This window comes from Dendrobates tinctorius, unplaced genomic scaffold (assembly GCF_039654945.1).
Source record: "Dendrobates tinctorius isolate UK_male_01 unplaced genomic scaffold, ASM3965494v1 ptg000104l, whole genome shotgun sequence".
NCBI classification, from domain to species: domain Eukaryota; kingdom Metazoa; phylum Chordata; class Amphibia; order Anura; family Dendrobatidae; genus Dendrobates; species Dendrobates tinctorius.
The window spans coordinates 6,894,297-7,156,472 of NW_027361772.1; the positions used below are offsets into that span (position 1 = coordinate 6,894,297).

General features: G+C 45.1%; 2 protein-coding genes and 1 long non-coding RNA gene across 27 annotated transcripts; 2 read left to right on the forward strand and 1 right to left on the reverse strand.

Annotated features, from left to right (window-relative positions):
* Window positions 1-28,690: 28,690 nt before the first annotated feature.
* Window positions 28,691-208,096, forward strand: CAMK2B (calcium/calmodulin dependent protein kinase II beta). Of its 24 annotated transcripts, none has more exons than XM_073588655.1 (23): window positions 28,691-29,185; window positions 44,043-44,137; window positions 100,496-100,555; window positions 101,824-101,878; window positions 142,385-142,450; window positions 149,966-150,038; window positions 151,011-151,113; window positions 160,969-161,052; window positions 163,541-163,635; window positions 163,759-163,881; window positions 164,021-164,104; window positions 164,189-164,231; window positions 166,649-166,723; window positions 173,099-173,136; window positions 176,021-176,092; window positions 180,173-180,217; window positions 183,672-183,720; window positions 186,779-186,907; window positions 188,425-188,544; window positions 192,029-192,104; window positions 199,883-199,929; window positions 201,210-201,444; window positions 206,157-208,096. In XM_073588655.1, the coding sequence occupies exons 1-22, from the start codon at window positions 29,127-29,129 to the stop codon at window positions 201,440-201,442; spliced, it is 1,824 nt and encodes a 607-aa protein (XP_073444756.1). In that variant the 5' UTR covers window positions 28,691-29,126; the 3' UTR covers window positions 201,443-201,444; window positions 206,157-208,096. The 24 variants fall into 24 exon arrangements, with proteins under 24 accessions (XP_073444756.1, XP_073444755.1, XP_073444753.1 ...); XM_073588652.1 differs by lacking the exon at window positions 149,966-150,038 and adding an exon at window positions 143,679-143,751 and having other exon boundaries at window positions 28,701-29,185; window positions 199,883-199,977; XM_073588651.1 differs by having other exon boundaries at window positions 28,704-29,185; window positions 199,883-199,977.
* A 10,589-nt stretch (window positions 208,097-218,685) lies between these two features.
* On the reverse strand, window positions 218,686-231,610 carry LOC141100299 (uncharacterized). Its single transcript, XR_012234671.1, has 2 exons — window positions 231,201-231,610; window positions 218,686-219,586 (listed from the first exon to the last, which is right to left on the reverse strand). It is a non-coding gene; the product is annotated as an uncharacterized lncRNA (long non-coding RNA).
* MRPS24 (mitochondrial ribosomal protein S24) lies at window positions 231,594-254,611 on the forward strand. 2 transcript variants are annotated; one of them, XM_073588677.1, is made up of 4 exons: window positions 231,594-231,748; window positions 239,457-239,537; window positions 242,953-243,064; window positions 253,786-254,611. In XM_073588677.1, the coding sequence occupies exons 1-4, from the start codon at window positions 231,659-231,661 to the stop codon at window positions 254,067-254,069; spliced, it is 567 nt and encodes a 188-aa protein (XP_073444778.1). In that variant the 5' UTR covers window positions 231,594-231,658; the 3' UTR covers window positions 254,070-254,611. The 2 variants fall into 2 exon arrangements, with proteins under 2 accessions (XP_073444778.1, XP_073444779.1); XM_073588678.1 differs by lacking the exon at window positions 231,594-231,748 and adding an exon at window positions 231,780-231,922.
* Window positions 254,612-262,176: the final 7,565 nt, after the last annotated feature.

Sequence of the window (262,176 nt, forward strand, 5' to 3'; positions counted from 1 at the left end):
ATCTCCTCCCTTGTTTCAGTATACCACCCTACCCGCGCCCTCCGTTCTGCTGATGACCTGAGGTTAGCATCCTCAATAATCAGAACCTCCCACTCCCGTCTCCAAGACTTTACAAGTGCTGTGCCAATTCTTTGGAATGCACTTCCCAGGTCAATGCGATTAGTCCCCAATCCCCACAATTTTAAGCGTGCCCTGAAAACGCATTTATTCAGACTGGCCTATCACCTCAACACATTAACCTAATCTATCCCTGGGTGGCACAGCCAAAAGTTTTACCATAACCAGGTTCCCCGCATCATGTTCCCACATGCTTTATGCATCCATTAGCCCTCTGTGTCTGTACTGTTACACACTTAACATTATGGCTGGTCCATACAATCAGGGAAACTGTTACCACCCACCTTTCGTGTCTACCTCTTTCCTCATAGACTGTAAGCTTGCGAGCAGGGCCCTCATTCCTCTTGGTATTTATTATAATCTATGTGATTATTGTTATGCTGTAATGTCTATTGTCTGTACAAATCCCCTCTGAAATGTAAAGTGCTGCGGAATATGTCGGCGCTATAGAAATAAAATGTATTATTATTATTATTATTATTAAGCACTATAGATTAAATCTATCCTCCTCTGCTGACTTAACCTTTGGTAGAAGGGTGCTACAAGCGGTGGTCCCTCCCTAAGGTGATTCGAAGTCTCCAAAAATCTCTCAGGTGTGCTGTCATGGGTGAAGGGAAAACCACCATGGTTACTTACCGGTAGCCGTTTTTTCCGGAACCCATGACAGCACCCATATATTCCCCCCCTTTTTCACTGTATGGGTGTGCACGATTAGTAGGGTGCATTTGTGTGATGTGGTGTTGGATTAACATGTAACTAACTGGGAAGTGCTCTCATGCTCTATAACCAACTGAAGCGGGGGAGAGGTGCCGTCCCTTATATCTCAGTAGGTTCCTTACCTGGCGGGGCAGATCCCTCTCTCAGGTGTGCTGTCATGGGTTCCGGAAAAAACGGCTACCGGTAAGTAACCATGGTAGTTTCTGTACTGTGCAATGTGTGTATCAGTAATGTATTAGGTATCACCGCATCCGGAACAACTCAACCTATATAACTGTCCCAAAAGTTAACCCCTTCAGTGAATATCATAAAAAAATAAAAATAAAATGATGCAAAAACCTATGCTTCATTAACATACCGCAAGACAAAATGTGGAATAAAACACAAACAAAAAGATTAATGCAAAAAAAAAATGGTATCACTGAAAACGTCATATTGTCCGGCAAAAAAAACAAACTGCCATACAGCTCCATCAGTAGAAAAATAAGAAAGTTTTTCCGGAACCCATGAGAGGTGTGCTGTCATGGGTTCCGGAAAAAACGGCTACCGGTAAGTAACCATGGTGGTTTCTGTACTGTGCAATGTGTGTATCAGTAATGTACTGTATGTGCTGAATTTGTAATGTCTGATAATATTTCATCATGTTTGCTAAATGTTTGTCAGCTTACGGAAAGGAACTAGTTAATTTTGTGTGCTGGGTCAGCAGCCTCAAGAGAGCAGGAAGCTCCTGCTTCCTGTCTAAAGCCCAGGCATGTTTGCGGATGTTTAGCAATGCCTCCCGAAGAAGCTGAGCAAAACGCGCATCGGGGCAGAGGGACGTCTGAGGATCTCCCCCAGCTGTGATACCGGTATGTGCAATTCATTGGAATGCCATGTGTTCATTTGTATACAGCGCTTAGTATAACTTATTGCTAGCAGTTCTCTACATTGATTCACATTGAGTTAAACTGGACACCAGCTTTTCCTGGTTATTATTGTTATATGCCCCTATGGGCAGTTTATATTACTAAGCAGGATATTGGCTTTATGTCCTCATATGTGCTATTGGATTGCTTATTTGTAACTTTATCTTGTATGGCAATGGACAATTTGTATTTTTTTCATCTCATACCGGTGGGTCTGTTTTAGTGGGATATCCTATGGAGTTATAGTCCCTCTTTATTGGTCTGGCATCTTCTTTTGTTATTGGTTTTAATTGTATTTACAATAAAGGAAATAATTGATATAGAATATACCATCTCTTGGTATCATTTATTTCATTTTGGGGTCACCATTAAAGTGATGTAATTGTTTGTAATATGGTATAGTTACCCCTATTGAAGGGGATATAAAGGACAATTTAGGGTGATACTTGTGATTACATCGTTTACTCTAGGCAAGAAAGCGCTGTTAATCAGAACCAAGGGAAGTCCTCAAAGTGCTTATAGAGGCGGCATAACTGATCGCTTGGCCAAGGGTACCCTGAAGCCCCCTAAGTTGCATTTGAATTAAAAGTAATTTTTTTCTGGCACTGTACCACTAAAATATACAGGCTAGTATGATTAGTAGAGGGGCTAAGTCCCCTATATCACTGCACTTGGTGAGTGATCGACTTTAATGACTTGTGTTGTACATTTTTGTCAAAATTTCTATGCGAGATGTATGAATATTCGCTTGGTCTCATTAAAATCATACTCATCTGGGGAATCATGTTGGCAGGTCATTTTTACAGCATTGTAAAAGCTGTAAAATCCAAACCCCCAAAAACTGGACTTATTTTCTCATTTTTAGTACATTTTGTAATAAAATCAATGCTGTCATTCAAAATGACAAAATTGTGTTGACAAAAAAAAGTAAGGTCCTGAAAGAACAGAAGTGAAAACCGTAAGCACAAAAATTAAAAGTCACAAAGTCTTAAAAGGGTTCAAATAAAATACGGTAAATAGCGGTGTGCCAATAACAGCCAATCACAGTGCAGCTTTTATTTTAACAAAGTAATTTGAAAAATAATTTCTGAGCTCTAAACTGGTTGTTATGGCAAAGAAAGACAGATTTTTCTTTAGTCAGTTTTGATATATTTGCCAAATGATATCAAATGCAAACAAATCACATTGGGGATAGGTAGATTTACTTAAAGGGGTTGTCCAAGTTTGTCATTAAAGTCTGCAGCCAGAGTGCACATTACACGGTCAGGATTCTTTGCCGCCGGCTCTGGGAGCAAGCGGTCATGTCACCGTAAGTATGCTATATGCATAACCCTGGCCACATACCGACTAGTCATGCGCGGCCTCACCTCTTTCATGTGTGACTTTCATGACAAACCTGGAAACCTCTTTAAAGGGGTATTCCAGTTGGTATACATTTTTACCTATAGACAGGATAGGTGATCATGGCCGCCATCAGGGCTTTATTACCCTTACTGGTGTCTAGGGCCCCTGAACTGGAGGGACCCGGTGTCAGGGTTTTCTTAAACCAGTCAGAGCGTCTTGTGGAAGGAGCAGGAGGGGGAGCGTCACTAGATTGCTGGGTGTAAAACCAGAATGACAGTTTTACAACTGGTTGAAGCTACCGGAACTACAGACAGCATGAATTTAGAGTCCGAATCACTTTTCAATAACAGCCATACACTTCATACAGTTTCTTAATCTGTTCCTTTTGGGGCAGCACCAACCACAACCCCCAGACACAGATGAGAGAGGTGGCGGTTTTCCTTCACCAGAAATCTCCCATTTCAGAAGTGCCCTTAAGTTCTCATCAGGGTTTAGGTCAGGTGAGGAAGGGGTCGTGTCATTATTATTTCATCTTTAAAGAGTAACTGTTGTTTCAATTTCTAATTCATGAATCAATCATACAGGGGCAAATAAGCAACTTTGTAATATATCTTATCAGAAAAATTAGCTTCTTTCTCAGTCAAAATTGATCAGTTATTAAAATTCTCAATTCTGGGGTAAAACCTGTATTCAGTGAAGACAGTTTCCCATTACTGAGATGGCGGTAAAAGAAGCTAATTTTTCTGATAAAGTTGCTTATTTTCAGGTGTACTATTGATTAATGAAATAAAGATTAAAATGATGGTTACTCTTTAAGGTCTTTACTGGCATTGAGCAGTGGAGACTTCGATGATGTGATGGAGCGTTATCCTGCATAATAATCATGGTTTTCTTGAAAGATGCAGACTTTTTCCTTTATCACTGCTTGAAGAAAGTTTGTCTTCTAAAAACTAGCAGTTGGTTTGGAAGTTAACATTGAGCCCATTTTCAACCTGAAAAGGTCCAACTAGCTCATCAATATTACCAGACCATAGCAGTCGCCACCTCCACCTTGCTGGCATCTGAGTCAAAGTGGAGATCTGGGTCCTCTACTGATCTAGCCACAAACTCAACCATCTGGTCCCTCAAGAGTTGCTCTCATCTCATCAGTCCTTAAAACCTTTGAAAATTCTGTATTCAGATATTTCTTGGCCCCATCTTGACGTTTCACCTGCTTTGTCTTCCTCAGTGGTGGTCGGTGTCAGCCTCCTCACCTCGGCCATGTCTCTGAGCACTGAACACCTTGTACTTCTGTGTTTTACTCAGTGGTGATCGGGTGTCAGCCTCCTCACCTTGGACTTGTCTCTGAGCACTGAACATCTTGTACTTCTGTGCCTACTCAGTGGTGGTCAGGTGTCAGCCTCCTCACCTCGGCCATGTCTCTGAGCACTGAACACCTTGTACTTCTGTGTTTTACTCAGTGGTGGTCGGGTGTCAGCCTCCTCACCTTGGACATGTCTCTGAGCACTTAACATCTTGTACTTCTGTGCCTACTCAGTGATGGTTGGGTGTCAGCCTCCCCACCTCGGCCATGTTTCTGAGCACTGTTCACCTTGGACTTCTGGGCCTCCAGGAAGGCTGGAGCTCTGGAAAATGACCGTACTGGAGGATAATGGCTCCTGGTCGCTTCACCTTTGATTCTTCTCACTTCTTGGCAGTTAATCTGCTTTGTTTTCTCAACACATATTTTGCTCCCAATATCTTGGCAATTCCAAAACTGCTGCATCTTCTGTAAGAGTTTTCACAATTTTTGACTTTTCGGAGTCTGCTAAATTTATCTTGTGGTCCATTTTGCCTGAGGAAAACAAGCTCCCTAATAATTCAGCACACCTTGAAAAAAGGTTGTTGCATCCTTAGGCCTCACCCTCCTCATTACACAAATACACGTCACCTGATTTGCTCCATCCAATAAGAATTCATGGTTATACAGTGCAGAGCTGGAAAATCGGCTTAAAAATGATGATATGGTCAAAATTCTCACTTGCCTAACACAAGCAAACTAGACCCCTCAAGGAATGTATCTCGATGTGTGGTGGTGAGCACTTTGACCCCCCAGGTGCTTCACAGAAGTTTATAACTTGTGTTGTGAAAATTAAAAAAAATCTAATTTTTCCCTTGAAAGTGTTCTTTTCGCCCGATTTTTAATTTTATTTTCACAAGAGTAACAGGAGAACTTGCACTATCCAGTTTGTTATGCAATTTTTCCTGAGTACACCGTCACACCATATGTGGTCAAAAACTGCTTTTATAGGTACATTGCAAAACTCTGAAGTGAAGAAGCGCCATATTGGAGTTCAGATTTTGCTGGACTGGTTTGAGGATGCCATGTCACATTGGCAGAGCCCATGGGGTGCAGTGAGCATGTTCACACCACATGTGCCTCACAGAAATTTATACCATTGAGCGGTGAAGAATGAATAATTACATTTTACCACTAAATGTTGTTTTAGCCTCAAATTTTTAGTTTTTATAAGGGCTAATAGGAAAAAATGGACCTCTCAGTTTGTTGTGCAATTTCTCCTAAGTACGGTCTTACCCTACATGTGATCATGAACTAGTTTAGAACACAATGTAAAACTCAGTCGGGATGAAGCGCCATAACTTAGTGCAGATTTTAATGTTATGGTTTACGGGTGCCATGACCCACTGGGAGAGCCCCTGAGGTATCAGAACAGCAGAAAATCCCATAAGTGACCCCATTTTTCAAACTACACCTCTCAATGAGATTAACTACAGATGCAGTGCTTATATTAACACCACAGGTGTGTCACAGAATTTTACACCATTGGGCAGTGAAGAAAAAGTAATTACATTTTTACCACAAAAATGTTGTTTTAGCCTCAAATTTTACATGGGGAAATGGGGAAAAATGGAAACAAAATGTGTCACACAATTTCTGCTGAACATTGAAATTTCCCAGATGTGGCTGTACAGTACTGCTTAGCTACAGGGCGAGACTCAGGAGGGACGGAGCGCAATTTGCCTCCTGGAGTGCAGATTTTTCTAGAATAGTTTGTTGACTCCATATACAGAACCCCTACGTGATAGAAGAGGAGAATCCCCCCTCAAGGGACCTGATTTTGGAAATGATACCCCTTTGGGAATTTATCTAAAAGTGTAGTGATGATTTTGACTCCATGGGTGTTTTATTAGATACAAGCAACAGTGGATGCTGTGGAGTGAAAATTGCAAATCTGTTATTGTAGTGCCCAGTACATTATACCTAGCTCGTACTTCTGGAGACACGCACCTGAAAATTAAGCGAGCTCTCATCGCTGCAGAAATGCCAAACATGTGGACGCTAAATGTGGTATAGACACACTGTGGGGCTCAGAAGGGAGGAGGAATTTGGATTTGGAATTGCAGAATTCCCTGGGTTTCATTTGGAGGGCGAGGAGCCATAGTGCTTATCCAGAGCCTTTGTACTTCTAGTAACGCGGAAGCCCCCTATATTTCCGTTAACAGATGACGGACCTGAGTGAGGATTTTCTTTTTTTGTGGATTGATTTGAAGCTTTTATTGGGAACATTTTACCTAATTTTTTTGATAACCTTTGTCTGCACACACATCATAGGCCTGACAGCGTCCACAGTTCCTCCATCTGCCTCAATATAGGGAATTTTTGCTGGGGGTTCCGTCTGAATCACCGATTTCAGAGATTAACTCGGAAACCCTGGTGTATGCTCTCAGCGTAAAGCGCAGGATAAATGTGCGCCGAGCCTTACTGCGATCTTTGAGAGGCAACATGAACAAATCAATAGCAGGTGAATAATTGGTTTTATTTAATATTACGCCGTTCCTCGTGTGGTATAAGTGATTAGATGATTTTATTCTTTGTGTCAGTGCAATTACAGCGATACCAGATTTATATTGGGTTTTTATCTTTGGCTGCTGTAACACACTAAAAGACGCTTGCAAAAACAAGTTTTTGTATCACCACATTTTGTGAGCTATAATTTTTCCATATTTCGTCCCACAGGGTCATGTGAGGGTTTGTTTTTTGTGGGAAGAGTTGACGTTTTTATTGGTACCAATGTCGGGCACATGACATTTTTTGATCACTTTCTATTCTGACTTTTGGGAGGCAGAATGAACAAAAGCCAACAATTCAGGAATTGGTTTTTTTTTTAGGTTTTTTTATGTCATTCCACGTGTGGCAAAATTGATAAGGTTACAAGTATCTTTATTTTTTTTTCTTATTATTATTATGATTACAGCGATGACACATTTATATTTTTTTTTACATTTTGGCGCTTTCACGCAATAAAAACTATTTTATAGAAAAAATAATTATTTTGTGTTGCTGAGAGCTATAACGTTCTTATTTTTCTACTGATGGAGCTGTATGGCAGTTTGTTTATTTTGCCGGACAATATGACGTTTTCAGTGATACCATTTTTATTTGCATTAATCTTTTTGATTGTGTTTTATTCCACATTTTGTTCTGCGGTATGTTAATGAAGCATAGGTTTTTACATTATTTTTATTTTTTTATGATATTCACTGAAGTGATTAACTAGTGGGACAGTTTTATAGGTCGAGTTGTTCCGGATGCGGTGATACCTAATACATGTAATTTTTTTTGTTTACTTTTTTTTCAGAAAAATACTTATTTACGGGTACAATATATATTGTGATTATTTTTTAACATATTTTTATATTTATTGACCTTCACAGCTCAGTTTCCAATTATAATGCATAGCAATGCGCACTAACTAATTGCACAAAGTTGGAAGCTACAATTTTTCAAAAATTTTTTTGTGTTGAAGTATTTATATATGGAACTAAGGGGCCTAGGCTGATCCTGAAAAACAGCCACATAACATAATCCTTTCTCCATCATTTTTACAGTTGGCTCAATGTGTAGGCATGGTGGAGCTGATGGTCTACTCCCTGACACTCAAAAGGGTTACATGTATGTTATAATAGGATAACACTCACTAGGGCTGCAGTTAACTTAGACAGGGTTAATTGTAATGACTGACCCAATTTGGGAGGGGGAACTAAGAGTTAGTGTCAAGAACAGGAAGTGGCAGAATCAGTGAATGCTGAGCAGTGACAAGTAACTGACTCAGGACAGGGGTTGCTAGGGACAGAGCGAGCCCAGAACCTCGAGGCAGTGGATTTCCAGAGAACGCCTGCGCATGAGTCCCTCCTTTGATGGCTTGGGAACCTCGAGATAGAAGTCAAGGCTCGAAGGCACACTCCTTCTGCAAAGCTGCAGAAGAAACTGGACTCAAACCTTAAGAGATGGCGTGAGATGGAATCCAGATATACTGCTAGAAAAGGAGAAGATCCCCTAGAGCTAGAGAAGATAGTAAAAGGGATGTTCTATCTATACCGAGAACCAGGGCTTAAGTTATATGCGATACCTGTGGGAAAGAAGACAACCTGTTGGGCCTTATCTACTATGTAATCGTCTATTCTGTCTGTCTGTCTGTAACGGAAATCCCGCGTTGCTGATTGGTCGCGCCCGGCTGGCTGTGACCAATCAGCGACAGGCGCAGTCCGGCCGTGAATTGGCACAGAATTCGAACTACTGTATGCACGCTACCACTACCGTCGGGAGATCTGCAGCGCTAGCTGCTGATCTCCCAACGGTTCCCCGATGAAACCTGAAAGATAAGAAAAAAGAGTTAGATTATACTCACCCCGGCGTTCGGTCCGGTCCGATGGGTGTTGTCGTCCCGTCCAGCGCCTCCCATCTTCATATGATGATGTCCTCCTCCTTGCTTCTCCCTCGGCTCCTGCGCACGTGTACTTTATCGGCCCTGTTGAGGGCAGAGCAGAGTACTGCAGTGCGCAGGCACCGGACCTCTCTGACCTTTCCCGGCGCCTGCGCACTGCAGTACTTTACTCTGCCCTCAACAGGGCAGATAAAGTACATGTGCGCAGGAGCCGAGGGAGAAGCAAGGAGGAGGACATCATCGTATGAAGATGGGAGGCGCCGGACCGGACCGCGACACTAACCGCACCCGCCCCCGCCCCCCGGTGAGTATAATCTAACGTGTTTTTCTTATTTTTCAGGTTTCATCGGAATGCTGTAGATAAGCCCTGATGGCGGTGGCCCCAGCTTATGAGGCAAAAATGGGGTGACAGATTACATACATATTCTAGAATACCCGATGTGTTAAAATCGGGCCACCATCTAGTCCTCTATAACTGCCTGTAAATATTGCCAGTCAACAAGTTTGGTTGTTTTTATGAACTTCGTGTCTCCTAGGGTTGATTGCTGTCCTGGTTCCAGAATAGGGATTCCTGGAGTCAGAAGAGACCTGCGGCCCTGAAGTAAGTGAGATGCACCTTACACACAGCAGCACACCAGGACTGGGACACGAGTTGTCTGTAAGATGCCAAAGCGAATGGGAAGAGAACCTTGCCCACGACTACATCTCTTGGGCATCTTACAAATGTAGACAAGTGTAAGGAGGTGGCCGGTCCCCTCAGTTGCGCCCTCTCCTTCTTCCGTAGGACCCCCTGTGCACTTTTTATGTACATGTAATGTTCTATATATTTTATGCCTTGTAATGTTCTGTGATGTAATGTAATATGTTGAGCTGTATTTGTATTGTAATGTGTATGTTTCCCCTTTAATGTCTGTCTAGTTAGGGGCAGAATTAGTTAAATAAAAGGGCTAGACCTGCAGCTACCAGGAGAGAGGAAGCTGCTGCTTCTTCAGAATTGCCCGGATACATTGACCCAGCCACATCCGGAGTCCACAGCTACTAACCCCCATGGGGTTCTGGTCCCGTGATCCAGTAAGGGAGGCACAAACGGGTGCAAAAACTGGGAGGGGAAAACAAACAAACAAATATGGCCATCCACGGGTGGCCACTACAAACGTCATTGTCCTTGGGCACCATATAAGGTCCATTGTCCTCTTAGGGATGCAAAACAGTCCCTCATATTTGCTGAGTGCAACCGCCACCAATTAACATCAATCCTTAAAGGGGCCGCTCAGTCTGTACATGGCCGCTGAGTAGCATAGTGGGCCGCATGTGGACCCTGGACCACCACATACCCTGCGATGAGGACCCACTGGAGGAGGAGTCTACGCTATTCCTCCGGCTCTGCACTCCCTCAAGTTTTGAGCCTCTGGCTCTGTTGACACATCTGCGGCCGCCTCACTGCCCTGAGGCAGCGCTCTCTTCTGTGCGGCCGGAGCAACTGCGGCCACAGCAGCCATCCGTTCCACATCTGGGGTCTCAGGCGGTGAACCGGTATCCCGGTCGGAGGCTATTTTTTTGGCCACTGCGTAGGGCCCATGGGGTCCTTGCTCCTTTATAAATTCCACATAATCACCTTCCCGAAGGTGGCCATTGAACATGAGGAATCCAGTATTTATGTAGACCTTGGCTCCGGTCACCAACTCCTGCACAAAGCCATAGCCCTTGTTGCGATTCAAATACCTGACGAGGCCGCGGGTCATCCGGCCTGTTGCAGTTCCTCCGCAAGGTGCACTGTAGTTCTACAATGACGCGGCGCTCCCACCGCCTTTTCTGGCGTATCACTTCATGGATCCACTCAGCCTCTGTAGACACCCAGGGCTCCTCCGCATGCAGGCCGCGGGTGTCAGTGGAAACGGGTGCTGCCTGTGGAAGCGCAGGTGCTGTCGCAGCCAGAGGCGACGACGGAGTCAGCGGTCGGGTTGCCTCCAATGAAGCACGCGAAACAGACAGTCGGGATATCCCCGGAGACGATGGTGGAGCCACGGGAGGTAAGAGAACAGCGGGCAGGACAGCAGGTCGGCCGAGCAGGGATCTCTTACTCACCGCCGCAGCCGCCGGTAGTCCTCTTGCACAGCCGCCGACATTAGTGATTGCAGCAGTCATCATCCTCTGCAGAGCCACCTCCAAAGCCTTCTGGACTCCTGCAGGTTCCCGTCGGGGCATCACTAGGCCCCCGTAATCGTCGTCGTCCTCAGGGTCCTCTATCAGTCGCTGACTAGGCCGCGGAAATGGGGGTCGCTCCTCCAAATCTTCCGACCACCAGGCCTCAAACTTCAGGCCCGCCTCCGCCCGGACCTTGGAACGCCTCCAATCCTGGCGGCAGATTCAGCCGCGGTAGGTCATACTTCTCCTCTCCATGTCAGCAGGTAATAGCGTCTCATCATCTGACAGACAGTCCATCTTTATTGGGTTCCACTCATTCGTGGCTGGGGTCATTTCTTGCTGCTCCACCCATGTCTCCAGCTTCGGCTGTAAGGGCGGCAACTCCATCGCCTGCACCCATTCTGGGCAGGCATTTGTCACAACGGGGTGCAACCTTCTTTCTTCTGGCATTAACTTTCCTGGGTGAAGCCCACGATAAGCAGCCTTGTCTTTACTTTTCGCGCCAACAGCCGCCATCTTTTCGGTAGCGGTCAGCGCCATTTGCAAATCAGCAACATCCGCCATCTTTACTTCTTTTACAGTGGTCCACTGCCCAAAGTGTCTGTCAGCCGCCTGTAATGCTGTAACGGCGGGCAACAAAACACAAGTCCCAAATTCACAGTCACAAATCTCAGGATCGCTGTCAGCCGACAGCTCCATTTCTTCCAATTCGGGCAGCATATCACATATTTCAGATTCACAGTCCTGGCCATCTCTATTTTTTCTATGCCGGACACTTCAAAATCACAAGTGTAACATATTCCATCCATCAGTCTTTAGGCTGTGGGGGTCTGTCCTGCCGCACTACGCCAAGTGTAACAAGGGCATCTGTATTGCCAACTGTTCAGCAATAAAGGTTCGGATACGGTTTTAAAGAAGGCACCACTTGGATATGACACAATTTTATTATACAATGATTAATTTAAATGATAAAGCACCAAATTAATGGAATGGAATTCATTTCATGTGAATCATACAATTATTATGAATTATAGTACATAGAGAAATAAGCATCCATACATTACCAAGTAGTATTGCAACATCACTTCTCCACTGGAGAGACCACAATGTCAATGAGAAGGAAAAACTCTGGTCTTTTCATCACAGAAACCGTGCACCCACGATACCTTCTGGAAATGTCCCTCCCTCGCTGAACCGGGTCCACCTTTTTATACACAACACTCCCACATTACAACTGTGCAGTATGTTTAGTCTGCATCAGAATCTTGAATCTGCACAAGACTTCAAGGTCTGTTTGTTATAGACTACTACAATCTTCACCAACCAGAGATTTGTTTGCCATTAGTATGTCTCTTAACAATAGCACAATGCATCAGGGTTGTTTTGCTACTGATTATAACCCAGGCTCTGTTTGCCTCTGGTCAACTTGTCAAAGTTGTCTATCACTGTTCAAAGTTCAACATATGTTGCTTATTACAAAGTTAACTCTTCATGCTCATAGCATAACGCTCTAAGATGGTAACATATGGGCAGCAGAAAGGAGGGAGGGGAAAACTATCTTCAGCAGGACTATGGCCACAACAAGGACTATCGGGTCTGAGAGCAGCCCACTTCAAAGACTGTGGCCGCCCGTATTAAAGGGATACAGGACTACGTGTGCCTTAAAAACTGTGTTCTTTATGCATTTTGCCCAAGTTGCCATAGCTGATGATGGCCATGTTTAAGGAGGGGGGTGTAAGGAGGTGGCCGGTCCCCTCAGTTGCGTCCTGTCCTTTTTCCCCATGACCCCCTGTGCACTTTTTATGTACATGTAAGGTTCTTATATATGTTTTATGCCTTGTAATGTACTGTGATGTGCTGTTATATGTTGAACTGTATTTGTATTGTAATGTCTATGTTTCCCCTTTAATGCCTGTCTAGTTAGGGGCAGAATTAGTTAAATAAAGGGGCTAGACCTGCAGCCACGAGGAGAGAGGAAGCTGCTGCTTCTTCAGAATTGCCCGGATACATTGACCCGGGCAGACGTGTTTTCAAGACGGAGCACTGCCAGACCCCCCAGATGGGATAGGTCTGTTGCTCCCGACCAAGGACTGGACAAAAGGGCTAAGGACTGCAACACGGACCCCAGGACTCTGGAAGGGAGCGCACTTCTAAAGGGGTTATCCCCAACGCGTGTAATTCCTCTAATCTTTGACTGCTGCAGCTGCTGTGGGTGCGATTGGAGAGCGTGACAGGGAGAGAGCAGGAAAATCAGTGTTGTACTGATGCCCTTCTTCTTCTTTACCACTGTTCATTAAATAATTCTTTTCCCTGTTGGAATACAGCTGCCTTCCGGACTCTATATTTGCCTGGAGTGCTGTGACCAGAAGAGAAGGTAATCCGTGGGGGAAAGCTATGTTGGTCCCGTCTATCTATGTACAGGGGACCAGGGGGGGCTCGTTGACCGTTTGCTCAGTGGACTCTGTGTATGTACTGTACCTTTAAATAACTCGCCACAACTACTACTACCCCCCCCCCCCCCGGTTGCCCTTGTTACACAGGCAAGTAATGTTATCCTGTCATTGGTCAAACCCAGACTTGTTCATCAGAAGCTAGACAGAGAGGTGTGATCCGTCACTACAAACTACACATTTCCAGTGCTCCAGAGTCCAGTGGTGGCCGCTTTAATCCACTCCATCCAACACTTGACATTGTGCTTGGTGATGTAAGGCTGGATGTAGATCCTCTGCCATGGAAACCCATGCCATCAAGCTCCCTTTGGGGACAGTTTTTGTGCTGATATTATTACCACAGTAGGTTTGGACTCTGCATTTATGGAGCCAGCAGTGCCTTGGTAACTTTTCTGCCCTCTGCACTAGGTGACCGTGCTGTAACTTTACATGGTGTCAACTTTGTGGCTGAGATGTTGTGGTTCCTTCCACCTCTCAATAATATCACTCATAGGTAATGGGGGAAGATTTAGGAGGGAAGAAATATCATGATTCATGATCTGACTTGTGACAATGTAGTAATCGCAGGCACACGGGATGCAGTGATGAGGTGGGAGACGGAATGAACTTTAAGATGTAACTTTTATATATATATAGTGTCATGATCCATGCTGGATCAGGACATATAAAAAGCACAGGTAACCTTTTTTTTTCCCTAAGTTGTGCTTAAGGTTGGCTTTTGCCCCCGGTGGCCATTAGGATTATTGCACTGTGGTGTTGTTTGTTCTAAGTTTGCCCCCAGTGGTGGTGAGCGTCATTGCACTCTAGTTTCTTTAGTTAAGTGTACATGATTATTATGCAGGTGTGATTGCTGGCTCTGCTATAAAAGAGTCACAGGTGTTGCAATCAGTGTTGGTGATAGTGTTCATTTCAACCATCCTTGGTGGAGGAAGGAGCTGGAGAGCGTTCCTTGCAGCACTGTCTTAGCCTGGTATGAAAGGAGTCATATGGGATTTCGTTGTAGCTCTGACAGAGCTTAGTGGCAGCAATTCAGGAGGAGAGCTGCATGCTGGTGGTGGACTCTGTTGCCAGGAGCAAGTGCAACAGAGTAAAGCTAAGTGGTGTCTCCCTGTTTGTGTGTTTCCTTAGTGTGTTTTAGTACAGCGGTGGGGCCAGTGCCTGCACCACCCAGTTCCCTAGCAAGGGATAGGTGTAGGGTGTGCTAGGGCGACAGGTTCCTGATCGGCGCCTGGTGCAGAACCGGCATAGGGAACATTAGGAGCGTTAGGGACACTGACTCAGGGGAGTGCAGGAGGTCTCCACGTCCCCTTTCCCTATCGCAGGGACCACCGTTGTAACTGTTTCCCTTCCCTTTGTTGTCTTGTTGTTTTAGTTACCTGCCTGCGAGCTGTGTCACACAGGACAGTATCACGTGCAGTGTTCTGTTGTTCTAGTTACCGGCCTGCTGGTCACAGCACACAGGATGGGTCCACGTGACTTATAGATGCCGATAGGGGCTATCTCGAGCAACCAAACAAGCTAACAGCAGCTATCCTCGCAGGGATCAAAACAAGAATGCACTGGTAACACAAACACGACTAACCCGGTAAAGACCGGTCACTATAGGGCCGCGGTATGGCCGACTACTGGTCCTGAATGTTAACTACAACGTTTCACTTATCCGCTCTGACGTCCAGCAGAGTGCTGCTCGGCAATGCTTCGGCGATACAGCCGCTGGGCCCAGCCGACAAGGATCTGGCTGCAACCGCGGGCTGGAGTCGGGCGGTGGCGGCCGCTAGGAGTGCGGACAGTCGTTCGGTATTTCTATGCTAGATGGCTCGGTGCCGTCTCCCTTCTGTCTGCGGTTAGTCTCCCTTCAGTCTCCCTTCAGTCTCTCCAGTCGCTGCTCGCCTCTCTTGTCTCTGGCTATAGCTCTCTGGCACCCTCTCGCTTCCTTGCTCCTACTCTCCTGCTTCGTCGACTGACCTCTGCTGGCGTACTCAGCCCCTTTTATACTAGCTCCTCCCCAACCTTTCTGGAACTCTCTGTCATCTGTCTCCTAATTATGTACCCTGGAAACAGTCTCTCTAGGAACCTTCGTGACAGTCCCCTTGGTTCCGGCTCGGGCACACGACGGGGACTCCTCCTCCTACACTCCCCCATCCTTTATGCTCGCCAGTCCTCGGGCGAGGGCTTGGGAAGGCCTGAGCTGGCTTCTTGAGATGAAAGTTTCTTCTGCCACACGAACTGATCCTGTTCATAGCGTTCGGGGGCTTTGCCAGGCGTTGACCGCTCGAAGCGCCGTGGTTCGACTGTGGTGGAGTCCTTTGGGGTGGTGGAAGGTGGCGGGTCAACCGGGCCTGGCAGGTTGACTGAGTCCGCTGGAATATTATCTCTCGAAGTGTCCGCTTGTACTGCTGGGAGGTCTTCCTTGTCGTCCTCATCCCATATGGCTGGCGGAGGTTCTGGGACCTGAGGAGGCGCCTCAGGTTATGCGGGGTCGGTGGAGGTACAGGGTCGTAACATATTACGGTGTACGAAGCCAGAAAATCCAGCGCTTAAGCTTCGAGGAAATACCTTTATTTGGATCACGGTATGTAGAGCAGAATTAAAAACATCTAGATAGTCGCAGCTATCTGAGAAAAATCATTAAAAACATCTTCATACGCGTTTCAGCTAACAAGTAGCCTTAGTCATTGAACACACGCATTTAAAATCTGAGCATCTCATAGAGTCCAGTTCAGACATCCGTCTACAAACAGCTGCAGACAATTTACACAAGCATCATGTTCCCACATGCTTTATGCATCCATTAGCCCTCTGTGTCTGTACTGTTACACACTTAACATTATGGCTGGTCCATACAATCAGGGCAACTGTTACCACCCACCTTTCGTGTCTACCTCTTTCCTCATAGACTGTAAGCTTGCGAGCAGGGCCCTCACTCCTCTTGGTATTTGTTATAATCTACTGTATGTGATTATTGTTATGCTGTAATGTCTATTGTCTGTACAAATCCCCTCTGAAATGTAAAGTGCTGCGGAATATGTCGGCGCTATAAAAATAAAATTTATTATTATTATTATTATTACACAAGCACAGCTTAATCAAGTCTCAGCTATTAAAGGGTGTAAAGACATGGGAGTGTTCACACCAGGATAAGGAAGGGGAGGGAAAAAAAACACATTATATAGTGTATATTAAGAAACTTCCAGAGGTGGAAAGTCAGTAATGATAAATAAGGTCCTGGCGGATGTTAACCCCTAAAGGGAATCTTGTCTTGAGGACATACATCCACCAGGTTTCACGATGCATCAGTTTAAGTCTCATATTGCCACCTCTAACCAAATTTTTAACCCTTTCAATTCCTACCACTCTGAAATCCTAGTGCCATTATGTGTATGTATGAAGTGCTTGCTAATAGCAGAAGTTTTGGATATAATTTTACTAGTGGCATCAGATAAATGTCTTCTTACTCTAACTTTAAGAGGTCCACTAGTGCACCCCACATATTGTACGTTACATGATATACAGGTGATGAGGTGTACCAGATTACAGGTATTGCAGTTTATAAAACGATCAATATCGTATTTTTTATTAGTTACAGATGACATAAAGGATTTTGCGTTTACCATAAATTTGTACCGGTGTACGGTACGGGTAGAGTGGTCCCCACCTTGTTCAGATTGTATTTCGTACACGGGCCCATAGGGGCTTACTCAGTGCAACACGCGATAGGGATTTTCTTCCCAGCGGGGTTCCAACTTGTTCTGAGGGCGTTGGTCTCGTACGAGTACCCGATCTATGGCCTGGAGGTCGATGGATTGAGGTAGAGTTCCTCCTGGATATTCCAGGTCCTGAAGTTTTGTGTGGACGATTCGGTGCAGGATTTGCAGCCGATGCCGGTGGTTCCGGACCCACGAGGAGACCCCTGTCAATGGTTGTTTCTCTTCTGGATTTAACTCCACCTCTGTGATTCCTTTGCCTTCTCGACCAAATAACAGCGAGTAAGGAGTGTAACCGGTGACTCGGTGTACCCGGTTGTTATAAATCCACACTAATTCAGGGATGTATTCAGGCCCCCGGGCCCTTCGGTCGCTCTCCAGGCATTTGGATTAATGTCCGATTAAATCGCTCGCAGGATCCGTTCCCCTGGGGGTGGTACGGAGTGGTTCGGGATTTATTAATACCATATAGACGGTGTAGCTCTTCCATGACTTTCCCCAGGAAGCACGCACCCTGATCTGAATGGATCCTTTGAGGGCAGCCGTATACTTGGATAAAGTTTTTACAAATCGCGTAGGCGGCTAACTTCGCAGTTTGATCTCGAATAGGGGTTACCACAGCTAATTTGGTGAAATGGTCCACCATGACGAGACAGTGTTCGTACCCCTGGTGCACGGGGCCGTTAGTCAAATAGTCTATCATCAAGAGTTCGAGGGGCGCTGCTGTTACTATTGTCTGCACTGGGGCCCGTTGCACGGGCGGTTTAGTTAGTTCACACAGTCAGGATGCACGGCAAGCTTCTTCCACAGCGGTCTGCAAGCGAGGATGTAGGCTAGCTGTTGCAACCACTGAAAAGTCTTTTGAGCCCCAAAATGAGCCCCTTTTTTGTGGGCCTCTCGAGCTAGTTCACTAAGTTGGGCTCCCAGTACTAGTACTTGCCAAGTTATCGCTGATGTCGTCCACGACACTGCTTTTCGGTACAATAGTCCTCCTCTGATTACCAATTTCTCCCATTGACGTAGCATTAACAGTGTGTCCTGAGACAAAGTCTGCCTATGAGTGTCGTTAGGTATCTTGCCGGTGGCCACCCATTGTCGCAGGGGCCCAACCTCTCCATGTTCCTGTTGCTCCTGGATCCATTTGTCCCGGGATTGTTCTAACAGGCCCCTAGTGAGTCCTATGTGGGATTGTTCTTAGGTCGTAGCTGTGAGTCCGGCGGGGGCCAGGGCGAACGGCGTCTCCTCTCCTTCTAGTTTCGCCCCGGGGCTGTACGTTGAATTCTGGAGAGAGCGTCCGCATGCACATTCTCCGCTCCCTGTTTATAGATGATCTTGTACTTGAACTTGGCCATTCGGGCCACCCATCCTTGCTCCAGGGCCCCTAATTTGGCATTATCGAGGTGGGCCAGCGGGTTGTTGTCAGTCCGTACCACCACCTCAGAGCCCGCCAGGTACTCTGCGAACCGCTCTGTCATGGCCCACACTACTGCAAGGAGCTCGAGCTTAAAGGAGCTGTAATTGTCGGGATTACTTTTGGTGTCGTGGAGTGATCGACTACCGTAAGCGATCGCTCTTTCCCGACCGTCTTGGATTTGTGACAACACAGTTCCTAGCCCGTGCAGGCTCCCATCGGTGTGCAGTATGAACGGCTGCGAGAAATCCGCATTAGCTAACATCGGGGCATCCGAGAGTGCGGTTTTGAGATCTTGGAAGGCCTCCTTGTTAGGACGGCGGAACGCACCAAATATAAAATAACAGGAAGTGCGTTCGCCGCCCGGAGTCCACCGTGCGGTAGGTGACAAGACCGCTGCTGAACAATGGCAGATGCACCTAATCAATGAGGTACTGCGCTCGGGTTAGCGTCACCCGAACGCTAAGGACGGCTCTGTTCTGGCACAGAGTCGCAAGAGGCAATGTGATGCCGAGACGCGGCTCTGTTAATGTCACAGAGGCCTGCGTGTGGCGTCGCAACAGCGACCAAGAGTAGCTGCGGTTAGTGCAGCGCAGCAGCAGGTAAAGCCGCAGACGTCGGCGCTGAGACACGGGCGCCAACGGACGCTAGTGTAGGCGAGGATCACGTGGCGTGTAGCTTGCCACAAGCTGAGACTGACTATCCAACTCTCTGTCACCATTCGTAATATCCGAGGGAAGGGGTTTCATAATGCGTCAGTCACCAGTCCACACATCCGTCACCATACACACACAGCATAATATGCTACACTAGCGCATCGCCGAGCCGCCATGCGGGCTTTTTATAGCGATGCGCTTCCGGGACCTTCCATTAGCTTGGGAAGGACCAATCAGATCCGACGTAGGACCTGAGCTTGTGACCCCTGCTCTCCAGTGAGAGGTCAAGTTGCGGGCATGCCCAGTAGCACGGCATGAGGACTTAGCCTCAGGAGCAGTTCCCTGCAGAGCAGGTTGCGCTGCTATTGCTGCACCAGAGGTGGCAGCAACATCCAGGCTGTCAGAGCGAGTCTTAGCAGCAAGCCTGGCTTGCCGTGTCTGCTGAGCAACACCTGGAGCGGCCGAGGAAGAATGGGAGACCGCAGGATGTCTGGCTCTGGACTCCTGCTGTGCAGTGCCAGGAATCTGACGCCTAACACTCCTCCTGCAGTTCTCGCCATTGAATCTTCCATCCATTTGCTCCGGCAGGGGCCCCTTTCAGCAAGTCTTGCAGGGCTCGACGGGCGAGGTTTCTTACAAAGCGACGGTAATATCCGGCCAATCCAAGAAAGGCTCTTACGTCTTTTACCGTCTCGGGAGTAGGCCACCCTTGAATTGCGGCGATCTTATCCATGGACGGTCTAACGCCTTCGGCGGAGATGGTATGTCCCAGGTATTCGATCTGTGTACGAAACAGGTGGCATTTCTGGGGTTTTACCTTTAACCCATACTTCTGCAGCTGCCCGAGCACCTGCCCTAACCGCCGCAAGTGGTCCTCAAATGTGGCGGTATAGATAATGATGTCGTCCAGGTATATCAACGTGGCCTCGAAGTTGAGATCTCCCAGACACCGCTCCATCAGCTGTTGGAAAGTCCCAGGGGCGTTGGCCAGCCCGAATGGCATGCGGTTAAATTCAAACAGTCCCATGGGTAAGATGAATGCGGTCTTGGCGCGGTCTTCCTCTGACCTGACATTGGCACCTGCCAGTACCTGCTGGCCAGATTTAGGGTTGAGAAGTATGTGGCCTTCCCCAGAGCGGATAGGGACGTCTTTATCCGAGGCAGCGGGTACGAGTATTTGATGGTACAGGCGTTCAATTTCCGATAATCCACTCAGAATCTCAAGGTGCCATCCTTCTTGCGGACCAGCACGATGGGGGCCGCCCAGGGACTTTGGCTTTCTCAGATAACTCCTTTTCGCAGCATTTGGCCCAGTAGTGTTTTTACCTTCTGGTATAGTTGTGTAGGTATCTGTCGATAGCGTTCCCTGATAGGAGCCGTTCCTGCAGTGGGAATGCCATGCGTGATGGCTGTGGTACATCCAAAATCGTCCTCATGGTTGGCGAACACCCCCTGGTACTGGTCCAGAAGCATTCCTACCTTGAGTCTTTGGGCCGGGATAAGGCCAGAGAGTTCTGCTCGCATTTTCTCCAGGATGACTCAGCCCTTTTCTTCGGCTGGGGACCCAGTGGTCTGAAGAGATCGGATAGATACCGCCCAAGGGTCCCCTGCCTGCACCTTTAATTGGAACGCCGAGGTCGGGAGCACCTCCTCCAGAGGTCTCACCAGTTTCACCATTTCGGCTCGTGGTTTCATGGCGATGTCTTGGTCTTCGAAGTTGACGCAGCGCACCAGGACAGTCCCTTGCGCACAGTGGCCAAGGTGCGGACCACCAGGACTCCAGGGGGAAGGCGCTCCGAGAAGCATGGCTCCACCTGCATCTCCACTCCCTCCAGAGGCACAGGGGACCGGATAGGCAAGGCCACTACTGTCTGCCCGGGCGGCAGCATGAGTGGAGGAGCCGCCGGCGCGATCACCTTCCCCAGCGCCTCGCCCTCCTGGCAGTTCTGGAGGACTTGCGCTCCCCGTACCAACTGCTGGAAGACCCGCCCTTGGGGCGTGCGGGAGCCCCACTGGCTCAGAGTCTCTTGCGTGGGTTCAATGAGGAGCAGGCTGCCGAACTCTCGCAGTATGTTCATACCCAGGGTAACCGCATGTTTATCGTTTGCGTCTCCCTGGGTCAGGATCACTCCTCAGCGGCCGAGTGGTCTGCAGCATAACAAAATCTGCATCCAGACTACTCTGACGACAGGAAGCGGTAGCTGGTTGGTGGCTACCAACTTTATCACGGACCCCCACTGAGGTCTCACTGCTTCGGGAAAGTGCTGCCGAAAATAAATCTCTGGCATGGTCGTGACTTGCGACCTGGTATCTACTAGGCACCGTACGGCACGGCCTTCGACTTCTGCCCATATCACTGGACACTTCGTGATCAGATCTTCGGGACTTCCACTACCCCATGCCGTGGTTTCTGGCTCCGAGCGGCGTCCCTCCAGCTCAGAGCCCTCCAGTTTAATGGCCGCCGGGGTGGGCAGCTCCCACGCCGCGTGCACTCTCAAGCGAAGTGGCCAGGTTCTCCACATTCATAACATTCCCGAGGTCGTGGGGACCAACCGCCCCTGGTATTGTGAGGACCCCAGGGCCCCAGAGGCGTATCCAGGGGGGGGCAGCCGGGGCAGTTGCCCCGGGCGCAGCCAGCAGGGGGGCGCAGTCGGGCCGCCTACTGCAGCGGTCCGCTGTGTCTCCCCCCGGCGGCTGCGTTCTGCCGCTCCCCATCCTGTGAGTCGGCTGTTCTCTGTGACGGCTGTCAAGCTGACAGCCGGCGCAGAGAAGGAGGCCGCGCCGGCTCCCAGGCAGCAATTGTACTGGCGTCTATACAGACGCCTGTACAATTGAAGCTCTGACCGCCGGGTCAGAGCGACATCAGCAGCGTGATCATGTCATGTGATCACGCTGCTGACGTCACTCACCGGCGCCCAGAGCAAACGCTGGTGGTAAGTGTGCTCCTCTGTGGAGCTGAAGAACCACCGAAGATGGGAGATGGGGGGGTGTTAATGAGTCGGGGGGGTTAATGAGTGGGGGTTAAAGTGTGGGGGTTAATGAGTGGGGGGTTAATGAGTGGAGATGGGGTTTAATGTGGGGATGGGTGTTAATGAGTGTGGGGTTATTGAGTGGAGATGGGGGTTAATGTGGGGATGGGGGTTAATGAGTGGAGATGGGGGTTAAAGTGTGGGGGTTAATGTGGGGATGGGGTTAATGAGTGGGGGGGTTAATGTGTGGGGGTTAAAGTGTTGGGGTTAATGTGGGGATGGGGGTTAATGAGTGAAGATGGGGGTTAATGAGTGTGGGGGTTAATGAGTGGAGATGGGGGTTAATGTGGGGATGGGGGTTAATAAGTGGGGGGTTAATGAGTGGAGATGGGGGGTTTAGTGAGTGGAGATGGGGGTTAATGTGTAGGGGGGTTAATGTATGGGAGTTAATGAGTGGAGATGGGGTTAATGAGTGGGAATGGGGGTTAATGAGTGGGGATGGGGGTTAATGAGTGGAGGGGTTAATGAGTGGGGGTACATATTGTGTGGGGGGATTTGGGAGTAGGGACGAGGGATTATTGAGTGGGGACGGGGGATACTTAATGTGTGGGGGGATTTGGGATGGGGGGATTTGGAGTGGGGATGGTATTTAACGTGTGTGGGGAGATTTGAGGACACAAAATGAAGCGTATGTATGAGGGCATATATGAGGAAGCAGTATGGGGGATGGGTGCAGACAGTAAGGGGTGCGAACGGGTGAATGTATGTGGGCACAGTATGGGGAGTGAGGGTGATGGCATGTGTGCAGACACAGTATGGGGAGTCAGGGGTATGTGTGAGCAGACAGTATAGAAAGTGAGGGGGTAAATATATGAGGAGACAGTATAGTGAACAGGTGGGATGTTAGAGGAGACAGTATGAGGAGGGAGGGGAATAGTGTGAGGCGACAGTATATTGCAGACATTTTTATTTAGGAGCATTATAATGACACTTCTATCTTTAAGGGCATCGTGTGGAGAGTTGCTGCAGAAGACCGGAGAAGATGGAAGTCTGCTGAGACGAGATGTGGATGAGAAAACTCATCATGGGGTCGGGACAAGAAGAAGAAAAGGAGAATGACTGCAGAGACTACGTCATATATAAGGTGCCTGGATGTAAATATTATTAGTGATACTAATTCTCATGTTTTTATTTGTTAGGAACATTAAAGGGGTTGTCCAGGTTTGTGCTGAGTCTGCAGACATTCTATGTGACTGCAGACTTCTGAATTCTCACAGTGCTCACTCATCGCTGTTAGGATTCTCTCGTGCCGGTAATTTACATACATGTGGTCACATGATGACTAGACATGCGTGGCCTCACTCAATGAAAATGAACAGAGCGAGGCCGGGCACGTCTAGTCGGAATGTGACCAGAAGTATATAAATCACATACTTGTGCTGACATGACTGTACATCGGCAAGGGAGAATCCTAAATGTGTGCAGTGCATTCGTTGTGAGAATTCAGAAGCTGCAATGTCAGGACTCAGCTCTGCAGGTTCCAGTAGTCATCACATGGACACTTCACTCATATGCAATTTTCATAGTTATGGTCTTGTGACAACAAGCTTCTCATCCTGCTTTCAGTTTTTTACTGAACATTGAGAGGATTAGGGAGAGCAGCTCGTGGCTACATGGCTAAGTGTGCAAGTCACATATGTACTTTGGGGGTGGGGGCGCCGAACCAAATTCTTGCCCCGGGTGCCAGAAAGCCTAGATATGCCTCTGCAGGGCCCCGGGCCCGCACCAGACCGTTCACTGGTGGCCCCGACCCTTCTCTTCACCTCGGCCAGCTCGCCTCTGATGTTCTTCAGCTCCCGTTTCATTTCTTCCACCCATTGTGACTCTCCAATGGCATTCATGGAGACCTCCGTGCTCCGGACCTTCCCCACGGGGACTGTCAGCCCCTGTTCCTGTTCCCACTCACGCACCTGACTCCCCACCTCGGAGAAAGCCATGCGCGGTTTTACTCGGACTTGCTCCCATAATGCCTGCTTAATCAGAGGGTCTCGGAGTCGGGTCACTAATAGGTCGCGTAGGGTGATTCGATGGGTCCCACACCTACGCCGCCCTTCCGCTCGATGGCCGTGTACAATTCCTGAAGGACTTTCATATACTGGGTGTCCATCTTCCCTTCCCCCCTGCATACGACTGAACAACCGGGTTCTCAGCTACCCCACATTCGTTGGATCCCCATGAGACTCCTCCAATATCTGTAAGACTCTATCAAAGGTGTTGCGGTGTCCTAGGGGTCTCAACATCACGGAGTCCCGGGCCTCCCCGTCCAAGGCCATAAGGGCCACCTCTGCCTCTAAGTCGGGGGTCATTGGATGCATTCTAAACAGCCCTTGCATCCGCTCTGTCCAGCTCTACAGCATGGTGTTGGTGCCGGTGAACCTGGGCAGGTTGCTCAGCATAGCCCCCAAGGATATACTAGACCGGGGGCCATCATTGCCCACCGAGTCCGCGGCCCCTCCTTGGTCTGCGCCATCTCCGTTCGCGCTCGTAGACTGCATCCTGCCGACTATGCCAAATGTAGTAATCGTAGGCACGCAGGATGCAATGACGAGGCGGGAGACGGAATCATCTTTAAGATGTAACTTTATATATATATATATATATATATATATATATATATACACACAGTAGATGCCGATAGGGCCTATCTCGAGCAACTGAACAAGCTAACAGCAGTTATCCTCGCAGGGATCAAAACAAGAGTGCACTGGTAACACAAACACGACTAACCCGGTAAAGACCGGTCACTATAGGGTCGCGGTATGGCCGACTACAGGTCCTGAATGTTAACTAAAACGTCTCACTTATCCTCTCTGACTTCCGGTAGATTGCTATTCGGCGATGCTTCGGCGTTTCAGCCGCTGGGCCCAGCCGATGAGGATCTGGTGGAGATTTCGGGCGTTCCTACGCCCAGGCGAAGTGTGGGCACAGCAGGCCCCTGGAGAGTTCCTCTGCGTTGCGCCTCCCGGTGGAGGTGGTACGGCGTTGCCCAAGGACCGAACAATGGAGGCCACAGCCCCAAGATGGGGACGGGCAGCGGCGGCCGCAGCCGCAGGCCGAAGCCGAGCTGCGGGGGCCGCGGGCAGCAGCGGACAGGCCACAGCCGCGGGCTGGAGTTGAGCGGCGGCCACAGGCAGCAGCGGACAGGCCGCTACCGTGGGATGGAGTCGGGCAGTGGCGGCCGCTAGGAGCGCGGACGGTCGGTGTTTCTATGCTAGACGGCTCGGTGCCATCTCCCTTCTGTCCGTGGTGAGTCTCCCTTCAGTCTCTCCAGTTGCTGCTCCCCTCTCTTGTCTCTTGCTCTCGCTTTGGCTCTCTGGCGACCTCTCGCTTCCTTGCTCCTTCTCTCCTGCTTCGTCGACTGACCTCTGCTGGCGTACTCATCCCCTTTTACACTAGCTCCTCCCCCAATCTTTCTGGAACTCTCTGTTGTCCTCCTAATTATGTCCCCAGGAAACAGTCTCTCTAGGAACCTTGATGACAGTCCCCTTGGTTCCGACCTGGGCACACGGCGGGGACTTCTCCTCCTACAACCCCGGTATCCCTATTACAGGACCGGACTGGTATCAGGGAGTATCTTTGGAATGAACCATATTGTCACAAATATTAGTTAAGGCAGACGGCATGGGGAGGACCATATGTTATACTCTGGAGGCAATGGGACTGAAGAAGAAGCCTGAATTCAATCATTAAGACGTTTCCTAGTACTTTTGTCCTTATAGTGTAGCTCAGCTGCCTGGAGCCTATGAGCTACGCCAAACTTCACAACGAAGGCAATGGTGCACCATGGCTTCCATCAACAGGATGCTGAGCCCTGGCTTCCAGATTCATGTTAAGATTCATATGGTGCAATATAACAGATATAATCAATCCTAGACGCATTGAATGTAGTGGAGAATACAGCGCCTATCAGAGGCACCATATGGCAGCACATGTATTGCCTATGGATCCCTACTCTTAACCTGTAGGGGCTCCAAGTATTCTGTACAGTATAGTTCTCAGTATGGAGCTGTTTTAGGAGATATATTCTGTCCTAGGCGCAATGCTTCATGGGAAAAATATCTCCATTATCCAATAGAGCGTGTTGCCAAATTAAGAGAATTCTTTTATTCAGCATTGCCGATGCTGGATTTTGTCTCATTATTACAGCCAATGGAGCGTGTTATAATTTTTTTTTGTCTGATATATACGAAATGCAACATAAAAAAAATTGTATGGCTATTTTTGAGATTTAAAATATAGAGCTGGGGGGGGGAAATATTTCAAGGTTGAAAAGATTACATAAAAAAGCTGCCTTAAACGTCACATCTGATTCCAGCAGTACAATGTTATCAAGGCAAAACAGCTGCCAAAATCGTTTCCAAATTTGCCAAAACAATTCCGATTCTGATAATTAAAATTAATTATTGATTTTATATTTAGTATTTATCTTTGCTGTAATAACTCAATCTAGCCAGAGACATATAGTCATTTTATGTATTGATTGATGAATGCTGGTTCCCCTCATTATTATTATTATTATACATATTATACATTGACATAGCGCCATTTATTTCATGGCGCTTTACAGGGAAAAGAGGAAATATAGACAAGTATAATAAACATGTGTAAGACAAGGGACACACAAGTACATAAGGAGAGGGGACCCTGCCTGCGAGGGCTCACAGTCTACAGGGATGGGTGAGGATACACTAGGAGAGGGTAGAGCTGGTTGTGCGGTGGTTCAGTAGACCGAGGATCATTGCAGGCCGTAGGCTTGTCGGAACAGGTGGGTCTTCAGGTTCTTCTTGAAGGTTTCCGTTGTTGGTGAGAGTCTGATGTGTTGAGGCAGAGAGTTCCAGAGTATGGGGGAAGCACGGGAGAAGTCTTGTATACGGTTGTGGTAAGAAGAGATAAGGGGGGAGTAGAGAAGGAGATCTTGAGAGGATCGAAGGTTGCGTGCGGGTAGGTACCGGGAGACCATGTTACAGATGTATGGAGGAGACAGGTTGTGGATGGCTTTGTATGTCATGGTTAGGGTTTTGAACTGGAGCCTCTGGACAATAGGAAGCCGGTGAAGGGCCTCACATAGGTGGAAGGCAGGGGAATTGCGGGGAGATAGGTGGATTAGTCGGGCAGCAGAGTGTAGGATAGTGGTGCCAGAGTGCTGGAGGGGAGGCCAGAGAGTAGGAGGTTGCAGTAGTCGAGGCGGGAGATGATAAGGGCATGCACTAGTTTTTTTGTGGTTTCATGGTTGAGGAATACGCGGATCAGGGAAATATTTTTGAGTTTGAGGCGGCAGGAGGAGGTAAGGGCTGGATATGTGGTTTGAAAGAGAGGGCAGAATCGAGGATCACCCCAAGGCACCGAGCGTGCGGGACTGGGGAAAGAGAGCAGCCATTAACATTGATGGATAGGTCTGGTGGAGGGGTAGAGTGAGATGGGGGAAAGATGATGAATTCTGTTTTGTCCATGTAAAATTTGAGAAAGCGAGCAGAAAAGAAGGCTGAAATAGCAGACACACATTGTGGGATTTTGGTCATTTTTCTCCTAGAAGCAAAATACTTCATGGCATCTACTTAAAGGGATTCTGTCACCAGGTTGTTGCTACTTAATTTGAGAGCAGTATAATGTAAAAACAGAGATACTGATTCCAGTGATATATCACTTACTGAGCTGTTTTGTGTAGTTTTTAATAAAATCACTATTTTATCAGCAGGAAATTATCATTATAGGACTAGTAGTAAGCCTGCTCCCAGGTAGTCCAATCTCACCCCCACCAATGATTGGCAGCTTAAGCTGAAATCTGCCAATCAGTGGTGTGGGCGGGTTTAAACACAGCTCAGCATTCAGAGAACTAGTAGAGCTGCAGCAGAGAAACAGGGATTTTATCAAAATGGCAGTACACAGCCCAGTAAGTAATACATCACTGGAATGAAGATCTCTTCCCCTACATCATGCTGCTCTCAGAAGGGCAAGCAAAAACCTGGTGACAGATTCCTTTAAATTGTTTGCCATAGATCCACGAGACTTTTATTTTTTCAATTTGGCACTTGAGTTAATCGTGTCATGAAATTAATACTACCCGATCGCTGTGATTCCATGGATCAATTTCCAGTTCGAATCTTAAGAAATTCTCCCAGTTTGTCCAAGTGATCACGTAACGAATTAGATTGCCCCCCCATTGACTGATGTAATCGCCTTCTCATTATAGTGCCTATATAAATAATAGGACATACATCAAGAATAGTTCATCATATGGATGGATCGGATGGAACTGGTCATATTGGGCCAAATATCATCCATACATTCTGACACGTTATTCTATAGTGAGATGCTGGTGGCCAATATTAACCCTTTTGCGTTTGCATCCGCAGTGGCTAGGCGTGAAAGAATCGCCAGTAAATTTGAGCCGCTGTCCTGTCCTCACACTTTCTCTCCCTCTCGTTCTGTCATCCCCCTGTATCTCTACTCTATCTCTGCCCTCCCTCTCTCTCGCTCTCTCCTTTTTCTCCCTCCCATTCCTCCCTCTTGTTCTCTCTCAGTCTGAAATTAATACAGGCAAGGCACATTCAGAGCAGCTCCTGACTACCTTTTTCCTCTCTTTCTCTCTCTCTCTTCTCTTTCTCCCTATCTTCCCTAATTCCTGCAATCTCCCCTCTCCTCTGTCTCTTCCCATACCTCTCCGACCTTTCTCTATTATTCTTTATCTCTTCTGGGATTTTTTTATATATATATTTTATTTATTTTTTTGGTTCCTGGTAGAAAAAGAGACGCAGAGATCCCTACAGGAGGGGCACACGGGGAACAAAAAAGAAAGCAAATAACAGGACTAGAAGGGTTGCAAATTACCACTTGCCCCTGCCACTCTCACTAAATCAAGGCTGAAGAGATCTCTTCCTTCTTAGAGCCAAGAACCTCTGCAGAGCCCGGATCCCATGCAGACATGGCTGTAACCTGCACACGCTTTACAGATGAATACCAGCTGTATGAAGAGATTGGCAAGTAAGGCACCATCTGATTGCTCACCTGCAGCCGGAGCAATACGGCACCCCGTGGGGAAGGTTATCCATTGAAGCGACCCCTTGATTCTAGGTTTTTATCCATCTGCATGATTTATTTTATTTTTTTTTTTGTAAGACCAGAGGATGCAAACTAAGGCCTTCTGGCGCAGATGGGGACAAGTAGGGTGTGTGATGCAAGGGGGGTCATTGGTGCTGAGTGAAGAATTCGGTCACCCAACTCATGATGCTATTGCAGATATCTATACGTGTCTGACTACCTGTAGTACATGTTGCATTCCCCTACGTTGCAGCCCTGTATATAGATTAGCACAAATAATGTGTTTATGTCTGGGAGCCACTGCTGTGTGTCTGCGTATATTCCTTCAGGGGAGGTGATTAGATTCGGGGTGAGGTTTGGGGCGACGGGGGCTGGATGCATAAAGCTAAAGACTATTCATGGATTGCAGGGGCATTATCATAGGTGACTGGCACCCACTGCCGGGCAGAAATAACGTAGGGGGGGTGTCGGGAGGAGAAGGTTGCGTACTTGTCAAATAGCCAGGGATTATATAGCATTAATATTGATGATCCTGGGTGTACCGGTCGGTAATTGGTGAGCGATGTATAGAGCGTATTGAGTTATTGATACATCATTATTTTCCGGCTACCTATGTACAGCATGAGCTATTGGCAAAGTCTGGAAATGCAGAGACTGTCAATTAGGGATATCAGAGGGAGTATCCGAGAGTGATTGATACATCTAAAGTCTGTGGAGGACGGATTACAGCATTTATTAATTAGCGCATTCGTTTTAAAGTCAGTGATGGATATAGTTCATAGATAATGGACTTCATTACTGATAAGTAATTGTGAACTATGGATATTAATAATCTGAGTTGGATATCGATGAACAGTTAGGACGTATGGATGTGAATTATGGCCATATATGGCCATTGAACGGAGTTATTCTTCCCCGGCTACGGTATTGGATGGGTGATTTGGTACGAGTGTCTATGAAGATGAAGCTTTGATTGGCAGGTGCACTGGTATCTCTGTCCCCTGGATGCTCTCCCCCTACCTCCTCCTCCTTCTCCCGCAGGTCCTCCTGGTTTCCTGAGCGTTATTCCGCCTCCTGTTATGATGTCACACTTGGCTCTCACACGAATGAGGTTTTCAGGACAGGGCCTGTGAGATATAGGGTCAGGGAGTCACCAGGGATCCGAGACAAGAGCCATCAATGAATCAATCGCATACATCATTGAGGTTTGCAGGAGAATATGGCTAAATGTTTGCCCCAGTGCAAAGCGTCCTTAAACCAAATGCACTGAAGGATCACTGAACATGGGATTTTTAGACATGTTCTTGGCAAAATATCCAAAATCCAGGATAGGCTTTTTGTCTGTGCACCCCTGCTGTACAGGAGCGGGACTAGGTACTGTTTGGAACACCATAGCCCCAATCTGTTCTGCGGAGATGACGATGATCCAGGTGTTTCCTCATAGATGTATTAATATATGTCAGCTCGAAAACAGGGAGAAGGTAACTGTGTTGTGGGGTCAATAGAGACCTATATATAGATCCATGATGGATGAGTATGCACGAGGCCACCATACATATCTGCAGTTTCCATTGCTGTCATTGTGCTGCCACCATCCTTCTTCACACTCCGTAATATATCACTGGACTATACTCATAAGGGACTATATCCATTTCTTCAATATTTTCCATTAATCATAGGGCTAGAAAATAGGTTTCCTGCAGATATCAATACTCTGGCTTCATTATACAAGGCCTAGAAGTAATTCACATTTAAGCAATAAATATAATTATATTCAATGGTCAAGCCATTGGAAAGAATACTATAAAATGGAAAGGAACCTGTGACAGATCATGATGGCGACGATGAAGGGGATATGACTACGGTGCTGGTCATAAACATCGAACCTCTTTTGAATAATGGTTTAATTTAATTAATTAATGCATGAGGTATGCCAGTGCCTCTCACAGGAGCCACACCCTTAAAATTTAAATTTGTCTCAAATTTTTGTTGGGGACTCATTGTCTTTAATAGGGTTTGCCAAACCTCTTTGCAGTCATGAAAACTCCACAATCAGATGTTAGGACTTAAGAAAATTCTTTCCATATGTCTTTTTGTCTTCATTGCTGGTTTTGGAAAATGAAAACTTACATGCCATGGTGTCCAGAAAAAATTAATGGTCATGCTCTGTTACTGGCGGATGTTGGTGATGCCCTTGAGTTGTGTTTCTCAATCAACAGATTCCATCTATAGAAAGTTGACCTGTTACCCATATCAACATAATATTTCTTACTAAATCAGTTATATTCAGAAACGATATATGATGTATCAGTTATAACTAAGAAAATATAAGAGAGTGTTAGAGGTAAAGAACCAAAAATCACATTCAATCCTAGGTGATCTATAATAACTCCCACAATGTGACCTATAAAGGAAAAAAAGGAATCCATCTCCCAATCGATCAAAAATAAATTTTGACCCTGCTGGCCATCAGACTGGATCAGTGGTTGACTGTGTCTTATAAATAAATCTGAATCCAGATTATATATATAATAACTAGCTGAAGAGCCTGGCGCTGCCCGGGCATAGTAACTAACTGTGGTTAGTTATAGCAAATTATAATTATCCTCCATCCCATAGTTCCATGCCCATATACCCATCATACATATCCACGATCCCATAGGCCCGTGCCCATATACCCATCATACATATGATCCATCCCATAGTCGAGTGCCTATATACCCATCACACATCCTCCATCCCATAGTCCCGTGCCCATATACCTATCATACATATTCGCCATCCCATAGTCGAGTGCCCATATACCCATCACACATCCTTCATCCCATAGTCAACCATTATGACATCATAATGAGGTGCGGGGCTTGATACACACACACTTTTTCCCCATTATGTAGATAGGGGCAAAATAGTTTGGTGAATTGGAACACGCAGGGTTAAAATTTCTCCTCACAACATAGCCTAGGACACTCTCGGGGTCCAGACGTGTGACTGTGCCAAATTTTGTGGCTGTAGCTGCGACGGTGCAGATGCCAATCCCGGACATACACACATACATACAGTTGTGGCCAAATGTATTGACACCCCTGCCATTCTGTCAGATAATACTCAGTTTCTTCCTGAAAATGATTGCAAACACAAATTCTTTGGTATTATTATCTTCATTTAATTTGTCTTAAATGAAAAAACACAAAAAGAATTGTCCTAAAGCCAAATTGGATATAATTCCACACCAAACATAAAAAAGAGGGTGGACAAAAGTATTGGCACGGTTCGAAAAATCATGTGATGCTTCTCTAATTTGTGTAATTAACAGCACCTGTAACTTACCTGTGGCACCTAACAGGTGTTGGCAATAACTAAATCACACTTGCAGCCAGTTGACATAGATTAAAGTTGACTCAACCTCTGTCCTGTGTCCTTGTGTGTACCACATTGAGCATGGAGAAAAGAAAGAAGACCAAAGAACTGTCTGAGGACTTGAGAAACCAAATTGTGAGGAAGCATGAGCAATCTCAAGGCTACAAGTCCATCTCCAAAGACCTGAATGTTCCTGTGTCTACCGTGCGCAGTGTCATCAAGAAGTTTAAAGCCCATGGCACTGTGGCTAACCTCCCTAGATGTGGACGGAAAAGAAAAATTGACAAGAGATTTCAACGCAAGATTGTGCGGATGTTGGATAAAGAACCTCAACTAACATCCAAACAAGTTCTACCTCCCCTGCAGTCCGAGGGTACAACAGTGTCAACCCGTACTATCCGTCGGCGTCTGAATGAAAAGGGACTGTATGGTAGGAGACCCAGGAAGACCCCACTTCTTACCCTGAGACATAAAGAAGCCAGGCTGGTGTTTGCCAAAACTTACCTGAAAAAGCCTAAAACGTTTTGGAAGAATGTTCTCTGGTCAGATGAGACAAAAGTAGAGCTTTTTGGGCAAAGGCATCAACATAGAGTTTACAGGAGAAAAAAAGAGGCATTCAAAGAAAAAAACACGGTCCCTACAGTCAAACATGGCGGAGGTTCCCTGATGTTTTGAGGTTGCTTTGCTGCCTCTGGCACTGGACTGCTTGACCGTGTGCATGGCATTATGAAGTCTGAAGACTACCAACAAATTTTGCAGCATAATGTAGGGCCCAGTGTGAGAAAGCTGGGTCTCCCTTAGAGGTCATGGGTCTTCCAGCAGGACAATGACCCAAAACACACTTCAAAAAGCACTAGAAAATGGTTTGAGAGAAAGCACTGGAGACTTCTAAGGTGGCCAGCAATGAGTCCAGACCTGAATCCCATAGAACACCTGTGGAGAGATTGAAAAATGGCAGTTTGGAGAAGGCACCCTTCTAATATCAGGGACCTGGAGCAGTTTGCCAAAGAAGAATGGTCTAAAATTCCAGCAGAGCATTGTAAGAAACTTATTGATGGTTACCGGAAGCAGATGGTCGCAGTTATTTTGGCTAAAGGTTGTGCAACCAAGTATTAGGCTGAGGGTGCCAATACTTTTGTCTGGCCCATTTTTGGAGTTGTGTGTGAAATGATCAATGTTTTGCTTTTTGCTTCATTCTCTTTTGTGTTTTTTCATTTAAGACAAATTAAATGAAGATAATAATACCAAAGAATTTGTGTTTGCAATCATTTTCAGGAAGAAACTGAGTATTATCTGACAAAATTGCAGAGGTGTCAATACTTTTGACCACAACTGTACATGCACACACTTGAGCTTTATATATTAGATTAGAGATGAGTGGATCGATCCACAGAGGATCGAATTCGAATAGAATTTTCTAAAATGTACGGTTTCACGTGAATTCAAACATTTTGAGATTCGATTTGCAGTTCACAAAAAAAACATTTCCCACACTGCTGAAGCATCAGAGAACGTACTAACATCACTGTGTGTGGCCACATTGACATCCCCATAATGCCCTACAGCTGTGACATCTAGCGGATTATCAGACTTTGTACAGTGGTGGTCCTTACCGGGGCCATCAGATCAGCGGTTCCCAGTGGAGCACAGTTTGTATGGCAGAGACGTTTTTCATCTTCAGTCTCTCTCTTCTGTAGAGTATAAGCTCTTATGATCAGCGGGCTCCTCTTTCTCTCTCGTCTGTAGTGTGTTATCTCTTATGGTCAGCGGGGTCCCCTCTCTATCTTTCCCTCTCTTCTGTATAGTGTAAACTCTTATGGTTAGGGAGTTCTCTCTCTTCTCTCCCCGAAATGTATTCTCTGAGCAATTCCGAGCTTTTCAGTATGAAGATTTACTTGAATTTATTTACTGATAATCAAATTTGGGGGAAAGTTTGGCAAAAATGATTAATTCAAATTTCAAAAGATCGGTTCATCTCTAACGTGTGTATATGTATATATATATATATATATATATATATCATAAACACATATATATCTTCTCAATCGCTTTACTACTGCTGTAACCTGCTGCAGATTTTATAAATATATATATACTGTATATATATATATATATATACAGTATATATACACTGCTCAAAAAAATAAAGGGAACACTTAAACAACAGAATATAACTCCTAGTAAATCAAACTTCTGTGAAATCAAACTGTCCACTTAGGAAGCAACACTGACTAACAATCAATTTCCTCCTACAGCCCCCTTCACATCTCCTGGTGTACTGACCTGTCTCCTGGTAGCACCTCCAGCCACTACGCTGATAGACACAGCAAACCTTCTTGCCACAGCTCGCATTGATATGCCATCCTGGATGAGCTGCACTACCTGAGCCACTTGTGTGGGTTGTAGAGTCCGTCTCATGCTACCATGAGTGTGAAAGCACAACCAACATTCAAAAGTGACCAAAACATCAGCCGGAAAGCATTGGTGCTGAGATGTGGTCTGTGGTTCCCCACCTGTAGAACCACTCCTTTATTGAGGGTGTCTTGATAATTGCCAATAATTTCCATCTATTGTCTGTCCCATTTGCACAACAGCATGTGAAATTGATTGTCAATCAGTGTTGCTTCCTAAGTGGACAGTTTGATTTCACAGAAGTTGGATTTACTTGGAGTTATATTCTGTTGTTTAAGTGTTCCCTTTATTTTTTTGAGCAGTGTGTATATATATATATATATATATATATACACATATATATACTAGCTGAAGAGCCCGGCGCTGCCCGGGCATAGTAACTAACTGTGGTTAGTTATAGCAAATTATAATTATCCTCCATCCCATAGTCCCATGCCCATATACCCATCATACATATCCACGATCCCATAGGCCCGTGCCCATATACCCATCATACATATCCTCCATCCCATAGTTCCGTGCCCATATACCCATCATACATATCCTCCATCCCATAGTCGAGTGCCCATATACCCATCACACATCCTCCATCCCATAGTCCCGTGCCCATATACCCATCACACATCCTCCATCCCATAGTCCCATGCCCATATACCCATCACACATCCTCCATCCCATAGTCCCGTGCCCATATACCCATCACACATCCTCCATCCCATAGTCCCATGCCCATATACCCATCATACATATTCGCCATCCCATAGTCGAGTGCCCATATACCCATCACACATCCTTCATCTCATAGTCCCGTGCCCATATACCCATCGTACATATCCTCCATCCCATAGTCCCGTGCCCATATACCCATTACACATCCTCCATCTCATAGTCCCATGCCCATATACCCATCACATATCCTCCATCCCATAGTCCCGTGCCCATATACCCATCACACATCCTCCATCCCATAGTCCCATGCCCATATACCCATCATACATATTCGCCATCCCATAGTCGAGTGCCCATATACCCATCACACATCCTTCATCTCATAGTCCAATGCCCATATACCCATCATACATATCCTCAGTCCCATAGTCCCGTGCCCATATACCCATCATACATATCCGTCATCCCATAGTTCAGTGCCCATATACCCGTCATACATATCCTCCATCCCATAGTCCCGTGCCCATATACCCGTCATACATATCCGCCATCCCATAGTCCAGTGCCCATATACCCATCACACATCCTCCATCCCATAGTCAACCATTATGACATAATAATGAGCGGCGGGGCTTGCAACCTATGATGACATCAGCGTCGCCATGGCAACCATTATGACATTATAATGAGGGGGGGGGCTTGATACACACACTCTTTTTCCCCATTATGTAGATAGGGGCAAAATTGTTTGGTGAATTGGAACGCGCGGGGTTAAAATTTCGCCTCACAACATAGCTTAGGACGCTCTCGGGGTCCAGACGTGTGACTGTGCCAAATTTTGTGGCTGTAGCTGCGACGGTGCGAATGCCAATCCCGGACATACACACATACACACATACATACACACACACACAATGAGCTTTATATATTAGATATATATATATAATGGTGTAATGTTAACCTACATACAGTGGGGAAAAAAAGTATTTAGTCTTTTAGTCAGCTACCAATTGTGCAAGTTCTCCCACTTAAAAAGGTGGGAGAGGCCTGTAATTGACATCATAGGTAGACCACAACTATGAGAGTCAAAATAAGAAAAGAAATCCAGAAATTCATCTTGTCTGATTTGGCAAAATTTAGGGTATGTGCACACATTGCGGATTGTCCTGCGGACTTTTCCACATGGATTTTGCTAAATCCGCAGGTAAAATGACCTGCATTTTACCTGCGGATTTAGTGCAGATTTCCTGCAGATTTTCTGCAGATTCCACCTGCTTTTTTTACACCTGCAGATTCCTATAATGGAGCAGGTGTAAAACGCTGCGGAATCCGCACATAGAATTGACATGCTGCGGAAATGAACCCGCATCGTTTTTTGTTTTACATAGGCTACAATGGTACTGTACAACGCAGGAGAATCACAAAGTGTGCACATACCCTTATTTTTCAAATTATGGTGGAAAATAAGTATTTGGTCATTAACAAATGTTCATCTCAATATTTTGTTATATATTTGCTGGCAATGACAGAGGTCAAATGTTTTCTGTAAGTCTTCACAAGGTTGGCACACACTGTTGGTGGTATGCTGTTCCATTCCTCCATGCAGATCTCCTCTAGAGCAGTGATGTTTTGGGCCTGTCGCTGGGCAACACAGACTTTCAAATCCCTCCAAAGGTTTTCTATGGGGTTGAGTACTGGAGACTGGCTAGGCCACTCCAGGACCTTCATATGCTTCTTACGAAGCCACTCCTTCGTTGCCCTGGCAGTGAGCTTGGAATCATTATCATGCTGAAAGACCCATCCACATTTCATCTTTAATGCCCTTGCTGATGGAAGGAGGTTTGCACTCAAAATCTCACGATACACGGCCCCATTCATTCTTTCATGTACACGGATCAGTTGTCCTGGTTCCTTTGCAGAGAAACAGCCCCAAAGCATGATGTTGCCTCACCCATGCTTCACAGTAGGTATGGTGTTCTTTGGATGCACTCAGCATTCTGTCTCATCCAAACACGACGAGTTTTCTTTCTACCAAACAGTTCTACTTTGGTTTCATCAGACCTTATGACATTCTCCCAAAACTCTTCTGGATAATCCAAATGCTCTCTAGCAAACTTCAGGCGGGCCCGGACATGTACTGGCTTAAACAGGGGGACACGTCGGACACTGCAGGATCTGAGTCCCGGGCGGCGTAGTGTGTTACTGATGGTAGCCTTTGTTACGGTGGTCCCAGCTCTATGCAGGTCATTCACTAGGTCCCCCCGTGTGGTTCTGGGATTTTTGCTCACCGTTCTTGTGATCATTTTGACCCCACAGGTCATTTTTTTAGGTGACCATATACTTATTTTCCACCATAATTTGCTAAATAAATCTTGCCAAATCAGACAAGGTGATTTTCTGGATTTGTTTTCTCATTTTGACTCTCATAGTTGTGGTCTACCTATGATGTCAATTACAGGCCTCGCTCATCTTTTTAAGTGGGAGAATTTGCACAATTGGTGGCTGACTAAATACTTTTTTCCGCACGGTATTGCTTTGCCTTATGAAAGCATCAAAGCTTCCCTTGTAATCACCCAGATCCTGAGTTCGTGGTTATTTACATTCACAACTCTTACAGTAAAGAACCCTTTCTACAGTGGGACATAACACCTCCTTTCCATTCAAAAAGGTTGTTGTGTCCCAATAAACAAGCAAAAAAATTAAATAGTGAGGTAAAAATTACACATTTTGTTGACTTTAAAAAATCATATGAAATTAGGTTTAATAAAAGTGGTTGTTCCGGTCAAAGGACGTTTCCACCATTAAATCTCTAGGCTGCATTCTTTATCATCATAGTTTAGCCACCCAATTGTCTGTCCATTTTATAGCTATGCTCATTTTTATCTGTCAGTAAATTACACATCCACAGTGGAACATGGGAGCAGGAATCTATACTTGCCAGTCCGACAAATGCATTAATTTATCTACCCAATGGAAATATGTTAGTTACGGATAATTACCGCTTTATTATCAGAGTACAACTTAGCATTTCCGTAAATAAACAGATACCACTCAATAGTATATCAAGGATATTATTTTTTAATTGAAATTTGAAAGTATGAACTTTGTTTCTTATCCTCAACACGCTCGCTCATCACTATGCTGTGATGTTGGAAGACATCATGGAGTCTTCTGGTTACTCCTCGTCATATAAAATGTCCTAAGTAAGTCGTTATTGCCCTTCCCTAATATTTTTACCTCTGCCTTGGCACTGTTTCTTAACTCCAGTCTTGTAGTACCTTCTAAGATGCCATGCACTGAGGATAGTGTAAAAGGCGTGGACAATGACCATCGCGTTCCTATCCCTGGAGACTCCAATCGCGTTATGCGAAGAAGAGCGTCTTTTATAGATATTGTGATATATATATGTGTGTGTGTGATGAGTATTGATAATATAATGTAATCCATAGTGTATAGCAGTGTTGTAGGTAATGTTGGTAATGTTTAATGTATAGTGATGCAATGCATGACATAGATATGTGTCGTAATGTTTGCATAGAATGTAGGTGAAAGGTAAAGTCTGCCCAGCAACAGAATGCAGGGTCAGAGAGTCAATGTTGGAAATAGCACACAGGGGGAGGGCTTAGTGATAAGGAAAGGACTGTGTTTCTTGGTTATTTAGACAGAAGTTAGAGTCTGAAGAAGTACCAAGTGTGCAGTGCTGTCAAGGGTGAGCCACAGCATAAAGATACGTGTGGACAGGGATAGTGAGGTCTTGAAGAGAATTACTGACGAGACAGAGTGGCCTTCCACCTTTAAGGGGTCCTTGGATAGGACGACGTGCTGCAAGAAACCCAAGAGCTTGCTAGGGCTGAAGATAACACACCCAAAGAGGACTGAGAGTATGGGACCAGTGAGGGTCCCGAGCAGTAGATCCAAGGCGTTCATGGTAATAGGACGTGGAACCACTGAGTGAGTAGAGAGAAACTCGATGATTAGGACTGTATCCTAGAAGTTGGGTTGTGACGAAGTAGGGCGAAACAGTGCGTTTCACCGTCCCTGGAGTAGACTACGGTGGAAGGAAACAATGTGTGTGAAGATGCTTTTCATTGTGATGGAAACGTGCTTAAGACTGTGTACTCGCTTTTCCTTGTACATAACCCTCATCAAGTTCAATAAAGTCCCCATGTTTGAACAGAAGTCTCCTTCATTAATCTGTGAATTTCGTGTTCCTGGCCATCCAATGCCAATGGCTAAAGGCGACTTGCACGGGCGCAAGGTCTTCACTTTACCAACATCCCGACAAGACCTAGTGTATCTTTTCCTGTAAAGTGCCAGGGTGTTATGAAGTAGCAGCTTGGCCATGGCTACCGACCATGGTCGCTTTACAATAGGAAGACTCTGGATACCACATTAACAATATCTTATACCTAGTGCAGGAGCTAAGGTAAGGTGAATTTTGATTAGGCATGATTCAGACTTCATATACTTGGTGCAGATTTTACATATGGATTTTACAGACAAAAAAATTGCAGCATTTCACAGTGCTAGCAGAGTGTTTTAACTTAAAGGTTGTCCAGGTTTGGGACGTAAGTCTGCAGTCACTCTATGTTACTGCACACCTGTGAATCCTCACGGCGTGCATGGTACGGACTGTCAGGATTTTGCCGGTGCTGGAAGTGAGCAGTCTTGTGACTGCAAAGATGCAATATACTGTACATTCTCCTGACCACATTCAGATTTCACCTGTTTTGAAATTAAAAAAAACAACTGAAAAGTGCTTTAAAATCTGCAGCACCTCAATTTCTGTTGCGGAAATGTACCCTTTTTGGTGCAAATTTTACTCAGTCATTTCATTGGGGACCCAAAATTCACAGATTAAAACTATTATTCCATCATTGTCTTGTTCCGTTTTTGAAAGGGATGAATAAGTGAGGAAAATATGCTCGGATTTTAGGTGCAGAATTTCTGCAGATTTTAGTTTTTCATTTTACAAATAAAATCTACAACTCAATTGCCAGAGCTGTTATCAAATCCTTAAATCCTTGATCTGTTGAGGGTCATGAGGATTTGTGTTCAGAAATCTGTTAGAGGCCATTTTTTCCTCATGGCACACAGATATATCAGATCAAGGATACATAAATTAGCCAAACATATCTGGATGCTAGTACTTGGCCGCTTGAATTTAATTTCCGCTTCCAAGATTCGATAAAATAGCACTAATTATGATGTGGTGATTTTGACCCCGTTGTTATAGGTTTTAAATGCCAACCCGGATAAATAATAATATATGTAAAGAAGGATCTGCCACTAGATTTCACAATACAAACTGTATACAGTATGAAATAGATTGCTTGGACCTAGTGAGGCTGGTGCACTTACTTTAAAAAAAATCTTATTTCAGAATGGCTGACATTATAAATGAGTGTTTTAGGAGTCCAACATAATAATGAGAGAGCTCAGGTCTTCAGTATCCTCCCATCTAGCCTGATTGACAGTTCCTCAGTGTCCCTCTTCCCTGCTGCTGCTCAAATCTCACACTGCTCAGTACAGTACGCTAGGTGAGCAGAGATTAAATTTATCTCATGAATAAGCTCAGACTCTCTCACTCTCAAGAATATAAAAAGGGTTATACAGCCGTTCTGATATGGGCATTCAAAGTCAGTACCTCAGACCGTTCAGGTCTAATAGATTTAGATCCAACAAAACTCAGACTGCCGTGTCATGGTAACTCGGTATTGACAGAAGAATATTTATTTCGTAATGGGGCAGCTATGTCCGTCTGATTTCTAACGCTCATATCTCTGACTGATCTGTAATTCTTTTCTGCAGGTAGATGATTTATTCCATCTACCAACAACTGTATGGTAGCAGAAATGATACCGTCCCACTGAATGTCAGATGAAATACTATTAGAAGAACAGCAAACTTAAAAAATGAATGAAAAAAGTCATCAGGAAATATAGTTGGCCTTATGATCTGAAGCAAGTTCCTGAAACACACTCTGCTAGAATGGGGGGAGGCTCCTGCTGCAGACAGATATCTTACAGCCACACAGTGGATTACGAGGTAGAGGAAGGGATGAATGACTTATTTCAATGGCCTTGTAGAGAATATTGTTTTTTTTTTGTTTTTTTTTTAAATCTATCAGTTTTATTTGTCATATGACACAAAATAGAATGAAAGGAAGGGAACAGATTTAGGTAGGAGAGTTGGGATTTGTGGGGGATTTCCGATTTGCTTTTATATTTTTGTGCATTTTTGTTCTTATTGATCATTTTATTCTTCAGATTGATAATGTAATTTAACATTTTCACAGGTAGTAGCATGACCCCATCACTAGTATACTTAGGTCTCCTTATAGGACACGTACATGGGCTGGTTCAAAATGCACCTCTCAGTGATCGTGTGAGTTTCCCCCTATAATCTGTACTGTTCGTGACCTGGTCCATCCTGCTCTGCCCTTATTCACACTGTAGTCACTTTTGACACATGGTAAGGTTTTAACACTAGAGGTTAGGACCGTCTCTATTGTGGGTCACCTTGTCGCGGTGGGATGGCTTTTACACTTTTTTGATCAAAAACAATGTTTACTAAGTATCCTATGTTATTTATAAGCACTATTGCTTTTACTTATTTACTTACAGTAGGGAATATGTTAATTTGATTTGTTTAAGGAGAAGAATAACTATTTTGCGATACAACTAAGCACTCCAGCATTAGGCCTCGTTCACATGTCCTGTTTTCACATTTGAGTGCTCTCTGTGTTTTTCACAGATCACTCTCGTTCCTTTGGTTGTTCATGAGGCAATTTAAATGTCCGTGATTTTTTGGTCTGTGGATAAACTAAAACACATGTCCAATTTTGATCCAAGGGATGGATCAAAATCCACAATGCAAGTCTATGGGGTCCATGAAAAAAATGAGAAAAATTATGACATTCGGGCCAAATTGATGAAAGTCTTAGGGCTCGCTCACACTTGTGATGAAATCGGATGAGTGCAATCAGATAAAAAATTGGATTGCACTGTGCTCAATGTTAAACTATGGGGGAGGTCCCATCTGTGAGTATTTTCTCATGCCGATTCAGCATGCTGCGATTTCATCCGAGAATGGGATCGCACGCGCCCATAGATGTCTATGGGTACACTTGAAATATCACACTGCACTCGGATGTCACCTTTTTGCCAATATACAGTGTACACAGAAAGTTGCCAGTGTTGTGAGTGGGGTTATACACATAAAGCTTCCAATCAGTGGTGTGGGTGGGGTTATACACATAAAGCTTCCAATCAGTGGTGTGGGCGGGGTTATACACATAAAGCTTCCAATCAGTGGTGTGGGCGGGGTTATACACATAAAGCTTCCAATCAGTGGTGTGGGTGGGGTTATACACATAAAGCTTCCAATCAGTGGTGTGGGCGGGGTTATACACATAAAGCTTCCAATCAGTGGTGTGGGCGGGGTTATACACATAAAGCTTCCAATCAGTGGTGTGGATTGGGTTATACACATAAAGCCTTCAATCAGTGGTGTGGGTGGGGTTATACACAGGAAGCTACCAATCAGTGGTGTGGGAAGGGTTATACAGGGCTCAGCATTTGAGTACTGCTAGATCTACAACAGAGAAAACAGAGATGATTGCTGCACCCAGCAAACTAAGTGACAAATCGCTGGAATCAGGGTCTTTGTCTCTACATCATACTACTGTCAGATTACATAGCAAAAAGCTGCTGACAAATTCCCTTTAAATGAAAGATGAGATTCTGTCTTTGTCTGTACATAGTGAACCAAGTGTATTGTTCCAACTACTGCCCATATAGGATGATGGGCACCCACTGGGGGATTCACCTGTTCCCCGGTCACCTGTTCCCCGGTCGGCCAGTCCGAGCCTGTGTACCTGGTTGCATTACAGACCAGTAAAAGTGGGAAGTTGAATAATACTGTAGCACAGCACATATAAAAAAAAAAAAAGGATGGTCTTGATTTTTTAAAAGCAATTTAGCCATAATTCTGGTGTAAATTGCTTCGAAAAGTTGCAACATTTTTGTGCAACTCTGACTTGATTCAAAATTTTGAGACTTTTTCCATTTCACATCTGTTTATTCTAGCTGTGCCAAAATCGGACCCCCACCTCGCCATCAAGGCTGGCAAAAAAATCACCGGTGTAGATGAATCAGGGCCTAAGGGTACATAGTGTGCCTCCAAATGTCTATGCTGATGTTTAACAGAGGTTTAAAGAAGATCTTTCTCTATAATCTGCAGCTTGAAAGAAAAAGTGCCAAACTGTGCCACATTCCATGGAAGGCACTAAAGAGATGCTTGGACGTTGTAATGAAAGGCGATCTATTGCCCCTAACTGTCTGCTTGTTATTTCTAGGGGCGCATTCTCAGTGGTCAGAAGATGTGTGAAGCTCTGCACAGGGCATGAATATGCAGCAAAGATAATAAATACCAAGAAGTTATCGGCAAGGGGTAAGTGACAATAAAAATTAAAAATCAGTTTGCTCTGAACTAAAAGAAGAAATTCTAAAGAAAAGTGAAGGTTTAAACTGTGTAATAATTTTAGGATGAATTATAAGGTAATAGAAAACTATAATAAATAATGATTAATTAAAAGAAGTGATCAGGATGAGAAGATTTATCACTAGGATATGAACCACACGTCGTCATGATGCTGCAGTAGCCATTATATAATCCAATATATAATTGTGCGGCACTCATTATTTGACATACCCATGGGAGAAGCTCCTGCTATCCGCATGCCTCATTATCCTGGTGTAGCCTATCCAAGGGATCAAGAGGATGGATGGCACCTGGGCATGCCCAGGGTAATCACAGTACAGAGGTTGACTGCCCTGGAAAAACCTCTTTTGCGAGGTTTGCGGCTGTTCGGTCCTTCATCTTTAATTTATATGTTGTTGATATTCTGTCTTTAAGATCTGGGCTCAATGGTGACTACAAACAAACTATTGTAAAGTCACACCGCCATAACCATAGAAATGGGTAATACAATTGGTTCAACCCAATAGAAATAAATAGGAACCAAGGAAATATAAGGCTAGGGGTAAACGGATGGTAAGTCTGGCCATAGACTTCTGATGGCTGTAGGCTAGTCTATGCTTTGGGCGGATTGTTCGTGCGACATCCATCTCAGCCGACTCTCCCATACACAAGAGTGCTCGTTCTACCGAACACTTCGGCGTTCTCACAGAGAGCATAGAAGACCGACACGTCCACCAGCAGCTTATTTCAAGGAGTGTTTCAACATCTCCCAACCATCAGTCAGTCAACGCCTCTATACACATTACACCATCTGGCGAGTCAGTGGATATCGGCAAGTTCTGCCGACTTTGTTGTAATGTGTATGGGGGCCCTAACTGTTCTTCACATCTGAGCTGTCACTGTCTGTAGAATATAATAAACTAGGCACTCAATTTAAAGATGAATTTTGATGACTTTTTTTTAATGCAGCCACAGTAAAATATTTCAGCCACAAATGGCCTTCATTAATTACAGACTGAAAGCAGTGAAGTGGATTCGTGGGAATCCTATGTGCATAGGAACGACACGTATCTGTATTGTAAAGACTGTAATAAGAGGGGCATTACCGGAAACCCCGGTTGCCAAGAGTCCAAATGCATACACGTGTCTGGTAGTTACGTGGTATCCACCGCTTGTCTGTAGAACTTCTTCACTGTTTCATGACTTTCTTACAAACCGAGGTTGGGTAATCCTGCGGCTGATACAACGTGTAAAATGACAGCGACTTTCAAATTTTCCAGGTTCAGCGGATTCCCTAAAATACAACAAGAATTCGATTTGCATTGAATTGAATCTGTCATCTCTATCCCTGACCATTAAAACGGTGATACTGATGCTGTGTTTGGCTTTTATGGCACTTCTCCTTCTTTCCCTGATTTCATACAACTCATTTAAAAGGGTTATTTTGGCTTGGTGGCCACCATCTACCATAAGTGGTCAAAGGACCAGTAGAGCGTACTATATATAGGGTTGTGGACACCAAAATCTCACTGGCATAGACGTTTAAAATAAAAAAGTTTGTTTCGTGTTGACATTGTTTGAGACCTGTAACATTTTTATGTTTCGTTCCATGGAGCTGTGTGGGGCTTGTTTGTGTGCTGAGCTGGTGTTTTTATTAATATCAATTTGGAGTGCACAAAACATTTCATTTATTAGTTCATTTTTTTATTATTCACAATTTTATTGCTTTAGAATACATAACAAAAACAAACATATCAACAGGTTCAAAAGAACTAATAACTGCTGAAAAGGGAATTGTGTAGTAACATGAAAACAAACAACTCTATACAGTCTCAACAGTAGTTTACAAAAGACAATTGACATATTTCACTTTTTTAAGAGAGGAGAGGTGAGAAAAAAAAACACATTTCTGACATTTTGATTTTTTTTCCAATTATTTTATATTTTGATCATTTTGAAAGAACAAATTTCTACAGATGAAGCAACACCAAATATGTTTATTTTTAATTTTGTGATTTTTAACAAAGAAGAAGGTGGTGATGCGAGTTTTTATTTATATACTTACCTTTTTGTATTTTTTGCTTTAATTCTCAGTTCCATTAGGATACTTGAATCTGATCATACGGTGTCTTATACTATATACTGCAATACTATAGTATTGCAGTATATTATACATATCATGGTAGAGAACAAGTGCTAATATCAGCCCCAGAACCACCAACAGTACAGAAATACACCACAAGAACAACCATCAGTATATGAATCCATCGCCAGAACAACCATCAGTATATGAATCCATCACCAGAACCACCATCAGTATATTAATACAGCACCAGAGTTACCATCAGTACATGAATACAGTACCAGAATCATCATCAGTACACAAATTCAGCATCAGAACCACCATCGATACATGAATAGAGCTTCAGAACCATTATTAGTACATGAATACAGCACAAAAAACCATAAATATATAACCAGGACTGTCATAAGTACATGAATATAGTTCAAAATAGAAAGTATAAATTTGGCACTCTCTGTATGTCCAGAAAATATGAACTGTGTAAGGAACGCCTGATTCTTCCATGAATATCACTGCAATCTACTATTGAGTGGTGCTCAATCCCCATAGGCAGTAGAGACAATATTTCAAATGAAAGGAAAGAAGAAAATGGATAGCACTGACCCCATGTAGATACAATCTTCTTTTTGGTGAATATCCATATAATAATAATAATCTTTATTTTTTTATAGCGCTAACACATTCCGCAGAGCTTTACAGTTTGCACACATTATCATCACTGTCCCCGATGGGGCTCACAATCTAATTTCCCTATCAGTATTGTCTTTGGAATGTGGGAGGAAACCGGAGAACCCGGAGGAAACCCACGCAAACACGGGGAGAACATACAAACTCCTTGCAGATGTTGTCCTTGGTGGGATTCAAACCCACTGGCTAACCACTGAGCCACCGTGCTGCACGGTGCACAATAAGTGCACATCAGTGAGCAGGGAGTAAATGAGATGTGTTGCAAGGAACATCTGTTTCACATTATATAGTGCTTCAACAGGCCTTTCATTTGAGCATATGATGACTGCACAGAACCACCCCCTGTACATAAATATAGCACCGCAAGCATCATCAATACATGAATACAGCACCAGAACCATCATCATTACATGAATAAAGTAACAGAAACAACATCATAAAAAGCATCAGTACATCATTACAGTACCAAAACCACGATCAGTAAGTGAATATAGCACCAGAATCACCTTCAGTACAAGAATACAGCATCGGAACCACTAATATAGCACCAGAACTAACATCAGTACATTAATATAGTACTAGAACTATCAGAAGCCGCTGACATGTACATTTGTATAACATGGATCTAGAAATCCCAGTATGGCCTTAACAAAAGTAACGAGACCCTGGGGGTAGTTGTTATCAAACATGATCATACAACGGACCATACAGTAACCACTGGACTTATTAGATGCAGTCTGTCTAAAAAATAAACATTTATATCCAGATATCCAGGTATCTTACAGATGGTATCTTCTCTGATTAGAGTCATTCTCATCCCTTTTTCTCCATATGGTCCTTACACCATGATGACTATTTGCTCATCTCTGCAGATTTGCCTCTTCTCCGGACTTCTACAGCACATCCCAGAACCTTGCCCTTAAAAATAGCAGTGTCCTTATAATGCCTTCTGTATAAAACTATACGCTCATGCTATGCTGATGAATAATTGTCAGTCACTGGGCTCCATAAATAAAATTTAACCTCCACAATGTCCCTTCTATGATACGTTGCCTCAACACTGTCCTCTTCTATAAAACATTCCCTCCACAGTCTCCTTTATGAACTAAAAGCTCCACATTGTCCCCTCTTATGAACTACAAGTGCCACACCAGCTCTCCTGAACTACAGCTGCCACACTATCCCCCCTTATTAACTATACCTGTCACAATGTCCCCCTTATGAACTACGACATCCACACCATCCACACTTCATGCTGTTCACTTTCTACTGGTTTCCTCCATGCTCTTCTTTTCTCCACACTGCTCTATAATACTGTCCCTATATCCGTACTGTCCCCCCATGCTGCCCCTCTCCATATTGTCTTCCAAATAATGTGCCCTCACACTGTACCCCCAAGCCAACCCTCTCCATGCTGTACCCTAAATACTGTGCCCTTACACTGTACCTCCATCCCATACTGCCTCTCTCACACTATTCATCCCGGATCATACTGTCCCCTCACACTTTGCCCTTAAACTACTCAAATACAGAGCGCTTATCTTGCCCGCATCTAACACCCTCTGTGGCGCAGCAGTATCATCAGCATCATGATCTGGTGACCTCATCACAATGCTGCACTTCAACTTTGCCCTTGTACTGCCGGGGCGCTGCTCATATCTTTAATTGTATTCATGCCTAAAAGATGCAAATACTTTTTAATTCAGAACACAAGAAGTCGTGTTTTCTGAGCCAGAGTCAGTTTAGCAGCCGGTTCGAAGGACTGCTGTGGTCAATGTATGGATGTATGCATGAAAGAGGAAGAAATAGTGAATTTCTCACATCCCTTCAAGTTTGTAGTTAGAATTGCTCGGTCTTGAAAAATGAGTTATTCCCATAACACTATGCGCATATAATGGCTAAAAATAATATTCAGGAACCAGTGGCAAATTTACGGTAAAAGACTGTATATCACACAGACTGCTCTCCAAACTTACCCCCTTACCCACCACCACCCTGCGTCTATAGTTAACTCCATCTTGCTGAGCGAGCATTGTCATCTTGATATTACTATTCCCCTATGCTGCTGACAATGCTCAATTATCACTGACAGTATCAGCCTTCTTGTGTTATGCTACTATCATACTACACTGTTCAACCAGTGACTCACAAGTAACGTCTTGTCAGTGCTGTTTCCTTTTTTCTTCTCCATTAGGCCCACACAGTCCCGACAACCTCTCCCGATTACCGTAGAGTTTCCTGCTCAGACATCTTTAGGCCTTCATTTCCACAGACAACACAAGAAATTATAATAAATTCAGACCCCAGGCCAGGGTCTTAAATATATTCAGACCCCAGAAAAAAACTATAATTCTAAATACATTTAACAGACTCCAGACCAGGCCCTTAACTAATACAGAGCCCAGACTAGACCTGTAGATTAATGCAAAACCAAAGAAATGAGCTAAAATGCCATCCCACCACAACAAGGTGTATACAGACGGGATGGACCCTAACTCTTATAGTTCACCTCACAATGTGTCAACAGACATCAAAATAGATGGGGCAGAGCAGGACCGAGACCCGACTATTCCGATACATAGTGAGGTGAACTACAAGTGTCGAAATAGTGTTAACTAAGTACCCTATCTTATTTACATGTACGATTACTGATTTACATATTTACATACTTCAGTGTATACTCTAACTTTGTTTTTATCTTGGGTTCTGTCTGTTAAATGGCCACAGTGTGAATGTGCACTTAAACATTGCGTTAATGCCAACATATGTTGCGGCTCATTTCTTTGGTTTTGCTTTAGTTTCTTGTACTTTATGCAAAAAGATTGAAAAAGTAAACCGTACAATACTGCACAAAAGGCTTGGGCAGTTGTGTAAGATTGTGGAGACCATAGTAGCACCCATCATGATCATGACCATAGAACCCGACAATGAATAAAGTATACTCTCCCAAACAAAATAACCTTTTATTGAACAGAAGTCGATCACAGCTTATATTTCTTTTTCTTTATATATATTGTAAACATTCCTTAAAACAACAGATTGCTTAACAGCCTTTATTATTAACCTAAATGTATCATGATGCCAGCCTCTGGACTCCCAAAGGGCGAGTCCATCTTCAGGATGACCACTTGTAATCCTTTTTTTAAAACGCCAACCACCGGCTGTGACTTTGAATGGTGAAAACTTTACACAGAAACAAGAATCAAAATCCACATACATTATATTAAGAGTACAAACTTTTTTTTAAAGGGCGAGAGGGATGCAGGGGCAGACATACCATTGATGCAACCTGTGCAGCCGCACAGGGGCCCAAGAGGTGGGAGGCCCATTTCCACCTCCAAAACCTGGAATTATGCATTACGATGAGCTATTGGGCTGCAAAGGGCCCATATATTGTTCTTGCACAGGGGCCTTCTTCTGTTTGTTTCCGCCAGTGGCGGGGACAGCAAACTGTGTCACAAGCAGCTGGTGAAGAGGAGGCGCAAGAGGTGAGGAGCTCTATAAACCTCCCAGGCGGGGAACCAAGTACACCAAACTAGAGGAGGTGAGAAGGGGGGTACCACAACTCCCATGTGAATGAGAACAATTCCACAACCTTTTTTATTCCCATGACTAACTAATACCAAAGAAAACTAAAACCATCCAAGTACTTTCACAATGTACGTCACCTTCCCTAATTGGTTTGGCGACAGGCAAAAATTCTGCAGAGTAAGAATGCTTTTAAAAAACAGAAGTGTTAACAGTTTATTTTTTATCAATTAACAAAATGGAAAGTGAATAAAGAAAAGAAAAATCTGAATCAAATTACTATTTTTGTGTGACCGCCTTTTGCCTTCAAAACAGCATCAATTCTTCCAGTTACACTTGCACAAAGACAACAATTTTGTAGGATTATAGTCAAGTGTATGAGTAACCAATTACACCAAACAGGTGATAATAGTCATGATTTACTCATTTAGTTTCAATCACAGTCATTCATTGAAACATAACCAGGTGTGTAGGAGGCTTAAATCTTGTGAGGAACAGCCAAACTCTTCTACAAATGTGAGGTTGTGGAAGACAGTTTCATGTCACAGGTCACATGATGGCAAGTCTGAGCACAGCAATAAGACACAAGGTAGTTATACTGCATCAGCAAGGTCTCTCCTAGGCAAAGATTTTAAAGCAGACTGGGATTTCAAGATGGTTCAGTTTTTTTGAAGCAGTACCAAGAAATGGAAAATGTGGAGGACCATAGACACAGCAGAATTAAAATTAGTGCAGCAGATTAAAGACATACCATGCTTACTTTCCTTCAGAATCAAAATATGCCCAGTAGTGCCATCAGCTCAGAGCTGTTTGGAAAAGCCTCATCAGAAGTGGTCTTCATGGAAGACTTGCAGCCAAAAGGCCATATCTTTGACATTGAAACAAGGCCAAGTGACTCAACTATGCATGAAAACATAGGAACTGGGGTGTCGAAAAAATTGGGATTTGGTCCTCTAGACTGATGAGTTAAAATGTGAAGTATTTGACTGTAACAGAAAGTCTTGGATAATAGCACAGTAGTGAGTGTCTCCAGGAACAGTGAAGCATGGTGGAGGGTCCTTGAATGTTTGCTGCATCACCAATTGGAGTTGAATATGTGGTCAGGATTAATAGTGTACTTAATGCTGAGAAATGCAGGCAGATACTTATCCATCATCTAAAACTAGTAGGGAGGCGTCTGATTGGCTCCAAATTTATTCTCCAGCAGGAAAAAGACCCAAAACATACAGCCAATGTCATTAGGCCTATCGCCTCAACACATTAACCTAATCTATCCCTGTGTGGCAGAGCCAAAAGTCTTACCATAACCAGGTTCCCCGCATCATTCTCCCACATGCTTTATGCATCCATTAGCCCTCTGTGTCCGTACTGTCACACACCTAACATTATGGCTGGTCCATACAATCAGGGCAACTGTTACCACCCACCTTTCGTGTCTCCCTCTTTCCTCATAGACTGTAAGCTTGCGAGCAGGGCCCTCTTTCCTCTTGGTATTTGCTATAATCTACTGTATGTGATTATTGTTATGCTGTAATGTCTATTGTCTGTACAAATCCCCTCTGAAATGTAAAGTGCTGCGGAATATGTCGGCGCTATAAAAATAAAATTTATTATTATTATTATTATTATTATTATTAGGAACTATTTTTAGTGTAAAGAAGGACAAGGAGTCCTGGAAGCGATGATACGGCCCCCACAGAGCCCTGATCTCAGTATCTTCCAGTCTGTCTGGGATTAAATTAAAAGACAGGAGGATTTGTACAAGCGACATCCACAGATCTGTGGTTGATTTTCCGAGATGTTTGGAGCATCCTCCCTGCTGAGTTTCTTCAAATACTGTGTGCAAGTACAAGTGAACCTAGGAGAATTAGTGCTGTTGGTCACAGCAAATTTTGATAAGATTTATATTTCAGTTTTGTTCTTTCACTTTGCATTTTGCTAATTGATAAATATTAACTATTAACTTTACTAATTTTGAGAGTATTTTTTCCACACCTTCGTAAAACTTTTGCATAGCTTTGTGGCTAAAATCTCTAGGGCGGTCATGGGTAACGGCACAAACCACCCATGTTATAATCTGCCACTGTCATGTACTTACCTATAAGCGGTTCAGAAATAGTAGTTGGTCCAAGGCTTTATTGCCTAAAGTTCCTTTACAACAGATCAAAACATTAGATAACATTGTTCAAGACAACAGAAAATCCGGAAATAGAGAGCAAGTTGGATTTGCAGCGGAAATGGCAAAAATAGAAGAAAAATCGAGAACTGCTGATAACGGAAGTAATGCAAAATGTAGGAATCGTGGGATGAACCATCTCTCTAGGGAAGAGATACCGAAACCATCACAATGACCCTTGTGAATAGACCCTGAACCTGTCATTACCAGAGAGAAAACGTATCTACTCCGGTGATCTTTTCGGCAATTGCTGATTAGGATTTTATGTGGTGGAATGAGATTATTAATGAGACTACCTTTGGGAAGCCGGGTAAGATGGACTTACAATATAAAATGCTGACAACAGCCGCCATCTGAGTAAGTTGCCAACATCTGTTGGGTAAATCCTAATAGCATGGGTAGCATATCGTCACCCTGCACATGCACTTTATCATACAGGAGGACATTTATTACAAATTGGTTCATGGCTACATAGGTTATAATGCACATCGTCAACTATAAGGTACCTTTATTTATGTCCTAGAAAAATTAAGAAGCGTGATTGGTTGCTGTAACAGTCCCTCGTTCTGCGCAGATGGGTCTTCGTGGGACACCGGGTATTTATGACATGGATGAAGGTGCTCCAGTTTTCATGAGCTCTGGTTATTCATAAAGATAAAGTTAGAGCTAATTTTGCATTTGACATACTTAGGCTTATATCGTACACACTCTAAGGCTTTTAGAAGGCAACTAGAGACAGAAAATTCTTCACCTTCCTCCAGCCATTATTGATCTATATACAAGGTCATTACTGTGCTTATTAAATTAATTCAACCTCAATAAAAAAAAAAAAGACTTTGGTTTAATCCCAATTATAGAGAGGAGGACATTTCAGCTGTCCTAAAGAGACAATAAATAAAACCGCAATAAGACAACATTAAATGTTTTCACCTATCTGACTATAGCTCATAGAGATGTGGGACCATGACGGAGTTGCAAGTTATGTACATACTATGTTAGCATGACCCCTTCCCAAACAGGCGATTTATCATTTTTGAGCTTTTGTTTTGTTTTTTTAAAGAGTCCTAACTTTTTTACTTTTTTACTTTTATGTCAGCATCGCTGTAGAAGGGCTTGTGTTTTTATAGAACAAGTTGTACTTTTGAATGACACCATTCGCTTTACTACATAATGTGAAAAAAATGGTAATTCAAATGTTGAAAAAAAAAAAACCCTCAATTCTGTCATTGTTTTATGGGTTTTGTCTTTACCGTTATCATTGTGTGGTACCTCACAACACGATTTTTAAGACTGGTACAGTTATGGAGACACAAAAGTTGTATAGTTTATTTTCTATATATATAGAACTCTCGATAAGCAGAAAGACTGGATGAAGCAATATATATGTCAGAAACAATATATACCATTAGATATTTAATGTTACAGGAGTTGATAACATATGCATGCTAGGATTGGAATGGCAAACTATTTGGAATAAATCAGAAAACCCCAGAAAAGCACCGAACACGAGGTCATAATTAAGTATAACACGTGTATAAGACATGTGTTTCGGATATAATCTTTCGTCAGGGTATATAATCCTTCGTCACCCACTGACAAAGGGTTATATCCGAAACGCGTGTCGGGGTGTGCACCATTTTTAACCTCTAATATTTTTGCCTTTCAGAATTTAGTGAGGCCTTGAGTGAAAAGCGGAATTAAAGAACCTCTCCTCCTCCTCCAATCAACATTTTTATCCTCTTAATATATTGCACCCATCATATTATATAGTGCTGTGCACTTACAATTCCTCATTTTGCCTTTCTACCCAGTTAATTCTTCTCTTTTCCTTCAGATCTATGACATCACATGATTAAAAACAGACTAGCTGAATCCTTCTAAGCTCTTTGTAGAAACAGAAGGTCTCTTTTTCCCTGCAAGAGTTATCATTAAAACTACAATTCTGCATCATTGCAAGGGCCCTGGCAGGGGGGAGGATTGGAGCAGCTGGGTCAGGGGTTGAAGAGGAGGTGCAGTCTTATGCAAGGAAATTATACTTCCTGTTTCTGTGCAGAGCTTAGAAAGATTCAAATAGCCTGTTGTTAATCATATGATGTCATAGACCTAATGGAGAAGAGAAGAATTAACTGAGTAGAAAAGCAAAATGAGCAATTGTAAGTACACAGCACTATATAATATGATGACTGCAATATATTAAGAGATTAAAAGCTTTGATAGGAGGAGTGCTTCTTTAACCCCTTTCCTTCATTGGACGTAATATTCCGTCCATGTGCCCTGGGCCCTAATTACCATGGACGGAATATTACGTCATAGCGATAAGCGGCGCCCACATGGTGAGCGCCGCTTATCGCAGCCGGGTGTCAGCTAATTATCATAGCTGACACCCAGCACAATGTGTCAGAGGCGGTCACGGACCGCCCCCGACACGTTAACCCCTTGTACACCGTGATCAAACACGATCGCGGTGTACCGGGGGTTAAAGGGAAGCATCGGCAGGGAGGGGGCTCCCTCCGTGCTTCCCTGAGTCCCCCACGGCAGCGCAATGTGCAGCGCTGCTGCGGGGGGCTCCTTTCCTGCAGGTCCCCGGATCCAATATGGCGGCGGGGACCTCCGGGGGCCTGCAGGAAGCTGGCTTCCTCACTGCCCGCAGAGCGCAGGCATGAGGAAGCCTGCAGCAGTGCCTGTGACAGATCACTGATCTGTCACAGTGATCTGTGATGTGACAGATCAGCGATCTGTCACATGACAGTTTTGTCCCCCCTGGGACATTGTAATAAAGTAAAAAAAAGTGTAAAAATAATTTTTAAAAAATCGCTAAATAAATAATAAAAAAAAAAAAATATTCCCCAATAAATTCATTTTTTGGAAATAAAAAAAAAAACAATAAAAGTACACATATTTGGTATCGCCGCGTCCGTAACGACCCGCCCTATAAAACTGTCCCATTAGTTAACCCCTTAAGCGAACCCCTTAAAAAATAAAAATAAAAAACGAAGCAAAAAATAATGATTTATTATCATACCGCTGAACAAAAAGTGCAATAACGCACGATCAAAAAGACGCATATAAATATCCATGGTACCGCTGAAAACATCATCTTGTCCCGCAAAAAATGAGCCACAATACAGCATCATCAGCAAAAAAAAAGTTATAGCTCGCAAAATAAAGCGATGCAAAAATAATTATTTTTTATATAAAATTGTTTTCATCGCATAAAAGCGCCAAAACATAAAAAAACGACATAAATGAGGTATCGCTGTAACCGTACTGACCCGAAGAAGAAAACCGCTTTATCAATTTTATCGCACGCGGAACGGCGTAAACGCACCCCCCAAAAGAAATTCATGAAACGCTGGTTTTTGTAAATTCTGCGTCCCAAAAAACGAAATAAAAAGCGATCAAAAAAGTCACATGCCCGAACATGGTACCAATAAAAACATCAACTCGTCCCGCAAAAAATAAGATCTCACATGACTCGGTGGGTCAAAATATGGAAAAATTATAGCTCTCAATATGTGGTGATGCAAAAACTATTTTTACAATAAAAAGTGTCTTTTAGCGTGCGACAGCTGCCAAAAATAAAAACCGTCATAAATAGTAAATCAAAACCCCCGTTATCACCCCCTTAGTTAGGGAAAAATAATAAAATAAAAAGAAAATGTATTTATTTCCATTTTCCCATTAGGGAAAATAAAAATTGGGGGTGAAAAGATCATTTTGTGGAAAAAATATGATTTTTTAATTGTACCGCTGTACGTTATAAACTTCTCACCACATATCTAGATAAGTTCCTTGGGGGGTCTAGTTTCCAAAATGGGGTCACTTGTGGGGGGGGTTTCCACTGTTTAGGTACATCAGGAGCTCTCCAAACGTGACATGGCGTCCGATCTGAATTCCAGCCAATTTTGCATTGTAAAAGTCAAACGGCGCTCCTTCCCTTCTGAGCTCTGCCATGCGCCAAAACAGTGGTTCCCCCACACATATCAGGTATCAGCGTACTCAGGACAAATTGCACAATAATTTATGCAGTCCAATTTCTCCTGTTACCCTTGGTAAAGTAAAAAAAATTGAACCTGAAGTATTTTTTTTGTGAAAAAAAGTTAAATGTTCATTTTTTTTAAATATTTAAAAAATTCCTGTGAAGCACCTGAAGGGTTAATAAACTCCTTGAATGTGGTTTTGAGCACCTTAAGGGGTGCAGTTTTTAGAATGGCATCACTTTTGGGTATTTTCTATCATATAGACCCTTCAAAGTGACTTCAAATGTGATGTGGTCCGTAAAAATAAAATGGTGTTGCAAAAATGAGAAATCGCTGGTCAACTTTTAACCCTTATAACTTCCTAACAAAAAAAAATTTTGGTTCCAAAATTGTGCTGATGTAACGTAAACATGTTACTTATTAAGTTTTTTGGGTGCCATATCTCTGTGATTTAAGGGCATAAAAATTCAAAGTTGGAAAATTGTGAAATTTTCAAAATTTTCATTTTTTTCACAAATAAACGCAAGTTATATGAATGAAATTTTACCACTAACATGAAGTACAATATGTCACGAGAAAACATTGTCAGAATCACCGGGATCCATGGAAGCGTTCCAGAGTTATGGCCTCATAAAAGGACAGTGGTCAGAATTGTAAAAATTGGCCCGGGAGTTAACGTGCAAACCACCCTTGGTAGTGAAGGGGTTAATGTGTTGATGTAATGAGTTTTATTGGCATGTTGTATGAGTAATATAGTGGATTTTAGGTATATACAGGAGCGCCAGTGCCTGAGCCCTAAATAGTATCTGTATGAGGGCTCCGGATATATTGCTTAGGAAAGAAGAATTGAGCTGTGAATAATCATTAGAAGTTTATGGGTGGAGAGTAGGAAGGTGGTTGAAGAATGAATAATTTACCGTGATGAAAAGAAGCTCAACATGCGGCATCATCAGTCTCTGCTTCATTCTGGATGCAGCATTGAGAGGTTAATATATTACAGTCGTTATTATTGGTACAAGCACCTTTATTTTTGGGACTGTAAAATGGAATGAATATAGTAACTACGGAGATCTTCTGTTATCAAGGTGACGTGGCACCTGCGCCACTTTACATCTTGGTGTCTCTAACACCATTAAGATTTTCCAGCTAGAGGGGTTGCTGTATGACATAGTATAGCATGGGTAGCACAGTTGCCCCCTTTAGCAATGGAGTCCTAGATTCCGATCCATCCCTTTGTTTCCTTGTGTTTTCTCTATAAACTTATTTTTTTTACCATATTTCATAAACCAATGGTGTAGCCTTGGGTGTTTGATACCAGGACAGCAGCACCAAAAAAGCAATCTGCTTTGGTCAGGGTAACACCATACATGGTTAGGGCTGCAAATTCAATATTTGCCTCAGATGAAAGAAACAGGACAAAACCGTTGGCACAACCCTATGGTGTTTTGGTGGTGCACAAGTAGGATCCCAATCCGTAACTAGTTGTATACAAAAACTTGGCACACACTTGTGAAAAAGTCAAACATGGTCATATGCAGAGACATCAAAAACATTAGTGCACATATTCTAATGCAAAAACGTGATTTGTTTAATAAAATACAGTACATACATACAGACGTTTCGGTCTTATGACCTTCATCGGCGCTATTGATTTGCGGCGGATACCGCGTCCACTTGCTATATTCACACAACGAGAGACGGCCCTCTGTGCCTCCTCATATATCGGATTTCTAGTTCTATGCCCAGCTTAATTTGAGCTCACAGTACAACCTTACGTACACTGATGAAGGTCATAAGACCGAAACGTCTGTATGTAGGTACTGTATTTTATTAAACAAATCACGTTTTTGCATTAGAATATGTGCACTAATGTTTTTGATGTCTCTGCATATGACCATGTTTGACTTTTTCAGATGAAAGAAAAACTTAGCAAATAAGGAAGCTAGATTTAGGTTAGTGCCTCTCACCCTACGGAAAAATCCCTGTATTAGGCTCACTTAATCTTCCAAGCACAATGTCCAAGTGAGCACACGGTCCAAGGGTTTCAGTGCAGAAGGCAGGTGAGGCAAGCGAGAGAGAGAGATAACAGAAGTACAGGAGACCACCCACAGGTGATCAGGAGACTGAGTGATTGGAAGCCTCAGGGAGCCAGGAGATGCCTTGGAGACAGCAGACAGGTATCATTGATACTGAAGGCCACAGACAGAAATAAGGATCACTAAAGTCTTAATACCAAGACACAGGTCTGTGTGTGATGTGCCTTATATAAGCCCCTGGTGGATGCTCACGTGGGATCACACCGAGCCATCTGTAAAGCCTGACATGGAGCACAACAGAATTTAGTGGACCGAGGTGAGGGAAGCAAAACCCAGATCTAAGACAAATGCGTAACACCCTGTTTGCTGACAGGCATACACGTATTTGTAATTTAGCACTATTAGTTTGCCCTGCTGGTGGGTACCTGGTTATGCAAATTGAGTTTACCTATTAGAGATGAGCAAATTGATTTGCAGTACTCTGGTCCAGCAGTCATGTAAGTATTCCATGGCCAGATGAGAGGCCTGCAAACCTCCTCCTACCTGTTAGTAGACTCCAAAGATGCAGCAAAGCTGTGTATATCAGAAAGAGCACTGTAGCAATATAGCATAGCCCGGTGACATAGTAGTGCTGAGAATGTCTGGACGCCCAGTAGTGTAGATCCTCAGATAGAGTAGAGATCCCAGAATTATAGGAGAGTTGGGTAAGTCAGGAGGCATTAGCAGAGCTGGCGCAGCAAAGCAGTTCATGGTAGTGGCCTAAACGTCAGTTACCTGAATACTAAAGTGGCATCCAGCTGCCTGAGCCACCCCATAAGGCCAGCAAGCGTGATGTCACTGGAGCCCACTGGGTTACTGTGATAACCTGTTACACAGAACAGAGGGAGCCAGTAGCAGCAGGAGGGAGATGGGGAGCCTGGCGTTAGTAATAGCAGAGGTATCAGGTACATGGTTGGTGGGCAACCTGTTAAAGATTTTGCAATAATCAAGAATACCAAAAATGTAGTGAAATATTGACAGTTCAAGATTTATAGTATGCCCACAAACTGGTCTGAATGAAGACTAGGATATTTATGTATAGCTAGTTTTTTTGTCTCCTTTAAGCCTATTAGATAAGTGAGAGAATGTGGTATCGACAGGTTCCAGATTCTAACGAATATTATGCCAGGATGGAGTCCCTGGGCCCTTTTGCAGACAATGTCATTGCTGTTGCTTTTCTTGCACCATTGCCGCCTACTTATATTTTTTTTATTACCTTCTTAATTAATTAGACCTTGCATGTTTCTTATAAAATCCTGCTTGTTACAGCATAATTTATGTCATCAGTAAGTCGTGGCAGTAACAGAGCATCCTACCTGTCTTCATTTCATGTGTCTTGTTTGCACTTCCTTCAATGATTTGCACTTCCTTCAATGATTTTATTAAAGTGGTAAAGTGAAGCCCAAACAGGGTTATTCAATAAGGTGAAGGGAGAGTTCAATAGCTTCTCCTCAGTCTTGGTGGAAAGCATAATTTGGCAAGAATTAGTCTAGGCTGGGCAGTGGTCCCCAACCTTTCTGACCTTGAGAGCCACATTCAGCTTAGAGAGAGGGTCGAGAGCCACATCCAGCTCCCACCTCCTACAAAGTAGTGTTAACCAAAGCCTCCTTACAGGTATAATGATAACCAAAGCTTTTCCACAGAAATCACTCCAAAGCAGTACATTGAGATCCAGGGGTTTCCACAATACCCCCATTCAGTATTCTCCCATCAAGGACTCCCAAAATACTGTCACATCCAGCTTTCAGCATCTCCTCTAACAAGTAGTACCATCCTCCAGCGTACTATACCTAAAACATCTTTAAACTCCTATGACCAGTAAATGTGCATCCAGATCTGCTCTTCTGTGCAAGGCTACTCACAAAATTTACCATTTTGAGATGTGCTCTTCACACCTGTTTGCTAGACCTGTTTGCTAGACCTGGAGCTAATGCCCCAAGCTGGCAGACAGTCGCGAGCCACAATTCATTGGACCGCGACCTACATGTGGTTCCCAAGCTACAGGTTGGGGACCCCTGGTCTAGGAATTAGGAGTAATAGGCATTGGTATTACCTATTTTAGTGCTCGTATACACCGGCTGATCCGTGGCCTCAAGCAACTACTCATCGGTTACATAAAAATCGATGTGTGGCGTTAGTTTAGTATCACGTTCAGACAGGCCTACCGTGCTTGCAATGCGTTAAGAATAGAGTTGGCGCAAATCGTTTCGGACAGCCCGTTCCATTCAGCTATGAATGCTGGCTCAGAGCGGGAAAACCGCCTCTTATTCAACGGCATCTGCGGCTCATCTTTTGATTAGCTGACCTAGCGTGGCATCATATGTGAATCATACCATAATGATGATGTGGCAGCAGGCCTTTTATCAAAAGAATAGCAACAAGCAAGAGGTGGTACTCCCGCTTCCATCCAACAGCCACAGACCATTGTCATGGCCCGATGGAATAGGGTCTGTGAACATTTTGGCACCAGCTCTAGTACAGAATGATCACTAAAAGATCGTTCTGTGTGCATAGGCCGTCACATAGGCTGTTTATACGGGATGATGTGTTGCCGAGAACAATTTTTAAGTAATCTTTAAAATCATTTCATCCGATGACCAAGCGTTTTGCTCGTTCGTTGGGTGATCCACAGCTTGTTTACTATTGGGAAACCAACGATTTTAATAACAATTGTTTCTGATAATCAGACAGTATAAAATGTGCACCTTAACTGGCCATATGCTAATATTTATAGTGATTGGTCCATCAGATAGACCACAGGATGGTGGCTCAAGGTTGACTAAAGGTACATCAGCTAGACCACAGCATGGTGGCCCAAGGTTGACTAAAGGTCCATCAGCTAGACCACAGCATGGTGATTCAAGGTTGACTAAAGGTCCATCAGCTAGACCACAGCATGGTGGCCCAAGGTTGACTAAAGGTCCATCAGCTAGACCACAGCATGGTGGCCCAACGTTGACTAAAGGTACATTAACAAGACCACGGCATGGTGGCCCAAGGTTGACTAAAGGTCCATCAGCTAAACACATCATAGTGACCCAAGGTTGACTAAAGGTCCATCCATCAGTTTGACCACAGCATGGTGGCCCAAGGTTGGCTAAAGGTCCATACAAGATGCTCTTTTTTATTTTAGATTTCTATAATTTTTTATTTGTAGAAAGCTCCACGAAAACTAAGATTATACTTGCCTACATTACAACTTTGTGCTACAGCAAGAAGCATAATTAAAAATGGTTGATTTGGATGTTCCTCCCACCTAGAAGCGAAAGATATATGGAAATCTAATTCTGGGAAAAGACCAATGCTACAGTTTGATATATGAAAATACATGAGGATATATACAGATATGCATAAACTGTATTAATAGATTCAAGGTTGGGTTGCAGAACATTGGGCATCATATGGCTCATTCTTTGGTAACCACTAAATAACAATGCTGGTATTGTAAGGCAGTAATAATTATGGTATTTCCTCTATTTCAGCCATGCCAGATCATTCTATAGTAAATCTAATATATAAAGCTCAAAGTGTGTATGTGTGTATGTCCGGGAATGGCATCCGCACCGTCGCAGCTACAGCCACAAAATTTGGCACAGTCACACGTCTGGCCCCCGAGAGCGTCCTAAGCTATGTTGTGAGGCGAAATTTTAACCCTGCACGTTCCATTTCACCAAACAATTTTGCCCCTATCTACATACTGGGGAAAGTGTGTGCGTGTCAAGCCCCGCCCCTCATTATAATGTCATAATGCCCCTATCTACATACTGGGGAAACAGTGTGTGCGTATCAAGCCCCGCCCCTCATTATGATGTCACAATGGTTGCCATGGCGACGCTGATGTCATCATAGGATGCAAGCCCCGCCGCTCATTATGATGTCATAATGGTTGACCATGGGATGAAGGATGTGTGATGGGTACATGGGCACTGGACTATGGGATGGCGGATATGTATGACGGGTATATGGGCACGGGACTATGGGATGGAGGATGTGTGATGGGTATATGGGCACGGGACTGTGGGATGGAGGATATGTATGACGGGTATATGGGCACGGGACTATGGGATGGAGGATGTGTGATGGGTATATGGGCACGGGCCTATGGGATGGAGGATGTGTGATGGGTATATGGGCACTGGACTATGGGATGGAGGATATGTATGACGGGTATATGGGCACGGGACTATGGGATGGACGATATGTATGACGGGTATATGGGCACGGCAGTATGGGATGGCGGATATGTATGATGGGTATGTGGGCACTCGACTATGGGATGGCGAATATGTATGATGGGTATATGGGCATGGGACTATGGGATGGAGGATGTGTGATGGGTATATGGGCATGGGACTATCAAGTCCCGCCCCTCATTATGATGTCATAATGGTTGCCATGGCGACGCTGATGTCATCATAGGTTGCAAGCCCAGCTGCTCATTATGATGTCATAATGGTTGACTATGGGATGGAGGATGAGTGATGGGTATATGGGCACTCGACTATGGGATGGAGGATATGTATGATGGGTATATGGGCATGGGACTATGGGTTGGAGGATATGTATGATGGGTATATGGGCATGGGACTATGGGATGGAGGATGCGTGATGGGTATATGGGCACTCGACTATGGGATGGAGGATATGTATGATGGGTATATGGGCACGGGCCTATGGGATGGAGGATAATTATAACTTGCTATAACTAACCACAGTTAGTTACTATGCCCGGGCAGCCCGGGCTCTTCAGCTAGTTTACCATAAAGGGGCAGTCTTGAGAGTCTGTTTGGAGAAACTGTACCTCGGAGGCAGTGCTAATATGTGAAGAATGTCTGACTCATAAAGAATATGGAACATATCGTTGATTCAGGGATATGTTATGATGGGCGGATTAACCATTAGTGCAGCATTGTGCAGCATCACAGGGGCCCAAGAGGTAAGGGGGCCACATCCATCTCCAAAACAGGTAGAATTGTGCATTATGATGAGCTCTTGGGCTGCAAAGGGCCCAATTACCGTTCTTGTGCAGGGGCCCTCTTCTGACTGTGTCCACCTGGCCTGTGCATGTCATAGAATATTTGAACTGAATAGGTAACAATTCATTATGGTCTTAATTGCTTGGCTTTAGATGACTTCTCACCCCGTATTTTTCTGTTGAGCAGACTTTCATGAAATCAGGTCTTTTTTCTTCAGTTCTTCTTATATCCCACATGAATACTCCTGCCGCCAAAATTCTCCACCACTTTGGATGCTAATATTGGGGTGCCTGTATAGGGTCACACCGCCCATTGAGGCTTCCTCACCAAACATCCCAATATCAGTCACAGAGATTGCCAGTATATATGTATCGTCCAAAATTTAATTTAACCCCTTTCTGACATGGTTATTTTCCGTTTCTTTTGTTTTTTCTCTCCTTCTTCCAAAAGCCATAACTTTTTTAGTTTTTCGTCCACATAACCATATGAGGGCTTGTTTCTTACTTTTTTGTGGCACCATTCAAATTATCCTGTGATGTTTTGTTAAGAGGAAAAAAATTCCAAGTGGTGTAAAAAAATGTTTAAAATTTATAAAAATAAATTTTGCTTGCGTCGTCAGTTTTGCTAGTCATGTAACATTTTAGATTTTTGGTCGATGGAGCTGTGTGATGGCTTGTTTTTTTTGTGCACTGACACAACAATTTTATTGATTGAACATTTTAGGGTATATGAAATGCTTTGATTGTCCCTTATTCTATTTTGTTGCAATGTTGCAGCCGCTGAAAAAAAGTAATTCTGGTGTTTTGATTTTCTTCTCTCATTAAGCCAATTACCAGTTGGGTTAATAAATTGTATACCAAATTATGTACCAAATTTGTGCATTTTTTTTCTTTATTTTTAATGGGGCTAAAGCATTATTTTTAATGGTTCTTCATATTTTGTAAAAAAAATTCTCATTTTCTACTGTATTTATTAGTCCACTTAGGGGACTTGAACCTGCGATCATCCTATCGCTTATACTATACAGATCAATATTACAGTACTATTGTGTATAGTGAAAATCACAGTCTACTATGAATGCCAGCTACAGGCTGGTTTTCAAAGAAGTGCCATCATGACAGGCATGGAGATCTTCAGCAGACCCCTGGCAGTCATGGCTACCCATCGACGCTCCACGATCTCATTATGGGAATGCCGGTGGGCATATAGAATGATTCACCCCCCTGCCGTTGCACAGTACATGACGCTGTTAGATAGACACTGACAGCAGGATTTAACAGCTCAACTCCACTCACACTGTTAGAGGCTGATGATGGCTGAATATCACAGCCATCATTTGCTGGGAAAAATTCAGGCTCGGCTTACGAGCCCGCATCAAAGTCAGGGAGCGGGTATATGATGTACCTGAACGTCATATGTCGATGAGGGGTTAAAGAGGACCTGCCACAAGAATAAAAGTGTCCACTTTTTGTTCTTATTTTACTCCACAGCTCCACTGAGTAATCTGGGTTCTTTTTTTGTTTTTTTAAATCTGCCATACGGTGCCAGAGATATGGACCTTTTTTTAGAGCCAGTTTTATGGTCTTTATAATCATTTGCGGTTCACTGGATCCTCTGGGATGTGTATCTGCATTTTTACCTTGTGAGCCACACCCCCTTACTAAAAAGCATTAAAATTAGCACTACATAAAAAGGCCCGTATCTCAAGAACCGTATGGCTGACTAAAAAAAATAAAAATAAAACTAGGAGCAGCAGGAAAATAATAACAGCAAAGACTGGACATGGTTGACCTGTTGCCGGGTCCTCTTTAAAAGAGTCCATCAGTTCACCAAGGGTGGCGGTCTAGCTCCTTGGTCACCAATTTAAGAGCCTAATTCTATATATCATTTTTAATGTATATCAGGACCTCAGATTATATTAGTACAAAATAAAACAAATCAATATACCTTTCTCATACTATCCTTGTCTTGTCTGGGAGCAGCGCTATGAGCATCCTATATCCCATACCCCACCTGTGCGCTATTCAGATGGCGCGAGGCACAGATGGTGGAATGTACGGGCAGCTTCCCACACGCTGGGAGGAGAGCTGCACCACAGCCAAAAGTAGGGTGGAGGTTGGGAACATTTTGCTTCTGTTAGGTGGTCTGGATGAATTCTGCTCATGGGAAATGAATGCAGGTTCACTGGAGAAGAAGGAATAGAGGTGTGAGGGGATTAGGCGCCCTGATGGGTGATTACCATGATAATTCACCTAACATTCTACCAGATGTAGGAAAGGTCCATAGAAATAGATGCAAGAGTGGATGGAGGCTACAAGGCCGGCGTGGGTCACATCTGGATGAGTGGTGGCAGCGGCTGTGTATTCTAGGTCAGTACAGGAATAGCAGTGTGATACAGTGCAAATGTGAGATCGAATCTATGGTTATAAATATTTCTCCTGCTGGCGCGTGCTCTGCTGACTGTGTGATGCTGGTAACCATGGATACCACTCTGTCGCATCTATGCCCCCCACCTTAGCCGGTTCCTACAGCACCCCCCCCCCTCCTCATTACATCCCCCACCTCGTCGTCGATCTGGGAAATCAGCCTGTGTACTGGATTTAACCCATCCTTGCAAAAATAAAATAGCATCGACATACGCATATTCTAACATAAGTGTGAATGAGGCGTCATTTACAAAGGAACGAACATATGCGATAGCTGGAGCCGGAGACCTTCACATCAACGCATATTTCTGATTTGTTTTATTTTGTCTTTTTCAAAGGGTAAATTATGGTAGACCTTTCATAAGTCCAAAAAGCAATAAGTATACCATATCTTTCCGGTTCTAGATAGGCTTAATCTGAGGCACGGACCATGCTCCTGTGTAGCCTTCCAAAGAAGATCCAAAAATCCATCCTTATTCCAGTTACAGGAGTAGAGGATAAAACCTTCATTACTGAATGTTGAGTAAAAACATGTTATAATAGAGGAACATCATAAAACGCGGAACAGAGCCAACGCGTTTTGAGTGGTTAACAGTTTTGCTGTGCATTATATTCATTATTTTGGCTATGTATATTGCTTTTTCAGGTGGGTTACAGGCGGAATCCACCTGGAAAAAACATTGTGCGCACATACCTTTAGGCAAGGGTCATACACACAGGTTACATTGTAGAGCTAGATTCAACTAAGATATTCTATTTTCTGTATTTCTGTAAGTTTGGTCCGTGTGTCAGTTTTTACCCTCAGAGTTTCGTCTGTGTGTCACTTTTTACCATCAGAGTTTGGTCCGTGTGTTTGTTTTTACCATCAGAGTTTGGTCCGTGTGTTTGTTTTTACCATCAGAGTTTGGTCCGTGTGTCACTTTTTACCCTCAGAGTTTGGTCCGTGTGTCACTTTTTACCCTCAGAGTTTGGTCCGTGTGTCACTTTTTACCCTCAGAGTTTGGTCCGTGTGTCACTTTTTACCATCAGAGTTTGGTCCGTGTGTCACTTTTTACCATCACAGTTTGGTCCGTGTGTCACTTTTTACCCTCAGAGTTGAGTTTGGTCTGTGTGTCACTTTTAACCCTCAGAGTTTGGTCCGTGTGTCACTTTTTACCATCATCAGAGTTTGGTCCGTGTGTCACTTTTTACCATCAGAGTTGAGTTTGGTCTGTGTGTCACTTTTTACCCTCAGAGTTTGGTACGTGTGTCACTTTTTACCATCAGAGTTTGGTCCGTGTGTCACTTTTTACCATCAGAGTTTGGTCCGTGTGTCACTTTTTACCATCAGAGTTTCGTCCGTGTGTCAGTTTTTACCATCAGAGTTTCGTCCGTGTGTCAGTTTTTACCATCAGAGTTTCGTCCGTGTGTCAGTTTTTACCATCAGAGTTTGGTCCGTGTGTCAGTTTTTACCATCAGAGTTTCGTCCGTGTGTCAGTTTTTACCATCAGAGTTTGGTCCGTGTGTCAGTTTTTACCCTCAGAGTTTGGTCCGTGTGTCACTTTTTACCCTCAGAGTTTGGTCCGTGTGTCACTTTTTACCCTCAGAGTTTGGTCCGTGTGTCACTTTTTACCATCAGAGTTTCGTCCGTGTGTCACTTTTTACCATCAGAGTTTGGTCCGTGTTTCAGCTTTTACCATCAGAGTTGAGTTTGGTCTGTGTGTCACTTTTTACCCTCAGAGTTTGGTCCGTGTGTCACTTTTTACCATCAGAGTTTGGTCCGTGTGTCACTTTTTACCATCAGAGTTTGGTCCGTGTGTCACTTTTTACCCTCAGAGTTGAGTTTGGTCTGTGTGTCACTTTTTACCCTCAGAGTTTGGTCTGTGTGTCACTTTTTACCATCAGAGTTTGGTCCATGTGTCACTTTTTACCATCAGAGTTTGGTCCGTGTGTCACTTTTTACCATCAGAGTTTGGTCCGTGTGTCACTTTTTACCATCAGAGTTTGGTCCGTGTGTCAGTTTTTACCATCAGAGTTTCGTCCGTGTGTCAGTTTTTACCATCAGAGTTTGGTCCTTGTGTCACTTTTTACCATCAGAGTTTGGTCCGTGTGTCACTTTTTACCCTCAGAGTTTGGTCCGTGTGTCACTTTTTACCATCAGAGTTTGGTCCGTGTGTCACTTTTTACCCTCAGAGTTGAGTTTGGTCTGTGTGTCACTTTTTACCCTCAGAGTTTGGTCCGTGTGTCACTTTTTACCATCAGAGTTTGGTCCATGTGTCACTTTTTACCATCAGAGTTTGGTCCGTGTGTCACTTTTTACCATCAGAGTTTGGTCCGTGTGTCACTTTTTACCATCAGAGTTTGGTCCGTGTGTCAGTTTTTACCATCAGAGTTTCGTCCGTGTGTCAGTTTTTACCATCAGAGTTTGGTCCTTGTGTCAGTTTTTACCATCAGAGTTTGGTCCGTGTGTCAGTTTTTACCATCAGAGTTTCGTCCGTGTGTCAGTTTTTACCATCAGAGTTTGGTCCGTGTGTCAGTTTTTACCCTCAGAGTTTGGTCCGTGTGTCACTTTTTACCCTCAGAGTTTGGTCCGTGTGTCACTTTTTACCATCAGCGTTTGGTCCGTGTGTCACTTTTTACCCTCAGAGCTGAGTTTGGTCTGTGTGTCACTTTTTACCCTCAGAGTTTGGTCCGTATGTCACTTTTTACCCTCAGAGTTTGGTCCGTGTGTCACTTTTTTCCCTCAGAGTTTGGTCCGTGTGTCACTTTTTTCTCTCAGAGTTGAGTTTGGTCTGTGTGTCACTTTTTACCCTCAGAGTTTGGTCCATATGTCACTTTTTACCTTCAGAGTTTGGTCCGTGTGTCACTTTTACCCTCAGAGTTGAGTTTGGTCTGTGTGTCACTTTTTACCCTCAGAGTTTGGTCCGTATGTCACTTTTTACCCTCAGAGTTTGGTCCGTGTGTCACTTTTTTCCCTCAGAGTTTGGTCCGTGTGTCACTTTTTACTCTCAGAGTTGAGTTTGGTCTGTGTGTCACTTTTTACCCTCAGAGTTTGGTCCATATGTCACTTTTTACCTTCAGAGTTTGGTCCGTATGTCAGTTTTTACCTTCAGAGTTTGGTCCGTTTGTCACTTTTTACCATCAGAGTTTGGTCCGTGTGTCACTTTTTACCCTCAGAGTTTGGTCTGTGTGTCACTTTTTACCCTCAGAGTTTGGTCCGTGTGTCACTTTTTACCATCAGAGTTTGGTCCGTGTGTCACTTTTTACCCTCAGAGTTGAGTTTGGTCTGTGTGTCACTTTTTACCCTCAGAGTTTGGTCCGTATGTCACTTTTTACCTTCAGAGTTTGGTCCGTGTGTCACTTTTTACCTTCAGAGTTTGGTCCGTGTGTCACTTTTTACCATCAGAGTTTGGTCCGTGTGTCACTTTTTACCATCAGAGTTTCGTCCGTGTGTCACTTTTTACCATCAGAGTTTCGTCCGTGTTTCAGTTTTTACCATCAGAGTTTGGTCCGTGTTTCAGTTTTTACCATCAGAGTTTGGTCCATGTGTCAGTTTTTACCATCAGAGTTTGGTCCGTGTTTCAGTTTTTACCATCAGAGTTTGGTCCATGTGTCAGTTTTTACCATCAGAGTTTGGTCCGTGTTTCAGTTTTTACCATCAGAGTTTGGTCCGTGTGTCAGTTTTTACCCTCAGAGTTTGGTCCGTGTGTCACTTTTTACCCTCAGAGTTTGGTCCGTGTGTCACTTTTTACCATCAGCGTTTGGTCCGTGTGTCACTTTTTACCCTCAGAGCTGAGTTTGGTCTGTGTGTCACTTTTTACCCTCAGAGTTTGGTCCGTATGTCACTTTTTACCCTCAGAGTTTGGTCCGTGTGTCACTTTTTTCCCTCAGAGTTTGGTCCGTGTGTCACTTTTTTCTCTCAGAGTTGAGTTTGGTCTGTGTGTCACTTTTTACCCTCAGAGTTTGGTCCATATGTCACTTTTTACCTTCAGAGTTTGGTCCGTGTGTCACTTTTACCCTCAGAGTTGAGTTTGGTCTGTGTGTCACTTTTTACCCTCAGAGTTTGGTCCGTATGTCACTTTTTACCCTCAGAGTTTGGTCCGTGTGTCACTTTTTTCCCTCAGAGTTTGGTCCGTGTGTCACTTTTTACTCTCAGAGTTGAGTTTGGTCTGTGTGTCACTTTTTACCCTCAGAGTTTGGTCCATATGTCACTTTTTACCTTCAGAGTTTGGTCCGTATGTCAGTTTTTACCTTCAGAGTTTGGTCCGTTTGTCACTTTTTACCATCAGAGTTTGGTCCGTGTGTCACTTTTTACCATCAGAGTTTGGTCCGTGTGTCACTTTTTACCATCAGAGTTTCGTCCGTGTGTCACTTTTTACCATCAGAGTTTCGTCCGTGTTTCAGTTTTTACCATCAGAGTTTGGTCCGTGTTTCAGTTTTTACCATCAGAGTTTGGTCCATGTGTCAGTTTTTACCATCAGAGTTTGGTCCGTGTTTCAGTTTTTACCATCAGAGTTTGGTCCATGTGTCAGTTTTTACCATCAGAGTTTGGTCCGTGTTTCAGTTTTTACCATCAGAGTTTGGTCCGTGTGTCAGTTTTTACCCTCAGAGTTTGGTCCGTGTGTCACTTTTTACCCTCAGAGTTTGGTCCGTGTGTCACTTTTTACCATCAGCGTTTGGTCCGTGTGTCACTTTTTACCCTCAGAGCTGAGTTTGGTCTGTGTGTCACTTTTTACCCTCAGAGTTTGGTCCGTATGTCACTTTTTACCCTCAGAGTTTGGTCCGTGTGTCACTTTTTTCCCTCAGAGTTTGGTCCGTGTGTCACTTTTTTCTCTCAGAGTTGAGTTTGGTCTGTGTGTCACTTTTTACCCTCAGAGTTTGGTCCATATGTCACTTTTTACCTTCAGAGTTTGGTCCGTGTGTCACTTTTACCCTCAGAGTTGAGTTTGGTCTGTGTGTCACTTTTTACCCTCAGAGTTTGGTCCGTATGTCACTTTTTACCCTCAGAGTTTGGTCCGTGTGTCACTTTTTTCCCTCAGAGTTTGGTCCGTGTGTCACTTTTTACTCTCAGAGTTGAGTTTGGTCTGTGTGTCACTTTTTACCCTCAGAGTTTGGTCCATATGTCACTTTTTACCTTCAGAGTTTGGTCCGTATGTCAGTTTTTACCTTCAGAGTTTGGTCCGTTTGTCACTTTTTACCATCAGAGTTTGGTCCGTGTGTCACTTTTTACCCTCAGAGTTTGGTCTGTGTGTCACTTTTTACCCTCAGAGTTTGGTCCGTGTGTCACTTTTTACCATCAGAGTTTGGTCCGTGTGTCACTTTTTACCCTCAGAGTTGAGTTTGGTCTGTGTGTCACTTTTTACCCTCAGAGTTTGGTCCGTATGTCACTTTTTACCTTCAGAGTTTGGTCCGTGTGTCACTTTTTACCTTCAGAGTTTGGTCCGTGTGTCACTTTTTACCATCAGAGTTTGGTCCGTGTGTCACTTTTTACCATCAGAGTTTGGTCCGTGTGTCACTTTTTACCATCAGAGTTTCGTCCGTGTGTCACTTTTTACCATCAGAGTTTCGTCCGTGTTTCAGTTTTTACCATCAGAGTTTGGTCCGTGTTTCAGTTTTTACCATCAGAGTTTGGTCCATGTGTCAGTTTTTACCATCAGAGTTTGGTCCGTGTTTCAGTTTTTACCATCAGAGTTTGGTCCGTGTGTCAGTTTTTACAATCAGAGTTTCGTCCGTGTGTCAGTTTTTACCATCAGAGTTTGGTCCGTGTGTCACTTTTTACCATTAGAGTTACGTCAGAGTTGTTCTCCGATAAGAAAGGAGAAAAAATCCATGAAAAACAGATAGCACACAGATGGCATCCAAGTGCTGTCCGATTTTTTTTCACGGACCCACAAACTTGCATTGGAGAGTTTTATCCAATACTTGGATCAAAATCGGGCAGGTCTCCGCCCTTTACTCGTACTGAGGAAAAAATTGAACATGTGAACTGCCTCATAAACTATTATTGGTACAAGTGTTATCAGTGAAAAACGGAGTGAGCCATAATTCTTTCCTATTAGCCCAAATGGGGCCAGTCCATATGCGCAACTGTGGCAGTTCATACTACCCATCCATTGCAATGTTAGCCTTCTGCGGCAGATTATATGGCAAAGTACATGTCGGATACGCAAAGTGCAAATCTGCTACATGTGAACATACCCAAACCGCACAACTACTGCTACAGGTATTTTTCATGTTTAGAACTATAGTACCTATAGAACCTCATTTCAAGCGATAGTTTATTATTAGGTGCTGAATCTCCTTCCATATGCTATCCTGTCAGAAAGGGGTTAAGATGGGTTGTATCCCCCAAGTGAAGGATGCACGAGATAGACGATATCTTTCTACCTGTACCTGGTTAACAGATGTTTTCGCTCTACCTGGCAGGAAATGGAATAAAGCCCAGAGGATCTTCATTTAATTTGCAGGGAACTGGATCAGGAATAGATATTTAATTTCTAGATGCCGGAAAGCAAGATAACAGGATAGATGTGTCTTTACACACAGAGAGTGGGGGTTCCAAGAACATAAGCCCTATTAATACTCAACATGTAGTAGGAGTCTGATTCAAGGGTCGCCTGGAATAGGAAGGGTTGAAATAATGTTCTAGTTTGTATGAAAGAACCCAATGATCCGATCCCGTCTTATCTGTGATGAAGGTTTATTGGCTAGATAAAGGTATATGGATAAAACATAAGGCACTATCAAAATAATAATAATAATTAAATAACAAAAATATTATTATTAGCATTATTATGAAAATATTTTGTATGCTATTCATGTATCTTTATATAACCTATTTTTTATCATTATTATTCTTATATTAGCCTATATTAGTCTTGACATGGATGCAGTGCCATTAGTGACTGACGGCGGCACTAATGACCTGAAATATAGATGATTCCCGTATTACATTAGTGTGAACCTGGCCTTTATTTACATGTACAGAGGATGTCTTTACAAGCACCTACTTGATAAATTATAGATTCGTTTGTCAGAAATGCCAGATGTCTCCTTCTTTGTTAGATTATGTTCCCACAATGAGTTTCTGACGTTGCGTATCTTCGCTGTGCAAAAAAACCCCTGCCGATTCTCACAGTTCCAGCAAAGTGGATGGGATTTATAGAGATCTCCTTCCCCGTCTGCTTCTTCTTCTGACCTGCGGTGCGTGTTTCAAATCCGCAGCATGTCAATTTCTCTTGGGGGTATGCTGCTTTTCATGCGGAATTTCACTATAAAATTGCATTTCATGAGCAAAACCCACAGGTAAAAAACGCATATGCTTTTTAGTATGTTTCCGCTGTGTAATTTTTGTTAAGCCCAAGTAGGTGTTATTTGGCTTTTTTTACTAGGCACTACTAATAATAAACAATGGACTTACTGGAGTCAGAAGACAAATGACCTTGGCGTCCCCATCGCCCCAACGCACGTTTCGTTGATCTTCCTCAGGAGGAAGTAGTGCCTGTAACACTTTGTATTACCCTCAACCCTGATGTAATTCACTAATCCGGGTTCTTAAATGGGGGCATTGGAGGCTTTTAAGTGGATTCATTTTTGATGTTACATTGTGTCTTTCTGTGGAGTCTATGCCATTCATTGATTTATCATTTTTGCCACAATTATGTGTGACTTATGATTCACCTGTATCTAATAAGCACTTTGCACTTTAGTCAGTCTTTGAAAAAAACTTTTTTTGCGGTATTATGACCAATTATTATATTTGTTAAGAAAATCATTGATTTTTCACTTAATCTATTTTCTTATATCTTAAAAAGTGTGGTATAATTGTATTTAAAAAATTCTTTTGAACATTTTATGTACCTTGTCCCCGGTATGTTGGAACTTAGTAGACTTTTTTAACATTATTACTTTTTAAATGACTTAATAAACATATATTGTATGTTGGACTATACTCTTTTTGTGGTGGTTTACTTTCCATCCTCTATAGTGTGCTACCTATATGTTGCTGCCTGCTTATGATTGGTCAGTGTCCTACAGGAGGCAAAAGTACATGCACCCAGTGAAAACTATCTGATAACACCCACTTGGACTTATCTAAAGTTAACTCATTGGGTACCAAATAAGATTATTGCTAATATCTCAGCAATGGAGAGGCAAAATAATGAAAAAAAAAGCTTTTAATCCAATCTGCAGCTACAATTTCATGGTATGTCCAGTTTAAAATGAAAAATTTGTTGAAAGGCCCTTGAGTTCCCTGAGTAAAATAAGAAAATGTTATACTCACCTCCGGCTCCAGCGCTGTTATGGCAATGTCTGCGCCGGGTCTCTCGGTGCTCATGGGACATTGTTATGTCATATGAGTGCTACAGCCAATCAGCATCTGCTCAGATGGAATATTGGTGAGCAGCAGCTGATCAGTGATCACGGATTGGCTGCAGCACTCACGGGACATAATTTTATGTGAGTGCCGGGTTTCCCAGCACCGACATCACTGGTACTGTGCTGGTGTGGGAGGCGAGTTTAAGCATTTCTTATTTTACTCAAGGGGACTCCGGCATTTATAGAGGGTTGTCCAATTATTTTTTTTTATCCCAAACCAAGTCCGTTAAGACTCTTTATTTTTATAAAGCTGCAGCAAAGGCCTTATACACAAGACCACACTTTTGATGTATGTGTTTTCCCATTGCACAACAGACCCCCAGTAGTCAATGGCTCAAGTCACTAACAATTTGCCACAGTCCACGTAGAAATAAAATTGCAATATTAGACGAAGCTCTGCAGACAAGTCAGGTTGGCAAACGATAGACACCGGCACATTGTATACAGGCGCATGGAACTTCCTGCCATTGAAAACACATCTGCTTCATCTGGATAGAAAATTACCAAGTATTGGTACGGTCTTATGTGCCTAACAGAGGATGTGCGTCTGCTGTCTGAGCTTTAGACTTGTTGATGCAAGATGTCCACAGGAGGGTAGTGAAGGACGCTAGACAATGGAGGCCCCAGCGCAGCGCATTGGTTCTTTTTGCCCTCCTTCTTATCCAATCCTATGACTGGCACTAAAATTTCCACTTATAACCGGTCTAAGCTACTAATTTTTGTTCTTTAATATGTTTTCCGTATTTTACCTAAAGGTCAGGTGGGAGCAAAGTTACAGCTAAGGCTACTTTCACATATCCGTTTTTTTAAATCCGGCATGATGCGGCGAAAATTGTGAAAACCGGATCCGAAATTGGATCCGTTTTTTTCACATAGAATGTAATGATCGCCGCATCGTGCCGGATGGACATGCGGCGCCTCCGGGTTTTGCCGGATGTGGCAAACTTGCGCCGTCCGGCATCTGCAAAAAACGTTGGCTGCAACGTTTTTTTGCAGCGCCGGACCGGCTTTTTCAACAGCGCATGCCCGGGCACTGTGAGTTTTAACCCCACAAGTGCCCAGCGCACATCTCTCTCTCTCTCCCCCTCCCCTTCTCTCTCTCCCTCTCTCTCCCCCTCCATATGCTCCATACCTTTCTTTGGCTGGCTCTCTCGTCCCCTGCTGTCTCTCTGGCTGCTCTCTCGTCCCCGCTCTCTCTTTGGCTGCTCTCTCGTCCCCCGCTGTCTCTCTGGCTGCTCTCTCGTCCCCCGCTCTCTCTTTGTCTGCTCTCTCGTCCCCCGCTCTCTCTTTGGCTGCTCTCTCATCCCCCGCTCTCTCTCTGGCTGCTCTCTCGTCTCCCGTTCTCTCTCCGGCTGGCTCTCTCGTCCCCCAGTGCTGCGGCTCCTTTAAATGTCCTCCAAGCCGCATCAGGCGCCGCATGTACATCCGGTGTCACCGCTGCAGGCCGGATCCGGCGGCCCGGCTTTTTGCCGCACGCCGCCGGACCCCTGACACCAGATGTGTGAAAGAGGCCTAACAGGAACCATTTTCCAGTAAGGACAAAGCACCACGCAAGGAAGTTGCAGCATCACATCTCCATCTACAGTATATTTTTTTTTAAAAGCCGAAGATACCACTCTGTATACCCGAGTGCACTAAAAAAGTGACTAAATGGTGCCACAAATAAATGCAGTAGGATGCAGTCAATCATAACCCTCTCCAACAGGAGAAAGGCCCCCAATAACGTTCCCCATCGTTCCGAGTCAGAAGGCCACATCGATGTCAGAAACTAGTAGTCTCCCATAGCCGAAGCCATGGGAAACCCAATCTTGCTCCCAGCATCTGCCTGGGTTCCAACCCAAGCGAGAACTAGGAGCAATCGATGGTCAGCTATTCTCCTGAGAGAGGAGAGTCAGGGGTCAGTGGGGAGCAGAACCTGATTGCCACACACACCCCACTAGACGGATCAGGAGGGAACCCATAAGGGAGCCGCACCCTGAAAAATCCTAGTAACAGACACTCGTGCAAAGGGTGACACAAAATTGAAAAACAATTAATTAAATATTGAAGGTGTTCCTAGTGTAATGCTGACCGGACCTTCAACCGTGAATTTAAAGATTTCCAATCCAAACCAAAAAGCCTGGAAAAGGGTGTGTACTCAAAAAGTCTAAAGAAGTGGAGTGCTGTGTAAAAATGCCACAAACTCAAGTGGGTTTCCCATGTCACCACTCATGGGGCACCTAGCACCTCAAGCCAGACTCTCAAACTTACCCAACCTATTGGCTGCAATCGTGGGGGCCAATTTTTCCACTGGATGACTATATAAGCCACCCGGCTTACTCCTCTGGGCACCATACCCAATGTGCATAATATATTGACCCACTAGGGCGGCCCAGACGAAAGCCGCCCTTTCACTTGATCTTAGCCAAAAGTCCAAGAAGCACCAAATGTCCACCATTGTAGTGAGAGATATAAAGTCACTCGATTGAAGTATAAGTCCATCCACCACTGCTATAAAAATGAATACAATCGTATAAATTAAAAAAGGTGAAAACATAAGTTTTGGAAAACAGCTTTAAATTTTTCAATTTTAGTCCCATCATGCAGTGGGATTTTTACAAATCTTTCCCATTGTCGCCCTCTGCTGAATAATCCACAGAACGCAGAGAAGTAAGTGAATAAGGAAGGAAGTGACAGCTGCTCGGAGCAGATTTTTGGCTCATAAAAATTGATTGACAGTTTTCGAGCTCAACTACTGATCTGAAAAACGCCGGAATATTTTTAGCAGACTGATGCTGCTGCACCCTACGGAAAGGAAAATGTATCCGAGTATGTAGAAGACTTGTTCTAGTCTGAGGATATTAGGAAGAAGCTTTGTATATTGACCGGAGAGGCGTTGTTGATATATACGGTCCCGGTGGTATTGTTATAGTTAATATGGTTATTACTGGGTAAGTCGTTACTGGCGGGGCGAGGATTGGGGGTTGATTATTCTCATGTAATGGATGACTTCACGGCATCCTCCTGTATCGAAGCCGCTGACGTTTATGGGTTTATCTCTGGCACAGAACGAGTTATAAAGCAGTTGTTTAGCTACACCCTGGCAGGGAAGAGGTTACTGCGAGATGGCATTCGTCTCTGCATTGCAGGTAGTGTGTGGAGCAGCCTCAGTGCATCAGACAGAACATTCTGTGCATAACTAACAGCCTGATCCAGACACATCCACACACTGCCAGCAGACACGCAGACGGCGAAACGCTCAGCGCTCCCTGACCAGTCTCCTGCTAGACATCACCTAGTGGCAACTGGCTGGCAGAGGGCGCAGAGATCCCACCGAGGGGTGGCCACCTGGGACTAAAAATCTGCCCCGGCACACAGACCCCACTTACCATATCGCTCACCCCTTCTCCTTCATCCCAAAAAAAATGTTATCGCCACTCTCTATAAAATGGGTTGTCATTACTCGGACAGCTCCTTCTCAATCAGCACGTTTGCCCCCATTAAAATAACAACTACTTATATTCACATCTGGCGCCATTCCCTTTAAATATATAAACCACACTATCCCCACAAGTAGAACAGCACAGCGTTTGTCCCATATTGACTAAGGTCTAAGGGGTAACTTTCTCCCTGTGGAGAATGGCATGTCGGCTCTGACATGCCAATGTAAGGCATGCAATGCTCCTCTGGGGAGTTTAATATGCAAATTGCCTCTGCAGAGAGAAAGACGACTTGAACTCTATAGGGCCACCTGTTGGGAGCAGTAATCCCACAAGGAGAAATGTTACGCCTTAGACCTCAGTCCAGAGCCTCTCATCTAGCCAAATAAGTTTTCATACTTTGCACTGATGAGAGGCAATACCCCGAAACACCGTGTCTGCAAATTGAGATTCTGATTTGGATTTTATCCTAAGTCACATTTCAAGGATTGATGGTGACTTGTAGGATCGCTGCATCCAACGGATGGCGCTATAGAGTTCAAGTCCTCCTCCTCTCTGAAGAGGCAATTTGCATGTCCCATTTTGGGACATTTATGGCAAGTTTAAAGGATATGCCATATAGCGTACGTCCGATAAATGCAGGTCCCGCTGCTGAATGGAAAGAATGGTGACCCAGTGATGGCTTCCAGAACATGTGGTGACCGCTCCATTCATTTCTAATAGGAACCTGTATGTATTAAACATAGATGATACACCGCATCCATATGCCACAAATGTCCCAGATGGGACAAACCCTTTAATTAGGACATACACTTGTACTGTTAGTTAGGGATAAGTGTACACCAACATAACCCATTCTACCCCCATAACGTCGCCATATGGTGCTCAGATACCAGGTGTGCAGGCAGTCAGAAGATCGATCCGATAAAAAAATTGGATTGTACTTGGACCAGTGTTAATCTATGGGGCAGTGCACATTTGAGAATATTTGTCCATGCCATGAGCATCAGATCCCATTCACCCACACATAGAATCATAGAATCATAGAATCGTAGAGTTGGAAGGGACCTCCTGGGCCATCTGGTCCAACCCCCTGCTCAACGCAGGATTCGCTAAATCATCCCAGTTAGATGTCTGCCCAGCCTCTGTTTGAAGACTTCCATTGAAGGAGAACTCACCACTTCTCGTGGCAGCCTGTTCCACTCATTGATCATTCTAACTGTCAAAAAGTTTTTTCTAATATCTAATCTGTGTCTCCTCCCATTCAGCTTCATCCCATTGCTTCTAGTCTTTCCTTGTGCAAATGAGAATAAAGTTGATCCTTCTACAATGTGACAGCCCTTTAGATATTTGTAGACAGCTATTAAGTCCCCTCTCAGTCTTCTCTTTTGCAAACTAAACATTCCCAAATCCTGCAACCTTTCCTCATAAGACAGGGTTTGCAGACCAGTCACCATTCTGGTTGCTCTTTTCTGAACTTGCTCCAGTTTGTTGATGTCTTTTTTAAAATGTGGTGCCCAAAATTGGACACAATATTACAGATGAGGTCTGACCAAAGAGGAGTAGAGGGAAATAATTACTTCACGTGATCTAGACTGTATGCTTCTGTTAATACATCCTAGAATTGCATTTGCCTTTTTTGCTGCTGCATCACACTGTTGACTCATATTCAGTCTGTGATCTATTAGTATACCCAAGTCTTTTTCACATGTGCTGTCACTTAGCCCTATTCCTCCCATTCTATATATGCTTTTTTCATTTTTATTGCCCAGATGTAGTACTTTGCATTTCTCCCTGTTAAAAACCATTCTGTTAGTTGCTGCCCACTTCTCCAGTTTATTTAAATCTTTTTGAATCCTCTCTCTCTCTTCTCTAGTATTAGCTATCCCTCCTAGCTTTGTGTCATCAGCAAATTTAATCAGTTTACCCTCAATTCCTTCATCTAAATCGTTGATAAAGATGTTGAACAATACAGGGCCCAGGACACAAGTCTATGCGGCATGGAAACATCACACTGCACTTGGATAGAACTGACGTGACTCAATCAGCAAGGACCCTAAGCCCAGACTCATCACCAAACCTTTATATAATGAATAAACCACAGTCACGACTGCGTGGACTTATCATGACCATAATGTGAGTGCAGAGCCATTGAATCATGTGTTTGCCTTTAGGGGATGTTTACAGTGTTTTTTGCAGCGTTTTTTGCAGCGTTGCATCCATTATGTGCGTCATTGATGCATTTATTTGAATGGGTAAAAAAAAAAAAAAAAAAAAGCAAAAACGCTGCAAGAATGTAAATGCTGCGGTTACAAAACGAACGCATAGTAGCTCAAAAACGTAAAGAAAAAACTGAAAGAAATGTTAGAAGTTGCATTTATTTTGCAATTACTGTGAAATGCTGAATTTTTTTTTTTTTTTTTTTACACAAAAAAATGCATGGAAAAAGCAGCAAAAATGCTGTCTGAACAAGCTCTTATTAGGATTGCAGGTTTTTTTTTGTGTGTGTGCTAAAGATGACTATCTAAACTAGCAGCGTTTCTTTCACCAGAAGTATTACTCCAGTCTGGGACTGGAGTAACATTTCTGGCAAGATGCACATAGGTGGCTCAGTAAATGTGCCAAATTCAATAAGTGGCTTGTGCTGTACTAAATGCCAGTCTTATTGAATTGGCGCCTTTACTTTTGTATGAAATAGAGTACTATACTGTGCTATTACAAAACACAAGAAATAATGTACCACAAATACTGGAGGAGGCTGGCACCTGTGTGAATGCAGGACACACGGTTACACGATGGTACACTGACAACAGCAGCCAGGAGGCCCATTTTATGACCTACCAGACCAGGCAGATAACACTCCAGATTTGATGGCCACCATGTGCCCACTGGCAGACTGGCACAGAAAACAACCACCCACAAGAGCTAGATAATTATAAAATACAGAGTGCCCGCTGGGAGAGACTGTCCTTCATCAGTTCTGACACGGCACATTAACTTTGACGTGGCAGCTGAATCGATGCCACTCTTTGGCCTAAAATACAAAGACTCTGATGCCAAATGTGTACATAAAGTCTGAATTGTCCTGGTCATGGTCCATGCCAATCATAGAATCATAGAATCATAGAATCGTAGAGTTGGAAGGGACCTCCTGGGCCATCTGGTCCAACCCCCTGCTCAAAGCAGGATTCGCTAAATCATCCCAGTCAGATGTCTGTCCAGCCTCTGTTTGAAGACTTCCATTGAAGGAGAACTCACCACTTCTCGTGGCAGCCTGTTCCACTCATTGATCACTCTAACTGTCAATCCTACAACAGCCTCATCTTAGACACCGGGCACTTGTTTGTTCCACCCCTAATGTCCATCCCTTGGCTCAATTACATTTTTTATCGTTTTTTTGTTCTGATATTTATCCAGAAACAGAGCCATTCTTATCTTGGGGTTGTGCCTACATAATAAATGGTCAAAATTGTCCATCGGTTGTGTCTACGGTAAAGGGGTTGCATCCATCAAGTTCAACTGAGGGAAGGGACCATAATGCATGATCCAGTCTACCTCAAAAGACCTCATCTTTCCCTTCTGATCCCAATTGTCGTTACACTGAGAATCTTACACATGTTCATAATTATTTATGTTATTTTCGTCTTAAAAAAAAGGATCCAAGCCTTTTTTTAAACATCAACAGTCCCTGTTGTACTGTAGAATATTCCACAGATCAGTGGTTCTGATTTGTCTCTTCTGGAGATTGAATCTTTCTCCAAATGAAGGGAGTAACCCCTTGGGTTTTGAGGGAGTTTTTACATAAAACAGCTTTTGACTATAATTTTTATGTGGGCCATTTGTGTTTCTCTATGTACTAGAAAAACCAGTGACACTCGGACCACACTCTGATCAAAGTGTGATCAGAATAATTGATCCGTTTTTCTCGTATGTGGAAATATTGGACATGAGCTTTTAGACTGTTATCTACAATGATACCCAGATCCTTCTCTACAAGTGACTCTCCTAGTTTTACTTCTAGAACACAAGATGCCCGCACATTATAGTGCCCATGTGCGTAACTTTACATTTCTCCATGTTGAACCTCATCTGCAAAGTAAATGTCCAAATTGACCAGTAACTTATGAAGAGTCTTCAAAAACTGCACCTAACTTGGTGTCATGTGCAAAAATAGAAACAACACTATTAATCCTATCGTCTACATAATAAATAAGTTGATTAATAGCGGATTCCGTACTGAACCTTGGGGGTCATGGATTGCTGACACACTTTGCTATGCCAGCAGGTGCCAGGACCCACTGGAGAATCCTCCGGTCCTCCGGTGGGCCTGTCCAACCCTGGGGTCACCTCTTATAACTGGAGACCATTATTAGCACCAGTCATTCACCACTACTCTCTGGGTACGATTTTTGAGACAGTTTTCTATGCACGTATAAACCTTAGCTTCTAATTTACCCTTTTGGCGTCTATGTGGGACAGTGTCAAATGCCTTTCCAAAGTCCAAAAACACATTTACCCTTCTGTCCAATTTTTTACTCACTGCTTCATAAAAACGTACCAGGTTAGTTTGACTACGTCTGTCCTTAGTAAAACTGGCTATCACTTACAATGTTATTTTCGATGACATACTCCTGTATACAATCCCTTAAAGGATACTCCTGTATACAATCCCTTAAAGGCCCTCAAACATTTTTTTCCCCCACAATGGATATTAAAACTTGCAGGTATATAATTTCCCAGGGAAGACTTGGAATCCTTTTTGAAAATGGTCATCACATTAGCTTTGCGCCAGTCACAGTACCAGTGACTAGAGTCTCTAAGAATTATGTAATAACTAACCCAAGTTCCCTGAGAACCCTAGGATGCAGCCAATCTGAATCCGAGGTCTTGCCCACATTGATTGTATGTAACTTTGCTTGCACCATATCTACGTTTGACCTACTGAGTATATTAGATGTTATATTAGATACCCATTTAGTAATGCTGCCTTCTTTTGATCCTTAACAACCATCTTCTCGTTACCATTATTTAGAAGACCCACTCGCATGGACCTTGATTTTTTATATTCATATATAATGAATTTCTTCCCATTTTTTTTGCTTTTTTAGTTACTGCCATTTATTTTCTTTTTTAGATTATTTGATTTTTTTTTTACAGATTCCGTTCAGTTCTTTTTTTTCTGTATTTTTTACATGAACCCCTCAGATTTATATGTACTAAATGCCTTTTTTGTGATTAATAACCTTATAACCTAAATATAGATGTAAGTCATATGGGGTTTAATTTTTGGTATCTTTGCTTGTTACTTATAGGAATATATTTTACAGTCTGATTGACCAATTTAGTGTTAATGCATTCCCATCTATGATCTGATAGTAGCGGCTGCCAGTCGGTTTCCTGAGCAGCCTTCAAATTGTGAAAATTGTTTTTGCCAGAAAACTGGAGTAAAACACCTTGAATATGTAAGGAGATGAGCATACTGCCCATGTTCCTCTTTGAGGACACATGTATTGTTGTAATGAGTAATGTGTATTGTGACATGCGGTATTAGTGACAGCTTTGTTGACCGACAGTAGGGAGAGTTATCATTAATAATTGGGACTAGCCCGGAGTGTGAGGGGCTTAAGTGACAGGACAGAGACAGTTGCCTGTCAAGAGGTCAGATAGGACTTGGCTTGTACCTGAAGCAGACGCATGATCTGATCAGTAAGCAGAGTTGCACAACAAGGGTGTCTCTGAAGTGAGTAGTGACCGAGGGAACAGATAGTGAAATCCAAAAGAGAGATGCTAGAAAGTGACTGAAGGAGTGAATGAATACCGAGAGACGGATATGGGGAAGAAAACCTGGCTACGCAATACCGAGCTTACAAGTCCAGGAGGTAACAGAATGGTTCTCGCAGCAGAGCCGGGGATGAGCTGGGAAGGGGCATCTCTACGCCCACCCACCTGTCAAATTGATGGAAAGTGATGGCCTTTCTTACTGCAGAAATGTTACTCCAGTCTCTGATTGGCACATGGAGGTGAACCCCACTGATGGGAGTGTCAAAGTCCACTTCTTAATGAATTTTATTCCTACTTGCCCCTCATTGAGACTGCAGTATAAAATGCCTGTGCTAAAGAATCGGGGACCAGGTGCTTTTGCCCTCCAGGTCCAAATCTGTAAAATAAAATGGTGATAAGGAAAAATTAAATCATAAATCATTAAAATTGCAAACAGTGACTGCTCAGATATGGCACTCGGTACAACTGGCCTTTTTATAGGTACTCCTGCTTCATTGTAGCGCAGGCCTGACAGGCAGGATGACTAACCCACAGATCAATGGTGTGTGTGCTGCCGAGCAAGGAATGACTTCATCATTATTAGGTCGGTTTTCACACACCTTGTGGAACAGACATGTGTCACCTTATGCAGCACAGTTACCTCACCACTCGTGCTGCGTAACCTCATTCAATGCCCCCATGTGCCTCTCTGAAGGGCTGACCTCAATTTTGGGTTATAAAAAGCTGCGTAATAAGCAGGGTGGTAAAGGAGAAAGAAAGGGGCCTTCAGCCATTGTTAATAGAAATGAAAATAGAAAAATGTGCTAAAGCTAGAAATGAATTAGAGATTTTTGGAGTATTGACAGAACACAAAAACAGAGGCCGCACAAGCATATAAAAATGGCAGATGTCGCCACCCCACAGGTTGTAACCCAACATCCAACTTACATCAGAAACTACAAAGGAAATTCATACATACAGTGATGGCCAAAAGTATTGACACCCCTGCAATTCTGTCAGATAATACTCAGTTTCTTCCTGAAAATGATTGCAAACACAAATTCTTTGGTATTATTATCTTCATTTCATTTGTCTTAAATGAAAAAACACAAAAAGAATTGTCCTAAAGCCAAATTGGATATAATTCCACACCAAACATAACAAAAAGGGTGGACAAAAGTATTGGCACTGTTCGAAAAATCATGTGATGCTTCTCTAATTTGTGTAATTAACAGCACCTGTAACTTACCTGTGGCACCTAACAGGTGTTGGCAATAACTAAATCACACTTGCAGCCAGTTGACATGGATTAAAGTTGACTCAACCTCTGTCCTGTGTCCTTGTGTGTACCACATTGAGCATGGAGAAAAGAAAGAAGACCAAAGAACTGTCTGAGGACTTGAGAAACCAAATTGTGAGGATGCATGAGCAATATCAAGGCTACAAGTCCATCTCCAAAGACCAGAATGTTCCTGTGTCTACCGTGCGCAGTGTCATCAAGAAGCTTAAAGCCCATGGCACTGTGGCTAACCTCTCTAGATGTGGCCGGAAAAGAAAAATTGACAAGAGATTTCAATGCAAGATTGTGCGGATGTTGGATAAAGAACCTCTACTAACATCCAAACAAGTTCAAGCTGCCCTGCAGTCCGAGGGTACAACGGTGTCAACCCGTACTATCCGTCGGCATCTGAATGAAAAGGGACTGTATGGTAGGAGACCCAGGAAGACTCCACTTCTTACCCCGAGACATAAAAAAGCCAAGCTGGAGTTTGCCAAAACTTACCTGAAAAAGCCTAAAACGTTTTGGAAGAATGTTCTCTGGTCAGATGAGACAAAAGTAGAGCTTTTAGGGCAAAAGCATCAACATAGAGTTTACAGGAGAAAAAAGAGGCATTCAAAGAAAAGTACACGGTCCCTACAGTCAAACATGGCGGAGGTTCCCTGATGTTTTGGGGTTGCTTTGCTGCCTCTGGCACTGGACTGCTTGACCGTGTGCTTGGCATTATGAAGTCAGAAGACTACCAACAAATTTTGCAGCATAATATAGGGCCCAGTGTGAGAAAGCTGGGTCTACCTCAGAGGTCATGGGTCTTCCAGCAGGACAATAACCCAAAACACACTTCAAAAAGCACTAGAAAATGGTTTGAGAGAAAGCACTGGAGACTTCTAAGGTGGCCAGCAATGAGTCCAGGCCTGAATCCCATAGAACACCTGTGGAGAGATCTAAAAATGGCAGTTTGGAGAAGGCACCCTTCAAATATCAGGGACCTGGAGTAGTTTGCCAGAGAAGAATGGTCTAAAATTCCAGCAGAGCATTGTAAGAAACTCATTGATGGTTACCGGAAGCAGTTGGTCGAAGTTATTTTGGCTAAAGGTTGTGCAACCAAGTATTAGGCTGAGGGTGCCAATACTTTTGTCCGGCCCATTTTTTGAGTTTTGTGTGAAATGATCAATGTTTTGCTTTTTGCTTCATTCTCTTTTGTGTTTTTTCATTTAAGACAAATTAAATGAAGATAATAACACCAAAGAATTTGTGTTTGCAATCATTTTCAGGAAAAAACTGAATATTATCTGACAGAATTGCAGGGGTGTCAATACTTTTGGCCATGACTGTAGATAATTATAGATAGATATGAGACAGATGGATATGCTGATAGATAGATAATAGATAGATAGATAGATAGATAGATAGATAGATAGATAGATAGATATTTTAATCTGTTTACTTCCCATCTGACCTTGAATTTCTGCACCCATTTTTTGGGTTTGTAAACAAGATGTTTTGGTGACAACCTTGGGGGCTTTGAACCCATTTTTGCATGAAAATTTGCTGCTTATATTTTTCTACCTAGTTAGTTAGATATGAGACAGGTAAATGGATAATCATATGCTCCTGGAAAACAGAGATTTTTACGGTTCCTTCCATCAATTGATCGGTGGCATTTGGACCACTGTATCCTTCCCAGCAGGTAGAATGAAGCATCCATGGCTTTTAGGAGTGTATGCCACGTTAGCTAAGGTCCACATAATTATCTTCAGAGTTTGCATGAACATCAGACAGTGGCGGACTCCTCATCCTGTAATGCTATGGCCAGGTCATACTAACAAGCGAGGGAGATCATGATGTGTAGACACCCATTAGTCAGCCACTGACTAATGTGACGATCATGCAACCGCTTAAGAAAACCGAGTGAGTGGAGCCAACTGTAGTGAACATGGCACATATTCCTAAAAGTCACGGCCACTTCATGACTCTGGAATTATATGACTAAATGGCCCAACTTTAAAGATGAGGCCCCACAATTTACCCTTTCCCAACCCCTTACCTAAAATAAATCACCACTGCGTGAAGTTGGATGTAGACAGGCCACAGCAGCCTCATGTATTAAGATAACAACAATAAATAACATAAAAATTGCAGTAATCTAATATATACTTACCTTGTAATGTCTTCACATCCGGTTCCATCCAGACGTCTCCTATCCCAGAATTCCAAGCCGTGGAAGTTCACCGACCGCCATATTGGGAAACCCAAGTGATGGGTGTCTCAATATGGAAACTGCTGGTGATACCAGCCTCTTGCGCAGTACCACCAGCAGAACACCGTCACATCACACACACTGTATACGCCGTACGCACCACACACACACACAAACATACTGTCATAATCCATTTTTGGATCTGTGTCAGTTTGGGTTGGTCACATTTAAACTTTTTTCCTTTCTGGCCATCGGGGGTTAATGTCAGTTTCCCCCCCACCCCCGGTAGCCGCTGGTGTTGCTACATGTTTAGTTAGTCTGCTGGTGGTGACCACTCCCACCTTCCTATATAAGGTCACCTGGTGCATCAGCTGACGGTTGGTTATGACAGGTCCTTCTTGGATACCAACCGTGGAGAAGACTGGAGCTACCTGGTGCAGTGGTGCTTTAGCTTATCGGGAGCAGTGGTGGTTCTGCTGAAGAGAGGAGCTTTCTGGAGCAGTGGTGATACTGCTGAAAGCTGAGTTCAGGAGCCTTACTCTGCTGCTCGGAGCATTGGCAGCAGAGAAAGCTAAGTGTTGTTTTATTTATCCCTGTCGGTGGTATCTCCCCTTGGTGTCTTATTAGTGCAGAGGTGGGACCAGTGTCCGCTCTTACCAATTCCCTAGTGAGGGATAGGTGCAGGGTAAGTGAGGGACAAGGTATCCTGCTCGGCGACAGGTTGAAAGAACCTGTATAGGGACGCTAGTAAGAGCAGGGCACATCCTCAGGAGAGTGCAGGAGATGTCCATATCCCCAACCCCTTTTGTAGGGCCCACCGTTGTAATTGATTCCCCATTGTCCCCTTGTTTGTCCAGTAGTTTTGTTGACTGACCAATCATCTGGTCGCGTCACGCAGGGCCAGTCACATATCATGACACATACTCTGTATATGTCGTACACACCACACACACTGTATACACCATATGCACCTCACACACACACTGTATATGCCGTGCACACCACACACACACACACACTGTATACGCCGTATGCAGCCTCTTGCGCACTACCACCAGCGGAACACCGTCGTAAACACGCCACCGCCAGGATCAGGCAAATGATTCACTGACCGTCACCATCTTTGTACAGGAGGAGCGCATGTGCAGTTTTAATGTGACGCCGCTATCTTCTGTACAAAGATGGCGGTGGTCTGAGTTACTGCTCCTGCGCGAATTCCGCTTAGACACAGTGAATTATTCAGCTGATCCTGGTGGCAGATGCGTGACGTGTCTACAGGCAGAGGAAGCCGGTCACATTAAAGGGGTTTTCCCACGAACGAAAGTTCATTTTAAAAATTGTCTCTGTCTGACCGTGTACAGAGCATACCACATCTCCTGGGCAGGGGAGGAAGCAAAAGACAATACTGACATTACAGAAGGGGATTACAGAGGATAGAGCACATGGGGCACACAGGTGAAAGAAGAGATGACATGAGAGGAGAAGACAGCAGATGGGGGAGAGTCAACACGCATAGGGGTAAGAGAGACAGAGCACAGGGGGGAGACAGCTTAAACGGGACAGCACATGAGGGGAGAACACAGCACAGGAAGGAGAGAGACAGCAGACAAGGGGGATAGCACATGGGATAGACAGGTCAAAGAAGAGAGCACAGCGGTTCTGCTTTGTTCTGCCTACTCCTTACTCTTTCAGCTCTGCCTGCTCTGTACTCTTGCGGCTCTTCTTGTGCTCCGCACTCTTGAGGCTCTGCCGGTGCTCCACACTCCTGCAGTTCTGCTTTGTTCTGCTGCTGCAGAACCTGTTGCTGCTAACTGCAGTTCCTCTCCGCAGCCTTGCGGTTCTTCTCCAGTGTGAACAGGTCCAAACCTGTTCCTTCATACTCATCTATATTTCCATACTTCCCGTACCAGCACCTCCTGTGTGAACAGGCCTCTACCTATTCCATACACCACTCCTTCCTGTCCGTGTCCCTATGCCTTCCCAGTCAGTCGTACCCACCTGCCAGTGTCTCAGCCGTGCCCGCCTGCCAGTGTCTCAGCCATGCCCGCCTGCCAGTGTCTCAGCCGTGTCCGCCTGTCGGTGTCTCAGCCGTGTCCGCCTGTCGGTGTCTCAGCCGTGCCCGCCTGTCAGTGTCTTTGCCGTGCCCACCTGCCAGAGTACCAGCCGTGCCTGCAGTGCTCACCTGCCTGTCTGTCAGTCGCACCTGTCCTAGCGTCCTGTTCCCCAGTGGGATCAGCAGCCACAGCCAGACACCACCCTGGAGTGGCACCTGGCAGCTTCCTGCCGCAGAAGCCTGACCTCACCATCAGAGGCTCCAGTGAAGACCGAGGTAGCTGCATTGGTTACGCCCCTTCCAGGGTAGTCTGGTCTGTGGCACAGTGGGTCAATAACCCCCTCGCTCACACCACTCAGCCAAGGCACGAGCGTGGCAAGATGTAAGTCCGGCATCCAGGTGTAGAATCACTGCCCCTTTCATGACAATAACCTATCTACGGCCCACATCAGTCCCTCCTACTGACCAATCCAAAAAGACCCTCAAACCATTTCACCTCCCCTGCGTTTACTCACACAAATCACTCCCCAAAATTTAACCCCTTACACACCGAACGGGGCCTAGCATCCCTCCTGTGTCATGGAACCCTCCCCTAAGCCCCTTGGTGAGGCATGCAGTCTGAGCTACTACTTTATAGCTGCTGCAATTTTGATCTTGTGTTAAAGACAATCCAAGTTATGACTATTACTATCCCATACAACCACAGCAATCCCTTGTTGTTTTAGTATCAGAAAACTGTGATAAATGAGTTTATTTAGTGATACTCATTGCCGTATTACATTTTGTAGATGGAGGCTTTATTTGCCTGTTAAGGCATTTTGCCCTGCGCAGTCATGGTACTTTCATTGCTGAGGTCACCATAAGTGCTAATCAGTCAGGCGTGAAATTAAAGCTGGCTACAATGCAGCTGGCTGGGGGGCCCAATGCTGGAAATTGATTGATGGGGATTAGCCAATAGGAAGCAGGATATGTTGTCATGTGGACGTGTACTGACTTATTGCTGCCTAGTGCTGGATGTGCTGGCAGTGGGCTCTCAGTATCTTGTCACTTGGTATCAACCTGGGGGCTGAGTGCTCATAACTGCAATTTTGGCACAATGCTTTGTCCAAACGAGCAAAAAATAAAGATGAGTCATTGCTGTCACGCAGTTGTCAGTCGACCTAATCTCCTGGGACCGTCACAGATTTTAAACATTTTTCCATGGAATTATCCCAGTTTCCTAGGGAATGAATGAATAATGGTTAGAACATTTCAGCACTTCGCAGTTTAGGACTCCAAAAGGTATCGCATCTCTGATTATTAACTTTGTATCCATATTTATTCATTTATTAAGCAAAAGAAGATAGAATGTACATACTCGTATATAGTATTAAACAGGAAGCAGAATGTACATGTTCGTATATCATACAAAGCATTACAGAAGGACAACAAGTTTCGCATATTGAACTGAGGTTATACAAGTTTCATGTTATTACATAACTAATAAACCAATTAACCATTGAACATGGAACATTGAGTATTATTCAATCTTATACATGCTCGGTAGTACACAACTCATCGAAGTTCCCTAAAATATAACTACAACTACTGCTATCTCTCCGCCTAGCACTTTACACCACATTGTCCCCTGTTATGAATGAGTCACCGTAGGAGGCAAAAACAGAAATACTAGCTAAGTCCAGAAAACCAGAGAAGTTGGCAGCTATCGGATTGCAGACCCCTGAACCTATCAACAACAACTAGCAGTAGCCGTGGGGGGTTCCTACGGTGCCCTAGACCCCTCGATCACAGCCGGAGAACTAAATAGCCTAAAGACAGAAAGGGAAATCTAAACTGCCCCAGAGCAGACCCCAAAGCAATAGGCAGCCCCCAACATATAATGACGGTGAAGCAAGATGAAAAAACACTCACACAGATAGAAAGATAGGCTGAGCAAATGATGGGGTCCAAGCTAACTAAATAGGACAGGATAGAAAAGCTGCTGTCTGCAATTCGCCAAAACCCTATCAAAACAAGAGCCAACAGGCTGATAGGGAAAAAAGCCCTGAAGACGCTAGGCTTCAAAAAGACTACATCAGTACTCAGGTTTTTTCTGAAGACAGAGCAAAAAGGAATTCAGCTCACCCCAGCAGGGGATGGCAGAAATCCAGAAAAACAAGGCAAAACAAAACCAAAACACAAATGCAAAAAGCAGAGCAGAAAACTTAGCTTTTGAGGAGCAGGAATCAGACTGGTCTCCTAGAATCCCTCAGAGAGATCACCAGCAAGGCAGAAGGGCGTCGGCTGCCTTATATCCAGTCAGCAATTCCCGTCACCCAGTCATCATCATCCTGCCCATGTGCTTGGTAATCAGCCTCACTACCTTCCTTCACCAGAAGAGGGAGTTCATCAGACCTCAATGGTGAAGGGGAGAATGAACTCACAACAGTCCCCCATGTGATGCCCAAAAATGAAAAGTTTAACATTTTACAGTGGTGTCAGGTCATTATGTGTTGATAAAGTAAGATGAGAAGAGTTCCACCTATCCCAGATTCTGTCAAATTTTCCCAGACATTCCCTATTCTGATACAAGGTACGCTCATATGGAATGACCGAGTTCACCAATTAAATCCAGGCTCTAAGAGAGGGGCGTGAGTCCCCCATCCAGCGCAGTGCCAATAGCTTCCTGGCCAGGAAAAACGTCTACCGCTAAAAATTCCGACATCATGTCCCCAAGTCTCCTTATCCCACACCCCAAACAAGCAGAATCGGGGGATCAAGAGGAACAGGAGTTTGTACCAGGGATGTCAACAATGATGTCACTTCTTTCCAATAGAGAAGGACAATAGGGCATCCCCATATCATATGTATAAAATCTGCATCTAGTGAGTGGCATCGCAAACATTCTGATGTTTGGAATCGGCCCATCCTAAAGAGTCGTGTCGGAGTTAAGTATGATTGATATATTATATATAACTGGGTCATTTTATTATTAATAGACGGAGACACCCTGATTGGAGATTCTAAAATCTCCTCCCATTCCTCTTCCTGTGCATCAGGGATGAGACCCCCCCATTTCTCCTTAACTTGTAATAGAATCATTTCCCACTGATAGCATGTATGCATATAGGGAGGAGATAAGGCCTGGGGGACCGTGTGACCGCATGTATTTGCATACATATGGTCGCATGCTGTGTAGACATATCCGGCCTCGCTCAGTTCACTCGTACTGAGCAGGGCCGGACATGCCTAGTTGGAATATGGCCAGAAGCATGCAAATTCCATACATGCGATCACATGACCACCCGCTCCTCGTACAGGCACTGGAGTATTTTGACTGTGCACACTGTGAGGATTCACAGGTCTGAAGTCACATAGAGTGACTGAGCCCTGTAAACCCAAGGCTGGACAACCTCTTTAGAAGAGCTGCTAAACATGTTCAAATGGGAGAGAAAATAGGAAAAAAAATTGATATCATTTGTGACAATGTCAACTTTTAATGCGAAGTGGTTCCCAAGATCCAGGATTAAAGTGAGAAAGCTCATTTATCTTGGTCCGACACAGGGGAATCACTCCTTGAAACCCTTTATTCCTTTGAGATGGTACCATTAAAGAAACTTATATGAATGCAGTTCTGAGATCATGCGCACCCGGCAGGTGGTCTTCCTAAGGACTTAAGCCATCTTTACTTGTCTAAAGTTGGATTATGTGTGGTGCCATAGTTTGTTTGTTAAATTGACTTTAGTGGGGGTACACAGCCCTATGCCAGGAGGTTTGGGGGCCAATGTGAAGAATTTTTATTCTTAGCAAAGAGAAAAATGAGGAGCACAGATCAATTTGCTGTCATAGCCCTGAATTTAATTAGCTTTTTTGTCATCCCCACGTTCTCCCAATTGGCTCCATACCATCGCCATGGAACCATTCCTAGTGTTGGCAATGGCACTATACTCCCAATCAGGGCTGAACTGGCCCACCAAAGAACTGGAGATTCCTCTGGTGGGCCCTGGCTTCTTCTTCAAGAGGGTTCATAGTGCAAACTTTGCAGCTGCTAGGTTGACTGGGAGAGAAAGATGGGCTCCCAGAATCAAATCCTCTGGTGGGCCCAATATTCTTCAGTCTGACAATGCTACCAATCCAGCCGCAGAATGTGGACCTCTGATTGCTCACCCTCCTACATACCCTATATAAGCGCAAGGAGTTTGCCCCTAACATCTCAATGTCTCTGGAGTATTGGTGGTACTGATGTGCGTGCCAGGGAGCTTTTGCCCTACCTCAACTAAAAACGAAGGCAAAATATTTTAATCATTAAGAAATTGAGTAAAAGTAGTCACCAAGTTCTAGATATTCATCGTTCTTGATAGATGACATCATAGATGGTCTCACACAGAAGAGATTGGGGTACTCGGTACCGAGCCACTTTCTTAAATGGGCAGGGTCACAGTGGCGGTGACCCAGTCCGTGGCCCTGGGCAGCCAATAAAAGGGGTGTATTTACAAGGGAATGAAAAATAAAGAGTTTTTGCAATGAGTTTGTGACATCACCTGTGGTATCTGATCAGTAGTGACCAGCGCTGCATTGCAGATCCTCTGGGACTGCTGGTGTGATGCAGCAGTGTTAGAATAGCTCTCCACAGGCAGAACTGTTGTCCCAGGGCAGTGGTGATTGGTTGTAGATGTAATGACTGCTGATGTTAGATGCAGCAGTGCTGAGTAGTAAGTGTAGAGGCAAGAATTCAAAGGAGACAGTGGAGTGCAGTTCCAAAGCTTTACTCACAGTTTCTGGTGCACACAGATGCTCGCTTTCGTACTGTGTTCTTCAGGTGAGGGGCTCAGTCAACTCCTAGATCAATGAAGTACACCTTTCCAGCACTCCCTTCAATATGTTCCTTCCCTGGCCGTCTCCACAGTGCTGCCTTCCACTTGCCTTCCCTCTCAGCACCTTACAGTCAGTGTCCCAGGCCAGCTGCAGCGGATCCTGTCCGATAACATGCACAGTTTGCTTCCTTGATCCTATCTGGCTGCCTTTCCGGAGAAGATAACTGTGGTAGTTGGCTGTGGCCCATAAAGTTGCCACAGCTGTCAGCTTTCTAGCTGAGTTCTGATGTCCACTCCACTAGGCTAGGGGTCGAGACCCTTCTGCGATCTGGATTCTCCCCCACCTGACGTCCGCCAGCGTGGAACGAGCCCCACGGGGAGCACTCTCCACCCGTGCCTCTGGGAGAACCCCTTTTCCCTCTCAGGGAACTTCCCTCCAAACTCTATTCCGTCCAGCAGCTCCTCCTGACTAGGAGCTGCTCCAACTACATCCTCTCACTTCCTCACCCTAAGGGGAACTGATCCTGACTTCCTATCTGTTCTCCCGCTCTAACCTAAGCTTCACCCACCACCCAACACCCCTCCTGAACCAAGCAGGGGCCATATAGGGTGCTCTGCTGTTCCAAGTGTGTGTGGGATGCAGGTGTGTGGTCAGGTGTCTCCAACTTACCTTGAATTGGAGTACCACACCTCTGGGTGAGGTGCAGTACCTCTGTGGCAACTGAACCCTCAGGGGCGCCACACATTTTGCTAATGGAAATACCTGTCAGTTGAGTAGAGGATCCGGGGGGCATACAAGGCTTGGAGCAAAACATCTGTGTTTGCAGTATATAAAAAGGTTCTTAGTATTGCTATGGGGACTGCAAAGTCCTACTTTATGATATTTCCTTATAGGCACAACAGTGTGGAGATGTTTTTGTTATTTTTTTGTTTTTAGAAACCGATCTAAAAGTTTGTCGTTTTTATTTTTGAGTTTTCTAAAAGAGGAGGGTCCACAGCAGTTTCATTTATTCATCCTGAAATCCAGTTCTAGACAGACATTTTAGGCCTAATTCACACCACATTTTTGGTCATTTTTTTACAGCTAACATTTGCATATTGTAAACAAAGAAATCTATCCTTTGTAAGAAAAGATGCAAATTGATGCATTTTATAAGCAAGTATGTGTGTTTCTTAACACTAGGACTACTGGACTCGTGACCCCGCCTAGAACTACTGAAAGGAGTCATTTTGACTCCTTGCTTGTTTTCGTTTATTTTTAGAGTTTCATTTGTGGTTATTTATTAATAATTATATTTTTTGTAATGTATTATTATTGTGAGATCCAACAGTAATGCTTTTGATTGTTTTTTTTCTGCTTTTCTTATTTTTCTACAGAAAATAACAATAATTATAATAGACGTTTTTCAAACATTTTTTTTTATTCAAGTGTACACATATAAACAACAACTGAAGAACAAAAAGCAGAGAAAATGTAGGTGGAGGAGCATAAAAATGAAAATATGGCGCAGAATTCACCTTCTAAACATTTGGTGTTTCGCATTTTAGGCATTGCCTTTGATTTATGGCAGTACATTGCCCACACAAAGACTTACCACAAGTCTTAAGGCCCTTTTACATTTAGCGATGCACCAGCGATCCGACGAGCGATCCGACCCGGTCAGGATCGCTGGTGCATCGCTAAATGATCGCTAGTGAGCTTTCATACAGAAAGATCTCACTGCGATGCAGCAGCGACGCAGCGCACGATACTCACCTTTCACACACAGCGATCCTGCGTCCTCCCGCCCGCGTCCAGCGTCGCTCGTCGTCACAGCAGGAAGCCCAGCAGGAAGCGCCCGACGAGAAATGGAGACGGACATTCTCGCGCGATCAGCGATGGACAGCGGGGGAGCCGGTCGCTGGTAAGTATCACACATAGCGATATCGTTAGCAATATCGCTATAACGTCACAAAATCGGTGACGTTTTAGCGATATTGCTAGCGATATTGCTTAGTGTAAAACCCCCTTTACAATTGCCGACAGATCTATTTTTCTTGCACTTTTCTTTGATCTGGCAAAATTTTGTTTGAACCATCACTTCTGAGCATGTAGAAACTTGGGACGTGGAACCCTTTTCCCTATCTGTGACATAAGGACCACTCAACTCTCTCACAAGCGTTTGCAAAAATGCCTTGCGTGACATTTTTTGGTACAGGTACAGAGCGGAGTTTCATACCTGAAGCTCCGCTCCGAACCCCGGGCTGGAGCCGCTGTCTGGGACGGAGCCGTGCTCGCGCGTAAGCAAGCGCTGCTCTGTCCCTGACAGCGGCTCCAGCCCGGGGTTCGGAGCGGAGCTTCAGGCATGAGCGGGCAGGTACGGCCTGTATTGCGGCAAGAATATCCAGATGGCTATTCAGCCAGAATTCTGCTAGTGTGCACAGGCCCTAACTCAGTGTGTGGAAGAACAAATAAATACACATAACTACTTACCTTCTGGATTTGTTCCTTCTGAGTCTTCAGATTCACTTGATATGTTCTGAGGAATGAAATCTTCATCACTGTCAGAATCAAATACATGTTCCTGCAATTCGGATTCGGATTCATCCTCCGGTATGGATTGCAACGTAGCCAGAATATCCTGAGGCTTTATCAAACGTCTTCTCTCCATATTCCTCACAAATTCCATAATTCTATATAGTTCCCTGCTGAAAAATAGAAATGAAATGAAAACTAAAAGAAATAATAACTGTTCTGCCACCTTCAAAAGTAGGTGGGCTGAATCAGTTGACAGACAGCTAAACTATTTCATAACAATTCATAACTGTATGAGTCTTCAGAGCTCCTATGTCTGCTTCTGTTCTCTTTGTCTCTTCAGCTGAACTGAAAGTAAAGTTACTATCCAGAATACTGTCTCCTGCTAGGACCTTAGAAAAACACCACCCTTCATTAGCATAAGATAAGAGCCTAGAGTAAACAAGCTATTTTGTTCAGCATTACACAGTAATACAAGCAAGTAAAACACAAGGAAAATGTGAAAAGTTGACATGTAAATTGAACTACATCTATATGAACATCAGGGTAAATAAGACAGAGTGAAAAAATTATGCACAAAACTTTATAGCAACATTTAGTGACAAAAGGACCTCAAAATATAGTAGGGAGTCAAAATGACTCCCTTCAGTAGTTCTTGGTAAATTTTGAAAAAAACGCGCAAATTTTTCACCAAAATTATTTATTCTCACAAAATCTTTTTTCACATCATATTTGAGGAAAAGTCACCGAGTTTCAAGCCGGAATTCTGAAAAATGTAGTCACAGAAGAGAAATAAAAAACTAAAGGAGTCAAAATGACTCCATCAGTAGTTCTAGTGCATCCGTTCTCGTCTTCTAAAAAATATCTGTATTTTTAAGGACGTGGGTGGGGGATTGTCAAGAGTTCACGTGAATTTAAAAAAAAAAATGACAGAAAGCATGTGGAAAAAAAAAGAATAAAAACATATGGCAATATATAGGTATCTGTCTTCCACAGACTGCAATGGTATGAAAAATGGATACGGTTTTCATACATTTTTTAGCAATAGAAAGGTGCAGGATGGAGGTTTTCGGATGTGGGTTATGGTGGAGTATACATATGAAAAATCTATTTTTAAGTGACTCTTCACCTCTATGTTTGAAGCTGTTGTACAGCAGCATCCATGATTGTGGTTCCCAAGAAGCTAGCCCAACAACTTAGGGCTGTTGCACCTTGGTAGTTTTCTTGAACCAGAATTTATAAAGGGATTATTCAGGACAATGTATTTTTTTTACTAGCAGCCTAACGACCTGCCTGATGTGTCCAATGCCGATCTCTGCTGGCACAGAGCTGTCACGGACCGATTCTGTGGCTTCGACAGAGCAGCGACTTCACTTACGCTCTACTCTGTCGACAAGACATGACTGCTGATGTCATACTGATTGACAGTCGGTTCCCAGCTGCATAACTGTAGGACGTTAGTTGTTAATCAGCATGACATCGACAGTCACGCCTTGTCGACAGAGCTACCTGGAAGAAGAATTGCGCTGTTGACCTGGATCAGCTGAATCGCCGGCAGGAGCGGTCGATGACCATCCTATGCCAGCGCCGGGTAGAACAGGCAGGTCATTGTCTCTATTAGCATAAATGAAGCTATCAAGTTCTGTGCATGTTGTCTTTTATGGCATAAGGATTCTCTGGTGCTGGAACAGTGGGTGCATGACTGCAAGTATGTGATTTGCATATATGTGATTGTGGTAGGGGTCAGGATTGGGGGGTGGTCCACTGCTTACCGCGACCAGACGATGCAAAGATGAGACGGAGGCAGATTCCAATTGTAACAGGTCAGAGTTTATTGGCCGTCCTCTGACGACCGTAGCCACACACCGCAGCACCTTTACAGCTCTCCATATCCAGGGCCGGGTACCTTCACCTTTCCTTCAGTCGTGGTGACGTTCCTCGCTGATCTTTCGCTGGGGCTGTCCTAGACCAATCTACCGCCAGCGCTTCACCTGCCCGAGGACGTCGTCCAATCGGTACCCCCAGGGCCTTGTCTGTCCTGCGGTATGTCGTGTCAGGGCCACCCCCCTGACTGTCTTCTCCTGTCAGTCCCTTGGTTGAGCTTTCCACCGTCATCAGTCTTCTGTGGTGAGTCTCTCCACCTGAGCTCCTCCCAGGACTAACCTCAGCTGGAACCCTGTCCTGTCCTATTTATCCCCTCTCTCACTGGGAATTTCCCTCCTGGGTTCCTATCTCCCCGCCCCCCATGACTAAGCGGTTTCCTAAGCCCTAAGCTGATGTCAAGTCCTGTACTACACTCCCCTTTGCTATCTTGTGGTCAATTCTAGGTACTGCACTCCCTTTTCTATCTTTCCCAGCTGTTACTCTTCTGTAATGGCCAATCGCCGTCTATAGTGCACAAACCATCCCCTCCTACTTCCAGTCAAGTCTGTCCATCAAGTCACCTTCCCCACATGATCACATGCCGACTAGCTGGGCACTGCAATTCAAATGTATTGCGCAAGGCCGGGTACAGTCTAGTCGGAATGTGGCTGTAAGTAGGCAAATCGCTCCCTGCAGAGGAGAATCCACACAGCGCGCAGTAAGCAAACTTGGAGCCTAAGGTAGGACAACCCCTTTAATTACCATTTAATACTTATTAAAAAAAATTGGGAGTTCATAACTAATAAAATGTAGACTGCTACGTCACATTCAGGTGAAGTCATATAGAAAAAAAATGAGGCGGAAACATACTGTGCAAAGTGAGGATGTGCAGCCAGAATCTAATGAAAATATAATGAAAAAAAAGATACCTTTATTTAAATTTAGGACACAAAAAATGATTAAAAAGGCATCCAATTGCTTGCCCACAAACGCAACAGGCCAGCCATAATAAGAGGCCATATTCTGTCCACAAGAGGTGTATAGCAATACATACAATAGAGTGTATCAGTAACATAAGTCATGACCAGATGTACAAAAATCGCCAAAGTACCTCTTAACTAACCCAAGATGTAACATCAGTAACTATAAGTAAAAAACAAACAAATATACATAAAGAAATACCAATAAGGGTCAAACATGAGTTAGAAAAGTTTATAACGAGACAAAATTGCCACACGTATCGCCAGGACTGAGGCTTCCTCAAGGGTCTCATCTATCCTTACATTCTTGCGCAATTTTCATATACGGTATATTCTATTGTTGCCAAAACTCACCTTAACCCGTAATTATCTGAATTATATCTGTATGGACAACATGTAAAGGACCCCCCTTAATAACTGGTAGACTTATGTTGGACATTTAGTAGGTGGTCAGGAGGATTTTTGTACTAGTACTTTGGTTCTTCCTTATAGATGAAATCCAGGTTCTTATAGAAGGAGATGACCCTGGAGTTCTTTTTCTTGTAGAGTTAGATGCTGTTTTTATATTATCTTTTTGTAAATCCTGCTTAAGTTTCTTCTCTGGAGATAGCAATTGGGTTCATGTAGACGAGGCTTCCTACTTGGTTTTTATAGAAGACGGTTAGGCTCTAACTATGGATGATTGATGGGTTGCCCTTAACAATTATGGATCTTTACACAGTTAAGGACTATGCTGTCCGGAATATAGTTGTCAATTCTTGGTATGGGTATAGTACGTAGCCTCCAGTATAAAAATTCTCCTTACTATATTATATAGTATTATGGGAAGATTGGAGCACCCAACAACTCTTTTGTGTTGTAGGTGAAGGTACCGTACCATTGTGCTCTCCGCCATCCTCTCTCCAATGTCTTGTGTATATCCGTATTTAGATAAAAAGCTAACATACAGACCTCTCTTTATTTCCAAAATCCCCCTTCAATTATTTCAGATCTTCTACCTCCACTATATATTCCACTCAGCCCTATTGTGGAGTGAACAAGTATGCGATCTGTTGTCTTGTGTATTAATAGCTGTTGTTTAAAGTGTGAACAATGCAGATCTGGGCACACGGACAGCCACTGGAAAATCTGCCTAGCGCCTCTGTGCTAACCTGAGCCGTCTCTTCTCACTATACAGATCATCAGAAACTAGAGCGCGAAGCCCGGATCTGCCGCCTGTTAAAGCATCCAAATATTGGTAAGAACATTACTACTTTTTATATTGGCCTGATTCACCACTACAAAAACTTTTACTTATTCTGGCCAGATGTATGTGCTAAACCTGACGATTTTCATTCTTGTTTATGGAGGGCTCCCGACTCTTCCCTGACGGTGATCCAATGCTTTTCCTCTGCACAATTCTTTTGCTCCCAATGAGATAAGCCATTGTCAATGACGTAACCATAGTGGGTGCATGGGTTGTAATCGCGCCCGATCCATGGGGCTTAGGGGGACAAAACGGTACTTTTGAGACAAAGGAAAATACTGAAAATTACTGTTAATGACCTGTGATAGTTGGGTGCTTTGTTGGAGATTTTACGTTGAGGCCTATGAACTTAATATTACGCCACTGGCCACCACCAATGGTATCTGTCAGTGACCCTTCTGAGGACACCTGCATGCTTGGCTGGACATGGATGCTTATAGACAGAGGGATCGGGAGGGATAATTGTCAGAGGACAGCTCTCTGATGTGAATTCTTCTTGGGGTCCCATGTTGTACAGATGTGGCCATACATGTTAGATAGTTGTTGGACGAACTTAGCATTCGATGGGCTGGCTCTCCAGACCCACCATAGACATGTACACTTGGCCGTGCATACATGCTTTTGTATGGAGGAAGGAGAGTTAGTTTCTACCAGACACCTCTGGGGACAATATTCAACATGTCCAATTCTTCTTTACTGTGACATCATCTCTAGAGGTGGAGTCCATAGGCTACATTATGGTCATATTGTCCTTCCAAAATTGTCGGGTACAGTCAACTTTATGTATGGTGTATGGGGCCATAATGGTTCTACCTGCTTGCTCTAGAAAACCTTTCCATGATACTGTATATAGAAGCAAGTAGTCATGATTAGCCGATCCTGTAACCACAAATACTTCCTCTGCTAGATAGATTACATGTACATATTATTTTAACATCATGGCAAGGTTACAGTACCTATTGGTAATGTATTGGGCTGGTTCCTCTATGTTGAGTTAGTATTACATTATTTATGGACTATTCTATTTGCGGTAATATCACGAATGATGCACCGAATGTCAAAACTGCTTCCACAGCAAAACATGGGATCAGTTCTAGTATCAGATTCCTACTGGGATTTCTATGCTGGAGAAAAGCAGTACCAGAACAGCACAATTCTGTCATAACAACTGGCATTTTGAGGTTGGCGATGTAACACAAAACATCAATGATTGCTCTCTCTACTCTATTCTGAAAAGTCTCCTTCTCTTCTCTTTCTAGTACGCCTCCATGACAGTATATCAGAAGAAGGGTTCCACTATCTCATTTTCGATCTGTAAGTAATTGGCTAATTTCAGCATTACCACGTTCAATAAATAAAACAAAAATGTGATATTTTAATACCAAATTAACGAGAACCTGTTACCACCATTACCATGTCTGTTTTAGTAAAGACAGTATATGCATATTCCAAGAAATAATTATTTTCTTAGCACTTTGTGTTACACTGACTTACGGTAGTTATTCCCTCTGGAAATGCAAGAAAATGTTGGTATATCTGTTCTAGTAAATACTTCTAAATTTGGAGGATCTTCTCTTAGACCTTATATTGTGTGGTTCCTCTGTTCTTCCTCTTGGAAACACATGAATAGCTTGGCGATTGGATTTGAAGGGGTTGTTCCATAGACAAAGTACATTTTAATCAATAGATCTTGGACTGTTTATGAGTTCCATAATTGGATGTGTTTTAAAAAAATGTTCCTGTGTTGAGATAATTTTATAAATGTGCCCCTGCTGTGTACTGTGAAATGGCTGTGTCTGACCATGAAGAGCTGCTGCAGCTCATGGTCGCACGACTACAGCTCCTGGTGAGGCGAGAATGTGAATCTACTGATAACACTACAAAGACTCTCAGCTGCTTGTTTGTGTGAGGGAGCACATTTCCCTGGCTGTTTTTTTTTTAATCACAGGAGTGAGTATTTCTGTCATCACCAGTCCATTGAGCTCATCATAAATCAAGTCAGTGACATAAGAGCTCAGTGACTACTGGAGCTCAAACGTGGGATAACCCCTTCAAGCATTTTTGCTGCCTCTGTCTTATAATGTCTGATTAGTGCTGCCATAGTCAGGCAAGGGAAAAGACTGATGATGGCCTCTTCATTGACCTAATGTCACAGCTCCCAAAGGCTAACATGGTACAGGGAAATTTTTTTATTTATTTTACTCATCTATATAGCGCCATTAATTCCACAGCGCTTTACAGACATTATTGGCACTGTCCCTGATGGGGCTCACAATCTAAATTCCCTATCAGTATGTCTTTGGAATGTAGGAGGAAACCGGAGTACCCGGAGGAAACCCACGCAAACATGGGGAGAACATAAAAAACTCCTTGCAGATGTTGTCCTTGGTGGGATTTGAACCCAGGACTCCAGCACTGCAAGGTTGGCAATGGAAGCAGGAATGAGGGTCTGTCCTCTTTAAAGATGAGTCTTATTTTTTTCTTGGATGCAATGATTGTCACAGACTGGTCTGGAGACCACGGGGGGCAACACCTTGAAGAGACCTTCAATAACGTAACGTCACACCAGTCCTACTCCTGGAATCATGGTATGAAATGGTATAATCTATGGTAGCTGGGTCTCATGGATCTTCATTCCAGGTACACTATCAGCTCAGCGTTACGTTGATTTGGTTGTGGGATCAGTGGTACCACCATTTCTCCAAATTTTCCCAGGAGCAGTTTATCAACACGCCAACACCTTGTACTACTGTGAGCAGCCTGTGAGTCTAAACGTGCCACCATGTCCTGTAGCGTCTCTGGATTTGTCTCCCACTGAGCACATCTAGGCCAGCATTTGTTGGCAATTGCAAAAAGAACTGCCAGCAGCAGATCTTGATGATATGCCCAAGTGCATTCAGCATGGAAGAACATTCATCAGACAACTGAGAGTCACATGTGGCTCCTGAGCTGCTGGTTGGAGAACAATACTTTAAAAGGCTATTCCATTTTCAATAAGTCATCACATAATACATAGGGGTCCGATTCCTGGAATCCCCACCAAACTTGTGAATGAATAAGCCGCAGAGCTCCATTCCTGTCATAGATTTTCCCCTGCGAAGAGGAACTTCCTGTCACCCACTGCATGACAGCTCTATTTAGGTAACGTCAGACTCTCTCCCTTTGATGTGGGCTCCGGTGGTGACATGTGCCTGGAATAGCCGCGGGTGGTTTCGCGATCCACCTGTGTCTATTAACCTGTTAAATGCCGCTGCAAAACGCTGAGAGCGGAATTTAACATGAGCTTGTAGCAATTGCGTCGGAAATACTCCCACCGGGGTCACCGGTTCGTTGGCATGACAACCATAGGTCTCCTGGAGACCTCGATGCTTGTCAGTGACGGCTTGCTGTGAGCGCCACCCGGTGGTCGGTGCTCATACCAAGTGAGTAATTCTGCTATATAGAGGCGATCTGATCATTGCCTCTATGTAGCAGTGCCGATCGGGTTGTGGCAGCTTCTGGTCTTCCATGGAGACTATTGAAGCGTGCCTAAATAAAAAAAATGTTTTTTAAAAAATATATATAAAAGTTCAAATCACCCCCTTTCGACCCTTTCAAAATAAAACAATAAAAAAAATCAAACATACACATATTTGGTATTGCCGAGTTCAGAATCGCCCGATCTATCAGTAAAAAAAAGGATTTACCTGATCGCTAAACGGCGTAGCGAGAAAGAAAAAGTCAAAACGCCAGAATTACGTTTGTTTGGTCACCGCGACATTGCATTAAAATGCAACAACGGGCAATCGAAAGATCGTATCTGCACCAAATTGGTATAATTAAAAACGTCAGCTTGGTGCGCAAAAAATAATTCCTCAACTAACCCGAGATCACGAAAAATAGAGACACTACGGGAATTGGAAAATGGTGCCTTTTTTTTTTTTACTAAAGTATGGAATTTTTTTCACCACTTAGATAAAAAAAGAACCTAGACATGTATGGTGTCTATGAACTCATAAGGACCCGGAGAATCATAATGGCAGGTCAGTTTTAGCATTTAGTGAACCTAGTAAAAAAGCCAAACAAAAAAGTGTGGGATTGCCCTTTTTGTGCAATTTCACCGCACTCGGAATTTTTTTTTCCCATTTTCTAGTACACGACACGGTAAAACCAAAGGTGTTTTTTTAAAAGTACAACTTGTCCCGCAAAAAACAAGCCCTCACATTGCCATTTTGACAGAAAAGTAAAAATGTTATGGCTCTGAGAAGAAGGGTAGCAAAAAACGAAAACACAAAACCGATAAAAGCTCAGGTCGTGAAGGGGTTAAAGAACCTGACTGTGACCTTTCTATTGTACACTCAGCTCTGCGCTGCCTGGGCCTCCACAAGATGTTCCTTTACAATGGGCATCACAGCCGCAATTCGGTTCTGCATACTCGCAACGTGCTTTACTACGCTTTTATGGGGAGTAGGCACCTGTTCCTACGTCTCTTTGGCTGTGTCCAGCAGGCCCCTGGTATATCTGCCGTATAATAGCTTGAATGAAGAGAACCCCGTTGAGGATTTTCGGACGGCAAACATTAAAGTGGGCCGCAACATATCCCATCTTGGAGACCATTTTTTTTAGCATAGATTTAAGGGTTTTGTGAAATCTTTCCACTAGACCATCTGTCTGTGGGTGATACATCGACGTGTGTAATTGTTTGATCTGGAGCAGTTTACACGCTTCCTTTGTCACCTTGGAGATAAAAGGAGTAGACTGAGTATATATTGACACCTGGCAAGCAAACCCGCAGTCCATGTGTTCAGCAGTCAGGGGGCAGTTGACAGCCACATGTCCTGGCTCTTGGCACCACCAACACACCTGATAGAGGTGGCACCGCTGGTCCACTTGACCAGTTTAGGGGAAATGGATCTCCTGCCACCCTCATTCCGGGGAACCCCCTCCTTATGGGATTTGTTTTGACTGACTCTAGCAGAGGATCCTGTTCCTTTTTCAGGCTCAGTGGTTTGAAGGGTCCTGTGTGATACCTGCAGTGTGGCAGAGTCCCGTACCAAGTCCTGGGTGGCCATATAAAATTCTATCAGACTAACCACCTCATCTACATTGACCGGGTCCCCTTGCCCCACCCAGCACTGGATGTCTACTGGCAGAATTCGCACCAACCAGTCAACTACTACCTGCTCAATCATCTGGTCTGGGCTCAAGGGCTTCGCCTGGAGCCACTTTTTTACTAGATGCCTGAGACCATAGTGGGTCGGGCCTCCACAAAGGACCATTGGTATACTCGCACCTGTACATACGTATTAACCCCATGTTTGCAAGTTATCTCACTTATGAGTTTCCCATTGTCCTAGGCATCCTCTGGGCTGAAGTTGAAATACGCCTTGTTGGCGTCTCCCATCCCATCCCAGAACAGGGCCACCACTTCAACCCACTGGCCGGCTGGCAGATTTTCCTTCACTGTGGTTTTTTCGAACACTCTGAGGAAGGCTTCCAGGTCGTCCTCCTGGCTCATCTTCCACAGCACTGACCTGACTTTGTGCCGAGCCTCGAGACGGACCGGTGTTGAGTTTGGGGGGTGTCTCTCACACCAAAATTTGTTGTAGACTCAGGCTGTTAATCTGCTGCTGCTGTAACTGCTACTGTTGCTGTTCCTGCTGGTGCTGCCGAAACTGCAGCTACTACAATTGCTGTTGCTGAAACTTCTGCTGCTCCACCTGGGAGAGGACCAACTGCTTTAATATTTCCTCCATCTTGTTGTCGGTGGGCCTGAGCCATAGCATTGCAGGCTTTGTCACCAACATGCAGTTCTCTTTGGGGTATGCCTCAATTCACAGTGCCCGCATTTTCCACCATATGTAGGGCAGCGGCTTTCACGACCGTGCGGCAATGAAACAGTGGCCTAAGAAAGTTCAACTTAAATGTATTTATTTGCCAACTTACAAAATAAATCCAAACGTTAACATTCGGTTTGCAGCCGGAATGTCCGTATTTGTCGTTGCCGTGGGTGACTGCACCACCATGTAACTCGTAAGTGCAGTATTGGCTTTGCTCTCTCTTGTTCAGTCCCACACAGACAGGCATACACAGAGACCTCCTTCCCTGCTGCTTGCAAACCAACACTGATACACCCAACCCTTACTTGCAGGATTAAATGGGAATTGTGGCCATGGGCAGATTGCAAGACTCGGAGTCGAGGGAGAGGTCCCTCCCACTACCTTCCTACAGATCTCTCCAAAAATAAAAGCCCATGTCTGGCTTTACCAAATCTGACTTGGTCAAATAACTTGACCAAGTCCGCGTTGTAACCACAGCTATGGCTGTGATTACAACACTCTCCAGCGAGTTCCGTATGTTTCTATGCACACACCCTGGGGGACACGTAATGACCTTCGTATATGATTCCCCTCACTGCCTCACACCCAGTAATAATGGATGGATGTAACATATATATGTATACAGGGTATTGCTCTCTTTAGTAGTTTAGAGAGGCATCAGAACCAAGAGTATGAGATCCAACAGGTTTGGATCTTTTTTGCTGAGCTAGAGAAAGTATTAACAGACACTCTACAGAAGCAAAAGGTAGAATATTGTAATGTAGACTGTTTAGAAAGTCTCTTTATGGAGTTATCCAGTGAAGATATGTTATAACTTATAGATTGTTGGGGTTACGACCACTGGACCAGCACTGATTGCCAGAATGGGGCACTTTTACCGCCATTTGGACTCATTCAGATGAGTGTGCTGAGTGCTGTCCGTATGCAAAACAGATAGCAGTGCACATGAAGATTTTTATACACGGACTGCTGGCATGACATATCGAAGCATGCACTAAATTAATCTGTTTTTCGGTTCAGATTCGCACATTATAAGTAAATGGGGGCACATAATCCGGTTCATATAGGTGGCCATCCGTATATCATGCATTTTCATAGACCCATAGCAATTACCGTATTCAAATAGGAACCTGTATTTAGCTTATTATATTTTAAAATGTTGTGTTATAAAATGGACACCATTTGGGTTTCATACGGATGTAAAAATCATCAGTTTTTTTCCTAGATGAAACCTTGCTTTATTCGTGCCAAAGAAAACTTGAATGCCGCACTTGGCAGACCCCTAGGGAATGAATGGGATAGCAGTCGGGCATGACACTGCCGCTCCATTCTAACAGGGATGAAAGTTCCCTGTTCTGACAATTGGTGTGTCTCCCAATGACTGGACCCTCAAGATCTTTATGCTATCACCTACCCTGTGTTTTCACTGGACAATCCCTTTAACTTTGCATTTACTAAGCAAATGAACAATAAAAAAAAATTCTGTTGGAATGTGGTTTTTAAGGACCACGACTTAATATTTTATCACATGTAGATCGAGTTCTTATTTATGAATCGCTGCAGTGGCAAATTACAGTTTGTATTTCAATTTTAAACAGGTGTCACTTCATGTAAATTCATGTATTCCAATATGATGAAGTGATGAGCTCCATTACACAGTGGTAAAAGAAGACAATACTGCCCCCTAGCTTGGAGATCAGAAGGCGCAAGCATTATAATTCTGTTCACCCTTGCAGAAAAGTTATCAAATGCTTTTGCTGTTGTGAACCCTGAAACATATCAGCTACTTTAATAAATGTGGTGCAGACTTTTGCAAAATAAGAATTTGTCCAACATATGCCTTACTACCTGCATTCAAGTGTATGCTTAGACAACAGCGTACTACATCTCCCATTAAAAAAAAATTGTGTGCTGTATGTACTTCAGGGGTGGACATACCAATTATGCAACCCATGTAGCTGCACAGGGGCCCAAGAGGTAAGGAGTCCACATCCACCTCCAAAGCAAGAGGAATTGTGAAATATGATGAGCTACTGGACTGCAAATGGCCCATATGTTGTTCTTGCACAGGACGCCTCTTCAGTCTGTGTCCACCCCTGATTCACTTGTATAGTTGTATGTTTTTTTTCTTACGTACAGATGCTCAGGAAAATATATTCTACTGCACTACATAACTGAAAAAAAGGTATACTGACATGTGCCAACAAATGTATTGCAAAATTACACTTTTTGGCATATATTTGGCTATTACATTGTACTTGTCTGTTCAAGGGAATTGAATCTATAGAGAATTTATGTGTATGTGGCGCCCCTGAGGGTTCAGTCGCCACAGAGGTACTGCACCTCCTCCTGAGGTGTGGTACCCCACTATCCAGGTAAGGTGGAGACACCTGACCACGCTCCAACACCTGCACCCCACACCACAAAGTAGTGTAGCAAAGCACCTTCAGTGGCTCCCTGCTTGGAGTGTAGCATAGCACCCCTTGGTGGCTCCCTGCTTGGAACACGAAACGTGCTGGGAGGTGGGTGGAGTTTAGTTCACATAAAAGAGCGGGAAGAGTTGAGTCAGTCAGTCAGTGAGGGAGGATGTAGAAGGACAGAGAGTGAGAAAGAGAAGATCCCGGGAGAGGGATGGAAGAAGGAAGTGCTGCAGCAGGCCACAGTGATCTGGGTCGACTGGCACAGGAAAGAGACAGAGAAAGGAAGCTTGATTCTCCATTGGAAAGAAGGATTAGTACGGAATGTAAGGAGAATAGGAGGACTAAGGATCAGGGTTGGAAGAGAGAACCCTTCCCAAGTTCTGAGCGCAAGGCCGGGGTCCGGTCCCCGAGGTTGTTTGGATACTAATGGTCCCACAAAAGAAACCGGAGGAATAGAAGTTGTCACCACTTTATTCCCACACATGACTTGAGGGCACAACAGCAACGAGATAGTGAGCCGGGACTCGGTAGCAGAGAGTCCCCGAAGCAGGCTACAGCTGTCTGCCGTACAAGTAGAGTTCATAGGAACATCTGACAAGGGGAACTCCAGTGTAACTCAGTACTGTGAGTACTTCACTCAAAGGCGCTATAAGAGGAGACGTTCAGAAAAGGCACATATGTTGGCGGAATGTTGGAAGGGAGTACTTCATCTTGCCTGGAAGTTGGCTGAGCTCCTGACCCAGAGGACACGGCACGGATGCGGGCTCTTGTGCCACAACAGACTGTGAGTAAAGCTTTGGAACTACATGCCCTGGTGTCCTCCACTTATTCCTGCATCAACCTGCCCAACACTGCTACATCCCCTGCACCTGTCACTACACCATCTAAGTGTCACTTACCCCACTCTGCCCTGGGACTACAGCCCTTCCTGTGGAGGGCTATAACATCACTGCTGCACCACACCATCGGTCCCAGAGGATCTGTCTGCAGCGTCGGCTTAACATCTTCATTGCCGAACACCACAGGTGGCGTCACAACTTATACATTCACACTGAACATTTACAATGGGCGCCCAGGGCCACGGGCCCCGTCCCACATACCGTAACTTCTCCCATTGAGGACCATCGGGCCCGGTACCGAGTACCCCGCAGCCCTGGGTGTGAGGGTGTTCCAAACTTGGCGTCACGATCAGGATGACGAAGCCCGGTGCCACCGGGTTCTGTGTGCCTACGATTTATTGGACTTAAAGAGTTTGTGGAAATGTGCAGAAGACCCAATTTGATAGACTGTAAAATGAACGCTAAAAATGTCTGCCAGCGCGGAGAAGAAGGGCGTGACAACATGGGTGGTCCTAAGAAAAGACCGCGAACTGTCCTGGGGCTCCCCTGTCTGAACTTCTATGCGACAGCAACATGGCCCACCCCCCGAGGGGTTCGTATACTGGCCTGGTATGGAGGAGTAGGAAGAAGACTCCGCCCCCAGAAGGAGGAGCGGGGGCCGGTGGCGGGAAAAGAGTCGAGACAGGAAGAAGAAGGAGGAGAAGATGTCATGATGGAAGGAGATAGGAGGCCTGAAGAGCGAAGGGAGGTTAAGCTGAACCTCCCCGGAGCAATGGCTGAAGGCTCCGATCTGGCTTCCGGCATGAACCGTCAGCAGCTGGAGGAGGAAATAGCCCAGCTGACTACCCATCTCCAATTGAGGCAGGAGGCGTTATGGAAGTCAAACTGGCAGCACGCCCCGGAGGGGCCTAAGGGTCACCCTCCCAGGGCTGTTGGGTACTCGGCACCAGGCCGGTGTCAGCGGGATGTGTCACAGCAGCGGTGACCCGGTCCGTGGCCCTGGGCGCCCAAGTATTAGGGGAGATTGAATGGTGGAATGTAGTTAATGGAATAGTTTGTGATGCCACCTGTGGTGTTCGGCAAGTGAGATGTTAAGCCGACGCTACATGCAGATCCACTGGGACTGATGGTATGGTGCAGCAAAGATGTAAAAGCTTCCCACAGGTGGAGCTGTAGTCCCAGGGCAGTGTAGATGTGGTTGGCATGGGGATGTAGCAGTGCCGGAATGGTAGGAAGCAGACAAAGACACAGCGGGGTGCAATTTCTGTACCTTTACTTGATAAATGCAGTCCAGGGTCCTGATTACAGATGGTACTGGAGCAGGCTAGCCTGGAAGCAGCTCAGGGATTCTCTCTCTCAGCAGATGGGCTGTGTAGTCTCCTTCTTAGCGCTTATTTGAGTGAAGTACTCCTAGTATTGAGTTTCACTGAAGTTCCTCCTAATTCTCTTCTACTAGCACTCCTCGTATAGCAGACAGCTGTAGCCGCTATTCCTCTCTTGGCTCACTCCGTGCTGTTGTGCCTCTGAGTCTTAGATGGGGGTAGGGCATTTACAGCCTCCTACTCCTCTGATATCTGTTGCAGGACCGTTAGTATCCGTACAACCGTGGAGACCAGGCTCCAGTTCATGCGCTCTCGCTGTGAGGGAGCTCTCTTTCCTCAGCTCAACCTCCAGCTTCTCTCCACACGTCTGCACACGTGGACCTCCTCACACTAACTGACCACTCCTTCCTCGGCCCTCAGAGAGCACTCCTCCCTTCAATTCTGGCTCAGAGTCCCCTCTGCTGTCCTGGAGCGGAACTGTGTTGCATGTATAGGTTAACTGCGAGAGAGACCCTTCACTGCTTCCAAGCCTGGCATTACCCTCCCTGGAGGAAGGCAAAGCCACTGTGGCGGCCATACTCCTGGGGGCACCACATTCCCCCCTAGTGCAAGTCAGCACTCCTGGGCTGATGAACAGCATAAAAACATATAAACATATAGCAAACATAGTTGTACAAGATTTTGAAAAATGAAAAATGTACAAGATTTGTAAAAGGGAAAAATTTACAAAAACCAAGAGCTCCAAAAATAGTCCTATGATGACAAGTCCAAGCATGAATGTCCATGGTCCATTCCTGGGCAAATGGTGAACTATATACAGGTTGGTGACCACACAAGTCCTGTGGTACAATTTCCATAAAACAAAACTGGCAAATTCCAAAGGAAACTCTTACAGATTACCTGTAGGCACAAAACTTGAAAACAGTTACATATATACACACAATTTCAACATTTACATTTGCTTAGCTATATACGATATCTGATGGGTGGTATACCTTGTGTAGTACGGGTAGACCTGCGTAATACTGGTGTAGTGTGTAATGTACTGGATACACTACTGGTGGTTCTGAATGGCACAGGGATACTAGATTGTCTGTGAACTCTTAGACTCACCATGGGCATAACAGGTTCACCACTGGCAGGGCGAGGGTTCTCTGGCTCCACTGCTGGTGTGGCATCTGCTGCCTGATTTTCCTGATCTTCAGGATTTTCTTGAGTCGCTTCTTCCTGTGCTACCAGCTGGGGAAACACTGGCACCACTATTGCATCATTTACTTTAGTCCAATTTGCAGGGAATTCTCCAAGTATGGTGCTGACCTTTTCTTCTTCTATGGGTTGGATGTTATCTTGTTCTTTCACTCTTACTTTTAGCTGATCAGGGCATAATTTCAAATGATCTCTTGATATCGCTGTTGATGTCTCTCCTCCATCTTTACTAATAAGGCACACCTTGGTATTGTCAAAGTTTGAGGGTAGAATGGTGTAGGGTTCAGCTTCCCATTGATCATCCAGCTTATGCAGTCTTCTTTTCCTCTTGAGGACTTGTTCTCCTGGTGACAAGGGAACTGCAGGTGCATGCTGATTGTAGTGCCTTTCTTGCTTTTGTCTTGCCTGAGCTAAACTCTTTTCCACACATTCTTGTACTCTTCTGTACTGTTGCTGCCTCTCTGTATCCCAGTCAGCATCTGGTGATGTTACTTCAGGTGTCAGGACTCCTATGTCCAAATCAATAGGCAGTTTCCCAGGCCTTGCTCTCATTAGGTATGCTGAAGTACAGTTGGTGGAATTCACAGGAATGTGATTGTAGAGGTCCACCAGATCTGGCAACTTTTCTGGCCACAGATTCCTCTCCTCCAAAGGCAAGGTCTTCAGTAGGTCAATCACTACCTGGTTCATCTTCTCACACATGCCATTGGTCTGTGGGTGATACGGTGTTGTCCGGATCTTCTTACAACCATACAAGTTACAGAATTCCTGGAACACTTCTGCCTCAAAGGCGGGACCTTGAACTGTAAGCACTTGCTCAGGATATCCATGTGGTCTACAGAAGTGCTGTTGGAATGTTCTGGCTGCTGTCCTGGCTGTGTGATCTTTGACAGGCACAACTACCAGGAATCTTGAGTAGTGGTCCACAATGGTAAGAGCATAGATGTAGCCTGACCGCCTTGGAACCAGCTTCACATGGTCCAGGGCTACCAACTCAAGTGGCTTTTTGGTGATGATTGGCTGTAGAGGAGCTCTCTGGCTGTTTCGATCCTTTCTGCGCAAGTTACATTGTCCACACTCCCGGCACCACCTCTCAATGGCTTTCCTCATACCAGCCCAGTAGAACCTCTCCCGAAGCAATGCTTCCAACTTCTTCCATCCGAAGTGTCCAGCTCCATTGTGGTATGCTTCCAGGACCATTGATGCCTCTCTCTTTGGGACTATCACTTGCCAGACCAACTCATGAGTGCAGGCATTGATACTCCTCCGACACAGCTTTCCTTCATAAATGAACAGCCGACCTCTCTCCTTCCACAACTGCTGGGTTTCTTCAGGAGCGTTCGACTCTGGGCGTGAGTCAGCTTGTGACAGTAGCTCCTTCACCAGGCGGACTGCGGGGTCATTATCCTGAGTTTCTGCCCAGTCATGATGGGGTAATGGATTTAGGGTGACTTCTTTCAAGCCAGACCGTCTGTTTCTCACTCCTTGAGCACGTTGGGCCGCAAGTGGCCGGTGGAAGGGAGGTAACTCTATTTCTTCAAGAGCCTCAGGGTCTTCTCCTGCATCTGGCAGATTAGGCATCCTGGACAGCGCATCAGCATTGGCATTCTCGTGCCCTGCCCGATACTTGATAGTAAACTCATAGTTAGACAGCCGAGCCATCCATAGCTGTTCCAGTGCACCTAGTTTTGCAGTGTCCAAGTGAGTCAACGGGTTGTTGTCCGTGAAAATGGTAAACTTGGCTGAAGCTAGGTAATGCTTGAATCTTTCAGTCACAGCCCAGACTATGGCGAGGAACTCCAGCTTGAAGGAACTGTAGTTGTCTGAGTTCCTTTCGGTGGGATGAAGCTTCCTGTTGGCATAAGAGATCACCCTTTCTTTGCCATTTTGTACCTGTGACAGTACTGCTCCAAGTCCCACATTGCTGGCATCAGTGTACAACACAAAGGGTTTGTCATAATCTGGCTAGGCCAGAACTTCATCTCCCGTGAGAGCCATCTTCAGTCTGGTGAAGGACCTCTCCAACTCCTCAGTCCATTCAAATGTGGAATTCTTCTGTTTGGCTTTCTTGGACTGCCCCACCAGAAGATTTTGCATCGGAGTGGCTATTCCAGTGAAGCCTTTGATGAACCATCGATAGTAGCCTACCAACCCGAGGAATTGGCGTACTTCATGGAGGTTGCTGGGCTTCGGCCAGTCCCGGATGACTGTGACTTTGTCAGGATCTGGTGCCACACCTTCTGCACTCACTACATGACCGAGGTACTGTACCTTGGGTTTCAGGAGATGACATTTGGAAGGCTTCACCTTCAGGCCAAAGTTGGACAAGGCTTCAAACACCTCAGCCAGGTGCTCCAGATGGTCTTCATAAGTCTTGGAGAAAACAATGACATCATCAAGGTACAACAGGACTGTCTCAAAGTTCATGTGTCCCAGGCAGCACTCCATCAGCCGTTGAAATGTTCCTGGGGCAGTGCAGAGCCCGAATGGCATATAGTTGAACTCACAGAGACCCATTGGAGTGGTAAATGCTGTTTTCTCCTTATATGCCTCTGCCACGGGAACCTGCCAATACCCACTAGTGAGATACAAGGTGGAAAAGTAGTTAGCAGTTTTAAGTGAAGCTAATGACTCTTCAATTCTGGGTAATGGGTAGGCATCTTTATGTGTAATGCTGTTAATTTTTCTGTAATCAACACACGTTCTCATGGTACCATCCTTTTTCTTTACAAAGACTATTGGAGCTGCCCAGGGGCTACAACTGTCTCTGATAACCCCAGCTTCCTTCATCTATCTCAGCATGCCTTTAGCACATTGGTATTGTGTTGGGGGTATAGGCCGGTACCTTTCTTTTATGGGTGGATGATCTCCAGTGGGGATATGATGTTGAACCCCTTTTGCCTTCCCAAAATCTAGTGGGTGTTTACTGAATACCCGCTCATATTCTTGTGTCACTCTGTAAACCCCATTTTTCTGGTATGAAGGTGTAGAGTCAGTCCCCACCTGCAGTTGCTGACACCACTCCTCCATCTGCTTCACAGAGCCACTTTCCTCCACCTGGTCGGATGAGACCAAGGACTCTGCTGCCTGCAAAGAGTTGTTATTAATAGTGAGCAGCTTAGCAACTGTGGCGTACCGAGGGATTGTGGCCTCCTCCTCCCCACAATTCAAAAGGCATACAGGTACTCTCCCTTTACGTACATCAACTACCCCTCTGGCTGTCAGGACAGTGGGCCTGCTATCAGAATATACTGGTTCTACCAATGCCTGGTAATCCTGCCCTCTGAGGCCTATGGCTGCCCGACACCAAATCAACATTTCACATCTGGGGGGTATTGCAATGGGAAAAGCATCACTCACTCTGACACTACCAATTTCTCCGCCAGAGAGTTCTACCTGCTGTCTTTGCATCAGGGCCTTGATCTCCTTCTGCAGGACTCGTTGTTCACTGGAACCAGCAGTCTCAGCCACCTGTTGCAACAAGACAATAACCTCGGAAAGACAATTTTCAATTACATTTGTACCAAGAGTCATCATGGGATTACATTCACGTCGATCAATATCCACCACTATCAGACCTTGAGATTTCAACTCCACACTCCCCACCTTAACAGTAATTTCTTTACATCCCACTTGTGGTAAAGACTGACCATTACTGGCAACTACTGTCATCAGTTGGGCTACGGGTGAGTTCAGAGTCAGACCAATACCGCTTGTAGAGGATATAGGGCATAGTGGTCACCTGGGAGCCAGTGTCCAGCAAAGCGTTCATGGGGATGCCATCAATCACCACAGGAAGGACTGGTCTCCCTCCAACATACTTGGCTCGCCAGTTCCTTGGGCCTTGTGGTCCTACTCCGGGGGGTTGGCCCTCTGCCCCAGGGGTTGCTCGTTTAAAGGACAAAATCTTGCCTTGTAGCAGCGACGACAGATGGGACGTCCGTCCTGGTCATAGCGGTCGTTGTTCCTTCCTCGGAGTGGCGGGGTTCTCCTCCTCCGGAGCCAAGGGACATCCTCTGGACTGGAAGCAAGCTGGATCTTCTCCTTGGAGGACACCTGCAGGGACTGCATGGTTTTAGTAAGTGTAGCCACCCTGGTCAACTCCTGGACCTGAAGACGCAGCTCCTCAGTTGGATCTTTATCCATAGTCTGTGCATCAGCCTCCACAGGGATGGAAGGAAAAGATGTTGCTTCCTGATGGTAGGTGATCGCTGGGTTGCCTAGGGGGCGCTGGACGGCTGTATGTTGATTCCTGCAGGACCCGAATAGCCCTGTCCTTAAAATCAGCAAAGTCCAGATCAGGGTTTTGCAGGGTTATGATGCGCAACTGCCCTCTGTGGGTACTGGATAGGAGTCCTTCAATGAACTGCTCCTTTAACAGTTTATCTTCCTCCTTCACACTGTCAGGATCAACTTGCTTAACTGCTCGCAGCACCTCCTGCAGGTTAAGAGCATAGTCCCTTATACTGTCCTACGCTCTCTGCTTACATCCAAAGAATCGCATCTTGATTTCAGCTGCAGTGCTGGTGTCAAAGGTGCTTCTCAGCTTGGCTAGAATTTTTTTAACAGTCTCTTTGTCAGTGTCCTGCCAGGCTTTCACATCTCTCTGTGCTGCACCCGTTAGCTGTCCAATAAGGATGTTCACTTTCTGGCTTTAAGACAGAGGGTATACCTTAAACAAACTGCACAGTCTCTCTTTAAATTCACTCAGGGTATGTGACTCACCCGAGTACTGCGGTAGCCAGGCTGCTACCGGAAGGTAGGGCATAGACAGCGGCATTATGGGGACCACTGCGGCAGGCGCTACTCCTTGCGGCGATGAGGGGTGGGCGGCGGGGTCCGCCGCTGCATTGCTGCTTGGCACAGACATTCTCTTCCCACCCTAGTTAACGTTAGCCAGGGCCGGGGGTTGTGTGAGCTTACCGGCGGCCGCTTCGCAGGCCCGATGCTCCGGGCTCTAGGCCTCTGCTCCTCTCCTTCTCGCTGGCTGTCCTCTCTTCCCGCGTAGCACTTCACTTCTTCGCGCTCTCCGCCCACGAAGGCCTGTCCCTTTTTCTTCCTGCGTGCGCCAAGCAGCGTGGCAATTGGCGCCAATTTCACACACAGTCTTTTATACAAACACAGTCTATGGCACACAGGACCCGGGGGGTACCGGACTCCGTAATCCTGTTCGTGACGCCAAATTGGGTCGCCCTCCCAGGGCTGTGGGGTACTCGGTACCGGGCCGGTGTCTGCGGGATGTGTCACAGCAGCGGTGACCCGGTCCTTGGCCCTGGGTGCCCAAGTATTAGGGGAGATTGAATGGTGGAATGTAGTTAATGGAATAGTTCGTTGCGCCACCTGTGGTGTTCGGCAAGTGAGATGTTAAGCCGACGCTGCATGCAGATCCACTGGGACTGATGGTATGGTGCAGCAAAGATGTAAAAGCTCCCCACAGGTGAAACTGTAATCCCAGGGCAGTGTATATGTGGTTGGCACGGGGATGTAGCAGTGCCGGAATGGTAGGAAGCAGACAAAGACACAGCGGAGTGCAATTTCTGTACCTTTACTTGATAAATGCAGTCCAGGGTCCTGATTACAGATGGTACTGGAGCAGGCTAGCCTGGAAGCAGCTCAGGGATTCTCTCTCTCAGAGCAGATGGGCTGTGCAGTCTCCTTCTTAGCGCTTATTTGAGTGAAGTACTCCTAGTATTGAGTTACACTGAAGTTCCTCCTAATTCTCTTCTACTAGCACTCCTCGTATAGCAGACAGCTGTAGCTGCTATTCCTCTCTTGGCTCACTCCATGCTGTTGTGCCTCCGAGTCTTAGATGGGGGTAGGGCATTTACAGCCTCCTACTCCTCTGGTATCTGTTGCAGGACCGTTAGTATCCGTACAACCGTGGAGACCAAGCTCCAGTTCATGCGCTCTCGCTGTGAGGGAGCTCTCTTTCCTCAGCTCAACCTCCAGCTTCTCTCCACACGTCTGCACACGTGGACCTCCTCACACTAACTGACCACTCCTTCCTCTTGACCCTCAGAGAGCACTCCTCCCTTCAATTCCGGTTCAGAGTCCCCCCTGCTGGCCTGGAGCGGAACTGTATTGCATGTATAGGTTAACTGCGAGAGAGACCCTTCACTGCTTCCAAGCCTGGCATTACCCTCCCTGGAGAAAGGTAAAGCCACTGTGGTGGCCATACTCCTGGGGGAGCCACACCTACTCCATCGGCACCTCTAGTCCCGGTACCTTCCCCCTTGGTACCCGCCGCCGCTGCCATACCGGCATCTTCACCAGCGGTACCCACAACCGCCGCACCGGACTTTTCTCGGGCAGCACCACATCTCTACGCTGTCAGTACGGTTGGTCGCAGCCTGTCCAGAAGAGCCACCGGAGGGCCCGGGAGCTGAGGCAGTGCTCCCGCCTGGATCTGACGCGGCCGCGCAGGTCCCACCGAAGACTCCTGCTGAGCCAGAGCTGCCCTCTGCTCCACCACCGCCAACATCCAGACAGAATACCCCTGTGGATACCCCTGCAGCTGCCCACCGTCTCAAGCCTGCATCGGCGCCGGAACACCACCAGGAGGCCCCAGATACGTCTGCTGCCCCTGCACCTGGGAAGGCCCTGGGGTGTACGCCCGTGGCAGCGTTGGGACAGGTCGTGCTGGACCTTGTCTGGGACCGGGACTCTGAACCCTGGGGGGAAACACCTGAACCCCTAGCGGTAGTGCCCCTGTCTACAGTGGGTAAAAGCAAGTCCCGGGAGGAGGAAGAGAGGGAGGCCTGGTGCCAAGCGACCATCCGCAAGCTGGCAGCGGAACAGAGGGAGAGGGAGAAGCGGAGACTGGCGGTGCTAGGCCCTGATCTGGACCGGAAGGAGATGGTCCGTGCTGGTCACTACAGTCCCCGGGACTCAGCTGCATAGGGACAGGTCCTCAATGTAAATCATGAGAGAGGATTCGGGTTCATTGCAGACCCCAAGAGGATTAGTGACTTGTTCTTCAGCAGGAGGGATGTGGAGTCACACCTGAGGAAGAGACACCCTGCTAGAGATCTGCAACAGGGGGAGTATGTGACCTTCACCCGGCATGAAGGGTTAAGAGGTTGGTACGCCATGAACATCCGCCGCATCCCTGAGGAATTTATTGCAGTCTATAAAAAGGAGAAGGCGTATGTACCCCCGGCAGGAGTACCACCCACTGTCGTGATTACACCTGCCAAGGTCAAGCAGGCTACATTCACCCCTGTTATCACCCTATGGTACAAGTCACCACCCCTGCTGTACCTCAGGCAGCAGCTACGCCAGCTGAATACCAGCAATTCATCAACCCACCAGGAGGTGGACACCCAGAGCATCTCCCCAGGAAGCAACCCAAGCAAACAGCTTCCAGAACCCCAGGAGGGGATTACTAGACCAAGTAACTAACTTTGCTACCCTGGAGGGTATTTGCACCGTTGTGCCTTTTTTCTATATTTTTTTTTGGTCATCATGTTTTTCTTGTTCCAGTTTTGTTGCCCAGTTCTATTGGCAGCGTTTTTCTTGGCTGAACTGTGGAGATCATGGACACTGAATGATCCAGAACTGTGTTTGTAAATAGTTTGCACCTCTTTACGTGCCCTCTCTTGGTGTTACATAGGTCTTCTGAAGATAAGAACTACCTCATCATGGAGCATGGCTCCATCTTAAGGACACTGCAAGAAATCCCGGCTGGGAGCGGTGTCCAGCACTTACGTCACATCAAAAACTTCAATAATTCTTGTATTTGATAGTGTGCTTTATGAAAGTATTGATAGAGAACAGCTTTTATAGGAATGTTTTAACAAAAAGAGATGAGAAATTTGAATAAAGATAAAGATAGAAAATGTGACAAGAAAGATGATGAAGAAATGTGTTGATGCAGAATACTTGAAGTGGTAGTGAGTTATTGCCAAAAGCACTTTTGAATTAAGTACTGTATTGAAACATACAGTAGATAGTTAGTTAAAAATTGTTTGCAACGTTCAAGAAACAGTGCCTCTCATATTGAGAAGCCCTTGGTGGCTCCCTGCTTGGAACACGAAACGTGCTGGGAGGTGGATGGAGTTTAGTTCACATAAAAGAGTGGGAAGAGTTGAGTCAGTCAGTCTTTCATTCAGTCAGTGAGTGAGGCTGTAGAAGGACAGAGAATGAGAAAGAGAAGATCCCCGGGAGAGGGATGGAAGAAGGAAGTGCTGCAGCAGGCCACAGTGATCTGGGTCCGCTGGCACAGGAAAGAGACAGAGAAAGGAAGTTTGATTCTCCATTGGAAAGAAGGATTAGTACGGAACGTAAGGAGAATAGGAGGACTAAGGATCAGGGTTGGAAGAGAGAACCCTTCCCAAGTTCTGAGCGCAAGGCTGGGGTCCGGTCTCCGAGGTTGTTTGGATACTAATGGTCCCTCAACAGAAACCGGAGGAATAGAAGTTTGTCACCACTTTATTCCCACACAAGACTTGAGGGCACAACAGCAACGATATAGTGAGCCGGGACTCGGTAGCAGAGAGTCCCGAAGCAGGCTACAGCTGTCTGCGGTACAAGTAGAGTAGATAGGAACATCTGACAAGAGGAACTCCAGTGTAACTCAGTACTGTGAGTACTTCACTCAAAGGCGCTATAAGAGGAGACGTTCAGAAAAGGCACATATGTTGGCGGAGTGTTGGAAGGGAGTACTTCATCTTGCCTGGAAGTTGGCTGAGCTCCTGACCCAGAGGACACGGCACGGATGCGGGCTTTTGTGCCACAACAGACTGTGAGTAAAGCTTTGGAACTACATGCTCTGGTGTCCTCCACTTATTCCTGTGTCAACCTGCCCGACACTGCTACATCCCGTGCGCCTGACACTACACCATCTAAGTGTCACTTACCCCACTCTGCCCTGGGACTACAGCCCTGCCTGTGGAGGGCTATAACATCACTGCTGCACCACACCATCGGTCCCAGAGGATCTGTCTGCAGCGTCGGCTTAACATCTTCATTGCCGAACACCACAGGTGGCGTCACGACTTATACATTCACACTGAACATTTACAATGGGCGCCCAGGGCCACGGGCCGGGTCCCAGCTACCATGACATCTCCCATTGAGGACCATCGAGCCCGGTACCGAGTACCCCGCAGCCCTGGGTGTGAGGGCGTCCCATGTACATGAGGAAATACATTATTTTTGGCAATTATATTACCTGTATATAATGTCTTTTTTGCTGATTTCCCCCGTCTGCAAGATCTAATTTTGATTTTCAGTTGTCTCTGAGCTAGTGGGTAGAGATCAGCTACTTCCCTAATCAAAAGGACATGAGTGAGTTTATGCTCCCCTAGCTTTAAAAAAAAGGACAAGTGTGGATCCCTTGTCCCTATTTCTGTGAGACAAGAGAAGATCCTGCTCCCTTATCTCTTTGAGACAAGAGGAGATCATGCTCCCCTATCTCTCTGAGATAAGAGGAGATCATGCACCTATCTCTCTGAGACAAGAGGAAATCATGCTCCCCTATCTCTCTGAGACAAGAGGAGATCATGCTCCCTATCTCTCTGAGACAAGAGGAAATCATGCTCCCCTATCTCTCTGAGACAAGAGGTGATTATGTTCCCCTATCTCTCTGAGACAAGAGGTGATTATGTTCCCTTATCTCTCTGAGACAAGAGGTGATTATGTTCCCCTATCTCTCTGAGACAAGAAGTGATTATGTTCCCCTATCTCTCTGAGACAAGAAGTGATTATGTTCCCCTATCTCTCTGAGCTAAGAGGAGATCCTGCTCCCCTATCACTCTTAAACAAGAGGTGATCCTGCTCCCCTATTTATCTGAGACAGGAGGTGATCCTGTGAGATAATAGGAGACAAAAAGAGATCATGCTTTCCTATCTCTCGGAGACAAGAGTGATCCTGTTCACCTATCACTCTGAGACAAGAGGAGATCCTGTTCCCCTATCTCTCTGAGACAAGAGGAGATCCTGTTTCCCTATCTCTCTTAGATAAAAGGACACAAAAGGAGATCATGCTCTCCTAACTCTCTGAGACAAGAGGAGATCATGTGGGTCGCCCTCCCAGGGCTGTGGGGTACTCGGTACCGGGCCCGCGGATCTCCACGAGTGGGTTGTTGTCACGGCAGCTATGACCCGGTCCGTGGCTCTGGACGCCCATTGTAAATAGCAGAAATGTTCATTGAATGATTCGTGATGCCACCTGCGGTGTTCGGCAAGAAAGGTGTTAAGCCGACGCTGCAGACAGACTCTCTGGGACAGATGGTGTAGTGCAGCAATGATGTTGTGGCCCTCCACAGGTAGGGTTAGTAGTCCCAGGGCAGTGTAGGTGAAGAGATAGGGTAGAGACGTAGATGGTGCAGTGTCAGGCACAGAGATGTAGCAGTGCTGAGGGTGTTGGCGCAGGAATAAGCGGAGGACACCAGGGCATGTAGTTCCAAAACTCCGCCAACATATGTGCCTTTTCTGAACGTCTCCCTTTGCGCCTATAGTGAAGTACTCTCAGTACTGAGTTACACTGGAGTTCCTCCTGTCAGATGTTCCTATGAACTCTACTTGTACGGCAGACAGCTGTAGCCTGCTTCGGGGACTCCTTGCTACTAAGTCCCGGCTCACTCACGTTGCTGTTGTGCCCCCAAGTCTTGTGTGGGAATAAAGTGATGATAACTTCTATTCCTCCGGTGTCTGCTGCAGGACCAATAGTATCCATACAACCTCGGGGACCGGACCCCGGCCTTGTGCTGTGAACTTGGGAAGGGTTCTGCTCTAACCCTAATCCTCAGTCCTCCTTATGTTCCGTTCAAATCTATCTTTCTTATAAAGAGTCAGGCTTTCCATCAATGTGTCTCTTTCCTGTGCCAGCAGACCCAGGTCACTGAGGTCTGCTGCAGCACCTCCTTCCATCCATCCCACTCAGGGGATCTTCTCTCTCAGACTCCCTGAGTCCGACTGACTGAGTCAGACTGACCTCATCCTAAACTCTTCCCAATCTTTTGGTGCAGACTAAGCTCCACCCACCTCCCAGCACTCTTCGTGTTCCAAGCAGGGAGCCACCAAAGGTGCTTTGCTACACTACTATGTTGTGTGGGATGCAGGTGTTGGAGTGTGGTCAGGTGTCTCCACCTTACCTGAATGGTGGGGCACCACACCTCAGGAAGAGGTGCAGTACCTCTGTGGCGACTGAACCCTCAGGGGCGCCACACATGCTCCCTATCTCTCTGAGACAAGAGGAAATCATGCTCCTCTATCTCTCTGAGACAAGAGGAGATCATGCTCCCCTATCTTTCTGAGACAAGGAGATCCTGCTCCCCTATCTCTCTGAGACAAGAGGTGATTATGTTCCCATATCTCTCTGAGACAAGAGTGATCCTGTTCCCCTATCTCTCTGAGACAAGAGGAGATCCCGTTCCCCTATCTCCCTGAGTCAAGAGGAGATCATGCTCCCCTATCTCTCTGAGACGAGGAGATCATGCTCCCCTATCTCTCTGAGACAAGAGGAGATCATGCTCCCCTATCTCTCTGAGACAAGAGGAGATCCTGCTCCCCTATCTCTCTGAGACAAGAGGTGATTATGTTCCCCTATCTCTCAGAGACAAGAGGTGATTCTGTTCCCCTATCTCTCTGAGCCAAGAGGAGATCCTGCTCCCCTATCTCTCTGAGACAAGAGGTGATCCTGTGAGATAAGAGGAGACAAAAAGAGATCATGCTCTCCTATCTCTCGGAGACAAGTGTGATCCTGTTCCCCTATCTCTCTGAGACAAGAGGAGATCCTGTTCCCCTATCTCTCTGAGACAAGAGATCCTGCTCCCCTATCTCTCTTAGATAAAAAAAGACAAAAGGAGATCATGCTCTTGTGGCGCCCCTGAGGCTCAGTCGCCACAGAGGTACTGCACCTTCTCCTAAGGTGTGGTGCCCCACCATCCATGAAAGTTGGAGGCTTCTGACCACGCTCCAACACTCGCACCCCACACAATATAGTAGTTCAGCAAAACCACATTGCGGCTCCTGTCTTAGAGAGAAGCAGAGCACCTTTGGTGGTTCCCTATTTGGAACACTAGACGTGCTGGGAGGTGGGTGGAGTTCAGAATATATATATGAGCGGGATGGTTTAGGATTAGAGGACAAGTCAGACAGTCAGTGAGTGGGGATCCCTGGAAGAAGGGATGGAGGAAGGAGTGCTGCAGCTGCCTCAGTGACCTGAGCCAGCTGGCACGGGAAAGGAAAGAAGGAGAAGGACATTGAACTGAAGCCTGAGCTTCCATAGAAGGGAAAAGACAAGTGCGGAACGTAGGAGTAAAAGGGAACACAGAGGACGTGGGTAGGAGGAAGAACCCTGCCTAGAAGTTCTAAGCGCAAGGCTGGGGCCCAGTCACCAATGTTGTATGGACACTAATGGTTCTGCAGCAGACACCGGTGGAGTAGTGGGCTGTAAATGCACTACTCCCATCTAAGGCTTGAGGGCACAACAGCAACACGGATAGAGAGCCGGGACTCAGGAGTAGAGAGTCCCCGAAGCAGGCTACAGCTGTCTGCCGTGCAAGTAGAGTTCTTGGGAACATCTGTCAGGAGGAACTCCAGTGCAACACAGTACTAGGAGATCTTCACACTTAAAGGCGCTATAGAGGAGACGTTCAGGAAAAGGCACATAAGTTGGCGGAGTGTTGGAAGGGAGCATTCCATCTTGCCTGGAGGTTGACTGAGTCCCTGACCCGGAGAACACGGCACAGAAGCGGGCACTACAGACTGTGAGTAAAGCTTTGGAACTACATGCCCTGGTGTCCTCCATTCCTTCCAGCATCCGTCCGCCTGGCACTGCTACATCCCCTGCGCCGGACACTACACCATCTAAGTGTCTCCACATCTACACTGCCCTGGGACAACAGCCCTGCCTGTGAGGGCTATAACATCAATGCTGCACCACATCATCTGTCCCGGAGGATCTGTCTGCAGCGTCGGCTTAACTCCTCCCTTGCCGAACACCACAGGTGGCGTCACAAACTATTCATTTAACTACATTCCACCATTCACATCTTCCCATTACTTGGGCGCCCAGGGCCACGGTCCGGGTCACCGCTGCTGTGACACGTCCCACTGATACTGGCCCGGTACCGAGTACCCCACAGCCCTGGGAGGGCGACCCACTCTCCTAACTCTCTGAGACATGTGGAGACAAGATGAGATCCTGCTCCCTTATTTCTCTAAGACAAGGGGAGACTAGAGGAAATCCTGTTCCCCTATGTCTGTGAGACAAGAGAAGATCCTACTCTTCATTTTTTATGAGTCAAGAGGATATCCCACTCCCCTATCTCTCTGAGACAAGAGGAGATCATGCTCTTCTATCTCTCTTAAGGCCCAGTCACACATAGCGATCTCGCTAGCGATATCACTGCTGAGTCACAAGTTTTGTGACACAACAGCGATCTCACCAGCGAGATCGCTGTGTGTGACAGCGATCAGCGACCGCCCCCCCTGCCGGTATCGCTGATCGCTGCAAGAAACCTCTGGACATTTTTTTCGTCGCTGATCTCCCGCTGGCCAGCACGCATCGCTGCGTGTGACAGGCGGGAGACCAGCGATCACCTGTAAAATAATTTTAAAAAAATAAAAAATATTGTTATTCTCACCTTCCAGCGTCCCGCGCAGCATTCCCGCCTCTCTCCACGCTCCGGTCCCAGTAATCCTTTGCAAGAATGACTGCGAGACTTCGCGATCCCGCGAGAACGGACATCATCGCGGTAATTCTCGCAGAGGATTACTGGGACCGGAGCGTGGAGAGAGGCGGGAATGCTGCGCGGGACGTCAGACGGTGAGAATAATAATATTTTTTATTTTTATTCTATTTTTTACATGGATCCATGGCATCAGCGCTAACGAACACCGCGATGCCGCGCGCTCGGCATCGCTGTGCTAATCGCTGGTGAAGCTGTCTGTTTGACAGCTCATCAGCGATCACATAGCGACTTACCAGCGATCCTGACACGTTGATATCGTTGTCAGGATCGCTGGTAAGTCGCTATGTGTGACTCCAGCTTTAGGGTACCGTTACACCTAGCGACTCACCAGCGATCCCGACCAGCGATATGACGCTGTCAGGATCGCTGGTGAATCGCTGGGTGGTCGCTAGTAATATCGCTGCAACGTCACAAAATCGGTGACTTTACAGCGATATTGCTAGCGATATCGCAGTGTGTAACGGGGGCTTTAGACAAGAGGTGATCCTGTCCCTCTATCTCTCTGAGACAAGAGGAGACAATAGGTTATTCTATTTCCCTATCTCTCCGAGACAAGAGGAGATCCTGCTCCCCTATCTCTCTGAGACAAGATAAAATCCTACTCTCATATCGCTTTGAAACAAGAGTAGATCCTGCTCCCTTATCTCTCTGTAATGGACACTCAGAAGCTGCAGCTTCATTGAAGACATCATAAAGTAGTATTGAGCAGTGCAACTGTAAATCCAGCACTGGGGGGGTGAGGTAATACATTTAGTAAAAAGCAGCAGCAGTGTTTGTGTGCATAGAACCTTACATGTGGAAAAATTCCGAAAAAACAATCTGTAGTCTGCAAATACAGTGGGAACAGAAAGTATTCAGACCCCTTTAAATTTTTCAGTCTTTGTTTCATTGCAGCCATTTGGTAAATTCAAAAAAATTCATTTTTTTGCATTCATGTACACTCTGCACCCCATCTTGACTGAAAAAAAAACAGAAATGTAGAAATTTTTGCAAATTTATTAAAAAAGAAAAACTGAAATATCATGTAATAACATGCAGGTACGGAGGATGTCGCCACAGATCTGAGGCAGACCAAGAGTTAGGCTGTGGGCACACGTTGCGTTTTGTAAGTGCTTTTGCCGCTTTTTTTCCGCTGCAGAGTCGCATAGCAGTAAAATCTGCAGCATGTTCATTATTCCTGCGGAATCGCGGCGATTTGGCCTCCATAGGATTGCTTTGAAACGCTCACTTTACACATGTGGCTCTCCTCCACGCCCTGGGTACCATATCCCTGTAAAAAATAGAATAAAAATAAAAAATAGTGATGTACTCACCTTCTGATGGCCCCCGGAGTCCTTCCCGCCTCTCAACCACGCTACTAGCATCTTCCGGTCCCACGGATGCTTTGCGCGAATCACCTGAGATGACGTCGTGGTCTGGGGTGATTCTCGCAATGCATCCCTGGGGACCGGAACGTACCGGGAGCGTTGCTGAGGAGATCCGGGGCCATGGGAAGGTGAGAATAACCATATTTTTTATTTATTTTTTTACAGTTAGGTCCATATATATTTGGACAGAGACAACATTTTTCTAATTTTGGTTCTAGACATTACTACAATGAATTTTAAACAAAACAATTCAGATGCAGTTGAAGTTCAGACTTTCAGCTTTCATTTGAGGGTATCCACATTAAAACTGGATGAAGGGCTTAGGAGTTTCAGCTCCTTAACATGTGCCACCCTGTTTTTAAAGGGACCAAAAGTAATTGCACAATTGACTCCAAGGCTATTTCATGGACAGGTGTGGGCAATCCCTTCGTTATGTCATTCTCAGTTAAGCAGATAAAAGACCTGGAGTTGATTTGAGGTGTGGTGCTTGTGTGGCGCCCCTGAGGCTCGGTTCTCCTAAGGTGTAGTGCCCCACCGTCTAGGTAAGGTGGGAACTCCTTTCCACACTCCATCACTCGCACCCCACACAACAGGGTAGTTCTGCACAAACACATTGCGGCTCAGTGCTTAGAGAGTAGCAGAGCACCTTTGGTGGTTCCCTGCTTGGAACACTGGATGTGCTGGGAGGTGGGTGGAGTTAAGAGACATAAATGAGTGGGAAAGTGTAGGATGACAGGTCAGTCTGACAGAAGGTCAGTCGGGTAGGAAATCACTCAGACAGGAGTGAGGATCCCTGGAAGAAGGGATGGAGGAAGGAGTGCTGCAGCTGCCTCAGTGATCTGAGCCAGCTGGCACGGGAAAGGAAAAGAAGGAGAAAGACGTAGAACTGAAACCTAAGCTTCCATAAGAGAGAGAAAGACAAGTACGGAACGAAGGAGTAAAGAGAACAGAGAGGACGTGGGTTAGAAGAGGAACCCTGCCTATAGGTTCTCAGCGCATGGACGGGGCCCAGCCCCGAGGTTGTATGGACGCTTATGGTTCTGCAGCAGACACCGGTGGATTAGTTGGCTGTAAATGCACTACTCCCATCTAAGACTTGGGGCACAACAGCAACTGGATAGAGAGCCGGGACTCAGGAGAAGGGAGTCCCCGAAGCAGGCTACAGCTGTCTGCTGTACAAGTAGAGTTCTTGGGAACATCAGTCAGGAGGAACTCCAGTGTAACTCAGTACTAGGAGATCTTCACACTTTAAGGCGCTATAGAGGAGTCGTTCAGAAAGGTACATGTTGGCGGAGTGTTGGAGGGGAGCGTTCCATCTTGCCTGGAGGTTGACTGAGTCTCTGACCCGGAGGACACGGCCCGGAGGAAGGCACCCTTTTGTACCACAGACTGTGAGTAAAGCTTTGGAACTGCAAGCCCCGGTGTCCTCCATTCATTCTTGTGCCAACCCGCTCAGCACCACTACATCTGGGTACCATTCTCCACACCGCCTGCACCTCTCCTCTTCCTTTGCATCCACGCTGCCCTGGGGCTACAGCTTCACCTGTGGGGAGCTACACCATCTAGGCTGCAACACACCACCAACCCCAAAGGATCTGCATGCAGCGTCGGCCTAACATCCTACTTGCCGAACACCACAGGTGGCGTCACGAACTATTACTATTCACCATTAACATTCCCCCATTACTTGGGCGCTTAGGGCTACGGACCGGGTCCCCGGGGATGCTAGTCCCGGGGGGAGATGTCTGGACCCCAGTTGCTGGTGTCGTGGGCCCCTGTGGGTAAAAGCAGGTCCCGGGAGGAGGAAGAAAAGGCTGAGGCCTATTGCCAGCAGACCATCCGGCAACTGGCAGCTGAACACCGGGAGAGGGAGCAGCGCCAGCTAGCGATATTGGGCCCAGATCTGGATGGGAAAGAGAAGGCCCGCGCAGGTTGCTACGGTCCCCGGGACTCGGCTGGATGGGGACAGGTCCTCAACGTGAACCGTGAACGGGGGTTTGGGTTCATCGCCGACCCCCAGAGGATCTCTGATTTGTTTTTCAGCCGGAGGGATGTGGAGTCTCACCTCCGGAAGGGACACGCAGCGCGAGACCTGCAGCCAGGGGAATATGTCACCTATACCTGGCATGAGGGCATACAAGGTTGGTACGCTTTAAACATACGCCGCATACCGGAGGACCTACTGTCCACGTACCTGAAGGAGAAAATTTGTGTATCCCCACCGGTACCAGTCCCCACCTCTGCGGCACCCCAAGCAGCAGCATCTCGGCAGCAACCACCTACTGCTCCCATTGGCAAGAGTGTACCAAAGGTACAGAAAGCCACAAGCTTCACCCCGCTGGAGGAGGAATATTTGAGGACTGTAAATGCATTCTTTACATCTGGTAGCAGTACCCAATCAGCTTCCAGAACCCCAGGAGGGGACCAGCATTAATGACTTGCAGCATCAGAAACTCTCGTGACCCAGGAGGGTTTGTTTTGCACCGTTGTGCCTTTTTGTTTTTCTACCATGGTTTTTTTTTTCCCAGAGTTGCCCTGTTTGGATTGGCAGCGTTCTTTAAAGTGAACTAGCGATCATGAACTTGGAGTGATCCAAAAACTATTACCTGTAAATCTCTCTTGGTTTTACATAAGGACACTTTTCGAAGATGATGTCTAACTCAAAGGACACTGCAAGAGATCCCGGCTGGGAGTGGTGTCCAGCACTTACAAGAATAATTGTTGAAAGTTTTAATGCGAAGTATTTGTGATAATGATTATGTAAAGTATGAAAAATTGCACTTTTGACTTGAAATTTAGATAGTTAATTAAGTATTGTTTGCAACGTTCAAGAAACAATGCCTCCTATATTAGGAAGTTTAGTATAAGAAATGTTTATGCAACATTACAAAATTTTGTATGTTCCTGTACTGTCAACTTTGTTTATCTTGCAGCCCGCGGACGTGCTGTGTTTAACGGGGGGGGGTATGTGGCGCCCCTGAGGCTCGGTCGCCACAGAGGTACTGCACCTTCTCCTAAAGTGTAGTGCCCCACCGTCCAGGTAAGGTGGGAACTCCTTTCCACACTCCAACACTCGCACCCCACACAACAGGGTAGTTCTGCACAAACACATTGCGGCTCAGTGCTTAGAGAGTAGCAGAGCACCTTTGGTGGTTCCCTGCTTGGAACACTGGATGTGCTGGGAGGTGGGTGGAGTTAAGAGACATAAAAAAGTGGGAAAGTGTAGGATGACAGGTCAGTCTGACAGAAGGTCAGTCGGGTAGGAAGTCACTCAGAGAGGAGTGAGGATCCCTGGAAGAAGGGATGGAGGAAGGAGTGCTGCAGCTGCCTCAGTGATCTGAGCCAGCTGGCACGGGAAAGGAAAAGAAGGAGAAAGACGTAGAACTGAAACCTAAGCTTCCATAAGAAAGAGAAAGACAAGTACGGAATGAAGGAGTAAGGAGAACTGAGAGGACGTGGGTTAGAAGAGGAACCCTGCCTATAGGTTCTCAGCGCAAGGTCGGGGCCCGGTCCCAGAGGTTGTAAGGACACTTATGGTTCTGCAGCAGACACCGGTGGAGTAGTTGGCTGTAAATGCACTACTCCCATCTAAGACTTGGGGCACAACAGCAACTGGAACATCAGTGTAACTCAGTACTAGGAGATCTTCACACTTTAAGGCGCTATAGAGGAGTCGATCAGAAAGGTACATGTTGGCGGAGTGTTGGAGGGGAGCGTTCCATCTTGCCTGGAGGTTGACTGAGTCTCTGACCTGGAGGACACGGCCCGGAGGCAGGCACCCTTGTGTACCACAGACTGTGAGTAAAGATTTGGAACTGCAAGCCCCGGTGTCCTCCATTCATTCTTGCGCCAACCCGCTCAGCACCGCTACATCTGGGTACCATTCTCCACACCACCTGCACCTCTCCTCTTCCTTTGCATCCACGCTGCCCTGGGGCTACAGCTTCACCTGTGGGGAGCTACACCATCTAGGCTGCAACACACCACCAGCCCCAGAGGATCTGCATGCAGCGTCGGCCTAACATCCTACTTGCCGAACACCACAGGTGGCGTCACGAACTATTACTATTCACCATTAACATTCCCCCATTACTTGGGCGCCCAGGGCTATGGACTGGGTCCCCGCTGCTGTGACACATCCCCCTGACATCGGCCCGGTACTGAGTACCCCACAGCCCTGGGAGGGCGACCCACTTGCATTTGGAAGGTTTTGCTGTGAAGGAAACATGCGGTCAAAGGAGCTCTCCATGCAGGTGAAACAAGCCATCCTTAAGCTGCAAAAACAGAAAAAAAAATCCGAGAAATTGCTACAACATTAGGAGTGGCAAAATCTACAGTTTGGTACATCCTGAGAAAGAAAGAATGCACTGGTGAACTCATCAATGCAAAAAGACCTGGGCGCCCACGGAAGACAACAGTGGTGGATGATCGCAGAATAGTCTCCATGGTGAAGAGAAACCCCTTCACAACAGCCAACCAAGTGAACAACACTCTCCAGGATGAAACAAGAGGGGATTATAGGGAGAAAAATGGGAAGCGCAAGCTTCTAAGTGTAGTAGTTAATTATCAAAGGTATATACTTAGTGTGAATACACTCACCTATTTGGTGTCTTGAGATACTGCATGTAGATCCAATCCCTGGATCACTCCATTCCTCTTTCCATTCAGTTTGCTGTAAAGATCTGGGAACTTGTGAGAGCACTGGACAGTGCTTTCATAGGTTATAACACTTGGTGAATGTTTTTCCCAGCAATATGTGCTCCTGAAGGATGATGATGGAACATCCTTGAATCTAAGTTCCATCATCATCCTTCAGGAGCGCATATTGCTGGGAAAAACATTCACCAAACACTCTCCAGGAGGTAGGCGTATCAATATCCAAATCTACCATAAAGAGAAGACTGCATGAAAGTAAATACAGAGGGTTCACTGCACGGTGCAAGCCACTCATAAGCATCAAGAATAAAAAGGCTAGACTGAACTTTGCTAAAAAACATAATAATCTTTATTTTTAATAATCTTTATTTTTATATAGCGCTAACATATTCCGCAGCGCTTTACAGTTTGCACACATTTTCATCACTGTCCCCGATAGGGCTCACATTCTAAATTCCCTATCAGTATGTCTTTGGAGTGTGGGAGGAAACCCACGCAAACACGGGGAGAACATACAAACTCCTTGCAGATGTTGTCTTTGGTGGGATTCGAACCCAGGACCCCAGCGCTGCAAGGCTGCAGCGCTAACCACTGAGCCACTCTAAAAAAGCCAGCACAGTTCTGGAAGAATATTCTTTGGACAGATGAAACCAAGATCAACCTCTACCAGAATGATGGAAAGAGAAAAGTATGGCGAAGGCGTGGTACAGCTCATGATCCAAAGCATACCACATCATCTGTAAAACACGGCGGAGGCAGTGTGATGGCTTGGGCATGCATGGCTGCCACTGGCACTGGGTCACTAGTGTTTATTGATGATGTGACACAGGACAGAAGCAGCCAAATTAATTCTGAGGTATTCAGAGCCATACTGTGTGCTCAGATCCAGCCAAATGCAGCCAAACTGATTGGTCGTCGTTTCATACTACAGATGGACAATGACCCAAAACATATAGCCAAAGCAACCCAGGAGTTTATTAAAGCAAAGAAGTGGAATATTCTTGAATGGCCAAGTCAGTCACCTGATCTCAACCCAATTGAGCATGCATTTCACTTGTTAAAGACTAAACTTCAGACAGAAAGGCCCACAAGCAAACAGCAACTGAAAACCACCGCAGTGAAGGCCTGGCAGAGCATCAAAAAGGAGGAAACACAGCGTCTGGTGATGTCCATGAGTTCAAGACTTCAGGCAGTCATTGCCAACAAAGGGTTTTCAACCAAGTACTAGAAATGAACATTTTATTTACAATTATTTAATCTGTCCAATTACTTTTGGTCCCTTTAAAAACAGGGTGGCACATGTTAAGGAGTTGAAACTCCTAAACCCTTCATCCAATTTTAATGTGGATACCCTCAAATGAAAGCTGAAAGTCTGAACTTCAACTGCATCTGAATTGTTTTGTTTAAAATTCATTGTGGTAATGTCTAGAACCAAAATTAGAAAAATGTTGTCTCTGTCCAAATATATATGGACCTAACTGTACTCCTAGACCAGGCCATCCAGCCAAACTGAGCAATCAAAGGAGAAGAGCCTTGGTGAGAGAGGTAAAGAAGAACCCCAAGATCACTGTGGCTGAGCTCCACAGATGCAGTAGGGAGATAGGAGAAAGTTCCACAATGTCAACTATCACTGCAGTCCTCCACCAGTTGGGCCTTTATAGCAGAGTGGCCCGACGGAAGCCTCGCCTCAGTGCCAGACATATGAAAGCCCCCATAGAGTTTGATAAAAAAACACGCGAAGGACTGCCAGACTATGAGAAATAAGATTCTCTGCTCTGATGAGACGAAGATAGAACTTTTTGGTGATAATTCTAAGCGGTATGTGTGGAGAAGGCACTGCTCATCACCTGCCCAATACAATCCCAACAGTGAAACATGGTGGTGGCAGCATCATGCTATGGGGTGTTTTTCAGCTGCAGGGACAGGAAGACTGGTTGCAATTGAAGGAAACATGAATGCGGTCAAGTACAGCGCTAACCTGGATGTAAAACTCTTCCAGAGTGCTCTGGACCTCAGACTTGGCCGCAGGTTCACCTTCCAATAAGACAATGACCCTAAGCACACAGCTAAAATAACAAAGGAGTGGCTTCGGAACAACTCTGTGACCATTCTTGACTGGCCCTGACCTAATCCCAATTGAGCATCTCTGGAGAGACCTGAAAATGGCTGTGCACCAATGTTCACCATCCAACCTGACGGAACTGGAGAGGATCTGCAAGGAAGAATGGAGGAGGATCCCCAAATCCAGGTGTGAAAAACTTGTTGCATCATTCCCAAGACGACTCATGGCTATACTAGCTCAAAAGGTGCTTCTATTCAATACTGAGCTAAGGGTCTGAATACTTATGACCATGTGATATTTCAGTTTTTCTTTTTTAATAAAATTTGCAAAAATTTCTACATTTCTGTTTTTTCAGTCAAGATGGGGTGCAGAGTGTACATTAATGAGAAAAAAAATGAACTTTTTGAATTTACCGAATGGTTGCAATGAAACAAAGAGTGAACAATTTAAAGTGGTGTGAATACTTTCCGTACTCACTGTAGGTTGCAACGACTAGATGCTTTAATCAGCTGACAAGGAAGGAAAAACCTTTGCCGTGTAATACCTTACTCCCAATCAGGGCACCTCATGAGACAGGTTCTTGAGTCACATCTATGTCTGTATGAGGAGCACAAATTGGTGCAAGTAGCACTATAGATTGGAAATTTGTACATATAATAAGATGTAGACTGCAAGACCTGTTCACTGTTAGTCATTCAAACTCCTCACATGAATATGTACTAGGAAAATGCAAAAAAAAAAAGGAAAAGGACATACAAATAATCATTGATTTGGTAAATGCAAAATTGCCCGTAACCTAGCAACACTGACAATTTGCCCTAATAGAACTGTGCATGTGTCCCACTGTGTCTTACAATGGCATGGTGCTAGTCCCTGGTCTAAGGATGCAGTATGCATGTGCTCTGGCTAATAAGTAGTCTGTGCTACATGTATCTGAGAGCAATGTTTTAGCTTACAAATACTGGCTGCTCCCAAAAAATAAAATTACAGTTTACACTGATGGGCTGACTATAAATACTAACACTGGAAAAAGCACTACCCTAAAAATCTAGATACAAGCTTTTCTCGTATGCTCAATAAAAGCTGAAGTCTGTATAATGTACTAGAGCAATAGGACGTCACAAAACTGTGATGGCACAAAAGACACAATGGTGATATCTCGAGGTTAGATTAGTGGTTATTTTCCTTTACAGTAGTGATGAGTGAACATGCTGGGATAAAGTGTTATCTCGGCATGCTCGGGTGCTAACAGAGTATCTTCGGCGTGCTTGTATACCATGTCCGAGTCCTCGCGTCTGCATGTCTACTGGCTGTTCGACAGCTGCAACATAGGCAGGGATTGCCTAACAAAGAGACAATCCATGCATGTGTCTCATCATAGCGTGATCCGATTCTCTAGAAAATTTCTCCATTCTGGCAGTCCGTGGGAATCGGACTGCACTCAAATGTCATCCGAGTGCAGTCCAATGTTTCCCATGGACTCACTGATTTGCACAGCCGAGTGTAATCCAAATGTCAGATCAAACTCTGGCATGCAGCAATTCTTTACTCGGACCAACTCAGTCCTAGACAAAACTCTGACATTTGGACGGCCCCATAGACTAACATTGGTTAGAGTGCAATCTGATGTTTTGCCGGATCTCATTCGGATGGAAAATACAGCCACATAAACGAGCCCTTTTAATCAGTGGCCCACCTTAAGATATGGATATAGTGACCGCCAGGGGTGGATTAAGGGTAGCCAGGGCCCAGGGCAGTTCAGACTCTGTGGGCCCCCCTCATCACGTGACGGGGGTCACGAATCATAGAGCCACACTTTACATAGAGAATAATGGGGCCTCCAGCACCGACCTCCACCCGCAGAGCCGCACTCCACATAGAGAATAATGGAGCCTCCAGCACCGACCTCCACCGGCAGAGCCCCACTCCACATAGAGAATAATGGGGCCTCCAGCACCGACCTCCACCCGCACTCCACATAGAGAATAATGGGGCCTCCAGCACTGACCTCCACCCGCAGAGCCGCACTCCACATAGAGAATAATGGATCCTCCAGCACCGACCTCCACCTGCAGAGCCGCACTCCACATAGAGAATAATGGGGCCTCCAGCACCGACCTCCACCCACAGAGCCGCACTCCACATAGAGAATAATGGAGCCTCCAGCACCGACCTCCACCCGCAGAGCCGCACTCCACATAGAGAATAATGGAGCCTCCAGCACCGACCTCCACCCGCAGAGCCGCACTCCACATAGAGAATAATGGGGCCTCCAGCACTGACCTCCACCCGCAGAGCCGCACTCCACATAGAGAATAATGGAGCCTCCAGCACCGACCTCCACCCGCAGAGCCGCACTCCACATAGAGAATAATGGAGCCTCCAGCACCGACCTCCACCCGCAGAGCCGCACTCCACATAGAGAATAATGGAGCCTCCAGCACCGACCTCCACCCGCAGAGCCGCACTCCACATAGAGAATAATGGGGCCTCCAGCACCGACCTCCACCCGCAGAGCCACACTCCACATAGAGAATAATGGAGCCTCCAGCACCAACCTCCACCCGCAGAGCCGCACTCCACATAGAGAATAATGGAGCCTCCGGCACCGACCTCCACCGGCAGAGCCGCACTCCACATAGAGAATAATGGAGCCTCCAGCACCGACCTCCACCCGCAGAGCCGCACTCCACATAGAGAATAATGGGGCCTCCAGCACCGACCTCCACCCGCAGAGCCACACTCCACATAGAGAATAATGGAGCCTCCAGCACCGACCTCCACCCGCAGAGCCGCACTCCACATAGAGAATAATGGAGCCTCCGGCACCGACCTCCACCGGCAGAGCCGCACTCCACATAGAGAATAATGGAGCCTCCAGCACCGACCTCCACCCGCAGAGCCACACTCCACATAGAGAATAATGGAGCCTCCAGCACCGACCTCCACCCGCAGAGCCGCACTCCACATAGAGAATAATGGAGCCTCCAGCACTGACCTCCACCCGCAGAGCCGCACTCCACATAGAGAATAATGGGGCCTCCAGCACCGACCTCCACCCGCAGAGCCCCACTCCACATACATGGCTGTTCTCAGTGCTGTGCGCACAGGACCTGTGATGAGGTCACAGGAGGGGAGGAGACAGGGGTCACATGATCGGGGGCCCTGACACCTTACCTCCTGTGATCTCATCACAAGCCTTTGCACGCTACCAGCAGCACCAGCGTTCAGGCTACTTGTAGATGCTGCTGGTAGCAGAGCACATAATGCCGCCCCCACGGTCACTCACTTTTAGGTGGGGAGAAGATGGAGTGCCATTGCAGCAGCCAGCAGGAATGTGGTGGGGGCCCCCTTAGAAGCTCTTGTGGTGGGGGCCCCGGGGCTGAAGCCCCGCCTGCCCTGCCTATAATCCGGCCCTGCGCGGTGGCGGATTATAATGGGGCAATTTACTGGCCTGGGCTGTGGGCCCCTTAACCCCACTGGGCCCGGGGCAACTGCCCAAATTGACCTCATTATAATCCGCCACTGGTGACCGCCACTACGTCTAGTCATAGAGTAGGAAAGGAGACACTAATCTAGATACAACTATCCCATCTTTTGTGGCATCACAGGCTTGTCATGTCTCACTGATCTCCTACATTATTAAACTAATTAGCTTTTTATTGGCATATTACCCCTATTATCTCTCGGTGTGTATATATTACCTGTTCTGTGCTTGAGCAATAAACTTCTACTTTTAGTGAGCGTGCAACAAAAGCTGCTTTTTAGATCTATAGGGTTGTACTTTGTTGACTTGTTTCCCTGTTTGTATATGTGTCTATATGCAGGGCCGGACTGGACAACTGGCAATTCTGGCAAATGCCAGAAGGGCCTGTCTGGTCATGGGCTGCATTTTCTGCTACGTTGTTAACAGAATCGGTGTTCTCAAGACACCCATACTGTTAAGAGTTGTGACGGAGCACAAAGTCGCTGACTCTGTCACTTACCCCAGCGGGCTACGGGCATCATTGGAAATATTGGTCTTGTAGTAAATCTTCCTTTTCTCCATCCAGGGTAATATTAGTAATATAGCCCATCTGGTTCATGGGGAGGGGAACAACATGGACCTGTGTGATTTCAAATGCCCGGGCTGAATTTCATCCCCAGTCCGTACCCGTGCGGCTATCAATGTCATATACCTGACTATAATAGGTGCAGGGGCTGCAATCGCACCAGGGCCACGGAGCCTTGGGGGCCTAAAAGGTCCTTTTGGCCTAAATGAAAAAACAGTTACTATTAAAGACCTGTTGGATATTTTACATTTGCTGACTTTTTTCATTTGGCACAACTTATTCGGATATCATGAAGCACCATCTAGGGCAGGTGGAATGTAAAGAGCAAAATAAATGAATGATGCACGTATAATATAGAACTGTGTGCACCGGCATCGCTGGTCAAGATGGCTGATCTTCAGGCCTTTGATATGAGGATGAAGCTACTGTGTATAGCAGAGCTCACTCCGTGCTGCTCTTTCTGCAGAGGATTTTGGTGCAGGCACAGAGGAGGGGGGACGCAGCCTATAAATACACCAGGCTGTGTTTGGTGTTACAGCTCTGTGGGCGTTAGATGAAGACAAGACATGAGTGTATCTGCTATTCACTGCATCTCAATCCTCCCCTGCAGCCACCTCTGCTATTCTTGTGCTGAGCTCATCCGCAGCCTTAGCGCCCATTTCCCCGCTATGCCAGTACACACCTGTCACTGTCTCTGCTGCCCAGCACCCTCCACCTACGCCACTTCCACCGCATTTCCCCAATTCTCTATTATTACCGATCACATCTACTTCTTGACTTGTCTCTTGCATCCTCCACCCACATGATTGTCAGTCTCCATCATATGCACAGTTCTGTGCTATTCCTCAAACACGCACACCTCTTGGTACGCCTCCGTCCTGCCATGTACACGCCTTTGTTCTTTCCTGGTGCACATTTTGTGCCCCCACTCCGGCACAATTTATGCAGCTCCCCTCCTTTTTCTATTGAAAGCAGGTGCTGCAGTGACACATTTTGGAACTCATCATTCTATATATAACCCAGTGTGTAGCTACTAGCACCCAAAACCATCTTTAATTAGACAGAGCCTGTATCAGCCCCCACCCTGCGGAAAGCCAGCACCTTTTGCTTTCTGCAATTCTTTATTTTCATGTAATAGCTATTCTTGATCACCCCCTCTACCTATTGGTGTCCAGCCAGGCTTGGACTGGCCCGTAGGCTAACAGCGGAATCTCCCGGTGGGCCCCTGTGCAGATCTGGGTCCCAAACCCTACTGTATGGGCAGTACGTGGCAGAATTCACTTGACATAGGGAAGCCGTCATTTTTTACGTGGTACTCAACAATCCTACACTGCAATAATCTACCCTAGAATGAAACTCTTGACTTCTACACCAATACAGCATCTCTTACCAGTGGTGGAACTTGAAGCTTATGGGCTCTAGCTCGAAATCTCCAGCTGAGCCCCCATCACGGGGGCTTTGATAGTGTTGGACTTCTCATATGGGTCAAAACGTTCTTTTGGGCCCACCTTAGGCTCCATGCCCAGGTGGCGACTCCAACCCACTGCACCTTCTATAGTTCTGCTGCTGTCTTCCGCCCCCTGCCAAATGGTAAATCAGGGATAGATATCCCACTCTACATGTGCGTACTTGCAAATTCTCCCAGAAAATCTAAGGAGCTTCTAGCACAAAAAGACAAAACTACCATCTCAGACTCCCAGAAAAGATGGTAAATCTCCCCACCTTACAAACCCTCCAGAAACCTTCTGGAAAGCAGAACTTTCCGAAGGGTGCAAACAGTCTTCACTGAATCCACTACATGAATAGGTACACTTAGGGTGAAAAAAATTGCCTTGGATTTTTCATCAAATTCATCCCAAAACCTGTATTAGTATATCTCTATAAACTTATAGCGCGCACGGATGAGTGGTAACGGGCTGCGCAAAAATCTTGTAACTTTGGGGATTTTTACACCAGTGACAGCCAGTGCCTTCAAATTTTTGAAAAGTGGGCAGCGCTTAGCTGGGAATGGCCAAATTCAAAATAATTTACCATAACTTATGACAGAAATGTTCTCCAGTCCCTGTCTGGAGTACTTTTCTTGCCATGGCGCAGAGCATTTGAAAAATGTGCCAAATTCTTTAATAGTCACAATCACCCAACGAATTTAGTGCCTCTTACTCCAGCGCTCCTTTCTTGATGAATCAGGACCTATATGTTACTCATATTTTTGTACGGTTTGGAGGTCGTGATTGCACTAGTAATAGTTGTATAATCTTCTTGGTATTTCATAACTAATATTCTAAAAATAAAAGTGGTTTACAAGATTGTTTGACAAGCGGACTTCATAGACCATTATTCGACCTTGTTCTCCAGGACACCATGACATTGCTTTCGCCTTGGCAGGTAGCTACTTTTCCTAAGGAGATAAGCAATTAAGTGGCCTAATTAAGCACTGTGTGCCATGGTTGAGCGCCTATTAGATACTCTAGATCCCAGGATCCCACTTCCCTATGCTTCTCTGTTTGCTCATCATTACCCTAAAACATCCTTTATGCTTTGTAAAAAGGTTATATGCAAAACAAATTACAACCCCCAAATTGAGACACTGTGTAAAATGTGAAGAAAATAAGAATGCAACGATACGGAAATCTTTTATGGCCATATTTTATTCACAGTAGAACATAGAACACAGATCAGAAGGTGAACGATAGACATTTTTCCATTTCATTTGAAAAAATTAACTCATTTGGAAATTGATGGCAGCAGAACTTCTCAAGAACATGTAAAAATGTCTATCGTTCACCTTCTGATCTGTGTTCTATGTTCTACTCTGAATAAAATATGGCCGTAAAAGATTTCCATATCATTGCATTCTTATTTTCTTATTTCATCACCCTGCCTCTTCTTCTGTGAAGCCATAAAGCTGAGGGATGCTGTATGTGGTTTAGCATTATCTTGCTGAAATATGCAAGGACTTCCCTGAAATGGACGTTGTCTGGATGGGAACATATTCTGGACTAACACCTCTATATACTGATTGGCGTTGATAGTGTTTTTCCAGAAGTATGAGCTCCCCGTGCCATAAGCAATAATGCAACCCCATACCATGATGGGTGCAGGAACTGTGTGCTGGTAACAAGCTGGATGGTCCCTCTCCTCTTGAGTCTGTAGAATGCGGCGTTTGTGGTTTCCATAAAGATTTTCACATTTTGATTCATCTGACGACAGAACGGTTTTCCATTTTGCCTCAGTCCATTTTAAATGATCTTTGGCTCAGAGAAGACGGCAGCGTTTCTGGATTGTGTTGATACATGGCTTCTTCTTTGTATAATAGAGCTTTTTCTTACATTTGTGGTTTGCGCGGCGAACTGTGTTCACAGACAATGATTTCTGAAGGTATTCCTGAGCCCAGACAGTGATTTGCAAGACTGAATTATGCCTGTTTTTAATTCAGTGCAGCCTGTGGGTCCATAGATCGCGAGCATCCAATATTGACCGTCGGCCTTGTCCCTTCTGCACATGTATTTTTCCAGAATTACTGAATCTTTTGTTGATATTATGTATTGTAGATGGTGCGATATTCAAAACCTTTGCAGTTTCATGTTAAGGGACATTTTTCTGACATTGTTCCACAATTTTTAGTCGCGGTCATTCACAGATTGATGAATCTCTGACCATCTTTGCTTCTGAGAGACTCTGCTTCTCTAACATGCTCTTCTAAAAGGCAGTCATGGGACGAAGTTAAAAGTTGATCCTCCAGCTGTTAATTAGTAGCAATCATTTTTCCAGCCTTTTCTTAACCCTGTCCCATTATTTTGGAGATGTGTTGCTATCAATTTCTAACGGAAATGTAAAAATGTAGAACTTTCTCCTTCTGATCTGTTCTATTTTCTCTGTAAGATTAAAATATGGTCATAAAGATTTCTAAATAATTACTGAGTATCTCCTCTGCTCCACTGATTCTGGAACAGTTTTTTATCTTCTGTACCCCTCTCCATTCCAAAGTGATATCCCCAGGCAATAATGATGCAAATTTTCCCTTCAGCCAACTGAGCGTCTATACCATGGATCTTCTCTGTGGGCGCCGCCATGTTCTGACTGGCCAGAGTCAGACAAGAAAAACGCAAACACCCACAGGGAAGTTCCATTGTATCCACCCAGTTGGTTGGGAAAATTTGCATCATTTTTACTGGGTGGCATAACTTTGTAACGGATGGGCACAGAAGAGAAAAACTGTTCCGGAATCAGTGGAGCAGCGCCAATTGGGGGCGGTACATAGTTTAAATGAAAAAATACAGTGAAACGTTCTCCTCTTTGATACCAAAAAATGTGTTGCATGTTTTGTATTATATGGCATTTGGAATCTATATTTTTGACTTGTGTTCTGTGTTCCAGGGTCACAGGTGGGGAGCTATTTGAGGATATTGTGGCAAGAGAATATTACAGTGAAGCTGATGCCAGGTGAGTACCCTCCTGACCAAGAGTACCCTTCCCCTTACGCCTCATCCCTATCCCCTTCCAGCCAATGTCAAAATGACTTGTTAGCTTGCCTCGGTGTAAACCACATACATATTTCTTGAGCAAAAATTGAATCTGAATGCGTTAACCATTTGAGGGGCTGTAATTTTTCCTAGAAGAAGGGCTATCACTCTATATTTTAGGTGATGCAACTTTTCTTTTCGCCTCCAAATTGACAATAGACATGTAATACATTTCAATATCATCATCACTGTTTCTCCATATCCAGGAGCCTGCAGTTTCATCTTGCCCACACACCAGTATTGAGGATCGTCATATACACAATGTGCCTCGGTTATCAAAACCAACAGTACGTTGTCTTTCTTTCTCATAGCAACCAATCAGAGAACAGCTTTCATTGTCCCGCAACAGTTTGAGAAACGAAAGCTGACCTCTGATTGGTTACTAAGACTGTTTTACTGTTAGTTTGGATGAACGAGGCCCTCTAGGCCTCATCTATCAAGTGCGTTTCCTGTAGAAATCAGAGTCCAGTTATCGTGACTCGTGAGGTCCTCTGGGCCCCATTTGTGATAATTAATTCCCCCAGAAACCGAATGAGGCGCTCGATGCTATTAAATAAGTTATGGACTCTGGTTGCTATGGGCAACGGCTCTTTTTTTTTTCCACACCAGATTTGATTAATGGGGTCTTTTTTTTTTACAAAAAATGTTATTTTTTTTTGTATTACCAGCGGTGACTGACAAAGCATGCTGAGACTTATAGTGTAACACCACACAGAGCGGCAGGCAGCCTGTCTGTAGTGCGCAGTCCCTGTATAGTCCTGCATGCTGCCTCTATTCTAATGTGATGTTTCGTGATGTTAAGACACTGTGTTTTCTCCTCTTGTCCCCTTCTTCCTTTTCTCAATGTTTTTTCCCTCCGTCTCTTTTCCCTTTCTGTGATATACTGGTGGTGTTTATACTGTTGTTACCATGCCTATTGTCTGCCTTTTTACCTTGGTGCATGGTTTTCCCACATGTCTCCGGGGCCATCACTCCTTTTCCACGTGACACCCACCACTTCCTTACTACTGTACCCTTTCCCGCCATCATATACCCAAATGTCATATGCTTTGTCTCCCTAATGTGCTACCACCCCCCTCCCCACTTATGTGTCCCATCTCACCATCCTCCTATACCCTGTGGGTCTGCTGCTGGTTTTTGTTTTACAGTCACTGTCTCCATCAGATATTAGAAAGTGTTTGTTTCACACACTCCTGTGACATTGTACACAGGGACTTGAAGGTTAGTATTCCTGAAGGGGAGGGGGAGACATGGCATGGGGGTCCCAGGTGATAACTGGCACATTGTGGGTACTTGCACCCTTCACATCCCTATATCATCTGGCTCTGGAGACACAGTGCATGGGGGAGCAAGAGAGGGTGGCGCAAAGCAATGACGGGAATGTGCATCCAGGCGGGCATGAAGGGGTGCAACCGAAAACTGCTTATCTATTAAAAGGCTGTGCAGCAACAAGCGACTTATGCACCCATACACACTGATGTGCGTGCTGGGGTCCACCTTAGGAACTGAATTAAACATACATATGTTGTAGGTACTACTTAGTGATAGCACACGTAAAGTATACACATGGCGCATGCTTGCATGAAAAAAAGTCCATTGAGGCACAATGTAATATACCTCAATAACACTGCATGCGCTGCTTGATCCTATAGCCAACCAGGTCTGCCCTTTTGTGTTAAATTGGCAATCTGGCATGGTTAGAGACATGTAATGTGATCAGTAAATCTGGGGCTACATGACGATTTTGGCCACACACCAGGTTGTGCCGGTGCTACATTGCAGCATAATGGAAATGAATGGGGTGTCAATACGTCCCACAAAGTACTGCGACCATGAAAAAGCAAGACGAAAGAAATCTGACTTTTTTCAACTTGCTTGTCGCAGTCACACTATCTTGCAGCACTATCTATTTGTGCTGTGCTGCGATGTAGCAGTGGCATAGAACCACCTTAGCTCAAGTGTCCTGGTTCACGGCTAAAGTCACCATGTAGCCCGAGCCTAGGTGCAGGTGCTTGATTGTCCAAGGTACTGGGTGAACCAATATTTCTAGAAAAAAAAAAAAAGTAAATCAATTTACTGAAAAGATCAACAGCAAAAAGACATAAGACAGGTCATGGAGTAAAAAAAAAAAAAGACCTATATGATAGCGATACCAATTGGTCTACTTTTAACCTATCTGATAACAGTTCTGCGCTGAGTGATAGAACCGTATACTCACGTATATAGTGCCACCGATCATCTTCCAGAAGGTACGACACCGAATACTTACTGCATTAATTAGGGATTTCTGCAGATCAATCCTGCAGTATATGTATGTTTCTATAGTATGAATTGTATGAGTTGGGACTATCCTAGCTCAACACTCTCTGTTTATTGCTCCCTGTTTGTGTCATGTTGCATTATTATTTTTTAGCTTTATTACTGCCATCTCGGTCGCCACTGTCCCTCTCTTTCAGCTGTTTCTCTCTGTGCCCTTTATCCAACTTTGGCTGACCCAATAAACAGAGAGTCCGCGTTACCCAATTTTTGAAAAAGAAGTCCAAGTTGCAGCATGCACAGCTCTGCGCACCTGCCCATGGGGACATGGGGATGGATTTCAGGAGAACAGTATAGAGCCTGTCTGTGGCGTGATGCTCTGTAAATCCATTGCATGGTGTGCACTGCATCCTACAGACTCATCTGCCCTCTTTTCTCTTTCCTTCAGTCAGTCATCCGTACTCTTCTATAGAGTTTTACTCCAGTCCTCTGCTTTCTTCTTTCTTGCCTGTGTAGTACATAGACTCATTCCTCATCTTCTCCCCTGGTTCTCTCATCACATTACACTTCTCATTCCCTCTCCTCCTCCTCCTCCCTGCTTTGTTTCTCATGCTTGTTTTTTGCTGGCTTTGGCACCTATTTTTAGTCTCTCTCCTCCTCCATCTGTCTCTTCTATGTCCTCCCCCTCCTGTGCTCTCTCCTGTCTCTTCCATGTGTCTCTCAATTGCAATATTCTCTGTCCCACACCCATCATAATGATCATGGTCGTCACCGCATGCCCCTACTCCAATACTATAAACTTGACGTCAAGGACCAGAGGTCACAAAGCTTTTCATGGTTCAACATGATGTCATCCCATGCACCACTCCGAGGCCTGCGCAATCTTGGTGCTCCTCCCCCACAATATTACCAAACCCCCAAAAATCGAAATATCCAAGGTACCAGACGATCTTTAGGAAATAGGGGGGACTCGATATGTGAATGGTAAAAAGTGCTTATATCATACGGTCCAGCCATCATCACCAACCAGTATGCGTACAGTACAGACACAGAGGCCTAGTGTGTGCATGGACGGGGTGTGAACAGATGCTGTGAGGGTCCTGATTTTGAAGAAAATATTGTATGAGCAAAATGGGGATGGTTGAATATGTAGTAAGGCAACAGGCCAGTCTAAAGATAAGCATTTTTAGGCCAAGCTTAAAACTTTGGGTATTGGGAATTAATCGGATTGTCCTGGGTAAAATGCGACGTTTCAGCCACATAGGGCTTTTCTCAAGCCATATATATATATATGACTATATGAGTTGAGAGATGTCCTATGTGTCCGAACTGTCGCATTTTTTTATACTGTGTATGCTTTGACCAATAAATATAATTTTTGGAGGAGAACATTTGGTGCCTTGGATATTTCAGACAAAGTATCATACTTAGCGCATCTATCTATCTATCTATCTATCTATCTATCTATCTATCTATCTATCTATTATCTACCTATTATATATCTATTACCTATCTATCTATCTATCTATCTATCTATCATCTATCTATCTATTAGCTATCTATCATCTATCTATTATCTACTATCCATCATTTATCTAGCTATCTATTATCTATCTATCTATTATCTATCTATCTATTATCTACTATCTATCATCTATCTATGATCTATCAGCTATCTATCATCTATCTATTATCTACTATCTATCTATATATCTATTATCTACCTATTATATATCTATTACCTATCTATCTATTATCTATATATCTATCTATCATCTATCTATCATCTATCTATTGTCTACTATCTATCATCTATCTATATATCTATCTATCTATTATCTACCTATTATATATCTATTACCTATCTATCTATCTATCTATCTATCTATCTATCTATCTATCTATCTATCATCTATCTATTATCCACTATCTATCATCTATCTATTATCTATCATCTATCTATCTATCTATCTATTATCTACTATATATCATCTATCTATTATCTATCATCTATCTATTATCTGTCTATCTACTATCTATCTATCTATTTATCTATGTATTACACCCACCTCTCTGGTTTCAGGGGTCTCCTGTGACATTTTTACTCTTACTGCTGCTCTTCCCTTGCCATATCTCCCTATGTAGCACCAGATAAGTAATTCCTACCTTATTACCACACATGAATTAATAATATGTTGGTACCGTACAGGTATTCGGGGAAGGAAAAAGTAAGCTGCTTCACATGCCAGCTTTTGCCTGCAGTCAGGATTTTACGTTCTCATGGATAAGAAGATGTGTACAGTCCCGTGTGTCTTTGTGATTTGTGTTAGTCCCTTACGTGTAGCTGTGCTGCCTCAATACTAAACTGAATGTCCATATCTGAACACCTTTCTTTTTTTAATCTTAACAAAAAAAAAAAAAAAAAATCTGGCTTCATTAAAGGGGTTGTTCTTCCCTAGATTTGATGTTAAAATATAGTTATTTTACCCTAATCAACCCCTTTAATTTCTATATTTAAACCCTTTCAGCTGCCATTAAGGGGTGCTTTATATCTTATTTCATACGACTTTATTTGCAACGTAATACAAATCATTTGGGAAAATCTGCAACAAATTTGTGACCAATCCACATCAGAATAGGACATTGACATGATACAGCTTTAAACATCTGCACTGCCAGGTCAGTTTCTCTGGAGAAAGCAGCAGTGTGATGATGGGATCTGTTTTATACACTGCAGCTCTGCTAGTCTTCTCGCCGATGAGCCCAGTCTAACCCCACCTGCACCATTGATTTACAGCTCTCCGCGTACACTGTGCATAGAAAGCTGCCAATCAGTGGAGCTGAGCGAGAATAGCCAGGGCTCATAAATATGAAGGTTTTCATAGCAGGAGCTCATCATTGAGAGGACTAGCAGAGCTGCAGAAAATAATACGTTGTTTTATCAAGAAGCCCAGTAAGTGACTCAAAACTGGATTAAGGTTCTATGCTCCTACAGAATATTTTAAAGATGACATGGTGAACTCCTTAAAGGAAAATCTGACTATACATGTTTCACTTTTTCTTTTCAATGTCAAACTTATGCACACATTATAATGTCAATTAGCTGAAAATATACATTTACATGCAGATATAGGAGTGCAGGTGAATAGTGTCTAAAGGGATTGTCCAGTACTTTAATATTGACAATATATTTTTAGGATAGGTCATCCATACCAGATTGGTGGGGCTGTGACATCCAGCCCCCCGCGCCAATCAGCTGTTACTGGTGCCGGTGATTGCCAGATGTGCTTACTTGCAGAGCACAACAGCACAGCTCCATCAACTGCACAGTGGGTGCAGCAAGGTACTGCAGGTCTACAGGTATTCATCCGCATAGGGGCAGTACCCCACCGCGGCCACTATGCAGTTGGTGGAGCTGTGCTATGTAGCTTTACAACTAATTACATCTGCCGGCACTGGAAACAGATGATTGACTGGGGGGCGGTCGTCACACCCCCATCGATCTGGTATTGATAACTTATCCCAAGCATAGGCCATACATTTTAAAGTACAGGACAACACCTTTAAATTCTATTTAGACGGCATATTGGACCAGTGGCTACAGGAAAAAAAATAAGTAATATTCTCCCTGCAGCCGCTCGCTTCCAGTCATCTGCAGAGTGCAAGTAGCAGTTATGGTTACCGCTTGCTATACAACGAGCGCACTGTAATCACTCCTCAGCTCTTTGATTGACAGCATGCTCTATTTTTTTTTTTTGCCTAAAATAGAAATGTGTCATCTTTAACCTTAGACCTTTTAGAGATCAATTCATCTCCAACTTGCTTAACTGTTAACAATAACGGTAATTTTGACCAGGGGTGTCCAAACTTTTACATGCCACTGTATATGTATAGCCCTCTTTGTCGAGTATATAATTCTAGTATTTTAGTTAAGTAGGCGTGATCATCAGGAAGATGCTCACAGAGAAGTGTTGATGACCACGCCCACTTGGCTAACAAGACTAGATTTACATGCAGGGAAGAGGGGGCCATATTTAAGGGGCGGGGAGGCGCAGGTTCAGGAGAACAGCTCCATTCGCAACATCTTAAAAATTGACATATTAATGGCAAATGTCAGGTCCCTTTCAAGGATAAGGTCACACGACAGTATAAAAAACGTGGCCCAATTTTCATCCAGAATACAGTCGTGTGCACGAACCCTAATCTGTCATCAGGAAATCACCCCTCTTATTTAGGCAATCCCTGCATATGTTGCTGCTGTCGAAGAGCCGCGAGACATGCAGCCAGCGGGGACTCGAACATATTTTTCGACCATGCCGAAGACACTCGGTTAGCACCAGAGCATGCTCGGATAACACCTCATCTGAGCACGATCGCTCATCACTAATGCTGATGGAAAAATAAATCACCCGCTAGTTCACTCTTTCCTCAGGTCCTGGTTCGCCATAACGCTGATAAATGAGTCTTGTTTGTTAGTTACATCTAAATTACTTACAAAGTGTCAGGGTTATAGGCATCGAATGTGTATGAAACTGGGGCAAGGCTGGACCTACACATGGATTCTTCCATACATTTTATTTCCTTAGCTAAAACCATGACTCTGCTATGGGAGTCTCAAAGAGAATATGTTCGATCCAATTTCCTTAAGTTGCAATACTGTATGTTGTGCTGGACCCACTTCAGAATCACAGGGGGTGGAGAATTTGGCCCAATGGACAAGGAATTGGCATTAATGGGGAAATAAATCCCTAGGCTTTCTGTCCTGAGCACAATAATTGGGTCCCTTCCAATTTTTGCATTGTTCTGTGTATGACACTAGCAAAATTGGTGCGTGAATCCAAATGAAAGTAAAATTCCAATCCTTCGCTTGGCTCCATAAACCAAGTCCCTATTTATACACTATAGGATAGGGAACGGGACAATATTTTGTTTTTTTTTTAAATATTTTTTATTTAGTTTAGCATCCTTTATTCGGTGCATGTGAGAGTCGAAACAAAGATTTTTAATAAAATCAGGGAGGAATCACAAATCGCAAGAAAACGGTTTGACGCCCTTCCTGTGCAATGGTTGATTTTGGTTGGCAGGCATCCCCTCCCTCCCCTCCTGCCCCTTCCCTCCTCCATCAGCTCGCAGGGAGCGCACAGACCTTACTAACGCCCCCCCTGCTGTTTGCACGCAGTCATTGCATCCAGCAGATTCTTGAAGCAGTCCTCCACTGTCACCAAATGGGGGTTGTCCACAGGGACCTGAAGGTGAGTTTTGTATCCCCCGTGCCATCTTCTTTAGCATCTGCATGTCAGGCTGGACATCGCCAATTTCTCCTTCCAATTCAAAGCCTGTCCTGGGAGTGTCCCCTGCATGCTGGTGGCGAGTTGTGTCTGGCTTACACTGTGGATGGTGGTACAGTTGTGGTTCTCATGGCATGCAGAGGATGTGGCTGGGAACCTACCTTTTTGGGGGCATGGATGCATGGCATGCTGTGGAATATGATATCTATTTTATGTTTCTATGTGTGATTTAGTGCCAAACTTCAATGTATCCACGTTTTGTACCTAAAGAATCAATCTGTATTCACACCACCATTTCCCCAATGTTCTCCATCCTTTCCAATCTTCCCCTGCTCGGCAACAGTATGCTCACCATCTCTCTGATGCTACCTGTCCTACCAGCTAGAATAGAGGTTCCCAACCAAAAGTCATTTCTTCTAGTTTCTGGTGGCAAAATGCAACCGTGCCTGAAAAACATCAATGGGCAAGAGAATGTGTGATCTTAAAATTAGGTAATTTTTCACCGATATCTATAGTTTTTCTAAATTATCCAAGCTAATGCATACCATTGGAATCCATTGACCACGTTCAATCGGCGTTTGCCAAGCAGGTGGCCCAAATGTTTGATATCATTTTACAATCTCCTACTCATTGAATGGAACCAACACGGGCGGACCATTGCCAGATATTAGTGTTGGTGTTCTTCCGTAGAACATCAGGTAGCAGAGATGGAGACCATGCAATGAAATGAAGAGAAGGTGACCAGACCTACTTACGGGAAAGGTTTCAAGACAGCGTAAAGCTGTTTGATATAATTTTTATCAAACATCCTTCATTTTGCTTTAAGTCTGGTTACCTTTACTGAGGGCACCTAAATCCACCCTGAGTGATTGTACCTGGCAACTATAAAATGTCCTGGCTTGTCACTTCCTCTAACCATATCTCTGTTAATAACAGCCAGAAAACCTTCTCCTTGCCAGCAAATGCAAAGGAGCTGCAGTCAAGCTGGCGGACTTTGGCCTGGCCATAGAAGTGCAAGGAGAGCAGCAGGCCTGGTTTGGTAAGTTCTGCTTTTACATGGGAATAACTACAGTACATGTTATTTCTGATACCAGAGGTAGGTAAACAATGACGCATTGATATTAAGCTATTGTCATATATGGACAACTTGCCAACAGTCACAAATTTGCAGAGACAATACCAGTAAGGGTTGGCCAAGTGGCCGAGTTTGGCTGTTTCGGGAATGGTTCCAGGCTGGGGCTGAGGGCGCGGATTACATTACTTACTTATAGAACTAACAATGTTGATAAGCATGCAAGGAAGATGAACGGTCATAAATTGTGCCTTCTGAAATATAGTTACCCCTGCTCCCGATGCCTGCCCCAGTTTGGAGAAAATGACTCCAATATCTATCCATGGCCAAAGTAAAAATAAGCAACATTTGATTCTTGTAAATGGAACGCAAGCGGACAACCTGGCCGAGGGTCGCTTTCGTGCCCTGGGCCTTTACAGAAAAAGAGGTCTCCTGGCTGGGTGTGTGTGTTGCTTCCTTTAAGATAAACCAAGAAAAGGGAAGTACAAGACCCAAAGTAAAATAAAGTGATTTTATTAACAATGAAGATAAAAAAAACAAGAACATATAGTAAATATTATAGCGTAAGGGTATACAGAACAAGGCAGAGTGACCTCCAGGCAACCTACACTAACAATTGTCTTATGAAGTCAAGTAAAGATAATGGCAAATACACTTGACAGCCACATGCAAAAAGATAGATATCAAACCACAATCAGTGTATAAGTACAAAAAAGTTTAGGCACAATTGTCATAGAAATATACAAGTACAGCATTAGATATCGTGATGGTAAAGTGGCTATGTGCAAGGACCACTGTGTGGTATATAAAAAGGTCAGGAGGGGATTGATCCCATAAAGTTTAGCAATAAGGTGCAAGTGCATGGTGGATGATTGCACCAAAATATAGCATGACCACTAAGGAGCCATAGTCAAAGATCAATTGCCAGAGTATCAATGGAATATTGCCATTACCTGTAGTGTGAAGGTTGCCAAAAGAGGGAAAACCCCGACACACATTTCGCTTGTCGCTTCTTCCAGGGGGGGCCGTAGATAAACCGGCCAGGCCAGGACCTGATGATGTAGAGATGAAGACTGGAGACCAGAGTGCAAAAATAAACTTCTCTTTACTAACCAAACTGGTGGAACATATATACACCAGATAGCATGAATGACACTTAAAGTATACATCTTCTACACAATCCAGAGGCAGGAACTCAACAAGCAAACCATCACGGGTTCCTCCATCTTCCCTTGTGAGTGTTGCATGGGTGCAGGTGGGTCCAGGTTATGGCCCCACACAGCTGTTCTCAACCTCAAATTAATGTGGGCCACACGACCCTTAACCTGGCAAAAAGATCCTGAGGTAAAATTCTCTGGACCAAGACTTGTTTTTGGTAATGGAACATTAAGAACTTCCAATCCAGGACTTTAATTGACCGCTGATCAGCTGCATACACCAATCATGATCATTACAAGCATGTTTACACAGGGAGACAAACATTCTACATTCACAGAGCAACTGTTAATGTGATCTTTCTGCACGCATAGTATATAATTGGTATCAGCAGCACATCACCTGTTTACACAGGACTGTATTCTGCCGACAATGATTTTTAAACCAGCTTATTCACACCCAACAAACGAACCGTTCTACTTAGATGGGCCAATATCCACAATGAATGTGTTAGGGATGGCGGAACGCACTAAATATAAAATAATGTAAAGTGCATTTGCCGCCCGGGATCCACCGTGCAGAAGGTGTTAACACTGCTGCTAGATAATGGCGGACATACAATATGGCGGTATGACGCACGCGGGTTGAACGTCACCCGGTGCACTGAACAATCTGTTAATTCATAGAGACCCCTATGTGTTAAACAAAAGGCTGAGCCTGTTAACGCCACAGGCCTCAGAGAAGTGCACGCACGGTATCTGGTCACAGGAGCTGAACCCTAGGCAGAGGGTCAGTGTCCGTCTAGACCTACCGTGCGTGCGGCGTCGCTACTACGGACGCCAAGAGGAGCTGCAGACTGCAGCGCGGCGACAGACACTGTCGCTAATCGACAATGTCCGGTAGCAGGTGCACTCTCGGACGCTAGCACTGTTGATGATGCTGCTGTGGCTTGTAGCTTGCCACTGGCTGGCGCTGACTCTAAAGCCCCCGTTGCACACAGCGAGATCACTAGCGATATCGCTAAAGCGTCACCGATTTTGTGACGCAGCAGCGATATTGCTAGCGATATCGCTATGTGTGATACTTACCTCCGACCGGCTCCCCCGCTGGTTATCGCTGATCGCGCGAGAACGACCTGGACCGTTTCTCGTCGGCCACTCCCTGCTGGCGCCGACGAGCGACGCGTGGACGCGGGCGGGAGGACGCCTTCATCGCCGCGTGTGACAGGTAACGACCGCTGCTATGTCGCTGGTGAGATCTGCCTGTTTGTCAGCTCACTAGCAACCATTTAGCGATGCCCCAGCGATCCTGACCGGGTCGTATCGTGGTCGGAATCGCTGGTACATCGCTAAATGTAACGGTACCCTAAGCCTAAGTCCCTGTACACACTCGGAATATCAGAGGGAGGGGATCTTAATGAGTCATTCGCAGGTTCATGCATCCATCATCATTCACACAGTAGGCAACTAGAGACTATACTAGCGCATGGCCGAGCGGCCATGCGAACCTTTTATAGCCGGGACCTTCCGGAAGCTTCCAGATCCCTGAGATGGACCAATCAGATCACGAGAAGGACCTGGGCATGTGACTCCTGATCTCCAATGGGAGATCGTCTTGTGAGCATGCCCAGTAGAGCGACTGGAGGACTTAGCCTCTGGAGTGGCTCACTGCTGAGCAGCCTGCGCTACTATTGCTGGCCCAGAGGTGGCAGCAACAGCGAGACCTACAGAGCTGGTCTGAGCAGAGCGTCTGAGACACCGGGATTGCTGTGCAGGCTCCTGAGCGGTCGGTGGAGAATGGGAGACCACTGAATGCAAGGCTCTGGATTCCTGCTGTGCAGCCTCAGGAACCTGTCGCCTAACAGAATGTTCCTACAAACTCTCGTTCCCCGATTATCTGCTTGTCTAAATGAGCCTTAAGTCATTACCTCCTATGACCTGATGCTCAACTAATAAGCTTTAAAATGTTTTTCCAGATACAACATAAACTTCTTCAGAAGCTGCAGATTTCATAATCCCGACAATGTGCAATATGCACGCTATCAGGATTATCCCCTTATTCCAGCTCCATCGGGTGGTCACACGATCCCAAAGTTTGCGATTTGCAATGGAAAATTGAGGGAGGAGAATGAGGACCTAGACTGCAAGTAAGCAAATTACATACTTGTGGCCACTTGATCCCCCGCTCGAGCTGGAAATAGAGGGCAAACCTGACAGCGTACATGTTGCGCACTATTACAATTTGACAATCTGATGTTACATAGACTGAGTTGCAGAAGTTTCCTTTTTTTACAAAAGATTTTAGAATCTTTCAGTCTGGAGATAAGTTTTGTGCAAATAGCAAAAGCATCATTGTTTTTCTTTCTTTTTAATTAGTTTACTATACTATATTAGTATAATAACATTGGTAAGTGACACCATGACAAGTTAAAGAGGGATCCCGGTTGTCCCAATTATAACCGTCTCCTCACCATATCTAATATATCAAAAACATATGAATGCCTGTGACTTGGGTAAAATGGCCACAACAGCCTTTATTAATTATTACATACAACCTGGGTAACCCACAATCTTGTCGCCCGAAAAACATTATAAACAATGTAAACATTACATGAAAATAAACAGCTGATAGGTCTGATTCAGAGACAAACCCCAGAACCTTACAAATTTTCCCTGACCGCGCCGCACCAGCCCAGAGAGTGAAGTATTAAGTCACCCCCGACTATTAGACACCCCCTACTCCATCCACAATGTGTTCCCATTGTTCGTCTCCAAAAATGAATCCCAAATTCCTAAATCATCCCTAATTTCCCAATCAATATGAACAAAATGAGTCGGGAAAGTTTTTCCTGCCATAGCAACTGTCAAATGCCTGGAGGACACATGGCATAATGATTGGCATAATACGACAGGCAAAATTAAGCTTATCTAACAAAGACTGTCCAACCCTCCCATGGACTTTCTTAGGCTGCTTCAAAGCAGCTAATGGCGACCATAAATCAGCCGGTTTATCCACTGGAAGCCTGCATTCCATTATTATAGAATCAATCTCTATACCAAGGAAACACATGACCGTGGCCGGACCCTCCGTCTTATCTGGTGCCAATGGGATACCGAATAGTAACGCAACCTTCTTCAACGTGAACAAGAAAACCGAGCAAACCTGCAAGACTCAACCAAAGGAAATTATCCGAATAATAGATTAAAAAGGTAATACCAGACACTACCCACTCCACAAAGAAACTAAAAGCCTCAAAACAAGCAAATGGAGCCACCCACGGGTAAAAAATCATCAACATAAAACTCGCCATCCCACATACACCCCAACAAATGAAGGCTAACAGGGTGCAAACAAAATGCCGCCTCAATGTCAGATTTCATCATCAATGCCTCACCAAATCCAACGCCCTATCAAACAACATGTATGACACAGACGATAACTCTGGTGAAACACCATCATTAACTGAATCACCGGCTGGGTACGATAAATGATGGTTAAGTCGAAACTTATTAGGTTCACGTTTAGGAACCAATCCCAAAGGGGAAATCCTCAAGCTAGGTAATGGGGGATCCTTGAATGGACACGCCATGCGACCTAATTCCACCTCCTTACTCAGTGTTTTTTTTACTACCCCTGAATGTTCCCTTGACCACTTGAAGCACTTGGACAAGCTATGACTTCCTCCACAACATTCATGCTTGAACTTACATTAGGCGCCAAATATACACTGTCCCTCATTGAATTGCCAACAAACCCTTTTCTGTGAGACACCGCTTTTCTTCCTCATCCTTCTTTTTTTAGAATCACTGGGCTTCACCTTATCTAAATTAAACTTTTCTTATGGAAGTAAAGAAAATATCTCCACATACTCTCACTTCCAAATCTTATAGATTACTTCCTTTTTCAAGTGTGCCCTCAGCCGGCCCTCTACGCAGACATACAGCTCACTCTTGGCCCTATCATTCAAATGCACAACCCCATCCTCTTTCTCCTTTCCACCACAGCTTTTTTTGCACCGCCACAGCCGAAACAGCCTTCTGCTGCTCAACCTCTGCACCATCTTGAGTAACTGCCAGAGCTTGCTCAACTCCCAACCCGCAACGTGCAAGGTCTAACCATGCCCCACCAGAGATCGCAAATCGTTAGATACTAAATGCTCCGAAAATAAACCTTGTAACACCCACAATAACTGATGATCACAGAAATTCTGAGCCCTTGCATTAAGGCCCTGGCTATCACGTGAAGCTAGCCCAACGTTATTAATCCCTACACTATTACCAAGAACCCCCCACATCAGTTAAATGAGTTAAAATAGTAGTCTTCTCACCAAGCTGCCTCGGAAATAATCTTGGAACAGCCGCCACGTCGCTCGCTGGGACTTGCTCAGCCCCCAATGCTCCCCGGTACATCTCGCCCTCTTCACCACTGGACTCTGGCTGTTGTCATCAGGCTCAGAGAGAACCGAGGGAGGATCCGACAGATACCGTCTGCGGTCAACCACCCCAGTCACTTCACCCTGCTCCAGCCAAACGCCTCCTAGAAGTCCCATGGCATGTGAGAGCCCCTCAGACCCCTGATGAGTCCAGAGACCCATGGAACTCACCTGGACGTGTATGCTGGCACTGACCACCCCTGCAGACTGCAGAAGGGCTGCTCAACTCCTCTACGGCAACGAGTTTGACCCTCATCTGGCACATCACTGAGGCTCACTGCTACTGCTGACTGGATCCTGGCAGGCTGCGACGCTCCTTGCCATCTGCAGGGAGATCTCACCACAATCCCACTGGCACTGGGATCGACATCAAGACAACACATCACCGGGGATCACTGCTGTACAGATCCGGTTCCTAGTGTGGGAAGAAGGGCCCCCGCCGAGTGTCTGGGCCGGAACCAAGGGGACCGTCACCTAGGTTTCGGGGGAAACTGTTCCCGGGGGACAGAGTTCAGGGATGGACCGTTGAGATGGACAGATGGGCTGGGGGAGGAGCCAGTATAAAAGGGGCGGGGAACGCTAATCACGGTGAGTCAGCAGACCGGGACAGAAGCAGCAGGAGACCGTGGGAGCGACTGAGAGCCAAAGCAACTTACCAGACCCAGGAGAGACGTTCACCTAGGACATCAGAGGGACGGCGCCCAGACGACCGTCCGAGAGCCGCTGCCCCGCGGTTGCTCGCGGGTGTTGCCGCCTCGCTCCAACCCGCGGCTGTGGCCTGTCTCCTGCCACCCGCAGCCACCCTGCTCTCACTCGTGGCCGCGGCAAGTCCAGTGCCGTCGGCAGCCACCACTGTCCAGTCCAGTCTCCGGTCCGCGGCAAGGGCTGGGCCGTTGCTCGCCGCGGATTCCTCGTCGCAGCTGTTAGCTGCACAGGTGGCCTGCCAATCACCACCCCGCATCGCTGCCGCTTGCCCCAGTCCGGGGGCTACAGCCCATCCATCCAAGGACTTCTCCGGGGCCTGTGGTGCCCCAGTGTCACTGGAGCGTTGAAACGCTCGAAGACCACGTCAACTATTCAGCTACGCCGAAGAACTACCGTCCAGAACGCCGAGGGACATCAGGACGGCTAAGTTGACTATATACAGTGGGGAAAAAAAGTATTTAGTCAGTCAGCAATAGTGCAAGTTCCACCACTTAAAAAGATGAGAGGCGTCTGTAATTTACATCATAGGTAGACCTCAACTATGGGAGACAAACTGAGAAAAAAAATCCAGAAAATCACATTGTCTGTTTTTTTTTCATTTTATTTGCATATTATGGTGGAAAATAAGTATTTGGTCAGAAACAAGCAATCAAGATTTCTGGCTCTCACAGACCTGTAACTTCTTCTTTAAGAGTCTCCTCTTTCCTCCACTCATTACCTGTAGTAATGGCACCTGTTTAAACTTGTTATCAGTATAAAAAGACACCTGTGCACACCCTCAAACAGTCTGACTCCAAACTCCACTATGGTGAAGACCAAAGAGCTGTCAAAGGACACCAGAAACAAAATTGTAGCCCTGCACCAGGCTGGGAAGGCTGAATCTGCAATAGCCAACCAGCTTGGAGTGAAGAAATCAACTGTGGGAGCAATAATTAGAAAATGGAAGACATACAAGACCACTGGTAATCTCCCTCGATCTGGTGCTTCACGCAAAATCCCACCCCGTGGGGTCAGAATGATCACAAGAACGGTGAGCAAAAATCCCAGAACCACGCGGGGGGACCTAGTGAATGAACTGCAGAGAGCTGGGACCAATGTAACAAGGCCTACCATAAGTAACACACTACGCCACCATGGACTCAGATCCTGCAGTGCCAGACGTGTCCCACTGCTTAAGCCTGTACATGTCCGGGCCCGTCTGAAGTTTGCTAGAGAGCATTTGGATGATCCAGAGGAGTTTTGGGAGAATGTCCTATGGTCTGATGAAACCAAACTGGAACTGTTTTGTAGAAACACAACTTGTCGTGTTTGGAGGAAAAAGAATACTGAGTTGCATCCATCAAACACCATACCTACTGTAAAGCATGGTGGTGGAAACATCATGCTTTGGGGCTGTTTCTCTGCAAAGGGGCCAGGACGACTGATCCGGGTACATGAAAGAATGAATGGGGCCATGTATCGTGAGATTTTGAGTGCAAACCTCCTTCCATCAGCAAGGGCATTGAAGATGAAACGTGGCTGGGTCTTTCAACATGACAATGATCCAAAGCACACCGCCAGGGCAACAAAGGAGTGGCTTCGTAAAAAGCATTTCAAGGTCCTGGAGTGGCCTAGCCAGTCTCCAGATCTCAACCCTTTAGAAAACCTTTGGAGGGAGTTGAAAGTCCGTGTTGCCAAGCGAAAAGCCAAAAACATCACTGCTCTAGAGGAGATCTGCATGGAGGAATGGGCCAACATACCAACAACAGTGTGTGGCAACCTTGTGAAGACTTACAGAAAACGTTTGTCCTCTGTCATTGCCAACAAAGGATATATCACAAAGTATTGAGATGAAATTTTGTTTCTGACCAAATACTTATTTTCCACCATAATATGCAAATAAAATGAAAAAAAAAACAGACAATATGATTTTCTGGATTTTTTTTTCTCAGTTTGCCTCCCATAGTTGAGGTCTACCTATGATGTAAATTACAGACGCCTCTCATCTTTTTAAGTGGTGGAACTTGCACTATTGCTGACTGACTAAATACTTTTTTCCCCACTGTAGTTAAGGACCCATAGTCGGCCATACCGCGGCCCAATAGTGACCGGCTTTCGCCGGACGTAGTCGTGTTCTACTCTGTTTGTGTTTGCTTGTATTGAGCCCCTGCGAGGGCAACTCTTGTTACCCCTTTGGTTGGTCAGGCTACGACTGAGGACAGTTTCCTCTAGGCCTATAAACGTTATTACTAAAAGCACTAAACCGTCTCGCGCCTCGTCACTGCGTCCTGCGTACCTACTAGTACCACACTAGCAGACCTCACTCTGGAGGACGGCTGCAACCCTCCCTTGACATCCCCCTGGAGCTGGGTTCGACCCTCAGCCGGCACATCACCGGGGGCCACTGCTACTGCTGACTGGATACTGGCAGGCCGCGCCCTTCCCCGCCAATCACAGGGAGATCTTTCGACAATCCCGCTGGAGCTGGGTTTGACCGCCAGAAGGCACATCACCAGGGATCACCGCTGTATGGGTCTGGGGCCTAGCAGACCGCACTCAGGAAGACGGCTGCAACCCTCCTTCGACATCCCCCTGACGCTGGCTCCAACCACCAGCTGGCACATCACAGGGGGTCACTGCTCTGCAGGTCCGGTGCCTAGCAGACCACGAACCAGAAGTAGGCTGCCGGGCGAGAATGCCCACTTCCAGTAGACCGCGGCATAGGCGATGATTCCCCCTGGGATCCAGAATAGAAGCCGTAGGCCAACGATGCTCCTCCAGCCCCAGAGGGTCCCCGAGGGGGCTCCTAGAATGCCTTCTGGCACTTCTCGAACTCTCAACTAAAGAGTGCTCTGGCGGCAGTGACCGCCAAGTGTGCGCTGCAGAGGTGGATGGACTCGCCGCTGTCACCAGAGGGGATGTGCAGGCCGCACAAAGCTGCTACTGCACCACCTGGACCCTGTGAACTGCTTGTGGCTGCCCGAACCAGGTCCAACAATGCCGCCAAATCTGCCATTTCTCCTTCTTCTTCATGTCCTGATGTAGCTGGATCCATGAAGTAAGAGGTGTAACAATCCTGCCTTCCTATTATATAACCCCCCATATCCCTGCCCCCAATTCATCCCCCACCAATCAGATTCCTTGCACGTACCCCACAAAATCCACCCTGAGCTTACTTTCAAACAAGTTAACCCCTTAACTCCCACCCTGTAAATTGTCATGAGACCTGTCCACCCCGGCCTTTCTTTCAGGTCTGAAGCCTGTTCACAGACTGACGGATTAGACAGGTACACCACTTGGTGCTTCTTGCCTGTGGCATTAATCGAATGATTGACTGGCCATTCTAGTCCACCTTAATCCTTCAGCTGCTCAAAGTTATTGAGTTAAAATTAGGCTGTTTGTGTTCGTGTCTCTGAAACTGAAAAAATATCTTCAACACAGGAGTTATCATAAGCGAATATGTGACCAAGTCCCCTGGCACGCAGCTCTCTGTATAAATTGCTGGCAGCTGGAGGTACGGGCTGGCTCTCATTATCTTCTCTCTGTGCCAGGCTTTGCTGGAACCCCAGGGTATCTTTCCCCGGAGGTGCTCCGAAAAGAGGCATATGGAAAACCAGTGGATATTTGGGCATGTGGTAAGCAGACACACGTTGCAATGACTGTGACATTATAATTCAGTAAGCCATATGGTGCGAACTCTGGGCGTCATTTACAATTCTACATGTGTTTGGGTCAGAAATGTTTAGAATGTTTCCTTCTCATCTGGATGTTGTGTGCAGTACTAAAAGTGCTCTATCTATCTATCTATCCATCTATCTATCTATCTACCTACCTATTATCTATCTATCTATCTGTCTATCTATCTGGGTCGCCCTCCCAGGGCTGTGGGGTACTCGGTACCGGGCCGGTCTCTCAGAGGGGATTGTCACAGCAGCGGTGACCCGGTCCGTGGCCCTGGGCGCTCATGTAAAAGGGTTGAGTTGGAATAAAGTTTATAAGTGATTCGTGACGCCACCTGTGGTGTTCGGCAAGGGAGGTGTTAAGCTGACGCTGCAGACAGATCCCCTGGGACAGATGGTGTAGTGCAGCAATGATGTTGTAGCCCTCCACAGGTAGAGCTGTTGGTCCCAGGGCAGTGTAGCGGAATGTTTAGGAAGAGGGTGCAGTGTTTGGCACAGAGATGTAGCAGTGCTGAGGATGTTGCAGGAAGAAGGCAAGGACACAACAGGGTGCAGTTTCTTTATCTTTACTTGGCAAACACAGTCCAGGGTCCTGATTACAGATGGCACAGGAGCAGGCTAGCCTGGAAGCAACTCAGGGATCTCTCTATCAGATGGGTTGTGTAGTCTCCTTCCTAGCGCTGGCTTGAGGTACATGCAGTACAGTGTTAAGGGCATGTCACACTAAGAGATATCGCTAGCAATATCGCTATAACTAGTGACGTTATAGCGATATTGCTAGCGATATCTCTGTGTCTGATACTTACCAGCGACCGGCTCCCCCGCTGCTTATCGCTGATCGCGCGAGAACGTTCAGGACTGTTTCTCGTCGTCAGCTTCCTGTGGCGCTTCCTGCTGTGAGGACGAGCGACGCGTGGAGCCGGGCGGGAGGACGCAGGATCGCCTGGTGTGACAGGTAAGTAGCGATCCCCGTCCCCAGCGATGTCGCTGGTGAGATCTGCCTGTGTGGCAGCTCACTAGCGACCACTTAGCGATGTACCAGCGATCCTGACCGCGTCATATCGCTGGTCGGGATCGCTGGTACATCGCTAAGTGTGACAGTACCTTTACTCTGAAGTTCCTCCTTATCTTCTCTTAGAACTACCTCCTATGGCAGACAGCTGTAGCCCTCTATCTCTCTTGGCTCACCCGTCACTGTTGTGCCTCCGAGTTTTAGTTGGGAATAGAGCATTTACAGCTTCCTATTCCTCTGGTTTCTGTTGCAGGACCTTCAGTATCCATACAACCGTGGAGACCAGGCTCCTGATCATGCGCTTTCACTGTGAGGGAGCTCTCTATCCTCAGCTCAACCTCCAGCTTCTCTCCACACATCTACACTCGTTGCCCTCCTCACACTAACTATTTCCCCTCCTGGCCCTCAGAGAGCACTCCTCCCCCAATCCTGGTTGAGAGCTCCCTCTGCTGGCCTGGAGTGGGAACTGTGTTGCATGACATGGTTAACTGCTAGAGAGACCCTTCATTGCTTCCAAGCCTGACATCACCCTCCCTGGAGGAAGGCAATGCCATTGTGGCAACCATACTCCTGGGGGCGCCACATATCTATCTATCATCTACCTATCTGTCTATCATATATCAATCTATGTATCATCTACCTATCTATTGTCTATCTGTCTGTCTAGCTATCTATCATCTACCTATCTGGCTATCATATATCTATCTCCTATCTATTATCTATCTATCTATCTATCTATCTATCATATATCAATCTATCTATCATCTTCCTATCTATCTATTTTTCTAGAAATAGAAAAACAAAAAGCAGCACAAAAATATTGTTGGGTGCAAAAAAATCCTCCCAAGCATGTACCAAACCTTGTAATAAATCAAAAAATCGAAGGTAGCACACCGGTAAGTAGAAATTCACCTGCAGTTTATTGGCCCATGTGCAAAGTTTTGGTCCCAAATGTCGACCTTTTTCAAGCTTGAAAAAGGTTGACATTTGGGTCCAAAACTTTGCACATGGGCCAATAAACTGCAGGTGAATTTCTAGTTATTGGTGTGCTGCTCTCGATTTTTTGGATTTATCTATCTTTTATCTATCTATTATCTATCTGTCTGTCTATCTATCTATCTATCTATCTATCTATCATCTATCTATTATCTATCTATCTATTAGCAAGGGATGGGAAAGGGACTTGAGGATGTGGGATGGGGAAAATTCAAGGAGGGGGCTACAGAAGTCCATGGCAAAGTATCATAACCTTTCCTTGTATGTCACTAATGATAGCCTGATCCACCTGTGCCCGACATAAACCAAGAATACCGCTGAATTGACCATTTCCTTCCTCTCCTGACCCCTCAGACTGGATCTGACCATGTCATTAGCTTTCCTAAATTAGATGAGCTCTGGATAATACCTTGTATTTTTTTAATCTCTGAACAGGTGTCATCCTATATATTCTTTTGGTTGGATATCCTCCATTTTGGGATGAAGATCAGCACAAACTCTACCAGCAAATTAAAGCTGGAGCGTACGATGTGAGTGGACAACCTGTCCTCGCGTATCTCGTGCAGTACTCTATAGGGTTACCGGAAGAGGCCTAAACCTACGGGGTATGATGTGAGAATATGGAGTCAGACCTTTTCCGTCTCTCCCTCTAGTTCCCTTCTCCGGAGTGGGACACGGTGACACCGGAGGCTAAGAATCTCATTAACCAGATGTTGACCATTAACCCTGCCAAGCGTATAACCGCACACGAAGCTCTCAAGCACCCATGGGTCTGTGTAAGTGATGCCATTTTGTGCTGACTTTCTCCTATGATTAGGACTGTATTTACGGAGGTTAAATATCTTCTAGTGGAACTGTCTCAGCAAAGTTTTGCAGGGATTTCTTTTGATTCTGGCTTCATTTCCCTCTACATAGCAACGCTCAACCGTGGCCTCAATGATGCACAGGCAAGAGACTGTGGAGTGCCTCAAGAAGTTCAATGCCCGCCGAAAGCTGAAGGTGCGTATCAGCTCTACTACACAGGCTTGTAGGCTCCTGTGTCTTCAAAGACAGTACATTAATTCTCATTGTGTACGTCCGTAGGGGGCTATCCTAACTACAATGCTGGCAACAAGGAACTTTTCTGGTAAGCCATTGATCACCGAGACAAAGAATAAGTATTTGTGCTAGAGAATTAATATGGATTGGATACCAATGGAATACCCCCAAAATGTAATACCCCCATTACTGAAGATCCATCTCTGGTAATGCAAAGCTCTGCAGATAACATGGTAATTCTACGCTATACGCAGTACTATATACTGCAGCGCCCATTCTGATATAACCAAAGCTATATGAGCCCATTCTATTATCCTCCTCAGACCCAGAAGTTCCAGAACCCATAAACCGTTGTACACTACAGTGTACGCAAGTCTAAGGAGGCTATAACCAAAGCTATATGGTCTCATTTTTGTATAACCAGAGCTATATGAGCCCATTCTGACAACCAGAGCTATATGGGCCCATTCTGATATAACCAGAGCCATATGAGCTCATTAACCAGAGCCATATGAGCCCATTCTGATATAACCAGAGCCATATGAGCCCATTCTGATATAACCAGAGCTATATGAGCCCATTCTGATATAACCAGAGCCATATGAGCCCATTCTGATATAACCAGAGCCATATGAGCCCATTCTGATATAACCAGAGCTGTATGAGCCCATTCTGATATAACCAGAGCCATATGAGCCCACTCTGATATAACCAGAGCCATATGAGCCCATTCTGATATAACCAGAGCCATATGAGCCCATTCTGATATAACCAGAGCTATATGAGCCCATTCTGATATAACCAGAGCTATATGAGCTCATTCTGATATAACCAGAGCCATATGAGCCCATTCTGATATAACCAGAGCCATATGAGCCCATTCTGATATAACCAGAGCTATATGAGATCATTCTGATATAACCAGAGCTATATGAGCCCATTCTGATATAACCAGAGCCATATGAGCCCATTCTGATATAACCAGAGCCATATGAGCTCATTCTGATATAACCAGAGCCATATGATCCCATTCTGATATAACAAGAGCTATATGAGCCCATTCTGATATAACCAGAGCTATATGAGCCCATTCTGATATAACCAGAGCTGTATGAGCCCATTCTGATATAACCAGAGCCGTAAGAGCCCATTCTGATATAACCAGAGCTGTATGAGCCCATTCTGATATAACCAGAGCCCTATGAGCCCATTCTGATATAACCAGAGCCATATGAGCCCATTCTGATATAACCAGAGCTATATGAGCCCATTCTGATATAACCAGAGCTGTATGAGCCCATTCTGATATAACCAAAGCCGTATGAGCCCATTCTGATATAACCAGAGCTATATGAACCCATTCTAATATAACCAGAGCCATATGAGCCCATTCTGATATAACCAGAGCCATATGAGCTCATTCTGATATAACCAGAGCCATATGAGCCCATTCTGATATAACCAGAGCTATATGAACCCATTCTGATATAACCAGAGCGATATGAGCCCATCCTGATATAACCAGAGCCATATGAGCTCATTCTGATATAACCAGAGCCATATGAGCCCATTCTGATATAACCAGAGCCATATGAGCCCATTCTGATATAACCAGAGCTATATGAGCCCATTCTGATATAACCAGAGCTATATGAGCCCATTCTGATATAGCCAGAGCTATATGAGCCCATTCCTATATAGCCAGTACTATATGAGCTCATTATGATATAATACTGGATATAAGAGCCCATTTCTATATAACCAGGGCTATATGAGCCCATTATGATATAACCAGTACTAAATGACCCCATTTCTATATAACCAGAGCTATATGAGCCCATCCTGATACAACCAGTGCTGTACTCTGTAAATTACCATGCCCTGAAGATATTACTGGAGCAATCTGATACGTGCTGCCTGGTCTGGTGTCCAGTTCGGTCATCCACAACAGCCCTGGCTCAGCTTCTGGTGCTCCTTGAGCACTTAGTAGTCATGATGTTGCGAACCCTACTAAGCACCAGAAGCACCCAAGATGCTGGGCTGAGAATGCAGAGCAGAAGTGAAGACCAGCAGCCATGGAGGACTGGACTGAACGCCGGATCAGGGCAGCGCTAATCGAATTGCTCATCTCTAACTGGACATAATGCGCTGATCTCTCTGCTGTACTCTTTTTTTTTTTTATTTTCATTCTGCCTTACTCTACTTACTTCATCTCTCCTCTTCTTCCCTCTCCTCACTATCCCACATCTCCACATACCCACACTCCTCACCTCTCCTTGGTGGTCCGTTCACTCTTCTTCTTCTCTTGGGTGTCTGTACTCATGTGTTGCACTCTCCTTCCTCTGCCATCCTTCCTGCCCCAATACTTCATGTGTTGTCTGACTTTCCCTTTTGTCTGTTCACCACAATGGCCCTCCGGTAACCTGTCACCGAACCGCTCTCTACTCTCCATTCTCAACAATCCTGCCCCGTCCTCTTTTTCTCTGATCTCTGTCATCCTCGCAGTGGGCAGACAGACCACAGCTCCTGCCACAATCACCACCGCTGCCACTAGTACAGCCCTGGGGTTGGTGGAACAAGGTAGTAGTGTCTTATGGCACGTGCCCTTATCCCCCACACCTGCTCCTTCTTTCCCCCCTGAGAAGTGACTGCATGTGGCTGCTTTTTTTCCTAGCTGCCTGCTTGAATGGGTCATTATAAAGAGACTTAGATGGAAGAAGCCCATTTAACCTGGGTTTGCACATTGCTATATGGCGCGGATTTTACAAAACTGAAATCCGCAGTGTTTCTGCATCAAAAATCCGGACATATCTTCTTCACTAATTCAATGGTTTTTATTTGAAACAAAGGTGCAGAAAAACAATGCCAGCCCAGCAATACTCACCTTAGAACTTAGGGTCCTTATTGAAAAGAAGAAATAAATTCTGCACTATAAAGGTTCATTTCCGCAATAGAAAATGCCATAAAACTCAATTTATACTCAGAATTCCCACCCAAAAAATCCCACAACAAGTAGATGAAATTAAATTAAAGCTCACCTAATTTGCTGGCATTTTAGGACGCTGCGGATTTTATGTGCAGGAAAATCCGAGTGTAAAATCCGCACCAAATCCACAATGTGTGAACCCAGAATTAGGGACCAAGGTGTAGTAGAAGATTACACCTGAGAATAGTAAAGTGGGTATTGACGTGAATAGTGAGCCAGGGTTGGGATACTGCAAAAATCATCAAATCCATTCTTTATTTTTGCAATTTACGATTCAAGAATCAGTTTGTACATTTTTTCGCCATGACCAAATGGCTGCCCACCTGTGCCATGTATATCCGGCCCCAGGTTTCTATGCATTTCTCCTACTATGTCCCAGTGTTTGTCTGTGGCGAGTTCAGGTTATGCAGGCAGTATATATGGGCTCCTATCTGGGTGACCCCTGGAGATGCTGCATGTAGTGTGTATGTACATGTACCATGGTGCATGCTTGGATGCTTGGGCATGTCTTGTGCATGGCACGTGCCGAGACGGTACCTACAGCCGCAGTCTGACAGTGTACATGGCACTCATGATATGACAAGCTCACTGTGCTCTTTACATGTATTGTGCATGTGTGTGTATATGTTGTAGATGAGTGTCACTGTGCATAAAGCTATTATTAGAGTAAGGAAGGGGTTAATGTCTTCAGGCCTGCCACGAGAGGTGGTGCGTTCTCCTTCAATGGAAGTCTTCAGAACAGAGGCTGGACAGACATAAGCTGTCTGAGATGATTTTAGTGAATCCTGCTTTGAGCAGGGGGTTGGACCAGATGGCCCAGGAGATCCCTTCCAATTCTAACATTCTAGGATTCAATGATTCTTAATCTCTCACAGAACACAGATATCACTCATACCTATGGGGCTGTTCTCATGGTCATTTCTTTCTTCAGACAGTCTGTTCTATGAAAAAAATCACAGCATATCCGAGTTTTATCCAATATTTGGATTACACGCGGCCGTGCATGTCAATGAGTCCGTGGAAACCATCGGACTGCACTCGGATGACATTTTCATGATCTGACAGAATGGAGAAGATGGAGATTATTTTTCTCCATCTTTTGCTCATATGAGATAATCGGAGCACAACGTAATCACACTCTGATCAATCTCTGATTATAGTGTGATTTGTCCGATTCTCTTGGACAAGAATATGCGTTCGTCTGCACCTTCCCTACGGGGAGCACATCATCAGTTTTATGCTGTCCAAATCACATACAGAATGAAATCCCTCCTTAGGCTAGTTTCACATCAGCGTTGTTTTGCGCAGCGCATCGTGCGCATAAAAAACGCAAAACAAACGCGTGTTTTTTTTAGCGTCATGCGTACGCTGATGCGTCAAAAAACGCAGCGTTGCTTGCGTTTTGCATGCGTTTGCGTTTTTTATGCGCATGCGTTTTTAGGTGTGACATTTTTTCCATTGTCTAGACCACATTCCAGACTTGTTTACCTCAAAAACGCACGTGCATGCGTTCCCATAGACTTCAATGTGTTGTTTTTGCGCATTCCGTGCGCAAGCGTGCGCAAGCGTTTTTTTGACGAGACAGGGCGGACCACAAAATGCAACATGTTGCGTCTGGCGCGCCTGGCGCGAAAGACAAAAAACCGCATGCGCACGAAAACGCAAGTGTGCGCAAGACCATGCGCACGTCATGTTAAACATAGGTGCGCAGTGCACGGGTGCGCATGATGCCCTGCGCACAAAAGCGCTAATTTGAAACCAGCCTTATTCAGTTGTGTTTTAGGTTGTAAGGCCATGTTCACACGTTCAGTATTTGATCAGTATTTTACCTCAGTATGTGTAAGCCAAAATCAGGAGAGGGTGATAAATACAGAAGTGGTGATGTGTTTCTATTATACTTTTCCTCTGATTGTCCCACTCCTGGTTTTGGCTTACAGATACTGAGGTAAAATACTGACCAAATACTCAATGTGCGAACGTGGCCTAAGACTGTAAATTTTCATAGAGGCCAATTCATGAAGATTGGCGTTTTGCATGCCAGTCTTGATGCAGAATTCACAAGAGAGGTGCTCGGCCCCAAATGAATACGGTGCATCTTTTATTGGCTGAGCGCCAGAGATGGAATTGTTATTCTGTGACTGGGGTATACTGTATTTCTGCTGTATTTTATGCCACTTTTTCTACATAAACTATAAATTAGAATGTGAGCAATGTCACAGCCCACTTAGCTCCATCCATTTAAAATCATTTATTAGCGCTAAGATAAAAATGCCAAATGTCACAATATATTTGAGCAACTGCATTTTGCTCAAAATTTGCCAAAATTTCATGGCATATTTGCAGCACAAACTGTTTGAAGAGTCGGGTATATTCTTTTAAAAATCAGCCAACCAATAGAGAAGAGTCCAGGCACCGGCATAAGAGTCCACTGGGCGGCTCTCCTATCTTCTCCCCTCTCGGCTTGCCTTGATTGGCAGGTCTTTCTATAGGGAGTGACCTATCAGTCAAGCCGAGCAAAATCAGCTGGACCCTACTAGCTGTGGCACCTCCCATGTAAAGGCGGTTGTCTGTGATGAGACAGATCCTCCAAATTATAAAAGTTCCCATACGAACAAGATAAAAGTCATATTACCTATCTCTTCCGACCCCCTACACCTGCACATTCAGATCGTCTGAGCATGCAAATGTTTTTGGAAAAAGGTGGAGAGGGGAGTAAGCAACTAGGCAAACTAAAGGACAGGAAGTGGAAATTCAACCTTCCCAATCCCTCGATGATTGTCCAATCCCTCGATGATTGTCCGATCCCTCGATGGTTGTCCGATCCCAGGTTCAGGCGACATTACTCTAATTTCTATGGAGGCCTTTCCGGCACAGGACGCTGTCCTTACAGAACTACCTTAGTTCCATATTTGTAGTATAATAGTCCACCATTTACGTTTAACAGCCTATTTACACCGTCATATGGTTGTGAATTTACTATTTTGTGTTTTTTTTTGTTACCGTCAATGCTAACAGGTATATATGTAAATCCGTGCCCACATATATGTATGCAGTGTATGATGTCCAGGCCTCTTAGGAGTTTCAGGCAGGTTACAGGCATCTTACCCAAGGGCAGTGGATAGGAGTGTTGTGGTTTGGACGGTGTCTCGGTGGCTGGGCATGTGTTGGATGTCCTGTCTTGCCGGCCTGCCGATGCCCGAATTTTGCACAAATTTGCCATTTAAAGTGCCCACCCTGTGTATATTACGTCTTTGTATCTTTTCCTCTTCCCCTTGTCTTTTTCTCACTGTTTCACAATTTCTCTTTTTCTCTTTCTTTCTCCCCCTTTGTTTCGCCGTCCTATTTCTGGCGTCCTATGTTACCCTTCTCTCTTACGTTCTCTCTGCTCTCATCCCCACCTCTGTCTTTCTCCTGTGTATTCTTCCGTTCCTCTTTCTATTTCTTGCAAGGTAAGTTCTAGTCCTTTGCTTCCCATTTTATAGTGGCTGGCGTTAATTTCTACACCTCGGAAATGTATATTCTGCTTGTTCCACATTGTGTCTGAGAAGGACAGATTCTACCATCAGGGGCACCGGGCACAAGCAGGACATGATGATAGTCATCCTATTTGTCTACTTTTGGAGTTGCTGACCTAAACGCTGCCACCTCCAAATTATGTGAAATGGTGCCAATATCATTTGCTACGACATAAATTAAGTTACAAAATGAGAACGCCATGAAAACAATGGCGTGCTATAATACAAGTAGAAGACCTTCCTAGTGCCACTTACTAGTGCCACAGTCCACAAACCTACTGATCGACGGCACAATGGTAGTTCTCCAGCAGTAAAAGTAGGCAGGTATGGCAGAAATAGGAGAGCAAGGTCAGATTTCTATATGATGATTATCTAGAACCTTAAAAGAAGTTTTGTATTGGGGACTTCTGATTTGGCCCAGGGGACCCCTCAGGCATCAAGTGCCGGATGAGTTTCCTACCTCTGCACACCAATAGCTATGCCCGTGCAAACCACACAAAGAGGCAGCTGACATTAAACTTGACAACTTACCTGGTACTTTCGAGAGACTTGCATAAAAAAGAGAGACCTCCTAAACTTTTGGAAAAGTTGGCAAGTTTTCCAGGCGCTGTCGAATCTCTTTATACCACCTGGAAAACCAATATTTCAAAAAGGCTTCTTGTGCTTGATGATGGGATGCTCCATCATCAGACTGAGTCCCTGTGTCCAATCAAGGAGTTGTAGAGGGTCAGTGACTTAGATACAAGTAAAAATTAGCACATTGAGTCCTCCTTGTTATCCAGCAGCAAAATTATGTAAGTATGGGAGAAACAGGAAGGAGTGGTCAGAATTGTATATTTGCAGTGACGTATGTAGAAAGAAATGCCTGTGCTACCAATCTGTGTTCACTATTTTTTGGAAATTATACACAAAAAAGACAGATATAATGTAATTCCCTGGCATTGAGTGAGGTGCACACGTCTAGTCGTCATGTGAACTCGTGTATTCAAACCGCATACTTGTGATGCCGGAGAATCCTCACAGCGCTCAGTGCGTGATGTGAGGATTTACAAGTCTGCAGTCACATAGAGTGACTGCAGACTTGTACCCTAATGTGGTACAACCCTAAATTGGATCCATTCCAGACGGAGGCCCATTTTGAGTCCTATTTTGCATCTATTTATGATCCGTTTGCAATGGATTCGTTTTTCATAGAGGTGTCTCTGTACACATCTAGTATTCTCGAGCCTACTCGGTACTTAAAAAAATGGATCCATTGAGAGACGACATAACAGATAATTATCCGTTATGATCCATTTCTCATAGACTAGTTACTTTTCATATTTTTTGCTGAACAAAAAAGTTCTGCAGACTGCGTTTTTTTGATCTAGCTAAACATGGGATTGTGGTCCAGCAGAAGACATTTTGGGATATTTCTGTTCCCATTCAAATAAAAATGGATCCCATACTGGATCATTTTATTTCCGTTTTTTCTTTGTCATCCCAAAAAGGATCTAAAAATAGAAATAACTACTAAACATATGAACACGGCCTTAGACTATGCTGTCAATATCAAATTAGTTCCATTGTTTATAGTCCCAATGTTTATAGTCCATTGTTTAAATTGTCCCAATTTAAAGTGGTTGACCATGTTTGGGTTACAAGTCTGCAGTCAATCTATGTGACTGCAGACTTACACAGTCTGCACGCTCTCATAGGGGTCCATAATTTAAAGTGGTTGACCAGTGTGCACACAATCAGGAAGTAGGCAATCATGTTATCGCAGGTATGCGATTTGCATACTTCCAGCCACATTCCAACTAGACGGAATTCACTTGTATTGAGCGATGCCATGCCATGTTTAGTTAGCATGTGACTGCATAAATGCAATTCACATACTTGCGGTCACGCACCCCACTGCTCCCGGCGCTGGAACTGGAGAATCCTGACAGCGTGCACATTACACGCTGTGAGAATTCACAAGTGAGCAGTCACATAGAGTAACTTTATACTTGTGCCCAAACCCTGGACAATACTTGTAAGGCAGATACTGTATGAGAAAAAGGGCCAGGGCTTCATTCTAGGCATCATCAAGATGCTCAGAGGCCACTAGGACTGGGATATCGAGGTGTACAATCTAAGTTTGGCTGTTCCTCATAATCTTGTGTTCATTGATAGCAGCACCACCAATGCTCCATGTTCACATCTATAACCCTCATTGTTCCTGCCCATCTATCCGATAGTAGTTCCAGAAGTGTAAACTAGGAAGTGTGAACTTTATGGAGTCTGAACGCTTAAAAAATATATTACTTTTGGGAAATTATTTATAGTGCACACAGGAAACAATTTCTAGACATATAGCCAAGAGATGATATATAATCGTGGGTAGTGAATAAAGCACGTATTCTTTGGCCATAGAGCGTATTACTGTTGCTGACCATATTCTCTTTGTCTCTCTTGGACCCTTTGCAGCAGCTAAGAGTTTGTTGAATAAGAAGACGGATGTTGGAAAGGTAATGTGTACATGTATAATCATAGTAGACTCTGTAAGACATTCTAGAACTTTTCTCTGTTAACGTTCCAGATGTGCGCTGACATGATTTGGGGCTGCTCCTACTTAAGGCGCAGTCAGATGGACATATAGATCGGAATGCAATGCATGGACAGGCTGGTGGCTCTCCCAACCTGAGTGCAACAGCTTCATTTACTTACATGCATCTGTCATGCATGGGAGAGCCACCAGTCAGTCCATGCATTGCGTTACGATCTCAGTCCAATTTATACGGCCGTCTGACTGCACCTTTCCTATTTCTCCCTGATCTGTTAATCAAGGGAGGTTTACCCATGAACAACATTTATCAACTAGAGCTACATTTAAAATGTGTCAGCAAAATCTATGATCAGTGTGTGATCACTGGAGAACCTATCACTGGGACCCCCATTGAGTCCCCTGGATGAATCAACTGGGTGTGCCACCAGTGAAACCGTCAGTGTTTTTGTGTTTTTTGTCATGTTTTACATACGTAAAATTTTGCTACTATATACGGTAAGTTTATCAATACTGACTAATTTTTGGACAGTCTAAAAATAAGCCACATTTATCAAAGTTGTTCTTGCTGTTTATTCTTAAAGGAATTGTCCCCTTCACTCACTGTCTGAGTCCAGCTCTGAGTGCTCTCCGGTGTTGCTCCCAGTATTGGCTGATATTGACTAGTAAACAGTGCAGCAGCCAATTAGGCTCAGCACCTCTGTCAGTGTAACAGGATGTCCCCTTTGGGCCGCTAAGCTAACTGCTTGGCTGCTGCCCTGTCAACGTGACATCAGCGCCACACAGGGAGCAGCATCAGAGACTCAGCGCTGGAGAGTAAAGAGCAGTTTTGTTATGAAACTGCAGTGGGAAAAAAGATTTTCAGCAAACCCCTTTAAGAATGTGGAGTCTAAGATTGCACTACCCATTAGTTGTCCAACCTATTGTGCAGAAATCTGCACACCAAAATGTTGTTGCATGGATGTTGCAAGTCAGGCAGAGCACCTTTCCTGCTAAACTCCCCATCTCTCATTGGGGTCACGCCCCCTTGTCGGAAAAGGCACAAAGTGCCTTAGTGTCTTAGACACATGACTACTACAAAGCAAGTCATGAAATCGAGCTTTTGGCACAAATTACGCCGGAATTCTGGCACATTTGGCTTGATGAATATGTCCCATAGTGTTTAAACAAGCTTAGTAAAATCTGATTCAAATGGTAGATCCAAAAATATGAGGTCATTTCTTTTTTATCACTATTAGGCAATGTTCAAGAGCAATAAAATGACAGGTATGTTTATGGCCTCAGAGAAAATACATTAATTTTTTTTTCCAACTCATGCCTCCTGTTCTTTACAAAGGACTTTTCAGAAGTCTCATTATCAACAGAGGCAGGATTACATTGACAGAGAACACCTCTATACGCAGCAGATAACACAGGATCCAACCAATCACAATACGCGTGACATTGGAAAAAAAAACATTTCGGAAAAAAAAACATTACAAAAAATGTTTAGGCCATACATGTAACATGAAAAAGCCTGATTTAAACACCATCACCCTGATTCATCAAAGCAATTATGTCAGAATTCTGGTATAAATAGCTTTGAAAAGTCTCAAAATGTTGCACCTTTTGGCATTTTTAATTCGAGGGTGTGACGTCACAGCTTGTCTAATTTATGATGAGCTGTGATGTTCCTTAGTCCAGAAATCTTACTCCAGTCCATGAGGTTTGTGGTGTCCTGCAAGAAGGCACACACCACTTGTCAGACTCTCCTGATTCATTAAGATGTGTGTGCAACCTGAGATCAGCAAGATGTAAGAGCAGAAACCCTGATACCCGCGATGTGTCACTTACTTGGCTTTGTTTTACTGTTTCAATTAGATCAGTGTTATATTTCCAGTAGATTATCACTACAGGACTAGATGTCTGGAGCCTCCTAGTCAAGTTGCTTTGTGTAACCACGCCCCCACCACTAATAAGCAGCCAATCCGTGGTGTGGGCAGGGTTATGCAGGGCTCGGCATTCCAAGCTATGTTAGATCTGCAGTAGAGAAAACCGTGACTGTATCATAACTGCTGCACCCAGTAAACTAAGTGATACATCACTGGACTCAGAGTCTCTGTTCCTACATCATGCTGATGTCAGATTACGTAGCAAAACCTGCTTACAGATTCCCTTAAAAGAATCAGGAATGTCTGAGTCCAACCCACCCCATCATGAAGACTGATGAATCAGGGCCTATGTCTTTTTCTGATGACACATTCCCTACCGTGAGATAAGTGCTGTCATAGACTCATAGGTTTTATTTAGTAGCTTATCGCTCTTCCCCCAAATCATAATTACCTTGCAGTAATGGGTGATGTGAGCAGAACGTTGCGGTAGAGCGGAGAGCACTTACCATGTGGATGAGATTTTACCTTTCTTATCTCCATGCTGTGAACATTTTTAAATCCTCAGCATTAGTTACATATTCAAGCCTCCGCTGCTCCAGAGTCACGACTCTGGTGGTCCTGCTGCAATGTCGTCGTGACCACTGCAGCCAATCACTGTTTTCAGCGGTCATGTTGGAATGCAGGAGCAAAACTGTTACCCTATTATTTTAGCACCTATCTCACCAACAACAATGATCACCTATCCGCTAGGCATGTGATAAATTTATGATGTAGGTGTGTCCTCCAATCTCTGAAACCCCCACCTTCCCTAAGAAAGGGGGCTCCGTGCCCCTATGTATAGAGAGAGGTGGTGCATATGTTTAACCTTTACCACCGCAGCGTTTGCCCCCCGTTACTGATTGGGGAACTGGTCGATAGTTGGTTTGTTATGAAATGTTTTGTACGTGTAATTCTCTCTCTATATCTCTCTATCTCAAGCCCCAGACAAACAGTACCAAGAACAGCGCTGGAGTGACCAGTCCGAAGGGCCCCATTCCTCCAGCTGCCCTGGTATGAGTACAGGGAAGGGCCGGAGCAGCACTTTGGGTATCTGTGACATTGTGGGGAACACAACCGGGGGGATGGTGGACGGAGGGCACATTGGGACCTCTGGTCCTCTTGTATGTGGAGAACACTTCTTGCTGTCCTTTCCTCGGGAAACTTTGTTTTGTGTCTGTGATTCGGAGACTCTGTGGTCTGTCTCCGGAAGGTGTCTCTGTGGGGTCCTGGACTTCTGTTGTAATCTGTCTGTGGCTCAGAATAGTTTGTGGTCTGTCTCTGGATCGGGAAGTCTGTCACCTGTCTGTGGATTAGATCAGTCTGTTATCTCTCTGTGGGGTAGTTAGAGGTCTGTGATTTGTCCAGTAGTCTTTGCCTGTCTTTCCACTCCTCCATTTTTTTCAGTCCTCCAGACCCTCCATCTCTTTTCCTGCTCTTACCTTTGTCCCACCCTGCCCCCGGCTTAGGCTGGGTTTATATGAAGCAAATTTAGTTCCAATAGATGGATATCCTGGTTAGTAATTAATCAGGACCTAGATCTGAGCTTGAAATTTGTATATGGGGACTATCTGTGGCCATATACAGCACATAAGAGAGTTTTCGACCAAGCACCCATTTAGGTACATAGCTGCGTCCTCAGACCACACTGTATACACGGATAAACTTAAAGGGGTTGTCCAGTGAGAACAAGTTATCGCCAATACTGCTGATCGGTGAGGGTTCGACAACCGGGAACCGTATCCATCGGCAAAACAGGGAGTTTTTGTCCTTGATGGGGAACATTTATCCACATTACATTACAAAATAGAGCGGCAGGTCTGATGCCCGACTACTAGTGAGTATACTCGTTGCTGGGGTTTTCCCGAGCATGCCCGAGTGTCCTCCGAATATTTTGGCGTGCTCGGAGATTTAGTTTCTGTCGACACAGCTGCATGATTTGCGACTTGTAGACAGCCTGAATACATGTGGAAATTCCCTACAAACAGGCATTCCACACATGTATTCAGGCTGTCTAGCAGCCGCAAATAAGGCAGCTGCGGCGACACAAACTAAATCTCCGAGCACGCCCAAATGCTCGGAGGACACCCGAGTGTACTTGGGAAAACCCGAGCAGCGAGTATACTCGCTCATCACTACCGACCACCACTCCATTCATTGTCTATAGGGCTTCTGGAAATAAGCCGAGTGCGGTGCTCAGCAGCTGAATAGGGAGCAGTGGTCAGTAGTGATGAGCGCAAGTGCTCGTTACTCGAGTTTGCCCTAGGGTGCTCGGGTACGCACCGAGGATAGCGGATGAAACTGAATGGGAGGAGACACAGATTAGATATTAGAAAAAACTTTTTGACAGTTAGAGTGATCAATGAGTGGAACAGGCTGCCACGAGAAGTGGTGAGTTCTCCTTCAATGGAAGTCTTCAAACAGAGGCTGGACAGACATCTGACTGGGATGATTTAGCGAATCCTGCTTTGAGCAGGGGGTTGGACCAGATGGCCCAGGAGGTCCCTTCCAACTCTACGATTCTATGATTCTATGATTCAAGTGACAGGTTCAAGTCCCCGCAGCCGTATGTTTCGTCAGCTGTTAGACAGCCACAAAAAAATTGTGGGAATTGCCCATGTTTGTCAGGCAATCCCCGTATGTTTTGTGGCTGTCTAACAGCTGACGAAACATGCGGCCGCAGGGACTCAAACATGTCAACCCCTTTAATCAAGCCTGCATTTTTATTACTATGGGAAGAGGGAGACACTTCCAGCACGAATCGTCCTCTGAAAACAATACTTGACACCTGCCATTAATCTACAGTCGGAGCACTCCCATACATAACAGATGGTCGGCAGATCCTGATCAAGAGGATGAAATAGGGACCCTCTGTCGTTGCCATACACAATAAGGCTACGTTCCCACTGTGAACTGTTGGGGAATTGGGTATTTTTGTTGCATCAAGAACGCAGAGTACTACAGTTCCAGCAAAGTGGATGGGATTTATAGAGATCTCATGCACACTGTGCTTTTTGTTTACTCAGCATAAACTTATCTGCGGTGTATCATATCCGCAATATGGCAATTGCTCTTGCGGGTACACTGAGCTTTTTTTTTGTGTGGATTTTCCCCATATACTTGCAATAGATCTGGAAGATTTGCAGGTAAAAAAAAAAATGCATGAAATCTGCACATGAAGTTTTGTCAAAGCCAGTTAATTCCAGCTTTATTTATAACACGACATACCAAAAAGAGATAAAAAAAAATGCAGAGCCAAAAATGCGATAAAAATGTATGTAAAAAAACACTAAAAAAGTATGCTTATGAACTTAATAGATACAGAAACACTGCAGAGAATCTAAACACAAGAAGCAATGCTGAAATTAAGCAACACGCTAACTGAATTGAACCAAAATATACAATTAAAATGTAAATTTTTATTAAAAAAAATTAAAAAATGAATAAAACCACACATAACACTGAAATACCAACAGTAGGGGGACCAATGGAAAGGGCCTATCCAAATAATGTGCCAGTGCATATAATAAGCTCAAAAATTGACAGGTAAAGGTGTGAATTGTATCATAATATCCTGATATGACACTGGTGGGGTCATAATTGATTGAAGCAGTCTAACAAAGTTTCTGAGTGCCTTGGGTATCTCGCAATGACTTTACCCACATCCTAGATAGTGTTTAAACAAGGATAAATATGAACATATGCCAAGTTGTATAAAGAATCAAAACACATTACCTAATTGCTGGAGCTGTAACTGCTGGCAAGGGAAAGTATTTGCAGAGCGTGTGAGTGGTCCAGTGGTACTCCCTCGCCCCGACGCGCGTTTCACCCTGTAGCTTCTTCCGGGGGCCAAACATGGTACCTGTGGTACCCTTCAATCAATTATTACCCCACCAGTGTAATAACAGGATATAATGATACAATGTACACCTTCATCTGTCTATTTTTGAGCTTGTTATATGCACTGGCACTTTATTTGGATAGGTCCTTTCCATTGGTCCCCCTACTGTTGGTATTTCACTGTTATGTGTGGTTTTATTCATCTTTTAATATTTATTTAATAAAAATTTACATTTCAATTGTATATTGTGGTTCTCTTCAGTTAGCGTGTTTCTTAATTTCAGCATTGCTTCTTATATTTACATTCTATTGAAGTGCCGTTGTTTGAAAAATATTCAGGACATCTTTTTGGTATAATACTGCAGAGAATCTGCAACACCAAAAACTCATGAAAAGCGTGTCGTGGGAACGTAGCCTAAACATACATCCAGCTGATATACGGACAGGCATCCCAAACCTTCATATGTGACAGAATCAGATCGCTTATATGGCCACATTCACACATTCAATATTTTAATGCAGTCTTTATAAGCCAAAACCAGGAGTGGGTGATAAATACAGAAGTGGTGACGTTTTTCTATTATACTGTTCCCCTGACTGGTCCAGACTTCATTTTGGCTTACAAATACTGATGTAAAATACGGACCAAATACTGAAAGTGTGAACGAAGCTTATTAATGACTGATTAGAGTTTGATCCGAGTGTCAGCTCAGTGTGTTCCCATTCTCTCGGATGAGATAATCGTAACCAGGTGTAGAGAAGATGAAGAACAAGATTTCTCCATTGTGTGAGTCCGCAGAAATTGGACTGTCATCCGAGTGCAGTCCGATGTATTCCATGCACCCATAGACTTGAAAGGGTGCGCGTGATCTGATTTGCTGGGCCGATTTGCCGAATCGGTATGATAAAATATTCGCAGATCTGCACAGCCTTGTAGTGTAACATTCATCCGTGTGCTATTGGATAAAACATTGGACAGCGCTCTTCCGATGTATATGCACGTGTGAGCGAGCCCTTAATCTTGTATTACACCATAACTGCAGGACTAATAATGATAAGAGCAAAGCATCTTTCCCATCTCGATATACAAACATGGCGATCACCACTGTGATCTGCCGCTTCCCCTCGGACTGACATCTAAATCCAGCCTTACCGCCCCCTCTCCTGTCATCCTAAATCTCCCCTCGTGCCTATCCTTCCTCCCTATTCTAGTTCTCTCCTCCTTCCCATTTCTCATTCTTTCTTCCTCTATAGGAGCCTCAAACCACAGTAATTCATAACCTGGTGGACGGGATAAAGGTATTTGCCATATCTTTACCTCTCTGTTCATATGTCACGTTTCATGCACCTCTTTAGGCACCGGTAGGGGGGTTGTTGTTATATATGGTGCCATGTGCATTTCTTTATATTCTATCATGACTGGTAGGTTTTCCATAGGTCTATGAGACATCTTGATTGTATCCTTGGATGAGCCACGAGACCCTTGTTACCTAGTCTTTTATTCAGGGGCGCAAATTGAAATTTTTTAGCCCCAATGCAAAATCGGTAATAGGGCCCCCGCCCACCATGGGCCATTTATAACATTGGTATCTTCTTATAGTGCCCCAATTTCCTGAACTCCCATTAATCTAACAGATGCCGTTACTGATTTTTGTGTGGTTTTAGTAATGTTTTGTGATTTAAAAAAAACTGTTCTTGTTGCACATAGCCGCCAATTACAGCACCTATCGGTATTTCATGTTATCATTTAAACCCCTTTGGGACCTCCATCTTAAGTTTTTGTGGTTTTTTTTGTTATTTTTCTCGCCTTCTTCCACGAGCCTTAATGTCTTTTATTTTTTACTCTTTACATATATATATATATATATATATATATATATATGCTAATTTTTTTTTAGCATTTAATGACACTATTCAGTTGTATTGAACAATGAAAAAAAAATTAAAAATCCAGGTAGATCGATATTAAACTTTTAAACGTATTTTAGTAAATTTAAAAAAAAAAAACCTTGAAAAAAAAAAATTTGGCTTTCACCATTTTGATATTTTTTCCATTGATGGAGCTGTATGAGAGCTTGTGCTTTGTTTTGCATTGAGAGCTTTCTTTAGTTTTTATTGGTGTATTGGTAGTATTTTTGGAGGTATATAAGATGTTTTTAGTGTTCTTTATTGAAATTTTGGGGGTGCTGCAGGGGACTGTCAATTTTCACTTTTCGCTTTATTTATATTTTAGGCTTTTTAACATATGGGTTAATGAATTTAATTGTCTGAAGATTTGATTTGCAATGGATGTGGTGATAATAAATATGTTTATTTATTTTTCATTTCTTTATTTTCAGATAGGAAAAATGGGGTTGATTCTAATTTTTATGCTTCTTGGGATATTTTCTAAAAAAAAATTTTTTTCATTTTAAATGCCATTGACCGTGATTGACAGCAGCATCTAATTGATAAAAGGCATGGTTCTAAGCTTTTTCACTCCGATCGCTGACTCCTTAGAGTTGTTTAATGCCGCACCCTCCTCTGCCTTGTATGGAGGGGGCTCAGTACCCTGTGTATGATGTACAGGTTCGTCAGGGTGCAAAGAAGGGGTTAAAAGTAAGAACTATGGACAACAAAAACAGCTTTGATTTTAGGTTGTTCTGATAAATGAGGCACTATCAAGACTGCCTAAAGGAAAGGCAGTTTTTGTTGCCCAGAGCAGCCAATCAGAGCTCACCTTTTATTTCCTAAACAGCGCTAGTAAAATGAAAGCTGAGCTATGATTGGTTGCTATGGGTCATAGAGACTGTTGTTCTTAGAAATCTGGCCTTATGATAAATCTATTATTATTACTGTTTTAGGATTTCCCTACCCCAACCATCACTTCCATCAGATAAAAAAAACCCATATTTTATTGTTTCAGAATTTCACAGATTGAATTAATTTTCCTAAAAAATAGGTTGCTTTACTGATCCTTAGTTGACCATACATGAGTTATGGCATGGTCTGATTGATATCGGGACAGCCCGGCTGCCATCTGACATGTAGATTGACAGATGATCTGCCATACTTGTCAGGATCTGTTTAAAGGGGTTTTCCCATGTTATAAAGTGGTGACATATCGCTAGGATATGTGATCACTTTATGACTTGTAGCGCAGGGCCGGACTGGCCATCTGGCAATTCTGGCAAATGCCAGATGGGCTGCTCCAGTCATGAGCCGCATTGTCTGCTATGCTGTTAACAGTATCAGCGACCTCAGGGTGGAGCTGAGATGGAGCATCAGGGGGAGGAACAACATGGGCCTATGTGCTTTCAAATGCCAGGGCTGAATTTCACTCCCGGCCCATCCCTGCTTGTGGGGGTCCAACTTCTGACTTCTAGGACTCTATTCAATCCTGAGAATGATGGGGATGCCACACTGATATCGTGTTTCCTGCACAGCGGTGATCAATGTCACATAACTGTGCAGGGAACTGCAAAATAAGTGATTAACAAAGAAAAAAGAAATAGGCCACAAAGCAGGGGATCACCCTAGGCAGGAGATAGCAGAAACAATTCACATTTTATTCAACACAGAAAGACAGACAAAAAATTGTTAAAAACATTAAAAATGGTCAAACATATGACACATATACACATTGCACAAAGCTCCTAATAGAGCATACCACCTACCGCTAAACACTCCACAATGGGAAAATGACCCTAGGTCCATGTAAACAGCATACCAGAGTGTGAAAAAATGCATGCAGAAGGTAGAAAACACTCTCTGTGTAGTAAAGGTGGACAATAAATTCATTACCTGAAAAGAGGGTTAACACTAATACCATATGTCACCACAGATACAGATATATAACTCATGGAGTGTCTTGTCCGAATGCAATAAAAAAGAATATATTAGAGGCAAACAGTTTAAATCACCCCCTTTAGGAACATATATTGGACTGCTTCAAAAATACACATGAAGCATACAAATAACCCACATGGTCTAAGCCCCTGAAATAAGGAGAGAGAGGTATAGGCTGAAATAGCCTCCTGCAATAGTCAACACATGTTCACATTATCGATATACAAAACCCATGTAGAGAAAGGTATGTGCTAAATTAGCCTCCTACAATGGTCAGCACATACAAAACCCATGTAGAGTGGAAAGACCCGACGCGTGTCGCCACACTTGGAACTGCAGAATGACCCCATTAATTTAACGGGGTATTCCCATCTCCAAGATCCTCTCCCAAGTAGGTGAAATAATAATAATATAAGCAAATACCTCCAATTAGCACCATCATCACTTTATAACATGGGTATAGCCGCTCAGTAGAAGGCCATGAGCCCGTCATTGGTGGACCCTGAATAGTTGTTTATTTTGTATGGTGATGAACAAAGTCCAGTTTTATTGTCCTTGTCTCTAGGTTTATCTTTTTCGTAGCTTGACTTGGTTTGTTCTTTGAAGTTTCTCCTGGTGTTGAAGTCTAAGATAATAGGGTATCAGCCTAAATCTGGATATATATGGAGCATCCAATATGTCCACACCAAAGATTACTTCCAGTGGAATAAAACAGTGGATGCACGGCTTTTGTAATGTTGGCTTTAAAGGAGAAGAGAGTATTTTTGGGTTGTTCTCCTTGGGTTAAGCTACATAAATCTTGGTTGTGATTCTGTGATCATATGATCGTCCTATAGATGTTGTCTGTAACCAGTGTGGATTTTCTCTTTCTATACCCCTCACGCCTTTCCAAACATCCCACGGTTTTGTTCTCTCTCTCCCGCAGGAATCCTCGGACAGTACACACACCAACCCAGAGGATGAGGAGATGAAAGGTATGGTAGATCCAGTCTGCATCCGAGACTCTTGTCTCTCTACCTTTTAACCACCGACAACTTCTCTAGTGGACTGACCATCTGGTTGATCAATGAGTCTGTAAAAAATACCGAAACACATCTTATAACCATATCATATGCCTCATTATATAATGACAATAATGACACAACACGGACTCGTACCTTACAAACATATGGACATATAGTACACGGTATAGTTACCATGTAACGTCTGTGCATTCATGTTACTGTAGTTTCCTGTTATGTGCTAAATGTGTTGTCCATGTAAAAAGTTTATCAAATCTTCATTCATTCACTCATTCAAAGAACTGTTTACTCCATTGCTTTATTTTATAAGTGTAATTTTTATGTATTTTATTATCTACTTCTCCATTTAGAGCTTTTCCCATTAATGCCAGTGCAATTACTGTACAAATACATGTTCAGGGGGTACAAAAACCAAATTCTGCCCCAGAAAAGTCCACAATCAGATCATCACATTTAAATTTAGATTTTGACTAGTGATGGGCGAACACGAATGGTAAAGTTCGGGCTCCAAATCGGAAGACTAGTGTCCGTGCTAGGACCCCGAACTATGACTTCTTCTCGTGGAAGTCCGTGTTACTGTTCGGGTTCGGCAGCCCAAATAAAGCTTGCTGAAAGGCTGCAGCGCAGTCAATCAACAAGCATTTCCGGTGTGTCCATTCTGGCCCCATCACAGCCATGTCAAGTATTGGTATGCCTGTGATTGGCCAGTGCAGTATGTTAAAAAATAAATAAAAAGAAAAAAGACATAGATCTCTATTTCTGATAACAAGCGAGGGTAAAGCAGACAGCTACGGGCTGCAGCCTTCAGCTGCCTGCTTTATCTTGGCTGGTTATCAAAAATAAAGGGCCCCCCACAACCTTTCTTTTAATTATTTAAATAACTTTTTAATAATAACGTGGTGCCCCCCCTATTTTTGATAATCAGCCAAGGTAAAGCAGACAGCTGGGGGCTGGTATTCTCAGGCTGGTAAGGTTCATGGATATTTGTCTTTCCCGAGCCTAAAATTAGCTGCCCTCAGCCACCCCAGAAAAGGCCCATCTGTTAGATGCGCCAATTCTGGCTCTTTGCCTGGCTCTTCCCGCTTGCACTGGTGTGTTGCCAAGTGGGGTAATATTTGGGGTTGATGTCAGTTGTGTAATGTCCGCTGACATCAAGCCCAGGGGTTAGTAATGGAGAGGCGTCTATAAGACACCCCCATTAGTAACCGTGTAGTCAAATGCAATAGACACACACAGAGAAAAGTCCTTCAATTGTAAAAAGCACTCCCCGACCCTCTTGTACCCATTATTACCTTAAAAAAAATATAATCCTAAGGTGTCCACCATAAAATCCATCCCATGTCACATGACAATCCCCGACTATGCTACATCCGGATGCAGTGCTGTGTGGTGGCATCAGTAATGTGACCGCTCAACACGGCAGCCAGAACATAATGAAAGTAGCGTGTGAATCTGGCTGCTGCGATGAGCACTGACTTCAGTAAGCTTATCACAGTTCATAGTCAATAAACTGCGGTAGCCTTTCTCATTTCACCACTGGCAGCATTACTAACCCCTGGGCTTGATGTCAGCGGACATTACACAATGGACAACAACCCCAAAACCATTACCTCACTTGCTAACGCACCAGAGCAAGTGGAAGTGCCAAGGCTAAGCGCCAGAATTAGCACATCTAATGGATGCACCATTTCTGGGATGGCTGAGGGCTGGTGCTATTATTCTGGGAAGAGGACAATATCCATGGCCCCTTCCCAGCCTATTAATATCAGCCTGCTGTCTGCTTAGCCTTTGCTGGTTATTAAAAATAGGTGGACCCCACATAATTTTTTTCGGGACCCCCCTTTTATTAACCTGTAAAGGCTATGGAAACAGCTGCGAGATGTTATTAATAGGCTGGGAAGCTTCATTGATATTGTCACATTACCAGAATAATAACACTAGCCCCAGCTGTCTGCTTTCCCTCAGCTAGGTATTAAAAATAAGGGGGACCCCACTCCATTTTTTTTCATTTACTTTTATATTTATTAGCTAAATACATGTTCACTAAGCTACACACACACTTCACTAATTATATATCTCACTGACATCTATCTATTCTGACATTTCACGTGGCGAATTTATTGTTCTCAGCTGATGAAATGTTAGGTTTCCTATGAGATGAGTGGTTAAAAATCTGACGAATTACATGGTCTGTATGCCGTGCGATTTTTTTTCTTGCATTGGTGAGTTTCAGCCGTTTTATGCGGCCATACGCAACATGATGCTATTTTTTACCTCACCCAAATTCCAGGGGAGGAAAAATTTGCAGATTAACACTCCCTGATTTAATATTATTATAGAGAATTTTTTTCTCACATTGCACTCGCCGATTTTACATGGAAATGTGAGCGAACCATAAAGCTACCACTATGCACAGATGCTGGCTAGTTAATACTCTCATCGGTGTCGCTGATGACAGTAGTAGTCATCACCCAGCGCCTGCCCAGCAGTAATCTTTTTACCGCCAGTCACAACCACTGGCTTACATGCTGTCCTCTGTGTGACAGCGTGGAAACCCACAGCGGTCAGTGATAAACAACAGCTGTGACCGGTGGTATCTTCAGTAAGGTTACCACCAGTCAAATCTGGTGTTTCCCAAAGAGTTTCCCAAGCGTGGAAACCGCCGTATGTTTGGGCCCCGGTTCGGGATCAAGTTTGGGTACCGTTCTTTTACCCAAACGGAACTTTTTTTTATAAAGTTTGTCCAAACCCAACGGACCCAAACATACATGGGTGCGCCCATCCCTAATTTTGACCCATTCAGACATAACAGCTCATTATTTTGGTATTACTCTTTTTTCCCACTCCTAGTTTTCTTTGTCTTTAGCTCTCATCCATCATTGTAGTACTCATTATTGTCTGTCACCATTTATCCTCATCAATTGCTGTAGTCATTACCTCTCCATGCCTCTTTGGAATATATTCCTTCTCTGTCCAACTTCAACTCCTCTTCTCTCCCGGTTCTCTCTAGTGCTGAAGTTCTCAGACATTTTAAGCTCAGTGAGACGGGGCTCGGGGGCTCTGGATGCTGAGGGACCCCAAGCCGCGGTCGCTCAGCAGCCCCTCTCCCCATCCTTCCCCCATTCACCTCTTGCACAGCGTAAGTAATAGGATGGGGAAATAGGAAAACCATAAAAACTATGCATGAAAAATGTTTTATTAAGTAGTGAAGAACTCTTCTTTAAAAATGTACGCTTCAATGCTGCATTACAAATTTTACGGTGTTTTTAACTATTACCTAACTAGTCTAATTCCTAATTGATGAGTAAAGCTATGGCATGATTGTACAATGTAATGGGAATATCTGAATATTAGGCTGTGGCATTGTTAATCGGTAGGGAGTTAAGGGTAGACTAATCAGAGCGGCCCTCGTGTTTCTGTCACTGTGATATGTGTGGGGATAGGCACTGCCAATACTAACTATCGGGGGAGTGGGGGATGGAGACTGGCATTGTCCTTGCCTGTTTGTGATGAGATGTTGTTTGTGTTTCTTGTCACTCACATTGCTGCCGTCTCTGTTCTTTCTGTGTTGATATCTGTTTTCTTCTTTTTCTCTTTTTTTTAATTTGGTTCTTTCCCTACTGGTCCGATCCCTCTAAACCATTTTATTTTTGAACTCCTCTTTCCAATATCTATATCTCTAACTGCTCTTCCTGTCTTTTTTTCTATCTTGATTTAATCTCGATTTTCCTGTATATTCTGGCCTTCTGCTCTGATTCATTTCTGCATCTCAAACTCTTTACTTATCTTTGCACTTCTGTTTCTATTTCTTGGCTTTGTTCCTCTGTATCTCGCCTCTGCACCTGTGCCAAATTCTCTTCATTCTTAAATATTCTCTCTGCCAACTGTCTCTGCCTTTCGCTTAATTTATCCTTTATCTCTCCACCTTGGCCTTTGTCTTGTTTTTCTATCTTTATCTCTGACGTCTTGTCGCTGCTTACCTCTCTTTTTCTTCTTATCCAACTCTTTTTTTGCTACTGCTGTGTATCTACTTGTCTACTTCTGTCCTATATCAATTTATCGCTGCATCTGTTTCGATCTTTGACTCTACTTCACTACGTCATCTTTTATTCCATATGTACTTTTGTATTTTGCTACCTCTCTGTTTGTCTTATCTTTCGATTCTGTCTCCATCCATGTTTCTCTACTTCTGTCTCGTGTCCTCTTTGTCTCTATTTTACAACTTCTTGTTCTTTATATACCTACGCCACCACTTCTGTCTCTTACCTATCTTTTTGCTGTTATTTCTTTGTTTTTCTACAATTTTTTTTGTCATCTCCATCTCTGTTTCGCTTGTACTTCCACTTTTGTCTCTGCTTTTTTCTTGCTACCTCTACTCTACCTTTCCACCCTTTCTCTGTACTCCTCTGTCTCAACCTTACTAACTCTGTCACTGTCTCTTGTCTTTACCTCTCTGTTTTGCTGCCACTTCTTCTGTCTTATCTTTCTACTCCCCTTTACCACCTTGGGATCTGTCTCTTGTTCTTCTACCTTTGTCTCTGCCAATCTGTCACTCTTCCTGTCAACTTCTGCTTCTGTCTCTTGTCTTTCTGCCTCTGTCACTTGTCTCGGTTTCTATCCCTTTCCCTGGTACCTGTCTTTTTGTCCCCCTCCCAGCTGCTAGATTTACAGATATATTTAACACAGTCAGACGAGGCTCAGAAGCAGAGGGAGTGCAGTACTCCAACACGCAGCATCGGCTTTCACAGCCCCACCTAAACTCTCCGTTTGTACAGCGTAAGTAGAACTCGCGCATACAAACGCATCTCACACGGACTCCCACCGCCTTCCAACTATGGACTTCTTTCTTATCCATTGACTTCCATCATATCATTTTTTCGCCTTCCTTCTATGCTATCTTCTGGGTCCTTTCAGATGCATGTTTACATCATCTTACCAACATCAGCTCTCAAAGTGTTCCACCATAATGAACAATGTTTATTGATCTCCAGTTTTACTTGTTGAATTCATCCTCAATTTCTGTCTTTAACTCACTTCTCATCTTAAGTTGTACTTTTCTCTGACACTCAGAAATCACATTTCATCATCTTAAACTAGGTTTTATTATTTCTTGAATTCTTATTATTATTACACACAAAGCACAAGACTCTTTTATTAACTTTCACAATCCTCTGTCTTGTCCTAACCACCAAACTTTTCCTCTTCTTCTACAATTTTTCTAACCAGAATGGTCGTCTTCTGCAGTTTTATTTTCACTTATGATGATTTTTAATTTTCCTCTATGCTTTTCCATTTCTTGCAAGCCCTATCTGACCCACTTATGACAAGTTCTGTGCTCCTACTCATCACATATCTTCTCAGCATGATGCTCTTTTTCTCTTTGTTCTCCTTCTAAAGCATATTCTTTAGACATAGACATCTGATTTTTTTCATACCGCTTGTACTTATTTATGCCAGTTGTCTATTTTCTACTCATTATTTTCTTTTCCTTTTTATCTCTCTTTTATTCTTCTGCTTTATGATTACTTTAAGTAGAATTGTCTTCCCTATTTTTCATGTTCTCTCAAATAATTTGTGTATTTTCCTGAAATAAATGAAATCTTCTTCCTCGTATTCTCTATTACTTTGTTTAAGGTTTTGAAAAACTTTCTGATTACTTTCTAATTTCTATTCATTAAAGTTGCTGTCTCATCAAATTGGGCATGTATTAGGGCACGTAAGACTTCCTACTCAGAACCTTTATTAGGCTGAGTTCACACGTCTCGTTTTTTCGCGTTTTTGCGGCAGTTTTAAACACGCAATTTGGCCGCGAAAATGCGAAAAATAAGCATCCCATGCAATCCTATGGGATTCCGCAATACTGTGTTAATGCTGCGTTTTTTTTCCGTGGTGGAATCGCTTCGTGGTAAAAAAACGCAGCATGCTCATTAATTTAGCGGAATCGCGGCGATTCCGCCCACATAGGAATGCATTGTTCTGCCTACTTTCCACATGTGGCTGTGCACACCATGCGAAAAGTAAGCCAAACATTTGCGGATGGTACCCACGGTCTGGAGGAGAGGAGACTGTCCTCCAGGCTTTGGGTACCATATCCCTGTAAAAAATAGAATTAAAATAAAAAAGATCTGTAGTATCGCTTGGAGAACTGATTGACAGGTTGGTCACACTCGTCAAACATAGTGTTTGCCGAGTGTGACCAACTTTTTACTATTGAGGCTGCCTATGCAGCATCAGTAGTAAAAGATAAAATGTAAAAAATAATAAAAAAAAATATTGTTATTCTCACCTTTCAGCGTCCCGCGCAGCCTTCCCGCCTCTCTCCACGCTCCCGGTCCCAGTAATCCTTTGCGAGAATGGCAGCGATGACGTCGCGATCTCACGGGAGCGCGACGTCTCGCGGTCATTCGCGCAAAGGATTACTAGGACGAGAGCGTGGAGAGAGGCGGGAAGGCTGCGTGAGACGCCGGAAGGTGAGAATAACAATATATATTTTTTTTTTAATCATTTTTTACTTTTTCTCTTTTACTACTGATGCTGCATAGGCAGCCTCAATAGTAAAAAGTTGGAAAACACTAGCATTCTGCAAGCTAATTACACTAAATCGCTAGTTTTTCCGTGGGAAAATTGCGGGAATTTAAAATGTGATTTTCCCACGGAATGGAATTCCGGAATTCTCGCGGTAACTTCCGCTGGAGTTCCGCTACTTGTGAACGTAGCCTTAGGGGATGTTTTTTAAAAAACAGCAGCTCACAACCTGATGTTCCAGGCCAACTAAAGATGTGTGAATTTGCAGGACCCTGATCCAGTGTCCATGTCATAATTCTATAGCCGCTGGATGGGAGCCCTACAAATCATCTACCTGCTGACATCTCCTTTTCTTTTGCTTAGCTGGCCTGGTGCATCATTATTGTGGCATGATGCACACACAACATCGTGCGGCCAGTGAATCAAAAGAGGAACTGGGGATACTCACAGATAAGAGGTGGTTTGCAGGGCACTAGTCCAGCGTCCATGGAATAATGGCATAGCCGTTGCACCACGATCCTGCAAATTTTTCCACTGATCTCTACAGGCCATTGATTTGTTTTCTATCCTAATTTGGCAATGTAGTCGATTAAACCTATTCATACATAATTCAGCAAGAGAGTAGTGCTGATTTCCATCTGGAAAAATTGTAGGCCTACTCTTTATTAAGCAACAGCCTGGGCTATGTGCTCCAAGCTTAAAGGGGTTGTCCACTACTTGGACAACCCCTTGTGTTTCCCCGCCATTAAAATAATAACAATTGTACTGACTTCTGATCCCGGCGTTGTTCCAGCAGGGTTGGCATTGGCTTTCCCGGGGCTCTCGTGACATTGTTACGTGATCCCTGTGGCCAATTAGCACTAGCTTCACTCTCCCCTTCTCCAGACAAATCCAGACATCTGAAAGAAGTGAGAGCTGCTGTTGCTCTCACACTTCCTCCAAATGTAAATTACGAGAAGTGAGTGAAGCCATCACTGATTAGCCGGAGGAATCGCACAACATAACAGTGTCACGTGAGACCCGGGAGAGCCAGAGCCGACATGGTTGGGACAGCGCCAGCATCAGAGGTCAGTATAGGTATAACTGCTATTATTTTACTGGCAGGAAACATAGCGATTGAGAAGGGGTTGTCCAAGTAGTGGACAACCCCTTTATGGGAGGGCCCCATGAGTTTAGGCGCAAATTTTGGTTTGTAAGGGCTTAACATTTAGCATTAGGATTTAGAGTGGGAATCGTGGGGGAGGATAACATGGATCAATAGAGGGGTACAAAAGGAAGGTTCATCAGGGGGTGTCCATCTTCCCTCTTATTAAATCTTTGATTACCATGGTTGCATTGTGGGGAACTGTGCTAGTAAACTAGCGGATGCTGGTCTAATAGGATGGGGGCCACAGTAATATTGTAACCGTTCTATTAATCGATGTGACTTCAGTCTATGGTAACACGGTGTCTTCACTTTACAATATTTCAGGTTCTATTACACCGCAGGTTCCTTTGGGTCAAATAACATGAACCACGTTTTACTCTACTTTTAGTCTTCATAACTGTTTTTGTGCTGCTGAACCTTTCTTTTCGCATTGTACTTGATTTATCTCCTTAATAACCAACCATGGTTCCTTATATCCACTATCATCTTCTTGCCATCTTCTAATCCTTCTGTTGACCATGTTTGTGCCTTTCTCGCTTACCCTTTGTCAATTTATCTCGCTATTTAATGGCTATTTTGTTATTCTAGCTCGAAAACAGGAAATCATTAAGATAACAGAACAACTGATTGAGGCAGTGAACAATGGAGACTTCGAGGCATATGCGTGAGTTATTTATGGCAGTACTGTATAGTAATGGGGGATGGGGGTTGAGGTCATATTCACTACACATATTTTTATTCTTAAAGGGAGTCTGTCACCTCCAAAAGTCAAACTAAGCCACTTCTACAGTTATAAAGGGGACTTAGTCCCTAAAAAAAATCATACCTGTAGTAGGAATGTCGCTACTTTAGTATTAGATAAAAGGTCTCATTCTGCCCCCTCAACAAGTATCCCACTCACTTTCCCCTAACTTGACAGCACTTGCTTGCCCAGAGGGACAGCTGCCTGAACCAAAATCTTGGCCCTGAGCGTGCACACTGACAATGCCGGAACCCAGCAAGAGTGCACACACACATCAGTGCAGACGCTCTCTTTTCTCTCTCTTGTTTGCGTCGGCCGCCCACTACTTTCTCATCCTTTGGGCAGCAAGCGGCCGCTGCAGACAGGAGAGACGGAATCAAGCAATGTGACACGGGGCACGCTCGCTGAGCTCCTACAAAGTCACTGAAATGCAGGACTGGGGCTAAGTCCCCTGTATGACTGTATAAATAGTTTAATTTGAGTTTTGAGGGTGACATATGCCCTTAAAAAAATATGTCAGTAGGTATTTGCTAAGCGTTTTAGGGAAGCATGAGGTAGGGGCTGAGACACAGATTTCCTTGCAGCGCTGGGGTCCTGGGTTCAAATCCCATCAAGGACAACATCTGCAAGGAGTTTGTATGTTCTCCCCGTGTTTGCGTGACTTTCCTCCGGGTTCTCCGGTTTCCTCCCACATCCCAAAGATATACTGATAGGGAATGTAGATTGTGAGCCCCATCGGGGACAGACCCAATAATGTCTGTAAAGCGCTGTGGAATTAATGGCGCTATATAAGTGAGTAAAATAAATAAAATAAAATTAATGCTCCCCGTTTTCATGCTATGCCGATCTACTGCAGATGCTTCTGAGATCATTTCCTGTGTTTGTTTGCCAGCCACCAGGAATTATATAAATACTGCGGCCGATCAGTGGTCTCAGCCATCACGCGCAGCTTTACTGCCATTAACGCCTGCCACATGAGGCCTGAAGACATTGACTGACTGCAGTGGTCATATCATTGCTGCCAGCTTGTAAAAACAAGGACTGGAAGACACTTGCCCTGCGCAGAGTAAATAGTAGATTGCAGTTATGTTTTTTTTAGTTATTTTGGAGCATTTGTTGCTGGTCTTTATATATTTTTTTTTATCCCATTTTAAGTCAATTGAGGCAAAACAGATCCAGGTATGACCAGATATGGTCAATCATTTTTCCCCATTAAAGTAATTGAAAAACAGATTACAAGCATATGCGCCCTTCCTGTGCATTAGTTGTCAAACCTTCACTCACTGATCAGGAGATTAGAAAGATCTCTGGTTTCTCCCTGCCCACTGCCAATGATTGATGGGTCTTTCCCTGCGTGCTTATAGTCTTTCTAGTCTTCCATGCAGCTCAGTCCAAGACCGTCATTTAACGTAGGTTTCTTTCTAAAATGCCACGGCGCTTCACAGTCAAACATATATGGTTGAAATCATGCAACCAGTAACTAATACAGGCTTGGGCAGCGTGTATCAGCTGTCAGGTTCTTCTTAAAGTCTATGGACACCTCAAGGGGTAATGTTTTTTTTTAGTGAAATATACTTATTTTTACCTAAAAATAATTTTATAATTGGTCTTTATTAAAAATATTCAATTGCTTGTCTTTTGTGGCCTGCATGTATTCCTATACATTGCACGCTGCTCAGTCCTGTTTCGTGCTCCCAGGACCCAGCGTCGGTGCAGGAGCCCCTCCAGGGGCCCTCTGGCTCGGGTGCCTGCTTGTAAGCATGCGGGCAGGCCCCGGGCTGGGAGGAATCCACGAGCCGGGCTGGGTCCAGCGGCGGTTGCAAGGCCTTCTCCCCGGGCAGAGCGGGAGGCGGGGCCTGCATGCATCGGGTTGGAGCCGAACAGTGACGTCATGGCAGGCCACCATGGAGCCGGGCGGTCTACCTCCTCTTCGCGGGGCAGCGGCGTGACTTGCCCGGAGGGGGTGTCGTCGGGCAGCAGCCCCCGTCAGCCGGGGCTGCCAGCTATGCCCAGTACCTCGCCCCCCCGACAGGAACGATGGCGGTGGATCATCCTGGACGGCGCGTGAGGCAGTCGGTGGGGGGTGCGGGCGGTGGGTGGGCACAGGCGGAAACCCCTGTGCAGCCCGCTGGCCTCAGCGGGGGCCTGAGAACTGAGGAGTCCAGAACGGAGTGGCCCGGGAGGGCGGTGGCGTCGAGAGAGCCTGTTTCTGAAGGTGGCGGACCTCTGGGGACAGAGGGTCTGAGGGGAAGATCCGGAGTGGACGTACAGCTGGATACGGGATTGGCAGCTGGAGGAGTCACAGCTTCCCCGCAGCCCGGTGAGTATGGCTCCATGTCTTGATTGTCCTCATCCCTAGTTAGGTCCCCTGCGGTTGGGAGTGAGCTGGGGGCCAGCCGGTGGCGTTAAGTCAGGGAGTTGGGGAGCTGGTTGAGATTTTGGCTTCCATGCTGGATTTCTTGGCGCGGATGGAGTTGGAACGGCCCCCGCGCATTTAGCCACTTGGGTGGGGTCACATGAGCGAGGGTCCAGTTTGTCGGGGGCAGGTACTGGGGTGTTAGTTGGCCGAACTGACCCTGTCTGTTTCGGTGCAGACTGAGAAAGAAAGGGAATGTTGCATCCATTTAGATGACAGGGCGCATGGGGAGGTATATGTATGCTTTGAGGGCCCGCTGGGTGCTCATCTTAAGAAGGAGGTGCGGGAAAAGATCTGGAAGGACGAATACGTTGAGACTGCTACCTTTAGAAAAGTTTAACTTGGACAAAGGGAAGAAGGATGATAGCAAAAAAGAGGAGGAAAAACGGAGATGGCGATTGATTTCGCAAGCATTCGCTAATTGGCTTCAGGTGTTCACTATTTTGGCTAGCGTGGTTTGAGAGAAGGCGCCTGAGAATTGTTCTCCTCTTTTTTGTTATATGGATTCGATTGGGGAGGCTTATAGGGTCTACGGGGGTCAGGCTTGGCTCCGTTATGATAAACAGTTTAGGCAGAGGAAGGCAGTTCGTCCGGCGATTCGGTGGGACCAGAAAGACATAAGTCTGTGGGTGAAGGTTATGACGCTGACTAAGTTCGGCCATTCCTTTCCTGGCGGGGGCTGGTTCGTCAAATGCTCAAAGCAGTGGGCAAGGGGCAGGCGGTCAGTCAAGGCAATCGGGAACCCAAAAACAGGGTCTCTGCTGGCAATTTAATGATGGGCTAGCTGCAAATTCAAGCACCTTTGCTCCCATTGCAGCGGAACCTCGCATGGTGCCTCCAGATGCTTTAGGAAGCAGAAAGGAAAAGCAGAGAGTGCTAATTCCAAAGGGGGAGACGCCGGTGAAACTGGCCGCGATGGTCCCTTATCTAAGTAGGCTTCCGGATGGGGTTAAGGCAGAGCTGTTGTTGTCCGGTTTCAGGGACGATTTCAAAATTCCCACCCCTCCTTTTGAGATACCACGGTTGCTTAAGAATCTCTGGTCAGCTGATCAATATGCTGAGGTGGTGTTGGGAAAATTGGGGAAGGAAGTTAAGTTGGGACGTATGTCTGGGCCATTTAGGGATCCTCCGTTTGAGGATTTGGTCGTTTCGCTCCAGGGTGTAGTGCCTAAGAAAGAGACTAATAAATTTAAGCTCATTCATCATTTGTCTTTCCCTCGTGGTAGGTCGGTGAATGATGGAACTGACCCTGAGCTGTGTTCTGTGGTTTATACGTCTTTTGATGAGGCGGCAAAGTTGGTCCAGAAATGCAGAAAGGGGGCACTTTTGGCTAAAACGGATATTGAGTCTGCGTTTTGGTTGCTCCCGGTTCATCCGGACAGTGTTAAGTTGTTGGGGTGTTACTGGGGTGGGGAGTTTTTTGTTGATAGGTGTTTGCCAATGGGTTGCTCGGTGTCTTGTGCGTTTTTTGAGGCATTCAGTTCTTTTCTCGAATGGGTTATCCGGGAAGTATCGGGTTTTGATTCCTGGATTCATTACCTGGATGATTTTTTGTGTATTGGTCCGGGTGATTCGGGTTGTTGTGAGAGGTTGCTTAGAGCGGTGGAATGGGTGGCGGAGAGTTTTGGTGTACCGCTTGCTCCCGGTAAAACGGAAAAGCCTTGTACGTGTCTGTCATTTTTGGGAATCGTGATTGATTCAGTAAAATGGGAGTTCCGTTTGCCGGAGGATAAGGTAAAGGCGTTGCGGGATGAGGTGTCTTGGGCCAGACGGTTGAAGAAATTGTCGTTGAGAGAGGTTCAGTCGCTACTTGGGACGTTCTTTGCTCATGGAGGAGGCAGTTGTAAATGATGAGTTGGACTTATTCATAGATGCGTCTCGTGGCGTTGGTTTTGGGGCATATTTTAAGGGTCAGTTGTGCGCGGCTGCATGGCCTGACGAGTGGTTTCAACTGGGCCTTGTTAGGAATATCACTTTGTTGGAAATTTTTCCTATCCTGGTGGCAGTGAACCTATGGAAGGAGTTTCGGGACAGAAGGGTCCGTTTTAATTGTGACATGGGAGTTGTGTGTTCTATTAACAGCTTGACGGCGTCCCCTCCTCCAGTGATTCGAGTCTTGCGGCAGTTAGTTTTGACTTGTTTATCGCTTAATGCTCATGTGACGGTTTCTCATGTGCCAGATATTAAGAATTCCATTGCTGATTCTTTGTCTCGTTCACAGTGGGAGCGTTTCCAGTCCTTGATCCCGGATGCGGAAGAAGCGGATTTGGAGTGTCCAGCCAGGCTTTGGAAGGTGGTCTCAGGGCTGCAGAACCTTTAATACGGGCATCTCTGTCTTCTAGTACTTGGTCGATCTATCAGTCAGTGTGGAGTTCTTGGGAAAATTGGTTGGGGGCACGTACGTGTGGGAACTCTGTGGAGGATCAGTTGGGTGCGTTGCTGGCGTGGTTGAATTTTGGGGCTGATGAGGGTTGGACAGTGTCCAGGGTATCACAGGTTAGGGCTGGTTTAGCTTTTGGGTTTAAATTGCGGGGTCAACTTGATTTGACCAAGTGTTTTTTGGTCAGCCAGGCCATTAAGGGTTTCAGACGTCGGGGTAATCGGGCGTATTTCCGGCGCCCGCTGTCATTTAGCATTCTCAAATGGTTGGGGGCTGTGTTGGACGAATTTTGTGTATCAAGGTTTGAAAGTTCTCTTTTTCGTGCGGCATTTTCCCTTGCCTTTTTTGGGGCATTAAAGGTGGGGGAATTGGTATCTCCTGGAAGGTATTCAGGTGGGGATTTGTTAGCTAAGGATATTGTGGTGGGAGAAGGTGGATTGGAGTTTTGGATCAGGAGGTCTAACTCTGATCAGGAGGGTAGGGGAAAAAGAGTGGTTTTGGGAGCAATGACAGGATCATTGATGTGCCCGGTGCGTTGTCTGCAGTATTACAAGTCATATCAACAGAGTGGTGAGGGGCCATTCCTGTGTCATGCCGATGGTTCCTTCTTTTCAAGGTTCCAGTTTGTGGCGGTTTTTCGTAAAGGATTGACCAGATTGGGTATTGACGCGTCCAGGTTCGCATCTCATTCCTTCAGGATTGGGGCAGCTACGGAAGCGGCGGTTGGGGGTTTGGGATCGAACGTAGTGCAACGGATTGGAAGATGGGACTCTGGGCGTTATAGGTCTTATGTTCGCCCGAGGGCGTTGGGTGCGGAGCTGCATTGAGTATGGAGTGTGTTGTTAATTTGTCTGTGCCTTGGCATTTGGTTAATGGTGGTTTTTTGTCATTGCAGGTTGCTCTTCTTTGCTGGTGTGGATCCTGGGCCATTCCTTTGTTTATTGGGGCGCTCGGCGTGCGGACGTGCGGCGAGAAGGGAGGCAGCTGGGTTTTTCTCGAAGTGTGGCAGTGATCAGGTGGTTGGGATTTAGGGGTATGGGTTGGAACAGGGTGTTGCAGGAGGTGCATACTAGTGCTAGGCTTGATAAGGACCCCGATATTTTAGTCCTTCATGTGGGGGGAAATGATTTGGGGGTTCGTCCGTTTCGTGAATTAGTGAAGGACATTAAGCACGATCTTCTTCCTTTGTGGTTGTCATATAAGGGGCTAACTGTGGTGTGGTCTGAAATTGTCCCGAGAAGGAATTGGTGCCATGCAAGGTCGGTTGTCAAGATCAATAAGGCAAGGATAAAGGTTAATAGGGCAGTGTCCAATTTTGTGGTTAGGAATGGAGGGGTGTCGGTTCGTCATTTCAACCTTGAAAAAGGGAGTGGGGAGTTCTGGCTGGCTGATGGTGTTCATCTGAATGATGTGGGCATTGATTTGTGGGCGTTGGGTCTGCAGGACGGTATTGAGAGGGCCATAGCGTTTCGGTGTGAGGGGTCTCAGGCAATTGAGGTGTTCAAAAGCCTTCGTTGCGGCGTTTGGGGGAGGGGGTCCTTGAAGTTGGTGCTAAATTTGTTTTGGGGGCTCTGTGGTAATATGGATTCCTCAATTGTTATTATCCGTGGTTTGGGTCTGGTGATTTGGGGGGACTTCTGGCAATGGTTGGTTGGATCCCAAGGGCTTAAGTGGACAGTGCAACCCCGATGGGGTATTGGTGCTCCCGAGCCAGTGGGGTAACGGCTGGGAGTAATTTATGGTATGTGTTTGTCCACAAAAGTATTCTTCATGTTTGGTCACCAGATTTGAGAGCTTCAAGGACCCTCCCAATGTTACGCATATCATTTATAATTGTTGAATGTTATTTAAATAAAAGGCTGCTGTGGCCATTATATTCCATTTTTGGTGTCCTGGTGTTATTTTGGGATTCAGGTGGGGTGGTGATTTAATGGGGATATTTGTTGAAGGAGGTGGTCCAACCGCAGGGCGACAACTCCAATGTCAGGACAGGGGCCAGAGCGAGCCGCACCCGCCCCCCCAGCGGCGTAAGTGGAGGCCCACATGACAGTGGGTTGGAGGGAGGGGGTTATCTGTCCCGGGGGGTGGCGTATGGAAATAAGGGGGGTATTTGAAGGGCGGATTATGGGGCGGTTACCTCAGTTCCTGCTCCAGAGCCGCAGAGATTGTCCCGCCCGCCCCTTTGTTCGCGAATGGTGCTTGGGTGTAGGTTTTTATTTCAAGGGTCATGGTGGCTGGTATGCGTTTGGGGGAGGGGGTCCTTGAAGTTGGTGCTAAATTTGTTTTGGGGGATCTGTGGCAATATGGATTCCTCAATTGTTATTATCCGTGGTTTGGATCTGGTGATTTGGGGGGACTTCCGGCAGTGGTTGGTCGGATCCCCAGGGCTTAAGTGTCCTGGTGTTATTTTGGGGTTCAGGTGGGGTGGTGATTTAATGGGGATATTTGTTGAAGGAGATAGCCCAACCGCAGCTCGACAACTCCAATGTCATGTGATGCATCTCACACTGAGCTGCACTGGGCAGCCTGCAATGTATGAGAACCTGCATGCAGACTACAAAAGACAAATGGTTGATGTTTGAAACATTTTAATAAAAACACATCAGAAAATTATTTCTTTATTTAAAAATATATGCTTTTAATTAAATGCAAAAAAACCTTGCTTGTACATACTAGAAACAATTTTCAGGCCATTACCAGAATCAAGACAACTTTTTGGTATCCACATTCAGTTAGTACACATGGAGTCTGTTGTGGTCATGCACTGATGTAGGAAATTACGTATTCTGACCCCACTTTGACTTTTACTGAGTGTATTCTTTAATGAATGACTATATTTAGTTGATACAATATATTAATGTTTTCCCAGAATAATGAGACCTCTCACTTAACTTTCATTTTCAGGAAGATTTGTGACCCAGGATTGACCACTTTTGAGCCAGAAGCTTTGGGTAACCTTGTGGAAGGAATAGATTTTCATCGATTTTACTTTGAAAACTGTAAATATGACAATTATTTGATATTCTCTTTCTGGGAACATGTTTGTGTTTGTCTTTTGTGTGACCACTTTTGGCAATCCTTTTTTGTTCAAAGGGTTCCCCAAAGATAAGGAGGTCACAGAGACCCACCTGGCCGCAAAAACTTTAGTAATAATCTGCTCCTGGAATCCATGGGCATGTGTTGCCTCTTAGAGAGCAAGATATAGTGGAGAGCTTCTCTCTGCCCTGCTAATATATGATAATCCTGGAAGGGTGAACCCCCCTCGATTAACTCAGAATTTCCTAAGGGTACGTGTAAACTAACGCATTCTTGGTCCATGCTAATGCACATGTGCGATTTGCCACCCGGACCTAACGTCTGGGTGAAATAAATCACAGCATCTGCTGATCTAGTACAATTTACAGACCAGACTAGTACATGTAAATGCCGGCAGGCCATGCACGAAGCGACATACACATTAGACTTTCCTCCAACGCCGCCAATATTTAGTCTAATAAGTCTGGGGGCTTTAAAGCGGTATTACCATTTCCAAGATCCTATCCCAATATGTAGTGGGTGTAATTATAATAATATTAGCAAATACCTCCATTTAGAAATGTAGTACAGTTCTTCTAATTCGCTATGTCGCTTACTTCTTGTGCAGGGCATTGCAGTACCTTAGGTACCCATGGTTGCAACCACTGAAATAGTGAATGTTAGTTATTAGTGGTCGTAACCATGGATACCTAAGCTACTGCAATGCCCTGCACATGAAGTAAGCGACCTAGGTAATCAGAAAAACTATACTACATTTCTAATTGGAGGTATTTGCTAATATTATTATTATTACACCTACAAAATATTGTGATAGGATCTTGGAGATGGGAATACCCATTTAAGTGAGAAATCAGGAATGAGGGATTCCCTATGTCACCTCCTAGATATACCCTACCATGGTCCTTGCTAGAGAGATACTGTCCTGGGATTTCTTTTTGGCGTGCCTTATTTTGGAGAGTTTTTCTATGCTAAAATATTAAAGCGCAGGAATATGTTGGACACTAGGGATTCACGTACCAATACAAAGCCATAATCCAGCAGTGTGCCTGCGGCCTAAGCCACACTCCACAACTCTAGCGTCAACAGGTACGCCACAATTCTATCATTTATATCAAATAATTTCCTAATGCTACGCCGGGAACATGGATTATATTTAGAAAGCTTTCGAATTAACTTACGTCTTTCCTTTGTCTAGTGCTGTCCAAGAACAACAAGCCAATCCATACGACCATCTTGAATCCTCACGTTCACGTGGTAGGAGAGGACGCCGCCTGTATCGCCTACATACGCCTGACACAATACATCGACACGCAAGGTCGACCTCGTACCAGCCAATCCGAAGAGACCCGTGTTTGGCATCGTCGTGATGGCAAGTGGCAGAATGTCCACTTCCACTGCTCAGGGGCCCCCGTGGCACCCCTCCAGTGACAGTAAGAGGTTTTTTTTCCTGCAAAAATGGCACAATCTTATAATAATATTGTATATTTTGTAAGACAAATGCGCTGGCACGTCGGAGATATCGCCAGTCCACAGAATATTGCTTGGTTATCTTATAATAAATAGCTCAGCGCTTGGCAAGATTCCCGCCCATAAAGAACAGTCATTTTATCTCTGTAGAAAAAGCCTTTGCGCTTCCTCCACTAATATATGGAGGGATAATTCACGCCCTGTGCTTGCCGAATGATATATGGGCTATAAAGACAACTTATAAAGCTGCTTTTTATCGTCGCGCTAGATCGTTTTATAGTCATTTATTGCTTCCATAGAGGGGGGGGGGATTTATGTATTTTTATTGAAACACAAGCAATTTGGAATATAAAAGATTTGACCGCTGATTATTTGATGCCTTAATAGTAGTTCCTATTATTCACAGTGCCTTAAAAAAGTATTCACATCCTGTGAACTTTTCCACATTTGTTTCACGTTACATCCACAAACTTTAATGTGTTTTATTTTTATATGAAATTCTAACACAAAGTAATGAGTATTGGTGAAGTGTAAGGGCGCTTTCACTCTGTGCGCAGGCACCCGTTCGGTGGCCACGTCTGGACTTACAGTTAGGTCCATATATATTTGGACAGAGACAACATTTTTCTAATTTTGTTTCTAGACATTACCACAATGAATTTTAAACAAAACAATTCAGATGCAGTAGAAGTTCAGGCTTTCAGCTTTCATTTGAGGGTATCCACATTAAAATTGGATGAAGGGTTTAGAAGTTTCAGCTCCTTAACATGTGCCACCCTGTTGTTTTTAAAGGGACCAAAAGTAATTGGACAGATTAAATAATTGTAAATAAAATGTTCATTTCTAGTACTTGGTTGAAAACCCTTTGTTGGCAATGACTGCCTGAAGTCTTGAACTCATGGACATCACCAGACGCTGTGTTTCCTCCTTTTTGATGCTCTGCCAGGCCTTCACTGCGGTGGTTTTCAGTTGCTGTTTGTTTGTGGGCCTTTCTGACTGAAGTTTAGTCTTTAACAAGTGAACTGCATGCTCAATTGGGTTGAGATCAGGTGACTGACTTGGCCATTCAAGAATATTCCACTTCTTTGCTTTAATAAACTCCTGGGTTGCTTTGGCTTTATGTTTTGGGTCATTGTCCATCTGTAGTATGAAACGACGACCAATCAGTTTGGCTGCATTTGGCTGGATCTGAGCACACAGTATGGCTCTGAATACCTCAGAATTCATTCGGCTGCTTCTGTCCTGTGTCACATCATCAATAAACACTAGTGACCCAGTGCCACTGGCAGCCATGCATGCCCAAGCCATCACCCTGCCTCCGCCGTGTTTTACAGATGATGTGGTATGCTTTGGATCATGAGCTGTACCACGCCTTCACCATACTTTTCTCTTTCCATCATTCTGGTAGAGGTTGATCTTGGTTTCATCTGTCCAAAGAATGTTCTTCCGAACTGTGCTGGCTTTTTTAGTTGTTTTTTAGCAAAGTCCAGTCTAGCCTTTTTATTCTTGATGCTTTTGAGTGGCTTGCACCGTGCAGTGAACCCTCTGTATTTACTTTCATGCAGTCTCCTCTTTTATGGTAGATTTGGATATTGATACGCCTACCTCCTGGAGAGTGTTGGTCACTTGGTTGGCTGTTGTGAAGGGGTTTCTCTTCACCATGGAGACTATTCTGCGATCATCCACCACTGTTGTCTTCCGTGGGCGCCCAGGTCTTTTTGCATTGATGAGTTCACCAGTGCTTTCTTTCTTTCTCAGGATGTACCAAACTGTAGATTTTGCCACTCCTAATGTTGTAGCAATTTCTCGGATGGGTTTTTTCTGTTTTTGCAGCTTTAGGATGGCTTGTTTCACCTGCATAGAGAGCTCCTTTGACCACATGTTTCCTTCACAGCAAAACCTTCCAAATGCAAGCACCACACCTCAAATCAACTCCAGGCCTTTTATCTGCTTAATTGAGAATGACATAACGAAGGGATTGCCCACACCTGTCCATGAAATAGCCTTGGAGTCAATTGTCCAATTACTTTTGGTCCCTTTAAAAACAGGGTGGCACATGTTAAGGAGCTGAAACTCCTAAACCCTTCATCCAATTTTAATGTGGATACCCTCAAATGAAATCTGAAAGTCTGAACTTCAACTGCATTCATTGTGGCAATGTCTAGAAACAAAATCAGAAAAATGTTGTCTCTGTCCAAATATATATGGACCTAACAGTATGTCCGACCCCCCCCCCCCCATAAAACGGGATTCAAACACTTGAGCCGACGGAGCCATACACTATAACTTGAGAGAAAGGAGAGCCTAGAATCCAAATCCATTTCAACCGTATATTATTTTTATTTATCAAAAAAGACACACGTTGGAGATACAGGAAAATAACAGAACCAATAAAATGGGTAATCACATGAGGCCCGATACTAGAAAAACAAGCAGACAGCCCGTGATGGGCATGTATGGCCAAAAGACAAATACCACAGGTATGCAATGTAGTCAGAATGACAATGAAAAAATGGCATAGAGAGTAGTCACTGAACCAGCCACAGAACAATTAGTTAATCCATTGTGCTGTCAAACAGCAACCCCAGGGCAACATTATATGTTGTGTGGTACATAGATAGAAATGACAGTGCCAATGACTGGTAAACTGAGTGTAGGTCAACCAATATGTCCTAAGACTAAATGTATGGGAAACTCAGACATACGCCATGTCAGTGTGTCATAGATAATATAGTAAACAATCCTGTGGGAAACGTCAGAAATTAGCTCAAATGAGCTGGTTAAACATACCCATCATGTCCTAATGTGTAGTAGGCGTCAGCTTGTGTGCCCCTACGCGCGTTTCGCGGTATTTGAGCTCATTTCTGACGTTTCCCACAGGATTGTTTACTATATTATCTATGACACACTGACATGGCGTATGTCTGAGTTTCCCATACATTTAGTCTTAGGACATATTGGTTGACCTACACTCAGTTTACCAGTCATTGGCACTGTCATTTCTATCTATGTACCACACAACATATAATGTTGCCCTGGGGTTGCTGTTTGACAGCACAATGGATTAACTAATTGTTCTGTGGCTGGTTCAGTGACTACTCTCTATGCCATTTTTTCATTGTCATTCTGACTACATTGCATACCTGTGGTATTTGTCTTTTGGCCATACATGCCCATCACGGGCTGTCTGCTTGTTTTTCTAGTATCGGGCCTCATGTGATTATCCATTTTATTGGTTCTGTTATTTTCCTGTATCTCCAACGTGTGTCTTTTTTGATAAATAAAAATAATATACGGTTGAAATGGATTTGGATTCTAGGCTCTCCTTTCTCTCATTTTATTGAGAATCGTCTCCATGTTAATAGATTTAATGAGGCACTATTCATGTATTTTACTAATAATGGAATAAGGATGTTTCTTTGGAGTATTTTTCTTATATACACTATAACTTGTAATGTAGCGCTTGTTATTCGGGTTCCTGTGCAGCCAAATAACCAGGTCCGGCACAGGTTTCTCATATAACACCACCAGTCCATGCGGTTTATTTAGGCATCATAAACCATGAACAGCCTAAACACAGTTAGCTCACCCTCTCCGGGTTACCTTCTTAGCTGCTTCACACTTCAGACGTCCATTCCCTCCAGGGAACAGTCAGATACACGTCGCCATTACTCACAGCGTCCATAAGTGCTCTCAGGAAGGCAGCCACATCTTCCAGCACGTCAGCCAGACGAGACCTTCCATACGGACCAACCAAGTCCAAGCATTCACTCATGTGACCTACCCTGGTCACCTTATATGGTCCGTAGCCTTGCCCACCGGATCACATGGCTATGACCTCATCGCAGGTCCTACAACCATTCACACACATACTATTCACTATGGGCGTTTTAGACACACGCCCCTGGATGGATTTGTAGGTGGTTGGTGCCACCGTTCTCACCATCCACCTGAAGGCTTCTCCCTGACACATTGGAACAGAACATCAGCAGTAGCGCTGCTGATCAACACATAATCAAGCCTTCATCCCAAGGCCACCCACCTTGGGATACATAAGTCATTTAGGATCCTGCTCCTATTACCACCCTGGATATGGCTATACGCCCGTCCTGGGACACCCACACAGCGCCCCCTAGCGGACACAGTGGACACTACACCACAAACGGTGCCGTCAGAGTGAACATCATCTTTGCCGTGCATCATTTTCGTGCATCTACATCGTCAGAGTGTGTGCCTCCTGTAGGCGTATACGCCCGAAAATTATGCATGGCAGAGCACACGTTCGCTCTGTCGGCACCATTATAGTATATGGTGCGTATATCCAAATCCTGTTTTGCTGGGGGTGTGGACGTAAGCCCCAACGGGGCCACCGAACGGGCACCCTAATGGAAATGATATATGGTTTTCTAATTCTTTTAAAAAAATATAAATATGGAAATTGTGATGTGCATTTGTATTCAGCCCCTTGAGTCAATACTTTGTAGGACCCACCTTTCGTTGCAAGTCTTTTGGAGTCTTTCTCTGCTAGAGGTTGAAATTTGTGCCCATTTTTCTTTGCTCTAGCATGCTCCGCCGGCTGGGCCCTTAGCCCCAATCCGGGCATTATTGGATTTTTATGTATAGTAATGCAATAATTTGCCTTATTTCGTTACCGATGTTTTTGTTTTTCATGCAGCCTCCAGTAATGCTCTCCTGGCTTCACCAGAAAAGAGGAAGTGCCAGAGACTTTTGGCTCCGCCGCCCAGAGAGTTCCAGCGGCGAGGAAAAGCACGTGACCGCATGCTTGTGCCGTTCCCTCTCATCCCTCCTCCCCCTCAACCCCTCCAAATCCAGACTTCTTCTATTCTTGTGGTCCTCAATCCCCCCATGTGCACACGTCTCCGAGACATCCACTGCCTGGACTCATGAAATGTTTGCAAGAGGACAAGACAAGGTCGTAGGACTAAGCCTCCTGTGTGTTTCCTTTTTGACCTTTAAAGCATTACCCCTTCCAAGCTGGGGGGGAAGAGGGCAACTGTATGACCCCCCTACTATTGTATGGGGGAGTAAGTGCATTCATTGACTTGTTGCAGAGAAATATTTGACCATTAGCCCTCTTCCCTTTTTGTCTTTTTTGGCTTTATTTGGGGAGGGGTGCTGTGGAGGGGTGGAGGGATTGTCTGAAAATCTTGAGGGGCTGGGGGGAGAGAACTGTGACCTTCCCGTGGAGCCGTTCCTTCCCGTGTGTTTGCGCGTCCAACGTGAAATGAGTTGTCCAAACAGAACAAAGAGAAAACAAAGAAAAAAAAGTGTTCTAAAAAAAAAAAACTAACAAAAAAAAAACTAACAAAAAATATATATTTTTTTTAATTCATTTTCCGCAAACCGGTTCTCCCAGGGGCCCCCACTGCCACCCCTTTATGTTGTTTTATTTTGCTTTAGGAATGCAAAAAAAATAAAAATAATATATATATTACAACAATATATATATAAGTCACAACAACCCCACGCCCTGTAAATAATGGTTTTATCCATTGTCTACAGTGGGAGAGCCAGTCCCAAAGCATGACCGGCGCATTTTATGGAGTATGCTTATTGTCCGCCAGTTCTCAGTGAGTGCAAATCTCCTCTGACATGTGGGGTCAGCACATTGGATCCATGACGTCCCCTTTTAAAACTGAGACGCATATACTTTATAAAGCAGGGATTCCAAAGTATACCTTACATATATATATTTCCTTTAACGTAGCCTGGGTTTCATTCTTTGGCCCGCAAGGAGATATTTTCGTGAATTCTAGTTACTAGTTGTTTTTTTTTTGTTTTTTTTTGTAGGGTATGGCATTTTTGCAGAAGGTTTAGGTTTTATAGGATTTCCTGTGTTCGCATGGTGGGAAAGCGTAACCCAACGGTAATTTGGGTTAGTATTGAATCTTCCAGAATGCATGGGTTGCCCTTGAAGTGGACTAGTGTCACCTATTGCATGAAGATAGCCATTGGAGGTATGTCAACCCCCTCATGTCTCGGTGGCATCACTACAAAAAAAAGGGCATAGATACGTGGAACCTCAAACCACATAGGTGAGCGTTGGGAGTCCACTTTAAATGTGCTGGAAAGAAGCAGCAACCAAATCTTCAGGGATTGATGGAAGCAGAAATGCAATTATCTCAAATGTGCCTGATCTAGATTGGTGGGACAGAGTCTTCTGCGGAACCCCAACAGACTAAGAGTGGGGTGCGTGTAGCACTCCTACCCCTATTGCCAATTAACTCAAGTTTACAGGGTTCAGAGCAGTGACCCCAAGGGAGAGGGGAGGCGAATCTCCGGCCTGACTTGTTTTCATTTGTTGCTGTTTAATTTTTCTGCATGCCCTTTAAACAGAAATCCTATAAATACATATATATATACATAAATCTATATATATAAGAGAAACAAGAGGACAGCTTGTTCGTTTTATGAATGCCAGTGGGGTTCTTTTGCTGCTGTCTTCCTTTACATTTCTGTTTTCTCGTCTCTTTCTCACTCTTTTTTTCTGAGCCTTGTAAGTGTCAAAATAAGGGGATCAAGACTAACGGATTAAAAAAAAAAACCTTCCTCTTGATTTGTTTCAGAATATTGCAAATTAAAAAGAAAACTGTATCACGTGTGACTTTTCTTTTTTTGCCATTCCCATTCAATAATCTATACCTCTACTTCCAGGGTTGGACTGGCCCACTGGAGAACAGGAGAATCCTCCAGTGGGCCACCACCCTCTTACATAAGCAGTACTTGGCTCTATATACTTGAATTACTATGTACAAAGGCGGCATCTTATTCATTTAACGATCTACCCAGGTCATTGTTACATAAATTTGTGGTTGAGGATAATGTTACATTTGCATGTAGTTGAAAAGTGGGGTCCTGGAGTTGGTTACTGGTGGGCCCTTGGCACCCCAGTCCAACACTGGCTACACATTTCAAGCCGGTGGCTCAGGTCTCACCAGTCCATATTTTTTTTTGGTAACACTGGCAGAGTGGAGCGCTATGGAGATCCCTTCTAATCACGGGGTATAGAGAAGATGCTTAGATTCTATGAATGTTTTTAAACGGGTTGCCCCGAAATATGATTGTGTTGGGACCAACATCTTATCTCACAGCCGATCAACTGTTTTAAGCTTTTCCAGTGGCCAAATATAAATCGTGAACAGAGTTCCGCACCGTGTGTTGTGTCCATGGCCTAGAAATGCAAATCAGCTCCTGATTTCTATGGCAGGACAACCCCAATATTTGTTGTGGATACTGAATTGTTAAAGGTCTTCATGGTGCCCATGAACTCAGGTGTCCAGTCATGTCCAGAAGTTTGGAGACTGATGCAAATTTTGGTTTCCACAGAGTTTGCTGCTTCAGATTTTTTTTAGTGGCAATTTGCATTAACTCTAGATTGTTCTAAAGAATGATCAGATAAATTGCCAAAAAAAAATGTTATTCCTGGCCATTAAAATTAACTTAATCAGAAAAACCCAATTTCCATCAGCATCACAGAACCCGCACCTGTGCCCTGCAATTGCGATATTTCACCCTTCTGTGGGCATTGGTGTCTTAGATCTTCTGCGGTGGCACCTGCGCACGCGCCACAACCACTAGACGTCACAGGGCCCTGTGACCCTGATCGGAGGCGACAGGCACGCAAATGAAGACAGGAAGAAGGAGTTTTCTTCCAGGCACCGCACGCCCCACAGCCTGGAAGAATGCATTAACATGAAGGATTAAAAGATGATTTCTGAAGAACAAGACTGCAGATATGTGGCATATAGGTAGGACTATTTTAAGTATTCTCGAACCTGTATGCCCATATTAATAGCTTAGGTGCGTCCAAGAGAGTGACAGATTCCTATTAACACTTGCAGTCATGAAAAGGTCTTTAACGGTAAGGACGTTGTTGCTTGTAAGATTGGCCCTAAATCAACCATTTCTCGTATCTTCAAGAACATCTACCCAGGGCTGGTTTAAGGCAAAGTGGGGCCCTAGGCAAAGTTTAAAATGGGGCCCCAAATGCTAACATATTGCACATCACACAGAAGCATTCCCGTTGTATTTATGTGCGCTGAGTTCAGGCCGCTAAATGAGTGTGAGCGACAATATTTATGTCGTTCAACACTTGTTTCTCGGCCGCTTTCCACCATCTGAGAAAGAATGATGGGGACAGAACAATCACTAATGGATCAATCTGTCCCCATACAGTATCATGTTATCAGCAGCACATCTACAGTTTACACCCCATAGTCCTCCATATAATATAACGTGCCCCATAGTCCTTCATATAATATAATACACTGCTCAGTCCTTCATATAGTATAATACACTCCCCATAGTCCTCCATATAGTATAATACACTCCTCACAGTCCGCCATATATTAACATACACTGCTCAGTCCTCCATATAGTGTAATACACTCCTCATAGTGCTCCATATAGTATAATACACCACCAGTCATCCATGTAGTACAATTCACTTCCCATAGTATAATGCACACCATAGTTCTTCACATAGTATAATGTATTCCCCATAGTCCTCGATACAGTATAATGCAGCCATCCTACAAAGTATAATGCAGCCCCGCCATACAATATAATGTACCCACCATAGAATATAATGCAGCCCCTCCATAGAATATATGGCAGCCCCTTATATAGTATAATGTAGCCCCTCCATAGAATACAATGTAGCCCTCCTCATATAATATAATGCAGCCCTAATAGAATATAATGTAGCCCCCTCATAAAGTATAATGAAGCCCCCATACAATATAATCTAGCCCCCCATAGAATATAATGCAGCCCCCATAGAATGCAATGTAGCCTCCTCATATAGTATAATGTAGCCCCCTCAAAGAGTATGATGCAATCACCCCCCATAGAATATAATAAATATAATACAGCCCCCATAGAATATAATGTAGCCCCGAATAGAATATAATACAGCCCACCTTCCCATAGAATATAATGTAGCCCCCATATTATATAACACAGCCTCCCCCATGGTATATAACACAGCCACATAGTATATAGCACAACCCGACATGGTATACTGCACAGCCCCACATGGTATACAGCACAGTCCCACATGGTATACAGCACAGCACCATGGTATACAGCACAGCCCCACATGGTATCCAGCACAGCCCCACAATGTATACAGCACAGTCCCACATGGTATGCAGCACAGCACCACATAGTATATAGCACAGCCCCACATGGTATACAGCACAGCCCCACATGGTATACAGCACAGCACCATGGTATATAGCACAACACCATAGTATACAGCACAGCCCCACATGGTATACAGCACAGCACCATGGTATATAGCACAGCCCCACATGGTATACAGCACAGCCCCACATGGTATATAGCACAGTCCCACATGGTATACAGCACAGCACCATGGTATACAGCACAGCCCCATGGTATATAGCACAGCCCCATGGTATATAGCACAGCCCCACATGGTATACAGCACAGCCCCACATGGTATACAGCACAGCACCTTGGTATATAGCATAGCCCCACATGGTATACAGTACCATGGTATACAGCAAAGCCCCACATGGTATACAGCACAGCACCATAGTATATAGCATATCCCCACATGGTATACAGCACAGCACCATGATATACAGCACATCACAGCACCATGGTATACAGCACAGCCCCACATGATATACAGCACAGCACCATAGTATACAGCACAGCCCAACATGGTATGCAGCATAGCACCATGGTATATAGCATAGCCCCACATGGTATACAGCATAGCACCATGGTATATAGCATAGCCCCACATGGTATACAGCAAAGCACCATGGTGTACAGCACCATGCTGAGAATGGCCCCACAGTCACAGTTGCATTAAAAAACAAAACACTCATCTTCTCCTCATGCCTGCGCTGCTCCCGGATGTCTCCTGTCTCCTCTGCCTGGCACACAGTGTGTGCGCGATGACATCATCGCGCACCCGCCATGTCAGAGGCAGAACGGGGAATGATGGGAGAGGGAGCATCAGCTGACGCTCTCTCCTCCATCACTGCGGTGGGGGGAGTCGGCCCTGGGGGCAGGTGGGCCCCCATGCCTCATGGGCTCCATAGTGGCTGCATGATATGCCGCTAGCTGGGGGCCCCTGGAAGAGCGGGGACTCTAGGCAGCTGCCTGCCCCTAACGCCGGCCCTGCATCTACCAGAAAGGTTCAATTGCTGTGAAGAAGGATTAAGAGCACCAAAAGAAAGTCCAGCAAGTGTAAGGTGCACAGGGCGATGGTCATGGGAAAGGGGCTGCTGTATTCCCTCACCCATGCATCCCACCAGTAAATAGTGTCCCGCATCCTTTGAGCTGTCTGTGTGTTAGGAGCGGCAGAACGCACTAAATAAAAATGATAATAAAGTGCGTTCGCCGCTCGGGGTCCACCGTGCAGTAGGTGTTACAACCGCTGCTGAGTGATGGCAGGAGCAATATGGCGGTACAATGCGCACGGGTTCAACTTCACCCGTAGTGCGCAGTGCGGGCTCTGTTCACACACAGAGATGCCGCAACACAAAAACACAAAGAACACTGAACCTGTTAGTGTCACAGAGTTCTATTAAAATGCACACACAGTAGCTGGTCAAAGGAGCAGGCCCTAAGACAGAGGAGCTGCGTCCTTCTAGACTTACCGTGTGCGCGGCGTCGCTACTGCGGGCGCCAAGGGGGCTGCAACTGCAGCGCGGCATAGGACACTGCCGCTCGGCGACAAGGCTGGAAGGCAAGCACGATGTCGGACGCTAGCGTAGCGGTGCGGTGAGCACAGTGGCTTAAGGCTTGCCACTGACTGGCGCTGACTACTAAACTAATTCCCTATCACCATGCGTAATATCAGAGGGAAGGGGTTTCAAATGAGTCAGTCACCAGAAACATACATCCGTCACCATTCACACATAGCAGTATAGTCTACAGTTGTGGCCAAAAGTATTGACACCCCTGCAATTCTGTCAGATAATACTCAGTTTCTTACTGAAAATGATTGCAAACACAAATTCTTTGGTATTATTATCTTCATTTAATTTGTCTTAAATGAAAAAACACAAAAAGAATTGTCCTAAAGCCAAATTGGATATAATTCCACACCAAACATAAAAAAGAGGGTGAACAAAAGTATTGGCACTGTTCGAAAAATCATGTGATGCTTCTCTAATTTGTGTAATTAACAGCACCTGTAACTTACCTGTGGCACCTAACAGGTGTTGGCAATAACTAAATCACACTTGCAGCCAGTTGACATGGATTAAAGTTGACTCAACCTCTGTCCTGTGTCCTTCTGTGTACCACATTGAGCATGGAGAAAAGAAAAAAGACCAAAGAACTGTGTGAGGAAGCATGAGCAATCTCAAGGCTACAAGTCCATCTCCAAAGACCTGAATGTTCCTGTGTCTACCGTGCACAGTGTCATCAAGAAGTTTAAAGCCCATGGCACTGTGGCTAACCTCCCTAGATGTGGACGGAAAAGAAAAATTGACAAGAGATTTCAGCACAAGATGGTGCGGATGTTGGATAAAGAACCTCGACTAACATCCAAACAAGTTCAAGCTGCCCTGCAGTCCGAGGGTATAACAGTGTCAACCCGTACTATCCGTCGGCATCTGAATGAAAAGGGACTGTATGGTAGGAGACCCAGGAAGACCCCACTTCTTACCCCGAGACATAAAAAAGCCAGGCTGGAGTTTGCCAAAACTTACCTGAAAAAGCCTAAAACATTTTGGAAGAATGTTCCATGGTCAGATGAGACAAAAGTAGAGCTTTTTGGGCAAAGGCATCAATATAGAGTTTACAGGAGAAAAAAAGAGGCATTCAAAGAAAGAACACGGTCGCTACAGTCAAATATGGCGGAGGTTCCCTGATGTTTTGGGGTTGCTTTGCTGCCTCTGGCACTGGACTGCTTGACCGTGTGCATGGCATTATGAAGTCTGAAGACAACCAACAAATTTTGCAGCATAATGTAGGACCCAGTGTGAGAAAGCTGGGTCTCCCTCAGAGGTCATGGGTCTTCCAGCAGGACAGTGACCCAAAACACACTTCAAAAAGCACTAGCAAATGGTTTGAGAGAAAGCACTGGAGACTTCTAAGGTGGCCAGAAATGAGTCCAGACCTGAATCCCATAGAACACCTGTGGAGAGATCTAAAAATGGCAGTTTGGAGAAGGCACCCTTCTAATATCAGGGACCTGGAGCAGTTTGCCAAAGAAGAATGGTCTAAAATTCCAGCAGAGCATTGTAAGAAACTCATTGATGGTTACCGGAAGCGGTTGGTCGCAGTTATTTTGGCTATAGGTTGTGCAACCAAGTATTAGGCTGAGGGTGCCAATACTTTTGTCTGGCCCATTTTTGGAGTTTTGTGTGAAATGATCAATGTTTTGCTTTTTGCTTCATTCTCTTTTGTGTTTTTTTCATTTAAGACAAATTAAATGAAGATAATAATACCAAAGAATTTGTATTTGCAATCATTTTCAGGAAGAAACTGAGTATTATGTGACAGAATTGCAGGGGTGTCAATACTTTTGGCCACAACTGTATACTAGCGCATGGCGGAACGGCCATGCGCACTTTTTATAGCCGTGCGGGACCTTCCAGATCTCCGAGATGGACCAATGAGATCTGGAACAGGACCTGGGCACATGACTCCCGATCTCCAATGGGAGATAGTCTCGTGAGCATGCCCAGTAGGAGCACAGAGAGACTTAGTCTCTGGAGCGGTCTGCTGCAAAGTAATCTCCTCTGTAGTAGAAAGACAGCAGGAGACCGCAGAATGTGAGGCTCTAGATTCCAGCAGAGCAGACGCAGAAACCTGACGCCTAACACTGTGTACGTCATATCACTCACGGTTTGGCCGGAAGCCTCCGTTGTCTCCACGATCCCGGATCCAGGAACAGTCGCACATTGAACAGGAGACACTTGATCCTTTTCAGTTTGATTTTACTTAACAGTCCAAACTCCATCTTAGTCACAGCACAGTACGATGTTACATTCACGTTTCTTTCAGACTGAGTTATCCCTTTCTTGTCTGGCACCCCTGGCCCCTGAGATACTCTATGCGGCGGCTCCGCAGCTCTCATGGATTCCAACCTGTCATTCTGATACGGTTCCCGGTTAGGCTTTCCCTTCTGGAAAGTGACAAAGGCACGCTCCTCTGTACCAAATTCGGGCTTTAGGCTCTGGACGACCCGAGAAGGTCCGCTAAAGTTAATGGCATCTCTCCGCATGCTGCCCAAAGTTCGTACTCTCTTGTGGTTGTCTTCCCTCTGGTCTTGGACTCCACTTATCACACATTCAATCTAATCTTCTCTTATAATTTAAAGCCAGAAGTATTCCCTTTTTAACTAACTCTGCTCTCCCATATTGGGGCTGTTCCCAAACACTTTAACTGTTCCTATACTGTAACTGTCTACTTCCTGAATCTATTGTGCCCTACCGCTTTATCGTATTTCTATACCTATGTCCTAATTTCTTACCTTAATACTTTCCCTATTCTTAGTACATTAACACATTATAAGTTCCACAACATTAGTGTTTAAAACCTTCTATAAAATTGTTCATATTATACCACTCATATAACCAACATAAAATTGTTCACATTATTTCACTTAAAATACATTTTTAATACACAAAAGTACACCCGTTTTATTAGACATGACAAGAGCACGTTAGTCCCTGACACACTTTATACAAGGATAGTCTCCTAAAGGATTCAGCTACGAAATTGGTTCAACACCAGTGCTGAGCTTGCTCAGGAATGGCAGCAGCCAGGTGTCATTGCATCTGTATGCACAGTGAGGTGAAGGCTTTCGTAGTCTGGCCTGATGTCAAGAAGGGCAGCAAAAAAGCCATTTCTCTCAAAAAAAAAAAAATCAACGACAAACTGACGTTCTGCAGGAAGTACAGGGATTGGACTGTAGAAGACTGGAGTAAAGTTGTTTTCTCTGATGAAGCTCCTCCAGACTGTTTAAGAAATCTTTAAAAATGATTGTCCAAAGACGAAAAGGTGAGCGCTACCATGTTTCATGCCTATCGTAAAGCATCCTCAGACCATTGAGGTATGGGGGCTTTTCATCCATGGAGGGGGATCAATCACAATTTTGCCTAAGATACTGCCTTGAATAAAGAATGGGATCCAAAAATTCTTCAAGAGTAACTTCTCCAAACGATCCAGGAGCAATGTGGTGATGAACAATACTTTTTCCAGCATGATGGAGTCTTGTCACAGGGCAAAAGTGATAACTGAGTGGCCGGTTACTAAAACATTTAAATTTTTGGTATATGGCCACCAACCTCCTCAAATACCAATTCTATTGAGAACTTGTGGTCAATCCTAAAAAAGCGGGTGTACAAACAAAAACACAAAAATTGTGATAAACTCCAAACACCGATTAGACAATAATGGGTCATCAGTCAGAATTTGGCCCAGAAGCTTATATCCAGCTGCCGGGCGAAGGGCAGAAGTCTGGAAAAATAAGGGTCAGACCTAAAGGGTAAAACTTATGAAAAGCTGATTGATGAACCACAGAAATATCTGATAAAAAGGTAAGCTTGCGAGCAGGACCCTCACTCCTCTTGGTATGTGTCAAGCTGTATGTTGCTCTGTAATAGATGATGTTGTTTGTACAAGTGCTGCAGGTTATGTTGGTGCTATATAAATTAAAATGTAAGTATTATCAAAAACACTGAGGCAGAAAACTTTGTGAAAACAAAATTTGTGTTAGTCTCAAAACTTTTGGCCACGACTGTATATAACAAGCCACCGATGTCATACTTGGTCCTGATCAGAGTGGAGTCAAGATCAGCTCAGAAGGAATTCATAACAACGTTGGTTATCAAGTGCAATAATTCACAATTCCAACGCACCCATCCTTCCACACATAACCTGCAGTTATTGTTCTCATCCCAAACTACAAGTTAAAATTACCAGTTATGCCCAAGAACCTTCTTAATTTTCATGTTCTGTAATGTCCCATTAATTCTTTTTTGTGTGGACATATCCATTTGGGCAGCATTCCGAGAGCACCATAGGTGCAGTAACTTCCTTTTTTTCTTCGACAAAATCAGGAATTAAAACTGAGTGGGTTCTGACAAACAGTAAAAGAAACCAGCAGATCTTTTTGTTAAGCCATCTTACATTCCATTGTGTCCCCCTTTCAGAAACGGTGGGTCAATACTAGGGTTGTGACTATAAGGGGTGTAGAGGTAGTAGCTGCACCATCACCTGGTGCCCAAGGACCTATTTGCAACGTAGGTGGACACGACTTAGAAATGGAACATATCAGGTGGTGCCCTGCTACAGATTTTGTGTTTTGACCCAGAAGTTTCACGTTACACCTTTGGACAAGAACTCTTGGTGCATAAGGTGAAGGTTTTCGAATGCGCCCCACCGCCCTTTCTTCAGATGACCATTAGTTGTTCTGTTTAGCACTTTACTATTGTTTAAAAAATAAAAAGGCAGAATATTTTTTTATCTTACATACTACATACAGTAAATTGTTGGCATCCATTAATGGAAATAAGCAAATTCCTTCATGAGATCCTGTCCCAGACTCACAGTGATGAACATGAAGACTGGAGGCCCTTCGTGGGTGCACATGCCGGTCTACAAAAAAGTCTTTTTCAATTATCATATAATATAAGGTTTCCATGTCTAGGATCCAGAATAGGTATTGGGTACACTAGTGATCACTACACAGCTGCCTTGTCACCTGTCTGTATCACCTGACCACAGAACATCACGATTGGTCCAATGAAGCCTCCAAAGGAGCACAGAGCAAGATTATGTCCCTTAGGCCACATGCACACATTCAGTATCTGGTCAGTATTTTACCCCAGTATTTGTTAGTCAAAACCAGGAGTGGGTGATAAATGCAGAAGTGGTGACGGGTTTCTATTATGCTTTTCTTCTGACCGTTCCACTTCTGGTTTGGGCTTACAAATACTGGGGTAAAAAACTCACCAAATACTCAATGTGTGCATGTGGCCTAAGGCTGAAGTCACACTAAACGTATGAAAAATCGGTCTCCCTGCCGAGAGTCACACGAGTGTAATGCGAATGTCATGCGAGTACAATCCAAATTCTCACACTTAGGCTAAGTGCACACGTACCGGAACTCTCGCGGAAATTACCGCGAGAATTCCGGAATTCCAGTCCGCGGGAAAATCGCATTTTAAATTCCCGCGATTTTCCCGCGGAAAAACTAGCATTTTGCAAGCGTATTTAGCTTGCAAAATGCTAGCGTTCTCCAAGCGATCTGTAGCATCGCTAGGAGAACTGATTGACAGGTTGGTCACACTCATCAAACATAGTGTTTGACAAGTGTGACCAACTTTTTACTACTGAGGCGGCCTATGCAGCATCAATAGTAAAAGATAGAATGTTAAAAAAAACTAAAAAATGGTGTTATTCTTACCCTCCGACGTCCCGCGCATCCGTTCCCAGTAATCCTTTGTGAAAATGCCCGCGATGACGTCAGTTCTCGCGGGATCGCGACGTCTCGCGGTAATTCGCGATGACGTCGCGCGAATGACCGCGAGAACGGACGCCATCGCGGGCATTTTCGCAAAGGACTACTGGGAACGAGAGCGTGAAGAGAAGCAGGAAGGCTGCGCGGGACGTCGGAAGGTGAGAATAACAATATTTTTTATTTTTAAATTCTATTTTTTACAGGGATATGGTACCCAAAGCCCGGAGGACAGTCTCCTCTCCTCCGGACCGTGGGTACCATCCGCAAATGTTCTGCTTATTTTTCGCATGGTGTGCACTGCCACATGCGGGAAGTAAGCGGAACAATGCATTCCTATGGGTGCGGGATCGCCGCGATTCCGCAAATTAATGAGCATGCTGCGGTTTTTACAGCGAAGCGATTCCGCCGCGGTAAAAACCGCAGCATTAGTTCAGCATTGCGGAATCCCATAGGAATGCATGGGATGCTTATTTTTCGCGTTTTCGCGGCAAAATCGCGAGGTTAAAACCGCCGCGGAAACGCGAAAAAAAGCCACGTGTGAACTCAGCCTTAGCATCCGATTTACATTCAATTGAAATGCGATTTTAATGTGAGCTTTTACATACAGCAATTCTCTGTCATTTACACATCGTTTTCAAAGGAAATATTCTTCAATGCACACACAAAGATATGTATATATATATATACAGTTGTGCTAGAAAGTTTACATACCCCAGCAGAATTTTTGCTTTCTTGGCCTTTATTCAGAGAATATAAATGATAACACCAAAACTTTTCCTCCACTCACGGTTAGTGGTTAGGTGAAGCCATTCATGGTCAAACTACTGTGTTTTCTCTTTTTAAGTCATAATGACAACCCAAAACATCCAGATGACCCTGATCAAAAGTTTACATACCCCCATTTCTTAATACCATGTATTGCCCCCTCTAACATCAATGACAGCTTGAAGTCTTTTGTGGTAGTTGTGGATGAGGTTCTTTATTTTCTCAGATGGTAAAGCTGCCCACTCTTCTTGGAAAAAGCCTCCAGTTCCTGTAAATTCCTGGGCTGTCTAGCACGAACTGCGCACTTTAGATCTCCCCAGAGTGGCTCAATGATATTGAGGTCAGGAGACTGAGATGGCCACTCCAGAACCTTCACTGCTGTAGCCAATGACAGGTCGACTTGGCATTGTGTTTGAGTCGTTGTCATGTTTGAACATCCAAGTATGTCCCATTCACAGCTTCCGTGCTGTCTGCAAGTTTGCCTCCAATATTTGCTGGTAACGTGCTGCATTCATCTTTCATTCAACTTTAACCAAGTTTCCTGTGCCTTTGTAGCTCACAGTTCCAGCAAAGGTAATAGGTTTTTGACAACTATGAGAGACAATTACCTTTCACAACTGGTTCAGGACCCAACAAGAGGGGGGGCACTGCTAGACCTAATATTAACCAACAGGCCAGACCGCATATCAAATGTAAGGGTTGGGGGTCACTTGGGCAATAGTGATCACAAATTAATAAGTTTTCATGTATCCTTTAATAAGATGTGTAGTAGAGGGGTTAGAAGGACACTAAACTTCAGGAAAGCAAATTTCCAACGGAGGAGAGATGATCTTGGTGCAATTAACTGGGACGATATCCTGAGACAAAAAATACACAAAAAAATGGGAGACGTTTATTAGCATTCTGAATAGGACCTGTGCACAATATATGCCGTATGGGAATAAACATGCGAGAAATAGGAGGAAACCACTATGGCTAAATAGAGCTGTAAGGGGCGCAATAAGAGATAAAAATAAAGCATTTGGAGAATTAAAGCAAGTAGGTAGTGATGAGGCATTAAATACAGAAAATTAAAAAAGTTCTGGAAAAAGCAAATCAAGACAGCAAAGATTGAGACAGAGAGACTAATTGCCAGAGAAAGTAAAAATAATCCCAAAATATTCTTTAACTACATAAATAGTAAGAAGCTAAAAAATGATAGTGTTGGTCCCCTTAAAAATAGTCTGGGTGAAATGGTGGATGAGGAAAAAGCCAATATGCTAAATGACTTTTTTTCAACAGTATTTACACAAGAAAATCCCATGACGGATAACATGATCAAGGATAAAAAAAAATTGTCCATTAAATGTCACCTGCTTAACCCAGCAGGAAGTACGGCGGCGTCTAAAAATCACTAAAATTGACAAATTCCCGGGCCCGGATGGGATACACCCCCGAGTACTGCAGGAATTAAGCACAGTCTTAGACAATTATTTTTAATCTTTAAAGATTCCATAATAACAGGGTCTGTACCACAGGACTGGCGTATAGCAAATGTGGTGCCAATATTCAAAAAGGGGACAAAAACTGAACTTGGAAATTATAGGCCAGTAAGTTTTACCTCAACTGTGGGTAAAATCCTGGAGGGTTTTCTAAGAGATACTATACTGGAGTATCTGGAGAAGAATAACCTCATGACCCAATGTCAACATGGGTTTACAAGGGACCGTTCCTGTCAGACTACTCTGATAAGCTTTTATGAAGAGGTAAGTTCCGGACTGGACCAAGGGAATGCAGTGGACGTGGTGTACATGGACTTTTCAAAAGCTTTTGATACGGTGCCACACAAAAGGTTGATACATAAAATGAGAACAATGGGGATAGGGGAAAATATGTGGAGGTGGGTTAAGAGCTGGCTCAGGGATAGGAAACAAAGGGTGGTTATTAATGGAGCACACTCGGACTGGGTCACGGTTAGCAGTGGGGTACCACAGGGGTCAGTTTTGGGCCCGCTTCTTTTTAACATCTTTATTAATGACCTTGTAGGGGGCATAGAGAGTAGAATTTCAATATTTGCAGATGACACTAAACTCTGCAGGGTAATCAATACAGAGGAGGACAATTTTATATTACAGGAGGATTTATGTAAACTAGAAGCTTGGGCTGATAAATGGCACATGAGCTTTAAAGGGGATAAATGTAAGGTCATGCACTTGGGTAGAACGAATAAGATGTATAATTATGTGCTTAATTGTAAAACACTGGGCAAAACTGTCACCGAAAAAGACCTGGGTGTATGGGTGGACGACAAACTCACATTTAGTGGCCAGTGTCAGGCAGCTGCTGCAAAGGCAAATAAAATAATGGGATGCATTAAAAGAGGCATAGATGCTCATGAGGAGAACATAATTTTACCTCTATATAAGTCACTAGTGCGACCACACTTAGAATACTGTGTACAGTTCTGGTCTCCGGTGTATAAGAAAGACATAGCTGAACTGGAGCAGGTGCAGAGAAGAGCGACCAAGGTTATTAGGGAACTAGGGGGTCTGCAATACCAAGACAGGTTATTACACTTGGGGTTATTTAGTTTGGAGAATCGAAGGCTTAGGGGTGATCTTATTACAATGTATAAATATATGCAGGGACAATACAAAGACCTATCTAATGATCTTTTTACTCTTAGACTTGTGACGGGGACAAGGGGGCATCCTCTGCGTCTGGAGGAAAGAAGGTTTAAGCATACTCACAGACACGGATTCTTTACTGTAAGAGCAGTGAGACTATGGAACTCTCAGCCATATGATGTTGTAATGAGTGATTCCCTACTAAAACTTAAGAAGGGACTGGATGCCTTTCTTGAAAAGTATAATATTACAGGGTATATACACTAGCTTCCTTAATATTGCGTTGATCCAGGGAGCTAGTCTGATTGCCCTATGTGGAGTCGGGAAGGAATTTTTTTCCCCAATGTGAAGCTTACTGTTTGCCACATGGGTTTTTTTTGCCTTCCTCTGGATCAACATGTTAAGGCAAGTTAGGATAGGATATGGATTGAACTAGATGGACTTAAAGTCTCCCTTCAACCTTAATAACTATGTTACTATGTTACATATCCCCAAAACATTAGCAATCCTCCTCCATGCCTTACAGTAGGAATGATGTTCCTTTCATCATAGGCTTTGCTGACCTCTCTCCAAATGTAACATTTATGGTTGTGTCCAAAAAGTTCAATTTTGGTCTGATCACTCCAAACTACCTTGTTCGAGAAGTTTTGAGGCTTGTCTCTGTGCTGTATTGCATATTGGAGGTGAGATACTTTGTGGCATTTGCGCAGTAATGGCTTTCTTTTGGCGACTCAACCATGCAGCCCATTTTTCTTCAAGTGCCTCCTTATTATGCATCTTGAAACTGCCATACCGCTAGTTTTCAGAGAGTCCAGTATTTCAGCTGATGTTATTTGTGGGTTTTTCTTTGCATCCTGAACAATTTTCCTGGCAGTTGTGGATGAAATTTTTGTCGGTCTACCTGACCGTGGTTTTGTTTTTACAGAGCCCCTGATTTTCCATTTGTTAATCACAGTTTGAACGCTGCTGACTGGCATGATCAATTCCTTGGATATATTTTTGTATCCCTTTCCTGTTTTATACAGTTCAACTACCTTTTACCGTAGATCCGTTGACAATTCTTTTGCTTTCTCCATGACTCACAATCCAGAAACATCAGTTGTGGATGAAAGATGCAAGAGTCTGTCTGGATCCAGAAACTCAGTCAGCTTTTATGCACACACACTGATTACAAGCAAACAGGTCACAGGTGAGGATGTTACCTTTAGTAGCCAGTCAAACCCATTTGTGTCAACTTCTGTACATGTTATCAGGCCCAAATCAACGGGGTATGTGAACTTTTCATCAGGGTCATTTGGGTGTTTTTGGTTGTCATTATGATTTAGAAAGAGAAAGCACAGTAGTTTGACAATAAATGGCTTCACCCAACCACTAACCATGAGTGGAGAAAAAGTTTTTGTGTTATCATTCATATTCTCTAAAAAAAAGGCGAAGAAAGCAAAAATCCTTTCGGAGTGTGAAAACTTGTGAGCACAACTGTGTGTGTGTATATATATATATATATATATATATATATATACAGTGGGGCAAAAAAGTATTTAGTCAGTCAGCAATAGTGCAAGTTCCACCACTTAAAAAGATGAGAGGCGTCTGTAATTTACATCATAGGTAGACCTCAACTATGGGAGACAAACTGAGAAAAAAAAATCCAGAAAATCACATTGTCTGTTTTTTATTCATTTTATTTGCATATTATGGTGGAAAATAAGTATTTGGTCAGAAACAAAATTTCATCTCAATACTTTGTGATATATCCTTTGTTGGCAATGACAGAGGTCAAACGTTTTCTGTAAGTCTTCACAAGGTTGCCACACACTGTTGTTGGTATGTTGGCCCATTCCTCCATGCAGATCTCCTCTAGAGCAGTGATGTTTTTGGCTTTTCGCTTGGCAACACGGACTTTCAACTCCCTCCAAAGGTTTTCTATAGGGTTGAGATCTGGAGACTGGCTAGGCCACTCCAGGACCTTGAAATGCTTCTTACGAAGCCACTCCTTCGTTGCCCTGGCGGTGTGCTTTGGATCATTGTCATGTTGAAAGACCCAGCCACATTTCATATTCAATGCCCTTGCTGATGGAAGGAGGTTTGCACTCAAAATCTCACGATACATGGCCCCATTCATTCTTTCATGTACCCGGATCAGTCGTCCTGGCCCCTTTGCAGAGAAACAGCCCCAAAGCATGATGTTTCCACCACCATGCTTTACAGTAGGTATGGTGTTTGATGGATGCAACTCAGTATTCTTTTTCCTCCAAACACGACAAGTTGTGTTTCTACCAAACAGTTCCAGTTTGGTTTCATCAGACCATAGGACATTCTCCCAAAACTCCTCTGGATCATCCAAATGCTCTCTAGCAAACTTCAGACGGGCCCGGACATATACAGGCTTAAGCAGTGGGACACGTCTGGCACTGCAGGATCTGAGTCCATGGTGGCGTAGTGTGTTACTTATGGTAGGCCTTGTTACATTGGTCCCAGCTCTCTGCAGTTCATTCACTAGGTCCCCCCGCGTGGTTCTGGGATGGTTCTGGGATTTTTGCTCACCGTTCTTGTGATCATTCTGACCCCACGGGGTGGGATTTTGCGTGGAGCACCAGATCGAGGGAGATTATCAGTGGTCTTGCATGTCTTCCATTTTCTAATTATTGCTCCCACAGTTGATTTCTTCACTCCAAGCTGGTTGGCTATTGCAGATTCAGTCTTCCCAGCCTGGTGCAGGGCTACAATTTTGTTTCTGGTGTCCTTTGACAGCTCTTTGGTCTTCACCATAGTGGAGTTTGGAGTCAGACTGTTTGAGGGTGTGCACAGGTGTCTTTTTATACTGATAACAAGTTTAAACAGGTGCCATTACTACAGGTAATGAGTGGAGGAAAGAGGAGACTCTTAAAGAAGAAGTTACAGGTCTGTGAGAGCCAGAAATCTTGATTGCTTGTTTCTGACCAAATACTTATTTTCCACCATAATATGCAAATAAAATGAAAACAAAACAGACAATGTGATTTTCTGGATTTTTTTTTCTCAGTTTGTCTCCCATAGTTGAGGTCTACCTATGATGTAAATTACAGACGCCTCTCATCTTTTTAAGTGGTGGAACTTGCACTATTGCTGACTAAATACTTTTTTGCCCCACTGTATATATATATATATATATATATATAACAAATATGTAATAGATACATATATACACATAGAATACATAAATATATAGATGTCAGGGTCACACATACACATATATATATATATATATATATATATTGTGGCAGGGCTAAGGGTCGTGTAATTGATGGGAGATATGTGTCTCATAAATGGCTTATCTCCATAATGTAAGGCAGAAGTAAAGCATACCAGATATTGTTATTGTTTTTGTTTGAAGGACCTGTGGTGAGGTCACAGTCATGTGACCAGTCAGCTGCTGGGAACGTGGGTGTGGCTACAGCCTTATAATGTGACCTGCTCCTGAACCAGGGAGCTGTATGGGGAGAGGACTACACCTCCCAGCATGTGCTGAGACTCGCGGTCTGAGTCTGCAACCACGAAGGTTTATGTTTTGTTTGCCTAAGCTAGAGGCTATTTTTGGTGATACGCTGTTTTATGGTTTATGACAGAAATAAACCTCATGAACTTTGGAAGAACCGGTCTCCTGATTGTCTCCCGCTGCACCTGAGCGAGTCACATCCCCACAATTGGTGGTACACGTGCGGGCAGCGGTCCCAGCAGAGACTTGAGACAGTTGCTGCATGTCCTGGGTGAAGTTTGCAGCGGGGCAACAAGCATTGCCTGGAATCATGGAGGACCTCATGAAACACCTGGTCCAGTCCCAGGCACTGCAGCAGGAAACCAACAAGCTGTTGTTACAGCAGATCCAGCAAAGCCAGCAGGAGCAGCGGCAGCAGTTCCAGCAGAGCCAGCAGGAACAACTGCAGCAGATGCAGCTTCTGGCAACCGCCATCCAGGAGGGCAGGACGAGCGCCCCAACCCCAGGTCAGGCTGATGCCACCGACGTCGAGAAGGCGGTAAGACGCGCATTACAAAAAATGACCCCTGAGGATGATGTGGAGGCCTTCCTGACGGTGTTTGAGAGGGTGGCTGAGAGGGAAAAACTTCAGCCAGAGCGGTGGGCGGAGGTACTGGCCCCTTACCTAACGGGGGAGCCCCAGAATGCGTACTTTGACCTGACGGTACAAGATGCCAGAGAGTATCCCAAATTAAAAGAGGAAATTCTCGCACGCTTGGGGGTAACAATGACTACCAGGGCACAGCGAGTTCATCGCTGGGCCTATCACCGGGACAAACCCCCGCGCTCCCAAATGTTTGACCTGTTGCACCTGGTCCAGAAATGGCTGCAGCCAGAGTCGGCTTCCCCTGCACAGATGGTAGAGCGAGTTGTGATGGATCGGTTTGTGCATTCTCTGCCGAGACCTCTACAGACTTGGGTTGCCCAGGGTGATCCCCAAAATGCTGATGAACTGGTTGGGCTGGTCGAGAGATACCAGGGGATGGAAGGTTCCTTGGGGAAGCAGCCCATTCCATATTGGGGGTCCCAGCAGGGGGCGGAGTCACAAAAAGGGGTGGTGCGTCCAAGGTCAAAAGGGGCGGGGGAGGCTGTGCCCAAGGTCCCCTCGGGTGTTATTTGCTGGAAGTGTCATGGGCCAGGACATATAGCGGCCCGTTGTCCCCAGACCACCGAGCAGATGGACTGCAGCATGGGACGCCGTAGTTCATACTACGCATATCCAGCTTGCAGTGTGAACTCGCTACCTAACAAGGGGCCACAAGCGTGTCCCGTGAAGGTGAACGGTCGAGCAGTAATGGCGCTTCTGGACTCCGGGAGCTTGGTGACCCTTGTGAGGGCCAGTTTTCCTCTAAACATACTCCCGGGTAAAAAGATTGGTGTTCGGTGCATACATGGCGATGCAAAGGACTACCCTATGGCTAGGGTGAAGATTGAAACGGCGCATGGCACCGAGTCGCATGAAGTTGGCGTTGTTCGAGACTTGTTGCATCCCATAATTATTGGCCGGGATTTCTGTCTATTTTGGGATCTGTGGGGGATGGGTTCTGAGTGTGCTAGCAAGAGCAGGGAACCAATCCACCCCACTGAGGTATCGCCACCACCAGAGGCAGACGAGTTCCCTTTATGTGTCCTTGTTGGGGATGAAGAGGAAGGGTCCCCTGTACCTGACATCCCGGAGTTAGGGGTGGCCGGGGAGAATTTTGGGACTGCCCAACATAGGGACCCCACACTAAGGGAAGCCTTTAACAATGTCACCGTCATTAATGGGGTTGCACAAGAGCCGGGAGCAGACACAAGGTTTCCCCATTTTATGTTGAGTGGGGAATTGTTGTACCGGGTCACGAAAATAAGGGAGGAGGTGGCAGAGCAGTTAATAGTACCAGGCCCCTATAGACGAAAAGTGTTGGACATGGCCCATTCACACATCTTGGGGGGACACCTGGGGGTGGAAAAAACCCAGGAACGGATTGTACAGAGGTTCTATTGGCCTGGGTGTCACCGGGAAATAGTAAACTATTGCAGGTCCTGCCCGACATGTCAGTTAACTGCCCCCACATCTCATTTTCGGAACCCTCTTGTGCCACTGCCCATTATTGAGGTGCCATTTGAGAGAATTGCCATGGACTTGGTCGGTCCCTTAGTTAAATCAGCTCGGGGCCATCAGTATATATTAGTCATCCTTGTCTATGCCACACGCTATCCTGAGGCCATTCCCCTGAGAAACTCCTCTGCGAAGAGTATAGCCCGTGAGCTGGTCCTTGTGTTTTCCCGGACGGGTTTGCCGAAGGAGATCCTGACCGACCAGGGGACACCTTTTATGAGCAAGGTGATGAGAGAATTGTGCAGAGTCTTGCAAATTTCCCAGCTGAGGACTTCAGTGTACCATCCACAGTCAGATGGCCTTGTTGAGAGGTTTAACAAGACCCTGAAGAGCATGCTGAGAAAAGTCATAGAGGAAGATGGTAGAGACTGGGATTGTCTCTTACCGTATTTACTGTTTTCTATCCGTGAAGTTCCCCAGGCCTCCACGGGGTTCTCCCCCTTCGAGCTTCTGTACGGCCGGCATCCGCGAGGTCTCCTAGATATAGCCAAGGAAACCTGGGAAGTCGAAGTCACGCCCCACAGAAGCGTCATTGAGCATGTGGCACTGATGCAGCAGAGGGTTGCGAAGGTGATGCCCATTGTTAAAGAACATCTCCGCCAGGCACAAGAGGCTCAGGCCAGGGTCTACAACCGGTCAGCCAGAGTGAGGCAGTTCAATCCGGGAGACCGAGTTCTCGTGCTAATACCGACGGTGGAAAGTAAGTTCTTGGCCAAGTGGCAAGGGCCATATGAGGTGGTGGAGAAACTGGGAGACGTAAACTACAAGATCCACCAACCCGGAAGACGGAAGCCATACCAGGTTTACCATGTTAACCTTATCAAGCCGTGGCAAGATAGAGAGCCAGCGGTAACTCCGTGCTTGCTGGGCAACCTAGAAGGGGAGGTTGGAGCCGTTACCATAGCGGAGACTCTATCGAAGGCCCAGAAGCAGCAGTGCCGGGAGTTACTCCAGAAAAACCGCGACCTGTTCTCAGAGTTGCCGGGGTGCACGAAGGTGGTGGAGCACGAAATTCTGACCGAGCCACATGTGCGGGTGAACGTGAAACCATATCGTATTCCTGAGGCCCGGCGAGAGGTAATCTCCAAGGAGGTGCAGCGTATGTTGAAGCTCGGGGTCATTGAGGAATCCAAGAGCGGCTGGTCGAGCCCGATTGTCCTGGTCCCAAAACCTGATGGTGAATGGAGGTTCTGCAACGATTACCGGAAGCTGAATGAGGTCTCCAAGTTCGACGCTTATCCCATGCCACGCGTTGATGAGCTCATCGAGAGACTTGGACCTGCCAGGTACATAACCACTTTGGATCTGACCAAGGGATATTGGCAGATCCCCATGGCACAGGAAGCCAAGGAGAAGACGGCATTCTCCACACCAGACGGGTGCTTCCAGTATGTCCGGATGCCGTTTGGCCTACAGGGAGCTCCAGCAACCTTCCAGAGGGCGATGGATAGAATCCTTGCACCTCATAAGCTATACGCTGCCGCATACCTGGATGATATCGTCATCTTTACCCCGGACTGGGAGACTCACCTGGAAAAGGTCCAAGCAGTCTTTGACGCTCTAAGAGAGGCGGGGTTTACAATAAACCCGAAGAAGTGTGCCTTGGGGAAGGGACTGGATGCCTTTCTTGAAAAGTATAATATTACAGGGTATATACACTAGCTTCCTTAATATTGCGTTGATCCAGGGAGCTAGTCTGATTGCCCTATGTGGAGTCGGGAAGGAATTTTTTTCCCCAATGTGAAGCTTACTGTTTGCCACATGGGTTTTTTTTTGCCTTCCTCTGGATCAACATGTTAAGGCAAGTTAGGATAGGATATGGATTGAACTAGATGGACTTAAAGTCTCCCTTCAACCTTAATAACTATGTTACTATGTTACATATCCCCAAAACATTAGCAATCCTCCTCCATGCCTTACAGTAGGAATGATGTTCCTTTCATCATAGGCTTTGCTGACCTCTCTCCAAATGTAACATTTATGGTTGTGTCCAAAAAGTTCAATTTTGGTCTGATCACTCCAAACTACCTTGTTCGAGAAGTTTTGAGGCTTGTCTCTGTGCTGTATTGCATATTGGAGGTGAGATACTTTGTGGCATTTGCGCAGTAATGGCTTTCTTTTGGCGACTCAACCATGCAGCCCATTTTTCTTCAAGTGCCTCCTTATTATGCATCTTGAAACTGCCATACCGCTAGTTTTCAGAGAGTCCAGTATTTCAGCTGATGTTATTTGTGGGTTTTTCTTTGCATCCTGAACAATTTTCCTGGCAGTTGTGGATGAAATTTTTGTCGGTCTACCTGACCGTGGTTTTGTTTTTACAGAGCCCCTGATTTTCCATTTGTTAATCACAGTTTGAACGCTGCTGACTGGCATGATCAATTCCTTGGATATATTTTTGTATCCCTTTCCTGTTTTATACAGTTCAACTACCTTTTACCGTAGATCCGTTGACAATTCTTTTGCTTTCTCCATGACTCACAATCCAGAAACGTCAGTTGTGGATGAAAGATGCAAGAGTCTGTCTGGATCCAGAAACTCAGTCAGCTTTTATGCACACATACTGATTACAAGCAAACAGGTCACAGGTGAGGATGTTACCTTTAGTAGCCAGTCAAACCCATTTGTGTCAACTTCTGTGCATGTTATCAGGCCCAAATCAACAGGGTATGTGAACTTTTCATCAGGGTCATTTGGGTGTTTTTGGTTGTCATTATGATTTAGAAAGAGAAAGCACAGTAGTTTGACAATAAATGGCTTCACCCAACCACTAACCATGAGTGGAGAAAAAGTTTTTGTGTTATCATTCATATTCTCTAAAAAAAAGGCGAAGAAAGCAAAAATCCTTTCGGAGTGTGAAAACTTGTGAGCACAACTGTGTGTGTGTATATATATATATATATATATATATATATATATAACAAATATGTAATAGATACATATATACACATAGAATACATAAATATATAGATGTCAGGGTCACACATACATATATATATATATATATATATTGTGGCAGGGCTAAGGGTCGTGTAATTGATGGGAGATATGTGTCTCATAAATGGCTTATCTCCATAATGTAAGGCAGAAGTAAAGCATACCAGATATTGTTATTGTTTTTGTTTGAAGGACCTGTGGTGAGGTCACAGTCATGTGACCAGTCAGCTGCTGGGAACGTGGGTGTGGCTACAGCCTTATAATGTGACCTGCTCCTGAACCAGGGAGCTGTATGTGAGGAGGACTACACCTCCCAGCATGTGCTGAGACTCGCGGTCTGAGTCTGCAACCACGAAGGTTTATGTTTTGTTTGCCTAAGCTAGAGGCTATTTTTGGTGATACGCTGTTTTATGGTTTATGACAGAAATAAACCTCATGAACTTTGGAAGAACCTGTCTCCTGATTGTCTCCCGCTGCACCTGAGTGAGTCACATCCCCACAATATATATATATATATATATATATACATTGCTCAAAATAAAGGGAACACTTAAACAACAGAATATAACTCCCAAGTAAATCAGACTACTGTGAAATCAAACTGTCCACTTAGGAAGCAACACTGATTGACAATCAATATCACACGCTGTTGTGCAAATGGAATAGACAGCAGATGGAAATTATTGGCAATTATCAAGACACCCTCAATAAAGGAGTGGTTCTACAGATGGGGACCAGAGACCACATCTCAGTTCCAATGCTTTCTGGCTGATGTTTTGGTCACTTTTGAATGTTGGTTGTGCTTTCTCACTCGTGGTAGCATGAGACGGACTCTACAACCCACACAAGTGGCTCAGGTAGTGCAGCTCATCCAGGATGGCACATCAATGCGAGCTGTAGCAAGACGGTTTGCTGTGTCTGTCAGCATAGTGTCCAGAGGCTGGAGGCGCTACCAGGAGACAGGCCGAGACGTGGAGGGGGCCATAGGAGGGCAACAACCCAGCAGCAGGACCGCTACCTCAGCCTTTGTGCAAGGAGGAACAGGAGGAGCACTGCCAGAGCCCTGCAAAATGACCTCCAGCAGGCCACAAATGTGCATGTGTCTGCACAAACGGTTAGAAACAGAGTCCATGAGGATGGTCTGAGGGCCCGACGTCCACAGATGGGGGTTGTGCTCACAGCCCAACACCGTGCAGCCCTCCAAAGAAACACATCCCAACTAGATGTGCGTAGCCTCACTCAATGAAAGTGTATTGAGTGAGGGCAGAAACAGTCTAGTCTGGATGTGGCCTGAAGTATACAAATCACATACTTACAGTCACATGAACGCCCGCTGTTGGCGCTGGCGAATTTTCGCAGTGTGCACTATAGTGAGGATTCAAGTCTGTAGCCACACAGAATGCAGAAGTTACAGATGATCTGTACGGGATCCAATATTTTTTTTGCGCACCCACTGACTTGTATGGGCGATTTCATCTGAGACTTGGCAGGGATCAGATGCCGCCATGTTATTCACGCCGCATCATCTGAACAGTCCTATTGAACTACATGAGTCAGTGTGATCTGTGTCCATTTTGGTTATCCCTGAAATATACACATATAGCATGTGGTCAGTCACTGCCTGGATGCGTGCTACTTCTTCTGGGAGCAGCACTAATATCGCAGTGGATTCGGTGCAATGTTTCAGTCACTTCCTGGCTGTGATAATTGTGCGTCACACCCAGATGCGATTCTCTACTTTGTCCACTAGATGTCGCTGTGATCAGTCATAGGGATGGCCGTGTATGTTTCCTCCCCACGGATAGCGCTATGGTACATTCCAAAGATGGCGGCGCCCATGTGTAAAGCAGTGAGTCGGCTGCAGGTAACAGGGACATTGGGGTCACGGTGGGGGGGAGCGCTTCTGTAGTAACAGGGGGGGATATTGCATTCTGAAGCTTTGCTTCCTGTAGATGGATTTTTTGGTTATGGCTGCTTCTATTAAATGCACCACAATTGTTCCCCCCCCCGTGCACGGTTTCCTGTTGGGACCATTTTTGTAAGATTTTCCTCATTTTTATAGATGTATATAGTCAGGTAGTGCTTATAAAAACAAGCAGATCTGCCAATTGCTCGTTGCCTAGGAGACCGACCACCGCTGTTGTCTTATCTTGAAAGCGCTGCAGCTGGCCGGGATTAGGAGGTAACAGCGCCCCCTCCAGCGCTCCTGGCCGGCTTCAGCACAGCGCTTACAAGCTGAATAGGAGAGCACCCGACTTCAGCACAGCGCTTACAAGCTGAATAGGAGAGCACCCGACTTCAGCACAGCGCTTACAAGCTGAATAGGAGAGCACTTGTTATAGCTCAAAAATGGCTGAAAATCGTAATATGCAGTAAATGACGAGTGCTTGTGTTTCCGAGCACTAGGTGACGATCTCCATTAATGAAGGGGATCCGGTCAGTAACTAGGTTCAGCTAAGTTAGATTAGTAGCGTCACTCCACCGCTGGAGTTTTGCATTAAAGACGTATCCGCTAGTTTAGCATTGATGACCCATCCTTAGGATAGGTCATCATTGTCTGATCGGTCGAGGACCGGCACCCCCGCCAATCAGCTGTCAGCGGTGTTGGCACCCATATCCACAAAATATACGAATTGTACCATAACCATCTTAAATGATTAGTGAGCTAGGAGATGTGGCGGTAACAAAAAATACATACGTGTATATGCAGAGAAAAGAAGGGTATAGGGGCTAAATAGCCCAAGGAATGCCCGTTAAGTTGACTTCCCCTGACACAGCTACTCTTTTAGCAGCGATGCGCCTGGGGCCCTTCCCCTCACCCTCTCTCTTTCCTGTGGCTTTTTCCATAAGCCCTTTTCTTTCAGTGGAGCTGGCGATGTGGTGACCATATCAGGCATTCCTTTGGCTATTTAGCCCCTATACCCTTCTTGTTTTTTCCTAACTTTGTATACTTTACAGCAATCATTATCTATTTTTCTTGTAAGGTGTTGTCCTTATTAGTTGGCTTGCATTCTATCTACCGTGGGGGCTTATTAAAGGCCCATTCATTCCTATACTGTTGGGGGTGTTGGTTATTGGGTTTCTGTGATGTATTTTAAATGTTTTTAAGCTTATTGTGTTCAAGGTGAAATAAAGGTTTTTTTCATATTTTATCATGTGGTTGTGCGGACCATCATTAGTCTAGTCTTGTTCTTTGGCGATCAGAAATACTCACTTGTGTGCACTGATCCGTATCAATCCATTTTTTACAGGCTGTGGAAAACTATTTTCTTTATCGCCTTATTGGGGGACACAGATTACCATGGGTGTATGCTGCTGCTGCTAGGAGGCTGACACTATGCAAAACAAGAAAATTAGCTCCTCCCCGGCAGTATACACCCACCGACAGGCACCAAGCACCTCAGTTTGTGCTTAGTGTCTGTAGGAGGCGGACCGGGATCTCCCCAGATCCGCATTTAACGATTTCTTTTTCTTTTCTGGTTTTAGTTGTGTGTATTAATTTTTTCAATTTATTTTTCAGATTCAGCATCAGGAAACGGGATGTGAGTTCACCCTGCTTTCTCATATCAGGCGGCTGAGCGAGCAATGTGGTATTGCCCACATTGCAACTCTCAGGACCGCAGGCAGGACCTTCCCCTATCACCCTCGGGTGCTATGGGCTATTGACGGGTGGCCGGTCCTAGCCGATTCCCCTCCTCACCCCTCTCCCGGGACAGGGCTGAGAGGAAGACTGTGGTCGCCAGCGGTGACGTTTCCCCTGCCAGCAAGAAATTGACGCCGTCTTCTGCACCATACGGACATGGTGCGGGTACAGAGGATCGTCTCTCCCAGCGGCCTGCTCCATATTCGTGGGCCCCTGCGGTCATCCTCTTCAGGGACGTCAGGTAAGCTGATCTGAATGTCCCCTCCAGCCCCGCTCTCAAAAATGGACCCAAGCTGGCCCACTCAGCCCTGCAGCCATTACGGGCAGTACAGCGCCCCGTTTGAAATTCCCGCCCTGCAGTCTCTCCACATTAATGTTATCAGGGTCAGTGCCCCTCACTGCTGTTTTGAACTTCCCGCCCTTTTGTCCCCGGGTACTCTGTCACACGCGCGCCTCTCCTGCTTAGCACCGGTGGTTCCAGCGGTGGTTTCCGCGGGCAGCAATCTACCCGGTACCTTCACTGTCCCTGCCGGCTCCGGGGGGCGCCGTCGCTCGTTAGTTCAGAGGGAGGCACTTTCACTTTCTGTTTGAAAGCTTTTTCCTCCCTCTCTGCGTGCGCTTTCTTCGTGCGCTTTCTAGCCCATCACAGGGCTACTTTCTCTTCAGCGCTGTCAGTCTTTACCTTAACCGCGCCCCCTCTCCGTCGTCTTCCAATCACGCGGCTCGGCGGTTAAGCCCCGCCCGCCGCCAGCGTTTTCCTGTCATTTCTGGATATCACTTTCTCTCCCTTCACCGGATCTCTTCTTGGGGGACACAACGGTGTTTGGCTCGGCGCTGCTACAGTCTGACGCTATAATTAGCTCACCACGGCAGTTCCCTGTCAGGTTAGCGCTACTACCGCATAGACATATGCCCAACCCTGCAAGGTCTCTCTGTTCTAGACCCACCGCTATTCACTACGCCTGCGCGCGCTGTAAAAAGAAGTGAGCATCAGGTCAGTCGTCTCCTGTCTGCCCCTCAGGAGCACTCCGAGCCCCGGAATGAGAGCACCCCACCCCCTGAGTGGGCCGTTGCAATGTCTCAGTCGGTCTCTGATCGGACTAAAGTGTCTCAGTCTCTGGTCCAGGTCTTAGAACGGTTACCCCAGCTATCTACAGCCACCTGTGCGCCGACCGCCCCTCACGGTGAGTTGCCTGCACCTGACCGCGACCTTCAGACAGGCCGGGTAGGGGCTCTAGGAAGCGGGCTCTGTCTGGCTCTTCTTCCAGCTCGCAAGGTCTTTCCGCCTCTCCCAGGCTCCGCTCCTCGTCTCCCTCATCAGCAGACGACCCTAGGTCAGACGATGATTCCCAGTCTGGATCTGACTCAGAGGCGGACAACATAGCTAAAACTCGGGACATGGTGGATAGTCTCATATCTGCTATATTCCAAACCCTCAAAATAAAGGAGGATAAGGCGCCCCCTCAGAGCGAGGCCTCCCTCTCGAACATTTCCTAATCACAAGGAGTTCGACACTTCCTTAGCCAATCACTGGCAACATCCTGAGAAACGTTTTTCAGGCCGCAAGTACTTAGATGTGCTATATCCCTTCGATGCGGATCTAGTCACAAAATGGACCAAAGCTCCCGAGGTAGATGAACCAGTTTCCCATCTTTCTTCTAAGACGGTTCTATCCCTGCCGGACGGAGCTTCACTTAAAGATCCGACAGACAGGCAAATAGAATCGTTGGCTAAGTCAATTTTTGAGGCGTCCGGCGCCTCCCTGTCCTATTTTCGCCTCCGCTTGGGTGGCGAAAGTCATTTCAGCTTGGGCAAAAATTCTTCGCAAGGGCATTTCAGCGGCAGCACCTCAGGACGAGCTGGCAGATTTAGCAGATCAGATTAATCATGCAGGTAAATACCTTTTGGCCGCTTCCTTGGACGCGGCTGGGTGCGTAGCAAGAGCTAACAGCAACATAGTAGCCATACGCCGCATCCTTTGGTTAAAGTCGTGGAGTGCGGACACCACTTCTAAAAAGTCACTCACCAACCTGGCATTTCACGGCTCTAGGCTCAGATAATCTCGGATGCCACTGGTGGTAAGAGTACCTCCCTTCCTCAGTCCCGGCCTAGAAGGTTTTTTAACAGAAAAGCTTCTCGACCGTTTAGGTCCTTCCGCCCCTTCTCTCCCACAGAATGCTCATTCCAGCAGGACCGGCCCTCCGCTTCCAGAGACCGGAGAAAACCATCATATAAACCCGCTCCCCACTGGAGATCAAGAGGTCAGCCCTCCAGGTCTTCAGACCCCCGTTGCGGCAGATTTTCATCTAAGTGACGGGTCACCCTCACCTGGAAATCCTTCCAGGGTGGGAGGCAGACTTTCCTCTTTCAAGGACGCATGGCTATCCGCTGTCGATGACGCTTGGGTCAAGGAAATCATCACATCTGGATACAAAATTGAATTTTCTCCCCCCCCAAACAGTTGCTTCTTCCTGTCTCGACCCCCAAGACAGTGGTCCCAGATCCCAGGGTTCCATCAGGCCGTCTCCTCCCTTTCCGCCGGGGTTATCGTTCCCGTTCCTTCAAACTAACGGTTTTCAGGTTTCTACTCGAATATCTTCGTAGTCCCGAAAAAAGACGGCTCCCTTCGTCCAATTTTGGACCTCAAGTTGCTCAACCACCACGTGAGGATCCTCCACTTCAAGATGGAGTCCCTGCACTCGGTAATAGCCTCGATGGAACCCGGAGAGTTCCTTTGCTCTGTGGACATACAGGATGCCTACCTCCACATCCCTATTTGTTTGCAACATCAGAGATATCTCCGCTTTGCGATACAGGACAATCACTATCAGTTCACGGCCCTTCCTTTCGGCCTAGCCTCCATTCGCCGTGTCTTTACGAAGGTGATGGCATCAGTCATGGCCATTCTTCGATCCAGGGGGATTCTCATCATCCCTTACCTGGACGAACTCCTGATCAAAGGCTCATCCCGCCAAGACTGTCTTCAAAGTCAGATAACCCTGGATGCTCTTGGCCGCCTCGGATGGATAGTCAACAAAGAGAAATCCATCCTGCACCCTACCCAGCGTCTGACCTTTTTGAGCATGGAATTCGACACGAATTTAGCCCGAGTGTTTCTACCGAGGGACAAATTTTCAGCCCTTTGCAAGGGGATCCGATCCCTAAAACGCTTGAGGATCATTCCCCTTCGGTCCTACATGAGGGTCCTAGGGAAGATGATAGCTTCCTTAGAAGCAATGCCTTTCGCACAATTTCACTCTCGCCCTCTCCAGCTGTTCCTCCTTTCAGCCTGGGACAAGACTTCGTTTTCTCTGGACCGTCCCATTCTCCTTCCGTTCAGAGTCAGACAATCGCTGACTTGGTGGACTTTGCCGGCGTCAGTTCTCCAGGGAAGGTCCTTTCTTCCGCCTCAGTGGCAAGTCATCACCACCGATGCCAGTCTCCTGGGATGGGGGGCGGTTTACCATCGGAAAACGGCTCAAGGGCGCTGGGACGCCCAGGAGACTCTCCTTCCCATCAACCTTCTGGAGATCAGAGCACTCTTCCTTGCTCTCCTTCGTTGGCAGCCTCTTCTCGTAGGCAAACCAGTCCTCATTCAGTCAGACAATGCCACGGCCGTGGCATACATAAGCCACCAGGGCGGTACTCACAGCAGGCAGGTAATGTCAGAAGTGGCAAAGATACTGCGTTGGGCAGAGCGTTACGTTCCGGCGATCTCTGCCGTTCACATTCCAGGGGTGGAAAATTGGGCAGCCAACTTCTTAAGTCGCCGGGGTCTAGCGTCAGGCGAATGGTCCCTTCACCACTCAGTCTTCAATCAGATATGCCAGTGTTGGGGCACCCCGGACGTCGATCTCATGGCATCTCGGATGAACAATAAAGTTCCTCACTTTGTAGCCAGGTCCAAGGATCCTCTAGCAGTCGATTGCGACGCCCTGGTAATTCCGTGGTCCCAGTTCCAACTGCCTTACCTGTTTCCTCCCCTTGCCCTGATCCCAAGGGTGGTCAAAAAGATAAAGTCAGAGGGCATCCCAGTAATTCTGGTGGCTCCAGACTGGCCAAGACGGCCTTGGTACGCAGAGTTGGTGAACATGCTCGCGGACGTCCCCTGGAGGCTTCCAGACCGTCCAGATCTTCTCTCACAAGGCCCCCTTTACCATCAGAATTCTCAGTCTCTGAGTTTAACGGCATGGTCGTTGAGGCCGCGATTAATCAGGGTTTTCCAGCCGGGTCATTCAAACCATGATCAGAGCTAGAAAGCCAGCCTCCTCCCGCATTTACCATAGGTACTGGAAAGCCTTTTTCCGTTGGTGCGAGGATAACGATGTTTTTCCGTTGTCGTTCTCCATTCCATCCATACTCGGCTTCCTCCAGTCCGGTTTGGATGCGGGCCTGTCCCTCAGTACCCTCAAAGGCCAGGTGTCTGCTCTGGCAATCCTCTTCCAGAAGGATCTGGCCTTCTTACCGCAGGTGAAGACTTTTCTCCAAGGAGTCGCCCTTGTGGCTCCTCCTCATCATTCTCCGATTGATCCATGGGATCTCAATCTCGTTCTTGGCGCTCTCCAAAAGGTGCCGTTCGAACCTATCCAGGACATTCCTCTGTCCTTTCTCTCATGGAAGGTGGCTTTCCTAATCGCCATTACATCCATCAGGAGAGTTTCTGAGCTGGTGGCTTTATCCTTTCGTTCCCCGTACCTAATCCTCCACCAGGATAAGGTCGTTCTCAGGCCGGTTCCTTCCTTCCTAAATTGGTATCCCCGTTTCACATTAACGAGGATATCATCCTTCCCTCGTTTTGTCCTGCGCCTGCTCATCCTCTGGAAAAGTCGCTCCCCAAACTGGATCTAGTGAGAGTCTTGCTTGTCTACCTTGCCAGGACCGCTTCTTTTCGCCAATCCGATTCCCTACTTGTCATCTCTGAAGGCCGCCGGAAAGGGCTTCCGGCATCCAAATCCACTATCGCTCGCTGGATTTGTTCTACCATTCTGGAAGCCTACCGACTTCAGGAAAACCGGCCCCCTCCGGGAGTGAATGCCCACTCCACCGGGGCTGTAGGGGCTTCTTGGGCTGTGCGACACCAGGCTTCGGCCTTACAACTTTGCAGAGCCCGCGACCTGGTCATCTTTGTACACCTTTGCGAGGTTCTACAGGGTTCGTACCCAGGCCTCGTCTGATGCAGCTCTTGGTAGGAAGGTTCTGCAGGTGGCGGTTGCACATCGGCCGACCTAAGCCCTTCCTTCTTTCTTTTCTTTATGGCTGTTCCCACCCTCGGGGGACTGCTTTGGAACGTCCCATGGTAATCTGTGTCCCCCAATAAGGCGAAAAAAGAGGGATTTTGGGTTCTTACCGTAAAATCTCTTTCTTGGAGCCTTCATTGGGGGACACAGCACCCTCCCTGTTTAAGTTGTACCGTGTTGGGTCTTCGAGTCCCTTGTTGGGTTGGTACATATGTTGATAGTTTTTGGTTGCTTCTACTGCTTTCTCACCAACTGAGGTTCTTGGTGCCTGTCGGTGGGTGTATACTGCCGGGGAGGAGCTAATTTTCTTGTTTTGCATAGTGTCAACCTCCTAGCAGCAGCAGCATACACCCATGGTAATCTGTGTCCCCCAATGAAGGCTCCAAGAAAGAGATTTTACGGTAAGAACCCAAAATCCCTCTTTTTTTGTGCTTTTTCATCCTTTAAAAAAAAAAAGATAAAAATTTGATCCTTTTTGTATTTTTTTATAACATTGCCAGTCTATAGAAGACAGAGCTGTTGAGCTATAGAAAAACGTGGTGTGTATCAGGCCTAAGCGTCTGCGCTCCACCCGTGTTAGCCAATCATAAGGGTATGACTGCCCGCCACCTGCAAGGAGTTACACATCACATTCTCAGATGAAGTTATTACACATCAAGGTCGATTATTAATTTTACACTTTTGATTTGTAGGTTTTGATCAGAGGACTAGAAGGCATTTTCCCCCGACATTCTCAGATTCGCTGTATTCAGACGAGCTCGGTTTGTCTAAAGGTAAGCACAATATGTTATGGCCCTTATCGATGTACCTTACATTTTTATCACACGGCCTTGGACCTGGCTTCGACTTTTTTTTTTTTTTTTAATGGTAATCACCTAATAGAACGATGCGAAGTCTGAGACTGAGCATGAGAAACAGCCTAGAAAATTGCGGCACTCGCCACCAATGTATCATTTTGGATTGACGTTTTCTTTACGAGTTGCGATATTTGCCCTTGACTACATGACGCAAGATGGCGTCGGTTGTGTAGTTACCGGCAGAGCTGGCAGCGAGCATTTCTGCAGCAGACATAATCCGTATAACATGTGTAGTATGGTAAAACTTGGCACTCAACTGGACACCGCGTCCATCACACACAGCAGACCCACTGACCACCACTGCCATACTCTGGAACGCTGCCCCAACTGCACTATTGACTAGATTTTACAATCTCCATTAAGCGTGCACATCACTGGACCACTCTGTGCCATTACTCTTATTAGGTAATTTATTAAATCATTAAGAAATAAAACAAAAAACACACACTGATCGATTATCAAAAAATCCAGCTTCTTCAAGCATATAACATCACCTCAGGCAGGTATATATACTCTATTTAACCCTATAGGGCCCTTAATTCTTCCCTGCCTGACAGCGGAGGTTGGCAGCCTCTTGGAACGCAAATGGCGCCCCCGCTCCACGGTGGCTATCCCAACTTGCCCTGTTAAATTCTATATTAGATATACCAGATTACAGAGCTGGTTTGAACAACGTAGGCGTGAATTCTGTTTAACAGGAAGTAAAAATAGGAAGTACCTCTAGGGTCCAGCTATCCAGTGCAGGCGCACCAACGAAAATGGAGACATATGGGAGGCAATAATATTTTGATCCTCTCCTCTATCGATTGGTTTAAGCGGCGAGGTAACTATAAATAAGTATCAGCTACTACACTCTGACACCTGCAACCAGGCGCCACATCTGATGCTCTGAGGGAGCATTTAATAGCATCATGAGCCTCCTGATGAACTCCGAGGGGGAGGGAAACGCGTTGAGGCTCTAACAGCGATGAGCTAAGTGATATTTATATGGATTTGTGCTGATTTCTATTTTGGGCAGAGTGCAATATTTTGAATATGAGTGGCATGGGTTACATTGTTAACGACTATCATCATATGGGGGGAAAAATGCTCTTACGACCTGTGAAATGGTTGAGATCTGTATTGAAAGAAATTTTATAGGATCACCCATGAAAGTTATTGATTGTCATGTTGGTAACCCACCCTCAGTATTTTGAGAATTGTGTGAGGGATTTTTTGTGACAGCAACTTCATAATAGATTGCTTATAATGGCTATTTTCGGTCTCGTATATACCCCTAGAGATATTGCTGCTACTGTGAAGGGTCACTAAGGGATAGCCTACGTGGAGTGGGGGCACCAGAGTGACTTAGGGTGAAACCCTAAATAGGGACCGGCAGTATAGTTTGTTCCCCGTGCACTATGTTCCCATAAAGTAAAGTTTGTTCCAGCTCCTGTTTCTCACCTCCTTTCCTAGTCGTTTGTGGTGGTTTTTGGCATGAGTTTCTTTAATTGTTATTATGATTTGTTGAACTCAGCCATTCGGTTGCTCTGTAATCTGGTTTATCTAATATAGAATTTAACAGGGCAAGTAGGGATAGCCGCCGTGGAGCGGGGGCGCCATTTGCGTTCCAAGAGGGTGCCAACCTCCGCTGTCAGGCAGGGAAGAATTAAGGGCCCTATAGGGCTAGAGTATATATACCTGCCTGAGGTGATGTTATATGCTTGAAGAAGCTGTATTTTTTTATATTGATCAGTGTGTGTTTTTTGTGCCTTGAGATTATTTCTCATTTTTAATGATTTAATAAATTACCTTTTAAAAGAATTAGTTTTTTCTGTAGGAGCCATTGGATGACTAATTTAAATATAATTGATTTTCTGATCCTCATTACTCTTAGTAGCAAAGATGTTTGGCCATATGTCTACATCTTTGTGCTACTCTTCTTCTATAAGCAGTCGGCAGACTGATGAAGGTCCATGTTAGACCGAAACGTTTATGATTTACGGACTGCAATCAAAACTTCAACAAAGATTTCTTTAAGTCGAGTGCCAGGTTTTACTCTTCCACACATTGGTTTGAGTGACCTACTTGAGCACCTCTGCAGTAGTGTCACGGGATACTTTACATAATCAGTATAAGGCTGGGATCGCACTACCGTGTGTGATGCGAGAAACTCGCACGAGTCTCTCGCATCAACACCCGGCACTCAGGACTGGAGCGTGAGGCTGCATGTATTTCTATGCAGCCGCAGCTCCGGTCCCGAGTGCCGGCGGCAGCGCCGGGTGTTGATCCGAGAGACTCGTGCGAGTTTCTCACATCACACACGGTATTGTGATCCCGGCCTAACACACCGACACTGCTGCAGCGACCAATATCACAGATCTCACCCCACAGATGCTCTACTCAGTGGTCTCTTGGTGGGACAAAAAGAAAAGTAACCAAAGGTTATCCACAAAAATTCTGTATTTCTCCCTTTTCGTTCCCTCTATTAAAAGTTTTTTAATACATTATTTATAGATTTATTATATTATTTATACATTTGTTGTTGAAAATTGCAGCTCTTATACACCTGGATTGATGGAAATAATAAAATAATTATGACAGGCCATTAGTAAAAAAAAAACAACAAAACATTGTGTCATCCTTTAAGGAGTGTTCTCAAGTTTGAAAGTTACCTCCAATCCATGGGATAGGGTATAGCTTCCCGATTGTTGGCGCCCCGACCGATCTTGAGAACTGGGGCTATGAAGAGAACCCCGTGTGAATGGAGAAGTGGTCGATTATTCGCACTGTCGCCCCATTCATTCTTATTGGAGTACCGAAGAGCAGCCGAGTGCTGCGCTCTAATAGCTCTGACAGTTGATTTAATAGTTAATGGTGCGGCTGTGCAGATGATCAACCACCACTCTATCCACATGGGGCTTTTTAGAGCCCCAGTACTTGGGATTGTTGGGGGTCCCAGCAGTCGGACCACCCCCCAGTGATCGGAAAGTTATTTCCTGTCCCTCAGAGAATAACTTTCTATCTTGAGAATACCCCTTTAAGCAATTATTGGGCCTGTCCCATCATTACCCTTCCAGTGTATATGCCCATTACAGAACAGGATTAACTCACTTGTGACTTCCCCTATGAGCCGGGGGCGCATGGGATGGTCGCCACTCAACACATTAGGTGGACATTGTGAGTAAGCATGGCGAGATCTGTAGGGGGCGCTATAACAAGTATGTAACATCGGTAGCTTCATGCAATTTAATGTGTCATTTCGTCTAACACAGAAGTGTAATAACTAACAATGGCACAAACACTTTAAAGTCGCTTTATTTTTATAAATATATATTTTTTTTATTTTTAGAACCGTGCAGCTCGTGTACGTGTGGGTAAAGGAGACAAACCAGTGACCTATGAAGAAGCACATCCCCCTCATTACATTGCCCATAGGAAAGGCTGGCTTTCCCAACACACAAGTAAGACTTTTATGACTGTTCCGTATACTGTACATATCCAGGATGAGAAGTCTTAAAGGGATTGTCCATCTTTTGCATACAGTTTTTTTTCCACTACATACATGCATGTAATTAGGGCTAAAAATAATTATCTTGCTTAAATCTGACATATTGGATCCTTATCTTACCCCCCCCAACCCCTGCAATGTTGGTCTTATTTAGTGGGGGCTTTACTATGTGATAGAGAAGACGTCCATTTTTGAAGGGTCAGGATATCTTGATGATCAAATAATAAACCTGCCCTTAAATGACTTTTAGGGACTTTTTTATTATTATTCTATCCATTTAAAGAATTTTTTTTATTTAAATGTTAGCAAACAATAAATCCCCGGACAATTCAGTGACTTCCATTGTGAAGTTACATTCAGTACAGATTGGAGTGTCTGGACCTACACTGGACATGGAAGATTAGGTCTCCCAGGCAGAGATTAATCCGGTGTGACATGACAGTGCTCACAGGGACAATGTGAGTCCCGTATATTCCCCTTTTATGTTTTCACCAGAGTGACAGGCAAGCAGTTGTGTGCTTGGCTATATGCGTCCATTACCGACCCGACATCGATAGTTCTGAAGAAGGAAGCATTGATTAGGATCATGTCCGATTACATAAGACCTAATCTAACTCTGAAATGTGAAAAGGAGCAATCAGCTCACCTGTCCGGGTACAAGGCAAAATACTCCAGCAATAGCAGCCGTCCAAACCAGAGCCGGAACTATTGATCCAATGGTACAAAAGGCACAAAAAGTGGTTGAACAGAACAAGAATTAAAAAGAAAATAAATATCCACTGCACCCCCAGGCAACATGTTTCAGACTGTTTTGAGATTTGTAGGAAGATTGTTGGAGTGTTTCTGCTCAGTTTCTGCTCCAGAAATTCTTGAAAAACTCCATGCGCATTAGGATCTATTAGACTGCTGATTAATTCCACCTCTCTTATCCAGAATCTTTCCAGACCAGGACGGGCCCTCGTCACGTGTATCCGTATAGCCGAGTCCGATTTGCATCTCATGCAACGATCGTCAGATCTCGCTCCTATTTCTAATAAGAATTTGGGTGTTTTCTACACTTTATGTAATAAATAAGGTGTATGGCCACGATTCACCAAAGTGTTTAGCGTAAAACCCTTTGAAAAGTTGCAGCATTTTTACACTATTTTCGGCCAACTCCACCACAATGGAGTGAGGGTAGTGGCGGGGTGCATGGAGGCACGTGCCACTCTTAATATGCACCGATTCATTAAGAAGCGTGTGCCTCCTAAAGAATCAAGCGCCTCTGACTCCATTTCCCACCATCATCAAAACCAATGTGAACAATGCCAATTCTTGACAAATCGGGACCTATGCTCTTCACTAAAGGATTGTCCCGGTGGTCTTTCCATTCATTTTTGCCATTGCCCTTCTTCAATACACCCGATTTCCTCCTCTCATTTTGCCTAGCGGTTAGTTTAACCTTGTCAACTTACGGCACCTAACAGCTACTTGTGTGCTGATCGTTGGTTGTGTAATAGCCTGGCCGATCACGCTTCTGATGTGCACTGAATGATCTCTAATAGACAATGCAATGCGCATAGGCTGCCATTGTTCTAGGCAGCACAGGTCTTGTTTACACAGAACGATGTGCTGCAGAGTACAATTATCTTTGGGGCAAACCAAAAGATCATTTCACCCTACGAGTGTGCGTTTCAGGTATTTGACAGCCTGTTTACACTGCACGATTATCATATCATTCATATAATTGTGCAGAGTAAGGTCGGTTTCACATTTGCGCTTCAGGGCGCAGCGACGGCCTGCGCACGGCCGTGGCTAAGCCCCGCCCCCTGACGTGCCTCCGCCGGTAGCTCCGCCTCCGGGCGCATGACGCTGCATGCGTCATGCGTCCCCTAGCTTTATCACTGAGGACGCAGGCCGTGCGCAGTATGCGTTTGGCGGCGCCTGCGTCCTTTTGACGGTGCGCCGAGCGCAACCAAATTGCAACAGGTTGCGTTTGGCGCTGGTCGGCGCACAGTCAAAAGGACGCAGGCGCCGCAAAAACGCATACTGCGCACGGCCTGCGTCCTCAGTGATAAAGCTAGGGGACGCATGCTGGTCATGCACCCGGAGTCTGAGCTACCGGCAGAGACGCGACAGGGGGCGGGGCTTAGCGGCGGCCGTGCGCAGGCCGTTGCTGCGCCCTGAAGCGCAAATGTGAAACCGGCCTCAATGTGTCTTTATTCCATAAGGAAAACTTAGGTAATTGTATATTCAATAGTATAGTATTCAATTTTGGCCACATTCACACGTTCAGTATTTTACCTCAGTATTTGTAAGCCAAAACCAGAAGGAGAACAATCAGGGGAAAAGTATAATAGAAACCCGTCACCACTTCTGGATTTATCACCCACTCCTGGTTTTGGCTTACAAATACTGAGGTAAAATACTGACCTTTACTCATAGCGTTCACAACTTAACATCTGTCTCATGGGATTTATCAATCACCCATGACAGCACCAGAGAGGGTATCCACCCCTCAAGGATAGGAAACCTACAGGCTAAAAAGGGTGTACCTTTCCTTCACATCAGTTGGTTTCCTGTCCTTGACGGGGACAACTTCTTACAGGTGTATCAACAGAAAGAAGTCAGAAGATCTCATCCTTTCCCTGGCCTGGCTGGTCGGCTCAGGCAGTGGTCCCTTCCTTGTCTCGGCCGGTGCAGGGTCCCTCAAAGCGCCACAGGGACGTTCACACGTGTGCAGGTGACCAGCATCCCAGGACATTGACCTGCTCTGGCGCTGCTCGTTATGCGCTGGCACATGATGGCATGGTGAATTATGCACGATGGGCGGCGTGCCTGAGTCACGCGTGCCCGGAGGCATGCCTGATAGTGTGTGACAGAATGCACACCGGAAATTGCACAGTGGCCAATTGACCCGAAACTTCCGGGATGTACTCGAAGAGGCCTGGAGGAGCAGGCAGTTGTGCAAGTGCAGATCCCACAATTAAGTGCTGTGGAGCTGCTGGGTAAGTGCTTCCATGCTCAGCGTCCCCTCCAGGATAAGAGACAGACACTGACCTGCAACATGTGTGGTAGCAGCAGTCTGATGTGAAGCTTCAGGAGCAGGTGGAGCGGCGGCGTCCCCGTGTCAGTGGTGACGGCAGCCATGTCGGTGACAGAGAGTTCTGCTAAGAGCAGCATATCCGATGTGCGGAGCGCCAGTAACGTGGATGATTCTCCAGTCTCCAGATGTGGTCTTTCGGCTGAGGTGTGTCCTCCTCTAAATCCGGTACTATTTGATTGCCTTCACAGTGGTTGAAGCACAAGGTGTCAAGGGGCAATACTTTGGCCACTTATGCGAGGAGCAGCAACATTTCTATCAGCTGACTGTATGATTGACTGCAGGATCAGCAGGCCTTTTGAGCGCGGCCCGTAGGGCTTTGTGGTTAAACTGCTGGCCAGGAAATATCCATGCCAGAGCAAGGTTGTCTGCCATTCTGTATGAAGGGGAATATCTGTTTGGCCCAGTTTTGTATGAAATTCTGGAGAAAGCTGGCATATCCCGGAGGAAACCTTCCGGGGAGCAGGATAGATGGGAGGACTAAAAAAGAAGAGGTAGAGGCTTTATGTTTGGAACCTCCTCCCAGGATGCCAAAAAAACGGGTCAATAACTCCTATCCCAGGAGCCAGTAAGAAAGTAATTAGCTCATTGTGTCTACAAGAGTGTCTGGATTGTGGAGGGAATTTAGGTTGCGGTTTCTGTATAGTGGATTGTGTTTGCAATATGGGGCTATTGGAGGCCGCATCTCCGTCATCCTTCCTGACAAGTTCTCCTTCCTCCTCACTTTCTGTCCCTTTTCCTCACTCATTGGAGGACTCTAGATACGAATGATGGTGGTTGTTTGGTGGTCTAACAAAGTTTGCTAGTACCTGCAGCTAGTAACTGATTTGGAAGACATATACCCACGCTTTATTATTCGGAGGGATCACAGAAGAACATATCTCGCAACATTGCAGCCTTTACAAAGTAATGTTCCTCCTCGTGAAGCCTTAGATTCCCCCTTCATTGCACCCATAAAGCATGATACCAACAAGTTTCCCCCAAACACAATGATACCTCCACAGTACCCTCCATATGCACAGTATGTGCACAACCTCAACTTCCCCTGCAAACTATGGTGATCGCAACACCGTATGATCCCCCCCAACTGTGGCACCCACACAGCCCTCCATGCAATATAATGGGTCTACTACATACAGTATAATGACTCTACACTTCACCACACTGTATAATAGCCCCCCACTAGCCCTTCACACAATATGATGAACCCCAACACAAACATTCACACTATAATTGCTTGTATACAGTATGTCACCCACATTGCCCTCAATAAAGAATAAAGGCTCCCACATAGCCATCCAAATATTATAATAGCCCCCAAAGCCCTCCTTATAGAATGGGCTCCATAGTCTTCAGTAGAGGATACAGTGCGTTGCGAAAGTATTCGGCCCCCTGGAACTTTTCAACCTTTTCCCACATATCATGCTTCAAACATAAAGATACCAAATGTTAATTTTTGGTGAAGAATCAACAAAAAGTGGAATACAATTGTGAAGTTGAACAACATTTATTGGTTATTTTTAAATTTTTGTGAAAATACAAAAGCTGAAAAGTGGGGCGTGCAATATTATTCGGCCCCTTTACTTTCAGTGCATCAAACTCACTCCAGAAGTTCATTGTGGATCTCTGAATGATCCAATGTTGTCCTAAATGACTAATGATGATAAATATAAACCACCTGTGTGTAATCAAGTCTCCATATAAATGCACCTGCTCTGTGATAGTCTCAGGGTTCTGTTTGAAGCACAGAGAGCATCATGAAGACCAAGGAACACAACAGGCAGGTCCGTGATACTGTTGTGGAGAAGTTTAAAGCCGGATTTGGATACAAAATGATTTCCAAAACTTTAAACATCCCAAGGAGCACTGTGCAAGCGATCATATTGAAATGGAAGGAGTATCATACCACTGCACATCTACCAAGACCCGGCAGTCCCTCTAAACTTTGATCTCAAACAAGGAGAAGACTGATCAGAGATGCAGCCAAGAGGCCCATGATCACTCTGGATGAACTGCAGAGATCTACAGCTGAGATGGGACAGTCTGTCCATAGCACAACAATCAGTCGTACACTGCACAAATCTGGCCTTTATGGAAGAGTGGCAAGAAGAAAGCCATTTCTCAAAGATATCCATAAAAAGTGTCATTTAAAGTTTGCAACAAGCCACCTGGGAGACCAAACATGTGGAAGAAGGTGCTCTGGTCAGATGAAACCAAAATCGAACTTTTTGGCAACAATGCCAAACTATATGTTTGGCGTAAAGGCAACACAGCTCATCACCTTGAACACACCATCCCCACTGGCAAATATGGTGGTGTCAGTGTCATGGTTTGGGCCTGCTTTTCTTCAGCAGGGACAGGGAAGATGGTTAAAATTGATGGGAAGATGGATGGAGCCAAATACAGGACCATTCTTGAAAAAAACCTGTTGGAGTCTGCAAAAGACCTGAGACTGGGACGGAGATTTGTCTTCCAACAAGACAACGATCCCAAACATAAAGCAAAATCTACAGTGGAATGGTTCACAAATAAACGTATCCAGGTGTTAGAATGGCCAAGTCAAAGTCCAGACCAGAATCCAAGCGAGAATCTGTGGAAAGAGCTGAAAACTGCTGTTCACAAACGATCTCCATCCAACCTCACTGAGCTCGAGCTGTTTGCCAAGGAAGAATGGGCAAGAATTTCAGTCTCTCGATGTACAAAACTGATAGAGACATACCCCAAGCGACTTGCAGCTGTAATAGCAGCAAAAGGTGGCAACAAAGTATTAAGTTAAAGGGGCCGGATAATATTGCACGCCCCAATTTCAGTTTTTGAATTTCCACAAAAATTTAAAATAACCAATAACTTTCGTTCAACTTCACAATTGTCTCCCACTTGTTGTTGATTCTTCACCAAAAATTTACATTTGGTATCTTTATGTTTGAAGCATGATATGTGGGAAAAGGTTGAAAAGTTCCAGGGGGCCGAATACTTTCGCAAGGCACTGTAATTCACTCCCCATAGTTATCCATATAGTATAATGCACCCTATAGTCTTCCTTACAGTTTAATGCATTCCCCATAGTCCTCCATACAGTATAATGCACCCCCATAGTAATCCATATAGTATAATTTACCACCCATATTCCTGTATATAGCATAATGCACCCTATAATCCTCCATATATTATGCACCCCATAGTCCTTCATATAGTATAATACACCCCCCACAGTTTTCCATATAGTATAATGCACCCCCCATAGTCCTCCATATAGTACAATTTACCCCCATGTTCTTCCATTTTCTTTAATGCATTACCCATAGTCCTCGATATAGTATAATGCCCCACCCACAGTTCTACATATGGTATAATGCACCCTATAGTCCTCTATATAGAGTAATGCACATCTCATAGTCCTCCATACGGGATAATGTACTCCCCATAGTCCTCCATGCAGTATAATGTGCTCCCCATAGTCCTCCATGCAGTATAATGCGCTCCCCATAGTCCTTCATGCAGTATAATGCGCTCTCCATAGTCCTCCATACAGTATAATGCGCTCTCCATAGTCCTCCATACAGTATAATGCGCTCTCCATAGTCCTCCATGCAGTATAATGCGCTCTCCATAGTCCTCCATACAGTATAATGCGCTCTCCATAGTCCTCCATGCAGTATAATGCGCTCCCCATAGTCCTTCATGCAGTATAATGCGCTCTCCATAGTCCTCCATACAGTATAATGCGCTCTCCATAGTCCTCCATACAGTATAATGCGCTCTCCATAGTCCTCCATACAGTATAATGCGCTCTCCATAGTCCTCCATGCAGTATAATGCGCTCCCCATAGTCCTCCATGCAGTATAATGCGCTCTCCATAGTCCTCCATACAGTATAATGCGCTCTCCATAGTCCTCCATACAGTATAATGCGCTCTCCATAGTCCTCCATACAGTATAATGCGCTCTCCATAGTCCTCCATGCAGTATAATGCGCTCTCCATAGTCCTCCATACAGTATAATGCGCTCCCCATAGTCCTTCATGCAGTATAATGCGCTCTCCATAGTCCTCCATACAATATTATGGCTACCACAATGTACTAATTGATTTAAAAATAAATACTCACCTGTCCTCCTCATTCCCCCATCATTGTGCTTATTGTGCTGAGATATCAGATGCCAAGGAAGAATGATGGAGGAGGGAGCATCAGCGGATACATTTGAATGTTCAGTGACTGGCTAGGAGGTGCAGCTCTGGTATAGGGTTCCCTTTGAGTCTTGAGCCCTATAGCAGCCATGTGGTCTGCAGTCGTTGGCGGTATACAACTGCCAGCGATCCGCTCAGCAAAATAACCAATGGCCGATACCTCCAGTATTGTTCAGCAGTACTGCCTGCGCAAGCAATAAGCTGCCGTTGTCCGCGCTGCATTTCCAATGGTAACGGCTCGGCTTCTGAGATATTCTCGTAGGCTGTTAAGAGCTTCACTCCAGCAATCGAGGCCGCAACACCAAAAATTTTATAAACGCTGCTAGACTTTGGCGCACACAGTTCCCATTGGTCAATATTGCGTTCTTGAGCTATGGACACATTTGTCTGGAAAAAAATATATATTTTTTTAATTTAATAGTTACCTTTGGTTAATAAAATTGCCCTATGATTCAATCTGCAAACATTCGTTTTCAGATGCAGTTTTCAGCCTGATCTAAGTTTTAAGATTTTTCTCTTGCTGGGAGTGCCACTTCCAGTAATATAGGCTGTATGTGAGGTCTGTGAGTATCCAGGGTGCTGTTGTTTTCATTGGCTAGTATAGCAGCACAGCTTCCAACCTCCTCTTATTTTCTCTTCACATGATTTCCTCCTTACCTATAGCGTGTTTTATCTGCCCTCCCTGACACTGTAGATACATTATTCCCTGTCCACATTGTGGAGATTTGCTTTCAAATGCCCCTAGAGAAACCCTCAACACTGAGAGGGGGGTGGTGAGTAGTCAGGAGCAGGGTGATTTGTAATAGTATTGCAGAGCCCTCGGCTTTAGGATTTACAGATACTCTGCAGCACTAAATTTACTTAAAGGGATTATCCCAGAATTTTGTAACCAGCAGGTTTTCCAGATAAAAAGGTGGTGGTAGGTATATCATGGCATTGTATAGTGGAGTTCACAATATTCCTTAAAGGGAATCTGTCAGCAGGTTTTGTTATGTAATCTGAGAGCAGCATAAAGTCGGGGCAGAGACCCTGATTCCAGTGATGTCACTTACTCAGCAGTTTTCTGTCATTTCAATACAATCTGTGTGGGTTTTTTTGAGTGCAGGACTAGGTGTCATGTGCAAACCAGTCCTGCCCCTATCACTGGCACTTTCAAGCCATGTGCACACGCTGCGGATTTTTCACTGCGGATCTGCAGGTAAAACGATCTGCAGTTTATCTGCGGATTGGCCAGCGGTTTTCCCCTGCGGTTTGACACCTGGACAATGGAATAGGTGGCAAACCGCAGTGGAATCCACAGAAAAAATCAACATGTCATTTCTTTCTGCGGATTCAAAACCGCAGCTTTTCTGCAGTTAAAAAACCGCAGCATGTGCACAGCGGAATGTAAATCCCATAGACTTACGTGGTACTGTACACTGTCTGCAGAACTGCTGCGGATCCGCAGAGGCCATATCCGCAGCAGAATCCACAGCGTGTGCACATAACCTTGCTGACAATGCACTGTAATCAGAGGTGTGGGCGGTGTTATACCCAGCACAGCATTCATCGCTCTGCAGCAGCAAAAACAGGGATTGTATCAAAACTGCACGAAGTGATACATTGCTGGAATCAGGGTCTCTGCCCCTTCATCATGCTGCTCTCAGATTACATAGCTGACAGATAACTCTTAAGAGGAGTAAGCTTTCTGTAGCCATTATGGCACCGCCTGGTGGAGTGTACTAGTCTTTAAAAAGGTTTTCCAGTACATAAGGGAGTATTTGTACCATAGACGTTTGTGGCATATCTATGCTTGGATGTGTGCAGGACTCCCATGGATATAGGAGAAGAGTCAGCGCTCCATTCATTCTCTCCTTGGATACTGTAACAGCCAAGCTATAGATGTGGATTCTACCTCCGGACTGCCCACCTAACATTTATGGCATATTCTGAAGATCTCTCTAAGATGGGAAGGAATACCCCTTTAGGGTATGTGCACACGCTGCTGTCCTGCAGCAGTTTCTGCTGCGGTGTACAGTACCATTAAAATCTATGAAAAACAAAAACCGCTGTGCACATGCTGCTGATTTTTCCGCACGGATTTGCTGCGGTTTCTAATCCACAGCATGTCAATTCTTTGTGCGGATTCCGCAGCGGTTTTACACCTGCTCCATAATCAGGTGTCAAACCGCAGGCTAATCCACAGATAAACCGCAGGTCTTTTAACCTGTGGATTTTGCAAAATCCGCAGCACAATCTGCAACGTGTGCACTAGGGTGGCCGGATCTCATATGGGGGGGAAAAAATGTCAGAATCTTGTTCGTCTGGGCCCCACAAAACGATTCCCCTTTCCAGATATTGAGAGCGCCAAAATTTGAGCTCGATCAAACGACGTTAACCCGTGCCGCTCGTCGCTCAAAGTTTGAAAAAATCCAAATTGAGGTATTTTATGATTTAGGTATTTTGCATAGTCTGTTAGACTATAAAGAATGTGACAACAACATTGCAGAAATAGCCCTGACCAAATTTTCGAACCATTTGTGGTATTTGAATGCAGAGTTGGTGGGATTATCGTTTTTTGATCCCACCATTACAGACAATGAAAAGTTGTTAATGGCTAATAAATTGCTCAGTAGCAACGGGTTAACGTCGTTTGATCGAGCTCAAATTTTGGCTCTCTCAATATCTGGAAAGGGGAATCGTTTTGTGGGGTCCAGACGGACAAAATTCCGACATCGATTTTTTGCGGTTACCCTAGTGTGCACACACCCTTACTATCCATATGTGACCATCAGAATAAAATTCTGTCCAGATGTGTGGGTGAAACAGCCGTAGTATATCACAGAAGCAGCAACTTTATCAAACCTTATTCACACACTGCAGAACAAACCTCTAGGTTGACCTGCCAGGGCACATTTTTGACAATATTTGCTGCAAACTGTATCAAAACAGCAAGTTTTTTTTTTCTTGGGGGGGGGGGGGGGGGGAAGGCAAATTCTTCAAGGCTTCCCCCAAAGAGAGGGTTCATGTAAGTTCCTGTGAAAGCTTTTTAATGATAGTATTAACTCAGCAAAGGCACCTTTTATTTAAATGGGAATTAATCTGATCCCTTTTACGGTGACACTAGCTTTTTTGTACGTTGTTAAAAAGCTAGTTATCTTGCCGTCCATTCTTCATCAGAACTCAGCCAGCACTGAAGGTGCTGGAACTTCCCCTCATGCTAGTTCTAACTTGCCTTCCAACACTTCTCGAGTCTCAGGTCTGTCTTCATCATTCTGTCAGCATTATAGGTGCTGGGACTTTTCTCCTGACATTTTACCAGTTGCTTGTTTGCCCCGTCACTACATCCAGGTATAAGGAGGACAGCAAATGATTTGCTTTACAGAAGAATATTGGATGCTCATGGTTTTGTTCTTGCTCCTTCAGGTAACCTAGATGGTGAGGAGGGAGCTGGAGAGCGCACCATAGAGGATGTCTATATCCGAAAATTTATGTATGGCACGTTCCATGGATGTCTGGCCAACGAAGTAGTGATCAAGCGCCGTGCCAACCTCATCGTCATATGTGCCATCCTAATCCGCAAGCTGCCTGCTCAGAAGTTTTACTTTCTCACCGGCTACACTGAAGAATTGTTGTCCTACCTGTACAAGTGTCCCGTGAAGCTGGAGCTGCAGACTGTGGAAGAGAAGGTCATTTATAAATACCTTTGAGGTCCGGACCATCTTGAGGCTACGAGTGGAGCACAGCCGGCGCTCTGTGGGTACGGACTGCTCTGTAGTGGATGTACTCGCGGAGCACAGCCAGCGCTCTGTGAGTACGGACTGCTCTGTAGTGGATGTACTCGCGGAGCACAGCCGGCGCTCTGTGGGTACAGACTGCTCTGTAGTGGATGTACTTGCGGAGCACAGCTGGCACTCTGTGGGTAGGGACTACTCTGTAGTGGATGTACTTGCGGAGCACAGCCAGCGCTCTGTGGGTACGGACTGCTCTGTGTTGGTTGTACTCGCAGAGCACAGTCGGCGCCCTGAGTACGGACTGCTCTGTGTTGGTTGTACTCGCGGAGCACAGTCGGCGCTCTGTGAGTACGGACTGCTCTGTGTTGGTTGTACTCGCGGAGCACAGTCGGCGCTCTGTGAGTACGGACTGCTCTGTGTTGGTTGTACTCGCGGAGCACAGTCGGCGCTCTGTGAGTACGGACTGCTCTGCTCTTCAGGTCTTTGTATGATAATGAATAAAGCTGTATATAAACCTAGATGCCGAGTATACCAGTAGTTCAGGATCTATTACCACATATTACACTGCTGCTGGTGGTCACAGTAACATTTTTCAGCAAAGTTAAACATTCCCATTTTCAGCCGTTCAAAAAAAATTATGAGCAGTCTGACTACTGCAGCGTTATATCCTCAATCCCCTGCTGATGCCATTTAGGTGAAACATGGTGGGAAGCTGTGAGATAGAAAGTATTTGTGTAATCACCTTATAAACAGATAAGTGTATGTGATGGATTGCAACCATGACAGCATTCAATATAGGTTTAATACTAGTGATGTGTGAATGTGTGCTTGAACAATAAGCTCGAGTACCTGCTCCTGCATGTCTTGTGGCTGTTCGACAGCTGCAACACATGCAGGGATTGGCTAAGAAACAGCCGTTGGAACTCAAACATTATTTGAGCACAACATAGTCACTTGGTTAGCACCTGAGCATGCTGAGATAACACCTTATCCCAGCACATTCACTCAGTTTAACAGTTACACTGACAAGTATATAGCTGGCCTAATAGAGATCTAGGAACGGTTTACCATATCAGATTACTATAACCATCACACTTGTTTTTATTTTTTTGTGCCCAAGTTTTAGTCACCATCCTTTAGATACGGGTTTTTTGTGCCCTTGGCAAATATTTTGTGAGTACTGCAGCAATGACTCTTAGGCCTCTTTCACACTTCAGTTTTTTACAATCAGTCACAATCCGCCAGGTTTTGAAAAAAACAGATCCTCAATTTTCTTTTGAGGATCCGTTTTTTTTCCCCATTGACTTCCATTAATGGCGGATTGTGACGGATTGCCGTCCGTTGCATCCGTTTTCTTTGAGGATCCGCCAAAAGTTGCTGTCCATCACCATCCTCAAAGATTTCAAAACGGAGCTTGCAACGTTTTTTTCTCTTGCGGATCCTCCAGACACTGATTTAACCCGAAATTCTTTCTGGGTGCCGGACAAAAAAAAAAAAAAATTCTCTCTCTCCAGGCTGTGATTCCTTTAAAATTCTTCATTTGTCGGATCCGTCAAAAAAACGGACGGGTGGCATCCGTTGTCATCAGTACTAAAACGGATTCGCCATCCGTCCTTTTGGCGGATTTTGACTGATGCAAAAAACTGAAGTGTGAAAGAGGCCTTGGGACCCTTGTGTTAATCCTGTCTCCTCCCAGGATTCACATAAGCCAGCAATGAGTCATGTTGCTAATCCAGATTTCCGGATCTGGAGAGCAGCCGGCGCAGCGAAGCCTCGCTAATGTCTGGGGGAGTTTTGTACCTCAACATTGAGGCTTTGGAACCTTGCAAGTTACTGCCCGTGCCTTGCACATGTAGTCCAGCAGGCTGCCACCAGATGATGGTTTATACAGTCAATATGGTGACCAGAACTCATCCACCTCTATAACCCACGTCACCCTTGTACTGACTCCATTACATGAGAAGGTGCCGTTTTGAGGTCTCCTCCAGGATCGAGAACATTCTGTGACACTGCTGTTTAAGCCCTTAAGCCCCAAGGGTGGTTTGCACGTTAATGACCAGGCCAATTTTTACAATTCTGACCACTGTCCCTTTATGAGGTAATAACTCTGAAACGCTTCCATAGATCCCGGTGATTCTGACAGTTTTCTCGTGACATATCGTACTTCATGTTAGTGGTAAAATTTCATTCAAATAACTTGCGTTTATTTGTGAAAAAAACGGAAATTTGGCGAAAATTTTGAAAATTTCGCAATTTTCCAACTTTGAATTTTTATGCCCTAAAATCACAGAGATATAGCACACAAAAAACTGAATAAGTAACATTTCCCACATGTTTACTTTACATCAGCACAATTTTGAAACCAAAATTTTTTTTTGTTAGGAAGTTATAAGGGTTAAAAGTTGACCAGCGATTTCTCAATTTTGCAACACCATTTTATTTTTACGGACCACATTTGAAGCCACTTTGCGGGGTCTATATGATAGAAAATACCCAAAAGTGACACAATTCTAAAAATTGCACCCCTTAAGGTGCTCAAAACCACAGTCAAGAAGTTTATTAACCCTTTAGGTGCATCACAGGAATTTTTAGAATATTTAAAAAAAAAAAATGAACATTTAACTTTTTTTCACTAAAAAAAATACTTCAGGTTCAATTTTTTTTTAATTTACCAAGGGTAACAGGAAAAATTGGATGCAAAAGTTATTGTGCAATTTGTCCTGAGTACGCCGATACCTGATATGTGGGGGTGGGGGGGGGGGGGGGGGGGGGACCACTGTTTCGGCACATGGCAGACCTCAGCAGGGAAAGAGCGCCATTTGACTTTTTCAATGCAAAATTGGCTGGAATTCAGATCGGACGCCATGTTGTGTTTGGAGAGCCCCTGATGTATCTAAACAGTGGAAACCCCCCCCCCCCCCCCCCCCCCCCCCCCCAAGTGACCCCATTTTGGAAACTAGACCCCCCAAGGATCTAGATATGTGGTGAGAACTTTGAACCCACAAGGGCTTCACAGAAGTTTATAACATACAGCCGTACAATTAAAAAAAAAAAAAATCATTTTTTCCACAAAAAGTATTAAGTTACGTACCGGTAACGATATTTTTCGGAGGCCCATGACAGCACCACGAGAGAGGGGATCCGCCCTTTAGGAACAGGAAACCTACAGATACAAAAGGGCGGCACCTCTCCCACGCATCAGTTGGATTACAGAGCTTGAGAGGCTACCATGGTTGGTACACAACATATAATATATACAACCTATCTACCCTATTTACCAGAAATATTTTGTACCATCTCCCTTATACCGTAAATTGTGGACAATCTTCTAAAGGAGTGCACCCCTATATGTGAACAAGGGAGGGAACTAAGGGTGCTGTCATGGGCCTCCGAAAAATACTGGTACGTAACTTAATACTTTATTCGAACTCCCATGACAGCACCACAAGAGAATTACAGAGATGTAAAATTAATTTAGGGAGGGACTACAGCCTGCAGCACCCTTAGCCCAAAAGTGAGATCTGAGGGGGCACCCATGTCTAACCGATAGTGGTTAAAAATGGTGGAAGGAGATGACCAGGTGGCCGCCTTACATATCTGATCAATTGACACTCCCGATCTCTCTGCCCAAGATGATGCCATGGCACGAGTGGAATGCGCCCTCAGGTTCTGCGGAGCCGGACCTCCACCTGCTGTTTAGGCAAGAGAGATAGCCTCCCTAATCCACCTTGCTAATGTGCGTTTCGATACCCTACAACCTTTCCTGGGACGTTGGAAGGATAGGAATAATGCGTTCTCCTTCTTCCAAGGATCTGTGGCTGCTAAATATTTAAATAAGCATCTCCTAATATCTAATGCCTGAAGTTTCTGCTCCTTAAGGTTGGTCGGATTAGGGAGGAAGGAAGGCAGAACTATCTCTTGTGTCCTGTGAAATTGTGATGCTACCTTGGGAAAGTATGCTGGATCTGGCCTTAGGATCACTCTATCCTGTAAGAACTCTGTGTAAGGGGGCAATCTGGAAAGTGCCTGTATGTCGCTCACTCTACGTGCAGATGTTATCGCTACCAGAAATGCTGCCTTAAGAGATATAATCTTTAATGAGGCAGAATCCAAAGGTTCAAACGGACTTTCTGTCATGGCTGTAAGGACTAAGTTTAAGTCCCAAGGTACACATCTGTCTTTGTGTATGGGTCTCGATCTAGCCGCCGCTTTGATGAACCTTGCTACCCAATAGTTATTGGCAATATCACATGCAAACAAGGCTCCTAAGGCTGAAACCTGTACTTTTAATGTACTTGTGGAGAGACCCAATTCGAGACCCTTCTGGAGAAACTCCAGAATATGTTTCGTGGGAATTCCGTCTCTGACATCAAACTGAAAGGTGGACAGGAATCGGTTCCAGGTCCTAGCATAAATGTTAGTGGTAGTTAGTTTTCTGCTTTTTAGGAGGGTATCAATTAAATTCTTGGAGAACCCTCTATCCTTTAATAGTGTCCTCTCAAACACCACGCCGTCAAATGGAGTCCCGCTACTTGCGGGTGGCTGACTGGCCCCTGGTAGAGGAGATCTGGAAGGTCTGGCAGTACCCAGGGATCGCATACAGACATGGTCCTCAACCATGCGAACCAGGTCCTCCTGGGCCAAAAGGGGGCAATTAATATGTCCGATCTTCCCTGATCTTCCTTACTACCCGAGGTAGAAGATTTAATGGTGGGAAGGCGTATGCCAGAGAAAAGTTCCATCTTATCAGGAGGGCATCCACTGCCAGTGGATTTTCTCTGGGGTTCAGAGAGCAGAACGATTCTTCTTTCCTGTTTTCTCTGGTGGCAAAGAGGTCTACCTCTGGCTGACCCCATCTGCAGACAATCTGGTGGTAAATATCCCTATTCAAAGCCCATTCTCCTTGCTTTAGAGCCTTGCGGCTTAGAAAGTCTGCCTTCACGTTGTCCTTTCCTCTGATGTGGAGGGCCGTTAAAGATAGAAAACTTTCCTCTGCTATCTGAAGATGTTCTGTTATCCGCATCAGGGCGTCGGAGCGGGTTCCACCTTTGTGGTTGACATATGCTACCGCTACCTGGTTGTCCGATAGTATCCTCACGTGATGGCCCTGTAGGTACATAATAAGTTTTTGACTGCCCGCTCTATCGCCAATAGCTCTCTCTGATTGGATGAGATTTCATCATCTGAATCCCAATGTCCCTGTACCACTATGTCCCCCATATGGGCCCCCCAACCGAAGGGACTAGCGTCTGTGGTTATAATACGGGTTATCTGCGTTATCCAGGGCACCCCTGAGGCTAGGGTCTCGTCATCGAGCCACCATCTAAGCGATGTTACAGCTGAGGGGCTTAGCAACACTCGACCCTGAAAGGAGCCTTTCAAGGCCCTGCTATAAACCAGGACGTCCTTCTGAAAGGCTCTAGTATGGAATTGTGCCCACCTGACTGCTGGGATGCATGAGGTTAGAGAGCCTAACAGGGACATGGCCTGTCTGAGGGTCATAGAAGGATTATCAGTCGCCCGAAGAACCTGCTGCTGTATCTTTTGTAATTTATCTAATGGCAATAGACACTGCTGAGTTTCTGAATTTAATAGTAAGCCTAGAAACTTCTGTATCTTTAAGGGCTGGAGTCGGGATTTCTCGTAGTTTAATATCCATCTGAGGTTTTCTAACCTGGATTTAGCTCTTTCTATCTGGGATATACAATGGCCCACCGATTTTCCCACAATCAAAAAATCATCTAAATATGGAACAATTAAGATGTCCACTTCCCGTAAATGAGCCATAACCTCAGCCACTATTTTCGTAAATACCCGGGGTGCTGCTGAGAGACCAAAGGGAAGGGCTCTATACTGATAATGACGGACTGTGCCGTCAACTGAAACCGCCACTCTCAGGTACTGCTGGAAATCTGCATGGATTGGCACATAATAGTACGCATCTTTCAAATCTATGACTGCCATAAAACACCCTTTAAACAATATTTTTATTGTTGTATTGATGGACTCCATCTTAAAAGTACGATTAACCAAAAACTGATTAAGGAAACGTAAATTAATAATCGTCCTAAATGTTTTATCAGGTTTTTGAATTAGGAATAAGGGAGAGTAGAACCCTCTTCCTTTTTCAGATTCTGGAACCTCTATCAGGACGTTTTTCTGGCAAAGGCTCAAGACCTCCGCTTCTAAAGCTGCTTGTTCGAGGGGTGAAGATCTTAAAGGAGTTAGTTTAAAGGTATCCCGCGGGACCTGGGTAAACTCCAATCTAAGCCCGGTGGATATTACCTTGCGCACCCAGTCACTATTTGTAATCTGTAACCATGCCGGGAGGAAGGATGACAGTCTACCCCCCACGGGAATTACTAGTCATTGATTCTGTCTCTTTTGATCTCTCGACTCGTCTGAACATGTAGCCCGTACCTCTTCTCCTTCTATCTTCCCATCTGGGACGGTCTCTAATAGGCGAAGAATTGCGCCTTCTCCCCTGACCGAATCTCCTTCTACCAAATGGACGTCGGTAGGACGCAGACCAGAGATTTGGGAATTTTTTCTTGTCGTCCCCAGCCTTCTCAAGCAGTTCGTCCAGGACTACGCCGAACAAATATTCACCTTCACACGGAATAGCACAGAGCTTTGCTCTGGACTGAATGTCTCCCTGCCAGCACTTTTAGAGAGACCTGGTGGCCATTCTTACTGCATCCGCTGAGGCATCTGCTAGGAATGCTGCTCCCTCTTGGATTGTTGGTAGAGCCCCAAGAATTGTTTGCCTCGACGTACCCTGTTTTAATTGTGAGTCCAACCAGACCATCACGGACCTGGCCGTGCATGTTGATGCCACTGCTGGTCTTAAGGACCCGGCCGCCATTTCCCAGGCATTCTTAAGGAAGGTATCTGCCTTCCTGTCTAGGGGATCTTTAAGGGATCCCATGTCCTCAAAGGGTAGCGAGGATTTTTTCGATGCCTTCGCAATAGCTGCATCTAATTTGGGGGCTTTGTCCCAAGTACTCACTGCCGGATCGTCGAAGGGATATCTGCGTTTGAGGGCTGGTGGTAGCGACCCTCTTCTATCTGGTTTTTTCCACTCTCTGTGGATCAGATCCTGGATTTTCTGATTTAATGGGAAGACTCTACGCTTCCTCTGCTCCAGCCCCCCAAACATGACATCCTGCATGGATAACTGGGGCTTAGGCTCCTCCACTTGCATTGTCCCACTGTCTGCTTTGACCAGCTTATCTACCCGGTCAAGTGGCAAACAAAACTGCCCAGAGTCCTCCTCCTGAGGACGAGGGAGATGACGCCTGGGAGTCTCTACTTCTCCTCCATTCTGCCGAGGAATCGGACTCCACCGGGACCCCGCCCCTTAGACTTTCCGGCTGGGACAAGGATTTTAGGGTCTCTTTCATTTCTGCCCTGACTATGTCTCTTAAACTCGCCGCTACCGCAGGCGACTCTTCCGCCACTGTCTGCTGAATCCAGGGGGGGGGGCCACAATTTCTTGGGGCATGAGTCTGGTAATGGGCATGCGCAGAGTGCGCATTCCCTGTTTAGATTTACTTGTAGCCTTCTTCCCCTAAAATAAAATACAGAAGGGGGGTCCAGTCACTGAGTGAACTTTCACAAAGATCACTTACCAGTGCCATAATCAAGTACCGGAGAATGAGGGGGATTCTTCTCAGCCGACGCTCCTGTCTGCCTAGAGGAGCTTTTATGAGTGGACTGGTCACTTCGTCCCGCACGTTCCTTACTGTCACGGGACTCTCTTTTTCTGCCTGCCCTGCCGAAGGTCATCCAGGGGCGGTAGTGATGCTTGTCGCTGCTGCACGCTTTCCATTATTGCTCGCAATAATGTGGCCAAGGCAAGGCACCCTGCCAGGGTCCTGCCTATATACCCCTCCTCCGGACAGCAGTATTCCTGCCGCGCCCCTCCCCCCTTAATAGGGCTCCCTTCTCCAGCTGGCACCGCACCCGACGCTTAGCGGCATTTACGATGGGCGCCGCCATCTTGGATTCTCGCGCCTGCGCAGAAGCGCCTCCTCCGCCCGACGTGACCGGAAGTCACGCGGGACGCCCGGGCACTCCAGAA

What these genes read in the sequence shown, in the direction of transcription:
- MRPS24 (XM_073588677.1), top strand. Translation starts at nt 231,659, where the DNA reads ATGGCCGTGTATGTTTCCTCCCCACGGATAGCGCTATGGTACATTCCA. An exon ending in AAGCAGTGAGTCGGCTGCAG is followed by an intron (nt 231,749 to 239,456) that starts GTAACAGGGACA and finishes TTTGATTTGTAG; the next exon opens with GTTTTGATCAGAGGACTAGA. An exon ending in CGAGCTCGGTTTGTCTAAAG is followed by an intron (nt 239,538 to 242,952) that starts GTAAGCACAATA and finishes TTTTATTTTTAG; the next exon opens with AACCGTGCAGCTCGTGTACG.
- CAMK2B (XM_073588652.1), top strand. Translation starts at nt 29,127, where the DNA reads ATGGCTGTAACCTGCACACGCTTTACAGATGAATACCAGCTGTATGAA. An exon ending in TCAAGCACCCATGGGTCTGT is followed by an intron (nt 163,882 to 164,020) that starts GTAAGTGATGCC and finishes CCCTCTACATAG; the next exon opens with CAACGCTCAACCGTGGCCTC. An exon ending in CCTGGGGTTGGTGGAACAAG is followed by an intron (nt 166,724 to 173,098) that starts GTAGTAGTGTCT and finishes CCTTTGCAGCAG; the next exon opens with CTAAGAGTTTGTTGAATAAG.